The sequence below is a fragment of the Heteronotia binoei genome, chromosome 21 (assembly GCF_032191835.1).
Source record: "Heteronotia binoei isolate CCM8104 ecotype False Entrance Well chromosome 21, APGP_CSIRO_Hbin_v1, whole genome shotgun sequence".
Classification (NCBI taxonomy): Eukaryota; Metazoa; Chordata; class Lepidosauria; order Squamata; family Gekkonidae; genus Heteronotia; species Heteronotia binoei.
Window position 1 is genome coordinate 146,422,919 of NC_083243.1, and position 264,199 is coordinate 146,687,117.

Consider the following 264,199-nt stretch of genomic DNA (forward strand, 5'->3'; position numbering starts at 1 on the left):
AGCCCTTGCAGGTCCTTGCAGGATCCCTACTAGATCAGTAATAAGAACTACCATGGCATTGGCTGCCTTCCAGTCCTCTGATAAGGAAGCAGATTTTATTCAAAACACATATTTTAGCCAATAGCTCAGAATTTAACATTTGATTTCCTTGCCACTCCATAACTTGCTAATTCTAAGACTTCATCTTCTGTCACTCCCATCCGACGCCATTCTAGGTACTAAATGACAATATATAGTCATTATCATATTTATACAGTACTGATGAAAAATCGCAAGCTGCCAAATGATACATTTTGCTTTAGCATCCAAATGCTCGGAAGCGCACATGTGTGTCTATATGTACTTGTGCTCATTCCATTTTCTAACACTGAGAGTCGTCTGCTGCTGTTTGGCAACTATACAACTTTGCTAGCAATGAATACAATGGTTTTGGCATGGGCTATCAATGGCTATTCATACATTCTTCAGGCACTGGCTAAATGTCAGGATGAAGATTAAGCCAAAAGTGAAGGAAATGAATGAACTGGAAAAGGAAGCTTATGAGAATCACTTTTGCAGCTGTGATGCATAGCACTGAAAAGCAACCACCAAAATTTGGATTTGGTATTGTGATTTTTTTAAGATTTAGAATTTAAAAATTCAGAATTCCTAGATATTCAGAATTTCATTAAAATCAGTAGAAAAGAACCACTTCCCTCTAAAAACAAGGACATGAGCTATTAAAAAGGACTCCTCTTTCTCCTGATACTTTCCCTGTGCATGTACCAATCCCAAACAGCTGAACAGATGTGGCAATGACATAGCAGTAGCAGTCTTAAACTATCTGACAAACTTTATGCTATATGCCCCCAAAACAATATATAAAATGTCTCCATTATTCTATAATCTATGACTCTGCTGATCCTAAATATCATTCCTAAATATTACTTACAGATATTCACAAAGGGGGAGACTGGAAATCAAGTGCAGGATGAGGTGCTTGGAACAGAACCTTGGGAGGATTGATTTGGCATGCAGAACATTAATCAAAAGCATATGGCCACAGGACAGCAGGGAGATTCTGAAACTGCTGAACACACCTTTTACTTGGAACAGACCCATGTGGCTGTTCTGCTGTTTTAACCTGCCTCGGGATTCAGGGTTTCTTTCTCATCCAGTCTTGCCTTCCTTGTCAAAACCATGGCAACACGTTGGGCTGCCAGCTCTGGGGTGGAAAACACTTGGGGCGTTTTCGCACTTACCTTTTACTGGCGCGACCACCCTCCTCACGCCGGCGGATCTGCAGGGATTTCGCACCAGAAGCGCCGGCGCAGCCAAAAGAGCCGGCAACTTCCGTCGCGGAGCCAGCTCAAACGGAAACCGCCAAGAAGCAGGAAAACGTTTGAGCTGGCTCCGCAACGGAAGTTGCCGGCTCTTTTGGCTGCGCTGGCGCTTCTGGTGCGAAATCCCTGCAGATCCGCCGGCGTGAGGAGGGTGGTCGCGCCAGTAAAAGGTAAGTGCGAAAACGCCCTTGGAGATTTTGGAGTTGGAGCCTGAGAAGGATAGAATTTGGGAAGGGGAAGGACTCCAATGGGGCTTAATTCCGTAGAGTCCACCTTCCAAAGCAGCCATTTTCTCCAGGTGAACTAATCTCTGTTGCCTGGAGATCAGTTGTAATCTCAGGAGATCTCCAGCCACCACCTGGAGGTTGGCTACCCTAATAACAACAACTGTGTGACACTCCATTTTCTGCCCTCACCAACCTTACATCTCTGAGGAACACATATCTCTTTCATTTCCCAGGGAGTCCTGTCTTTTCCTCCAGGAGCCTGTGGAATTCTGAACACCTACAACTGTTTCAGATATCTAAAAACATAACATTCAGATTTGGAAATATTCAGAATATTCCAGAATATAACTATTCCCAACCCAAACCACACGTTTCTATTGAGAAGTCTGTGATCTGGTACAAAATCTTTCGTTCTTACCAATGAGCTTCAAAGTATCAATTTTTCTATATAACGCCATTGAGCTGAGTAGCGCTGCACCAAATATTTTACAGGTACAGTTTTAGGATCAAAATTAGGGACATGTTTTGCTCCTACTCTCTGCCACAGTTTACCTATCCCAGTTCTACACTCATTTCACCTCTATGGCTGTCACCTTTATCAGTTAGTAACATACATCAAATCAGGAATCACACACAGCGAACCAGATGATGTAATAAAGTCACATACCTAGAGAACTTTTGCTACATAATGATATCACAGGGCAAATTAGTACCATTTGGAATGAAGGCAATGTTTCAGGGATTAGTCACTTCAGGGATCAACCCAATCAGGGAAAATGTAGCTAATGGGATGACACTGCTGAGCTACATAGCCAATAATTTTGGCCAGCATGTGATGTCACTGAGAGCAAATGATGTAAAATGAGGAAGAGGATAAGGCATGGAATGTAAATGAACATTTTACGAGGAATGCTTAAAATTGTAAAAAGGAGAAACATTTTTCAACCAAACTAAATTGATAATGGAAAGACTCCTGAGTAAGTTTGGCTCAGTCCTAGGCTTATTCACACTTTCTGATTATTCTTCTTCAGGATATATACCGTGGTTATCCTACATGAAGAAGCACAGTTGAACTGTTGTGAGGTGCTTACTACTCCCAATCATCATAAGAATGTCTTCTTTCATTCTCTCTTTCTTTGATCAAGGATTATAGGAACATTAGGGAGAAAACACAGTGCAAAAATGTCAAAAATCAATTTCTATGAATGCACCACTAAGTAACATGCATAGACTGAAAACAACATAGCTTGATAATAGATACCTCCTGCACAAGGCTTTTATCAGTGATCATATGAAACTGGTGGTAGAAAGTGTCATCAAGTCATAGCTGAATTATGATGACTCCATAGGGCAGGGGTGGCAGACATGTGGCCCGGCAGCCAAATCAGGCCCCCGAGCAACTAGCTGTCATCTGCTTCCTTCTCCCTCTCTCTTGCTTCCTTCTGCATAACAGCTTGCTTTGCCAGGCTTGCTTAATGGCACAGGAGCTACAGAACAAAACCTCTTATTTTCTTCATTGACTGAGGCTCCTCCCTTGGGAAGCGGGGAGGCAGAGCTTGCTTTGCCAGGCTCTCTCAGTCGCATAACAGAGCTACTGAGCCAAGCCTCTCTTCCTTCTATTGCCTGAGGTTCCTCCCCCTCCTGGTCCCTTTCCTAATATACTTAGAGGGGAAGGAAGGAAAGAGCCATGGCTTCTTTGCCTTATTCCCTTCTTTGCCTAATTCCCTCCAAATGCCTAGATTTTTAACTATAAATTATGAAATGTTAATTTTAATGCTTAATTTTATATTTTTATGTTAGTTTTACATGTTGTAAGCCGCCCTGAGCCACCTGGTGGGAAGGGCGGGATATAAATCTCAGATAAATTAAAAAAAAAAATCTCATGAAAGAAATACAATGAAAGCACCTTTAAGACCAACAAGTGCTAATGTTTTAAGCATGTTTTATTTAAAAAATCTTTGTGTTTGTCTGTGTCCTTTATAAAATTTATATCTCTGCTACCTAACCTTCAATAGGTACACACATGGTCCAGACCAACAAGGTCTCATTTATATCAGATCCAGCCCTCATACAGGGGTGGCCTGATGCCCCATGGTGCCCTAGGCAGACTCGCTGCCTGGCGCCCCCCGTGCCTCCCCCCATGGCTCTGTACCCCCCATGCCTCCTCTCCTCTCCTCCCCACCGCACCTCCTTCTCCTCCCCCTCCCTTCCCCACCCCATGTTGATTTTAATGCCAGAAATGGCTCTAGAGTCATGTTTCGACTATCTAAAGTGCCCCCCTCCACCAATCACTCACTCAGCAGGTAAAACTGCACTGCAGGGCCTCACTCACAGTCTGTCAGGATCAGTTCTGAAAGGGCAGCCCCGCTGCTGCTGACTCCTCCCCTCCCCACTTCCTGGATGGGAGAGGAGTCAGTGGCAGCAGGCCGCCCTTTCAGGATGCTGGTCCTGACAGACTGCAAGCGAGGCCCTAAGGCATGGTTTTACTCACCGAGCGAGTGATCGGCAAGCGGGGGGGGGGGCTTTAGATAGCCGGAATGCGGCGCTAGGGCCGGTTCCGGCATTGAAATTGACATGGGGTGGGGAAGGGAGGGAGGGGGAGGAGGAGAGGGTGTGGCAAGGAGGGGGAGATGCGGGAGTGCAGGGCCACAGGAGGACAAAGGGAAGGGAATGGAGAGGCAGGCAGAGGGGCAGGCAGCCGGTGGGCAGAGAATGCAGGCAAACTAGGTGCTTGCCTGGGGGAAAGGGGTGGGGAGCCCAATTTGGCATCCCCACCCCTCCCTGTGCCCTAGGCAACTGCCTAGTTTGCCTAGTGGGTGAGCTGGCCCTGTCTTCATAACAAATGAGTTTGACACCCCTGCCATAGGGTTTTCAAGGTAAGATGTGGTTTGGTTTGGCTTTGAAAGCCTCTGCATAGCAACCCTGGCCTTCCTTGGTGGTCTCCCATCCAAGTACTAAATTTTAGGTTGATTCTGCTTAGCTTTGCCAGGCTCTCTCAGTTGCATAACAGCCCTTGACAACTAACAAGATCAGGCTAACCTCAGCCATCCAGGTCAGGGTAATCAGAAATTAGGCATTGAATTGCTTTATTTTTGTTACTAGAGGCTTTGGCTATCTTATTCTTTTCCTTATAAATATAAATTTCTATGAGATCCCAATATTGACTTTTAGAAGGAGCATTCATAAAGCGTTTCAGATACATGAAGATCTGTATGCATGGAATTAGTGTGTGTGTGTGACTTGTTCATCAGTTCATGAATCTAAACATGTGCAGTTACATCTTTGATACAAAGAATATGTAATAAGCAGGGTGAAATAATTTATCCCCTAGAAGCAGGAATAAGGTTTATGATTCATGAAAGCTGTAGCAAGTATGCATATGCAAGCCTTATGTGTATAGACTAAAGAAAAGTTCTACTCTTTCTGCTTGATAAATTATATATACCTCTCCTTTACTTAAATATAAATTTCCCACATGCTTCTTTTTGACAAATATTTCAGTTTGTAACTGAGAATATGCTATCCAAATAAAGTTAACAAACAGGAAACTTTCACTGTATGGAACAGCAAGGGTCACATTGCTTGTGTAGCATTAAAACAAAAGTCACAATGATATTTCATTATTTAGGGACATGAATGGAAGAGAAATCCTGACTCATGTTTCATAAGACTACTATAACCCTGATTATTAGAGAAAATGAAAAAGGAAACAATTTTTTTACTATTGGTTTTGATTAGATCTAGGAATAGACCTTTGATCCATGCTGTGAACACCTTCCCATTCCATTGTCCTGAGTGTTGTAATAGCATGTAATTCAGCAATCTCCCATTCCAGTCTGATTCTGAAATTCCTTTGCAATAAAACAGCTACTTTCGATCCCTCATTGAGTGTCCTGGAAGATTGAAATGTTCTCCTACAGGTTCTCTGTTTTGTGATTCTTGATGATAGATTTGTGTCCATTTATTCTTTAGTGTAGGATTTGACCTGTTTGTCCTGTGTAAAGAAAACTGAAGGGCATTGTTGCCATTTAATGGCATAAACAATGTTAGAAGATAAGCAAATGAATAAACCTGAGATGGTAGTTGATGTTGTAAGGTTCAGTGATTATGTTGTCTGGGTGTATAGCTAGACAGCAACAATCCAAAAGAACTGTGTACCAACACTGTACATAAAATATGAATTATTATATTATTACAAACAAATTAATGTACACTACAATTCTGTATATTCAAAAAGACTATACCATGCAGATAAATATACAGATTGTCTTCTTCAAAGGACAAAAAGAAGTATAGTAGTTCCAAGTCACACTATTAGGAACAACTCCTTAAGTGTTTAATTTAGTCCACAAAAATCCCCCTTTTAATGTACAGTGTTGGTGCACAGTTCTTTTGAATTATTGGTCTGGGTATATATGGAAGCAAAGTTGACATCTGGGTATATTGCAAGCTCTGGTACCAGTGTCCATGTTCAAATTAGATGTTATATTATTATTGGTGAGGAGTTATTTGAGATTGGGGAGCTGTCTGTGCTAGAAAAGGTTTAACCCGCAGTACTTGTGAAAGGGAGCTCTCATTATCCAGTAGAGGTTGTAAGTCACTGAAGATGCATTGAACTCAGGACTGGTGTGTCCATTAGGTGACGTTAGGTGGTCACCTAGGATGCAGTCTTCAGGGGGTGACGAATTAGGTGCCCCCCACCCCATGTGACTTGCAGCTGTTGCCGCCACACCAGGTCAAAGGCTGGAAGCTCCCCTCCCCCTTCCTCACTGACTCCCCTCCACTGCCCCTGCCACCACAATGACCTCTGCAGGAGGGAGCAAGCGAGTGAGTGAGTGAGCAGCTGAGCAGGGGTGGTGCGGCAGCAGGTGCATTCTGACTCTGAGCACCTCAGGGTGCCCATGCCACCCCACCATCCCAGCTCAGCCTTCTTGGGTCTGTGCTTCCAGGAAGGCTGAATGGAGGTGGCACAGCAAGTCTCCTGCCATGGCTCCAAGCATCTCTGACCCAGCGCAGTAGCTTTGCCAAGCTGCCACACCACCACTGCTCAGCCGGAAGCACAGACCCAGGAAGGCTGAGCAGGGGCAGCGGGGCTTTAGCATGGACCCAGGAAGGCTGAGCAGGGGTGACACAGCAAGGTTCCTGTCCTGGCTCCGAGGTGCTCGAAGCCAGGGCAGGAGCCTTGCCACACTGCTGCCATGCTTGTCTTCTCTGCCCTCCTCTGCCTCATCTGCGGGTGGGTGTGTGTGGAAGGGTGTGGGCAGGTGGGACTTGCCTAGGTTGCTAAAAGCCCTGGCACCAGCTTTGGTTGAACTGTTTCAAGTTGAGAGCTGTATGTGACCACTAGTGGTGTTCTGCTATTGTCTCTTGGGCACCATTCTTGTTGGTCCTGTCTTAGAAAAAGACTCTTGCACTTCTTTAATTCTGCAAACTATGTAAAACAGTTGCTAGGGAGGGCATTTTTATAAAGCTTATAGAGAATGTGACTGTAGTCTATGCCATATATTATCGATGCAGTGTATGCCATATATTATCTATTTGTTGTACGTTCTCTTACAGCATTGTTTTCATTTTTTGTAATTCTGCCGTGGGCTGGCCAGCCCTGGTGCTGGTCCCTGGAATAAAGAAGGTTGGGGGCCTCTGCACTAGTTGATCTGTTCTCCACCAACAGCAAACACTGGAGTGACATGACATGGGTTGCCATACTCTAACCTATTGCTCACCCCATGATTGGCTAGCTTCACTTCCATGCAACATGCTCCATCCTAAAGCCAACTGTCTCCTGGTCTTGCTTGGCTTGGACTAAGTGGGTTTGTGCTAACTATAGTCCTGGCTTATCCCTGGACTGATCTTAAACTGAGTTAGAAAATATTGTCATTTTTCTAGGGAGTTATGGCTGATTTTTTTTTTTTAATGACCACCTGGAGCTTAGTTCTGCAGACGAAGGGCAGAAAGAGGTAAGGAGCAAGCAAAGCAAGAGGGGTTCTTCTAGGAAATGTTTGAAAATTTGTTAGCAGTGTGTGTGGGGGGGGCAAGTAGTAAGTCTTGCCTAGGGCACAAAAAAGCCTAGAACCAACCATGTTTATACCATAGATCCTTGATGAAATCCCTCCCCAGTTCTCCCTCCTAGAGAGATGGGCTTTCCTGGAAGTTACATCATGCCGTCACTGACAGCTGCCCCCAGTGTTCCTCGCTAATACCAGTCTCTCACAAGTTGCCAAGCCTAGCAATTCTAGCTGAAAACAAGCTATATGATTTGGTTTCATATCATGTTTGGGTTGAGTTTAAGTACGGCACAGGGGATTTTGCTGGGGGATACTCTCAGCACCCCGGTGTGTTAGCTGTACCTATTTTATAAACTAGGCATTGGTCTGATTCAGGATGGTATTGGGAACAGAATAAGAAAGCCCTTGGCTCTGAAGGTTTATAAATTTATGTCAGTATTCAGTTGTATTAAACCATTAGGAATAAAATATGGCTTTTACTCAAAACCAAAATAAAACTGACCTTCAGAAGGTTTTTTTCCCCAGCCAGCACTGGGATTGAGTGTGGGAAAATGGGAATATTCAGATCCTTATTCACTATGCCATGGAATTCATTGGATGATAGTTGACAAATTACAGCCTCTTAGATTAACAGGAGGCTGAAGTTGGTTCCTTATTCACAGATCCTTATTTATTCCTTATTCATGAATTCAACCAAAAACACTGAAGAGAGTTTGAAAACTCTGAACCCCAAAATAAGGTCTGGAACCCCATATATCCTACACCCCTTCTTCAGGGGACTCTGCCCTTCGAGAAGACATGTGCTGCCTCATGGTCCAATGAGCGGTTCTCATGCCAGCTGCTCCAAAACAAGGTGCCCCTAAGACACACAAACAGACAGACACTGGGGACAGGCTGTGAATATTTGGACCACCCCAAGTGACACATCCCCACACTCGGGGCACTGTCCTCTTCAAGAAGACATGCAGAGGTGCCCGGTCCATACACTGGTTCCAAAACCACAAGCTTCCAACTGGGGTGTCACCTAGAAGCCTGTATTTTAGAGGAGATTTGAATATGCAACTATTTTGATTGCTTGTCCTCTGCACCCCAAAATGCACTTTGGACCACCACATGCCATACACTCCCATGATCAGGGAACTCTGCCCTTTGAGAGTACATGTGCTGCCTGATGATCCAAAGAGTGGTTCTCATGACAGTTGCTCCAGAGCAAGGTACTCCCAGGACACTCAAAGAGGCAGACACTGGGCCCAGGCTGTACCCCAAAACAATGTTTGGACCACCCTAAGTGACACATCCCCACACTCGGGGCACTGTCCTCTTGAAGAAGACATGCAGAGGTGCCCAGTTTAAACAATGGTTCTGGCACCCCAAACTTCCAATTGGGGTGCCACCTAGAAGCCTGTATTTTAGGGGAGATTTGAATAAGGAAGTATTTTGATTGCTTGCCCTCTGCACCCCAAAATGAACTTTGGACCACCAAATGCCATACACCCCCACATCCAGGGCACTCTGCCCTTCGAGAAGACATGTGCTGTCTCATGGTCCACTGAGCGGTTCTCGTGCCAGCTGCTCCAGAGCAAGTTGTCCCCAGGACATTCAAAGAGGCAGACACTGGGGCCAGGCTGTACCCCCAAAACAATGTTAGGACCACCCCAAGTGACACATCCCCACACTCAGGGCACTGTTGTCTTCAAGAAGACATGCAGAACCCATCTCTCACTATATTTCAATGTATTTTTCTTCTAATGGCAAACTATATGTATGTTACATGTTAAAAGGTAAATTAGTTGGATGGGAAAACTGAGATAGAAATGCCTTCCTTTTGGCACAAGAACAGACATTCTCACACTTTGACATATTACTGTTCTATTGCTTTCGCATGCTCATGCTACTCAGATTAAAGGACAGAGTTCCCTGAACGCAGGGGTGTATGGCATGTGGTGGTCCATGTTGTATTTTGGGGTGAAGAGGGCAAGTAATCAAAATAGTTCCTTATTCAAATCTCTGTTAAAATACAGGCTTCTAGGTGGCACTCTAGTTGGACGCTTGTGGTTCCGGAACCAGTGTTTGGACCAGGCACCTTTGCATCTCTTCTTGAAGAGGACAGTGCCCCAAGTGTGGGGTTGTGTCACTTGGGGTGGTCCAAATATTGTTTTGGGGTACAGCCTGTCCCCAGTGTCTGTCTGTTTGTGTGTCTTGGGGGCACCTTGTTTTGGAGCAGCTGCCACAAGCACCACTCATTGGACCATAAGGCAGCACATGTCTTCTCGAAGGGCAAAGTCCCCTGAAGAAGGTGGTGTATGATATATGGGGGTCCAGACCTTATTTTGGAGTTCAGAGTTTTCAAACTCTCTTCAGTGTTTTTGGTTGAATTCACAAATAAGGAATGAATAAGGATCTGCGAATAAGGAACCAACTTCAGCCTCCTTAGTTTAACATGGGATATAAAGTATTTTGGACGCTGAAAATCTGTCAGACCTGCTAATAATGAAGTTCTGGGAATGGTGTGCTTTCTAAAAGGATGAAAAAGTGGCTTAATACATACTTATTTATTATGACAGTGTAACACAGTGTAAATTTAAAATGCATTAAAATAATACACACATATAGATTCCCTCTCCTCTTCAAGTTGTTGTGTGTACATTCTGGCTATTAAGCAAACATTGCTAATGCTTATGTTCTTCTTGTGAATCATGTGGCCAAGGCTTCCCTAATGTGATGCCACTTGCATTACTTTGGACATAATTGAACTACTTGTCTCATTATCTCAACTTAACTCGTTCTTGGAGGAAGGTCCTAGAGAATTTCCTCTCTGTTTTCTTCCTTTACCAAAGTTTCTGCGTCTCCTAAAGCAATCTTAACGGAGACTTACTGAAAGCTTTCTGAAATCATTTTTCAAATATGTTGCATAATCTCCTGAGATTAACTCTGTGACAAAATTTAAATGCAAGTTTAATTTGGCACCTTCCACTTAACTGATTCCAAACACATAAAAATGCTTCAGTTAAGTACTTAAGATGACATTTAATTGGTCTCGAATATGATACCACTCTGTATAAAATCTTTGTACTTCTTAAAAACTTTAATCATAGTTCTTCAAGCAAAGCTAGATTTACCCTCCGCTATAGCATCTGTAGGCACATAAAAGCTTTAAAGTGATACCAACCAAGAAGTAAATGTGTAACCGCTCTTACAACTTCTAAGTAACTTTCTTGAGGAGCAGCATTTTAATTTGGGAAGGGTTTCATAAAAAGAACCTGTAGGAAATGGTGGTTATGAGGTTGTTACTACATGGATCTAAGAAAAAAGTTGTTAGAAGACATGAGGTACTTTCACATGGCAATTCTTCACAAGTGGATTTTGCTATTCTTACACCATAAAAATCCAGTTGCAAAGCACATTTTTAGCGTGTGTGAACACACCCATGGGGCAGCAACTCTGTTTCTCTGATGGGGACAGAAAATATCATACTAGTTTGCTTAAGCCATAATCCTGCAGTGAGTTCGACATGCTGTACAGAGTTTGAGATGCAGTGCAGACATTGTTCTTTGTCCTGTTTTTGTTTTATTGTGGACTAGTAATAAGGCCCATTGTGAATACAACAGATGTTAGAAATTTGCTGTGGGTGAGTGTCATGGCCTTGGCAGGGAGGGGGACTGGGGAGGGAAGGGAAAGATAGAGGGAGGCAAGGTATGTTGAGAAGGCAGCTGTTGGGAAGAGAAATGAAGAAAATGGGTAAATGTGGGATAGATTATCAGAGAAGAGAAAGAAAGAATGGAGGCAAAAGAGATGGGGTAGATTGCTTTCCATCTCCTCCCCCCTCTCTGCAGGTTCTACCTAGGAAAAGTACAGTCTTTCTTTGCAGTAGGGACCAAAGCAGTTGGCACCATTCTCCTTACCCCCTTTTGATCTGGACAAAACCCCTGTGAGGCAGGTTAGGCTGAACACTTGTGACTGGTCTGAAATCACCCAGTCAGCTTCCATAGAAGAAGCATGGGTCTGGCAGACCCTGCTGTGAAACACTGACTGCTACATCACAGTGGCTGTCATAGGGGGGCTGCTGCTGAACAGGAGCAAGCAGCCAGGCCTAGTTAAGTCATGCCAGTCAGGTAGCATCAAGTCCCTCAGAGGACCTAGGGTAGGAAGCCTCCAGGTGGAGGCTGAAGATCTCCTGGTATAACAACTGAACTCCAGACAACAGTTCTCTTTCCCCTGGAGAAAATAACTGCCTTGGAAGGTGGCATTATAAGTGGGGGCCTCTCCCCTCCCCAAAGTCATAGAATCATAGAACCATAGAGTTGGAAGGGGCATCCAGGGTCATCTAGTCCATCCTCTGCACAATGCAGGGAACTCACAAACACCTCCCCCTAAATTCACAGGGCCTTCATTGCTGTCAGATGGCCATCTAGCCTCTGTTTAAAAACCCTCAAGGAAGGAGAGCCAACCACCTCCCGAGGAAGATGTTCCACTGAGGAATCGCTCTAACAGTCAGTTAATTCTTCCTAATGTTGAGCCGGAAACTCTTTTGATTTAATTTCAACCCATTGGTTCTGGTCCTACCTTCTGGGGCCACAGAAAACAATTCCACACCATCCTCTACATGACAGCCCTTCAAGTACTTGAAGATGGTGATCATATCACCTCTCAGCCGCTGTCAAGCATTGTGAATTTTCTATTTGTTATAATTGTCAGATCATAGAATTGTTACCAACCATGATTATATTCAGGCACATCAAAGCAGCAAACCCCCTCTATTGCTTCTTTCGCTTTTACAAACAAATGCAGGAATGTCCTCTTTGAAGATAAGACCTCCTGGGACTCATTCCCAGGCCCGGCAAGGCCTGGACCCAGGATGCGCCAACCGCAATAGAGATAAGGAAGTTAGAGTGTGAATTTCACACGTGAATGTAGAATTGTTTATAGAACCTTTGATGTGCCATTTTAAAGCTTGTATTCTGTTGTTACTAAGTATCAGTTCCAATACCTAGCTCGGCTGAGCCACATGGATTATCAATAAACCACACTTTGTTTCAAAACCCAAGGACTGGTTATTTTGAAATCTCATGCTTGACAGCCGCCTCCTCTCCAGGCTAAACATGCCCAGCTCCTTCAAGCTTTCCTCATAGGTCTTGGTCTTCAGACCCCTCACCATCTTCATCACCCTGCTTCAGACCTGTTCCAACTTGTCTATATCCTTCTTAAAATATGGCGCCCAAAACTGAACACAATACTCCAGGTGAGGTCTTAACAGAGCTGAGTAAAGTGATACCATCACATCACGTGATCTGGACACTATACTTCTGTTGATAAAGCCCAAAATTGCATTTTTCTTTTTAGCCACCGCATCACACTGTTGACTCATGTTCAGCATATGATCCACTAAGACCCCTAGATCCTTTTCGCACATACTACTGCTAAGACAAGTCTCCCCCATCCTATAACCATGCATTGAATTTTTCCTACCTAAATGCAGAACTTTACATTTATCCCTATTAAAATTTATTTCATTGGTTTTTGCCCAGTTTTCCAGCCTGTCAAGGTCATTCTGTTTTGCCTTCTACTGTATTTGCAACCCCTCCCAATTTAGTATCATCAGCAAATTTAGCAAGCATTCCCTCTATTCCTTCATCCAAATCGTTTATACAGATGTTGAACAAAACAGGTCCCAGGACAGATCCTTGAGGCACTCCACTTGTCACTCCTCTCCAACAGGATGAGGAACCATTCACAAGCACTCTTTGGGTACAATCTGTCAACCAGTTACAGATCCACCTAAAGGTAACAGGATCCAAACCACATTTTACCAACTTGTCAACAAGGATAGTGTGTGGAACCTTATCAAAAACCTCACTGAAATCAAGATAAACAACGTCTACAGCATTCTCCTGATCCAGCAAGGTAGTCACTTTCTCAAAAAAAGAGATCAAGTTAGTCTGACATGGCTTGTTCTTGAGAAACCCATGCTGGCTCTTAGTAATCACATCCATTTTTTCTAAATGTTCCAGGACTGACTGTTTGATGATTTGTTCTAAAACTTTTCCAGGTATAGATGTCAAGCTGATGGATCGATAGTTTCCTGGATCCTCCTTTCTTCCCTTCTTGAAGATGGGGACAACATTCGCCCACCTCCAATCTTCCGGCATCTCTCCTGTTCTCCAAGAATTCTCAAAAACAATAGCCAGAGGCTCAGAAATTACATCCGCAAGTTCTTTTAGAACCCTTGGATGCAATTCATCTGGCCCTGAGGACTTAGTTTCATTTAAAGGAACTGGATGTTTATGTACTCCCCTATGCTGATCCTAGGTTGGAACTTCATACCCTCCTTATATGTTCTGTTTTTGCCATGTTGAGCACCGTTTCTCTCAGAAGAGAAGACTGAGGAAAAGTAGGAATTGAGCAGTTCCGCCCTCTCTTCATTACCTGTTACAATCTCACTTTCTTGCCTTCGCAATGGGCCTACCATGTCCTTGCTCTTTTTCTTACTCTGAACATAAGAAGAGAACCCTTCTTTGTTGTTTTAGCATCTTTGGTCAGCCTAAGCTCATACTGAGCTTTAGCTTTCCTAACTTTTTCTCTACAAGCACTGGTGATTTGTTTATATTCATCCTTGGTTATAAGACCCTCCTTCCAATTCCTAAAGGAGTCTTTTTTATTTCTCAAGTCTTTAGAGAGCTGTTTATGGAGCCAACTCGGCTTTTTTAGGCTTTTTCCATTTTTTCTTCTCATAGGAATCGTTTGTGATTGTGCTTTCAGTATTTCGCTTTTAAGAAACTCCCATCCCTCCTCAACCCCCTTCTTCCTAAATATTTCTGATCATGGGATTTTACCCAGCATAGTTCTAAGTTTATCAAAGTTTGCCTATAAGTCTGACTGCGTATATTTTTCCCTTCCCTAAGACTGTAAATTCCAAAATCATATGGTCACTACTGCCCAGGGTGCCCACTATTTCCACTTCTTCAATCAATTCTTCCTTGTTGGTGAGAATCAAATCCAAGATAGCAGATCCCCTTGTTTCCTTCTTCACTTTCTGGAAAAGGAAGTTGTCAGCAAGACAAGTCAGGAATCTATTTGACCTTTCATTTTTGGCAGAGTTGGACTTCCAACAGATGTCCAGGTATTTGAAATCTCCCATGATCACTGTATCCTTTCTCTTGGAGAACTTTTCAATCTGGCTTCTTTAGACTCCAGCATAAAATCTCCTGGAGCTAGCAACCCTAGTCAGAACTGACCCTAAGAAGTTCTCCCTCAGAAGCCAAAATAGGCCTGGAAAGGGCCTCCCCCCCACCTTTCACTGACAGAACCAAGCTTACTTGTGGGGTTGCCAGGTCCAACTCAGAAGATACCTGGGGACTTTAGGGGTGGAGCTGGGAGACTTTGGGGGGGAGGTGTGAAGCCAGAAGACTCTCCCATTTGACCCCCCCCCCTCCAAGAAATAAAAATATAACAATGGAGTTCCTCTGAATACAGTCTTCATTTTCTTGTCCCCCAGCAGCCGGCTGCATTTCCACTAAATGAAAGTGAACACACAAACACACACATACACTCACAAAGCAGCCAACATAAACACAGTTTCAAGCACACACTTTTGTGGGGCAATTTACTCACTGGAGCTCATGAATGTAACCATCTGCAGTATTTCAATCAACTTATTCAGACTAACAGGAAAACAAAAACAGAGCAACCTAGGTGGGTGGATTTTCCTCCAAACAAACAGTGGGACTCTGCTCATTTGACTTCCTTTTACACACTCATCAGGAAGACCCAGGTGACTCTCCTTGTCCATTCAGCTACTCACCCTGTCCATTCAGCTTTCCTCCTGGTGTTCCATTCAAATATTAACCACAGGATTTAAAGGCACATACACTGTCCAAAACAGAGGCAGTCTGAAGGCTTCTGCTAAGCTGTCTGACATATAAAGACACATGGTGGCTGTTAGGAAAGGCAGGTAGGAGCTTGCAAAACCAAGGGATGACCCACTGGGACCTGGGGACTGGCAAGCCAACTTGGTTGGCTAACAACAGGCACTGAGGGGAAAGTGAAGGCAGATTCCCCAGTTGCCCAATTCTAAACACAGGACTCCATATTCTCGCTCTCTTTCCTTCTCTCTCTCTCTGTACCTAGAATAAAATGTCATTGTTCTGCTGCCAAAGGATGCCATTTTTCTGGTCTTTGTTTCTCTGGCTGTTTGGTTCCCCAGAGGAGGAGGGGAAAAAGCCAATCGAGAGAAGGCTTTCTGTGGCTGTTTCCTTCCTCCCTCTGCCCATCAAGAGAAGGCTTTTTTTCTCTCTACGAAGCTGTGTCTCAGCCAATGGAATGCAAGAGACTTTGAGTGGTGGTTGGTGGGCCTACGGTTGATGGAGTACACACCACAGCCAATGGGACAGTTACATTTTGCGAATACCACTATGCTTTTATTATAGAAAGGATTCTATTTTTGAATATTTGCTATTGTTCTTTTGTTTTACCCTGTATTTTATTGTTAACTGCCTCAAGTGCTTTGGATGGGATGTAGGATGTACATTTTGAAAATGAATGAATGGTTGAATAAATCTGCTAATTTCACTGTGCTTAAATTACACCTATTTGTGATGGATTGGGATCTTTGAAAGCTGAAAAATGTACAGCAGAAAGAGTGGCAGATGCCATGTTTTGGCTTTGTAATCTAATGCAGTTATATTTTATCTTTTAAAAGGCAATTGTGCAGATTTTCAGCATGATAGAGCTTGAATAGGAAGATTTGCCCATGGAGGGTGACTGTTGCTGCATTCTGTTAGCCAAATTGCTGTAAAACAAAGTATAGGGAAATTAATATAGGTGCCAAAGCAGGTTCAATAACCTGTGTATACAGGAGTCAGCCCCCCCCAGGAGCCTTCTAAATAATTACGAAATCTGTGAACTAAAAATGGATTTTTATTAAGAAAATTATTCACGCATTCAAGAAAAATAAATCATACAACAATCACTCAGTCCTAGGAAAATTTTGAAGGGAAAATGAATAGAGAAACATATAAGGGAAACATACAGGGTTATACTATACCTCTCAACAAAGCAGAATGAATGGTCCAATAGCAAAGATGATAAGGGAAGGAGGAGCAAGAAACAACCAGCGTATCTCACAATAATGGACCCAATACTGATCAGGTAATTGGGGATGGCATGGGCAGCAAGAGTAAGGGTACCATCAGAGACGCAACAAACTGGCCAAAAACTGGCCTTCTTATAGCCAAATTCATATCCTGAGGTAGTGTCATGTGGTACCTCACATCTCCCAGGAGATGGATCCCGGGAGTTTGACAAAAGGATTAATGGACAATGATTGTTTTATCTAGTGCAAACCATCATTAAAACAAAGAAATATGAGTGATCAACCTAGTGCCAAATTGTTACCTATTGTAACACCCTAAGCTGAAACAATGAAGGAGGTCTACGTGACAGGATGGAGTAGTTGACAAGCGATCATCTTCCATGATGTTCTATTGTGTAAGACGCTTGCCTTGATGGTCAGCAGGAAGAATCTTTTGTTAGGTATGAAGATGTTGCAGCAAGTCTATTGTTGACCATTGGCTTCTTCATTTACATCTCCAAAGCATGCCTGGTCTCTGGAATGTAGTACATGATTCACACATCTCCTCTGCATGGCAGTTTGCAGGAACTGAAGTTGTTTTGGGACATCTTCAGAAACATGGTTTCTGTTAGGGCTGCTTCTGGCACTGTTTTCAGGATGACAGGAGTGCAGTTGCTGTCTGCAGGGCTGAGCAGCTCATCTGGAAAGTGCAGCCAGGAGTCCTCTTTTCAGAGCAGGCACAAACAGTCACACAATAGCAGGCACAGGAAGGAAACTGGATGGAGCCTGTCTGGAAACATTGCTACATAGTTCATACAGGGTAAATGTCCATATTGTGGCTGGCACAGAGGCCAAATACTTATAATCCATCAAGATTGAATGTCCATAGTGCAGTAAGCATATGAATTTAAGTGATTGTAGTCCATTATAACTGTAAATCCATGTGGCCCTGGCATCAGAACCAGAGACCTACAGTCCAGGAGTTCAAGGATAACATTCCCAACCCCAGCATGAACCCATCTGCCACGTCAATTGGTAGAGCAGTTTCACAAATATTTCTTTTAAGAATATTTGGATTTTTTTAAAAAAAGTAATGAAATGTATATACAAATACAGGCACATGTGGTGCTTTAGCATCTTTTAAAGGTTTTGCAAAACATCTGAAGCATGGCAGAAGAGGCAAGGCAAACTGGCTGGAAGACTAATGTTCCACTCACAATAATGTCTGTCTGCTAGGCAAACTGTGATTGTGGGGAGGAAATGGGTAATTCCTCCCTTTTTCTGTCAGCTTGCTTGCAAAATCACTTGTACATATAGGGGATTCTTGGGATCACAGCAATGGTTTGTTCTTCTTCAAAAATTAGTTGCAATTAGTATACCATAGAGTTTGCCCTCTGAAACTGTCATTTGCTCCATTGGAACTGATCCTTGTTGTCTAGAGATCAGTCATAATTCCAGAAAACTAGGCTTCACCTGGAGGTTGGCAACTCCACTTACAATACTCTTAGCATATATCACATTTTGAAATTATAAACATTTGAGTTTTTGTGAAGTGATAATCTGTGAGATAATAACTCTACAAAGTTCTACAGCTGCATGGGAAAATGAATATTTATACTATTGTAGATTATCGGTACAATTCTAAATAGAGTTAAAGGGAAAGGAAAGGTCCCCTGTGCAAGCACCAGTTGTTTCCGACTCTGGGGTGACACTGCTTTCACAACGTTTTCACAGCAGACTTTTTACGGGGTGTTTTGCCATTGCCTTCCCCAGTCTTTTACACTCCCCCCCCCCCCGGCAAGCTGGGTACTCATTTTACCGACCTCGGAAGGATGGAAGGCTGAGTCAACCTTGGGCCGGCTACCTGAATCCAGCTTCCGCTGGAATCAAACTCAGGTCATGAGCAGAGAGTTCAGACCACAGTACTGCAGTACTGCTGCTTTACCACTCTGCACCACTGGGCCGATAAATAGAGTTAAAACACCCTTCTAAATTCATTGAAGTCAATCAGCTTAGTGTAAGATGTTTCAATCATCCAGGAAGATGCCGATGGTCATATTAATAAACATATGGCAACTTCATTCAGGAGAAAACAAATACAGGAACCCAACACCCACAAGAGACCTTCATACCAGTTCCTGAAGCTGATCCAGAGACATGAGTAAAACATGGACTAGAGCAACTCCAGATTCTAGTGAACTAATATAAAATGTGAAATTGAACAAAAATAAAATGTGAAATGGGCAAATTACACTTAGAAAGGTGTAATTTTGTTTTTGGATTAAACTCTATGGCACTAGAGCTCATGGAAGTAGCTATTCTGTTTGGTTGGATCTCTCCCCACCATGCTATGAACTCATTGTATGTGTTGTGTAAAATGAATGCACTACTTTTGGCCTATCCAGTGTTGGAAGGCATGCAGAAATATTTTACAATGTCAGAACAACTGTTTTAAAGTGTGCACATATGTCTATTGTATGTATTTCAATATTAGGTGCTTTATGTCCTAGATCACAAAGCAGAATTTCAGCTTCCCCCTCCTCACTATTACTGACTACATGGCAGTAACACTTCTACAAGCATTCAATGCTTACAACTTACGGTAAGCCATATTTTACCTGTCTAATGTGTAATTTAATAAGACAATGTGCAAATAAGAGCTTTTGGTTATAATGCACTTTAGAAGTCATATTTAAAAGCACATTAATATCTACTGATCTATAAATATTTGAGGTATATTTATGTAAATTGGAGACATTTGCAAGGCACTATAGCTAGCTTGCAATGACATTTATAGTGAAAACGCACAGCAAATGTATCAAACAGCTATGTGAAAGAGAATTGTTAAGGTTTATTTTTTCTTCTTCTTTGAAATAATCCTTTGCTTCAAACTCTTAGCTTCTTGTATATACTAATTTGATTTTGGCAACTACTGGACTGCTCTGCTGTAAAAGATACTGTGATTAGGAAATTGCGGTAATGGTCCTTCCGAGCGTTTCATTTAGTTCTGATAAACTTTCTGGCAGGGACATCCTATTGTCCCTGTTAAACTGAGTCCAAGCTGAGGAACTGAAAGGGCTCAACTGGCCAGATGACAGAATAACGTCCTTCATGCACACCATGCTTGTGTTAGGAACCATCTTCAATTTCTTATGTTTCACCATTAAATCTATTTTCTGATTTTTTTCATATGTGCATATTGATACTGTAATTCTTGTTTCTTCTGACCATTTTCTCTTTTCTTACAGAAGTCTCTGCCATAAAATGTTTGTTCCAATGTTATTTGCATATCAGTAAATATCATTATACATATTTTATGTACAGCTGAAGTGCTGTCAAGTCACAGCTGACTTATGGTGACCCCATAGTGTTTTCAAGGTAATAGCCACCCCCAGATCTAACATGTGCCTTCACAATCTGCCCCCTCCCCATGTCCCGCCTGTCCTTACCTCATCGCAGAATGGGCTACGACTGGAACAAATAGCTACCAGGTGCTTCCCAGTAGCAAACAGCTGAAACACATGCATAGTCTGTGTCTTGGCCATCTGAATGGCTAGGATGCACCATGCATGCGTCCCACACATGCAGAAGCAGTGTGAATACTCCTTTAAGTGCATGTGTGCCCTGTGCCTATTATAGTGCAATGTGATTGCCCCAGCATGTCTCTTCCTGGAGTGGCTTTTTCAAAGTCAAGAGACTACTGGGGCAAATTCAAAGTGTGATTGCATCTTAAGATAGTTTGCTATTGCCTGCCCCTGCATAGCAACCCTGGACCTCCTTGGTGGTTTTATATCCAAGTATTAAGGGCCAACCCTGCTTAGCTTCCAAGATTTGATTAGGCTAGCCTGGGCCATTTGGATCAGGGTATATTTGTGTGTGTGCATGTGTGAATTCAGTATAAAAACCTTGCAGTGCACATGAATTTGCAACAGTAACAGCAAAAAATGATACACCAAAATATAAATTGAATGGGAAAATATTAAACATTACAAATTTACTCAATATTCCAATTTTTCCATTCACATTTTGAATTAGAAATTTCAAATTAAAAACCGGACATTAAATCTGAATATGAAATAAGCTATCAAATGTCAGATTTTATTTGCCACTGCGTGTTATCTATTGAATGCATTCAGTTTAAGAAATGCCATTGAAGGTCAAGGATCAAATAATAAGTACAATTTTGTTCCAAACTATATAAGTACTGTTAAATATAACAGCAGTGATTTTCAGACTATCGTTTAGGGAACTCTAAGCCCTTTCAACACTTATTAGGAGTTCCCCAAATAAGAAATCATTTAGGATGTACAAGTTTGCTCACTACTATTTCACCTGCAATATCCAGCCACAAGGGGAACTTTGTCATTAGCCTTTACAAACTCTCATTTGTACAGGCTAATGACAAGGATGAATAGTGCCCATATGAACTCAGTGTGTCACCCCAGAAAATGTCCATAGCCCTCTGTAATGTGTAGAGAGATCTTGGTAGAGAGCAACTATAAACTTCTCTCTGAAAGTAATAATCTGAAAACAGCTGATGTGTCTAACTGTTACTATTCTAAATATTAAATGTCATTGTGCACAAACTATCAAATGGACCCATTTCATTCTGGATTAAAGCATGGATCTGGGGCAGAAACAGAATTGGTCACCCTGAACAAGTGCTTAGAGCATTGGACTAGGATGTGGTTGGTCCAGGTTCAAATCCCCACTCCCCCATGGAAGTTTACTGGGGACTTTGGACCAGTCCCACATTCTCAGTCTAACCTACCTCACAGAGTTGTTGAGAGGATTAAATGAAGAAGGGAGAATGTTGTAAGCAATTCTAGGTTCCCATTGGAGAGAAAGGTAGAATATAAATGAAGTAAGAATAAATATAATTATTCTCCTGGAATTCATTATGATCTTTGATACCATTAACCAAGGTATAATTCTAGACAATCTGGCTGTTTTGGAAGTGTGGCAGTGTGTTTTGGAGGCTCCATCCTTACTTGGTGGACTGATTTCAGAAGAAGGTGGTGGGGAACTGCTGCTTGACCCCATGGCATCTATAGGTCACATAGGGATCCATCTTGTCTGCCCAAGTATTTTCATGTACATGATACCACTGGGAAAGACTTTTTATGGCTTTGGTGTGAAGCGCTACCAATGTGTGAATGATGCCCACCCCTGTTTCTGCTTGAAAGCTGTGGGAGTGAGTCCGTGGAAGTCCTGAATTGGTGTCCAGTGGGATGGAAGAGGTCCAGGAAACCAAAGCATAGTCTATATAGGATTGAAGCACTATTGATTAATGACAAAGCCACTTGATGACTGCCTGTCCTGGGGAAGGGATTGCATTCTCCCTGAAGGAGCAGGGAATCAGCCAGGATTTTTGTTGAGAGGGGGTGGGGGTACCAATTAAATTAAATTTAACATGGCTCTCCATCCCTTTCCCTTCCTGTGCCTGTGTTGGCTGTGATACTCCCGCCCAGGCAGGTGTTGGCCATCCCCATCCCCGCCAGCACTTCCCAGTCTCTGAGAGTGTTAATGCTTCCCCCAGAACACTATTCCAGCTGCTAAATCCATGGCTGAACTGGCTACCAGGATGCAGTAGGAAGAGTTTGCCTGCTCTTCTGGTGGGCAGTCACTGCAGCCTCACTGGATCTTCCTGTTCCTCTCCTTCCCCTCTCCATGGTTGCTGCCTCCTCCTGTGGGCTGGTGAGCAAGGAAGAGATGGGAAGCCACCATGAAGGAGAAGCCATGGCTTAAACACAGTATTTAAAAATAAAAGAGAAAGGGGTGGGGCACCCTACTTTGATAGGGGGCAACATCCTCTGTGCCCCACCACTGGCTACAGCCTTGTTGGGAATGCTGCTGGCTCCTGCCCTATGGTCGAAAGCTCGTTTACCTCTGTAGCATATAGTCCCTTATGCTAGTTACAGCTATTTCTCAAAAAGCATGTTCTAGTCATGCTAACCATACTGATCTCATCCATATTAAATTGTTGTAATGCACTTTACAAAGGTCTGCCTTTGAAAACTTTCTGGAAACTTCAGCTTGTCCAAATTATGGCAGTGAAACTACTGTTCGAAGCTGGATGCAAGAATCATATCACCCCTGTGTTGAAAGACCTCAACTGACTATCTCAGGGGTGTCAAACTCATTTGTTATGAGGGTCGGATCTGACCTAAATGAGACATTGTCAGGCTGGGCCATGTTGGGCCAGGCCATGTGTGTACCTATTTAAGATTAGGTAGCAGAAATATAAACTTCTAAAGGACATAGACAAACACAACTAATTTTTTTTTAAACTTAAAACATTAGCACTTGTTGGTCTTAAAGGTGCGTTCTTTGTATTTTTCCCATGGGATCCAGGGAACAGAGCAAAGGAAACTCTGGCTCTTTCCCTCCCTCCCCAGGGGGCCAGGAGGGGGAGGAGCCTCAACCAATGGAGAAAATTGAGGTTTTGCTTCGTAACTCCAGGGTGATTGAGCAAACCTTGCAAAGCAAGCTGAAATTCAGAAGGAAGCAAGAGAGGGAGAAGGAAGCAGACAAAAGCCAGTTACTTGGGGGCCTGATAGAAGCCCTCTGGGGGCTTGATTCGGCTCCTGGGCCACATGTTTGACACCCCTGGATTGTTTTGAAGCACAATTCAGTGTTCTGTTTCTTACTTTTAAGTCTGCAAACTGCTTACAGCCAGAGTAAGGTGGCCAGGTCTGACTCAATATCTGGGGACTTTGGGGGTGGAGCCAGGAGAAAAGGTGTGACAAGCACGATTGATCTTTGAAGGAAGTTATGCCAATCACATTTAAAAAGACTGCACACCTTTTAAATGTCTTCCATCCATTTGGAAATAATGAAGGATAGGGGCACCTTCTTTCGAGGCTTATAACATTTGGACGCTCTGGTCCAATCTTATTGAAACTTGGGGGGGCGGGGTGAGGAGAGAAACCAGATGCTCTGCTGAAAATTTGATGCTACCTCAAAAAACCACTCCCCCGGAAACCTTCACATGGCATATTACCGCGAATACGCCATGTAAAGGTTTCTGGTTGTGCTTGTATGAGCTTCTGTATATTTTCATGTTGAGAGATTTTGAAGAACTGCAGACACCCCCTCTTCAACAAAGAGATTTTGAAACAGCACAGCAAAACAGCATGATCTTGATGAAATCTTCTGTGATAAAAAGAAGAAAAGAGGAGAAGATTAAAAATATGAACTTTCAACATTGATCAATGAAATTGTATTAATATACCCTTTTTTGCACTTTGCACTTTATTGAAATTAATTTTCAATCAAGGTTTCATGTGGGCTTAGTTGTATTGGTCTCGTGTTATGAATATGACTTACCCGATGTGAGTTTGGTTACATGAATTGTGTGTTGGATAAATTGATATTTGATATAAAATTATATAAATTGTTAGGAGTGTTTTTGTTGCCATATCATGGTATTTTCCTGTTTTCAACCTCCCCATGATTCTCCTCAACGGGGGATTGGCAACCCTAGGTCAGAGTACTTGAAAGACTGCCTCCTTCATTAATTTTTAGCCCACCAGTTAAAACTCCTCCTCTTAAGTTCTTCACTTTGTGACCTTGTTTGCCCAAGTGAAATAGGTGGCAACTGGCAACCAAACACAAGGCTTTTTCAGTGGAGGTAGCATTTATTTATTTATTTAAATATTTGGATCCTGCTTCTCTCCCCAAAAGGACTGCAAATGGCTTATAATAGAATAAAAAGTTATATAAACTAATAAACAAAGAAAACAATCAACTGTATTTCGGTCTTAAGCTGGCCGTTGAAACAGTGCCTGGCTCATTTGAAGGCACAGACCATGAGGCACAAGACCAATACCTCATGCCTCTGGCTACACTTAGTCCTTACAGCTGCAGAAAGGAAGGAAATTTAAAAGATAGCTGAGATGGTCTGCAGCTGGAAAGGTGCTTCCAAGCGATAACTCCTCTCCCTGCCTCTTCTCTTTGGAATGCCCCCCCCCCCCAAGGCCTGCTTGGTGTCTTCCTTACTTTTTTAGGGACCAAGGCAAAGCATTCTTTTAATCCAGTGTTTTAATTGAGGAGCACCATCTTGTTTAGCTATTTTTATAGAATACTTCTAGACTGAGGTCTATTTTATGAATATAATTTTAAGCTGCTGGATGTTTGTTTTATGCTGTTATTACATCTATGGCTTTTTAAATGCAGTTGGGTTTGTTTTTTTTAGTTTATTAACCATCTTATGCAGGTCTCTGGAAAAGTGGCATAAATTTTCTAAACAACTAAATATTGTAAAATATCAAATATCACATATCAAATATTGCAGACTAAATTGGCTATCAAATTCAAATACTCAACAAATATTCAGTTGTTCAGAAAATATCTAGAGAATAGTTGACATCAAAAATTGTAAAGAAGAATGTATTTCTGTTGTATTTTGGCTGTTAAAATTGAGAAAAACAGCACATCATGTTCAATTGTTGGAGAAAAGATTTCACTGTGACCTAATGAGGCAAAATTTTTAATGATGAGATATACCAAAGAAGGCTTATTAAGCATTTGCTTTCACAGTCAGAATTAAATTAAGGTGTTTGTGTGTGTGTGAAACTCAGTCAGGACTGTGGCTTTATATTGTAATTGTAATGTCTTTATAAAGATGCCCTCCTGAACATTTCTGTTTTGTGCATTCTGCACAATGAAAGTGTGTGAGCCTTCCTGACTCCCCTGCATAGAACATTCCACAAGGTTGGAATGGACATTTGCTGATTTTACCCACTTGCAGGGTGACACCCTTAGAAGCCTTTGCTGTAATGAACAAAGCTGTCTTGGAAGAGCATAGTGGGAGGAGCAATTCTGCAGGTTGGTGGGCCCAAGGCCATGAAGGGTTTTAGTTGATGACCAGTACCTTGAATTGAACCTGTTAACTGATTGGCAACCAGTGGCGTGACTGCAGAATAGGTGTGATATGCTTGCTCCACCTGGCACTGGATAGTAACTGAGCAGCGGCATTCCATATCATCTGGAGTTTCCAATTTGACTTTAGAGAGGAAACAAGGTTGCTCTGGATTTGTCCCCAACATTTCCTGCCAGGTGAATCTTGTTTTCTTCTTTGATTGAGTGATGAGCTTTCTGGATTGTGAGAATGCCATAAATGTTGTTTACCTGGATTTCAGTAGAGCTTTTGACAGGGTTCCCCACAAACTGGTAAACTGGAGTACTGCAGACTGGACTCTAGAATAGTTAGGTGGATAGGAAACTGGTTGGAGAACCACACCCAAAGAGCATTCATCTGATTAGAAGGGGGTGTCCAAAGGGGTGCCACAGGGTTCAGTTCTGGGTCCAGTACGTTTATATTCCTATAAGTGATCTGGATAAGGGGGAGGAGAAACTACACATAAAATTTTCAGGTGGTCCCAGCAACAGCAGTGGCTATGCAGCCCTGGACTCTGCACTTCATCTGGTGGTGCCAATGACTATGCAGCCCAGGCTGCACACTGGGCCCAGTGGTGGCAGCAGCAGCTGCGTGGCCCAGGCCTCTGCACTAGGTCCAGTGGCAGCAGTGGCTATGCAGCCTGGGGCTCTGCATGGGACCCAGTGGTAGCAGCAGCTGTGCAGCCCAGCACTCTGCTCTGGCTCCGGTGGCAATGGTGGCTACAGAGCTGGAAGCTCCATCCTGGGCCCAGCAGTGGCCACACAGCTGCAGAGCCACTCTGGGCATGCCACTGCCAATGCAGCCTAGGAGATGCACTGGAAAATGCACTGGGCAAGCTGCATCTGGTGGTGCAGCCCAGGAGTTGCACTGGGATCACAGGTTGTGGAGGCACAAGCCTGGGAGTTGCTCTGGGAACAAGTCTGGTGAGAAAGGAGGGTAGGGAATCCCCCCACTGTGAGTATCATGGGATTCTATTCTGCGATTCTATAAGGGCAGACTCAAGTAGAGTGCATTACAATAGTTTAATCTCAAGGTTACAGTGTCATAGATCCAATTAGCGAGATCAAGTCAGGGTGTCAGTTTCTGAGCTAGATGAAGATAGAAGAAAGTACTTTCCCAGCTGCATTAAATGCCATCTCCAGTATAACTCCAAGGCTCTTACCTGAGTCAGCAAGAGTGACCTGGTCCCCATCAGGATATCAGCCTTCTCAGTTAGTATCACTTCCATCTTGTCAGGATTCAGTTTCATCTTATTTGCCCTTAGCCTTTTAACCACAATTGGCTCATGATCTCTACAGCATCAATAGCAGATTTGGATAATGAAATAGTGACCTGGAAGTCATCAACTTCTTGATAACAAAGCAATTAATGATTTCTTCTAAAGGCTTTACATAGAGATTAAACCAGGGGTGTCAAACATGTGGCCCAGGGGCTGAATCAGGCCCCCGGAGGGCTCCTATCAGCCCCCCCAAGCAACTGTCTCTTGTCTGCCTCCTCCCTCTCTCTTGCTTCTTTCTGCATCTCAACTTGCTTTGCAAGGCTTGCTCAATCACACAGGAGCTACAGAGCAAAATCTTTATTTTCTCCATTGGTTGAGGCTCCTCCTCCCTGGTCCCCTGGGGAAGAAGGGAAAGTGCCAGTGTTTCCTTTGCCTAGCTCCTTTGAACTCATGGGAGAAATACAAAGAAAGCACCTTTAGGACCAACAAGTGCTAATGTTTTAAGTATGTTTTATTTAAAGTTTTTTTTTAAAAAAAAATCTTAATTGTGTTTGTGTCCTTTAAAAAGTTTATATCTCTGCTACCTAATCTTAAATAGGTACACACATGGCCTGGCTTGACATGGCCCGGGCCGACAAGGTCTCATTTATATCAGATCTGGCCCTCACAACAAATGAGTTCGACATCCCTGGATTAAACAGTATGGGAGAATCACACTGAGCACTGTGGAGCCCCACAGGACTTCTCCCACATTGATGACAACTGGTCTCCAACAACAACCTTCTGAATCCAGACCATAAAACTGAACCAATCCAAAGGACTTCTCTTAATCCTTGCTTCTACTTCCAAATGCTTCAACAAGATGGCTTGATCCAATATATCAAAGGCTTCTGATAAATTCAGTAAGAGCAACAAAGAGGCATAGACCTCAAACAGTGACTGTCAGCTGAAGCCACCAGCTCCTTCTCCATCTCATAACCTGATAAGAAACCAGGAAGACCTGGAATTGTTCTGCAACTGTCTCAATCATTTTGCTCAGAAAGGGCAGATTAGAGATGGGGTGATAACTGGCTACATTATTTTTCTCTAGTAATATTTTCTTGTAATAGACAAATGGCTGCTTGATTTAGTGGCCCATGAAAGATGCCCGAAGTTGTGATAGACACTGGGGACATTAATGTGATTCTTGTATGATTTTCTGGATGGAGAAGGATCCAGATTACAAGTAGTGGCTTTCGCAGAACCTAAAAATCCTGTTAACGTCCATTGCAGTGACTGGATCAAAATTAGACTACTACAATGCTTTCTACATGAAAATGCCCTTGATAAGTGTTCTCAAATGTCTGTTGGTATAGAATGTTATAGTTAGGATACTGTCTGAAGTGAGTTATAGGGACCATATCATATTCTCCAGTCTTGGCTCATCTACACTGGCTTGCTTCTGAGCCAAATTCAAAGTATTGGTGCTGATATTTAAAGACATATATAGTACCAATATACTTGAAGAATAACCTTCTCCCATATGAACCTTCCTAACCTATAATGGCATCTTCTAAGGTCTTTCTTTGGGTGCCCCCACCTTCTGAGATTAGGTGGGTGACACCCTGACAGAGGTCCTTATTGGTCCTGTCAACCAAAACTATGGAATCTTAGATTCATCTGTTCCCTGTCTTCTACCAACAGGTGATGATGTATTTTGTCTGGTGTTCCCTCAATGTTCTTACATATGTCGTATGTTTTAATCACTGTTTTATGTGCTTTTACATATGCACTTTAGTTTGGGTTTTATTTTTACAATGCTTTGTTTTAACTTTTCACTTGATGGATCTGATTGGGTAGAAAGGTGAAATACAAATATAGATGATGATGATGATGATGATGATGATGATGCCGCCCATAAATGAACCACAGGATCTATTAGAGATTTTCAGTGTCTCAACAAGACCCAAATCAGAATGTATTTGAAATATTTTCTTAGCTTTTTAAAAAAAAAACAACAACCCACACCCTTGGCAAAAAGATCACAACTAACGATTATTTCTTGTGATTGTAAAGGTTCAGATTCTAGAGTCAACAAGTGCCAAAATAACTTATATAACAAGATGAGGTATGAACTAGCTGGTGCAATAGAGTAGGATTTCTTTGTCATTGTCATCACTGCCTCATAGGTCTTCCATTGAGCTCTAAAGCACACTTTATCAGATTCCATTTGAGCCTTCTTCCAGTGCTGATCTAGACATTTTCCAGCCCTCTTCAAATCACCCAGCTCCATAGTAAACCAAGGCACTAGATTCTGTCTTGAAGTGGAAAGAGTTGACAGGTCAGCCGCACTGGTAGCTCATTCCAGGCTCCCATCATGGCCTCAATAGAGCTGTTATTTGGAATCGTAAAATCCCTCAAGGCATTGAGGAAACCAGCTGGGTCAGTCTCTGCATGCAGACCATTTTAATTCTCCCCCCCCCACCTCAAGTGTCAGTGCTGTATTCCCCCATGCCTTGATGAAGCACTTGTCAGACTATGGCAATGAAGGTATATTTAGCTGACCAGTTTATGCTTAGGTATTGATTAAAATATTATTAATTAGGGATGGGCAAGATCCGGGAAAATAGTGGTTTGTTTGATTTCAAGAGGTAGTTTTTTTGGTTCAAGAGGTGGTAGAACAGCCCCCTCATGAGTTAGAGATACCAAACTCATAGGAAATCTTCAGCAGGCTTTCATCCACCAATTTGGCAAAGATTCTATTTGTGATGTCTAAGTTATATCCCCCCAAAGCAGGTACCTCCAGGAAAGCTGTTCCATCTCTTTATCTGTCCAGATTTCTGTCTTTATTGTGTTTCACTTCCCTTTAATTCTGGTTTAATTTGGAGCCTTCTAAATTAATTTTGGAAATGAAGCAGCTGGCCATAGCTTTCAGTTCCTCAGTCCATTTGTAACTTTCTCTCCATCATGCTTATATAGAAATGGACCATTAGAGATATTCATTTTTAACTATTTAACACTAGGAATGCTGCTGTTTTGGTGAACCAGATGCCAGGCATGAAATTAAGGCTTTTCAGGAAGGTCTGTCCACAGTCACAGTCAGGTACGTTTTGGGAAGAAGAGCTGTGGTGGTGGTGAATAACGGCACTAGGGTGATTTTTTTCCAATGAGTCCAGTTCAGCTTTTTGTTGTTTGGACTGGGCTTCTAAAAATAGCTAAGAAGAAGACCCTTGCTAGCTTCAAGCCATTTTGGATTTTAGCACCATCACATATTTGGCTCAGAAGATTATATACCACCTACGTTAAAACACAAATCTTCGCTACAATCTGACAATTGTAATGCTAACTTTCCCCAATGACCATTGTTGCAAGGATTTCAGGACTGTTGCAAGGATTTCAGATTTGGTGGGGAGACTACAACCTCTTCATCACACCTGACCATTGGGAAATTATTTGGTCATCAGAGGCTTACCAAACTAAATCTTTGAATATTCTCCAGCAAAATTTGAAAGTATTGATGGTATTACACCTCGTTGAAACTCTGCTATATCAACTCTAATTATCCTTCATTGTGCTGGAGAGGATGTGGTAGTGTTAAATCATACTTTCACTGTTGGTGGAATTGTTCAATTGTAAAAGCCTTCTGTAAAAAAAGTTTTGTATCATATATTTGTTTTAACAGAAATTAAGCTTCCTGAAGATCCTTTATTGATTTTACTTAACACTTGGCATTTGATTAAGGTTCCAACTAGTAAATGTTCTTTGTTAACAGTACTTCTCACAGCAGCTAAAACAGTAATTTCTTACAGCTGGAAATAGTCAAAACTCCCTAACATCGACCAATGGTTCGCCAGGATTTGGGACCATTTGGTCATGGATAATATCACATCTTGCTTGGATCAATCTGACCCCTATGAATCTTACCTACAATTTGTTTCCAAGTGGTTTCCAGTCCTGAAGAAGATTGATAATGAACCTTTGTATATCAATCGGAATAAGATCTAAGATCTGCAAAGAAATATTATCATTGTAATCTTTTTATAGTGCTACTATGCTTCGTTATTTTTTTTTTAAATAATACTATTCTTATTAGCATGTTGGTTGTTTATATTATCTTATTTCTGTATTGCCAAATAAGACAAATAAGATTTGTTTGGTTTTAAAAAAAATTTTTTGGTGAGGCCACAGGAAGAGTTTTTTGTTTAGAGGGGTCAGGGGGCCAGACTCTTAGTGCCAGCTCTCAAAATATCCTGTGAATGCCCCTAATAAAACAAATGCCACGTCATCCATTTTATTATCACAAAATTATGTATGAGCTTTCATCATTCCCTGCATTTTTTATCAGGCTGGATGGTAAGGGGCGGGGAGGAGAAAGACCTCTTGTTTGCATTTAGTTCAGGGTGGAGTGAGACTGGATTAGATGTGGTGGTACTGAGTGGAACTGGCATGTGAATATTGATTGATGCAGTGTTTCAACCCAAGTATGAGTCATTTCTATGTCCTCAGTCTCTTCTGTGAAAGAGGCATCTTTCTCTTTGTTACTGGTTTCTTAATGGAAGCAAATGGAAAGCCAAGGACACTATATATGTCCAGGAATTGAGGACTTGCCTCAGACCATACATGGGAGGTGGACGAAGTCAAGCATACATTCCCCACCATGGAACAAGCCTTTGCATCTGCCCTCCCCCTCCAAATCTCAGTGGCCCCAATGTTCCAATTGTCCCACTCCCACAGCCTCTTTTCTTAATGGGGTGCCCACTGAGCCAGCCTTCCCTGGATTGAAGGGGGCTCACCTTCCTTGCAAACTCCTGTGAGGCAGGGACTCTCTTGCAGCCCTTCCCACCTACCTGGCTGGCCCAATCTGGCTTGTACTGCCTCCCTCTGCAAATGAACACCTGTAGCAGCCTGCAAGATGCAAAATACACACCAGGATTTCCCTGTCCCTGTCCCAGGTGATGCTGTTCTTGTGAGAATGGCCCCAGTGGCCATCTCTGGAGAGGGTAGCTGGGAGGAGGGAGGTGCTGCAGTGGGCCAAGCCACTCCTTGGAAAGGGCAGCAGTGGGTGCTGCTTGATTGGAGTGACAGCAGCAGAAGTGGGGACTGATTGGTGGGGACTGAATGGGGATTGATTGGTGGGGCCAGAAAGGTTGCACTAGGTTTGATTGATTGGCCTGGGCCTCCGGTGGCCCACCATAGCTACAGCCCTGCCGATGACTCCAATCCGCCAGTGAATGTCATGGCTAAATTTGAATAATAATTTTCAGCAGTGCAAATCATTGCTCTCCTCATTACATCATGCTGTTTTCAGTCCACATGTAAAGATATTAGAATAATTTCAAATGCCACATGTTGTATGACATAGTTTTCAATCTAGGCTCTCAACTAAAAAGAGAAAAGCAATCTGAAACATAGAACAAAGGCTTTCCAACAAAAGACACTACGCTCATGATATTTAAAAAAAATTAAATAGCTTCTCCCACACCCCTCAATCAACATTATTCCCATCTCAGTGCACCTATTGTCTGGTACAAACCACTGTCAAGATTAGCACTGTGCAGCTTTCTGTAAGCCTTCCATACTATGTTGACAAACTGCAGAGCTTCCAGCTGTCAATATATATATATTTTTAAATTTTATATTCTATGATTTTCTAAATCCAGGTGACGGAAGAAATCTGATACTTTGCATGATAAGTTGTGACCTTTCCCCCTCAGATGCATTCAGTTAGAGGAGGTGTATTATTTTCCTGCCTTGTGGCAAACAAAATTTTACCATTCACCCAAGACTCTGAAGAAACAATTGCCAGTCAAAAGTAGGCAATTCTGACCTAGAATGGGGCAATGGTCTAATTTGATATAAGGCAACTTCACATATGTCTCATAGTTTGAGAGAACGGCCTGGATAATAGGCAATAAAATTCCACTATATCATGTGCCTGCAGCCACAAGAACTTCTCCACATAACAGATTTCACCTCATATGAACCATGCCCTTGTGATTTGACCAAGGTCTCTTGGTGAGTTTAATGCCTCACATGAAGCTGATTTATATTGAATGTTCCTCTGGTTCATGTGCTAGGACTGGCAGCAGGTTTCTAGCTCTACTACCTGAGGTCTTTTAATGGGAGAATTTAACCTAGACCTTGTGCTTTGTTGCTCAGCTGTGGCACTCTTGACAGGAGAATACTGGAGTTAACTTTCTATAATCATGCCATTTCAAATCCCAGTGCAGAATGCAGTGTTTTCTGGGAGGACAAGGCCAGCTGCTTAGAGGTTTGCACTATAATTCCAATAGAGGAAGTCTGGTGCTCTCATATCAGATAGTTACATATTGGAATTCTCCTACACCATCCTTATAATGAAAGTGACATTAGGCTCAACATATCAACAATTTTTAATACTCACAGTGATCTGACCTCTTTCTTCCCTCCAAAGAAGCCCTTAATCACTGAACAGGTGCTAGCACTGAAAATACACTTCTTCAAGAAAAGTGAAATCAGTATAAAATATTAATGTTTGCATTGTGAAACAGTCAGCAGAACCCTTGGCTTTCCACCACTAGTGTTCATGTGACTATGCTTATGTGTATGCATCTTCTGTGACTATCACATGAGAGCTTAAATTAGTTCATTATTATAATGTAGACCCACTCAGAGATCTGTACTGAAGCTGTATCGTCATGTAGCTCATTTAATACCTGAGAATTCCCTTCAAAGGTCACCATAGGTTGCACAGCCTAATAGCCAAAGTGTCAACTTTATGTTATAGAGGTATTGCACACACAATCTCTAGGGGTCTAGTTTTATGAATTATCCTTCAGCCTTTATTTTTCAGATTATTGGAGAAAGTGCTGGAGTATTTTGTAGCCAAAATACTCTGCACTTTAACAAATATTTAACTATTTATTTCAGACAAGAAAGCCCATATCAAACAATATATCCAGTTTTTTACTTATTTAAGCACAGTGGAATGAATCTGAGGCAAGCTAAGAAAAATAAGTCAGCTCATGTAAGATCTGTTAGACAGGACAGCACTATAGGGTTTGAGTAAATCCTACTGAAAAATACACTTGTGTGTTTTCTTGGATGATCAACAGAACTCATTGTATATTATACATTTTCCTTACAAATTCACCAAATGCAGACGATCAGCACAGAGAATGCCAGTGGGGCATTAGGTCATAGAAAAATTGCTTACCTGCTCAGTCTTATTTAAGAAACATTGCACAAAAATATATATATTTGTTTGGTTTAGAAAGATGGTAATATGGGATACAGAGCTCCCCTTATCTGAATTTACCTTGCCCTTTTATTTTAACCCACCAGTAATTTTATTCTGGAGACGTCTCCGTCGATAGTGTGATGGATTTAGCAAAAGAATATTGGTGAGCAATTGTTGGTAATAGCCAGTAATACCTTCAGAAGCAGTTCTGCAGGCCACAATCAAGGAGTGGCTTGTTCAAGTAAGTATCCAGAGATGCTCTAAGGCAGGGCTCTTTTTGAGCAGGAATGCACAGGAATGCAGTTCCGGCTTGCTTGGTGTTGGAGTGTGTGGCATAGAAAGATAAAATACATATGTATGCACTTTACAACACAACCATGTTTTTTTAAAAAATAATAAAAGCTGGAAATAACAGTCCCCATAAGACGAGCATAGGGAAAGGTTGGGGAATTATTTTTGGCACTAATGGGAGAAGAAAACACATATGTACCATATAAATCACTGACCACTATTTGCATAATTATGCATCTTTCTTTGCCTTGGCACCAAGGTTAGTAAATACAACTCCTACAAGAGCTATGAAACTAAGGGGGAACACTGCACAGCCCTCTTTAATTCTGTCCCAGTGGCTCTCTCGGCTCTTGCACTCTCTTTTCCCACTCTAGGTCTCCAGGCAAGCTCTGTGGTGGTGGACTAGAGAACAGCTTGCAAACCTGCTTATTTCCTTCCTCCTTCCCCACTTCACACATAGCTGAAATAGTCCCCTACTTATGGGTCAGCACTCAGAGGCTGACTGAAGTCCTGATGCTACACATGTTTACTTACTTAAGCCTGCATTAAGTTCCTCCTTGACTTCCAGGAGCTGCATAATACTCTAGCCTAAAGACCAGCCTAAAGCTGCATTATACTCTAGCCTAAAGAATCTTCTTTCAACTTCTTCCAATGGAAAAGCCACTTAGGTTGGAGGAAGGCTCCTTAAGCTGAAGGAACCCTCTCCTAGGATAAATGATGATGATAATGACCAGGCCTTGGATTCAGTGGGAGCTCACAGGAGCACAGCTCCTGAATCTTTCTGACAGTTCCACCTCCTCCTTCCCACCTTGTCCATTGAATAGTAGGTGCAGCTGCATAACAATCCATGAATGAGCTCCACCATCTTTTTTCTACAAAATAACCCCTGACAATGACAGTGTACTGTCAAGCCACAATTGACTCATGGAAACCATAAGGCTATAGGATTTCCAGGACAAGAGATAAGAGATAAGCAGAGGTGGTCTATGCCATGAGCCCTGAAGAGGGGGAGCTGAAAGGCTTAACAAACAGGGAAGAGTTGCCAAGCAGCTCCTCAGCCGAACAACCAGCAGCAAGCCCATCAATCACTCTCCCCACATTCCAGGCACCAGTGCCGGCTGTTGGCAATCAGTCTCCTCCAAGCTCACCCCTTCCCATCTCAAGAGTTTGAAGCAGGCTCCAGAAAGAACTTTCAGAGCGAAGACATGAGGCATGCCGATGCTTCAGATCACTCAGCCCTGAGTTCTAGCAGAGTCACTGCAACCCAGGTATCAGGCTGATTGAGGCTCCCATATAACTCCCACCCAGGAGCTGGTAACTTTGTGGAAGCAACAAGGGATTCCATGGCTTGCATCCATGCTCCTTCCTGATTCCAGATCCTGACCTGCTTGAATTCCTGACCCTTTGGCTTTTGGACACTGACTTCTGATTCCAGTTTGCGATTTTGCTTTGGTGACTTGGCCCCTGCTTGACTTCCTGGACTTTGACCTTGGACTGACTTTGGACTCCTGCCTGCCTGCGCCCTGAGAATGTGACAGATTGCTTCCACCCACATACTCACTCCACAAGATGAATGAGGAGAAGACAAGCAGAGGCTCTGGGCAGCTAGCAGCCTTGCTCACCCAGATACAGCATCTGCAAATGGTGGCTCATTTGCAACAGCAAGTCGCTGCTGCCGCCCCACCCAAGTGCCTGGTGCTTCCCCCAGAGAAGTTTGCTGGGAAGGTGGGGGAGTTTCCAGCATTCCTGGCACAGTGCAAACTGTACATCGAGCTACGTGCCAGAGACTTCCCCAATGACAAGACAAAGGTATGCTTCATTGTCAGCCTCTTAAAGGGGCAAGCAGCTAAATCGGCTACCCCCCTGCTCCTAGCCCCATCACCCCTGTTGACTAATTACTTGTCGGTAGCTTTTGCTAACCCCCAGCAAGCCACTACAGCCAATCAGAAGATCCGGACCTTGAAACAGGGTAGAGACTCAGTTTTTCAGTACTCCACCGAGTTCAAGGTCCTAGCCCAAGACCTGCCCTGGGACGAGGCTGCCCTCATGGACCAGTATACAGAGGGGCTGGCTGATGAAGTCCTGGATGAGCTGGCATGAGTAGACTGACCAGCCATGCTGCAAGGCTTAATTATCTCCACATCGATGGCCACCTGGAAAGCCGCCGCCAAGCATGAAACAGCGCCCGTTCCTTACAGCTGCCCTATCGCCCAGTGAAGGTGCCACTCCCAGTGCCCACCAGCCCAGGGACTGATGACCCTGAGCCCATGCAACTAGGGGCTGCATGGTCACACCTCACCCCCAAGGAAAAAGCATGGTGTCGCTCACAGAATCTCTGCCTGTACTATGGAGGGACGGGCCAAACACACCCAGCCCAGTATCATGCCACCACCGCTAGCAAAAGACCAGCCCCAAGCCTGAGTGGACCCCCGCTACTTGGGATACCTAGCTGGGTCCCCCAAACCCTATGCTACCAGCCAGGGCCCATTCCTTGTATCAGTCATACTCGGCTTGCTGGACGAGCGATGGCTGTTTGTCTACACCATGGTCAACTCTGGGGCCGCCCGCTGTTTTATCGAGGTGGCCTTTGTGAAACAATACCAGATCCCGGTGCAGGACAAAGAAACGCCGACCCTGGTTGAAGCCATTGACGGGTGCCTCCTCCGCTCCAGTCCAGTGATTCAGGAGACCTACCTGGTCACGATCCAGGTTCAACACCATCACGAGTAAGTGCAATTTGATGTTGCTCGCATGCCCTGCCTTTCCCTCATTCTGGGACTTTCCTGCTTATGAGACACAACACCCCTCGTGGACTGGGCACAGGGAGAGCTGCACTTCAAGGACCCTTGTTCTCACCAGGCCCAGTCGGCTATCCTGGCCACCGCTGTCCTGACTTCTGGTTCCCTATTTCCCCCAGCCTACACAGACTTTGCTGATATATTTGAGGGAAAGGGGGCCAACCAGCTTCCTCTGCACTGGCCTTACGACTGCACCATCAATTTGGTGTCGGGGGAACCCCTGTCCATGGGGCAGCTCCACCCCATGTCCGAACCAGAACTAGCAGCCCTGCAGGACTTCCTCGCCAAAAATCTGAAGTGGGGTTTCATCTGGCCATCAACGTCCCTGCTGTCTGCCCCTGTTCTCTTTGCCAAAAAAAGGGCGGTGAGCTCTGTCCCTGCAATGACTACCGAGCCCTGAACAAAATCACCATCCAGGACTGCTACCCATTTCCACTGATCCCGGAACTACTGGATCGCCTCAAGCTGGACCTCCTGGGCATGTATAACCTGGTGTGGATCCATGCAGGAGATGAGTGGAAGATGGTTTTTGGGACCCCCTATGCTAGTATGATGCCCTTCGTAATGCCCTTCAGCCTGACCAACACCACCGCCATCTTCCAAAGACTGATGAATGACATCTTCCAAGACCTGCTCGACCACTTTGTGATTATTTAGATGACATTTTAATCTACTCCCAAAGCTCCGCTCAGCATGCAGGGCTCATTCGCCAGGTCCTGCAACTCCTGCGAGACCATGGTCTCTATGCAAAGCTGGAGAAGGGTGCCTTTGACCTGAAGGCAGTCGAGTTCCTTGGTCACATCATCTCAGGATTTGGGGGCATAGCCTCAGAAGGGATGTGGAGGAGAGGGAGCTCAAGAAAGATGTGATGCCATATAGAGTCTACCCTCAGAAGCTGCCATTTTCTCCAGGGGAACTGATCTCTGTAGTCTAGAGATTAGTTTTAATTCCCAGAGAACTCCAGGTGGCACCTGGGGGTTGGCAATCCTATGCCACAGGGACTGGAGGACAAGTAAGAGCTTCAGGCCTCATGGAAGGCCCATCCTCTCCAACAAGCCTCCATCCCAACCTTTGCTGCACTCTTTGCACTCTCTTCTTAGCATCCAGGCAGCTGTCAGGAGAAGAGTACAACCATCCCTATCACAACAGTAGCCACCCAGGCAAAAAGCAACTGGGCCACTGTGATGGTTTTACACCCCTTTCTCTATGACCAGCTTGCTCTCCTCTGGGAGCCTTGGCAATCTCACTGTCTTGCCAGAACTGCTGTTCCTCATGCTAAAGAGAGTGCGAGAAGCCTAAACAGAAAGCCTTTCCTCTCATTCCAAATGAGCAAGGGTTGGCTGTTGTTCAACTACAGTGGGGAGAGAGAAATGTACATGCTCAGAAGTAATCTAGTAATTTAAAAAGTTATAGTTACATTTTTTAATATTGAGCTACACTTTATAGTACTGTATGCATTGGAATTGCACATAGGACACACACTGTAATCATGTGGCTCTTTTGGCAAGTGGTAATTGTGAATGTGGCTAACAGCCACAAAGTGAGTACTACTAGCTCTAAGACCTGGTTGAATGAAAAACCAAAGTCAGAAATGGCTGTCATCAGCACATTTATGGGGTCTCACTTCCGATTTCTACTTGACTGCCCATCAGGTTCAGAAATTCATTCAGTACGATAGCTGACAGGAAACAATCCCAAGATCCAGGGAAAATATATGAATATACTACTTATTCTTTCAGGTTTGCCAGCACTGAAACAGCAGAATAACACTGTAGATCTCATGGAAAAACAGCAGCTTATGATCAATGGTATAAAACATGTTCAAAGACCAAATAGGATCAATGAGGTATAACTGCTGGCAAAAATAATCAATCACGATTTCCACACAGGTTGAAATTCAGAGTTGTAAACTGAAACCCAGATCCTAAATTATATAGTCCTGCATCTACTATCCCCCCCCCCTCAAAAATGTGGAGATGAAACAGCAACAGGATAGAGAGCTGATAATAACTTTATTAAGCTAGGGGGGAAAACCTATATAATGGTCTCTATTTCTTATTCCAGATTTCTCAGTCTAGAACAACCTCTTTATTACTCTCTTCTTACCACTGTTTTAATACAATAAACAAATAATTGTATGAAAAATTTGGTTTTCTAGAGATCTAACCCTGCAGATATTTGGATGCTTAACATTGTAAAAATGCATATAATTGCTGCAAAGTATACCTAAAATGATTTATCTGCATAATGGAAAGAAATATCTTAAGGCAGGGTTGTTTAGATTAATTTATGCAATGCATTGGAATCCAGTGAAGACAGAATACTTTTTAAAATGACAATGGTTATTTGGGTTTCCATTTCAAAATGTAATATATTCCTGAAAATTGTATAATAAATAACATCTGCTGGTTAGAATATGTTAATTGTATCTTTTAACTCTTCTTTTTTCCTTCAGTGATATCGGTCTGAATTCAGCTATGAACACCCACTTCTGAACTGAAGAAATTAAATCTTAGCCCAGATCTAGTTGCATCAGGTCTATTTGGGAAGCTTATTCAGTCTTAGTAGAGTTTTATCTGTGAGACTGTGAGTATGACTTCTCAGAGACACCCCGTCTAGATGGAGCAGTGGAGAAGCATATAGTTTAGTTTATTTGATTTATATCCCGCCCTCCCCACTGGAGCAGGCTCAGGCTGGCTGTATCTGTAGTTAATTTCAGGGAGGAGAGATGAGGAAGATCTCTTCTGAGACTCTGAAAGGCAGAGCAGACACTGGACTAGATGGACCAATGGTCTAATTCAGTATAAGGAAATCATATGCCCATCTGCACCTGACAATACTAGCTCCTGCAGAAATTTTTTTTCACATCACTTGGGTCATGAGTGAAATCCGAGATTTGCTGATCTTGCCATCACCACTGCTCACAGCAAAACCCCAATCAGAAGTACACTGCATTTTTAGAAACTGTTCCATCTACCATGACTGGCGTTGCAGTCCAAATAAAAACTCCCTGGATAGGATCAAATCCAACAAGTTTTATCCTATTATAAAAGAGCTTGCTGCAAAATGGTTTCTCTGTGGTTTGGTCTTTTTCCAGCTCTGTTGTGCTCTTTGAAAATGTGATTCATTGAGTTAAGCAGGTCAGGTTCCTGTGGGTACAGTATATGCCATCCATTGGAAATTAAAGACCAGAAAATTAACAGGGTTTGTTGTGTTACAAAGCTGAAGACATTTTATCCTTATGCGCATAAAAACACTTCCTGAGCTAATGGAACACAGTGCTATATTCCAAGTCATATTTATACTTGCAAAAGCAATGAGTGTACTTCAGTTAAGCTTGCTTGGCAACAATCTTGCCAGTTTTCCTCCTTGGCTTTAAGTGATATGGACAAGGTGTGCTTTAAAGATAATGAGCACAGTTGCCAAAAGAGTCATTCTAACTGTGGAAGTCCTGACATGGGTGAATATGACAGTGTGAGGCCAAAAAAGGAAAAAAGAAAGCCCTAGACACAAAGCATATAGTTAGTGATTTGTTTCCCAATAGGTCCAAAATTTGAATGGGCCCCAACACAAGGAACCATCCTGAACTGACAATAAGGGCACTGAGCCTGATGTAGGTAGGGGTGGGAGATTAACTGAGCCCCAGAATGATCAGTGTTAATATGTTTCTTGATATAGAAAGCCAAATGGATTAATGATTCAGCTCTTGCACAGCCTGAGGAAACAGAGAGAGAGAGCCCTGTGCACAGGCCAGCAACAATAAGACTGTTTAGAACACCCAAACTCCTCATTTGTTGCAAGTGGATGGGGAAAAGGAGAATCAACTTCTTAAAAACAAACAAATGACTTCTTACAAACAGAATTTCACAAAAAAATATTGCAGGCGACTTCAAGTAGCAAGTTCTGTCTTTTTAAAAGGTGGAGGGGGAAGGAAGAGCGGCAGAGACTGTGTATGCACATGCCTGCATATAATTGTTGATTTCAGTTTGTATTAGTTCTGCCTACTCTCCTTTCAGCACTCTAGTTTCTGATAATGGAAAATCAAGCCCATTATATGGTAAACCTAGGAGCAAGTATATTAAATAGTGGGCACTGACATTAATGCAGACTGTAAACAATTCACCACCCTTACCATTACATGCTAAATTATGTGTCATTTGTTGCTTTCATAGGGGCTGTTTCAAAGCTTTTTTAGGGAGGTGGATAACAGAAAGCATAGAATTTTTTCACAGTTGTCTGCTTTGATAAACGCAACTATTTTGAAATCCTCTTTTTACACCTTAAAGGTGTGCGTGGGGGGGGGGGGGCGGACGACTTGCGAACACTTCCCAGGCCTCCTAAATTCACTGCACTGCAACTCTCGCCCTCCAGTTTTGGAAAGTTAAAGCGGGGGCGGGGGGGGGGGGGGAGGAGGAGGCGATAATCGAACGCAATTGGTAGGAAGAAAACAGAGCTTATTTATACAGTAGCACGTGTGTCAGCAATACTTCTTTTCCCGGCTACACGCTCCCCCTTCCCCGCCTTCTCTCTAACTCGTATACGTACCCCCCACCCACCCACCCCCGCTTAAACTGCGCTTTTGTGTTTTGTCAGAATTAATGAGAAAAGTTCCCTTGCCCTAGGGGTAATTAGTGTCCTTGGAGTTAAATAAGCTAATACTTAGACACCTCTGGCACAAGCAATTATGTTTGTGTATTGAATAATTGATTCAAAGAGGGGGGGAAGGGGGCTGCTAATCAGATCTGAGCATAATGAATTGATTTAATTAACAGGGGAATCTGAAGGTCCCTGGGAAATGTGTGCATTTATTCAGCAGCAGGAGAGTGCAAGCACATAAATTGAGAAAGGGAGAGAGCGAGAAGGAGAGAGAGAGAAAGGGCAGCAAGCAACCACATTTGCTTTCAGTGATAGGTTAGCATCTTTCCATCCTTCCATGCCCCCCCTCCCCCATGCCTTTTTAATATAATTTTAGATTTAGAGTGAAACCAAGAGAAAAGCACTTTGGAAGCTTGACCAGCAATGCAGTAGCAACAGCAAAAGAGATTTTTATGCAGGATCCCACACGCTTGCAGTAAGTGAGGGGTATTTCACCCCTCCGGTGGCATGTAGGCTAGGGGAAGGGAAAGAGCAGGAGAAACCGAGTCCTTGATTCATCTCCCTTACCCTCTTGTCTTTTTGTGGTGCGTGCCATTTCCAAACTGGCACTCGAATTGCGGCCCCAGAAGAAGGGTGGGTGTCTGAGCTTGCTGCTGCTACCGCTGCTTTAGCAAAAACAAAGGGGGGGGGGGGGATGCTCTCCGGGGTTTGACGCCTGTAATTCTAGCTGAGTGCGATCGAGGGTTAAAAGTCGTGCAACTGTAGCCGGTTTGGCCGGGCTGTGCAGTGCCGGGGCGGGGGGGGGGGGCGGGAGGGGGGGTCTCAAGGAAGAGAAAGAGGCAAAAAAAGGGAGGACGAGCCGGGTGCATTTTCCGCGCGGCGGCCCGCTCTGCAAACCCTCTCCCCGGGTGCTCTTTGCCTAATTTTCCAACGGAGCGAAGAAACAGCAACCGGCGGCTTGGAGGGCGAGTCAGCCACGGAGCCGGAGCGGCGGAGGCAGCCGATCCCCGCCACGATGGTGCTGGACAAGGAGGACGGTAGGTGCGGGGGCGTGCGGTGCGGTGCGGGGGGTGGGCTGCGAGAGGGAGGCTCCCCTGCCCCCGGTGCCTGCAGTTGCTCTGCGCAGCCCGATAGGAAGAGCAAAGGAGCTTCGGGAAGAGGAGAGGCGAGTGGGCTCCCGGCGACGGGCGTGCACAAGAGGGGCATTTCTGCAAAGTGCACCGAGCGTCCCCTGCCCTGCTGCACAAATAAGGGCACTCCGGGTGTGTGCGTGTGCGCATCGGGAGGAGGTCGCCGATCGCCCACGCTGATCCACATGATCTGCTTGAGGACCCCCCCCCCCCCCCCCGCTGCTGTGCACGCATATTTTCATATTAAGCAGAGCAGGCTGTCCCTGGCGCTTCCGTCATTTTCTTTTTCGCTTTACCAACCTTCTGCCAGCGGATTAGCGCGCCTGTTTTTTAACTACCCATTAATTTCATTGTTTTAAAATTCTCTCCGCTGTCTCGATCGCCACTGTCCACTGCCTCGCTCTCCCTATTGTGGTGTTTAACCTCTTGCTTATTCCCCAAACCGCCCCCCCCGCCCCCGTTGACGCACTCTCTCGCAAAAAAAGGTCTATCAGGGACTAGAGCAGCTGGCAGGTTTACTGAACTGCTTCACAAAAGGCTCCTTGGTTTATTATGGGAAAGGATTTACTTTTTAAAAAGAGGGTCTTAGGCCGGGGTTGGAGGGGTAGAGGGGGGAAGGTGCGAGCCTGTGTGAAAGTGAGAGCCAGAAATGACCGCGAGGAAGTTCCGAGGGACCATGTGGTTATTGTCAAGACTTGCTAAAAATGCAGGCAGGGCTCACTTGGGGGGTAGCGATGAGAGGCAGGAGTTGAGGCGAAGGTTAAAGAGTATCTAAGCTAATTAAAAGGGCAATTACTTATGAGGAGGCAGGGAAATCGGGGCAGGGGGAGGGAGCTCTTCCGAAGCTGCCTGCTGAAGGCATTGAGGAATGAATGGGCTCCTGGACCTTTCTGTGAATTGAGAGCTAAAGGAGGATAATTCAGAATAGTGGCGTCCACTTAAACTGTCAAACCTGGATGTAGCACTTTTGGGTAATGGTTTGTGGCAGTCTTTGTCCACAAAGCAGCACTTTTAAAACAACAAACACAATAAAGCCTATCTGTAGTAGTTACTGTTCCACTTATCCTCCCCCCCCCCCTTTAAAAATGTTTCAGTTGTACTATTGGTCAGAACAACCCCAGTAAGTTTCCTTTGTGCAGAGCTTATTTTTGAAAACTTGCTTAAAAGTTTACACTGTTCATTTTGAGCTTTCAAATCATATTTGTCCTTCACTTTTACTTTTGTGTCTGAAAAAGCAATTATTTTAAAACAGCCACTTATCAGAACACTCTGGATGTCCCTGGACATCTCATGCCATCTCCATACATGATGCTTTTTAAGGTGCACACCTGAGCATTAAAAAAAATGAATGCCTAAAAATGCTAAATGTGAATGTAAACAAACAGATCAGAGGGCTGTCATTGGAGCTGCTTGCTGTTGCTTGTTTGGCTTTTAATGCCAAACCCAGATTTGTTGCAATTAATGCGGAATCTTGTGAGGATGTGTGGAGCTATATTTCTAATGTCTTGAGTAGAACATGAGCAGCAGTTTCCTGTTCTTTGCCAAGTTCCCCTAATCATTATTGAAAACAAGTGCCTTCACATCTCAACTAATGAGCGTTTCCTCTGACCAGTCATTCAATTTTACATGATTATTATGATGACTCTCTCTTTGAGGATGGTGATTCTATTACTAATACTGATGTTTTAATGTGGACCTTATTTTGTCCTCACTCCATCTTACATTCAAAGGGTTGGGACTGGGAAGGGTGAAAAAAAGCAATTGTACCAGCACAGTGCAAGGACAGACATCTTCAGCCAAATAACTGCTCCTTCATACCAATGTAACTTTTCAGGCCAACTCAGTGCAAGAGTATATGGAAATAACTCCGTTTTCCAGTGGGGTTTACTTCCAAGTAGAACAGTACACAGGATTCAGGATTAGTGTGATTGTGATGTGTTGGACAAGGACTGGAGACCTTATCAGAAGAGGTGTGCTCTAAGCAAGATGGGCTCAGAGTCATGCTTTTTTGGTGGCGATAAACGCATATTCTTGTGGGGAGGAGTACAGTTGGAGTCATGGACCTGTGTTCTTCAGAGTAAACTTTATTGACAACTTTCCATCCTTATGATAGTCACTTGACCAAGGAATCTCTTCCAGTATAATGTTTCTGTTGCATCCCGCAAGTACATAATAATAATTGCTATTAAAAGCTTCCCTTACTCCATTGTTTTTATGTACTTTTAAGTTTTGAAGATCTATGTTTGAGCAAAGTAGAAGAAAATGAAAACACTTCTTGTTATGAAAACTATGCCACAGTGGCATATCCCATGAAAGCTGAGAATCAATTTGATATAAGCACCAGTGTGGTGAACTGGATCACAGGGAGAAATCCTGTGCCTGCTCTGCCTTCACACCATAGACCAGAACTTTGAACATAGATGAACATGCATGTGATGTGTGTCAGGCATGTGAGGAAGCTATGTAAGATGGTTGCTGGTCTAAAATGATTTCTGTTTCCATGCTGTTTATAGAGTTTTATCTCAGGCACATGGTTGCCCGCACACTTTACAAATTGTTTTTGTTGCATAGTAAAAATATTTTCTCATCTATTCTGAACTGGTTCCTTGGAATCTGAAATATGTTTCTAGGGTTTTCTATCCACAGGGTTGCTATCGCTAGCTGTATAGATACTGAAACTGGCACCGCTGTTGTTGACGACGCCTTTTTATTTGCCTGTTTCTAAAAATTCATTGTCAGCTCCTAATAATGGATTGTTTGTATCAAGGAACAAAACATTTAGGTGTCTTCAAAACATAGGCCTCAGTCATCATACAGAATGGCAGTATCTTTGGAACAAGATCATTTAGAATTGGGTCTAGAATCCCCATGGTAACTACCATATGAATAAAAAGGTCTCCCCCTTGTATATTTCCTCCAAAGACAAAGATGTAAGAGGTTAAGTAATGTCAGTATAATTAAGCGACGTTAATTCATTGCTGTTTTGTTCCTGAGGGATTTTACTTGTGCTTCCATCTGCTCTGGTTTTGCGGTGTGAACTGCACCAGATTATCTTGGCCATGGCAAAGTGTTACTAATTTTGCTTGACTAGAGAATAATCAGGGTGGGTTTTTTCCCCCCTTTCCCTTTTTATAAATAAGTGGGTGATGCTCTGTCCTGCCTTAACTTTTTTCTCCTTTTTTGCCAATGGGTGCCTGCTAGCCTATATCTGTTTAAATCTGATTGATGGGTCAAACAGCAGGATGCTGCCTCCACAGAGGTTAGTAAGGGAAGCAGGTGAGCTACAAGGGAAGGCTGAGATCTAAAGAGAGTTTCCTAATGGGGGTATTTGGGTTCTTTCAAGTATTGCAGACATACTCATTAAACATAAGGAGCTCAGGGGCTGGAATGATGATGGTGTAAGGAAGTGAAACTAGAAACATTGATTATCCAGACAGTTCTCAACAGCCTTCATTCCAGGAGCTCTTACGAATGGCTGTATAAAAGGAAATAATGGGGATGGTAGTAAAGGTAGAGGAAATTAGAATGGGATGCACTTAAAAAGAAGACATGTTAAGGAACAAACCCCTGATGAGAAGGATGTGGAGATCAGAGTAACAAACTGAAGTGGCGCCTGGGAAATATTCCAGAATTGTTTGTAAGGAAGTTATTCCAGCAGTGAAATTATGCCTGTTAAAATGTGTCAAAGAAATTAGGGACAGAAAGGCTTTTTCCGTCGAAGTGTGGGTTATTTTACATCACTTTAGTTGTCCACCTCTCAACTTTTCTCACTTGTTGCTAATCTGTGAACATTAAAGTATCATTGCATGTTAAAATGGGATGCGTGGAAAGTTTTGTTGGTGATTAAAATTCCTGGAGAACCATGCTGAAAAGGTCATACGTGAAAATATCTGTATTTTTATTGGCAAAGGGTCAACTTGTTACTTATCTCTAAAATCTTATCATTTCAGATAATGAGGAGCTGGTAGTTTTTTAAAAATTAGAAAATTCTGAAATAAAAGTTGCTCTCACCTAAGTAAGTGATGAGGTCATCATGAATCTTATGAGTACCATCTGATGAATTACTCCTTGGAAGCCCATCATTCTAGGAAATTCAAAACTTATTCTCCAGTTAGGTAAATACTGTAATTTATTAGTTGTGGGGAAGAAGCTTGCTAATTGTGTTGTAACAAGATGTGGACTGAGTGCTGAAAGAGATTGATCCTTCCATTCAAAGAGTAATTAGAATACCAGCCTTGTGGCATAATATGTGATATAATTGCCACCATTAACAAGTGGGGTGTTTTGCCTTGTTTTCTTGGCAGATGTTCTTTCTAGCAAAGGTAAGAGTTTGGGATAGGAAAGAATAACATTCAAAATAAGGGGGAAAGGACAAGAAGACAAAACTGTCACATTACTGATTTGATGTGGCCTGGCATAGCGTCAAGTTGTGTCAGTGAGGCAACAGCGCTTCCTGTATGTCAAAATGATAGGATGCAAAGAGACTGATATAATAGAATGGGATATTGAGGATCACTTTTTTCCCATTCAGGATAATTAAAATCATGATTGAAGAAGAAAATTCAATACAGAGACTCAAGTTACATGTAGCTCCTGTGGGTCACAACTAGTTTTTTCTTTGTTTAACTTAATTTTCTGCAAGGCAAATAGGTACAGAAAGACCAATATAGTGTGAGGTGTAGGGCCAAGGTTAAGGTCACATATTCATTTATATTAGTAGACTTGCTACTTGCATTTCACAGAAGAGAATTCATGTTCAGTGAATCTGTTGATACAGAATGAGATTAGTGACCCATTATAATCCTTAATTTAACTAAAGATGCTTTGGCTAAATAATTTAGAGCATAATCCAGCCAAAGTGAAGCACTTTTGTCCAGTTGATTTCAGATGCTTGACTCTTACATTGAAAACGATGGCATTTAAAAGTGCTTTACTTTGATTGGATTGTGCCTCTATTAGGGTTCTAGGAAACATTTCTTAAATTAAAAAAATACTAATTCAAATGACAATGAATGAAATATTTAAATAATCTTAAACATTCAACTTAATAGATTGATTATTTGGGAGTGCTGTTCTTTATGGCAGTTTAAACTGATCTCTAAAACAAATGAGTGAGTTTAGAAAACTGTTGCTGTAAAATATTATAAGTTTAAATATATATCTGAACTGATACTGCTAAAAGAAGTCTGTGGTGGTTCAAAGAGTGTGATGTTGCTTCAGGAATCTGTGATGTAACTATGTAAGTTTAACAGTGTGCTAGAGAAGTATTACATTTACTTTTGTGATTAGTTTAAAAAAAACCCCTAAATACCTCAAATCCACCTAAATGGTTGTAATTTGCAGTAAATCTACTTTAGTTAGTACATTTTTAAAGCTTCAAATAGCATTGTCAGAAAACTTAATGGATTTAAATTCAAACTACTGGTGAATAGATTTGTTGGTATCAATGAGGGCCTGGCTTCCAAAATAAATGCCTTTTAGAATCATACTATAGAAATCCAACTTAAAATTGCAGCATTTTTTGCTGGAGCATACTATATTTTCAGTAGCTGAATGAGAATTGAAGTTTTCAGTACTGAAGAAATGATTCTCCATGCAAAATGGTATATTTAACATCAAATACATTCAAGGACTGTTAGGATTAAGCATTCAAAATGAAGAGGAAAGGCAAAGCCATTTGAGTTGAGGATAAGGAATCTAATTAAAAATAGGTATTAAGGGTATCTGGCTGGAGCTTCCTATCATGCTTTTAAAAGGTTACTCTTGTATCAGTTGTAAAGGAGAGGACGAAGTATCGTAGAAACTGCAATAAAATGTTTTCTTGGATTAAAAAAGTGGTCAGAAACCTGTTCTTGGTGCTGAGTACTTAAGAGCCTCATCATTTAAGTCTAACCCTTCAATCTTCTGATAGAAATACAAATACTCATCTTTTCAGAATATGACTTTATTTGGGTAGCTTAAAAATCTTGCCATTCTGATTTGGGTGTCATCTGCAATGTCAGCTGTCACAAATGACATAGTTTGGAACAGGGGAATGACTGGAGAGATCCTGCTAAAGGCCTCCTTGGTTTCTTTATATCAAAGGATATTACAGAATAAATCCTGGATTAAAAATCTCCTAATTCTCTACCTGCCCCTAACCGTACACCCAAGAGTTCAAGCTCTCGATTAAAGTGAATGTTTGTGAATTCTACATTTCTTGTGCAATTACATGTATTGGAGGAATATCCAAAATGATTTTGGTAAGGAAGATACTAAATTGTCATTAAGAGGTAAAGGAGAATAGGACTATGGTATTAGGACAGCCAGCTGCCTATTTCTGCAGTGGTGAAGTATGCACATGACATAATGATTTATGATGGCATTTTTTGCGAGAAAAATAGCCACCTTTCCACTCATGGAAAGATGTAGATCCCCCTCCTCCCAGTAATTCTCACAAAAAATGAGATGAAGAAGCTGTCCTGTGTGGACATTATAATTTCAACAAAACATTGGGGAAATTTAGTCTTAAAATTCTATAATTACTGCATAGAAAACTTTCATTTCGAAATGATGAAATTTAACTTGCTAAATGTGGCTAATATTTTCAAAGTGAGCAAGCTGGGAAGTAGGGCTTGCTTCAGGAAAATGTGTGTATAAATAAAATGAAGAATACAGGTGAAAATTTTACTGTTCAGATACTGAGAGCCCTCCCCCCACTTCCTACTGAGCATTATATTAAAGGTGAGCTCGATCAAATCACCGGTAAATCCAATGTAATGAAAATGGAGAGCACCAAAAAAGACAAAGTTGATAGAAATACTTCATAGTAGGTCATAGCCAAGTCTATGCTGCAGGTGGTGCTGCTGAGCTAAAAAGCTTTAAATTCTCCATTAAAGCCTGACAGAAGAATAAGCCGGGGTCCCTGGGAAATGAGTGCATTTATTCGGCAGCAAGGGTGCAAAGCTCACACAAATGAAGAGGCAGAGGCAGCAGTAGCTAGGCTTAGATACTTTCCTCCCCCCGCCCCTTGGAGTGTAATTTTAGATTGAGATTCAGTTTAAATCCAAGGGGAAAACACTTTATAAGACTGAAAGCTGTATAGTTGCAACAGCCAAGGTTATGGGCTATCAAATGCAATTACATTAAAACAGATTATACTGTGCAAATTGAGCCATTTAGAAGGTGAGAACCAAAGAAACAGCTCTGATCCCCCCTTTTTTCTAAATTGCAGTTTTAGTTCCTTGCAATTCTGAGGTACGAAAGTAGGTGAGACGGCTTTTGTATCTGCAAAGTGCTTCATTTCTGAAGGTAATTCTAACTGAGTGCAATCTAGGTTAAAAGCTGGACAACTGGATAATTAGAGCTCTCTCGCTGCTAAAGGACAATCAGCTGAGCTGTAGCAGCTCATCTTGGGCTCCCACGTAAGCTAGTTCTTTTCTCTTGTGAGCGGAGGCGATTGGAGACGGAGCATCTGCACCCGGACTTCCTGTAAACCCTGAGATGATGGTGCTGGACAAGGAGGACGGTAGGTGAGCGGAGATACTCCTTGAACAGGGCTCAGCATATTCACAGACATTGCTTACATACAGTAAATGAACCTGAGAGGTGCATAACTCTCTTGCCTCCAGTGCATTTTATGTCCCTGTCGGATACAGCTGCACGCTTTCTCTACTGCTCTGGGGAGAGGGGGGAAAAGTAAAGCAGCCCAGCAGGGTTTATTCAAGTAGAGCGATACAAGTTTAAAACTGCTTAATTTAAAAAGCGCTTCTGGGTTTTGTTTTCCTTGTAAGTTGTTCCCCTTCTCCACTTTAGTTTGTGGCATTTATTTTAAGTCTTTGCCTTTCTCTTCCAGTTGTTAGTTGGGGGAATCTTCAGAGATCTTCTCCCTCTCATATGTTTCAGTTGCTTTGCGGCTAAAAATGTAATGGCAGCAAATGATAGACTCATTAAATGGGTTTTAGGAAATTACCATTGGGCTGCTGGAAGAATCATTATGTAGGAGTGGGCCATTGTGTGTTTATGTGCTTGGCTGAATGAATTATATCCAAGGAGTCTGGGAGCATCTCCTGTTTTTTAAACATCTTTGAAACTGACTTAATGCCTATAAAGATTGCACAATTCATGTCAAAGTACAGGAAAGGAGCAGGGCTGTGGCATGGTTGATGAGTTATGTATGACTGTTATGTTGCTGTGCAGCTCACACTGGTGGTTTTCTGGGGAAAATGTAGTGAGGAAAATGACATTCTCTATAAACATTCTGCTTTAGCTAGTACTGAAGCACCTGTGTTAAACAGAAGTGTTCAACAAGTTTATAGGTCAAATGGGACATTTTGTGCATGGAATACAAAGAGGAAAGTAAGGAAAGCGGACTTTGAAAGTGCCCGTTCCCCCTTTTTGCTGTTTGTCCTTGTTGGTGCTGTACGTGTGTTTAAATGTCAGTTCTGTGTGTATTGATGTTGTTTGACTGTGCTGCTTCTTGTACTTTGGAAGTGGCAGCTCTTACATGTGGCTGCACTGTTCTACTATCTGTTGCTGGACAGCATTTTAGTGGAGGGGTGACGAGAAGCATGGGATTTCAGGAAGTCAACATCCACAGTTCTTTTCAATTCTCCCTGATATGCTGTTAATGTTGCTGTTGGATAAAGTGCACAGTAGAACTTTAAATGTGGTTAGCACATTATTTTAAAACAGCTCAGATTGTCACACTGGACCACCTGATTGTCTTTGCTGATTGTGCAGCATCACTAGTTTATAGTATCAACCCAAACCCTTAATGTCCCCTTTATAAAGTGAAGATAACAGAGGGGTGGGGCTGGACCATGGCTAAAATAGCACCCTGACATTTACGGAAGTGGGTAACTAAAATAACAGATCTCTCATCGGTATAGTTAGAAATGCTAGAAGCTTTAGGAATTCTGTGTGTGTCCATAGCTCATTTGAAGTCTTTCATCTCTTAATGCATGACATGAGCAGTCATCACTGAGTGTAATTTTCTGTATGTTGCCACTACGACCTAACTTGTTTGCAAAACGCTGATTTTTCCCCTGAATATTACTTCTAGCCTGTAATAAGTGCATTGTGGTTTGAGGTATGTAAGGTCACTTTGACATAAAAACCCCCAAAAAACTTCTGATGTTGTCTTCAGTGTATTACAGTGTCTCTAAACATCTTGCATTGAACTGATAATACACTGGCAAGTGAAGGCTACAGCCTAGAATTTTGAATCACATAAGGACTGAAATGTCTAGCTTCAGTTCTGCTTGGCTTTCTGACCAGTGCACTGTAACTCAGAAAATAAACTTCTCCAGAAGCACATGATTGGACTGTCTGTATGGAGAGGACCATTTAGATAAATCTGAACCAAAAAGTCCTTGAAATCTAAAACAGCCATTAAAATAGTGGAAAGTATATGGAGTATTCATTCATTTATTTTATACCACATTTGTCTTCAACCAAACATCTTTTGCATGTTTTTAAATGTTGTGAAGACCTGCAAAACCTGTTTATTAGAGACAACAGTGGATGGATGCATTCACAGATAATGGTGCCTCTCTCAAAGTACTACTGTTTTATCTTCAAAATATTTCTGTGTTTTTAAGGGGTTCTTTGGAAGTAAGGTTCTGAATCTTGCAACTTGATAAAAGGCTTTTTGGAAAAGTTGACTAATACAAACCTTAAATAAGTAACAAAGTTAACCTAATACATTCGAGAGTCATAAAATAGAAGTATGTGATCCTAAGCATATAAGTCCCACTGAACTTAGTAGAACTTGCTTGCTCATAAAGATGCTTAGAATCGGACTGTAATCGTGTGAATAAGAAATAGTTGGCACTGACTTTATTTTTTACTGTCCATGCTAACTCTACTGATCTCTTTTTTTTCCCTTCCCTTCAGAGTTTGAAGTGTTCAAAGAAAAGCAACAGCTCTTCTGTTTGTGGTTACTTATCCTTTTTAGTTCACACACTTAATTGAAAGTGTTGCATGTTTGACACAGAGCTTGGTGTCAAAGTTTCGTGAAAAGATAAAAGATGGAATTGTGCACACTGTCATATGTGTGCTGGGCTCGGTGAAATCAACAGGACTTGCAAAACTACACATGAGATAGGTGCGAAAATTATCAAGAGAGAATCTGACCAATGCACAGAACAAAATTCAACTTTATGGAGAAATTTGGAAAAGTTGATTTTATTTTTCTTATAAAAGTTCCCAAACATGAAAGAGAACTTTTCACTATATGGTAGGGAATGTATTTCAGGGATCTGACACCCTCCCCCATCAATTTAGTACCATTATAACAAGTTAGTTAAACTAAGTACTTCATTTCAATCTGTTTTAATCCTATTGATTTAAATAAGAGAATATTGACTCAAATTCAAATTGGTTTGTTATCTTATGGATTGGCTGGCAATGCCTTAAATTCCATGACTTTAGAAAGCTTTTATCTTTCGGGGGAGTATATCAGAGACAAGATGCTTGGATAATTAATGTGAGGAATGGACATTTTACAGAAGTTTGAAAAATCATTTGTCTCTTATATACATATGGTTACAAAAATTTTGTTCTGCTAAATAGGGCAACCCTCTACCATACTTCTAAACAACAGGAGAAAGAAATAGAACAGTCAGGGGCAGTCTTACACATGGTAATGGTGGAAAAATCGCAGAGGTGTTTGAAAATGCACTATACTATTCATAGTAGAGAGTTGAAATGGTAGAGGTAGGGTAAAATTTAGAAGCATTTTCTTAATTTTGATTTAATCTTCACATTTATAGAGCATTTTATTTGGAGGGGTATGCCTTTTGGGCAGAGAAATTTCTTTTGTAGGTTCAGACACTGAAATATATTATCTGAAACCACACCTGTGTCAAGCAGAAACCTATATAAAACACCAAATCACATTTAGCATCCAAATTCTACATAAGGTTCAAGGTTCCTGTGTTAGAATCCACAATTCACAATATGAACTGGAGATCTTACATATGTTAGATGTCCTGGCTCACTTGTTCTATTTTTGCAGGTGAGGCAAAAACCACACATAGCTTTTAAACATACTATTTGTGGGGGTATATTCCTTTAATCGGGATGTGGAATGCTATAGTTTAGCCTGATTTCATCAGATCTTGGAAGCTAAGCAGGATCAGTACGTGGATGTGAGACCACCAAGGAAGACTTTGCAGAGGAAAGCAATGGCAAATCACCTCTGCTTCATCACTTGCCTTGAAAATCCTATGGGGTGGCCATAGGTTGACTGTGACTTTACAGCACTTTACACAAACAATTCTTGAATCAGATTAAATAACAGGTAAGATTTTGCAGGGAAAGGAATTGGATCAAACCTCCTTGAGTTTCTTTCACAATTATATTAAAAGAGGAGGGTCACTTGCCTATTTAATGTATCTTTTGCAAAATACATATCTAGATAAGAACGCACACAGAAAGAAAAATGTGCTAGATATAGATGAAGGGGATTTCAGGAACTGCAGGTGTTGGAAGCACCAGCAGGTTGTAGAATAAGAGACTGATCAGCATCTTGCAATACTTGATGTTGGGGTGGATTTTTCTTATAATAAAGCAAGTCAAAGCCTTTAAATAAATTGATCAAGCAAGGACAATCCACTTGATGCAAGACACCATTAGTAACACTTATGGGGATTTAAGGAAGCTCTTCTAGAATAAAGACAGACCTAACATAGGAAAAAATGATGTTGATACTGAAAAGCAGAAATTGGAAATATCTGCATATTGATACTGAGGGAAAAGATAAGGATTGCTTGTCAGACAGACTAGGAAATTCCTTTTAAATGTTGTCTTAAGCACTTCCTCAGCCTCTGCTTTTGATAAAAATAATATTTATATCAGCCTTAATGTAATGTACAGGTCCATCTGTATATGGTATTTGACATTTGTCTTCCTGTAATGAAGAGAAACTTTTGCTTTGGACAGATTACAAGGAGATGGCCTGGTAAAAGTAATAATTATATGTGCCAGATCACAAAGAGACTAGGATGTACTGCTGCGGAGACTACGTAATGTAGCCAGTTCAGAAAATTATGCACTCCAGGATCCAGAAGAAGAAAGGTATTTTGTTTAAAATTAGTAGTATTGGTATCCAGTTATCCATTTTAAAAAAACCCCTTATTGTCAGTGGTGAAATATGGTAGAAACAGGCAGATAAGGAATCTGGGCAAAGTGGAAAAATGTGAGTACCAGGAACATACTTTGTCTATATGTACCGCTACAATTTAGGTAGTGGTAATAACATTATAAGAACATGTAATAGCTTCCTTCATTTGAGTACTGGGGACTATAATGTATCAACCTGTGATCACATTTTCTGTCAAAGATAAAACTCTGTGATACTGAGTAACAAGGGTGACAGTAGTGTGATGTTTGAAAGTATGGAAGAAGGTCTTGATTTGCGGTTAAAAATAGGACTTTCTGATTGACTCAAATAGAATGCATTCCTTTTAGAATGCAGTCTTCAGTTTCTTTTTACTTTTGTGGATAGGAAGTTCCAAGAAGAAACTGTATCTAGAAAGAAATTGATTCCTAAGTATTTTGAATTATTGGCACCTTTAATCAATATGTTTTTAGCACCCAAAAAGAAAAGACTGGGTATCCTAAGAACCGTGAGTACTGACAACAAAGAGCCAGTGACTTCCAGTGGATCAGATAGTTGGTTTACAAAACATGGGTTTGAAACTCAACTTTACTGCACTGCAGACTCCTCAGTTAAACTTGAGCCTATTTATATTTTTCAGCCCGTCTCTCAACATTAGAATCCTCAAGGGGTGTTTGTCAGGATAAGTGAACTAAAGCTTGTAAAACATTCAGTGTACCAAAAGTGAAAAAGAAAAGGTGATTTGATGATACCTTCCTTATCTTGAGTTCAAAGCAACATTCAGGATGCTTTTTTGCGACTGATGATTATGCCGAAGACCATTGAAAGCATGTGCACAACTGTTGCAGAACCGCAGCAATAGTTTCACATGCATAACTGTTGCAGAACTGCAATAATTGGTTAGCTGTCTGAGCTTGCAGACCTGTTTACTAGGGCTTTTTTGGGCAGCAAACATGAAAATTGAGCCTGGCTTCTGCTTTAAATTGGGCACTTAGTTCTCTAGTTCTGTTGTTAGGAAATAGTTTACTATGTGAACATGTTGGGATACTCTCTTTTTAGCTTGGCAGGGAGGGGAGAAAAGGTGCAACTCTACAGAATAGATTATGTATGAGGGCACACTTGAGGTTTACTTAACTGCAGTACGGAAGAATCCCCAATACGTGGGGATACAGACTTTTCTCTTCCCAAAGCCTGGCATTCAATTTTCATGCTGCACTCACGAGAGATGATAAAATATAAATCTCTTTGCTGCAGCAGCTCTTAGGAAATACTGGAACTACCGAATCTTCAAAAAATGTTCCTTTTAAGAGCAGTACATTATTAATAAAGTAGTCCATTAGGTCTGGTGATAAAGGGTCAGAGTCTGAAATATCTGTCTCTCCAATGGTTAAGGAATTTATCACGGTTGGAGGATTAATTGATTTCATTTGGGAAGCATTTTAGTTCTTCACATTTCCAGTTCAGAGGTAGTGGGGCTGTTTGTAAATGTGATTTTCCTAGTGGAAGTTGTTTTATTTAATAAGTATCAGATAGCAAATTTTATTTTTTTCCCAGTGAAAGCAAATATTGGACTTGAACGGAACATTGTTCAATAATTTGATTTCTCCCTGCAATGAAGTTGGATGTTTTGCTCTCCCAACTCTTAAGAGGTTGGTTAGGCTGAGATGGTGTCTGGTTTAAGATTACTGAGTGAACTTGGTAGCTGAGATGGGTTTTGAACCCGAGTCTCCCACATCCAAATTTAGCACTGTTATTCCTGTTTGGTAAATATTTGGTCTTATAAGCTACCTTGAGTAGATTTCTAATCAACAACATGTATATAGTGAAGGAAATAAGAAAACAAATAATAAAAACGTTAACATAATAAAACAGCGTACAAAGTGTTATTTGTGATAGTCAGGTTCAAAAGTGGAAGCTAATTAGCTCTACTTGCACTTCAGTCTTGTAGTAATAAACCATATTTTGTGTTATTCAGCCTTTCAAACTGTTCCAGATGTAGAAGATTAACCATGATTTATGCACAGACAAACTATGGTTTATGTTCCTTGCTCTTTACCTACCCCTCATCAGAATCTTTGGATAATAAAGAAGGGTAGAACACTGTCTTGCATTTATTAACAATAAACTCTTTTGACTGGAGCTCTTGAGCTATAAAAGAAAATAACAGTTCATATATCAATAACAATTACAGAATAAAATAACATTAAAAATAAATGAGAGATGTATGCAGGATTGTCATGTTATAATACATAGCAGGAGACTATCTCAAAACTAATAGACAAGAATTTGGATTCAGAAGACATAACTGCAGAACTAACAGCCAACAGAAAGGAAACTATCTGAGATTTGATGGCAAGTTGGTACTTGCTCAAAATGGAGGAAATCCAAAGTTCTCATAATGAGGACCATTGATCATAAAATAACAAGATATGATCAATGGTCTCAATCATGCCAGAGGCACAACAGAGGCAGCCAGAGAATGGAGTGTTAGCAGATCACCACTTCAGTTAACCTGTAGGCAAAGCATTCAGTCTACCTAGCATAAATGCATGGCAGTTTCTAGAAACAGTAAGATATTTAAAATATGGAAAAAAACTTACAGATGAGAGGTTCCAAGGACTAGGATGGAGCAGCTCAAAACTGGGTGCTGACGTGTTTAATCATCCTGTCTCAATAATTCAGAGGTAATGGCACACCAAAGTTTGCCTAAACTACAGTTTGCAAAGCAGCTTCCAAACAGTGGTTTTTAGTAAGATAAGCAGTGAGGGCTAGTGTATCTCGCAGACCCCATCTTTAAATGGTTAACTTGTGTTGGTGTTCTTGCCATTATGACTCCCAGGTCTACAAGTATCTGCCAGGATTTTCTTGTTTTATTTTATTAACAATCTTTTCCTTGTGGAAATGTTTTGGGAATATTCTTTATGCTTTTGACTCAAGAAATTGTATTCCCCACCCCCACCCCAAAAAAGATACAGGGCTACATTCAAATATCTGGGTTATGTTTACTCATCTACAGTTATAGAAATGGGTGCCTGAGACTCAGTGAAAGGGAGGTGTATCCAGGGGAACCAGACTGGATTTTGTACTTTGACTAGGATTTTTAAAAAATGGTACATCGACTTAAATGGAGAGAATAGTATCACAAACATATGAACAAGTGCTGTTTCTTCTTCCATGGAATGATCAAGACTTGCAGTCTTGCAAGCTGGGTTCAGTTTGGATGGAAGAAATAGAAACATATTGCAGCAGACTTGATTTCTAATAAATAAAAGCCAGTATAATGAGTGTGTAACTGGGAAGGAAGATAAAGGCAGCCATGCTTTAAATTGTTAATGATGGTGCCAATGGCTGCAGCTTTACCACAGCTGTTTAAATTGATCAATTTTGTTTAGGCAGGAGCCCGGCATGCAGCCCTTTCAAGGAAGCGCCTAGATGTTTCTAAAGACAAATCTGGATCTTATTAATAGAGCCTTTTTAAGATCAGAAGTGCCAGTATTACGGATTATTTTTTAAGGGTGGATTTGCTTTCCATTGTCACCATTCTGACAGTAACACGTTCTGGGTACCATCTTTAAACCCACGCTTTTAATACAACCGCAGTCTTGAAACCACTTAACAATGAAAACTGCTGGAATTGTTTGTGAGTGGATTCCGGACTGCAGCCTAAGTGTTCCACTTGGTAATTTTTAACTATGGCGTTCAATCAAAATGGTTGGGTGGAATACGAGCAAGAAACATGCGGCAGCTTTGCCAAGTGTCTAGTGACAGTCTGTCATCTTGCAAGGGTGGGGAATGTACATTTCTTGTTGCTGGTTTCCAGACATGCCTTTAGGTAATGATAATACTTAACCATTTAACTAACACTATAGAGTATTCAAAGTGTTCCAGGTACATTATCTTATAATCCTTACAACATCCTTGTAAGGCATGGTGGTAGTATTATCCCCAAATGTAGGGGGACATTTTTATTTTATTTACTTTCGATTTATATTCCGCCCATTCCAAAACGGACTCAGGGTGGCTGAGAGAATGGCATGTCTAGGGCAACCTAACGAGTTCATGGCATAGATGATATTTGAACTGGGGACTTCCTTATGAGTGCTGAATTTAGAGCCAGAGTCCTTTTTGAAGTCTGTAGTATCAGTGGATAAGTATAACCCAGGGGTGACAAATGGTAGCTCTCCAGATGTTTTTGCCTACAACTCCCATCAGCTGCAGCCATTGGCCATGCTGTTTGGGACTGATGGGAGTTTTGGCAAAAAAACATCTGGAGAGCTACCGTTGGCCACCCCTGGTATAAGCGATCCAGAGAGCTTCCCAATTGCATTATAAAGTTTGGAAAAGATTTGATGGTCCATAGGAAAATGAATTTTGCCTATTCTCTAATTATTCCTTGGCTCCAAAAGACTGCATCATGTGTTTATGATTCAGAATCTGATTTCATGTTTTGTACTGTTTTTTAATAAATGCTGCACAGTGGATATGACAGCTGCATTAGGCATCAGTCTTATACCTTTTGACCTCTCGGTGGAGAAGGGAACTCTTTTTTGAAAAGGACTCCTTTATGTCTGTTTTTGCTCTGTGCCCTTCCATTCATTTGCCTATACAAAGCAATAACGGGTAAAACTAAAGTAACATAAATTGGTCTGTCTTCCTGAATCCATGTCTCGCTAATGTACCCAGATTAACTCAACTGTAAATTGTCTCCTTTGGATGTCGTGTCTTGCTGAAAGTTTCCTATATGATTCATGATTTGAATTGCTTTTAACAGCTATTGGCTAAGCAATATGGTAAATGTACAAGGTGATGCAATTGGCATTAGTGAGAGAGAGGATGCACAGGAGCATGTAATGCAGTCAATACTACATTAACTACTGATGCCCAATTACAGAAACTGGAAGAGTGGCTTTTAGGAGCATTAGGACTTGCAGAAGAGCTGAGATCACCTGCCGCTCCTTGCCTAAAAGCTTCACCCTTTATGCGCTGGGATCAAAGCAAACATTTAGTTGCTATTTTGTCATGTATAGCAACAAAGGGTGTGTGTATGGGGCAGGTGGCTTTCTCTTTTCCTTTCTTAAAAAGAAGTGTCATGTTGATGACTTTAATGCATGTAAATCCACATCTCTGTATTTCAAGATTTTACTCTCCATCTTTCAGGGAAAAGGCCTTATTTGAATAAAGACTTTAACCACCTCTGTACTTCTCTTTCCCTGCTCTTATGTCACTTATTTGTTTTTAGTTGTCCTCTTGAATTAGATGGAGCAGGACACTTTCCTTGTTGCCCAGCCCATTTCCCCCACCCTTTCTGTAATCTGAACCTGATTGTTGAGATCCCAACTGCCTCAGTCTCTAGAAAATGTTCTAAATAGAGTTGTTTTGTTGTTGTTCAGTTGCATAGTCAAGTCTGACTCTTTGCGACCCCCTGGACAAAGTAATAGAGCTGTAGACTATTGCTATAGGCTGTGTTCTTGCTGAGGTGGTAAATCTGTGTCTGGGATGCATCACTTAAGAGTGAAGGTGGAAGACAGAACTCTTCTCCCTGACATGCTAGATTTATCTGCGAGAACTTTTTGTAAGGTGAAAAAGTTCAGGAGGAACTGTATATTTTTAACACCTCAATGACAAGGAGGTCTACATGAAACAGAGTAGTTGAGAATATGGCCTGTCAGAAGTGTGTGTCAGAGGAAACCCCCCATTCGCTCCTCACTTGTAAAGGTTGCATACAATACTGCCAAAATTGCTGAGTATAAATGATTTAGAGTTGAGAGTGAGCAGTGAAGTGGCCAAGTTTGCGGATGACACAAAATTGTTTAGGGTGGTGAGAACCAGAGAGGATTGTGAGGAACTCCAAAGGGATCTGTTGAGGCTGGGTGAGTGGGCGTCAACGTGGCAGATGCGGTTCAATGTGGCCAAGTGCAAAGTAATGCACATTGGGGCCAAGAATCCCAGCTACAAATACAAGTTGATGGGGTGTGAACTGGCAGAGACTGACCATGAGAAAAATCTTGGGGTCGTGGTAGATAATTCACTGAAAATGTCAAGACAGTGTGCGTTTGCAATAAAAAAGGCCAATGCCATGCTGGGAATTATTAGGAAGGGAATTGAAAACAAATCAGCCAGTATCATAATGCCCCTGTATAAATCGATGGTGCGGTCTCATTTGGAGTACTGTGTGCAGTTCTGGTCGCCGCACCTCAAAAAGGATATTATAGCATTGGAGAAAGTCCAGAAAAGGGCAACTAGAATGATTAAAGGACTGGAACACTTTCCCTATGAAGAAAGGTTGAAATGCTTAGGGCTCTTTAGCTTGGAGAAACGTTGATTGCGGGGTGACATGATAGAGGTTTACAAGTTTGCTGAGCAGAAAGGTTAAAACGGATAAAAGGAAGTACTTCTTCACCCAAAGGGTGATTAACATGTGGAATTCACTGCCACAGGAGGTGGTGGCGGCCACAAGCATAGCCACCTTCAAGAGGAGGTTAGATAAAAATATGAAGCAGAGGTCCATCAGTGGCTATTAGCCACAGTGCGTGTGTGTGTGTATATATATATATATATATATTTGGCCGCTGTGTGACACAGAATGTTGGACTGGATGGGCCATTGGCCTGATCTAACATGGCTTCTCTTATGTTCTTATGCCAATACATAGGACTGTTTTACAATTGAAATTGGAGTACAGTTCTTTACTATGTTATTTATTTGTTTGTTTTATTCAATATCTATCCTGCCCTCCCCTGCAAGCTGGTTAAGGGTGGGTTACTATATATTATAAAACAGTTTAAAAATTAAAATGTGACTCTATAAAATGTATCTCCATACAAATGATAGCATAGAGTACAAGATGGCATCAGTGTGGTTACAGTACTTCCAGAATCTGTATATGTGGCAGTCCTTACGTTGATTGATTGAGCCTAGGATGGCAGCATGCTATGGAAATCCTTTGAATCAGACACATCATCTCATGATCCACCATATGGATCATAGCCCCCATAAGCCATGCAGCGTAGCTTGCCAGGTTTTTGACAGTTCCCCACTCCTTCTAAGTGTCTCAATCAATCAGCAAAAATGGTGGTTTATTAGTACTTGGGGGCGAGCATATATCATGGTTAAGCTGAGTTCAGCATGTTACATCATGCATTGTGCAGTTCTGCTTCACATGTTTGCTGAGCAGTGTGATATAGGATTATTCACCTGAATAGACCGGATATTGTTAATCAAGGAAACTGAGAAACAGTTGTTCCCTATGAAGAAAGGTTAAAGCGCTTGGGGCTCTTAAGCTTGGAGAAATGTTGACTGAGGGGTGACGTGATAGAGGTCTACAAGATTATACATGGGATAGAGAAAGTAGAGAAAGAAGTACTTTTCTCTCTTTCTCACAATACAAGAACTCGTAGACACTCAATAAAATTGCTGAGCAGTTGGGTTAGAACAGATAAAAGAAAGTACGTATTCACCCAAAGAGTGATTAACACATGAAATTCACTTCCACAGAAGGTGGTGGCAGCTACAAGCATAGATGGCTTCAGGAGGGGATTGGATAAACATATGGAGCAGAGGTCCATCAGTGGCTATTAGCCACAGTGTATAGATGGAATTCTCTGTCTGGGGCAGTGATGCTTTGTATTCTTGGTGCTTGGGGGAAGGGCAACAGTGGGAGGGCTTCTAGTGTCCTGGCCCCACTAGTGGACCTCCTGATGGCAGCTGGTTTTTTGGCCACTGTGTGACAGAGTGTTGGACTGGATAGGACATCGGTCTGATCCAAGATGGCTTCTCTTATGTTCTATGTGTACTATAGCCATGGAACATGATGAGATTGCTTGGATGGATGCAAAATATAGCAGGCTGTATCTAGCATTGCTTGGGAAATGCCCAAAGATTTGGGGAAGGAGGGAGGGAGTTTAGCAGGGATGGGATGTGCCATAGCGTCTACTGTTTAAGGTTGCCAGCTCTGGGTTGAGAAATTCTTGGAGATTTAGAGCTTGGAAAAGGCAGGGTTTGGGGAGGGACGTCAGTGGGATATAATGCCCTTCCTCCACTGCCATGTTCCTTTTCGTTTATAAACCAATATTTTTGTTACACGCTAATATTCAGAGAATCCATGAAGCATACAGATTTCCCTCCTTTGCCTGGTGTGTACCCCCTCCACTCCCCTACTTAGAGTCCAAAGCAGCCATTTCACCCCCAAAGGAACAGATCTCTGTGGAGATCAGTTGTAATGCTACAATTCCAGGCTCTACCTGGAGGTCTGGCGACCAATGGGAAAAACACGGAAAGGTTGAGTCCTGGAGGATTAAGCAATTATACAAGCCACTGCTTATGCAAGATTAATTTTTATATATCCAATATATACTAACAATAATTTCCGCACCCAAACATTTGAACAATAAGCAATCATATCATAAGTCACTAAATTGCGGCTCAGGGAGTCAAAATTTAAAACCACACGCCTTATATACATGATAAGTCCTCCATGAAGATGCTGCAAAGTCTCATACACAAGAATTCAACTGGACTGTTATGCTGTAAAAATTTCTTCAGCAATAAGGGTTTAATCCAAAAATGCTGTATTGTTGATATTATGGTCTTCAGCAACAAGTGCCTTGCTTCAACATGGATACAGTGTAGACACGCTTCCAGTTACATGTGTGTTTTGATAGACTTTGTCTTAACACACTTTTCCAGTATCTTCAGAGAACCGCTAATGTTGCTTGTGAAATTGACCAGACTAACGCCGCCCTGAGCCACTTGTGGGAAGGGCGGGGTATAAATCTTAAATAAATAAATAAAAATAAAATAATTTTCTTGAGCATTCGTTCCAGATCTTGGAAAAGTGTTAAGACAAAGGCTATTGAAATACGCATGTAAAAGGAAGATTGTCCACACTGTATCCATGTTGAAGCAAGGCACTTGTTGCTGAAGCCCATAATTCAACAATATGGGATCTTTGGATCAAGCCCTTATTGCTGAAGAAATTTTTACAGCATAACAGTCCAGTTGAATTACTGTGTATGAGACTTTGCAGCATCTTTGTGGAGGACTTATCACATATATAAGGCGTGTGCCTTTAAATTTGGACTATCTGCATCGCAACTTAGTAACTTATGATATGATTGCTTATTGTTCAAGTATTTGGGTGAAGAAATTATTGTTAGTATATATTGGATATATAAAAATTAATCTTGCATTAGCGGTGGCGTGTATAATTGCTTAATACACAGTTTCCTCCAGGAGTTTACCTGAAGGTCAACAAATCCAGGCCTACCTCCTTCATTCACCTATCATTCAAGTCACTGTATAGTAAGGTCCTATTGCTCAACTTAACATTTTGGAATCCTGCAGACCATTGAAGAGATCTCATGCATTCTGTATCCCATTTTCTCCTTCAGTTGTAGCCAGGCCAGACACCACTGTGAACAGCTCTGAACAATTCCATCCATGTGCAGGAGGCTGCAGTGCAGAGATTGTTTCTCAAGAGGCTTTCCTGAAGTTCTGAACTAGAACTGACTTTCCCTGCTTTGTACAGGAAGAAGAAACTATTTTGGAAGACCCAGCCAGGAAAGGGAAACTACTGTGTTCTTGGGTTAAGCCCAGCCTTTCAACTTGATCCTCCTAGGTGTAGAGAGAGAGAGAGAGCCTAGCCCCCAATCCAAAATCCAGGTCCAGTTTACCAGAAGCAGGCCTTACTTTTTTAAAAAAAAAATTAAAGTAAACTAGAGTATTGCCTCTGGGGTGTTGTGTTCATTACATACAAACAGTATCATAGAGAGAGTATAGAGTTTGGCAATGGTGTGTGCTGAACAAATGGTGTGATTGCAGCTGTGCATATGTATCATGTTAGGTGTTCACATTCTTTAGCTAATTTGTCATGGCACATTGGCCTTTTTTGCATATTATCAGAAACTTCAACAGAAAAAGCATCACTATTCTGAGGAGTATGTAAGGGGTGGGGAGAATGTAAGTCATTGGAAGATGTGTTGTCTTTGCAATGGGAACACACATCTGTCTCATAGATGTGGTAATTTCCCCTTTGAACTGCATTCGGAAATCACAGTAAAAAGAATAATTTAGACTTCCTATTATGGCACTATAGTGCCCTATCTGATTATATTCTGAATTAGTCACATGGGCTTTCTCGGTCTACATTAAAATGCCAATTTGATTGTGAGAATTACCCCATAATCATACCAGACCTTGGAGACAGACTTTTTTGACTAGCTTGGTTGCTATGTTGGGCATATAGAGACCAGTGGAAAAAATGTTATTGGAATAACCATGGTTCAACCAGTAGGTTTTCTTCCTAGGACAAGTTGTACATGCTCCAAGCTATTTATCACATACTTCAAAAGGGAAAACATAATTTTGAATAGCTCATTTTAGGCCACAGAGTATCACTCTGCAGTTTTTAGCTCATCCCTATGAAATAGTGCGTCATTCTAGTTTAACAGGTGCTATAACCAGAGACTGATAATTGTACAGAAGTTTCTTCATGGATTTCTGGCTGAACTCAAGTATGAACTTTACATTGGTAGGTCATTTATAGTGTCTACTGGACCATATTACATACAAAATAATAGAAGAATGAGCCACTGGTCAGTGTGTAATACCAGATTCTTAACTTCCTTCTCTCATGTTTGATATTTCCTGTCAAAAGAATCTGACAAATGTGAGTAATTCTTCAATAGCCTAGTGTAATAATAGGCACAAGTCAAGCTTAAGGAAATCTTAAAGCAACTGAGAGGTTGAGAGATTTCAGCTTAAAGTGATAGAACCAATGTAGCAGTGGAGAATGAAAGTTCAATACCATAGTGTGCCTTTTGACACTATCAAAAGATAATAAGTGGATTCTGAGTGTTGATCTACATGTTAAAATCGTAAATGGAAGCCATTGGAATGGAGATAGCCTCCGCTGTTGCTAGTTAGCTGAATTAATTCCTTTTCCTTCACCACACTTAACCTCGTGGTTTGGGAAATCACCGTACTTGTTAAGGTCACTTAATGGAGCAATCTTCCTTCAGAGACTTATTTCACATTGTCTTCATGAACTACCTAAAAAGGTAGTAAAGGCTAAGTTAGTCCCCTGTGCAAGCATTGAGTCATTACTGGCCCATGGGGTGATGTCACATCATGACGTTTTCTTGGCAGACTTTTTACAGGGTGGTTTGCCATTACCTTCCCCAGTCATCTATACTTCACACCCAACGAGCTGGGTACTCATTTTACCAACCTTGGAAGGATGGAAGGCTGAACTACCCACTACATGCCATATCTTTAAAAAGCAACTCAGACAAGAAAAACATAAATCTTATCTTGGTCACTGTTTATTTGTTGTGGGCAGTGTCGGATTTAGATGAAGAGAGGCCCTAGGCTACTCCACTTGTGAGGCCCCTCCCAATCCCCCACCCTCATGACTAAAAGAAAATGGAAGAGTGTTATAAACAAAATTGAGTGAATCCAAAGATGATGACAGGTATTTAAAATTTTGCAATTCACAATTTCTCCTCTAAAGAACATAAGACATTGTTAAATACCACAGTGATTGAAAAAAATGCATATATGTTAAAATTAACACTGAAAAACTTCTGCAGTAACTGAACTTTGTAAACCTTTTGTGGAATAAACATTAATTTTTAGGAAAATGAAGTTGTAGTTATTCTTAGAAGGTTTACAAATTGAGTTTACAGATTATATTGCCTGGGAAGTGTAAATAATATGATCATGATTACCTGACAGTGTGGTGCTTTTAGAAACTATGTTATGTTGTCATTAAGCAGTCAGTTTTAAAATATGTATTAAGTAGTAAACTACAACCATCAAATACAGTAAGACTAAATATTCTTTTTTCTAGCCTTTCTCATAGCAAAATCATCCAAAACTTCATCAAAATTTGTTTGTCTGTCACTTTCAATGTACAGAATGTTCAGTGTGGACAACCTCTCTTGAGACATTGAGCCCTTAATTCATTTTTAATTTTTTGAGTCTTGAAAAACTCCTCTCTCCCAAGCAGTTAGTGACCATAAACCTAAGAAATAGCTGCAAGATTGCTTCCACATTAGGAAAGGTCATCTGAATTTTTTCCTTGTATATAATTTGATAAAGGTCTGTATAAGACAGAGAGTGCTCTTCTGTGAGCCTGTGGCTTTGTCTCATGTACAGGTGAAAGTGCAAAAGTTCATCACTAAGTTTCAGGTCAATATCTTCTGGATATGCTTCCATCAACAGTTCAACACCTTGCTCAATTTCTTGCTTAGATGCTGTCAGATTAGCAAGAATGGAAAACAGTTGTGCAACATCACTGTACACAGTACTTCTTTTTAAATTGGCTTCAAGTGCATCTAATATAGGAATAAAGGATTTTATCCTAAACTTATCTCTTGAAGAAAGTGCATCTAAGGCATTGTGAGCCCTGCTTCGCCTTCCCACCTCCTTGGTGGGCTTGTCACTCTTCAGTAGCTGCCACCACTCACTGACTTCCCTATGCCTTTCGTGAGGGGAAGTGAGACCCCTCTGGCTGACTCCCAGGGTTTGGAGATGAAAACCCATAACTTTGGGTCTCTCCTGGAGGGTTGGCACCTGCACATTGTTGGGCTTTTTCCCTCCCAGGACCTTTCTTAAAGCACTGGTAGTAGGCAGAGTGGGGGAGACTCCATGGTCAGAACACCAGACTGGGGTTTTGAGCAAAGAACAAAGCTTTTAATGACTATTTACAAGTAACAGGATTTTAAACACAAAAAGGCACTTTAAATCAAACACAGAAAGGAAAACACCATCGGGCACAAATAAAATAAGAGAAAACACAGTTCCTCTTTCCCTGAACTGATCCCTATACTTATTTTCCCTCGAGATGAGGTTCAGTTGCCAGCCTGCAGCCTGGCCTTCTGCTTTCTACAGGTAGTTCTGGATCCCTCCAAGGATCCCTTCCCACTGCTGCCTTCCTTGATCCCCAAGGCCTCTCTCTGCCTGTGGGCAATCTGCTGCAAGAGCTTTCTGACCTCTCTGAGGGTTGCAGGATGACTCCCCCCTCCCAGATAGGCTGGAGCATTTATATCTTCTGACTCCACCCCCTGGCTTTCCCACACTTTTTTGCCATAGAGGCATCTGGGATTTGTAGGCCTACCCTGGAGTTTTGCCCTAATTCCCAGGGTGGGTGGCCATTTTAACTAAACTAAACAACCTAAACTAAAGCAAACACAAGATGGAGTCTATTCTGTAACATTCAACAAGCCAACCCTATAGCACAACATCATTTCCTAATCTAAACATTTTCAAAAGTTTATAAACTCCCAAAATTGCCAAAAGGATTCAAAATAATTTTCTCCAAGACACATGCAATTAGGAGGCAGAAAAATGATGCAAAAACATAGGCTAATAGTTAACTATAATTTCTCATCTAATAATTCCAGCAGCAGCAAACACCAAACTCCCATCCAACAATCAATACTAGCCATTTAAAAGTGCCAACTGCCAAAAATGTTATATAAAATAAATATCTAAAACTTTGATTAGATTCTGCAATGGCTTTAGAACAATTAATCTACTATTAATGTATGAAGCAGTATTGTTTGGATTTATTGGCATGACAATTGACACCATCAATATTTCTTTTCATATCCAAGCAGTTCTGAGAAAGGGTTTGCAAGTGAGTGCTGCAGGCACCAACAGGGCTCTGTGAAGTCCCTGCCTGGGAGGGGTGAGGCCAGTGCCAGTCACATGTGCTTGCTCTATTCAAGTCAAGGAGGAGGGAAGGAAGGGACTTGGGAGAGCTTGCTTGCCTGCTCTATCTGCCCCAGCCGGCCCCCCACTCGCACTGTTCCACTGATTAAAGTGCAGCACGTACCACTACTGACCTGGCCCTTGAGCTGGGGAAGGCTGTGTAGCTGGTTGTTGACTCTGGGCTGCTGGCTCTGGAGTCCTGGCGTCTGAATAGTGGCACCAAGGACCTAGAAGGGGCAGGGCTTGCCAGTCCAACCCCTGCACAGTATCATCAGGGCTGACCTTAAGGCAGTTGGAGCAATTTGGCTAAATTGGGCTCCACGGGCCACTCCTAAGGGGGCCCCTGCACCATGGATTTCATTTATATCTGCAGACTTTGGCTGTGAACTGGCTAAGATTCTGCAGACTTTGTGAGCTGGGTCCCCACAAAAATTTTTCCAGTTGGACCCCAGAGTTTCAAATTGGGCCCCACTGGCTGACCTTGAGTCTCATAGTTGCTGGGTCCGAGTTGCCCTGCCCTTGAAGTCTTGGGTTTGCAATTTTGGGAGAGGGGAGACTGCCTGGTTGGGGGAGGCAGGGCTGTGCAGGCCCCCTAGATTTAGAGGCCCTAGGCTTCAGCCTATACATAAATCCGATACTGGTTGTGGGAATAGCTCATCCAAGGTCTTCACAGTCATGTGGCAGAAGTAGCATATGAGCTATTTCATCCATGCCACTCTCGATTCGCTGTCCCTCAGTCTGTTTTTTGTGGGGAGAAATACAAAGGAGCTCAGAAGTGACCAGTCTGCCGTACTCTTTACTTATCATGTGGCTGTGGCAATGGGATCATTTTGCATACAAGAATCTGATTGCAACTTATAAGGAAAATTCATATATTTGGATCCTACTACTGCTATTCTAGAAGCTAAGGGCAGGAAGATAGCAAGAGCTCCCCTCTCCCTGGAAGCCACTTGCTTTCTCTTGCACAGACTGCATAAAGGGAAGAAGCCTCCAAGTCATTCTAATGCACTCTGAAGATGCCATTCCCTAACAAAACCAACACATAACTTCAGTGATTGAACAGAAATAGCGCCTTTCTCTTAGTTACTGCTTTGGCATGTCTGCGACATTTGAGTTCAGTGAACTATTAAGCAGAATTACTAATTTAAGAGGATTGTTACCTTCTCTTCCTGATTACCAGTTTTTATCTGAACACCAAACATGTACTAGACAAGAAAAACAGAAGGTCAACTTCTGTCCTGTCTTTAGTGCAAAGAATGTGTGTGCTGTAGGCACATGGCAGCTTGGTTGTCATGTGGTTTTCAAAAAGCCTGTGAGACTTGGAAGTCAACAGTTCTAAAACATTTCCAGCATGTGCCAACTTAAGTTTAAACAACTAAAAGTTTCCAGTAGATCAAATAGAGACTTATGATAAATATTTGATTTAACCAGCTTTGTATACAATATTTTACCTGTAATATTACAAGCACATAATCCTTACAGTGCAAGAAATCAGGGTCTTGTTTAGATTTTAATCACATACTTGTGCACTGTGAGATTTGCCATGCTGAAGTTCTGGGCCAGACAGAACCTTTTTCTCTCACTTCATTTCTCTCTCACACACACTCACTATATATATGTATGTATATATAATTCGTTAGCCCTTTTCAGGCTTTTTTTAGTGCACTCTTTAAGTGGGCTGCTCAGCGAAATATGTACATTCATAAAATGGCTGATTGAAAAGCAATATTTCAGATAAATACAAGCCAGCGATCTATCAGCAGCTGTAATAAAAGCTGGGCTTCAGGCTGTGATTTTATTTTGAAATAATAAGAATTGCTTTATTCTTTTTACTTGAGTTACCATGGTAATTCTGTCTTGTAGCAGTGTTATATTGATTTAGAAAGTGGACAGTAATATTTCTTTTGTGTTACTCTGTTTCTAGGGGTTGATTTCTAATTTCCACTTGGAGATTACTTTTATAAATTTCTTAAGTCCTTCCCCTTTTTTTCTCCAGCAGTGTAATTTTCCTCTCACACAGTGCTATTTTCTGAGCTTATTGGTTTGCTCTTATTTTAAATTAAACTTGCTGGTTTCAAATATTGAAATGACATCTTTGTCTGTGTCTGTACTTTGGTTTAGCAAAATATTACAGTCTGGTGTTTTATGCTTAATAATTTAAGGGAAGCTTTATGGCTGCCGGTGGTTCATGGGTAACGTATGACTAAACCAACAGCTAGTGTAGCCCTCTAACATTTTAATACTATGTAATGCTGCATCCATTTCACTTTAAACAGATATGTACTTGCTATGCAAGAGTAAGTTTAAGACCTACAGTTAGTTATATGAATATATAATAACAGAAGTAGCTGCTGCTTTCATATGCAAGTGGGTTGTGAATATTTACAGATGTTTCTTCTTTTAGAAGCTACTTCATTGCTTGTATGTTTAGTAGCTAGATCAAGGATGGAAAGCATTAAAAGGAAATCTGAAGGATTATTGTATGTCAACATCTACTTGTGAGTCATAGTAGAAAGAGTATTTGTTGCCTCATTGTTTACAAATTGGCAAAAGCATCTTAATCTGAACTGGAAGTGCTTTCCTCTTTTCCTTGCAGATAGACACAGAGTAAAAGTAGATGATAGCATTAATGAGGAGAATCAAGGGTCAACTTTAGTTTCTTTACAGCAGCATAAGGGATCTGTGGTGGCCATATGGGCAACACTCACTCCATACCTCTTCACAATGCTAGCTACTGATGAGATGCTGAGTTGTCAAGCCTCCTGTATGGGGGTGTTCCTGTATTCCTGGCTTTGAGCTCTGAGTTGTCAAGTTGTATACCACCCAGATTCTCCTTTCCAAGCATCCAGGGTCGTCAACCTGGAGATCTCACAGAATTATAATTTATCTCCAGATTACAGAGATCAATTCCCCTGGAAAAAAGTGGTTGCTCTAGAGTACATGACATTATACCCTATGGATGTCTCTCCCATCCACAAACCCCTGCCCTCACCATGCTTTGCCTTCAAAGCTCCGGGAGTTATATCATGGGAAGTATACCATGTTCTTTCTCCCTGACATATTCTCTTTGCTTCTTCAATTTCTCATAAGGGGGGCAGGGACCTGGGCTCCCATCAAGTGACAGAGTTACATCTAGGATTGCCAGGCTCCCCGGCAGAGGTGGGAATCCCCTGCCACCTGACCCTGTCCCAGCTGCTCAGCTGGCTGGGGGGGGGGACTTACCTGGAAAAAGAGCAAGGCCCAAGCCTCATCACTGGCATTTCACAGGAGTGACAATACACCAGTGCCGTCCAGGTGACATTCTGGTATTTAGGCAAAAATTCTTGTGGTAGAAGCCAGTTTTACCATAGAGGTTTTGCCCAGAATGTTGCAGTGTGATGATGTAACTTCCTCTACAATATTGGCAACAAGGCCTAGGACTTCCAAGGAAAACCTGGACATGGTGCCAGACACCCCTAGGAACTGCTAGAAACCTTGGGTTTTCCCTGAAAGTAAAGTAATGCTGAGAAATAACATATTCAAGACTCTTTGCCATTTGAAGCAAGTCATTGCATGTATGTTTCCTTCATACATACAGATCAGCTCCCTCCACTGATATCAACAGGAATGCTCTTCAGCCAAGAGATCTTTCTGAATGTCTCTGCTAGGGTTGCCAGATATGACCTGACAATAGGCTTCCCAATCCCCAGGTCCCAGCGGGGGATCCCCCATTTTTACAGGCTTCTCCCCGCCCCCAGCCTTGGCCCCCACAATCACCATGTAGTTTTAGAGCTCCTGCAGGTCCATTTTTAAAATATGTGCCTTTAAGGCTGAGCAGGAAGCAGGAAACAGGAAGGGCTTCGGAGAACGGCCCCTCCCTTTGTTTTGCTTTCGTTTTCAGATCAAGTAAAGTTCTGCAGGAACAAGACCCAGTAAGTATTTGTGTGTGAGAGAAAGGGAGGGGGCAGGGGATTCCCTGGTTTGGAGGCCCTCCCCCACTTTAGAAAGTGTGTGGGGGGAGGAAAATGTCTACTGAGCACTCTATTATTCCCTATGGAGAATGATTCCCATAGGGAATAATGGGGAATTGATCCGCGGGTATTGGGGGCTCTGGGGGGGCTATGTTTTGAGGTAGAGGCACCAAATTTTTAGTATAGCATCTTGTGCCTCTCCCCAAAATACCCCCCAAGTTTCAAAACGATTGGACTAGGGGGTCCAATTCTATGAGCCCCAAAAGATGGTGCCCCTATCCTTCATTATTTCTTATGGAAGAAAGGCATTTAAAAAGGTGTGCTGTCCCTTTAAATGTGATGGCCAGAACTCCCTTGGAGTTCAATTATGCTTGTCACACCCTTGTTCCTGGCTCCACCCCCCAAAGTCTCCTGGCTCCACCCCCAAAGTCTCCTGGCTCCGCCCCCAAAGTCCCCAGATATTTCTTGAATTGGACTTGGCAACCTTACCTGACAACCAGCAGGAGAGGGGGGGGCAGGGACATAGTGGTCGCTAGGAATCACTGGAAACTCCATGATTTGATTGTGTTTTTATAAAGGCTGATTATGCACCCTGATCTAGAGACCAGGGTTGTCAGCTCCCCAGGGGTAAAAGGTTGACAGGTTGACAGCGTGATGTCACTTTTGGGTCATGCTTCTATAAAAACCAGCCTTTATAAAACACAATAATCATATTATACTAAAGTGCTCTATTGTAAAATGAAATATAAAATAGATCACCTAACATGGCTTTAATTTATAGTGCCTGAGAAAAGGATCCCTTTGATAACTAAATTGGTTTAGAGGACCAGGCCCTAATTTACTTTAAGGAAAGGTTAGGAAAGCTGTTTTTTGCCTTTTTAAAAAAAAATATATATATTTTATATGGTCCAACTGTTCATATCCATAAAATGTCAACATTTGAGAGAAGAAACACTTCTAGCATGTTCTACAAACCAGACAAGTTGGTTTATTTGCATATAACCTAGCTTAGGTCCTAACTTCCCTTTTGATGCCAGCTGGCGATGCAAATATGATGGATTAAGTGGTCTGTATATTACAACCTTGGGCTGCAATCTCAAACCAGTTATCCTGGGCAAGTCATGTTGTTTGGATATAACCAACATTTTAATCAAAATTCACTTTGTGTGGAAAACTCTACACATACAATTTTACCTACAGGCTATTTTTATTTTATTATCCTGGTACATTGTTGCTGCATTTGAGTACCTCAATTGACAGAAATAGCAAGTGAGATAGATCTTTGTTCCTAGAAGTCTTGTTCAGTATAGCCTATTGATTTTTCAAAGCTTAAACCAAATAGCCTTTCATAGAAGACTATACGCCCAATGTCTGGCACACAAAATCTAGAAGAGAGCTAAGGGTTACTTATTGTGGTTTTGCACATGCTGAATAATGCACTTTCAGTCCACTTTCAATGCACTTTGGTAATCATTTGCAAGTGTTATGGTTCTCCATGAAAGTGCTAGCCCTTCCACCTTCCTGTATAAGGCTAGCAGTGATTCATGGGAGATGGGGCTTCTAGAACTCTGGGCAAAGTTTTTTTTAAAAATAATCAGTTAAAGCACACAATGCAATTAACACTTGCAGTGCTCAGTGCTTGTGACAACTACACTTGCAGACATTATGTCAGCAGCTGGAAATTCATAAGTGTATCAGGTAGTCCAATTCAAGAAATATCTGGGGATTCTGGGGGTGGAGCCAGAGGACATTGAGGTGAAGTCAGGAGCAAGGTTGTGACAAGCATAATTGAACTCCAAAGGGAGTTCTGGCCACACATTTAAAGGGACCACCCACCTTCCCTCCATTGGAAATAATGAAGGATAGGGGCACTTTCTTTGGGGGGGGGGTCATAGAGTTGGACCCCCAGTCCAATCTTTTTGGAACTTGGAGGGTGTTTTGAGGAGAGCCACCAAATGCGATGCTGCAAATTTGGTGCCTCTACCCCAAAAAACAGCCCCTCCAGAGCCCCAGATAACTGTGGATCAATTCTCCATTATACTCTGTGGAAATTGGTCTCCATAGGGAATACTGGCGTGCCCAGGAGACATTTCCCTTCCCCCTCCCACTTTCTGATGACCCTGAAGCGGGGGGAGGGCTTCCAAACCAGAGGATTCCCTGCCCCCACTTGGGGATTGGCAACCCTAGTATCAGGCCTAAGGCTTTCTTCAGAGATTTCAATCATGACTGCATGAAAGAAGTATGAGTGAAACCTCTGGTATTCACAAAATCAAACTGGAATGCTGAAAGTGTGAGCAACACAAAGAGCCCAGCTTTAACGTTCAGATTTGATCCATATTTCCTCTTGGTTAAAGTGGTGATACTGAGTATTAAGTTATGAGTGTAGGCATGGTAAAGCAATCACAAGGCTTTGCTACATGTATGAATTAGCTCAGCCTCATTTCTAGTATGTCAGTTTGGTAGTTGATATTGGTCTTTTGGGGAGGGTAATTTTTTTTTTTTCAAAATTTGTCTTGGTATGTGGAGCTGTGTCATAAGTGAATGCCTGTATTAACCATCCTGGAGCAAATCCTAATATTAAGTAGTTCTCTCTGTCACATTTTTTTTTCAGTCTACCCTTCTTCCAAGAAGGTCATGGTAACACATGTGGTTCTCAACTTTCCATTTTATCTTCACATCATCCCTGTGTATACATCAGGCTGCCACTTATGTATGAATTCTGCTTGGTCCAAGACACAGAGAAAGAGAACTGAGAGGAACTAAAAAAGACTTCCAACACCTGAACTTCCCCAGCCACTTCTTCTATCCTGGAGAGTCCTGTGTTATGGCATAAACAAATACAGTATGTCACAGAAGTGAGTACACCTCCTCACATTTTGTAAATATTTAAGTATATCTCTTCATGTGACAACACTGAAGAAATGATACTTGGCTATAATGTAAAGTAGTGAGTTTACAGCTTGTATAACAGTGTAAATGTGCTGTCCCCTCAAAATTATGCAACACACAACCATTAATGTCTAAACTGCTGACAACAAAAGTGAGTTCACCCCTAAGTGATAATGTCCAAATGGAGCCCAAAGTGTCAATATTTTGTGTGGCCACCATTATTTTCCAGCACTGACTTAACCCTCTTGGGCATAGAGTTCACCAGAGCTTCACAGGTTGCCACTGGAGTCCTCTTCCACTCCTCCATGATGATGTCACATAGCTGGTGGATGTTAGAGACCTTGTGCACCTCCACCTTCCGTTTCAGGATGCTCCACAGATGCTCAATAGGTTTAGGTCTGGAGACATGTTTGGCCAGTCCATCATCTTTACCCTCAGCTTCTTTAGCAATGCAGTGGTCTTTTTGGAGGTGTATTTGGGGTCGTTATCATGTTGGAATACTGCCCTGTGGCCCAGTCTCGGAAGGAAGGTGATCATGCTCTGCTTCAGAATGGCCCTTTTCACACTTACCAGTGGAAACTGGAAGGGAGCCGGTATTGTGCCGGCTTGAAGTAATCCAGGAAAGGGATGGGAGTTTTCAGACATGTGTTTTTTTTCCCGGTAGGGTTCTGTGATTGAAGTGAGCCATTTCACACTATTCCGCTTTTATCTTGCTACTACGAGCGTTAGCTGTTTTCGCACCCTTTTTTGCCCACTGGTGCACGATCTCCGGCTTTTTTTGGGGGGGGGGGGGAATGTTGGGCTAAGATTGCTATAGCGTCATAGCACTATAGCGATGTTTCAAAACAGCACCACCATAGGATGGGATACACAGTTCAAATGGGAAGAGAGTTTACAATGCCTGGCAATCTGAACATGGTCTGTGGCTCCCCCGCTAATATTTATACCTGCTGCAGCTTGGCACAAGTCACTTTCCAGCCAATAGCCTGTGAGCATGGATGGGTGCACATCAGGCTGGGTTAGCAACATCTGTCTCACCAATCACTGTTGGTCTGTTTCCCGCTGAAACCTGCTGCCCTATGGGCAACCCCTCTCCAGGTGGCAACCCCCCCCCCCCCATAAATGTGCCTCAGAGTCACCTACAAACCAATCACATTCCTGTGACTCCTGTGTGGGCATGGAAGTGATAGCAATAGGTGACAGACCAATGCCTGGTGCCCTGATCTCCCGCTTGAACTGTGTATCCAATGGGGCATTTGTTACAAAGTGTCAGCCGCAGCAATCTCAGGCATCTCAATGGAGCCCAGGCATCCCTATGGTAGTGCTGCTTTGAAACATCGCTATAGCGATCTTAGCCCGACATTCAAAACAAAAAAAAGCTGGAGATCACGTGCTGGCAGGCAAAAAATGGCACAAAAATGGCAGTCCCGGAATCACTATGGGACATTTCACACAGCATCCAATAGCGATTTCAACCCAGAAGGAGGAGTTGAAAACTGAAAGAAGCTGCTCTTTGTTAATAACGACTCAGGCATGCCTCACTACCGGGACAGCTGTGGGACTGTGTGAAAAGGTAACAGTATTCCAGTAGCAGCCAGTTACTGAATCGGGTCTGTCTATAATGCCTGCAAAAACCCATTACTGTTCAGTAACTGACCAGCTGCCATACCGGAATACTTAGGCTGTGTGAAAAAGCTGTGTGTCACAGTACATGTTGGCATTCATGGCTTCCTCAATGAACTGTAGCTCCCCAATGCTGGCAGCACTCATGCAGCCTCAGACCATGGCATTCCCATCACCATGCTTGACTGTAAGCAAGACACACTTGTCTTTGTACTCCTCACCTGGTTGCCGCCACACACGCTTGACGCCATCTGAACCAAATAAGTTTATCTTGGTCTCATCGGACCACAGGACATAGTTCTAAAAATCCATGTCCTTGGTCTGCTTGTCTGCAGCAAACCGTTTGCGGGCTTTCTTGTGCATTGTCTTTAAAAGAGGCTTCCTTCTGAGATGACAGCCCTGCAGACCAATTTGATGCAGCGTGCGGCATATGGTCTGAGCACTGACAGGCTGACCCCCCCACCCCTTCAACCTCTGTAGCAATGCTGGCAGCACTCATATGTCTATTTCCCAAAGCCAACCTCTGGATATGATGCTGAGCATGGGCACTCAACTTCTTTGGTCAACCATGGCGAGGCCTGTTCTGAGTGGAACCTGTCCTGTTAAACCGCTGTATGGTCTTGGCCACCTTGCTGCAGCTCAGTTTCAGGATCTTAGCAATCTTCTTATAGCCTAGGCCATTTGTTTTTTCAGATCCTCAGAGAGTTTATTGCCATGAGGTGCCATGTGGAACTTCAAGTGACCAGTATGAGGAAGTGAGAGCGGTAACCTGCTCCCCCTTCACACCTGATACCTTGTACCACTAACAAGTCACATGACACCAGGGAGGGAAACCAGCTACTTGGGCCCCATTTGCACATTATCACTTAGGGGTGTACTCACTTTTGTTGCCAGCAGTTTAGACATTTAATGGCTGTGTGTTGCATAATTTTGAAAGGGACAGCACATTTACACTGATACAAGCTGTAGACTCACTACTTTACATTGTAGCCAAGTGTCATTTCTTCAGTGTTGTCATATGAAAAGATATACTTAAATATTTACAAAATGTGAGGGGGTGTACTCACTTCTGTGACATACTGTACATCTCCATGAGTACACATTTTGTGAGGCTTTGTTGCCTCCTTTTTTAATGTAATTTAAATTTATCTGTCTCCCTACAATTCTTCCCATTATGGTTATAAAACACATCTTCTGGGATAGTATAATTGGCTAGCGTAGAGTAATCTTGGTTTCCACAGGAGAGAGGTTTAGAAACTGATGTATGCAGTATCTCTTTTGAACTCACTAAGAATCTGATTAGAGGCACAGAGATCTTCTACGAGGACTATAAACTCCCAGTTGACTTGCATGGGTCAATAGATTGATACTGGTTTAACTACTTGTGGATTGAGTTAAGTTTGATTCAAATGCTGTTCTTTTTGCTGCACTGAATTGGACTATTTTCAGATAGCTCCTGTTAATTTATAGCGTAATACATTTGGGCCTTCCATTTGTGCTTATGGCTGAACAGTTGTCAGTACTTAAACTGTGTACATACAAGGTAATGTGTATAATGCTTATTTTATCTGCTCCTTAGTGATAGAACACTTTTTTCCTGATACATGTATCCCCTTTCACCCTATTATTAAATAATACCTAGTCTTACTTTCCGTTTTCACATCCTTCTAGATTGTAGCTTGTCTATATTTGAATGCAAGATTTGCCTATTTTTAATTTTCAGTACAGAGTGTAGTTCTGACAGAAATAATATTAAGACTTTTTTTTAATTAAAAAAGAAGCTTCTGATACCTGCAATTTGTCCTTTCAGAGTTTGTATAAATGCAGTGCTAAATATTGGTTTAGGGATCAGGTTGCAGGATCTGTAATCTGTTTACCTATCCATGTATCTTAAGCAGTGGACATTCCAACAAATGATCTTGTAGTCAGTACTGAGCTTCTAAAATAGCAAACATTATACCTGCACTGGTCCAAAGTTATTATAAAACTATCAGTACATAGGTTATCTACAGGCGGTTAATATTGGGGTTCCTAATCCGCAGGTCTACTGTATTGTAAAGATAATAAATTTTGTATTTGCCACACAAAACAAAGAATACAACACTTGACATTTCAGTTCATCCTTGTCCATTCATGTTGTGATATTTTCTGGGTTCTAGGGTTGACAGGTACTAACATACTGCTGGTGGGAGTGGGAGGGAGCCTTCTGGGAGGGGGTAAGGCTCCTCCCCAAACAGTGATGTTGTCATGCAGAGAAGGGATTTCATCACATCAGCAACATTGCATGGGGCACTCTGGTTTGTGGGCAACACACTATGGTAAATCTGCCCTCAAATCATAGTGTTTGCCCTCAAACCAGAGCATCCCCATGTGATGTTGCTGACATTGGTGACAATGCTATTTCTGGGTGGGTTTTCTCCCACCAGCCAGGTGGCCAGCAGTGAGAAGGAACTTGCAAAACTGGGAGATTTCCACTCCCACCTGGGGACTGGCAGCCCTACTAGATGTTGACATGAAGTGGTAAAGATTGTCTTTGTCTCGTTACTGTGCATAAAAATCACTTGATCCTTACAGTTTTTGCTAAATTAAATATTCTATTGGTTTGCAGGATTGGATTTGCATACCTACTGAGACATTATGTTGTTGGATCCAGATCAGCAACCACTGGAGCATATGAAATGGACACTTTCCACCTTCCCTTTTTTTTTGTAACACCCTGCAAGGCTGCTCTCAAAGGCTGGTGGAGGGGCATTGTGAACCATGTGAGATGTGGGGGGGACTGTAAAAGCCTTGGGTGGTGATGGAAATTGTCACTCCATGCTCTAATGGAGCAGGAACTGGGGGAGTAGCATTTTTGCCCATCTCCCCCATGCTGTATCCCTTTACAGATCCTGAAGTCTTTAGGGGAAACTTTTCAGGGAACACAGGCTGCAGAAGAATCTCTTCTGCAAGCTCCTCTTTGCACATGGTTGTCTGAATCCAATTCAGAGATCAAAGCTGAATGGGATTTGGTTTCAGCAGAAAACATATTTCCAGCAGAAACTACTTTTTGCTTTCCACTAGTTGGGAAGAAATTTTCAGGGGCAGGAACCACAACAAAGTATCTTTCTTGCTAAATTTCTGACAGATAAGAAAAAGTACTTCACCACCACTACTTCAAGAAACAGTTAATATTGTCACTAGTACAGTAGAGGCAGGAATGTGTGATATGGCAATGCTGGTGAGTTCATTCTCCTTTCTCAAGTTTCTTCAGGTACATGGGTGGGTATCATGGGAGAGGGAGGCAGAACAAAGCATATAGATATAGGTAACAAGTCTACGCCTCTCCTGTGTTACTTCATTGTACTCTGCTGATTTAAGCATTTTTCTTCTAGCACAATAATTTTTTGTCTCAGAGCCAGGATAGGAGAGCAGTGCTGAAATCAATGAAACTACTATACCTTAGTAAGAAGAGTAGAGCTTTACTTCGCTTCACTCACTCAGTCAGTCAGTCTGTTTTGTTTTGTTTTTTTAAATCCTACTCCTTCTTTACACACAAGCAGGTAGACTCTTGCAGAAACAAGAACAGCATTTGTGTTTGGCTTTGAACGTTTAAAAAGCAAACATTTATGTTTGGCTCTGAACGTTTTAAAAAGTCATTTTCCTCACACGCACAAATGCTTGAACCCTTTTAATGAAGTTAGTCATCAAGAGATTTCAGAAATTTGATCTTTTCAGATCTCTCATGTGAACTGACTTCAGACTTGTCCTCACTACGCATCTCTTGCATCCCATTGAGTGTGCCTTTTGTTGGGAGGAGGAAGCATTTGCATCTGTCCCCTAGAACACTACCAAATTTGCAGCTGCCTGAGAGCCAGTGCAGTGTAGTGGTTAAGAGTAGTGAACTCTAATCTGGGAGAACTGGGTTTGAATCCCATTCCTCCACATGCAGCCAGCATGGTTTGTCCCTTATATGGAATTATGTGGAGGTTGTGTGACTTGAACTCTACATAGTTGGGTCAGTCACAGCTCTCTGAGAAGTCTCTCAGCCCCGCCTACCTCACAGGGTGTCTGTTGTGGGGAGAGGAAGGGAAGGCGATTGTATGCTACTCTGAGACTTCTTCGGGTAATGAAAAGTGGGGTATAAAAACCAACTCTTCTTCTTCCTTCCAGAGCAGGTGTGCTGCTCTTTCCCATTCAGGTGCACTGATTTTTGTTGTGTGGGCAGGGAGATGGGGCCTAGCTTCTGCTACCCTCTCCTCAAGCTTCAGCAACATGCCTATCTGCATTCCAGAGAGTACAATCAAAATGTTTGCCTCTCTTACCTGCAGGTGTACTGCCAAATGCAGGGGGAGAATAACCTCTTCCTCTCTTCCCTCTGCTGTGTGCAGCACCTTTATTCAGAGAATACAAGAAAATGATTATCTCTGGATGGCAGGTAGGCACACCATATTTAGTTCTTTTATATTTGCATGTATATAACAAATAAATAATAAAAATATATTCCTGCATTCTTTAAACCGATTCATCGCCATCTTCTTTTAGTATCAACATGCTGGATCCAGCAATCTGTGAGCACACATTTCACAGTTCTTTTTCACATTCCTTTTCCCCCAGCCTTAGGAAAGTTGATTCCTGGGACTGCAAAACCCACCTGGACAAGTAGCCATGTGGAGTTGGTGGGGGTTAATATGCTGATGAGGGGGAATGAGGCAAAATCCCTTCCTCTTCTAAAGGTGCAGTGCCACCTTCGGATGTTACAATACCAATAGGTGTTGCAATACAACCTATTGGCAGCCATCTGCATACCTGTAGTTACCTTGATTCCTATGGGTATTAGTCACATCGATCCTGCGACCTTGGAAATCAACTTTCCCAGGATCAGAAAGATCTGGTAGGTAGAGGGAAATGATGGAACATCCCAAGACCATGAGAATCTGTGGATCAGATTCTAATGATCTGAGATAAAAAAATTCAATTAAAATGCATGTTATATTTAAACATCTCTCAAATTTTCCCAGTTATTCATACATTTTACACTTTAAGGCAAACTTATAGGTAACAGGTAGTTTATGTTTCTTTTAGAAACTATAACAGAAAAGACTAAAGTTAGGAGCAAAAGTTTTAATCTTTCCATTTCTTCCACTTGTTCACTTAAACTCTTCACCCTTAAGCAGGTTGCCTGCCTGTCTTCCTCTGGGAGTAGAGGGAGATACAAGTTTCCTTGTCTTCTGCTATGTAGATGGGAAAGCAACATACAATCAACAGGAAGGGAAAGAATTTAACAGTCCATCCTCCACCCAACTGTTGTCTGCTCCCAGTTTCAGTCTCTTCCAGCTCTTATATTTCCGTTAGCTATTTGTTGGAAAGATTTCTTTCTTCAGAAATAATAGCAATCCAAAATGTTATTGCTGATAGTCAGGGCTTTTTTTGAGCTGGAATGCACAGGAATTCTGTTTTGGCTGGCTTGGTGTCAAGTGGTGTGGCCTAATATGCAAATGAATTCCTGCTGGTCTTTTTCTACAAAAAAGCCTTGCATGAAACAATAGTGACATTGGGGGTGTGGCCTAATATGCAAATGAGTTCCTGCTGGGCTTTTTCTTCAAAAAGCCCTGCTGATAGAAGAGAACCTCAACTGACCCATAGCGTCAAAAATGTTTTAGTTAATTGTTTTAATTCTGGTTTTTAAGGTTAATTTAATGTTTAATTTAATGTTTTTAATGTAACTGTTTTATTGTTGGTGTACCATTGGTCACCGTATTGTTAGCCGCCCTGAGCCTGCTTCGGCAGGGGAGGGCGGGGTATAAATAAAATTTATTATTATTATTATTATTATTATTAGGTGCAGTCACTCAGGCAGGTTGCCACAGCAGTATCTCAGCTTTAAATAAGCTGCTTGAGTTTGGGGCAGTTTCTGTTGGTCAGGCAAGTGCCCCCTAAGTGTCATGGGCTGGGTGTGGGTGAGAGCAGAGTCCAAGTCCAGTTCGAATTCAAGCCAGAAAGTTCAAACCAAAGCCGAATCAGAATGCCAAGTCAGGGGGTGGAAAGCAAGGTCATCTGGAGCTGGGAGTCAGAAAGCCAAAGAGCACAAGCACGGGTGCAAGAGCGGGGTGGATGCGAGTAATGCCAAAAGCGACTTGTTGCTTGCATGGAGAGCCCAGCCCTGAACAGGGGATTAAATGGGCCCCAATTAGCAATGGGGGAAGCTTCTGTTAAAACTCAGGACTCAGCAGCTGCCTTTCTCGTAGGCATGTTTCCCTGTGCCAGGCCATTAAATCTCAGTGGAGTTGCTCTCTCAACCGCACTACCCATAGGGGTGCTCCCTGCTTGCAGCTGTGCTTCCTCCTCCAGGTCAGGTACAGGGAATGCTGGCGGCAAGCTGTCAACCTCAGCAGTGCCAGAGGGGCCAGCTACAGGCTCAGTTGCCGGCTTGGACGAGGGTCCTGCCTGGTCATCATTGTTGCCCATAAGCTGGCATCATAGTTCTGTAGGCCCGTGGTTGATTGTTCACATTGCTAATGTGCCACAACCGTGGACTCGCAGCTGGGTTGGTGTTTTTCCTCCTAAGTCCTGCTGTGCATGAACAGAAGCAGCTAAGCACACACATGCTCCTGGTTGCGTTCTATGGGAGTGCTGAAGTGCACATCACAGTGGTTTTAAAAAAAAGAAAAGAAAAAAGAATGCACCAAAAACAGAATAGAACTATCACACAACTCTTGTGCTTCCACGGCATGCCCGGGCAATCAGATGCCTGGAAACTTGCCATGGAAGCACTTTGCTGTGATATTTAACTCATGCGGGAGTCATTTTAGTGCAAGGTGGGGATGTGAGGCATGATGTGCACATTTGATCACACCTACAGTGTTTGATCCGTAGGGGAGGAGTGGCTATGGTGGCCCAAACTGCTTGTGTGATTGCACTCATAATATCACTGAGACAGCCAATCCTCCAGAATGTTCCCCCTTGTTTAAAAAGGAAATAAACACAACAGAAGTTTTAGGCTTGGTTCTTCAGCTGGGGAAGAGTACTTGACCCAGGATCTTGTTTTCCCTGGTTCATTGTCAGATGCTGCAATACTCAGGGCTGAATTTGAATGGTTCTCAAATCTTTGTCATATAAAACAAGAAAATTAGAAGCACTCATTAAAAATAACTTTGGAAACTACTATATAGGAACTGAAGCAGTTCCAGGTATTTAATAAACAAAGAAATGCTCATTCACATAGAGAAAAGGAATATGACTTTAAAAGTGACAGTTACACAAGTGAAGTCTGCCAGGTCAGGCACCTGAGCCTCCCTACTGTGGTTTACCTCTTGGTAGCTTCTGTCCCCAAACACCTCTCCAAAAGCAAGTTCTTACTGAAGAAGTGACCTCAGTTGGCAGCAAAAAGCATTTCAGGGGAAAGGATAGAGGGAGGAAATGAGAGGGAGGGGGAAGTTTAGGGCTGCCAACTCCAAGTTGTGAAATTCCTGGAGATTAGGAGGAGGGAACTGGGTGGAGTTTGAGCAGGGTGAAATTTAGGGTGGGGAAGGAACTCAGCAGGGATGTGATGTGAGTCTGCGCTCCAAAACTTTTGATTTCTGTTGCCTGGAGATCAATTGTAATTTTGGGAGAACTCCAACCCCTACCTGGAAGTTGGCAGCTCTAGAAAGGTTGTTGGTTCTTCACCTAGGGTTGCCAGGTCTCCTGCTTTGGTGGGAATCATCCTGGCAATCTCCATTGTTGCCCATCATCACCTGAATAGCTGGCAGAATAAAAATGAGAGCAAATGTGTGCATGGGGGGAAAGCTGGCATTTTTCTGGAATGTGATGTCACTTCCAGTGAAAGCCAGAAGTGACATCATGTTCTAGGATATGCCCCAAACTTTATGGTTTAACCAGAGTTTTCACAAATCAGACTGTATCCTCCATGCCGTGACATCATTTCCTGTTTTCACTGGAATGGACACACCTCAGCATGATGCCTGCATGCCTTGTCCCTGTCTCACACAATGCTCCCGAGGGTTCCAGTCTGCATCCTGTCTTCACTCTTCTTGCATTTAAAAACACAGTATACCCACCCTATCCCTGTACTACGAGGGCAGTCATGGGTTTAAACATAGAACCCCTATGTTTAAAAATCATATCCAGTCTGGCCTTAATTGAAGCAGGAAACTGAGGGACTACTCAGGATTTCTACCTAGATATCCACCAGTAGGTGGAGTAGGTGATAACTTCAATGGGAAACATGAAGAATAGTTCATCTTTTCGTTCTAGTTCAAAACAGTAGGCTATTCTTTCCACTGTGCTTTATCAAAGTTGCTGTATGAAAGTCCATAGAGACATTTTTAAACTGAAGTGGGAACAAAGTTTTAATTGTTGGATTTTGGGAGGGTGGAGGGAGTAGAGAAAAGAGAAACTCGTCTGAAAGAAGTTGGTTGCATACAGAACATTTCTACCTCCCTCCAATGTTAAGTAATCTGTTTTAGAAATCCTTTATGTGGTGTCCTTTACAGTTCTCAATAGGCTTTTTCAAGCAAACAATATGGATGCTAGCAGGTGGTATTTTTGGCAAATGACCTTTTCTCAATACATGTATGTTCAGAAGCTGGCCTTTTTCTTTTCTTTTAATCCTATGCTTTTAAAAAATACACTTTTCTTTCTTTAAGAAAAGGGAAATTGAAAAGACATGGGAAAGAAAAATTATCCTGGGGGGAGGAAATTAGTCAGAAAAAAATTGGAAAAATTTAGAGAGCAGCTGGTAATGCTTTCAGTGCCTGCAGACTGTTCTTGATCTGCACAAATGTGATCTCTTCCATGCCTGCCATTGCCACTAGGAGAGGACTGGGCACGAGAGATATCTGGATGCACCATCTAGCCTCTGTGAGCAATTGTTATATCTTTACAGCCAGCCAGATAGGAAGAGGACCTACCAGTGCAGTTTGTATCGACAGTTCAGTCTGTTGTAGAAGTTACTTGTACCAATGGCCAATCAAATTATTCCACTTGTCTGTATTCTAATCAGTTTCTTTCTCTGATTACTTACCTGTTTACAAATATGTGGGATACTTAAAACTGGCTCTTGCTCCAGAACACCTTTCCTGGAGTATGCCAAGTGTTTGTAGAAAGTGGGCAGGGTCAGGAGGGTGTTTGCCTAGCAGGGCTTCTGATTAGCCATTGGAGATCTGATTGATTGGGCAGGTTTTTTAAAAGTTGCTTCAGCAGCAGCTGCTGCCACCATAGCACAAGGATCTTCACTGTATGACAGAAAATAAACTGTGTGTATGCAATAAAATATTATAAAACAGTATGTTCATTTTAAAAGGCGTCCTGTTAAACAAAAGCTTCTGTCAGAAATGTTGAGTTACGATTAGAGTTGTGCATGATTCACTCCCTGAGGTTTTGTGTTTGGCTCCACTTCATAAAGCAACCATTTTTAAGTTGGGTCCACCTCTTTTGAAAGTCATTTTGTGGTTTCTCCTGCTATCCATTGTCAGAGTTCCAAAGGTGCCTGCAGGCTCAAAAAAGGTGGGAATCCCTAATTTAGAATGTAGTGCTTGATGTCGTTCTAGAGATGGATCCATATTTTCTTGGACTGTATATCAAATGCAAGAGTTTATTTGAGGAAACTGCTACTGAGAAACATGAATACGAATTCAGATCTTCAGAAGCATGAAACTGAAAAGTGATTCTAGAGCAGTGCTGTCAAGCGTGTGCCCTGAGGGCTGGATCAGGCCCCTGGAAGGCTCTTATCAGGCCTGTGAGCAACTCATCAGCTTCCTTCTCTCTCACTTGCTTCCTTCTACATCACAGCTTGCTTTGCCAGGCTTACTCAGTTGCTCAGGTGGTACAAAGCAAAGTCTCTGTTTACTCCATTGGCTGAACAGCAGATGAGGCAACTTATGTACAGAGACTTGTAATGCTTGTTGTTGTTGTTGTTGTTGTTATTATTATTATTATTATTATTAGTAGTAGTAGTAGTAGTAGTCGTTTATTTATATTCCACCCATTCCCCCATTGGGGGCTCAGAGCGGAGTACAGCAAATAAAAATAAAATCACAATAAAATCATAATAAAACCAATTACAATATTCATCATGCTTACTCCCAACTCCAGATCATTAATGACAAGTTAAAGAGCATGGGACCCAGTACTGAGCCCTGCGGCACCCCACTGCTTACTGTCTTCCACTGCGAAGACTGCCCATTTATACTCACTCTCTGCTTCCTATTAATTAGCCAGTTTTTGATCCACAAGAGGAGATGAGATAAAAGAAAAAAAACAATACCCCTGTTCAGTCCTTGGGAGGTGTTTGTCCCAAGTTTCATAATAATTTGTAATTGAGCAGTTTCTATCTCCATTCTGTTCTTGAAGTTCCTTTGCAGTAAAACAGCTACTTTGAGGTCACCCATTGAATGCTCAGGAACGTTAAGTGTTTTCCAACTGGTTTCTCCGTTCTGTAATTCCTGATATCAGATTTGTGTCCATTTATCCGTTGGCGTAGGGTTTGTTAATGTATTCTTTTTTTCTAATGACAATCTATAATGATGTTATAACCTCTTGAGATACTAGTGCCCTCCATTTAAACCCACAATTAACGAAGCCAGAATGACACCCAGATGTATGGCACTTCACACCTATGACATGACTGCTTTTCATCACCCTCCACTGTTGTTACAGCCGAGTTAACAAACAAACACAGACACCAATTTGTGATTCTTTTAATCTGCTAAAAACATTCCCATAACTCTACATACCAACTCACTGCCCACTTTCTCTGTATTTAAAGATGGCTTGCCATTCCAGTTTTGTCTGATGAAGTCTGCTTAAAGCATACGTTCTGAATAAAGCTTAGTTGGTCTTAAAGGTACAACTTGTCTACTGCTTCGTTCTATTGCTTCAGAGCAACAGCTGCCATATTGCAAGAGTGCTAATGTTCTAAGTGTGTTTTATTTTTAAGTTTTTTAAAAAAAATCTTTGTGTTTGTGTCCTTTATAAAGTTTACATATCTACTACCTGACAATAGATTTTATGACACACATGGCCTGGCCTGACAAGCTCTCACTTATGTCAGATCCATCCCTCATAACAAATGAGTTTGACATCCCTGTTCTAGAGGACAGAGGGGGTGTGTTCACACTGCTCTAATGTGTTTTGCAACTGGATTTTTACTGTGTAGGAATTGCAAAAATCCAGTTGCAAAATGTATTATTTAGTGTAGTGTGAATGCACACAGTGCTTCAGCTCTTCTGATTGTTATTGAGTGAGTGCTGAGAGTATTTTGTGTGTAGCTTTGTATGTCTGACTTCCAAAAGCTGTGGTAAATTTATATCCATATACTTCAAATCATAGGAACAATAGGGGGACCTCTGGAGTAGTTAAGGCTATGAATGATTTTAGCAGTAGTAGAAAATTATCTGGGCACAAAGTGCTTTATTTTTATACTGTTCATACATGTCACAAATGGGAGTCCACCTCTTTGCTTTTTCCTCACAAACTGGGATAAAGTTTAGAGAGAGTATCTCAGAGATCTTTGCTGGATGTTTCTCCATAATTCCCAACAAGCCCTCATTAACCATTCAATATCTATACACTGTAGCCAACTGCCAAGGAGAGAGGATGAGTACTTCATTGCTTTTTGAGAAGCGGCAGAAAAAGCTCTGCTGTGGTAAAATTATTAGGGTTTGTAGAGTCTTTCGGGATCAAGTGCCGTGTTCTACTGGAGAAAGTTTTCCTTCCAGATGTTTCGTTCTCAGCTGCGGAGAACATCCTCAGTGGCGTTGCAGCCGGAGCAGGCGCTCAGACCTTCTTGGCTGCTGTGCATTGAGTGGGGCCAGGGCTGCTGGAGAGCTGCTATTTCTAGGCTGGAGGGGGTGTGATGAAAGGGCAATTGGTTTGTGGATGTGCCCATTGTTTGGTGGGGCTTCCTGGAAGGGTAGTGATAAGGAAACTGGCTGTTGAATGTGACCATTGTTCTGTGTTAATTGCTGGGAGGGTTGGAAGGGGTTTGAAGATAAGGAAGATGGTTGTTGACTGTGCTGATTGTTCTGTGGAATTTGCTGGTTGTTCTTTCTGCAATTTATAGTCTGTAGGGTGTTTTGCAGAGCTGGGTACCAAGATTGGTGGATGAAAATGCCTTCTTCCTTTCTGTTAAAATTGTGCTGGTGTTTGTAAATCTCAATAGCTTCTCTGTTCAGACGGGCATGATAATGTGAGACCGTAGAAAGGACTTCACGGCACTTGATCCCGAAAGACTCTACAAACCCTAATGATGTTACCAGCCGTGAAAACCTGAAATCTTTGTGGTAAAATTGTTATGAAAAAATCAATCTGGGTTCTAGTTCTTTCAGTAGTGTGTGTTCTAGCCTCCCCCCTCCCCCCATTTTGCTTTTCAAATAAAACAGGAATTTAAAATATGGTAAGGTGTTGCTCATTTAAGTAAAAGTATGCTTTGTAAAAGAGTGACTTGTTTGTTCAGTCGCACCAGACTTGGTAATTTTCAGATCAGCCACTGTGAGCTGACTCTATGGAGGTCATTTCCTGTTTGATCAGACTTTCAGTTGTAAGGGTTGGGAAGGGAAACATCAAGAAATTAGGAAATTTGATAGCAAAAAAAGTTAAGTAGCAGAAGGTTGTGAAGGATATTATGGAAGACATAGGGCATTAGTCTTCCTGTTTTATGTCTTATTCTTGTAATGTTGCTAAACATTAGGGTTGCTAGGTCCTATTCAAGAAATAACTGGGGACTTTGGGGGTGGAGTCAAAAGACTGTCCCATTCCCTAAAAATAAATGAATAAAAATAAAGCAGTGCAGTTCCCCTCAATACAGTCTTCGTTTTCTCCCTTTTTTGCATTTGAATAGTTCCACAGCAGCTGTACTTCCACTAAAATGAAAGTGAACTCACACACACACACACACTCACAAAACAGTCAAAATAAACAGTTTGCATGCCCACACTTTTGTAATCTCCCTGGAGCAATGGTATAGATAGCTTTACTCACCAGAGTTGCTGAATGTAACAATCTGCTGTGTTTCAACCAATTTACAGAGGGAGAGGTCTAGGGAGTGGAATTTTCCTTTATCCCATACTCAGGTTCTAGTTAACTCTTTACTACTACTTTTACTATGCAAACAACTTCTGAAGGAATGCAAAATGAACAAGGGGACTGGGCCCTTCCCTCCCACTTCCTTTCTCTCTCACACATGTGGCTCTTCCTGCTCACCCCCTTCAGATTCATTGAGATTTAAAGGTGCACACACACCTTCCAAAACAAGCAGTTGCAAGCTTCTGTACCTAACTGAGATCTAATGGCACATTGTGGCTGTTGGGGCAGGGTTTCCCTCTGCTGGCCAATTGCCTGGTGGCAGGGAGGAACCTGCAAAACCAAGGGATCCCCCGCCTGGACCTGGGGACTGGCAAGCCTACTAAACATGCATTGCTCTTTTAATTTAAAATCTGGGTAACTTAGATATTGAAACAACTGTCAATAAAGGGTCTATGAATTACTTGACCTGATGAAGCTATACCATTGCAGACCTTTTATTGTGGGTTAACAGCTGTAATCTCACACTTTCCTTCCTATGCCCTCCTCCCTCTCTGCCACATTAATTCCCACCTTTTCTCTCCTGTCATGATTAACTGAGTATGGCATTAAATTTGTTTTAGTTCTCTCCCACACTTAACTGTTACCCAGAGTTGGAAGCTCAGAGAAAAGTGTATTTGTTAAACTTTTTCTATTATGTCTGTATCAGGCCATAACTACATTCTCCTGTATTATTTTCACTATCACATTCTCCTTTGTGTGTAAAATCTGAAACAACAATTCACATTTCCCCCTACAAGTGTTGCTCATTCCTGTTTCCACTGGGAAATGATGATGGCTGTTCAAATTTTCCCCAAAAGGGTGATATGAAGATGTGTGAGTTACTCATTCAGGTGCTTCCTGTAACATCCTGCTAGGAAAACTTCAGTACACTTATCCAGAATATAAAGTTTTAATACAGGCTATAAAGTAGCCTTTTATAACTGTAGTTCTTAACATTTAAGAGAAAAGTCCCAGTCTCAAGACTCATGTCATTCTTTTAGGTTCTTCTCTATCCTCTGCAACTCCAGTCCAAGAAGGAACACTTTAATGCTTTCAAACTTGGAAATGTTATTAAACATCATTTAGCTGACCAGCTTCCCCTGGCAACATTGAAAATGCTTGCCAGAAATCATGTGGTATTTAAACCTTTTGTGAAGTCTCTTGTCAAATACAGAAATGATTGCCTCTTTTCCCACCCTTCCCTCCCCTCTCCAGCCACTTTTGGTTCTACATCTGGTTTAATATAATGGGTGTTTGCATGAATGGCTTAGTTAGCCAGAGTGGTAATAAAACACTTTAAATTTATTGTGACATTTGGATTTAATTAAAAAGTACACACTTAGAAAAGTAAAACATAATGTGAAGAGAGAGTTAGGAAGAGTGTTTTCCCCCTTTCTTCCAAAAAACTAATTAGAGTTGTATTTTAAATTGTTTATGTGCTGCTAATCATTGTAATAAATCATTTATACTGAAAAAGACACACTCTAATGTGCTTGTGTAACTGTTTATGTTCTCAAGTTTCTATCATGAACAAATTGATCTGGAAGTGAATTTATTAACCACTAGGGAAGAAATCATTAGTGCTTTCTCTAAATATTCCCCAGGTGCATTTTTATTACAGTAGTTGACTGCTTTAACTAAACGTAACACTATCCAGTCTTGGTTATAATTATGATGCAAATTGACTTTCCATCATTTAAAAATGAGGAAGCTGTCTTTTGGGTTGCTGATATTTGTCTTTCTGATAAAAGAAAATGGCATGTCTATTAACATTTTACATAGGCCTATTGAAATTTAGCCAATCTTTTCATTTACAGGGAAAGTTAAGAAAAATGGAAATAGTTTTCTGATTTTTTTATTAAACTGGTATGTTTTTGCTACACAGGTGACATTTACATAGGCTGTCCTTTATCAGGACAGTTGTGCTTTTCCTTGGAACCCCATTCACACTGTAACAAAATGGTTCCTAATGTTTTGAGGCACATCTTTATCCTGCATTTGTATGATGGGTCTTCTCACTGTTATGTCCAAAAGAAGTTAATTTTAGAGTGTGCAAGCATGAGAACCAAGTACATCCAGATCATCCAACTTCCATTTCTCTGCACAGGTTAACTGCACGTATCTTCTGAAGCTGCCCAGACCTGCATCTTGACAATAGAAGTGGTCAGATAATCCAGTCATGAGCAGTACAGAAATATGGAAGAATTATCTGTCCCATCGTAGCTACAGTTGAGTAGACAGCTGGAGCACCATCATGGAGCACCCAGTACTGTACCATATTGGTCATATGTACCTTTCTGCCTTTAGAAAGGCACGATTTCTGATATAGAATCATAGAATCAGAGTTGGAAGGGACCTCCAGGGTCATCTAGTCCAACCCCCTGCACAATGCAGGAAACTCACAAATACCTCCCCCTAAATTCACAGGATCTTCATTGCTGTCAGATGGCCATCTAGCCTCTGTTTATATAATTGCCTCATGTTGTGGTAGTTGTCAATAACTTGTAGATAATCAAGTTAATCAGAATTCAAGAGTATGTTTCATTAGTGTGTGTAGAGCTGCATTAAATTAAGATGGCCAAATAATTCCTGACCTATTTTTTTTAGTAATAACCTGAAAATCTTGTCCCAAAATTTTCCATAGTAACATCATTTGGGGGGGGAGGGGGGAGTAAGAGTAAGAAATAATTATCTGAAAACTTCCTCTGAGAACTTCACCCAGATGGACTGTCAGAGCTAGAATGCCAATCATGGAATTTTCTGAGGGAGAAGAGATATTACAGGGCTTTTTTGGTAGAAAAAGCCCAGCAGGAACTCATTTGCATATTAGGGCCAAACCTCCTGATATTACCATTGTTTCACACAGGGCTTTTTGGGTAGAATTCATTTGCATATTAGTCCACACTCCTTGACACCAAGCCAGCTGGAACTGTGTTCCTGCTCAGAAAAGGTCCTGGTATAAAATGAAGGATCAGGGCATGTCCAAATCTGTCTTCCCAACTGAACTGAAAAAGAACAACTAAGTCAATTATCTTTCCCCATTCTGTCCATTTTCTCAATCCTACTGTACACCAGCTGGGGAAAGTTATCAGAATGCCTTGTAGTTAGGAAACTGGGATAGGAAACTTCCAAACTCAGGCATGTGGAAGCAGCAGGGTATTTTGTAAATTTTGCTAAGCTGGAACAGGAGGCAAAAGAAGAGAAAGCAGAGAGGCAGGGAGTGAGTAGAGAGCGGCAAAACTGGTGAGGGTCAGCTAGGTGGGTGGCAAGCAGGTGGGTGTTTGGATCCCCCTGACTGTGGACATTCCAGCACTGAAATTAGTCAGCTAGTTATAAGGTCCCTGATACGTTCCATCTGTCAGTTCATACATGGCTCAAGAGAGCTTGTGCTGAACTCTCTTTTTATATTATGTCTGTCGCTAAGTTGCCCACCATTTTATCCAGTAGTATAGAAAAATAATTTCCTGCAGGTGTGGTTGTAGCCATGCTTTTGACCATGTCCACTCTCCTATTTTTTAACATAGATGTTGTCTAAAGGGACAATTTAACTCTTGCTGGCTGTGATCAGGCCCACAGAAACCATCTAAAATCACCTGCTGTCCAGGTTCTTCAGTTATGGTTGCTTTGTAATGGAACCACCATAGTGTGAAAGCTCTCTAAACTCTAGTCTCATATATTTGCTATGTATGCTAAAGATTATACTAGAATTTCTTTTCTTTAAAGTAGCTACTTTGCTGTGTTCTACTACATTAGGTTTTCTTAATAATCCATAGGAGGATATGATCAAGATATATTACTGCCTCCTGATACTGTAGATTGTGATCATCAGTGAAATTCTGCAGTGGTTGAGATACTTTAATCTGCATTTTGATACATCATTTAAAAATAATAAAGAGACCATAGTGTCATCTTTTGAAGATGGCTCATTTTAAGAATGTGTCTGAAACAAAATTAGTCCATTCTGAAGCATGGAATCAAATTTACTCTTTGGATCACTGTGTGAACTTTTTGTAGTCAAAGAAAGAGGCCTTTACGCATTTCATATCCATCTAAATCTCCTTCTCAGAAATAACTTAAATTTTACCATCGAGGTGCCATTAATTAAGAATAGTAAATGCTACTTTACTTGCTTGCTTTTAGAGACAGGAGGTCCCTGCTGCTATTTCTGAATGCATTTATTCCTTAAAGGCATAAAACATTCAGCATATAAAACAGCATTTGCTACCCATTGCAACTCATGCAATTTCAGTCATATACAACTGTGGCTATCCATAAGGAATATATTTTGCAAAGTGTAGTTTCCAGCTCTGTGTATTAAAACAAGTGTGGTGACCGTGAACAACCCTAGTCTCCTATACCTTTAGATTGCAATGAATATGGGCATGATTTAAATGCAAACCAGCATATAATGATATTATTAGTGTTTGTTTTTCAAATGAGCATCCAAACCAGCAAACCTCCACTAAATTGTGAAGCTCAGCAGTACTGAAACAGAAAGTAAAATGGCACTTTCTGTTTTCACAATTTTCCTTCTGATGTTTGGTTGTTCTCACATTCTTTTCTGGGAGATGGGTGTGCTCCAAATGCAGGTGAAACACTTGCAGTTCTCCATTGGGAAGTTCCCATACTTAAAATGATTAAAAAATACCACATAAACTTATAATTGCAGTGCTGGAATGTCCACAGTCAGGGGGATCCAAACACCCACCTGCTTGCCATATACAGCCCAGACCACATTGGAAACCACCAACCCCCAGGTCTTTTGACCTTGACCCCCAAGCTGGCCAGAAGAGATGGGGGCAAAGCTGCAGAAAACAGCATGAGTTGTCTAGCCTTTTGCACCCACTCCATCTTCCATCCAACCTAGCAGCTGGTCCAACATGTTCAACTTGAGAAGCCAGAGACTGAACCTAGCACCTTCTGCATTGCAAGCAGATGCTCTACCATGGAACCAGCCCCTCCTTGAGAACTGGGTTTCTACACTGGACAGGAGGAAAACCTTTTAAAAGCTTAAAAGCTTCTTCCTGGAATCCTGTCCTAATACTGCTGCATCCACTCTGGTGCTTGCCTAGACACATGTATGCAACCATTGTCAATGCTGGTGATCCTTGTCCCCATTTGTTTTGCATAATCCTATGAAAATGTTCCATTTGAACAAATGTGGTATCTTCTAGTGTAAAACTGTTGAAGAAAATTACTCTGACAGAATAATAAGAGAACTGCTTTGACAAAAATTGTACTGCAGCTTTGCAGATGTGGAAGGAGGGGGAAGAAAGAAATTGTCCTTTTAAAGTGGGCATGCCAAATCTGAGTATAACTTTAATATGCATGCATGATGGCAGAGTAGAACTGTGTTTAATATTTAGATTCAGCTCTTTTCCAGTGACAGTCTTATATGGCATTACACCTTATACATTATTAAATGAGCACTGTGTTTGGTCTCACTGATCTCATCAGTACAGTGAAAGTGAAAACTGTGCTAAAATACCTTGGGGGCAGCTTCTCTGGGTCAAAAATTCATTATTTTTGTCATGTGTGAAGATCCATGTTTTCAGGTTTAATGTTCAGTAAATTAGCTCAGACCTTTTGGATAAAACAAACGTGTCCTGTAGTAAAAATTAACCAGTCTTTTTCTCAAACAACCATAAGGTGTAAACCATTAATATTTGTTTGTTTGTTCATTTAATATATACCTCATCTTTCTCCTCAATGAGCCAAAGCAGCTTACATCATTCTCCTCTCCTCCATTTTATCGGACAAACAGACAAACATGAATGGACATCCTTTCATGACATGATATTTTTGAGATTGAAAAGGGTTTGTCCGATACTCTTTTGCTGAGTATACCATGAAATAGAGTACTGCAGACTTTAATTTATAGTGCAATTGACTAAAATTTTCTCTAATAGACAATGAAATAGAAAGTATTTCAAAAAGATTACCTTTTCACTAACAGTGAGTTGTTTTTAAAGTTTTAATTAATCTTGTGTGAGTGTGAAGTGCCATCAGGTTACAGATAACTTATTGTGACCCCAGCGAGGGGCTTTCAAAGCAAATGAGAAGCAGAGATGGTTTACCATTGCTTTCCTTTGCAGAGCCTTCTAGGTGGTCTCTCTTCCAAGTATCGACCCTGCTTAGCTTCTGATATCTAATGAGATGGGGCTGTACCATGCTGCCTTCCCTCCCTTTAATTAATCTTACGCTTTCTTAATACCTCATCTGCAGCTAGTGATGCAGGAATTGTTTTTTGATGACTTTATTCAGTACCCACTGAAATAGCATTCAAAAGAACAGCACTGTGTGTGCAGGACCAGTCATATGGTCCTTTTGCGCCTCACTGGCTGGGATAAGAAGGGCATAATGGGATAGTAAGGACCTATGTAATTTGCTTCGTCCATGTGATTCAAGCCTTTCCACTGGAATGGGATAAAATGAAAGACATGTTGATGTTTTGGTCATATACAAGTATCTTTACTTAAAGAATAAATTTATTGCATTAATTTACAAGTGCAGTCTCTACAAGTGCAGAGAGCCAGTTTGGTGTAGTGGTTAAGTGCATGGACTCTTATCGGGGAGAACCAGGTTTGATTCCCCACTCCTCCACTTGCAGCTGCTGGAATGACCTTGGGTTAGCCATAGCTCTGGCAGAGGTTGTCCTTGAAAGGGCAGCTGCTGTGAGAGCCCTCTCAGCCCCACCCACCTCACAGGGTGTCTGTTGTGGGGGGAGAAGATATAGGAGATTGTAAACCACTCTGAGTCTCTGATTCAGAGAGAAGGGCAGGGTATAAATCTGCAATTCTTCTTCTTCTTCATTATGCTGGTTGGATGAGGAAAGGATTGCTACTAAATCTCCTATGCCAGTATAATTATAACTTGTGATAGTGTAGTGAAGTTTTGTCTACATAGTAATGTTGTGATGGCCAGGCCTATAGCTATAGGGGGGAATATGGGAGAAATGCCTGCTTAGAAATATCCTAGGCCTAGGCTGTCCTCTCTGAAAGTTTCTAGCACTTTTCATTATGAAGATACAAAGAAAATGTGCAACTTGTTTTTCACCAAGGTGCCTCAGAAAGAATGAGAGAACAGTCACTCTAGAGGGCCAAACACAAATGTGAGCAATATCTGCAGCTTTACCACATTTTGCTACAGAATAAGGTATTGGGAGGATCAGAATAACTGATTTGAATGTTTCCGAATCTGAATGCCAAAACTCCAAAAGATAAGGTACTGAGAATAGTACATAGTACTACATAATAACTAGATACAGCTGCCTATTAGGAACTGTAGTTCTAGTTGAGAGAAGTGATTTACATGTAGTTTTAACTATTCAGTCTCCTATTTTAGTGACTAAATTATGAGGTAATAGCCCTCTTCCCCAACTTCTACTTCAGTAAACATGGTTTTGAATCCTATCCCCTAATCTTGTCCTTACAACATACCTTTGAGAGGAGAATGCAGAAATAAAATACACATACGTAACCTTCAAACTGCTGCATAATAACCTCTTTTTAATTAGCCGTGTTTTACAGCCTTATTGGAGGGGCTCTAGAGTAGGTGCAGTAGGGCAGCAACAGAAAAGGCCTAGGCCCAAGCTGTATCAGATCATGTATTCTAGAGAGGGGGTACTGTTAGGACTCCTGGTTGTGAGGAGTGCAGTTATCACATGGTTTCATATCAGAGTACACAGTATACCCCTATGTCCTTCACAATATAGTTTCTGGCTATAGGCATGGTTAAACCATTGTTACTTTAAATCGGTGTGACAGCATAAGGTAGGTGCATAATGAGGGAGCAGCACAGGGAACACCTGCCTCGCTAGGATCCTGTCATCCTCTAGGGCGAAGTCTTCCCTGTTAACTTGTTATGTAGGTGAACTAATGTGTATGTTCCTCGCTAGTGTTTCCTCATGGCTCATTGGAGTTTGGAGGACTGAGCTTGGGGACTCTAGAACAATGGGCAGTAGGATCCAAATCCCTGCTGCCCTGGCCCAACCAGGAGCCCCTTGCTGGTTCAAATGATCCAATGATATTCTAGTGCGGGAACCCAGGACTGTATATAGTTGGCCCCATTGGCCCAGTTCACCAGTCTTCTAATCCAGTGGTTACTATGCTGTAATCAATAAAGAGAGCTATGATCACTGCAATCGCGTCTCCTTCATGCATTGAACTCACTATATTATACAGCTAAAGTTAAAATAACAAAATAGCCATTTTAAGTACAAATATAACCCACTGGCAGCCCCAGCAAGAGAGCACCTCACATGTATAAAGACATTCATCATGAGATAACATTATAATGCCACCATATCAAGCTAACTAGGAGCATACAAGTAGGGCCTTTTGCAATGATGCTATAGTGGCTTGCAGGCCTCGATTATCAGGTGCCAGAAGTCATGCAAGGCAGGGTTGTTCAGTCCAAGGTTAGGGGTCCGGAAGTCAGGCAAGGCAGAGTTGTTTAGTCCAAGATCGGGGTCCAAAAGTCAAGAAGAGTTGGTGGCTTAGCATCCACTGTACTCACTGTGTCCATGCCTAACAGCCTTGCTCAACTGGTTTTCATAGGTCCATGTTTAAGGGTCAGGCTTGCAGCCAGCTGCTCAGAAGTAATCCTGCAACTACTCATCTTTGTTATCAGAAAGCAGCTGTCATCAGGCCAGGAGGTGTGCACTTTGCCATCTTTTCTGTAGCTCTGGTCTCAGCCTCCATCTGCAGCTATTTAAGGATGTGGGTGATACTGGTGGACTGGGAACAGCCAACTGAGGCTCACTTGCTGAATCAGGGCTGGATGATTTCAGTGGCTTTGTACAAGCTGTTGGTTCTGACAGGACTCCAGATGTCAGCTCCCATTAAAAATTGCAACTTCACTGGAGCATCTGGATGTCGGAAGGGATTGTATTCAGGCAAGCAGGAGAGTGAAGGATCACCAGAGAAGGAAACCATGCCTCAGACCAAAACTGTACATATTTCATTTCTTCTCTGTGACCTCCAGGAGAACACTCAAGCATCTGTAGATACAGAATGTCTGTTCATTGCTTCTTCAGTTGAAAGAAGCTGTGTAGTTGCTTAACAGCCTTACAATGCTCAGCAAGTCACAGTAGTGTCCCCTTAAAGGTGATAAACAGTAAGTATGCACTGTGCAGAAAGGGAGACTTGGGTAATCTTCCACCATGCCCTGGTGGAAGGCAGCATGAAAACAGTCACTTTTGTTCATAAATCTAAGTTAATTCTGCATCTGTTGACACTGCTGGCCATACACTCATGTGTTGGTTTTCCTTATGGGATAAGAGCCAGAGCACATGGACCAAAACAAAGAAAAAGCAGTATTTCATTGCAACTCTTTATACTGGATGTATAAGTTTTCTCATAATGACTGAAGATTCTACATAAACAGTTTCCAAACACAGGTAGCAAGGGGCTTAAAAGATTAGTAAAATGGTCACACCATTTCTCAAATACTCTCTTCAACCTCTGAGGAACATAGTCATGGGAAGTCTCAGTTGTAGCTGCTACCCATTACATATTTCCATCGTCATGAATCTTCATGGGTAACCAGAGAGCTTCTGACAACGTACTTTGCAAATTATAAAGTATACTGCAGTGTTTCCCAACCTTTGAATTGGGACCCAAAAGTGGATTGTGCTTTGCAAGTGGGCTGCAGGCTAGTCCCTCCTAATCAATGCCTCCTCTAAGTTGTGGAGTCTTGCGAGCAAAAATTCTACTTTGTGAGCTACTGGAATTAAAATTGTGAGCTACTGCATAAATTAGTTTGCTCTGGTGGCATTTTTTCCTGAGCTAAGACAAAAATGTGTGAGCCAGAGGCTAAAAAACTGTGAGCTAGCTCACACTAACTCAGCTTAAACACCCTCCTAATGGCTGATGCTGCCCTTTCTGTTGCTCCTGTCTTGTATCTTACAAAGCAAGATCAGATCCTTGAAACAGTATATTCTAGTTTTTTCCATAGTGTGTGTGTGTGTGTGTGTGTGTGTGTGTGTGTATATATATATATATATATATATATGTGTGTGTGTGTGTGTGATCAAGTAAAATGTGTCCTGATGGTCTCTAGAATGACTGAAAATCTTGGGGGAGATTAGAGAGAGTAATGGAGAAGGAATGGGTGGTCAAAGGCTGGAACGCAATCTCTATATCAAAGGCTGTGTATGTCAGAATGCCATTTACTTGGGATTCATAGTGGGAGCAGCTGTGCCTTTTGTGTGATGTTTGTTGGGTTCTCAAAAACATCTGGTTAGCCATTGTAGAAAATGGAATGTTGAACTAGTTGGGTGCTAAAGTCAAAGGGTGCATAAAAAACACCAAAACCCTGGATTGGATCACCATGCCAAGTAAATTTGGACTTGTGGGTTACCATACTGAAAAGACTGGGAACCACTAACATACAGTAATTGTGACTAGGGATAGGCATGGACCGGAAAAATGTGCTTCAGTTTGTGGCATGCCTGCTTTGTGAGCCACAAATCATCATAAACTTTTATATGGCAAATGAGGAGGTTTGGTTTGTGAGATTCATGACACAGTAGAACACACACACCCAGAAAACTAGAGACACCAGACTTGCATGGGATCTGCAGCTGACTCTCCTCTACCTGCTTTGCACGTTTGGTGAGAATTAGATGTACGGGGTCTGAGTTATGGCCTGCCAAAGAAGGTGCCCACAGGAAAGTGCTTTCTGAGGAAATGACAGCTGTAGGTTGAGGAGTGTGTAAAATGGACCCTGTGCAATTTAGAGACATCAAACTCACTGGGACTCTCCCCCTGGTGCTCCTGTATATGCCCTCCTAATGTGCGGATTGGATTTACAGAATTTGGGTTTTGGCCCCCCAAAGAAGATGCCTCCAGGAAAATGCTTTTAGGGGAAGAATAAAATGCAAGTTCAAAAGTGCAAGCTGCACACATAAAATGCACAGGGAACCTCACCCTCCTGCCCCCACTCCTCTATAATCTCTCCCCTGTTGCTTTGAACATTTTGATTGAGCAGAGACTGTCTGGAAGGAAATGTATCCATTCATGAACCGCTGGAAAGTTCATGCCAGTTGACCTGCCACAAACCGGCCAAAATTCATCAAGAACTTTAGTTATTGACTGTCTCTGTTTGTTGTAGTGTCTTTCCAGAGAGTTTAATACTGGTAATATCATAGGTGTGATAGTACCTGGCATTGAGATGGAAGTGGCAGAGGAAAGTCTTACCTGTTATTGCTCTCTGTTATGGAGCTTCCTTGGGTATGGGTAGCTTGCAAGGGGAAATATTAGTTTATTCCTCCTTGATACTGTTAGAAGTCACTCTGCTGCTAATGCGATTCTCAGTGAGAAAGGCGGACTATAAATAACGTAAATAATTAAATGTAAATAACGCCATTCAATAAAAGCTGTTTCTGTTTTATCTGTATCTCTGCACTCATGTTAGTTAAAAGATGGCTTCTGGTTTCTCAAGTGTCACACCTCATGGGGGGCTAAGATTCTGTGCCTTGCCCACACACTTGCCACTGGAACACTAGCAGGTGTGAAGGGTTTGCTAATTTTCTGATTCCCGCAATGGTTCTACATTGCATGATGTACCCAGCATTGTCACACTGAGTGAGGAGGAAGATTTATAACAAAATAAGTCTATACCAGTGATAATACCTGGGTACTCCTGAGTATTATGCCTATACTTTTTCTCTGGGCTGCATCTCTGCACAAGGCCCTTTTAACATTTTGTTTATTTAATATTTATCTCACCCTCTCCATGGGTGGGCTCAGGGTGGGTCACAGCATAGGAATTTATAACAGAAAACAAACTTATTTGTGAACAATGATGCAGAAACAGGGAGGAAGAAAGAGAGCTGCTGCCATTCTCAGTAGGAGTAACTTTGCTAGAAGAGGTCATGAGAGTTCTTCCATGGAGCACAGATATGTTGTGGTTGTATGCGGGGTCATGGATGCAGTCTTGTTACAGTGTTCAACCGCTGTAGTCTGGTACCTTAAATGGATGGGTATTGTCAGAAGCAACATTGTGATTGGTGATGGTGTTAACAGGGATTGCTGCTTTTTACCCTCCTACTGCTATTACTGTATCTTTAGTCCTGCTTCTAGTGGGCATAACTTGGCCTACGGAGTTGCTTATCATAGAATCACAGAGTTGGAAGGGGCCATACAGGACCATCTAGTCCAACCACCTGGCTCAGCCTAGAACCAGTTATAAATTCTCAACTGAATTAGTTATTCAGGGAAATGACAGGTGTAGGTGAATTAGATGGAAAGCCCTAATGAAATATTAGAAACTTAGGTTTGTGGTTGGGTTGTTGGCTGGTTTTGTACAGTCTCATAATGCTAAATAAGGAACATAGCTAATTGTGGGGAAATAGTAGTAGGGGGAGAAGCAAATGCCAAACCTAAATGTTCTTGCAAATGACAGAAATAGTAGCAACTAGGAGTCTAGTGTCTTTGTCTGCACATTTGTGCAGCAGTTTGTGTTTGTGTCTCCTCAGTATGAACTTGAGCTGTTCTTTAGAATCAAAGCTCAAGAGGCTGGGTTTTGTGAACTCTGATGGAATCGGGTGCTGCTTAGCTTGTTCTAAGTCCATTAAAAACCTGCTCTCCTAGCACTAAGTTCACTTTAATAAAGTAAAGAGAGGAGAGGGAGGAGTAAAAACCTAACATGATTCAAAAGTAATAAAATGGACTGGGCAACATTGTCTTCCCTTGAGACCGTTTGGTTCTTTCAAATCTGTCTTCTAGATATTTATAATCCATGAACTTTTCTCAAAATCTCTCAAAATATCTGTAGCTGATCTTTTTTTGTGTGGGCTAACATATTGCCTGATTAGTTCATGATGCCATCTGACATTTTGTGGATAATTCCCTTTTTTCTTCAGTAAAGAGCAAGGTCATTTCTTCCAGCTTCATTAGTTCTTAGCAAATGTTTGTGCAACAAGGAAAACACTGACATTAATCTGGCTAGTCAATGAGGGGGCTTGGTTTTGTATCCAGTTCCAAACAGTCAGGGGCTCTAGTACACAGTATAGTTGCTAACAGGAATCTGTATAGTATTAGCCACCCATGGCTGCAATCTGAAGATATCTGAATCCATATATTGAGGCCACAAGGAGGCTAAAGAGATTTTTCTGCAAACTTGGGGGACACCTAGGTGTGCAGAAAAAGATTGAAAAAAATTCACAGGGGGGTTTAAATTACTCCCAAATAAAAAAAAGCAAAAGTGTAGAGTATGCACTTAAAGACAGTGGCATGGCATCTTGGGGGACATGCTGGGCCCAGCATTAGTGGCACAGCAGCCTGGGAGCCTTTCTTCACCCTACAATGGCATGGCAGGGCAGGAGTTGCACTGGATCAGTGATGCGGCAGCCTGGAAACCATGCTGAGCCCAGTGGTGGAGGCACAGCAGCCTGGGAGCCATGCTGAACCCAGTACCAGTGTGGCAGGCCAGACCACTAGTGCAACCTGGAAGCCATACCGGGCATGCTGCCACCTGCAGGCAGTCTAGGAGTCAGCCTGGCCCATCTCCAGTGGAGCTGCAGGCCTGGGAATCATGCTGGACAAAGGCCAAGAGAAACTGTGTAGATGGACACCCCCCTATGAGTATCATAGGCCTGCACATGGCTTTCCTCAGTGTCGTTGGCCAACTGCAGCTTCCTCCAGTGCAGCCAGACAAGGAGAGTAATTGGGGGGGGAGGAGAGAGCTACAGGGGTGGTGGAGGGACTGTGACAGCAGGAGAGATGGAAAGAGAAGAAATAAGAATGAGATATAAGTAAGAGGAGTGTGAGAAAGTGAGAGACTGAGAGAAAAAGAGGGGTGAAAGAGGGGAACAAGCAACGGTAGGGAAATGAGATTGTTTGTTCCATATAGTTGTCTAGGATGCATAACTTAAGTTCAGAATCTCATTCTTATGCAGGGCTTTTTTTGGTAGAAAAAGCCCACCAGGAACTCATTTGCATATTAGGCCACACCCCTGACCTCACTATTGTTTCACACAGGGTTTTTTGTGGAAAAGACCCAGCAGGAGTTCATTTGCATATTAGGCCACACCCCCTGATGCCAAGCCTGCTGGAACTGTGTTCCTGCTCAGAAAAAGCTCTGTTCATATGGATGAAAATGTTTTAGTACTGTTTTTAGTCCAGGTGAAAGCAAAATTCAATTAGTATTAAATGTACAACCATAGTTTTTGAAATTTCTCCATTTTCACAGCAACTGTCTACAGGCAACCTACTGTGGGAAATCTTTGAGAGGAAAGCTAACCCGGCCTGCTCCTAGGGTTGCAAGCTCTGGGTTTGGAAATATTCAGGGGTGGGTGTTCAGGGTTGGAAAGAGTGGAGGGACCTCAGCATGGCACAATGCCACAGAGTTCACCCTTCAAAGCAGCCTTTTTCTCCAGAGGAATGGGTCTCTGTAGTCTAGAGATCAGCTGTAAAAGCAGGAGGTCTCCAGACTCCCCCTGAATATTGGCAACCCTATATACTCTAAATCCTAATTGGCTCCATTTCATAGGGCTTACTCCCATGAAAGTGTTCCTAGGACTGAACTGTTTGTGTTGCAGCAGGTACTAGAGTGTGTGTTAAGCATGTGCCCTGGAATACATGGAAAACTTCCTTGTGACTGTGTATTTTAAGAACAATCAGTAACAGTGAGCTGTTTTGGGGGGAAATGTTCATTGCCATCTCTGATTTTTTTCATTGAGGAACCTCAGTAAGTTTGGGTAATACACCATAAATGGGGTCTTTCATAAGTTTGTTTTTCTAATGTCCACTTTGAGAGAGTGAAGTATGCCCAGTGTGTACCCCTTGGTGAACCCTCCCAAATGGCCCACTACAAAGGCTCATTATGACAAATGTTGCCTATCTATGCCTGTTATGAGGGTTTGGGTTGACATGTTGTAATAACATACTCATAGCCTGTGAGTCAGGGTGGGTAATAAATATTTTCTCCCAAAATCAAATTCTGATGGAAAAGCCACCATTTTTGTATTCTTTCTGTGCCCCTCATTGAAATGATTTTGTTATAACCCTCAATCTTCTGAATGGTGTGTTCCTCCTAATTGCCACATTTGTCCTTTTTAATTCAAGTGCCCATAGAACTTTAAACTATTTTAATCTCTGCCTATCTGCTGACTTTTTCCATTTTAACAGAGGCATTTAGTCTGCTTTAAAAGCTTTCGTGAGTCTTTCTAAATAACTTAATTTGATCTTGACAGGTTTTAATTACAATCTCTTGAGATGCTGAGTGCTAGTGAAAAGTTCTGAATACAAAGCAAACCTGTGTCCCTGTGTCATGTTGCTGAGTATTAGCTCTCTTAATTGCTTTGGGAATGAACTTTGACCTCAGTTCTCTCATCTATATGTCTTGAAAATTTCCTTGCCTCATTTCAAATAAATTGGATAGACTTTTTTTGTATAATCACATGATTACATTTAATATTATTGAAGTTCTGTTACAATATTTTTGTGTATGTATACTTTTCTTTTACAAATATACTAAAAATTTCTTTTACAAATATACTAAAACAATTTTTGCATTTTCTTTGACTCACAATCACTGCTTTTAGCTTAAATTCCCCTGCCATGCAGGCCATACTTTGAGCCATGGCTCACTGAATCTGAGCCCTTAAACCTTCCTTGAAGGCCTGTGCTCATGGGAAATAAATTTTGAAAGTAACAAAAAAAATGCCTTAGAGGATGTCACTTTTATTCAAGTTAAAGAACCAAAATCAGCCTCCATACATCTCATTTTATGGGACGGAACTTCCATGTCAGGGTATCTCATTTCCACACAGATATTCTGGGTCCTCTCAGCATGGAAATTTAGTGTCATCTTTGTGTCAGTTGAACAAAGATGGGGGCAGAATAGATGAAGTAGTATGGATGGTGTTTTGTATGCCTAACAGAAAGGTTGCCAGGACCTCCCTGGCCACTGGCAGGGTGGGGAGAGGGGGTAGGGTTGCCAGCTCCAGGTTGAGAAACAGAGTTTTGAGGGTGGAGCCTGGGGAAGATAGGTACAATGCCATAGAGTCCATTCTCCAAAGCATCCATTTTCTCCTGTCGAAATGGAGATGAGTTGTAATTCTAGGGCAATGGTCCCCAACCTTTTTGGCACCAGAGACCAGTTTCGTGGAAGGCAATTTTTCCATGGACGGGGAGGGGGGGAATGGTTTCGGGATAATACCATTGTGCAGTTTATTTCTATTAGTTTGGTGTGGTGATTAAGAGTGCCATAGTTCTTGCAGAATTGTCCTTGAAGGGGCAGCTTCTGGGGAGAGCTCGCTCAGCCCCACCCACCTCAAAGGGTGTCTGTTGTGGGGGAGGAAGGTAAAGGTGATTGTGAGCTGTTCTGAGATCCTGAAATTTGGAGTGGAGGGCAGGATATAAATCCAATGTCTTATTATTATTATTACTATTATTATTATTATTCCTGCTACTACTACTGCTACTACTACTACATTGTAATATATCATTAAATAATTATATAACTCACAGCCGGGTTGCTAACAGGTCGTGGACCGGCTCAAGTTCAAGGGCTGGGGGTTGGGGACTCTTGTTCTAGGGGGTACCCAGGTCTTATCTGGAGGCTGGCATCCCTACTTCACAGGCCTGAGGCAACTGATAATACTAATTCATGCCTAACAGCCGCAAAAGGTGATGCATATTGCATATAATGATGTTAATAAACTACTTCAGAACCTTTTGGTTGAAGAGTGGGATTCAAATGTTAACGCTAATGAAGCATGAAAACATGCTTTCTTCCAGTCTCAGCCGGTGCACAACAGAAGTGGTCATACATTGCAACTCATTCCAGTTTCCACATACAGCTTGTGCCTAATCTACAGCCAGATCCTGTACTGCTAATACTTGCTGTACTTATACTCAGGTCTCAGATTCAGTGGGAGCTCACAGGAGCACAGCTCTGAACCTTTCTGAGAGTTCCATCTCCTCCTTCTGAGAGTTCTACCTCCTTGTCCATTGAATAGTAGGTGCCACTGCATAACAATCCCTGGATGAGCTCCACCACCTATTTTTCTACAAAATGACCCCTGCTTATACTTGTCCTGCAGCTACTGCAAAGCATAGGATGACCCTTCAGGTCCCAGTGGTGGAAATGTTAGCCTGCTTCCAATAGCAGAGCCATAATTATTTAGTGAGTAAGTCAAGGTACAGAAGATGCTGAAGCCCAGCTCTAAATACTTAGTGATGTGAAAGGTCAAATAAGAGACATGAACTACATCACTTACACTCAAACTGTATCAATAGACATTAAGTTATTAGAATCTGATTTTTCTTGCATGAACTTCTGAGTACAAAAGGTTCACGTTGCTTATTTTGTTTAGAAAACTTGACTATAAGCTGTAGCTAATTAGCCTTGAGAATACCCACTGACTGCAAGTTCATTTTCTGTATTCTGGAGACCACATTTAAAAGTTTGAATCCAAAACTGATTTTGAAGTATCCTAATCTAAAATAACCCTGATGTTTGCAATGTGTCTCTAACTCCTGCAAGCCTCTTGCTTTCGTGTTCGCTGCACTGGCACAGTTACCTGAGGCAGTGAAATTGAGACTTGCTGAGAGAATCAGACTCTTCTTTAAAAAAAAAAGATTGCAAGGCACTTAGAATGCCTCGTTTTGTTAGTTTTGCAAGTCCTGTTCCTTTTAATAATCAAGAATCCTAAAACTGGGGGAGGGGGGGGGGTTGTAGCGGGAACTCCTTTGCATATTAGGCAACATACCCCTGATGGGGCCAATCCTCCAAGAGCTTACAGGGCTCTTAGTACAGGGCCTGCTGTAACCTCCAGGAGGATTGGCTGCATCAGGGGTGTGTGGACTAATATGCAAAGGAGTTCCTGCTAAAAAAAAAAAAAAGCCCTGCCTAAAGCAGTCATGGGATGAGGTGATGGGTCCTCTTAAGGATCACCAGTTACCTAAATAGCAAAAGGCAAGACGAAAATGGATATAGAGTTCTCTTAATCAGACCAACAGCTCTTCAAGTCTAGCATTCTTATGTCTCTAGCGGTGGCCAATCAGCTGTTATTTGGAGCTGACAATCATGTGTGGGAGTTTGGCCCCCATACCCAGCAGTACTTTGCTTTTAATAATGGAGGATCCATTTTGTTGATATCTATTTAGATACATGTTCTGTATTAATGTGTGTAACTGTTATTTAACAACAAAAATCACCTTCATTGGTACCAATCTTATAGTGATATATTCTATATGAAAATTGCCTATTGGGTAATAAGAGCTTTTTTTTTTTTGCCTGCCCCAGAATATGACCCCAATCAGCTTCTGTTTTTAATGGAAGAAAGCAGACCATGAAAGGACCAGTTTACAGATGCACAGGATGGAAAAATCCTGTGGACTTTAATAATAATTAAAAGGAGCACTTCAAATGATGTGACTGGACAACAAATATGTTTGTTAGGATAAAAAAAAATAGCGTCATGTATATGGTAATGAGTTTAGATTAATTGACCCACTCAGGGAAAAAGGTTTCAGAAAGCTCATAGAAAGTTCCATGAAAACATCAGCCCATTGTACTGCATAATTTAAAAAGGCAACTCAGAATCCTTAGGAAAGGGAAAGAAAATAAAACATTATTAAGTAACTTTGTGCCATCATACAAATCTTTAGTGAGTACCTTAGTGGGAATACAGTGTTCAAATTGCAACGGTATCATACAGTTGGAAGAAGATCATGTCTGACATGGTCCCGACTCCCAGAAACTGCTTTGGGAAATTTGACATCCTTTCCATTCTCAGTGCAGCTTCCCATGTTCCAACATACAGTATGTCACAGAAGTGAGTACACCCCCTCACATTTTGTAAATATTTAAGTATATCTTTTCATGTGACAACACTGAAGAAATGACACTTGGCTACAATGTAAAGTAGTGAGTCTACAGCTTGTATAACAGTGTAAATGTGCTGTCCCCTCAAAATTATGCAACACACAGCCATTAATGTCTAAACTGCTGGCAACAAAAGTGAGTACATCCCTAAATGATAATGTCCAAATGGGGCCCAAAATATTTTGTGTGGCCACTATTATTTTCCAACACAGCCTTTACCCTCTTGGGCATAGAGTTCACCAGAGCTTCACAGGTTGCCACTGGAGTCCTCTTCCACTCCTCCGTGATGATGTCACGTAGCTGGTGGATGTTAGAGACCTTGCGCACCTCCACCTTCCGTTTCAGGATACCCCACAGATGCTCAATAGGGTTTAGGTCTTGTGACATGTTCAGCCAGTCCATCATCTTTACCCTCAGCTTCTTTAGCAAGGCAGTGGTCATTTTGGAGGTGTGCTTGGGGTCGTTATCTTGTTGAAATACTGCCCTTTGGCCCAGTCTCCAAAGGGAGAGGATCATGCTCTGCTTCAGTATGTCACAGTACATGTTGGCATTCATGGTTCTATCAATGAATTGTAGCTCCCCAGTGCTGGCAGCACTCATGCAGCCCCAGACCATTGCTAGAAACAACTAGAAAAAAGAAAATCCAACAAGAGCCATACAAAAACCTTGAGTTATAATCGATTCTACATTTAGAAAGCCAAACAGTTCATGGAGGGAAGGGAAAGAGAGGACAAGCAGGCCACAGAGAAGGCTCCAGCACAAAGTAGACTATCACCAAGGATGCATCATAGCTCCAAAACCCATGCAGGCACAACAAAGACCCATCCTCCCAAATCACAAAGCTCTCCCCATAGCACTGGACCCACACAGAATATGGACACAGTCCTCCGCTCCCTGAGGCCATGACCATACTGGTGGTTTGACTAACCTTCACACCAGTCTTCTGATGTACTTTGTAACTCTTATTCTTCTTTTCCTTATTCTTCGTCTTCTTCTGTAAATCTGCTAAATAAATGAATTCATTTTCACATGAAATGTAAAGTTTATATGTATTTTTTTTAAAAAAATCAGGCTTCTAAAACATTTCAGCGCTCCCATGTTAACCCTTACCAATCTACCAGAGACAATTTGTGCGTGAAAGTAAAGAACATGGTGCTGTTGCCCCACTTCAGGTCCAATGTTTTCATTAAAAAAACCTAAAAATTGAATACTGAGCAATATTGCCAATAGTTGTATCTAGTGAGCAGGTGAGCTATTTATCAAGAGTGAAAACTCAGGAAATTCCTTTTCTGGGAGTGCTGTCTCTATTAAAGACAAAGGCTACATTTCTACAGCTTTACTTTTGAAGCCAGAGCTATCTAATAGCTTGTTCTCACTATTAAGTATGGTAAAACATCCCTGCAGTGTTGGATTCTATCTTTCTGTACTTAAGATTGCTCTCATAAACATTCTTTTATGTCCTGGTTTAAGGTGCATGTTAAAGTAACTAGAAGTTTGAAAATTAATAGGTTTTTCAGAACCAAATGTGTCAAAAACTGCTTTAATTATGATCTGTGTTTTTGTCTCTGACTGCAGGGCAGACCGTGTAAAGATGCTGAAAACATTCTGACTGATTCCTCACTGGCAGTTGCTCTGCCCCCTGGGCTTCTGCTTGAACTGGCTCAACTGCCCCCAGTCGCTGTGCAGGCGCCTTTTGATCTGCATCTACCTCCGATTCCCCTTGCAGCAACCAGATCTTCCAAAAAAAAGAAACAGTGATCTGGTTGCTGTGAGGGGAATGGGAGGTAGCCACAGATCAAAAGGTGAATCTATCCCTTGAGCTAGCTCAAACAGAAGCTCGGTGGGTGGAGCAACTGCCAGTGAGGAATCAGTCCATGGCTAAGGACTGCATTAAAGGGAAGCAGACCTGAGGGCTGCCACTTAAACATCCACTTTCATAGATGCTTCTTTCCTTTTCTTGTAGTGGAGGATAATGGGAATCTGTTTCTTCTAGGATTTAAATAGATAAAAGACTTTGAAGCAAGGCCAAATTTGGAGAATTTACTGTGGGATTTAGAGGGTCTGGATGAAACAGGCATACCTTTTTTGTGGCAGTCTGTTTCACAAATAGCTCTATTCAGGGATTTTAATAAGCAGTGGGAAATGGTCAGTAAAATCAGTAAAAGTCAATTTTTTCATATTGGTCATTAATTTGTTAGGATACTTTGAAAAATGGTCAGTAAAGTCAGTATTTGTTTTTGTGAATGCAGTTTGTGTTTTTGTATTGTTACTGTATTTTTGGGGAAAGAAGAGGACAAAAAATGCTTGCGCAGTGCAGAAAACTGTTGAGAAATGAAAGAGTTCTTTAATAAATTTGTTCAGCAAAAATACCAAAGGAAATAAAAGCAAATACAAATCTTACCTTACAGTAATTGTTTTGTTCTTATAATGATTATTTTATGTATGCTTTTAATATGTTTGATTATTTCTTTATTATTGAATTTCATTTTTATACTGCCCATTTCCTGTAAATAGGGCTCAGGATGCTTTACAATAAATAAACAACATATTATATACATTAAAACATTACAATTACAATAAAATATCGGTCAAATTTGCTCTGATGGTGATCTAAATTTCCAGTTATTCTCCCATCTTGCAGGGAGGGAGAGTGCCAGCCAGATGAATGCTTTGCTGTCCTCAACCAATTGCCTGGTGGATAGGGTTGCCAAGTCCAATTCAAGAAATCGCTGGGGACTTTGGGGGTGGAGCCAGGAGACACTGGGGTGGAGCTAGGAGCAAGAGTGTGACAAGCATCACTGAACCTCAACGGGAGTTTTGGCCATCGCATTTCAAGGGACGGCACACCTTTTTAAATGTCTTCCTTCCTTCCCTCCACCCTCCCCTTCTCTGATTTCACCTCAGAGGCGGAGCGGAGCAGGCGACGCCGCTGCGCTGCTGCCGCCTCTTCTCCGCTTCACCGTAACTGCTCCTCCAAGATGGGCTCAGGCTGAAATTGTTTTGCTGTTTTATTATCTGCAGTATGCAATTCTTTTAAAAAGGGATTTTTTTTGCCTTAAATTGTGCACAATTCAATAAAAAGGTGTGTGATGGCTGGCTATTTGGATGGTGGAGGCCAGTAATAATGAATTTATTTATTTATTTATTTATTTTGATCAAATTATATCCTGCCCTTCTCGCAGGCGAGCTCAGAGCAGGTAACAATAGAAATTACCAAATAACACATTTTAATGAAGTCAGTTTTACTGTAGAATCCCTGGCAAAACTGCCCTGGAAAAAAAAATGCTGTTTGACTCCAAAGTAGCAAACAGCATTTCCCTATGTGTGTAAGAAAGGGTCACAAGAACTAAGCACTGATGCAACTCTTCCTGCCCTCCATCTCATGATCTGCCTAAGTTCACAGAATCAGCATTGCTGTCAGATGGCCATCTAGCCTCTTTTTAAAAACCTTAAAGAAGAACCACCACCTCCCAAGGAAGCTTGTTCCACTGAGAAACTGCTGTCAGGAAGTTCTTCCTAATGTTTAGTTGAAAACTCTTTTGATTTAATTTCAACTCCTTGGTTTTGGTCTGACCTTCTGAGGCCAGAGAAAACAACTCCACATCATCCTCTATATGACAGCCCTTCACATACTTGAAGATGCTGATCATATCACCTCTCAGTTGTCTCCTCTTCAAATGTACTCAGCTCCTTCAGCCATTCCTCATAGGACCTGACCCCTCACCATCTTCATTGCCCTTCTCTGGACATGTTCCAGCTTGTCTACATCATTCTTAAATTGTGGTGCCCCAAACTGAACACAATACTCTAGGTGAGGTCTAACAAGAGCAGAGTACACCGATGCCATCACTTTGTGTGATCTAGACACTGTGTTTCTGTTGATAAGCCCAAAACCACCTTTGCCTTTTTAGCTACCACATCATACTGCTGATTCATGTTCAGTGTAGGAGTCCAAGATCCTTTTCACACATACTACTGCTGAGCTAAGTCTCTCCCATCTTATAATTATGCATTGGATTTTTCCTACCTAAATGCAAAACTTTACATTCATCCCTGATAAATTCATTTTAGCCCAGTTTCCCAGCCTGTCAAAATTATCCCGTATCCTGACTCTGTCTTCTACTGTATTTGCTACCCCTCCCAATTTAGTATCTAAAAATTTAATAAGCATTCCCCCTATTCCTTCATCCAAATCATTTATAAAGACGTTGAACAAAACACGCCCCAGGACAGATCCCTGAGGCACTCCATTGTTATTCCTCTCTGAGAAAATGAGGAACCATTCACAAGCATTCTTTGGATGCGATCTGTCAACCAGTTACAGATCCACCTAACAGTAATAGGATCCAAACCACATTTTAACAACTTGTCAACAAGAATATTATGTGGAACCCTATCAGAAGCCTTACTAAAATCAAGATCAATGATGTCTACAGCATTCCCCTGATCTAGCAAGGTAGTCACTTTCTCAAAAAAAGAGATAAGGTTAGTCTGACATGACTTGTTCTTGAGAAACCCATGCAGGCTCTTAGTAATCACAGCCATCCTTAATAAATGTTCAAGGACTGATTGTTTGATCATTTGTTCTAAAACTTTTCCAGGAATAGACATCAACCTGACAGGTCAGTATTTACCAGGGTCATCCCTTTCCCCCTTCTTGAAGACGAGGAGAACATTTGCCCACCTCCAATCTTCTGGCACCTCACCTGTTCTCCAAGAATGCTCAAAAATAATGAACAGAGAGAGGCTCAGAAATTACATCTGCAAGTTCTTTTGAATGCAGTTCATCTGGCCCTGAGGACTTGTTTCATTTTTAAGAACTAGGTCTCTTTATACTACCCCTATGCCGATCCTAGGCTGGAACTCTCTTCCCTCATCATGTGTTCTGTTTTTGCCATATTGAGCACCTTTTCCCATCACAAGAGAAGATTAAGGAAAAGTAGGAATTGAACAGCTATGCCTGTTCTTCATCACCTGCTACAATTTCACTTTTCTGTCCCCCAGTGGGTCTACCATATCCTCATTCTTTTTTCTTACCTTGAACATAAGCCTTGAACCCTTTTATTTTGTTGTTGTTTTTAGCATCTCTTGCTAGCCTAAGCTCATACTGAGCTTTAGCTTTCCTAACTTTCTCTCTACAAGCACTGGTTATTTGTTTATATTCATCCTTGGTTATAAGACTCTCCTTCCATTTCCTAAATGAGTCTTTTTTATTTTTCAAGTCCTTAGAAAGGTGTTTATGGAACCACCTTGGCTTCTTTAGGCTCCTCCCATTTTTCCTTCTCATAGAAATTGTTTGTGGTTGTGCTTTTAATATTCCACTTTTAAGAAACTCTCACCCCTCTTGAATTCCTTTCTCCTTATATATTTCTGGCCATGGGATTCTACCTCAAGATTTGCTTTCCTGAAGTCCAACCTATATGTCTAACTATTTACAGCTTTTCCCTTCTCCAAGACTGTGAATTCCAAAATTACATGGTCACCAATGCTCCCTCTAAGCTGTGGAGTTTTGTGAGCAAAAATTCTACTTTGTGAGCTATGGGCATTAAAACAGTGAGCTACTGCATAAATTTGTTTGCTCTGGAGTCATTTTTCCTGAGCTAAGACAAAAATGTTTGAGCCTGAGGCTAAAACACTGTGAGCTAGCTCACACTAGCTCAGCTTAAAGGGAACACTGATGGTTGCTACTACCCAAGGTGCCTGCAGCTTTCACCTTGTCAACCAGTTCTTCCCTTTTGGTGAGAATCAAGTCCAAAATAGTAGATCCCCTTGTTTCCCTCTCCACTTTCTGGAAAATGAAGTTATCAGTAAGAAAGGACTTTTTTGGTCTTTCAGTTTTAGCAGACTTGGACTTCCAACAGATATCCAGAAAATCTCCCATGACCACTGTGTCCTTTCTCTTTGAGAATTTTGTAATTTGTTCTAGGAGTGTCTCATCTAAGTCCTCTGCCTCGCTTGGTGGTCTATAGCAGACCCCCATCATAATATCAGTATTATTTTATTTTTATGAAGAGACTCAAGTGAACTTCCATGCTCAGATTCACATATTTTCTCACAAGTATAGAGATTTTCATTTCTGTACTTACCTGCAAGTTAACATTACCCAGCACTAGCACATGTGCCACTCCCCCGCAAAACTGCGGCATTCTTATCTCCAGTTACTGGCACCATACTAGGCTTTGAATTTTTGTCTCACTCCCCCATATAAAACCCTCCTTATTAGGTTAGCAAGGCTCTCACCAAACACATTTGCTTACCCTCGTGAGGTGCAAACCATCTCCCAACAGAAGAGCTTCATCTTGAAAGCATAATCCATGGTCCAAAAATCCAAACATTTCCTGATGTCACCATCTACATAGCCAATCATTTATTTGCATTATTATTCTTTTCCTTCCTAAGCCACAGCCTTCAACAGGAAGAACTAATGAAAACACAAACACAACCCGCACTCCCAGGTGCGTCACCTTCTTATACAGGGCCACATAAATCTCTTTTAATACATTCTGGGCTGTGCCAGGCGTTATCATTTGTTCCCACATGGATCAGGAGGAAAGGATAATATACATGAGCTTGATGAGTCTTTCTTCCCTTTGAGTCACGTCGTGGATGCGTGCATCCAGTACACAGAATACCTCTTGAGACAAGACTGGCCAGCACACTTTAGCCTCTATCCCTTCAGTAGGGAATCCCCACTTACCAGCAGTAGTAAGTAAGCATGATTTTAGTAGTAAGATCATACAGAACCATCTTTGTACAATTAACTTAAAATATATAAAAATTGGTCAAACGTTTAATTATCCAGGATATTCATGATGTCTTGCAGTTAGAAATTGGGTTTCTTTCTGATTCCAAACAAAAGCCTGTAAATGCCTGTTTGCCTGCTGGATATCACAAACACAGCTTGCATAAATACAAAAATGAATGGCACTAATTAGGTGACTTCTTTTAAGTCCATGGCTCTCACAACTGTAGTGATGTTCTGATATAGTGGTATAAAAGTGATCTGTAGTCCAGCTCTTTATATCCAAACACAAAGGTTTGACTCAAGGCTGAATTCTAAAATGTTAAGTTTCAATTCTGGGTGACTGCAACAACTGACTTGCCTCCTGTTTGTCTGATTTGGCTGTATAAACTTAAGAAGTAAAAAAGAATTGGCTAAACAGTGTTTTGCCCAGTTTCACTTTATAAAAAAATATATTCATAAGCTGCTAAACTTGAGAACTGTTATTGTCTGTAATGTATTCAAAGTTCTACAGCAGGGGTGTTGAATTCTTGAGGGCCAGATCTAACATAAATTAGACCTTGTTGGGCTGGCCCATAGAATCATAGAGTTGGAAGGAACCTCCAGGGCCATCTAGTCCAACCCCCTACACAATGCAGGAAACTCACAAATGGTGTGTGAATGCAGACTGTCCTGGAGACTCGATTGGATGGGTGCCTTTCGCTGAGACTCACGTCTGGTGTTTGGGCCCTCTGGTGCGAGCCTCCCTGCTGGGCCTGCCTAACGGGAGCTGTGGCTCACAGCTCCGGCTGGGGGGCCAGGTCTCTCGCCCGCTGGAAAAGGCAGGGGAGCGGTCTGATGAGACCCCTGGCCCTGACCTGGCCGCAGTTCGGTTGCCCTTGCCATTGCTGTGTTATTTAATAAAGTGGCCCATAGTTTCACCAATCAAATTTGTGTCCGTCTCTTTATTCCGACTTGGGGGGGCAAATACTTCCCCCTAAATTCACAGGATCTTCATTGCTGTCAGAAGGCCATCCAGCCTCTGTTTAAAAACCTCCAAGGAAGGAGAGCCCACCACCTCCCGAGGAAGCCTATTCCACTGAGGAATCGCTCTAACAGTCAGGAAGTTCTTCCTAATGTTGAGCCAGAAACTCTTTTGATTTAATTTCAACCCATTGGTTCTGATCCTACCTTCTGGGGCTACAGAAAACAATTACACACCATCCTCTATATGACAGCCATTCAAGTACTTGAAGATGGTGATCATATCACCTCTCAGCTGCCTCCTCTCAATGCTAAACATGCCAACCTTTCCTCAACCTTTCCTCACCATCTTTGTCGCCCGCCTCTGGACCTGTTCCAGCTTGTCTATATCCTTCTTAAAATGTGATGCCCAAAACTGAACACAATACTCCAGGTGAGGTTTTACCAGAGCAGAGTAAAGCGATACCATCACATCACGTGATCTGGACACTATACTTCTCTTGATACAGTCCAAAATTGCATTTGCCTTTTTAGTCACCGCATCACGCTGTTGACTCATGTTCAGCGTATGATCCACTAAGACCCCTAGACCCTTTTCACACAAACTACTGCTAAGACAAGTCTCCCCAATCCTATAACCATGCATTGGATTTTTCTTACCTAAATGCAGAACTTTACATTTATCCCTGTTAAAATTCATTTTATTGGTTTTAGCTCAGTTTTCCAGCCTGTCAAGGTCATCCTGTATCCTGTTTCTGTCTTCTACTGTATTTGCAGCCCTCCCAATTTAGTATCATCTGCAAATTTAATAAGCATTCTCTCTATTCCTTCATCCAAATCGCCATGTATGTCATAAAATGTAATGCTAGGTAGCAGAGATGTAAACTTATAAAGAGCACCAACAAATACTAAGATTTTTTAAAAAACTTAAAATAAAGCATACTTAAAACATTAGCACTCTTGCAATATTTTGCTTACTTAACAGTCTCTTGATAAATGACACCACTTGCTCTGAATGTTGCATCAAAATCTTGAGACAATATCTGTGCTATAGCAATCTCGAGTATGCTGTTCAGATGTTTTTCAGGTGTGTATTTGTAAGTTGCAAACCTATCATTGCCATTCATTACAGAAATCTTATGGTCAATACTCTATGCCCTAGGACCCAGGGGAAAACATGAAACTGCTGGGCATTGTGAGCTTTTGTATATAAAGTTGCTTCGTGTGCTGGACAAAAACATCTGAAGGCACAGTGACACAGACTGAGGGTTATGGGTTTATCTACAAAGATATAGTCTTCCCTATTAATGCAGTGAAAAGGAGGAGGGAACCCAGTTGCACCCAGGAAAGCCCTGAAAAAGCCAGCATAACAGGGAGGGAGAGAGAGGTAAGGCAGAAGCTCTTACTTACCTTGAATAAAACTGTGTTGATTTTAAAGCTGCTTTTTGTATTCTCCAGTGGGATCAAGGCAGCAGAGCAAAGCAGCCTCTCCTCACTCATTTCCTCTTCCCCAAGGGAAGGGGAGGGAGGAGGAGTCTCAGCCAGTGGAGGAGTTTGACTCTGTAGCTCTGCTCTGTGATTGAGATAGCTTCTCACAGCTCAATCACACAGCAGAGCTACAGAACCAAGCTTCTTCATTGGCTGAAACCCCTTCTCCCTCCCCCTCTCTTAGGGAAGAAGGAGGGGAAGAGTGGGAGAGGCTGCTTCGCTTGACTGCCTCAATCCCACGGAGAAAAACAAAAATGGCGATGACAGAAGCACAAGAGAGGGAGAAGGAAGCAGGCCACATTGAAGTCCTCTGGGCCTGGATTGGTCCCATGGGCAGGACAATTGACACCACTGTTCTATTTATTTATTTATTTATTTATTTAATGGACTTATATCCCGCCCTTCTCACCGAAGTGTCTCAGGGCGGCTTACAACATAATGATTCATATAATTCAATTTAAAACATTTACAAGTACAATTAAAACCATAATTAATAAAACAAGATAAAATAAAACCAGCGGTCTATAAGAGCATTTTTGTTCCATCCAGAGATGTTCTCATTATCAGTTAGGTGTTATAGGCCTGCCGGAAGAGGGCTGTCTTACAGGCCCTGCGGAACTGCCCTAGGTCCCGCAGGGCCCGCACCTCCTCCGGCAGCTGGTTCCACCAATAAGGTGCCGCTGTTGAGAAGGCCCGATCCCTGGTGGATTTTAGATGGGCCTCCTTTGGCCCGGGGACTACCAGCAGATTTTGTGAACCGGAGCGTAGTACTCTCTGGGGAACGTGTGGGGAGAGACGGTCCCTAAGGTAGACAGGTCCTAGGCATATAGGGCTTTAAAGGTAATGACCAACACCTTGTACTGGACTCGGAATATTACTGGCAGCCAGTGCAGATCCCGGAGCCCCGGCCGAATGTGCTCCCATCTTGGGAGCCCAAGTAGCAGCCGGGCAGCAGCGTTCTGCACTAACTGCAGTTTCCGGGTCCGGCACAAGGGTAGCCCCATGTAGAGGGCATTACAGTAGTCCAACCTCGAGGTGACCGTAGCATGAATCACTGTTGCTAGGTCGTCGCGCTCCAGGAAGGGGGCCAACTGCCTCGCCCGCCTAAGGTGAAAAAAAGCGGACTTGGCAGTGGCTACATTCTACAGGAATGACAGTTCCCTGCAGGGCTTTTTTTTTGTAGCAGGAACTCCTTTGCATATTAGGCGACACACCCCTGATGTAGGCAATCCTCCAAAAGCTAACAGGGCTCTTAGTACAGGGCCTACTGTAAGCTCCAGGAGAATTGGCTACATCGGTTTGTGTGTGCCCAAATATGCAAAGGAGTTCCTGCTACAAAAAAAGCCCTGTTTCCCTGTAATGCTAAATGGGAAGGATAAAGAAATGATCATGTCAGACATAGATCTTTATTTGATAGATTGCAACATTATTTAACGCAGTGTCCCCAATATGGCACCTACCAACACCTCTTCTGGCAAGTGTTTTTAGAAAGCGGATGAGGTGCTAGGCTTGGCAGGCTCCAGGTAGGACTGGGGATTACCTGGAATTATGGCTTATTTCCATAGTACAGAGATCAGTTTTCCCTGGAGAAAATGGATTCTTTGGATTGCAGACTCTATGGCATTGTACCCTACTGAGGACACTGACCTCCCCAAACTCTATTTCCAATCTCCAGGAGTTTCCCAACCTGAATTTGGCAACCCTCCCCCCTATTCCCCACCAGTGGCCAGGGGGGGACCTGGCAAATCTAATGTGGTCAGGTGGGGTTCTTGCCTAGCAGGGCTTCTAATTGGCTATTGGAAAGACAATTAGCTGTATGGATTTTATTTAAAAGGCATTGTTTTGTCAGCAGCTGCCACAAGGATCTTCGTTGCCTGAGTGAAGGTATGCAAGAGAATATTTTAAAGGAATACATTCATTTTTCAAAGACACAGCTCCTGCCTAAAATATTGCTGTTATTCTTAGAGTTATGAAGAACATCACATCACTCCTTGACATTTTATGGTTGGCTCCACCTTCTGCAGTAGCCACCTCCCACCACCCAGTGTCAGAATTCCAAAGGTGCCATCAGACTTGAAAGGGTGAGGAGCCCAGACGTAAGGAGTCTGTACCATCATCAGTGTGGCCATCATATGGAACGCTTGAAGTAGAAAGATGGGGGGCGGGGTGTGACAAAGAAGGCAGGAAGAGACAAAGAAAAAAGGATGTGCAGGGTAAGGGAGAGAAGGAAAGATAGAAAAATAAAGTACAGATAAAGAGGGGGAAAGGAGACTGTGAGAAAGAAGAAGAAGGCCATACAGGGAGAGATAAAAAGTAAAAATAAAAACAGAGGTACAATATATTAGATAAAAATATATGTTAGGTCCATATTGTAAGTTGATTTTAAAGGAATGTCCTCAGTCTTGAAATACTGGACACAGAATATCTTAGACAAGAATTAATATTACATTCTGGATTCAGCAGTACCATGGTGAAATGAAGGTAAGGCTTTTCCAATGACACTCCCATCTTTAGAGATGGCATTCATCAGTTCTGACTGTATAGTCTATGCTGGCTCCATAGCAACCATGCTGGGTTCATTGCAGCTGCTATAAGTACATAACCTGCATGAAACGTGTACTTCTAGATTGTATTAGGTACTCATTCCTCTTCCAAACTGCCCACTTAATGTCCTCATATGTTGACATTTTGAAAATGTTGCTTTTGGGTGAAATTATGATTGATCTTGCATTGTGCACTGGTGAACTGTACGGGCCAATGCAGGTCTTAGAGTTCTTGCTTCCCTAATCAATAGTGGCCCTAGAACTACACCATAAAATTATTGGAGAAGAAGAAATATTGTAACTGATTTTTTATTTTGACCATCACCACTTAGAATGCTGTATTATGCTGTGGCTAATGCTTCAAAAGCCATGTTTGAAGATATTTCTGATGATAAAGGAGAATCGGTAACATTATTGTCAGTGCCACTTGATTTTAAAACAAAATTATGATCTCTGCAATTGCTATGGGGTCTCTTCTCACAAAGGCTTGGAATTTCTGATAGGGAGGCACAATTTACTTAAACAATGGAGAAATATGCCACTTTAGAAACTTATACTTCTGGGCACAAAATGGTTTTATCCCTCTAACCTTTGACATTTCCTTCAGTGCTTTCCCTCGACAAAATTCAAGCCTGCCTTATTTTTAAGACTGCAAACTGATTATATATTGTAAAAGATCAGTGTTTTCATGGGTGAATAGTAATTACAAAGTAATGGCTTAAAACATTTCCTGAAGGAACATAAAGCTGTTTTTTAAAAGTCAAGAGTACATTAAAAGGATTACCGTGTAGATTTGATTTTTAGATAACACTAAAATGGATCCCAAATGGACTTATGAAAAAGGATGTTATCTCTTTAATGGAAAGTGCATGGTCTGACAGCTCAGCATGCAAATGGTCTGTAGTTATTCCTGCAAAGAACTGGGGCGTTTGTTCACTCTTTCAACAGAGGAGGAGGAAAAGGGTTTAAAGAAAAAATCTCTTCCAAGTTTTAATAGAATATGGTTTAGCCTTATATTTATTTGGAAAACGAATAAAGGAGCTAAGAAGGTAGGAGCACCTTTTTGAATCCTTAGAAGGCTACATTTCACAACCTCAAGAAAGTCAACAGCAGTTGGTGGCTGCATGAATTGAATAAACTGGGAAGTTAATAGGACCGTCTTAAAAATGAGTTGTCACTGACAAAGCGAAAGTGTGAATAACTCTACATTAGGGATGCTTCCGAGTCTCAAAACCCCACTGTTTCAGCTCACAAATCCTCATTTCATTTTTACTTTTCCTTACAGAAATCAAACCAATGAATCTTTATTTTCATGCCATTTTGTATTTCCTTGGGCAGAATTTTATCCATGTAAATTCATGTTGTGTGAAAGGAAAGAGATTAAAAGGATGGGAAAGGTCCTAGTAGTCTATACAAGACACAGGTAATAATGGCATTGCCATTTAGTTTGTGGCATCTAGCTTCTTTTTCAGGATGGTGGCATGGGTCAGTAGGAAAGCATCTGCTTCACATGGAGAAGATTTAATCTTCAGCATCTCCAGAAAGATACAATAACAGGTGATGTGATACTTCTACTTGAGACCCTGGAGAAGGGTAGAAGTCAGAATACTTATTTTGATGAACCAGTGAGGTATCTCTGTAGAAGGCAGTTTCATGTGTTCAAATTCATGTATATTTTGATGTTATTTCTGCATTTATAGTATATAAATGGAGCATGATGTATGAAATGGCATAAACAAGCCACAAAAGAAATTTTAAAAATTGGACTGTCAGCAATGAAAATGAGGGAATTGAAAGCACTAACAATGGCAACATATAAAACCAAAATGAAACAAAGACGACTATTTGTACTCTATCGTCTTTACATGTTCTCAAGAAAAATGTTGAAGAAATTACTGTAACATTTCAGATCCATCTAAGTCTCTAACAGTATAATGCTATAAGTCTCTTTTTTCCATCTGGACACAGCAGGTGAAGCAATTCAGTGATATTGAACAAAACCATGCAATTGTGCTAATCTCCTGAAAACACTGATGCTTTTTATTGTGCTTCTGCCTTCCATAGCTTCTTCTAAACCCATCTGGTCACCTTCAACAACAAGAGCTAAAGGCCTGGTTTTTGATTTGGGTTTCATGAAAAATACCAAATACTGCAGAGTTTAAGGTGCCGCCTCTTGAATTGACAGTGATGTGGTGATGATTTGAAGATGCTGTGCAATCTCCTGTTTCATAGAACTGTTGGAAGAGACCTTTGTTCATCTCATCCATGCCCTCTAATTATTTTGGGCTCCAAAAGTCTTGAGAAATTTCTGTAGGCCTGTAAAAGCTTTAGGCTGGAGAGTTGTCATTTGACTGCATTAGCGCTTCTGTGACAGACTGTTTTAATCTTTGTACACAGAAGAGAACATCAGATGGCCATTTGGCAGCAGATGCTGAAATTCTATTAAGGTTGTTGGAAGACAGAGCTGATATTGTGTGTATTTCTGCAGAACTGAGGAAGGAAAAATACGACTGCCTTGCAGTGATAGACATTTTTTTCAATTCTGAACACTTTTATATGTATTAAAGACTGGGGGAAGGCTCAAACAATGCAAAAAGAGGGGAGGCAAAAACGTAGTACCTTCAAGCATCTCCTCTGGAATAACCAAAGACAGTATCAAAGATCTAACATTAAAAATATAACCATCATAAGGAAAGAAGACAATGGACAGTATTCTTGTATCTAATTGTTAGCGTGGTCATAAAAAGTAATTGAACTAGGCTCAGAACTCTTGAAATATAGGCCCAAAGATGGCTGGAATGATTTAAGATACAAATTTTGTATCCAAAAGAAGTGAATCTGGCCTTCCAAGTTTACCACTTACTTTATTTGTGAAGCTGAATATTAATTATGGTTGGCATCAGCTGAGCTCTGTGGATTGAATGTTCAGTTAAGGAGGAACAACAGTGAACAACGATGTTGTATATTAGTTTATAGATGTTTAGATATTAAAACTTTGGGGCTTTGGGGAGGAATGTTCAACTGGTGAGCCACTACATATAACCTTATTGCAAATTAGTGAAGTATGTGTAAATGTAGCCCACCATACACCTCGGGATTGTCATGATAAATTTGGTTTTATGTCCCTTTTCCTCAAACACATTGGTGGGCAAAGCAAAACTTACTATGATCTTTTGATAAGAGTTAATTTTGTTTAGAAATTTTTTTGCCCCTATAGTTGAAATAACTAGATTCACAACAGTGGTTAGGTTAAATCTGGGGCAACTTTATTAAATATAACAGAACCTGCAATCAATTAGACAAGAAGGGCAAAACAATAAACAGCAGGGAGGCAAGGGGATTTTGTAAGCCAAAATGCCCTCAATAGAGGTTAGGGAATTGACAGGTGGGCAACTTTGGCTCAAAAGGACCTAGAATCTATGTATACAGGATTCCACTTCCAGAAATTATTGCTAAATTTACCAAGGACACTAATTAAGTAAAGCAATTATGAATTTATTACAGAAAAATAGAGAACACACATACAAGACAATAGATACATATAACATACATACAGACCTAATAAAAATAGAGAGAAATATATAGAGGTAACATAGGGAGTGTCGTGCCTGCCCCAGACCCAGCCCTTGCTAACTCAGAGCAGGAGCCACCTGAAACTGATCAGGCCACACCGGGTCCTAGCTCAGCCCCCGCCCTTGCTAACTCAGAGCAGGAGCCACCTGAAACTGATCAGGCCACACCAGGCCCTATTGCATCCCCTCCTGAATCACCACCTCCTGTAAGCTGGCTACGTGAGAGGAGGCGACAGGAGTTCAGAAACAGACGGAGAGATGCACGCATGCGTAGCAGGAGAGATCTCAGCCCGGAGTACTAACAAGTTAACAAGCCAGCACAGTATATCTGTAACCCTGACCTCAAGGCAAACTGTGCTGGCAACGAATGACCCTCCTGGGACGTGACTACGCTCTGCACCCTCTTGCTTGCTGCGAGAACCCGTGTAACTCCTGACCCGGCCTGAACCTTGGACTTGAACTTCTGGACTCTGACTTTGCTTTGTGGACTGACCTAGGTAATTGGCGTTGTTTTCTCTGGCTTCCGACCCCCTGCATTCCTGTGACCAAGCTTTCTGTCTCCTCCTTCGGCCGGACTGATTTACGGTGTTGAAATAATTGGACTGTTTTAACGACCACCCCTGCGCTCCTCCCCAGCCGGCTGACAGAGTTCTGGCCAGCTGCCGGACGTTGGCAGCCGTCGTTCCTTATCTGCAACCCGGGCTTTGACAGCTTGCCAGCACCCATATAACTCACCCGGCTCCCCCATGACTGACCAAGCGGCAGGAGGCGTGGACCCCCTGTCGGGGCTTCTCGACCAAGTGCAACAGCTGACGCAGGCTGTAATTACACTCCAGCAGCAGACTGCTTCCAATGCTACCGCTCTGGCTGCTGCAGCCGCGCCTCGCGCCCGCTGCCCGGTGAGTGTCCCTGACAAGTTTGAAGGAAGCCTGGAAGCGTTCCCTGCCTTCCTTGCTCAATGTGAACTGTACATGGAGATAAGGCAGGGTGACTTCCCTACAGACAAGACCAAGGTCTGTTTTGTTTTGAGCCTGCTTAAAGGGCAAGCGGCCAAATGGGCCACTCCCCTACTGCTGGAATCTTCACCGCTGTTAGCAGATTACCCCCGCTTCAAGGCACATTTCACGGCTGCCTATGCCAACCCCGTGCGAGCCGAGACGGCCAACCGCAAGATACGGACTTTGCAACAAGGCCAAAACTCTGTCTCCCACTACACCACCGAATTCCAGTTGTTGGCTCAGGACCTGGCCTGGAATGAAGCTGCCCTGGTGGACCAGTATATGGAGGGGCTCTCTGATGCCATCCTGGACGAACTGGCCCGCAGCGACCGACCAGCCGCCCTACAAGACCTGATCCGGTTGTGCATGCGCATTGATGGGCGGCTACAGAGCCGCCGCCAGAAGCAGAAAGGAGGCCATGCCCCAGCAAGGGTCCCCACAGCTGCTCCACCGCCAGGTTCTCCGGCTCTCCCCCCCGCTGCGGAACCCATGCAGCTGGGCGTCGCCCGCCCTCGCCTGACTCCCGAGGAGAAGACCCGTCGGCGCGCCCACAACCTGTGCCTGTATTGTGGCGGAGCTGGACACTTTGCAAGTACCTGTCCAGCCAAAGCACAGCGCCCTGCAAGCTCCGCTGGCCCGGTAAAAGTCCAGCCCCAGGTCTAGTTGGAGCCCCTGACCTGGGGCATTTCTTGAGGGCCTCCAGCTCCGTCGACCCCCCACCTACCCCGTTCCTGGTCCCGATTCGTCTGCAGCTCCCTGACGGCCGGTGGATCTTCGTGCACGCCATGTTGGACTCAGGGGCCACCTGCTGCTACATGGACCACCTCTTCGCCAAGAAACATGGCATCCCCATCCGGGAAAAGAAGACCCCTACCCTGGTCGAGGTTGTGGACGGTCGCCTGCTGCGCTCTGGGCCCATCCGCCACGAGACCCAACCACTCGCCCTATGGGTCCAGCAACACCAAGGGGAACAAACCTTTGACCTTTCCCGCATGCCACGCTTCCCCGTCATCCTAGGCCTGTCCTGGCTCCAGGCCCACAACCCTCACGTGGACTGGGTGCAACGAGAACTGCAATTTACCGGTGCCCCTGCGCCATGCTCCACGCTACAACCAGACCCGGCTCTGGTGTCTCCTGATGCTCGACCCAGCTCCCTGCTCCCCACCAGCCTCCTGGGGGCCGCCACCACACTCCCAGCTCCCTACCAGGAGTTTGCAGACGTCTTCGATGAGAAGGAAGCAGACCAGCTTCCCCCACATCGGCCCTATGATTGTGCCATTGACCTAATGCCCGGCGCCCCGCTACCCGCTGGCCGCCTCTACCCCATGGCGGACCCGGAGCTGGCTGCCCTACGGGAGTATTTGGAGAAGAACTTGGCCCGAGGGTTCATCCGACCCTCCACCTCGCCCTTGTCCTCGCCCGTCCTGTTCGTAAAGAAGAAAACCGGGGACTTGAGGCTCTGCAATGATTACCGGGCACTCAACAAAATTACCATCCGGAACCGTTACCCGCTTCCACTGATTCCGGAGCTCCTCGACCGTGTGAAGGGGGCCACCATCTACACCAAGCTCGAACTTCGAGGGGCCTACAACTTGGTTCGCATCAAAGCCGGAGACGAGTGGAAGACCGCTTTTGGCACCAGGTATGGTCAGTACGAACACCTGGTCATGCCATTTGGACTCACCAATGCCCCCGCCGTGTTCCAACGGTTCATGAACGACGTGTTCCGCGACCTGCTGGACCGGTTCCTGATCATTTACCTGGATGACATTCTGGTCTACTCCACCTCTGAGCAGGAGCACGTCCAACATGTCCGACAGGTGCTACAGCGGCTCAGAGCTCACCGCCTGTACGCAAAACTAGAGAAATGCGCCTTCCACCTCCCGTCGGTCGAGTTCTTGGGGCACATCATCTCCCCCCAAGGAACTCAGATGGATCCAACGAAGGTTGACGCCATCCTCCAGTGGCAGGCCCCTCGCAATCGGAAGGACGTCCAGCGCCTCCTGGGCTTCGCCAATTACTACCGGCAGTTCATCGCTGGCTACGCCGATCTAACCAAGCCCTTGACTCGGCTCCTCCGCCCCAAGGAACCCTTCCAGTGGACCCCGGAAGCTGACCAGGCTTTTCACGACCTCAAGCGCAGCTTCTCCTCCAGTCCCCTCTTGCGGTACCCTGATCCCCGCTTGCCTTTCATGGTGGAAGCAGACGCCTCCAACGTGGCCATCGGAGCCGTGCTCTCCCAGCGGGACGACCCCAGTCAGCCCTGGCAGCCCTGCGCTTACTATTCCCGGCAGCTCTCCGCCGCCGAACGCAACTACACCATATGGGAGAGAGAACTCTTGGCAATCAAGGTGGCGTTCGAGGTGTGGCGGCACCACCTTGAAGGAGCAAGGCACCCGGTCCAAGTATTCACAGACCACCGAAACTTGGAACACTTACAGACCACTCGCCGGCTGAACCAGCGACAGATCCGGTGGTCCCTGTTCTTTTCACGTTTTAACTTCACCATCTCCTACATCCCGCACACCCAAAACCAGAAAGCCGACGCTCTGTCCCGCCGGCCAGACCATGACACCCCTGGTGCTACCGAAGCCCCCAAGGCTAGCATCCTGCCACCAACGGTCTTCGCCGCCGCCCTGACTGCACCCGCCTTGGTGGCCGAAATACAGGCCAGTCAGGCCACCGACCCCTGGGCCCAGAAGCACCTGCAAGACCCGCAGCAAGACCCTGCCGGGGAACTGACCACCCGGGATGGGCTGCTCTACCATCGGGAGCAGTTGTACGTCCCTCCAGGACCTCTCCGATCCCGCATCCTCCGCCTCACCCACGATGCACCACCGGCCGGCCACTTCGGGCAACACAAAACCGCCCATCTGCTGACCCGCGACTTTTGGTGGCCTCGCGTCCGAGCGGACGTCAGTCGGTACGTGGCGTCATGTGAGGTCTGCCGCCGCGCCAAAAACGTACCCGCCAAGCCCTCCGGTCTCCTGCAGCCACTCCCCACTCCCGCCGGGCCCTGGGACGTGGTGTCCATGGACTTCATTGTCGACCTACCTCGGTCCCAGGGCCACACCTGTATTTTCGTGGTGGTGGACCTGTTCACCAAGATGGCCCACTTTGTCCCCTGCGCCAAGGTGCCGTCCGGGCCGGAAACCGCCCAGCTCTACCTGAACCACGTCTTCCGCCTGCACGGGTTACCCAAGCGGATTGTCTCGGATCGGGGCCCGCAATTCACCTCGCGCTTTTGGCAGGCGTTCCAGCAAGGCTTGGGGACGGAGCTTCACTTATCGTCCGCCTACCATCCCCAGACCGACGGCCAGACCGAGCGCACCAACGCTACCCTGGAGCAGTACTTGCGCTGCTATACCAGTTATCAGCAGGATAACTGGGCCTCCCTGTTACCCCTGGCCGATTTCGCGTACAACAATGCGGCCCACAGCTCCACGCAGACCACACCGTTTGCGGCCAACTACTGACTGCACCCCCGGTTCTTCCCTCCGCTCGTCCCGTCCGCCGATGTTCCCGCAGCGGACAACCGGATCAAAGAGCTCCACACGCTCTACGACCTCCTGCGCGCCCAGCTCCAGCGCGCCAAGGACGCCTATAAACTGGCCGCAGATCGGCATCGCCAGGAGGGAGCCCCCCTCAAGGTCGGGGATTCCGTCTGGCTCTCTACCCGATATCTCCGGACCCCTGGCCGGTCTTCCAAGTTGACCGCTCGCTTCGTCGGCCCATTCCCCATCGAGGCGCAAATCAACCCGGTGGCGTTCCGCCTGCGCCTCCCCGCCCACCTCCGAATCCACCCGGTTTTCCATCGCTCCCTCCTCCAACCCGCAGCCGCGCCAGACCCGAACAGGGACGTCCCACCGCCGCCTCCGCCACCAGTTTTAGTGGATGATGAGGAGGAGTATGAGGTCCATCAGATCCTGGACTCCCGGCTGCACCGAGGTCAGCTCCAGTACCTAGTGGACTGGGAGGGCTACCCCCCAAAGATCGTTCCTGGGAACCAGCTACCCACCTGCACGCCCCTGACCTGCTCCGGCAATTCCATGCGGCCTACCTGGATAAGCCAGGCGGCTTGGATGAGGGGGGGCCTGAGGGGGGGGATAGTGTCGTGCCTGCCCCAGACCCAGCCCTTGCTAACTCAGAGCAGGAGCCACCTGAAACTGATCAGGCCACACCGGGTCCTAGCTCAGCCCCCGCCCTTGCTAACTCAGAGCAGGAGCCACCTGAAACTGATCAGGCCACACCAGGCCCTAGTGCATCCCCTCCTGAATCACCACCTCCTGTAAGCCGGCTACGTGAGAGGAGGCGACAGGAGTTCAGAAACAGACGGAGAGATGCACGCATGCGTGGGAGGAGAGATCTCAGCCCGGAGTACTAACAAGTTAACAAGCCAGCACAGTATATCTGTAACCCTGACCTCAAGGCAAACTGTGCTGGCAACGAATGACCCTCCTGGGACGTGACTACGCTCTGCACCCTCTTGCTTGCTGCGAGAACCCGTGTAACTCCTGACCCGGCCTGAACCTTGGACTTGAACTTCTAGACTCTGACTTTGCTTTGTGGACTGACCTAGGTAATTGGCGTTGTTTTCTCTGGCTTCCGACCCCCTGCATTCCTGTGACCAAGCTTTCTGTCTCCTCCTTCGGCCGGACTGATTTACGGTGTTGAAATAATTGGACTGTTTTAACGACCACCCCTGCGCTCCTCCCCAGCCGGCTGACAGAGTTCTGGCCAGCTGCCGGACGTTGGCAGCCGTCGTTCCTTATCTGCAACCCGGGCTTTGACAGGGATGGACAAACAGGGTGATAATTACCAATCATAGTCTTCGAGGAAGGCTCCAATGGTGACAAGCTAGGGAGATGGGGGAAGGGACCCTCAACTGATCAGGAATCGGGGATGTACCGGTATCTAAATAGCAGGAATGGGGTACTGCTAGATGCACACCTGGGGGGAGCTGGGTCAGAGGTTATAAGGACTACCTTGAGACCTTAGGGGATGGGAGGTGCAGGGGCAGATGACAGGTGGTGACCTCAGAAAAAGGGGAGGTTCCACAATGACCATAAGGGCTGGAGTTTTGCGGTGTCCAATGGCCAGTTTATTGGGGGCACTTGATTGGGTACCCATACCTGGCCAATGAGCATACCTGACCCTGGTTACCTGATTGGGCCTACAGGTAACAATGGGAAAAGGGGGAGGCTCCAGGGTGACCATTAGGGAAAAGAATGAGTAAAATTATTGGGGTGGAAGGGATTGACAAGCTATCAAAGCTTATCTAAAAGGTGACAATAGATGGCCAAATTGCTACCTAAGGTAACACCCGATCTATACAAAGAAGCTAGGCTCTAGATTAAGATGTTCTTCCTCTTCTTCATTCCTCTACTGGCACCATCCTTTGTCTTGGGTTCCGTTGGACAAAAGCTTAGGCAGTCTGACAGGATCCATGCCTAAGATAAGCTTGATTGCCTTATGCGTAAGTGACAGCTGTTGAGTACGTGAGCCTCCCGCTTCACTGTTATGGAGTCTGGCACTGCAGGAAGATAGTTGCTGGTGATGTTAGCCTACCAACATGGAATCCGTTGTCAAGGTTGGAAACTGTCTGCCCGGACAGTTCCAGGCAGCGCAACTTCTTCTGCTGCAACGGCCAAGATGGTGCGCACATGGAGCGGCTGGAAACCCATCTGTCCTCCTGGTTAGCACTCTTCCAGAGATACCAAGTGCTGCTGCAACGTTGTGGCTGTTAGTACTCACATAAGTCCCTTACATTCTGGTAGACAGAAGCCATGTTTTCCTGGCAGATGTGTGTGAGTTGAATCTCCAGGCACCCTGGAAACCAAACAGGTGACTATGATGTTCTGAAATTAGGGGTCTTTTTTGCACAATTTCACCAGGTCCTCTTCCTGTCCCAACAGGCAAGCATCCACCTCCTGAAGCATGCCAAAACTGCTTGGCTGCTGCCAGGCAGCTAAGCATGCAAGTTGCCCCCAGAAATGCCACAGAGCCTGAGGGAGGACCCAGGCAAGAGGCCTAACAGGCCACTAGCATAACAGCACTGGAGACTTACCTGCCAGACAGTTGCTACAAGATGGCCCACCCCACAAGCAAGGGGCGGTCTGCTACACCATACTCCCTGAATACAATTCTTGCCTCCTTCCTGCCAAGGATTGCCTAACAAAACAACACCATCCTAAGCCAGTTGCCCAGAACTGCTGTGAAAAGAATGAGGTAGGCAAAAACACTCTCATCTCTAGGTCAACTTGAGTTGAAGGTGAAAAAATCCTACCTGGTCCTAAAAGTGATGACCAATAGAAAACATATTTTATTGAAGGGTGGGCGATTAGCGAATACTGAATATAACAGTAGCGGAGGCAGGACAACAGCCTTTAATTCCATCCCTGCAATAACCCCGTATGCAATTTACCCAACCATATTGATCCTTCCATGGAGGCAAAGGAGGCCCTACATACCTTATGTTGGGCCATTGTCTGGTAGGGCGATATTGCCTCCATAGTCAAAATAACAACAGTAGCTGGGTTAAATCTGAGGAAGCTTTGTTAAATATAACAGAACCTGGAACCAAAATAAACAAAAAGGGCAAAACAATAAACAGGGAGGGCAAGAGAATCTCACCAGGTCCACTTCATGCCCCAGCAGGCAAACATCCAGCCTCTGGCACATGCCAAAACTGCTTGGCTGCTTATAGGCAGTGAAGCATGTGAGTTGCCCCTAAACAAATCCCCCCTTCAAGCTGCAGATTCTGGGAGAGGACCCAGCCAAGAGGCCTCATAGGCCACTAGCATAATGCCACTGGGGACTCACCTGCCAGACAATTGCTGTAAGACAGCCCCTCCCCCAAGTAAGGGAAAGTCTGCTACACCATGCTTCCTGAATACAATTCCTGCCTCCTTTCTGCCACTGCCAAGGGGCAAGCCTCTGCTTAGTCCCTTGTGCCCCACCAGCACACAAGGAGGTTCCTGAGCCCTTGCCATAACTCATCAAGAAAGATGTGGTTGCCCCATTCTGACAGGTGCACACCATCATCCCTGTACAGGTGACCCAACTTGGCAATAATGCCTGGGTTCAGCAAAAACACCCCCAATCCACCTTCATATCTCTGTTGGCATTCTCACAGGCCTGCTCAAAACCCTGGGGGTCCCCAACTCTCCTCCAAAAATGCTGGGGAAGGATGGCTGAAAAAAGGATGCAGATCCCTGGCCATTTTGCATTAATAGTGTTCATGTCAGCCATGACCTGCAGGATCAGGGCCTTGCCCTTTGTCAAACCAAGATAACTTCCCTCCAGATGGATAGCCAGGATTTATGGGGGCAGACCAGGTCACTCCAGGAACAATAAAGGGAGTAACCCCTCCCAACATAGGCCCTGTCAGCCTTGCCACTCGACTGTGGCTTGCAATCTGAGCCTGAGCTGGGACCGAATCTCCATCCAACTCATACTCTGTCCAACGACCAGAATCTGGGCTCTTCTGTGCCCTCTGGCAGCACTTAAGCAATAACAATCAAAACAACAGAACAACCATGTTAAGCTTACATCTGATACATTGGTCTGGCATAACCTCTATAAGCGGATGAGCGCCAGCCACTCACACCCTCTATGGCAGGGCTAGAACAACCCATTGCAACTGCTGTGGATGCCATCCCAATCCAAAAGGAATGAATACTGAAGCGTACCCCATCCAATCCTAAAGAAGATAGGTCACTTGAAGTGACCAGTGACCATCCAAAGCTGAAACATTGTTAAAGGGATGTGGTCAGCATGCAACACAAGGCCACCAGCTTCCCCCTGTAACTCCAGATATTGTTGTAAATACCTGCACTGAACAGAGATCCTTATCCTGACAGCACCCCAATGTAATGTCCACTTCATCCTTGTGTTGGACAGTCCTAGAACTCCTCAGCCTAATGACCACCCTTTCAAAATCCAATCTGCAAAGCTTTCCCAGACCTGTCACTTTGTGACTGAGCAACAAACTCACTCACTCTCCATGCCCCAAAGAAGGCAGTTAGCTCAGCTACATGAAACTGCTGGCCCATATGGATTCTGACAAATATCAATCCAGAATCTATGCAACCCATGCAAGACAGCTGGTGAAATAGGCTGCCTGTCATCCTTGGTCACACTGGTTTTCCTTGACCAACCCTCAATCATTTCCATAACCTAAAATCACCTGTGAAATCCATCACTCCCTTACACTTACTTAAAAAATCAATTGCCATCAACTGCCCCCTCACAGACTTAATAGACAGTCCCTTACCTTTTAAGATGACACAATAGTGCATTAGGTAGTTCACAGGTGCAGGTCAGAACTCATGAAGCCCTATCTCTCTTCTAAAATCCTCAAACTGATGAACAGCATGGCCATAAGCCTTCTGAGTACTGGGAGCAATAGCCAAACCTAATGCTCTGACTGCTTTGGCTCTCCAAGATGCCAGAGATCCTGGGGCATCTGTGTTGGCTGCAAGTTGGCCATCAGGGCTAGCTGGTGAAACCTCTCCATCTGTTCACAGGATAGAATATCCACCACCCTGTTATTGACGCAGTACATGTTTAGCCAGAAACAGTACATTTAAAGCAAACAACATAGGGTGAAAGCCTACACTAAAGCCATCACCCTAGCTGACTTGGGCATCAGGGAAAAAGTCGTACCAACAGCTAAATTGTCACACCAAAAATGCACAGTACTATTAGACACCTGGTCACATAACCAAAGAGACACCACAATTGGGGGGGGGGGGGGGGTACGATTCCAAAAAGGTCAAATCTCTACAGATCCCATCCTCTACCAGCCAACATTCAGCGCACCAGTGTCTACTAAAGTAATCCCCAAAACCAATAGCATCAACTGTATCAGATTGCACTTGTAACTCTGTCTCCAACCTCAAGTCCTCCCTCCAGAATGAGATCCTATTGAACCCTGACAAGAAGCTCTCTTAGACTCACAAATCATCCCTGATGCCAACTGTGACCCTCGGTTTGTAATGGGGCTCCCATTTGTATCACAAAGGCAATTCAAAAAGGCCCTACCCAGTGCTGCCACTCTACAGGCAAATGGCCCACCAACTGCTGAACTTCCATCAAAGTCACCTTCCTCTTGTTACTGGAAATGCTGGGGTCTCCTCTTTTTATGCGGAAATTAGCAGAGGCAGACCATAGGTAGAGCTAATTTGGAGCGGTATCTAACCAAATATATACCATGGTCCAGTTTCAGAAAGAAGACTCCAGATTTAAAGTTATTTAAAATATTTACTTAGAAAAACATGTAGAAATATTATCACACTTGAAGCATTCAAAAATATACATGATCAAGAGTCTAGGAAAATTAGTGGTGAGAAATAGAGATTTTGAGGGATAATTACCAAGGCAAAATTGTCTGTCCAGATGTGCAAACATCTGTGTAGAGAAAATGGAGATGGGGACATGCACAATCAGTGTGACATGTCAAAGAGGCCCGATTACACAGAGTAAGAGGGGGTACAACCTATCTTGGCATCCACAGATTGTACAATGGGGCCAAGTTTGCTCTGTTTTATACTGCTTGGAGAGGTGGTATTCCCTCCTGGAAAATGATCAAATTAATGATCATTGATGGGCTTTCTGGGATGTTTTGAGTGGATATCCAGTTTGAAATAAAAAGAGGGAATGGGTTCCTGATGGGTCTTAGGAAGGGCCATAATGTTTGGGATTAATTGTATTTTGGTACCTGGTAGAACCAATTGTTCTTGACATTCCATCACAAGGTGGGGAAAAAGGAGACTGGAACTAGCCTTGAGGGTGCCCGTTTTGCAACTTTAGACAGAAAGCCTTTTGGAGAGCCTTGGCAGGCTTTTAGCCAGTGTTTTTACTTTACCTATTTTTACAGGATCTCTGGTTCAGGTAAGAACATGAGGATCCCATTGGGTATTGAGCTGCTTCCATGAATCAGGCAGCACCTCTTGACTTCATTCTTATCCCTAACACTGGTGACCCTAGCATGAAGGCCTACTTTGCTTCTGGCAGTCTAGAAAATTGTTTAATAGTGCCCAATTTGATTTCTAAAAATGTGAATACCAGTCTTCTCATCGGCAAAAGGAACACCAAGCTCTGATGAAAATTCTAAAAAATTGCCCAGCAATCTGGCACAGTGGCTAGATCCTGCAGACCATACAAGGAGAAAATAGCCTAAATCAGGGGTGGCCAAACTGCAGCTCAGGAGCCACATGTGGCTCTCTCACACATATTGTGTGGCTCTTGAAGCTCCCACCACCCTGTCGGACAACTTGGAGAAGGCATTGGTCTCTTTAAATCACTTCTGTAATCCAAGCCAGCTGGCAGCTTGGACAATGCATTTAAAGTTAAAGTTGCTTTCTTTCCACCTCTCTCCCGCCATCTATTTGCCTTCCTTCCTTGCAGATCTCAAACATCTGATGTTTATTCTATGTGGCTCTTACCTTTAGTAAGTTTGGCCACCCCTGGCCTAAATAGTGTACTATACCCTTTAGAACAGCTTTCCTACACTCAGCCCATTCCAAAAAATGTACTAAACTTCTCAAAAGCTGAGCATGATATAGAACAACCCATTGGCAAAGCCCAGTCCATATAAAAATGTCCCTTAAAGGAAAACCCTAACAGCGCAAAATCATCAGAGTGAACAGGCAACAACAATGGGGAAAAAACTAAATATCACATTTGGCCATTTCAGCAGCTATATCACACCTCCTAACAACACAGTTTGGTCAAAAGAAGTAAATCCCGCCAATTATAGGCCCATAAGTCTTTTAAATATTATAAGTAAGATTTATACAAGACATCTTTTAGAAAAATTAGAAATATGGATGGAACAAGAAGAAATTATCCCCTTGGAACAGGCTGGATTTAGGAAAGAAAGGTCGACAACTGAGCATTGCCTCCTATTGCAACAGCTAATTGAGAAGTACTCTGGCAAAGGTACAACCGCTCTATATGTGGCTTTTATTGATTTAAAGGCAGCATTTGATTCCATCTCAAGGCAATGATTGTGGCAAAAACTAGCGGCTTCCAATATCGATAAAAGGCTCCTATTTCTTATTTGTGGCCTCCATGAAGAATCATTTCTTAGGGTGAGATGCAATATGCAAGGATTACTCACAGAACCAATAAAAATTAAGAAGGGTGTAAGACAGGGTTGTCTTTTGGCCCCCATCTTATTTAATTATTACATCAGTGATATAGTGGAACATATGACTGATATTAAATTACACCCCCCAAAGCTGGCTCTTCGCCACCTTTCAGTACTGCTATATGCAGATGACGTGGTACTGTTATCTAGAACACCTATTGGGTTGCGGAGGGCATTAGACAGCTTTGTTAAGTATTGTGAAAACGAACGTTTGGTAATAAATTTTGAAAAAACAAAAGTGATGGCATTTGGTAAAAAAGCCAAGAAGAGGTATTGGACTATGAAAGGGGAGAAAATAGAACAAGTAACAAAATTTACTTATTTGGGAATGGTAATTCAGGATACAGGTGCCTATACTGAACATTGTAATATGAGGGTGGAGAAAGCTGAGAAAACAATGTATGCTATCCTGAGATTTTTTCGTTCCAAGGGGGGCTTTTATGTTCCTGCAGCACTGAAACTGTTCCAATATAAAGTTTTAACACAACTGCTCTATGGTATTAACCTGGGCATCTCGGCTAAAAAATTACAGGCTCTTGAGAAAGTGCAATCTAAATTTCTCCGTAACATCTTGCAGCTCCCGCCAGGTGTGCCAAATGCCCTTTTGCGACTAGAAACTGGGCAAATGAGAATTGAGGCCAGAATTATGTTGTCTTCGGCATACCAATGGCTAAGAATCTATACAAACAAAAAAGGCCTCTTTCCTCTAATAATTCAAGACCTCTATAGGCCAAGGTGGCTGCAGTTGGTTGAAAGCAATTTGGAAAGTATAGGATTCTCACTTGAAAACCTCTTGACGCAGAGTAATGCCAAAGCAAAAAGTATTATCAAACAAAGAATCTGTGATATAGAGAGACAAAGGGATCTAGAACAGGCCCCTTCTTTCTTGGCATCTACCGAGACCAAATATGTTATGAGGATGGCCAAGTACTTTTCTTATTTGGAGGTACCAGCTCACAGAAGAGCCTTTACATTGGCTCGATGAGCAGTCATGCCCTCAAAAGTGTTAGAAGGGAAATATAGAAAAGTTCCATATGAAGATCGACGCTGTTCTTGTGCTATGGGAGAGGTGGAGTCGATGATTCATATGTTTTTTCGATGCCCATTCCACCAAGCATATAGGGACAGGTTTGTTTCCCCGTTTGTAGTTAAACCAATAGTTGATGCGGACAGGGCGTGTTTGGAGAAACTTTTGGTGGATGCAAGTCCATCTATCTCTAGACAGATAGCTAAGTTCTGCCATTACCTGGTGAAGTTCCATACTAAGAAACAAGAAATGGTAGGTTTTGTATGATCTGTTTGAATTTTAGGTTATAAACGATTTTATATATTCGGATTTAAAGGATTTTATATTAATTTGAACTGATTCTGGATTTTAAAATTGGTTGAATTATATTTTAGTTATCCCCGACCTGTATAGGTGCGGAAAAGTTTTAAGTATTTTATTGTATTTTATGTATTTTAGGAGGGGTTTTACATGATGTGTTATAATTTTTATATTGGTCTATGACCGTAATAAAATGTTCGTTCATTCATTCATTCATTCATTCAAAAGAAGTATACTGAACAGAACACAGGTGCTCAGGAATGGGATCATTCACCAAGGAACCTCTTGGGTAGGACACATGATGGATCAATTTAAACTACCCTTCTTAGGTACCACCCCCCAATGGGGACACCCTCAAATTATGACCTGGTGGAGTAGAAAAGGGGCCCAAGACCCTGCCTTTCTAGCATTCCTTGGCAATCTTCCCCATACCACCTACTCATGACCCAGAACTGAGTGCAAATTTGCTGCCATAAAACTAACCTGCACTCCCTGATAAGGAATCCTAAAGTTTTTGGTGAAACCATCCCAAAATATAAACTATCTACATGGTTAGGATCAGGCCCGGCGCTAGGCTTTCCTGCGCCTGAGGCCTGATCAAACTCTACCATCCCCGCCCCCAGTTTCATATTTGTACGCGCTTTGTGTGCGCGCACCCAGATAACGTGGATGATGTCATTGACATGCCCCCCCCTTCTCCCAGACTTCCCGAGTCTCAGGGAGCCTGGGTGAAGTCCAGAAGGCCACAGGCACACTCAGAGATGGGCTCTGAGTGCGCTTGCAGCCCCGCTCAGAGCTGGGCTCTAAGCACACTCGCGGCCCTGCCCCCACTTTGCCCAGGCTTTCTGAGCTGCGGGGAGCCTGAGCAAAGTCCTAAAGGCCACGGGCACGCTTAGAGCTGGGCTCTGAGCATGCTTGCAGCTCTGCCCCTCACTTTGCCCAGGCTTCCTGAGCCTTGGGGAGCCTGGGTAAAGTCTGGACAGGACAGCAGTGGATGCTCACAGCCCCACCCTCCACTTCGTCCAGGCTTCCTGAGCCTCAGGGAGCCTGGGCAAAATCTGGATGGGACGGGAGTGGGCGCTCGCGGTCCCACCCCCACCCTCCACTTTGCCCAGGCTTCTCAAGCCTGGGCGAAGTCCGGAAGGCCACAGGCGCACTCAGAACTGGGCTCTGAGCATGCTCATGCCCCCCCTTCGCCCAGGCTTTCTGAAACTCGGGGAGCCTGGGCGCAGTCAGGACCAGTGTGGGTATGTGGAGAGGGGGTGCCTCATGGTGCCCCTAGGCCAGGTGGCACCCGAGGCCGCTGCCTAGTTGGCCTACTCCCACGCGCCGGCCCTGGTTAGGATAAACTGCCAGCCACTTCCTAAGTACCCTCAACTTTACTGGGCTGGGGCCCTTTTCCAGTCAAAGTTGTGGCCACCATCCCACTCCCAGGATGCTTTCTGGCTGCCTTAGGCTTTGCTCTGGAGCATGCTGAAGAGGCATGAGTCCCCCCCCACACACACACACCATAGAGGGGCACCCATGCTGAAATTTGCAAGACTTCTTGGAACATACGCCTTGGGATGTGTATTGCTAACACATCGTCTGTGGCTGCTGAGGTAGTACCCCCAACAGATGAATAAATTTGGAAGGAGATCCTCTGTGAACAATGTGGCCACTGTCAGCTGTATTACCCACAGAAGGTTTTGCTGGAGGCATGAGCTGAAGCCATAACTGCTGATGAACCTGATCCCATTGGTATGTTGGATTCATTGCCACCCTCATTCTAAACTCCTTGTCATATGAAGCCAAACGCCCCCAATAAAATCAAATTATGCCCTGTAGATAATATCCAAGTATTGAAATAAGAGAGCTGTCCAAAGCAGCTGCACCTAAGCAATAACTACAGCATAGATCAAAAAGTCAGGAAGCCAATTAGCCCAAGTCTGACCAACCTGCTGCTGCTTCAGTCTCTTTGTCCTACTCTTCCAAATCCTCCTTATTGTTTTTTTTCTTTAATTCCTGAAACAAAAGATTGAAGATGTTCACAAACTCCCCTTCCAAAATCATTTCCCTGGTTGTTGCAATCGGATGATCCCCCGGGGGCATCACCACATTGCCTTTTGGCATGGCCCCAATAAGGACCACTTTAAGAATCCCCAGTAGTGGAGAGGAGGCCACCCCCCAAGGTGTACCCTGCCATGGAAAGGCCCCCTGATAAGGAGGGTGACTCCAACCAACAGCCAAACCCCATGCCAGGGGTGGTGAAGCCACCACAGTATTGGCTGTAGCCCCCACCTAGGAAATGGGAAGCTGCTGAACTCCATGGTTCCCAAAGCCAAACAGTAGGTGCTTCTGAATATGACAATTTACCTTCCTTGAGCTACAACCACCAGCACCATCTCCACATCTGCCTTAGCACTCTGGGTCACCTAGTCACATGACTGATAGTGTCATGGGGCATTGCCTCTCCACTAGAAGCCCCTCCACTAGAAGCCCCCCCCCCCAAAAGCCCTCTAAGGTAGAAGGATGGGCCATTACTTTGGTGTTAAAATGTGCCATCTGGGAATAATGAGTCACTCTGGGTGGATCAGCTCTCCCCCCTTGAAGACTCTAAAATAATACAGCTCTCCTACCCCTCGTCCTCATCCTCCAATGAAAATAAGGCCCTGAAGGGTGCTTTTGTGGGGGCTTGACTGGCTGTTTGTCCTTAGGTTTTCCTTTTCCCTTGCCCAATGCTATCACAATAGCAAGACTGCAGGCCTCCATGAATATATGGTAGTTAAGATTCAATATGGCCATTCCCACCCAAATCCAAAAAGAGGAGGCCAGAGCCCTGACTGCCCCTCCCCCCCCCGGGTTCCTGCAAAGGAGCACAGGAGTCCTATGCAAACCCCACAGCCCAACAATGAGTACTACAAGATAATAGCACAGGTTAAAGAAAGGGAAGGGGGAGAGGCCTAAAGTGAAATGATCGGTCCAGTTCCATGCGGCTTCACCGGATGACGCTAGGACACCAAAGCCTTTGAAGTCATAAGGATAGCCAAGCACGGGCCTCAAACTGCAGTACGAGAACCATGTTTCTCCCTTCCAAGAGATCAGCAAAGACTGAATGTAACAGTTGTGGGGACAGGACAACAACTTTTAACTCCATGTGGGGGAAAAATAAGTCAAAGTCTTCCCTAAATCAGCCAAGCCGCGAACACTTCTGCTGCTGTCATGACAACTAACTTTTTTCTCTTTGTGCCACAAAGTGAAAGCAGCCAAGACAGGGTGTGGTATTATACTGGCATATAATCTGCTCCCACAGAGCAGCATGGGAACTCTGTGGTTGGCTCCCAAAGCTACCAATCAAACTATGGACAACCGCTTTGGGTGTTTTGAGGGCTCTTCACAAGTCCACCCCCAGCGTTGCCTAGGAATTGATTGAATCAGGGCCAGGCTGTCTGGAGAACAAACCACAAAAATGAAACACCCAGACCTCCATGGAAAAAAATTCATTTTGAGATTCAGGAAACAAACCATGAATTGGCCCAGTTCATGCCCAAACTGCAATTTATTTTTGGGTTCGTGCCATTCCCTAATCTGAATGCAATTTCCTAAAATAACTATTGGTTTTGGGGATATGTCAAATTAGAATCTGAAACCATCATTTGAAGACGGTTTATTAACCATTTTTATTCTTAACCCTGATTTTTCAAGTAATAAGAATGCAGAAACCCTAATTGAATCCTGTGACACTACTATTCATAGTGCAGGTTTGGAAACCAGCTGGTTTCTACAGGGGAACTGGGGAAAAGAACAATGGTGATGAACTCAGTATTTCTTTTTAAAATATTACTAATTTTTCAACTAATAACAGTGATACAAAGATGAATCTCTGTGGCTATACAGGTAAGTACATTGCATTTTAGAACTGTTCCTTCCCAACATGCTTGTTAAATATCAGGCATTGTAACTGTTGAGTATGGATTAAACAAAATAAATAACAAAAACAGTAGCATTGTTGGGTGACATAATAATACAGTTTTGGATTCTTCAGTTTATCATTTTTGGTTGGAAAAGACAAGACTGGGAACCATTGCTCTGCAAAATTAGAGATATAGTTGGATGATTCTGATATCCAAATTTGGTCTGATAATTTCTCCAAAACAAAGAAGTCCCATAGTTTATCTAACCATTGAGAAACAATGGGAGACTGTCTTTTTCAATTTTGATGCTGTCACCAATTTAGTTGATGATAACAGGACTGGGATAAAATCCCTGCAATCTTTAGGGATTGGGTACTCATGTCAGTAATTGAGGAGGATAGTTTCCAGAAGTATAGGAACATTATAAATTGTGATTGGTTTGATCTGCAAAATGATTTTTTCCCCAAAAAAGATTTAATGAATTTACATTCCCATCAGCAGTGGATGCAGGTTCCATTCTGGTTGCATCACTTCCACCAATTTGCTTGTAAATTTGGATTCACATGGTGTAACTTTATTGGTGTTGTATACCAGCAATGAACCCAGTATTTCTTAAAGCAAATGAGAATTTGAATTACCATCTGTGAACTGTATCCTAGTTTTACAAATTAACCATACAACAAACCCTGGTTTTATACTCAATGAAACAATCCAGTGAGTCACCAGTTGCTATATGGAGCTGCATTATGAGAGAAGTCTGAACTAGTATATTGTGTCTCATGGTGGTTTTCCAAGGCATTCAGGGACTTTCCTAGCCCTACTACCTGTAGGGTTGCCAATCCCCAGGTGGGGGCAGGGGATGCCCCGGTTTGGAGACCCTCCCCCCCGCTTCAGGGTCGTCAGAAAGCGGGGGGGGGGGAGGGGAGGGAAATGTCTGCTGGGAACTCTATTATTCCCTATGGAGATTTATTTCCATAGCAAATCATGGAGAATTCATCTGCGGGTATCTGGGGCTCTGTGGGGGCTGTTTTTTGGGGTAGAGGCACCAAATTTTCAGTATAGCATCTAGTGCCTCTCCCCCAAAATACCCCCCATGTTTCAAAAAGATTGGACTAGGAGGTCCAATTCTATGAGCCCCAAAAGAAAGTGCCCCTATCCTTCATTATTTCCTGTTGAAGGAAGGAATTGAAAAGGTGTGCCGTCCCTTTAAATGTGATGGCCAGAACTCCCTTTAGAGTTCAATTATGCTTGTCACAGCCTTGATCTTGGCTCCACCCCAATGTCTCCTGGCTCCACCCGCAAAGTCCCCAGATATTTCTTGAATTGGACTTGGCAACCCTAGCTACCTGAGATTTTAAACTGGCAGTACCAGAGATTAAACGTGGGACCTTCAGCTCACACAGAATATGTTCTACCAATCACCCATTAGTATTTTTTTCATGTACAGTTGAACAAGCCAGCTTTTAAAAATGTGTTTATTTGAAATTTAAAGTAAATGTGACACATGCTTTCACACAAATTATTGCAGGAAACCAGAGTTCAGCCTGAGTGGGATTTGAGTGGATATGTGATTCACATCGCAAACATGTCTTGTCAGATGGGTAAAGACAACAGAATAACCCTCTACTGCAGACCCTATGGGATGTACTCACAATCTCTGACAATTTACAGTTTGATTTCTTCTGAATTTATAGATATATATGCTGAAGTTTTCCCCAAACATGTAAAGAATTAGAACATTTTTCCTTGTAGACTGGACTAAACTAGCATTCTGTATTATTGCCAGGAGATGAGCACTTACTTTTGTTTGTACACAGAAGACAGACTGACATTTTACAACCATTGGAGACATCTTTGAAAGGCTGTTTGTTTATTGGATTGTCCAAAATTAATAAGATTACATTGTCATTCATTTAATTTTGCCAGTCTTCTAGATGTCACTCCTTTACTGGAATGAGGCAGTGCAATATAAATGCAGGAATTAAACCTTTTTATTTTAAAGCTTGTGCTTTCTAGTGCCATGCAATGTCATCCCAGTATCTAACCTCAAACTATATAAATAGCTTTATGGATGCAAAGTTTTTGTCTATTAGTCACCTATTTAGCCTTTTTGCTTTTGATTCACATAGTGCAATGCACATCCATAAAACCTGTAAAGAACATTAATTGGTTTACATTTGAAATAATGAAAAAACAGGTTGAGATGAATGATGTTGGATCCTGTGTATCCTTTTGACTAATAGTAGTGCTATTGCCTGATTAGAAATGTTGGGATATGTTCCTTGCACTGGGGAAAGTGATGTTAACCAAACAGATCCTCTGGATTCTATCCTTTTTTCTCAGGAAACCCATGCTGTTTCTCACTGATTACCTCCCCAAGTATTCTACAAAGAATATTTGTTCAGACAAAATTATCCATCAGACTGTATGCCCACTTGTGGAGGATGAAAACCCAAATGCTTATGTGAAAGGGATTGTTTGCATGTACTGAAGAAGGCTGTTTATAAAGTAATTCTCTTATTTTAAAAATGAACATACAATTTTTGGGAGGACTTTTAAGTCCAATAATTAGTGCAATTTAATGCACTCAAAATAGAACAGCTAGAGCAGGGGTGTAGAACTCATTTGTTAGGAGGGCCAAATCTGACACAAATGGGACTTTGTGGGGCCAGGCCATGTGTAGCATAAAATGTAATGTGAGGTAGCAGATATATGAACTTTTTAAAGGATATAGCCAAACACAAAGAGAAGAAAAAGAAGAAAAGATTGGATTTATACCCCTCCCTTCACTACCCAAAGGAGTCTCAGAGCAATTTACAATCTCCCCCCCACTCCCACAACAGACACCCTGTGAGGTAGGCGGGGCTGAGAGAGCTCTCCCAGAACTGCTCTTGAGCAGGACAGCTTTGAGAGAACTTGTGGCTAACCCAAGGTCACATCAACAGGTGCATGTGGAGGAGTGGGAATCAAACCAGGTTCTCCCAGGTAAGAGTCTGTGCACTTAACTACTGCAACAAACTGGTTGATATTATGTTTTAACATAAGATACAAATATGGTTAAAACTCTTGCAATATTTTGTTTAAAATGGAAAGGTGTGGGAATAGTGGGATTTGGCAATGCAATTTTTAAAATAAAACATCAAAAAAAAGCACAAGGATCACAGCAGAAACTAAAAATATAAAATGTTCTGAGCCTGGGAAAACAGTGAAATGGCATTGCAACCTTCTCCCTCCCACCACCACCACTCCGGGTCTACTCAGGTTGGCTGTGGTTCTCCAGTGTAATATCCTTCTTTGGCTGTGGTCAGGTCCATTCAGCAGAGACAAGCTGGCTCAAAGCATGAACCTTTTATTTGCAAGGACACAATTCCAGGAAGCATGAGCTTTAGCTGTCTATATAGGAACATTGAAAATGAAATTATCTCTACTCTATTGAAACACAATGCAGCACAGACAAAATTGCAAGGAAAACATGGAATGGATTTTCCACTAAAGTCTCTGGGCCCTATCTGTCTGGGCTGCTGTGGCCTGCAGAGACAAGGCAGAAAAGTAGGGTTGCCAAGTCCAATGGAAGAAATAGCTGGGGACTTTGGGGGTAGAGCCAGGAGACTTTGGGGGTGGAGCCAGGAGATGTTAGGGGTGGAGCCAATATCTAGGCTGTGACAAGCGCCGGAGGTTCCCGCGCCGCAGCCGCACTTTCCCTCCCTCCTCCTCCCGCTCGTTCTCCCTGCCCCTCGGCGGCCGCCTGAGGCTGAAGGCCTGGGTGAAGCAGGTGGCGCGGGCATGGAGAGTGGGGCCGGGGGCTCGGGGCCTCCTCCTCGGCCACCAGCGCTACCGCGCGTGGAGAAGCGGGGCTGTGCTGCAGAGCTCCCTCACCGCCCTGGGCCGCGCCTGGCTCTGCCGCCTCCGCCGCGCCCGTCCTCCTCACCGCGCTCCTTCTGCCCCTCTGCTGCGCCTCTGTGCGTGGAGAGCGGGGCTGTGCTGCGGAGCTCCCTCAGTGCCCTAGGCCGTGCCCATCCTCCTCGCCGCACTCCTGCTGCGCCAACGCCGCCGGCCAGACCCTCGGCCGACAGCTCCTCTGCCTCCTCCTGCTGCTGGGCGCTGGCGGGCCCGCCGCCTACGGCCTCACTGGGCGGGGAGGGGGCAGCAGCGGCGGCTCGCCATTTCCCCCCTCTCCCCCCGCTTCCATTTTTTGGGGGAGCGGGGGAAGAGGGGGGAAATCCTGGGGTCCCCCGCCAGGGCGGGAGGGTTGGGACCCCTACAGAAAAGGCAGGGAACTGAAAGAGCAAGAAACTTCAGCAGCCTTGGAGCTTCAAACAGTGAGAACAGGAGGGAGGAGAAAAGAGCCCCAGGGGGCTGATTAAAGCCCTGGACTGGCATTTGACACCCCCAAGCTAGAAAGTTCTGTATTGTGGGGGGGATGTCTATATTGATCAACATCAGGCAAAACAAGAAAACAGTGGGCAAGTGGCAGCACTCATGGTGCTTGCACAGGGATACTTCCAGAACTCTTCTACCAAGTAGATTAATCAGACGGTACTAATTACATAGAACCGAGGATGTCCATGAGAGAAGTGTTGAGACTAGCCAGTGCAACTGCTTAAGAAACAGAAAACAAACTGGCAGAATTTGCTGTGAAGACCAGAGCAACACACCCAACTGTCAATGGAAATCTGAAATCATTTGGGTGAAACCAGGACAAAATTCTCTGTGCTCCAGAGTTCTTGCATATGTGGAAATGCAAAAAAAAGACAATTGTAGTTTGTGCTAAATTAAACTTGTATGCTCATTTCTTTTCACTTTCACAAGATTTTATGCAACCAGTTTCTAGTCACTATATCATACAAGGAGGAAAGTGTTAGGTATCACACAAGATCTTGCCAAGCACAACTATGTTACTTACATATGTTAATTTTTCCATTTGTGCATCACTGAAGCCAAGCCTTAAAGTTCGCATGGTTTAACTATTTACTTGTGGTTTAGAACTGGGATTATGGTCACTTATTCCCAATACTCTGCACTCATTGGATAACATTTTGACTTTATAGTAGTTAAACCCTTTGGTCTTCCGATGATTGACAGTGAAGAAAATGGGGGTTATTTTGGCTGAAATAATGGGAAAGAAGGAAGTGTTCAGGTTTGACTTTGTATTAATTATTGTTCAGTTGTATAGTTGGTAATTTTTTTACAAACTTTGAAAAAGTATATTTTATTATACTCTATCCCTTCTTTAAGAGTTTTCCCTATAAATTTCCCCAAAAAACTTGTAATCCAAAACTCATGCCTAAATCTAAGCTCAAAGTAGTTATTTTATTTTGCCCCAAAAAAGACTGTTTGGTTATCTCATTTGCAATTTATAGAGTATGGGCTTCAAGTTTCATGATGAAAATGTGAGTTTTGGAGTCCTAAAATCCATATTAGATCCTTTCTGTATGATTCACTTGTGACAGAATTCATCTATTTCAAATGCATAAAAATACCAACAAATTTGTATTTTTTTTTTTGGTCCTTTCTGCTTGCTCTGCAGTTTTTAAGGACCATTTGGGGGCGGGGAGGTATCTCTTTCTTGTAGATGATTTTCTGAAGTATTACCTAGAAACCCCTGTTTTTGTATGATGAATTCTGTAATGAGATTGTAAAACACACTAAAAATTCTCCAGAAACTGTAAGTAATAACTGTTCTGTTGGGTAAAGCATTTGTTCCTTGATTTTAAGAGGCCATCTTGAGATAAATCTGAGTAAAATAGGCTATTATGGTTCATGACTACTGGGTGGAAATCTTTAAAACGAAGTTGCTAGCAGAAAGAGTTAAAGCCATCTGCCCGAAAGCATTGTATAAAACATACACAATGTTGGGGAAATAAGCCAATTATATGAGCTTCACAGGAGGTGGGGGACTGACCTTTGTGTATAATTAGTTCTTTTATTTAAAGCAAAGATTTTGAATAGAATAACTAATTAGCTGTCATAACTGGCAAATTGAAGATTTTGGCCGGATCCCTTATGGGATGTGGGAGGGCTTTGCCTTCCCCACACAGTGCATTCAAACACTTTCCTAATTAGACTTGCTTTTAGTTTTGTGCTGTGGTAATGAGGAATGTAGTCACGGCACTTAACTAAGCCCCATCTAACAAGGCATAAAATACAGGCGGAGCTAAACTGCCTTCAGTTACTATTGCTTTAATGTGAAGCATTCCTTTTAAAAATCTAGGTAGATTGAGGGTTATTGAGAGCAAAGGAGATCATGATGATTTGCACTGTGTGTTCAGCTCTGGACTCATTTCTATAAAACACAAGAAGGCAGGGAAGCCTTGAGGCGTATTTCATTAGCTAGCAATCCCACATTACTCTTTCAGACCAATTAACCTTTAGAGTTGCATTAAAGAAATTAGATGGTGAATTTCCATGCTTTCAGATAGGATCAGTAACCCTCTTGCAGAACAGATGACAGTGGAGGGGAGTGCATTGAGGCCTAGGGATTCATGTGGCCAGGCAGAGCAGTAAACAACATTTTTGTATCTCTGGCCATTGACCCTCTTGTAAAAGTTTTCAGCCTTTTGAAAGAAACCTTTACACAAATGTGCTGTCTTTTGAGATCAGCACATGGATAGCTGTAAAGTTATTCAGAATAAATTTGGGAAGGTGTCACAGCCTCAAGTTGCTACTTTTGGTCTTGCTCAGCCAAAAGAATCCTGCCGTGAAAAGTCTGATCTGATTAAAGCCAGTTTGTAATCCTTTGAATGGTGGTAAAGTCTAGTTTACCCAGTACAATAACAGCCTGTTTAGACACCCTCGTAAATTTCAGATTGACCAGAGGTGGTGTCTATAATTTTTTAATGTACACTAGAGCCATAAGCAGCACTCAGAACAGGTTTTGTTTTGTATTTACCAGCCACAAACCTATTAAACTGAAAGGGCAAGGAAGGGAGTTACTGGTAGCCCAAAATAGAAAACCTTCATCAACTGTATCCAAGAAGAGATGCAGCAAACTACTAGAAGCAGGAGGACAGAGAGAATGGAATGAGCATTGTTCCCTAATAAGTACTCAATCAGCATTTCTGTATAATAAGTCTTGATCACATATTTAAACAAGTAAGTATTGGTTTATTACTGCAAATGTGTTTTTTTTTTCATTTCTGGTGTTACCTTATTCAGCCTGTGTGGAATTGTAGCTCTGGCAGGCCGTTTATTTATTTTTGATAAAACACCACATAACACAACAGCACCCAATAAAACCTTTTTTCCCTGGGCTTACATCTCTGGATGACTCCTGAGGAAGAGAAATCAAAACCTTCCATTTTAAAGGGGAAATGAGGCTTTCCAAATACAGATGTTACAATTGCTAAGGATGTATCTGCAGGACAGGCCTACATTGGTTTAGCCAGCATCCTCTTGCCACAGAGAACTTTGTCAGTACTTAATTTTTAGAAAAAATATGCCAAAACTCAAGTCTGTTGAAAATTCCACTGTGTGATGTGAAAACCCTCCCATCTAATCCCTGAGGAGTTACTTACTGATGATGAAGGAAATTTATTTATTTATTTCATTCGATTTATATCCCGCCCTACCCCACCAAAGCGGGCTCGGGGCGGCTGCACTCTGCACTTGCTCAAGCCCCCCCTCCCACAATCTCTTCTTACGTCACATTTTCTACTGTTGAGCTTTGACACAAAGAATTAATGCCAGAGCTAAGACTGGGGCGAAAACAACACAAATTCACCCTGGGAACTGTAGCTTTGTAAAAGTGTAGGTAGTGATCTCTAAAACAACCCTTAATGTTGCAGATGACTGAAGCGTAATATACTTTGTGTATTTCCTTGCTGGATATATTTCCAAGGACTGCAACAAGCATGAACAACAGTCTTACCCTTAAAAGCACATGTTGAATTAAGCCCTCATCCCATGTATTGCCTTGCCTGCAGATTTCATGCATACATCTGTACTTTGTTGTATACAAACATGCTGGGGTGCTGCAGCTTCTTAGCATATGTCTAAGTAGTCAAAGAGTGATGTGGGAAATTAATGAACATGATGGTATACATACAGCTTGCATGCTAATTCTTGCACAAAAGGGTTTTTGCCACCAAAATTTTGCAGCATTTGAAATGTCAGTAAAAAAGAGCAAGCACTGGTGGTTTTACATGTTGTCTTGAGTCATCTCTCTACAGCTCTGGGACTGTAAAGTTACAATGCCACGGAGACACTGTTCTCTCATTGTTTGCAGTACAAATCCTTGGTGATCAATTCTGGCAGTTTTGAAATTTGTTTCACACCTCCCTTCCCATACCAACGCCAGCTAATTACAGTCCCAACTTTTCCGCGGTTGTATTTGTTCCATATCCAGATTGGTTAGGGTGTTGGGGAGGAAAGCCTTCCAGACCGAAATGTAATTTCAAAAAACTGAACCCGACTGGCACAGGTTGACCTTGCTCGTTATTATCTGAGTGGGAATAGCAGCTTTGAACATCATATGATCTCTGAAACGGTAGCTTTTTTTCATTAGAAAACCCCCTGCTGAAAACTGACCAAATGTGTGTGTGTGTGTGTTTTTATCTTGCAAAGATAACTGCAAAAAGATCTTTTCTACCAATAACTAGAAGGAAAAATCAGAAAGTGTCCCTCTTTTACCTGACTCATAAGCCTCTCTGAAGGCCATTGTGTCTCTAAAATAGAGAGTAAAGAATCCAAATTGTTTTTGTCTGCCAAGTATGTATGAGACAAGAAGCCTGGCTATGATAGCCAGTTTTAAAATTCTGAAAAGCATTACTTACATTGTTCAAATTCTGTTTTTTTTTTCAAAGAAGACTGCTTTCCTGATTAATGTCTTTATTACTTTTAAATGGAAAATGGAGAAAAAGGGTATATCTTAATCTTGTGTCAGTCTCATTTTATATAAAAGTCATGGTTAGGATCTTCCATGAAGAATAATGCTGCTTTCTTACATTTACTTACATGAGTTAAGAGTTGCTCATGGTTTAGCATTAAGGCATACAGGGGTGGGATCTTAACAAAAATAATAACTGTAGCCTCAATTTAGTTTTCTCTCTGAAATGTTGATGTGTGTCATGTGTTCATCCATGGCCACTAAGATTTTTCAGATGGAATCTTGCTCTGTGTTTTGTTGTGTACAGAAGCGAGATTACACTGGTGCATAGCAAGGCTTTCTTGATGACTCCTCCTACACTGTACAGTACCCTTTTATGGAGAAGTTTACCAAGTAGGGATGCCAGTCTCCAAGTGGCCTGGGGATCCCCCCAGATTACACCTCATCTCCAGACTACAGAGACCAGGTATCCTGGAGAAAAGAAATGCTTTGAAGGATGGACTCTATTGGCATCCCTGTCCTCCCCAGGCTCTACCCACAAATTTCCAATAGTTTCCCAACCCAGGATCTGGCAACCCTACTGCCCCCCACACACACACCCATCCCCTGCCAGTGGCCATAAGGGACCTGGCAACCCTATCACCAAGTTAAAACCATTTTCATTTCAAAAAGGTGTTTTTGATCTCTGTTTCTGGTAATGAGTTTAGGAAAATAGTTTGTAGGTTTTTGGATAACACCAAAAAGTTTGTGTAGATTTGTGATTGTTCTTTAATTGAAAGTAGTTTTGATTAATTTTATAATTAGGACACACACGTATCTGCATATCAAATAATTTTTAAAAATATGATCAGACATTCATGTTTTTCCATCACCACTATAGCACAAAAGGAAGAACACAACTATACGTAGGACAAGAACTAGAACATGACTGTATTCATTCAGGAATTATGTAGAGCCTGATGCAGATGAAGTTCAGCCCCACTGCCCTGCATACACTTTCAAAGAAGCAAATCTGTAGCTTAGTTGTACTAGATCTATGTCTACAGATGGTCTCCTTTTCACCACAAAGCACCTTTAAATATTTTTGTTCAGTTCTCCAACCATTCTTCAAAATGCAAGTCAGTCATTTGTGATCATATCCAGGTTAGATTATTGTAATGTGTTTTTCATGGGGCTCCCTTGAAAGGGAGTTACAAAGCACGTTTCTCAGCAACTCTTTGAACTTCCACCTTCCAAGGTAAAACAGGTGGCCATAGAAGGGCTTTTTCTGTAATGATGTTGACTTCAGAATTCCCTCCTAACAGTGCTAAGCATTAGATGCCGAGTAACATTGTAGGTCAGGAGTTTGGGGTCTTGTGTGTATGTTTCATCTGATTGATTCTGTTGTATATGAGTCTGTATGAAGAAATGATGCATCAGATAAAGTTAGGGCTGTCAATCCCCAGTTGGGGGCAGGGAATCCCCCAGTTTGGAGGCCCTTCCACCACTTCAGGGTTATCAGAAAGAGGGGTGGGGGGAGGGAAATGTCTGTTGAGCACTGCATTATATCCTATGGAGACAGATTCCCATAGGGTATAATGGAGAATTAATCTGTGGGGCTCTAGAGGGACTATTTCCTGAGGTAGAGGAACCAAATTTCAGCATAGCATTCAATGCCTCTTCTCAGAACACCCTCCAAGTTTCAAAACGATTTCCATTTCTATGAACCTTAAAAGAAGATGCCCCTATCCTTCATTACTTCCAAATGGAGGGAAGGCATTTAAAAGGCATGCAGTCCCTTTAAAAGTGATTGCCAGAACTGCCTTCAGAATTCAGTTGTGCTTGTCACACCCTTGCTTCTGGATCCACCCCCAAAGTCTTCTGGCTCCATTCCCCAGGTATTTCTTGATTCAGACCTGGCAACCTTAGATAAACTACACAGGCTGCTCAAGGCAACCACACTGGCAACTTTCATTAGCATGGCTCTCAGCATAAGTACTGTCTTGGTAACTATTTTTTTCTCTTCCTAGCTAATGAAACCAAAATGTTTCCTCTGGAGTCATCATTTTTAAACCATTTTTCCCCTCTCCATATTGGAGCAAATTGTCAAAATGTTGAATCAGTTGGTAAGAATGAAGAAATCAAAGTATCAGATAGGAAGTGTCAACATGGAAAGTGGCTTATATAAGGATACTGTTATGTGGGTCAGAATTAGATATCTTGTAACAAAAATGCTTAGTTCAATTTTTTCCTACAAAAGAAGTCAATATTTCCTTCAAAAAGTTTCTGATTTTGACAAAGCCACACAAAAGGAGAAATTCAGCCACCTTGGAAAGCCAAATTTAGGATATGGGTTAAGTCAGCAATTGCCCATACACATGCTTTCTCCATTGTGGCCTCCAATTTATGAAATGGCCTGTCCAAGGCTGTCAAGAAAGCTCCCACTTGCCTGGCTTTCCACAAACTATGCAAAACTGAATTATTCAAGAGGGTTTTCCTGCACAAGTTATAGGGTTGCACTGTATAAAATGGTTTACAAACTTACTTGGATAAATGATTAGGGACTGAGATCTATACTGCTTTATATAGCTTCTCTCAATCTTACTCAATTCCCATCCTGAGTACAGTTCTTGTCACATATGGCTTTTGTCCATGCAGGTCCCTTGAACCACAACTTCACATTTGGTGATCAAAGGGACCCCCCCTCACACACCTTCACCATTGGCAGGATCCAACCCTTTTGCATTCTTAAATTATATATCAGCATTTTTCATTTCACTGCTAATCTCTCCTTAGAGCTTCTTATAGTTGGAAGACACCCAGCAGGCCATCTAATTGATGATCATGCTCTATGGGAAAATAGGCTATTGGGTTTATTAGCCAAACTAGAATTATTGAATATCACCAAAGTAAATGCAGTAATGCAAAAACAAATGTACTCCTGAGTCCCTTCCAAGTAGATATAATTGAAAATAACTCCTGTTGATTGCAGTAAAACTTTTAAACTACTTTCCTTGGGATCATGCCTAAATATACATGACCAGGGTCATCCATAAGCAGACCACTGTACCTCAGTATGGTAAAGTTACTGGGGTTGGACTTTGACCAGGAAAACGTGTCAACTTCTTGTATACCATGGAACTGGTTGGACAGTCTTGGGCATGTCAGAAATCTTTTAACCTGTCCTGTCTTACTGACTTAGTGTGAGGATAAGATAAGATACTATTCACTACTTTGAGCTCTTTGAAAAGAAAGCAGAAAATAAACGACACAGAATGATCTATTGGGAGATATTTTGTAGTATGTATTAAGTGCATCTTTGTATTCCAGCTCATTGATATAATTTGAATGGCATGATTGATTGTGTGCCTTATTTTGAGAGAGGGCTATATTTTTTCCTTGCTCATGTGAGTTTGGAAAGGTTTCTCTTTTTTAAAAAAAACAAGGTACAAAGTAGCTGGAATTAACACTGAAAGTAGGTTTTGTGACTGTAGCAGGTTTGGTGAGGAGGGCTCTTTAAGCCTCTCAAGGGTTTTTGAATGTTACTTGACCTGTCTCCATAGTACTAAGACCATTTTGATAACAAATGGATCAATACCTCCCTGTTTGTCTAGAAGTGTCTTAAGTGCTGTTGTTGTCCACTTGCAGTTCTGACAAAGCAATTATTACTGTAAGAATGGTGGGTTTTATGTGTTGAGCATTTGCTACCCTCAGGTCACCCTTGCTTTTAAGGAAAACAGAAAATGTCACTTACTATAGCAGCACTAACTAGAACCACTATGGTTAAGGGTCTGTTAATAATTCCATTATATTTTTTCCTGCTTTCATTTTAAAAAACCTCTCTTGTGCTTCAGCTTGTCAAGTAATTTCTTCATCTCAGGCTAAATATGTGTGTGCTGGAGTTGAACTTCTTTTTAATGTAGAAGAGCATCAGACCTTTTTAAACACCCATTTAAAAAGTGAATTTGGGACATTTCACTAAAACATCTTGCATTTACAGCCCATGGAGCACCACTGATATATAGTTATTTGAATCATTCATCCCCATGTTTCAGAACAAACCTCTAAAATTCTTAAAAAATGGTAGACGTGCACCCTATCATACGTGGCCCTAAGGTGGGGAAAATTTGTAGAACCAAAATATTCAAAATAGGAACGTAGCTTGCTTCTATTGGAGGCAGTAGAAACAAGCTACTAGAAAAAGGGAAACCAACACATTCTGTACTGTATTGTGTTTTAGGCCACTGGCACATTTGTTACTATGCAGATAATTGATGCCCAGATAATTAATTTACAGTTATCTACAAACTCAGTTCAGGCCCGTAGCCAGGATTTTAAAAGTTGGGGGGCATGTTAAAAAATCAGGGGGCACTTATGAGCTCTCCTCCACTGGCCACTGCCACCATGGCTCAGGGTGCCTGGCTCAGAGTGCCTGACCTTCCAGCCCCCAGACACTGCCACCTCTGCTTGAGGGGCCTAGGGATGAAAGCTGAGAGGCCATGGGCACCCCCTTCATCTCTTGGTGGACCCTTTAAATGGCATGGGAGGGCAGCAGCTGCTCCTAGGTACCCCTCCTGTGCAATTAAATCATGGGAGGGAGGTGGCAGGGGAGAGGGAAGGTTGGGGCACCTGACAGGAAGTCAGGGGGCAGGGCCCCCACAGGCCCCCTGAAGCTACAAGCCTGACTCATTTGTAGGGGCTCATTCAGAATATGTGCACTATCCATTTAGTTCATTCAGTAGATTAGGAGACAAAACTTTTATCAAGCTGTGTGATGGCTGCCAATTGACTCTGATGGCAAGAAGATAACCAAAGCAGTTCAGCATTGTGTAGTAATGGCAGCCTTTTGTCTTCTGGGTTTAACCATTGGATTTAGTGGCCTTGAGAAAGAAAATCCAGAGAATACCAGGATGTTCATTCTTTTCACTTGACTGAATGGCAAGGCATTTATTTATATGTTTAAAATATTTTTTTTCATCTCTCTGCCAATCATGATGAGTTATAGAAACCAAAACTATTGATAAATTCAAAAACAATTAAAATGTGACTAAAATCAATAGATCCACAGAAAAAACATAAAAATCCAATAAGGCATCAGTCTCAGCTAGCTTTTCCTCCCTTAACTGCCAAATACCTGTACAACGTAATAAGCCTCTTTCAGGAGGACTAACGGAAGAACATTAATAGATCTGTTCCAGAAGGTGTTCCGTAGTCATGGGTCCATGAATGCCAAAGCCCTGATACTACCAACAGTAATAATTTCTATAAAAGATAGCAAACGGAAACAAAGCTCTCTCTGAAGAAGTTTAAAAAGGGGGCTTATCCTATGAGAAAGATATTCTCTTTTGTTGTTGTTTTGACCCTCCGAAGTTGAACTTCCTAGTGGAAAAAAGATCTGTTTTGTGTGTACAAAGCCAGCTATTGAAATACAGTCTGAATTTTCTTTTCCTTTATATGGTTTTTTATAAGTAAGTCTAGCTGGAATTGTTACCAACTCCAGAAAATAAGGTAGCAACAGTTATTAAGCCTAAAAAAAGTAATACAGGGATCAGTTTATTTTTCAGAAGGGATATTTACGTAAGCAAAATCTGTAGGAATAAACACATTTTATTACTGGAAAAATAATCCATGCAACTAATCACATTGCTTGGACCACAATCAAACTCTCAGGTTCTCTTCCACTTTCCAAAAATTATTTTAGTTCACAAAACCAAGAATCCATAAGCATTCAGTAAAGGTAGTCCCCTGTGCAAGCACCAGTTGTTTCCGACTCTGGGATGACGTCGCATCACTTAGTTTTCACGGCAGACTTTTGTTACGGGGTAGTTTGCCGTTGCCTTCCCCAGCATTCAAGCATTCAATACCTGGGCTTTTTGTAGTGAGCCTTGAGGGTACCATCACAGAGGATCACTGGTAATCTCATTAGTGTGCTTTTTTGTTTCTAGGTGTGCCAATGCTATCTGTACAACCAAAGGGGAAGCAAAAGGGCTGTGCTGGCTGCAACCGCAAGATCAAAGACCGATACCTTCTGAAGGCTTTGGATAAGTACTGGCATGAGGATTGTTTAAAGTGTGCCTGCTGTGACTGTCGCCTTGGAGAGGTTGGATCAACACTTTACACGAAGGCAAATCTCATTCTTTGTCGCAGGGATTACCTGAGGTAAATGCAGATCTTTTCTGTGGGTTCTGCTTAAACAACATCACGTTAACTACCACCTATCTTTTTTCTAACTACTGTTAAAATATGCCTATATGTATAGAGAACACCTACACTCCAATGTCGGCTTGAAGATATTTATCTGTAGTGTCAATTCTTGGCATACTTAGTGTTGGATTTAGTTTCTTGGATATTTTGATGCATCCTACAAGATAATTATGCTTACAACAGAAGATACATACATACACATTTCCAAGGGGACTCTTGGGCATTTGTCCTTTTTAATAGGAATATTTCCTGGGAATAACTAAGACAGCAATCCTAAACAGGTATACTCAGAATCTTACACTGGTATATTCACTAGGGTTTACTCCAAGGAAAGTGTTCTTAGGATTGGGCTGTAAGTTTTGGTTCTATCCTTGTCTTCTTGCACAAGAATAAGAAATTAATCAAGGGCCATTCCATAATTATCTGAATGCAGAATCTCTCCTGATGGTGTGAAGCAAAAATCTAAGCCTCAGAGAGATTTTTATGTTCCAGGATAAGGTGAATTCCCATAGCTGTAGAACTTCCTTTTGGGCTTTTTACTTTTCCCAGCTGTAAATGGAAAAGGGGGTAAGCAGGTGAAGGATTACATAAATATTAATCTTAGGACAATCCAAATGGGCCTTAAAAAGTTGCTTCGGACAGTCATCTGGTGGTAAAACTTGATGTAATGATACAGCACTTACTTATTCAAAACTGAATTCAGATTTCTTATTTGGAACACAAGCAGGTAAGATGAAAGCTCCATATGTTATTCAAGGATGCAAGACTTGGTTAATCAATATGCATCCAGCAACTAGGGGGAACATAATGAATTTGTACTCGTCCATTATGTTATGCTGATTTACAGCAGTTTGTTTCTGTCCTTTGAGAACATCAGATTTAATATTGGGAGTCTGGTGAGGCAGGGATAAGTAGGCTGGGTGGTAGTATTCCTGACTACAGGAAGGAAATGGTCTGAGAGATTGAAATTGTCTATCATGAGAATGCATTAGAAAAATATAATGGCATTTTGAAGATGGCGGAAGTAAAAAAAAACTCCTTAGAGCTCTACCATTAAAGGATGTAATTGGTCTATGAAACCATAGAGATCAAAGTTGGTAGGTTTGCATTTTCCTGTGAATCAGCAGGACATTTTTGTGTGAATCAGCAGGATGTTTTATAGGAATCAGTTACTCAACAGTATGCCATTGATTTGTCACTGAACAATTTTTAAATTGTATGTGACATACTAATTTTAAAATCCCCAAACAAAAAAGAATTATGCCTACTATTAAATGGTAATTTTTTCACCTCCCATATCCTGCTGCAATCATCTATGCCCCCCAAAATTATTCCCTTCTAGGTCTGTGAGCTCCTAGAACCAATAGAGTGTTCCAAGTGTGAGTGGAGAGAACCAACAAAATTGCAGAAGTGCCTACCAGGAGTGGAAAGGCTGTTCAGGATCCAAATTGTTGTATCTGTAAAGAATGGGTCCAAGATTAACTGTATAGCTAATAATGTGGCTGTTTTCAACATGAACAACTACAAAATCATTTGGCCATCCCAAAATGAGAGTTTCCTATCTCAGCAATGATCATGGGAATCAGGCCTCTAAAATGGCTGGGTCATCATGTTTTAGACTCTGTGATTCATGCTCACTGCAATAGTTTGTATTAGATGGACTTGAGATCTTTGAACTTTGTTGTAGGAAGATGATTGATTCAGTAAAATACTTCTCCCCTGCTTTATTTCTTAAATACAAAACAAGTGTAGGAAAACAGGCAGGGTTTTTTGTTTGTTTGTTTGTCTGTTTGTTTTACAGAGCCCCGTGGCACAGAGTGGTAAAGTTGCAGTACTGCAGTCGAAGCCCTCTGCTCATGACCTGAGTTCGATTCCAGTGGAAGCTGGTTCAGGTAGCCGGTTCGCAGTTAACCAGGGAAGGCGAAAACGTTGTGAAAGCAGCGTCATCCCAGAGTCGGAAACGACTCGTGTTTGCACAGGGGACCTTTCCTTTCCTTGTTTGTTTTAAATAGGGTAGTTTTGCAGGACTTTCAGATATCTTCTGAGAACTGATTCCAGGCAATGTAAAGCTGAACCAGAGATTTAAATTGCTCTTGCTAAGGATGCATCCTATGTAGTACAAGTGAAATTGGATTCTTTAGCTCAGGGCCTGTTGTTATTCCAGATGCACTGGCTGATAACAGACGGCAGTTTGAACTGACTCAGAGACTCCTCAGAAACCAACATGAAAAATCCTTCCAAACACTAACATTTGCCACTCATACCCATCCCATACTCACCCAATCCTCCAGTGTCCTCAGAGCGGCTCAAAAAGCTGCCACTTTTGAAGCCTCACGCCAGTCGCCTCTTCAGCATCTGGATGTGGAAGCGCGCAAGCAAGGTGCCTTGGTGGTGTGGACCTTCCAAGCCGCTTCCAGCTTTTTAAAAACAAACTGCCCAGAGCACAAGTGTGCATGAGTGCATGTGTGCATTTTATTATCATGAGTTACACGTGTATATAATAATATAAAATATGTAACCAAGCTGATACAATGGGTATGCAGATGGATTGGTCGATCTCTCTAAATACTAATATTTAGATTTTCAATCCACTCAATTGCTGCTGGGGAGAGTTCAAAGAGCTCTGTCACATCTCCCAGTAAAGCATGATGCTCATATTCCTGTGACAGATGGAAAATAGTTTGGGAGGCTGTACCATATCCACATTTAGGTCCTGGTATTTTGACCCATTTAAACAATGGGTCTGCACAACTGCCAAGCCTGTTTGTATTTTATTAGCCATCATCCATACTTTACATTGCAAGTCAAATCCTGAGGGCCTCCTTGGTATTTATCAGATTATGAATATAAGGTGGAACTGATTGCCTCCATTACCCTTACTATTACCAAGTGTCAACAAACCCATATACAAGAGTTGGGAATTTGCTGCTCTTCTGATGACACACAGGCAGCACGTGGCCCAAGGGTGTATGGTGCTCCAGGCAAGCATCCCCCCACCCTGTGCCATCCCCCCACCCTACATCCCCTCCTGCAGCGCTGCAACGCAGCACCGTGCTCCATCGCACCCCCCCACCCCCAAGCCACACGGCGAGGCAGCAGCACTCCCTTCCCTTCGCTCCTCCCCTGCACATTCACAGCCTGACCCAGGTGAATCTTAACCTTAGAATGATGGGGTTGAAATGAAGGCTTCTCCCCCCTCCTTTCCAGAACCGGAAGGGAGGGGGAGCCAAGCCTTCATTTCAGATCACCTGCATCGGACTGTGAACGCATGGGGGGGGGAAGGGAATGGGGTGCCGCCACCTTGCCATGGGCTGTGATCACTGCAGCAGTGGCAGGGAAGGGAAAGGAGGAGCGGGCAGCAGGGGGGAGGCAAAGGGAAGGGAATGGAGGGGTGGGCGGCAGCAGAAGTGGTGGTGGTCAGAGGTAGCAGCCAGCGGGTGGAGGAGGCAGCAAACTAGGTGCTCGCCTGGGGCACCGGGAGGGTGTGGGGAGCCCAATTTGGTGCCCCCACCCTCCTGACACCCTAGTTTGCCTAGTGTGCAAACTGGTTTGTTCCTGGTTTGCTGCAATTCCACACTAGACCTTTAGTCCTGGTCCAACCCTGTCCCCAAACTGATTTTCTATACTAGAATAATAGAACCATAAACTCATAGTCTCTATGATTCCATGATTCAATTATAGGATGTCAGTTTGGGAACAGGGCTGAATCAGGATTAAAGGTCTAGTGTGGAATTGGTTCTCACCTTAAGGCAGCTTTGCACATTACACAAAGCTGGAGGAGAGAGGCAGCAAGGAAAAGCTTGTGCAACCCTCTTTTTGGGCTATCCATCCATATAAGGAAAGATTTGCATGTCTCCTGCCTAGTGCAATGACTGAGAATGATTTTGCACTAGGCTTGTTCTGGGTGGAGAGCCATTTTGCTTCTGGCACTTCTCTTTGTTTTTGCACAAGCTGCTGTGGAGCTGCAAGTTGGCACGCTGCTTTCCCACAGCAAGCAAGATCCTCTTACAAGCGGTTTCTACTTGCTATGGGAAAGTGGCCACCAACTCGCAGCTTTGTGGCAGTGTGTGCAAAAATGGAGAGAAGTGCCTGGGGCAAAATAGCTCCCCACCTGGAACAAGCCCTAGTGTGAAATTGGTCAGACTTTCACATGCATCTGAAACTTGCATTCTTTTTTCTCTCCCAATTTTATTAATTTGTACTTTACCTTTCTCCCTATTAGGGATTCAAGGTAGCTTACATTGTTCTCCTGTCCCTTCCCTCCTTCTTCATGGTTGAGTAGTTTGTAAAATTCTTCTTAAATAACAAATAACAAATATTTTAGTATATTTCTATTCCACCCATTCCCCGTAGGGCTCAGGACGGAGTACAACATATGATAAAACAATAAAATGCAATAAAAACATTTTATAAACAGACAACTCAACAACACTCAGAAAACTTTACCATATCATCACATATTGCCCAGCCTGGTCATCTCACAACATGATACCTCATAGGGATGGCAGATATTAGTCCATTTTATAGCACAGGTGACAGTACCAATAGGGGAGGCCAGCCAGATCAAGAATAGACGCCCGCAGCCTCAACTAAAAGCCTGGCAGAACAGCTCCATTTTACTGGCCCTACGGAAGACTAATAAGTCAGGTAGGGCCCAGATCTCTGTAGGGAGCTGATTCCACCAGGTTGGGGCCAGGACTGAAAAAGCCCTGGCTCTAGTTGAGGCAAGGCAGACATTTCTTGGGCTGGGGACGGCCAATAGATGTTGGGAGGCCGAACGTAATGACCTCCTGGGCATATATGGAAGGAGATGGGCCCTCAGGTATGTTGGTCCAATGCTGTGTAAGGCTTTAAATGTTAAAATTAAAACCTTGAAGCAGATCCGGTACTGTCAAGCACAGGTAGTTCAAGAATAGACTCCTTTATTTTTAATCAAAGTTAGGTCTTTATTGAAACTCCATGTTGCAGATAAGACGTTGTCTTTGAGAAGACTAAAAACGATACAGTTACATTCAGCTATATAGATACAAACATACATGTTTGGAATTCAGAGTTCAAAGGGCAAAGAAGTAATTTTCCTCTACCTAGCCATAGCCTTCTAACGCCAGCCTGTGACCAAGATAAGACCCAGCATGGCCTGGGATTTTTAGGGGAAGTGTTGGTACTAAAACAAAGCAAGACACTTCCTTTAAGTAAATATCCCTTGCCAAAAGGCTACCAGAACATGAGAAAAGGGGGGTTGTAACTAAATGATACCCAGGGTCATCACTTGACCAGCCTTTAACCTTTATTAAATCAGCATGCTTGACATACTGCCCCCCCTTAGGCCCTCCCCTGGTTTTTTTTTAGAAAACTTAGCGTAAAATTGCTTGGTCAAGGTTTGGGCCTGTACGTTGAAGTGAGAAACCCATTCATCATGGGATTTCGGGAAATGTTTCCAGCGGATTAGAAAATGCAACACCCCCTGTTTCATTTTAGCATTGAGAATCTCCTCCACCTCGTGATGGCTCTGGTTCCCTACGGGGATCAGGTTCGGGGCTGGTTGTCGAGGGTGCCAATGCGTCAACCCAAAGTCTTTCTTGAGTAAACTGCAATGGAAAATAGGGTGAACCTTACTAAACATTTTAGGTAACTCCAACTCTACAGTCACTTTGTTTATAATCCATTTGTTCTGGAAGGGACCAATGAATTTATATGCCAGTTTCTTTGAAGTTTGAGTGATTGGTAAGTTTTTTGTTGACAAAAACACGGTGTCCCCCACTTTGAAGTCCCAGGCAGGGGAGTGGGAGTTGTCATAATGTTTTTTTGTAAGTCTCTTTAGCGGCATCCAGGTTTTCCTGTATGCTTCCCCAAGCTCTCCCCAAGTCACCCCACCATTGTTCAAATGAAGAGGGGCTGCTCAGTACTTTCCCTCCCAGCAGGGTAAGGAAGGGCTTCTCCTCATAGCCATTTACCACCAAAAGGGGTTGGTTTTGGTGGAGCTGTGTACACTGTTATTGTATCCATACTTCGTGAAGGGGAGTAATTCCATCCAATTGGATTGCTGGTAGTTAATGAAACATCTCAAGTACTGTTCTAGCACCGCGTTGGTATGTTCCATCTGTCCACCAGTCTGGGGGTGATCGGTGGAACTCAATCCCTGTTAATGCCTGCTAGTCTCCCACCAGAAGTTGGCAATGAACTGAACCCCCCTGTCGCTAATTACCTTCTCTGGGAACGAGTGTAATCGGACCACGTGTTGGAAAAATAAGTGAGCTAGCTTTCTAGCGGTGGGGAGTTTGGGACAAGGGATGAAATGCGCTTGTTTTGAGAAAGTGTCCACTACTACAAAAATTACGGTTTTCCGCTGCGAGGGGGGTAATTCCACTATAAAGTACAGTGACACCATCGACCAAGGCCTTGCGGGAGATTCTACCGGTTGGAGCAGTCCTGGTGGTTCCCCCCCCCTTTTGGCCATTAAGCAGACTGGGCACGAAGCCATGTACTCTGAAATGTCCCGTTTCATGAAGGGCCAGCAGAACTGTCTATTAATTAAATGCAAAGTCTTTACATAGCCAAAATGCCCTGCTGTTTTGCTATCGTGGCAAGCTTGTAATACTTCTTGGCGCATGCTCTTTGGCACATACAGTTTGCCGTCTTTATACCATAGACCTTCTTCCCCTTGTTCGACTCCCTGGGGCTTATTTTCCCCATCTACTTTCAATTTAAGTTTGGTTCCCCATTGACTCTCAGTCTCTTGCCGGAGCTTTTGTGATCGGGTGGTAACTGCCCCCCCCCCCAAGTGGGAGGAGGTGATTAGAGAGTCCATGACTGCTTCCTTCTGACTGTTATGCTGAGGTAGGCGGGATAGCACATCCACCAGAAAGTTTTTCGTTCCCAGAATGTGTTTTAATGTGAAGTAAAATTTGGAAAAGGAGCCCGCCCATGGGATCTGTTTTTTGGTTAATTTTCTTCGACCTGTTAGGACTTCTAGATTTTTATGATCTGTCCAAATCTCAAAGGGAACCCTGGCCCCCTCTAGACATGACCTCCGCGTCTCTAAGGCAAACTTCACTGCAAAGGCTTATTTGTCCCATACTGACCAGTTCCGTTGGTCCGGGGAGAATTTCCTAAATATATAGGTGCAGGGTCTCAGAGCCCCCTCATGGTCTAATTGCATGAGAATTCCCCCCACAGCGACATCACTGGTGTCACATTGTACCACAAAACCCTTTTGCTCATCAGGGTGAATTAATATCGGTTCAGTAGTGAATAGTCTTTTCAAGTGGTTGAATGCATCTTGGCATTTACTCGTCCATGAGAGCTTCGCCCCAGGACGTTTTGCCTCTGGGCCCCTCCCCTTCATTTTCAGGAGGTCGGTTAGTGGCAGCATGATATTGGCAAACCCCTGGATTAATCCGATGAAGGAGTTGTCTACGCGTTTTGGGGGGCTCCCAATCCAGTACTGCCTGTATTTTCGTGGGGTCCATCACTAAACCTTTCCCCGAGACTCTGTAAATAAAGTAATCGAGTTCCGTTTTGTGGAGATCGCACTTAGATAATTTGGCAAACAGTTTGTGCTCGTACAACGTTTCTAAAACCTCCCTCACTAGTTTGATGTGAGAGGAGAGATCCTCAGAATAAATTATGATGTCATCCAGGTACACCAGCACCCCTTGGTACAGGAATTTCCTCAGCACTTCATTGATGGTTCATAAACACCCTTGGGGCCCCTGGTAATCCAAAAGGCATCACCAAGTATTTAAACTGACCCATGGGAGTATTGAATACCATTTTCCATTTGTCCCCTTCCTTTACGCGGACCCTAAAATAAGCGTCTCTCATATCCAGTTTAGTGAATATTTTCCCCCTAGCCACTGTGTTCAAGAGGTCCTTTATAAGGGGAATGGGGTAGGCGTTCAAGGCAGAGATGGCGCTAATTCCACGAAAATCCGTGCAAAGTCAGAGCCCTCCATCCTTTTTCTTATGAAATAACGCAGGAGTGGCATGGGGGGCTGTGATCGGGCGGATAAGTTCTTATCTAAGTTCTTGTCCAAAAATTTCCTAAGCTTGGCTTTCTCTGCCCAGCTCATCGAATAAATTTTTGCCTTGGGCAGTTCCTGGCCCAGGATAAATTCTATTGCACAATCCGTGTCTCTGTGGGGAGGAAGTTCATTTGCCTCCTCCTCGGTGAACACTGCTTTTAAGTCTCGGTACTCCTTGGGAATTGACCTCACCTCCTCTATGGTGAGACATAGTTTCCGATTAATTGGTGGGGGATTGGGCTCCCAAGCCTTTCACCACGTGTGGTCATCACACACGGGATCTTTAAAGTCAATGATTTGATCCCCCCACCAGATGTCGGGTTCATGCTTGGCCAGCCAACCCACTCCTAATACTATGTCAAAGGAGGAGGCGATTACAAAAATCTCAGTATCCCAGTGATCTACTATCCCCACTGGTACCCCTTGGGTTTGGTGGGTGCATGGCTGCCCTTTCATGATGGTCCCATCCATCTGCTCAAATTGGATGGGGTGCTGCAACGGGCTGCTTTGAAGGCCTAAAGCCTCCACAAGTTTTGGGGTGATGATGTCTCTCGTGCACCCGGAATCAAGTAACACTCGGGCGTGTATGAATCTCTTCAACCCAGGGTTCATTAAAGTCAGTGGTATAAAAAATAAAGTCCCTGTTATTCTCACCCATAGTGGCACCATTAGCTCAGTGCCGCTGAGTGCAGGTTGCTCTTCCTCCCAGCTTTCCTCTCCCGACTTGGTGATGATGATTATCCCCTATTCACTCGGGCTTGGGAGGGTAATGTTCCCTTTGGCAGGCTCCCACAAGCGTCCCTTCAGCTCCTTCATTTTGGGAGCATTGGGCTTCGGAGTAAGGGGGGGCCTCAAGGTCTTTCCGGGCAATTTATGGCCAGATGATTGGGATCCCCGCAACAAAAGCATTTCCTGGGTTCGGGAGTTTGGGGTCCCCCCCAGTCTGTTTTAGCCCTAGACCAAGACTCACACTCCCTCTTCCCCCCCTTCTGCTGCTACTGCTGGAGAGCCACTCTCTTCATTATGGTTTCTACTTCACCAGCCAGTTGTATTCACCCTACTAGGGTGGTCAGTTGGGCCTGTTGAAGGGCTCGAACCAGTACGCTTCCATTTAGGCCCCTCTGGAATAGCTCGATCTTCATCTGCTTGTGCCACCCTCTTACTTTCGTGGTGTTGGTGCGAAAATCGGCGGTGTACTCTCTCACTGACCGGGACCCTTGTTCCAGGTCTCGTAGGGCAGTCAACGCTCAGGTCTCTTGGAGCGGGTCTTCATACTGTATCAGGAACGCCACCACTGTATCGAGCTTGGGGCTGCGGGTCTCGTAGAGGCTCACATACCATTGACTCTTTATACCACTGACTCTTGGCCACCCCTTCCAGTTTCAATCCCAGGTAATCCACTCTGCTAAACTCGTCTGGGAAAGTGTGACCCCAGTAGTGCATGAAGCTGTTAGCTTGTATAGTGAAGTATTCCACTTCTTCTGGGTCCCCATTGAAGGTGGCCGCCAACTCCCTGCCACTCCCAAAATCCACCAGTCTTGTTGTGGTGGCAGCAGTTGCAGCATCTGAGGTGGGGGCGGCTGTTGAGGCAGCTGAGGTGGCAACTGTGGCTGCTGCGGCACTGGTTGGCCCTCAGGAGGGGGTGGGCGGTGTAGTCCCTGGTCAATTCTGGTCCTCATCTCCCAGATCATGAAGTCATTGTTCGTCCACATCTCATCTCTCAGATCCTGGATTATTTCCACCATCTGGAACCTTATGAGTTTCAAAAAAGTCCCTCAGGTAGGGATCTTCATCTTACCCCTCCTCCTCAGGGATTGGGTCCATGCCTCGATCCTCTCGGCCATCACCTCCGCTCGCCTCCAAGTTTCCTGGGATCCCCTCCTCAGACTGTGCTCTTAGGGGGGGAAGTTCCAGGATCGCTTACCGGCGCTCTGCCTCTCATCCATCAGTGTGGTAGATCAGCGCAGACCCCAATCCTTTGGAGTGATGAATAGCCACTGCACGTGTAGCGGGGAGCCTCTCCCAACTTGCCTCTGGGCATCTAGGATGTGCCACAGGGGAGGGCTGGGTCTTGCTCCTGGGTCTGGATCTCTGCCTGCCAGAGTGCAAGGGTCTGTGGGCTCTTACCCATTGTCTGGACCTTCATCAGCCATAGCGCATAGAGTTTCCAAATTCGGACGTAATCCCACAAAAAGGGAGTCTTCTCAAAATGTCAAGCACAAGTACTTCAAGAATAGACTCCTTTGTTTTTAATCAAAATTAGGTCTTTATTGAAACTCCATGTTGCAGATAAGACGTTGTCTTTGAGAAGACTAAAAACAATACGGTTATATTCAGCTATATAGATACAACAGACACGTTTGTAACTCAGAGTTCAAAGGGCAAAGAAGTAATTTTCCTCTACCTAGCCATAGCCTTCTAATGCCAGCCTGTGACTAAGATAAGACCCAGCGTGGCCTGGGATTTTTAGGGGGAGTGTTGGTACTAAAACAAAGTGAGACACTTCCTTTAAGTAAACATCCCTTACCAGATGGCTACCAGAACATGAGAAGAGGGGGGTTGTAACTAAATGATACCCAGGGCCATCACTTGACCAGCCTTTAACCATTTATTAAATCAGCATGCTTGACAGGCAGCCAGTGCAGTCTGTGGAGCGCTGGCTGAATGCCCACCCATAAAAGTTGTAACTAACTGTGAGTGCAGTCCTATGACCATCACCACTATGTCTAATTGGGATCTATGTCTAGTTGGATTTTAAGTTACTCACAGGCAAGACTTATTTCATTGATTTCAAAAATATTTTTTTTCCAGAATACCTGTTGTTGGATTCTGCCCAGTGACTTTTTGAATGTTGATAATTATTTGCTATTTTTCTTGGTGGTGGAAAGTGCAGCAGAATTATGGCAACCCTGTAGAGTTTTCAAGGCAAGAGATGAGAAGAGTTGGTTTTGCTGTTACCTGCCTCTGCATAGCATCCGTGGGTGTCCTTGGTGGTCTCCCATCCAAGTACTAACCTGTGTGTACCCTACCTTGCTTCCTAGATCTGATGAGAGCAGGCTAGCCTGGGCCACTATTTCTCTTAGGTTCCATTAAAAGGAAAGGAAAGGTCCCCTGTGCAAACACCAGTCGTTTCCGACTCTGGGGTGATGTCGCTTCACAACAATTTCACGGCAGACTTTTTACGGGGTGGTTTGCCATTGCCTTCCCCAGTCATCTACACTTCCCCCCCAGCAAGCTGGGTACTCATTTTACCAAGCTTGAAAGAATGGAAGGCTGAGTCAACCTTGAGCTGGCTACCTGAATCCAGCTTCCACCGGAATCGAACTCAGGTCGTGACTTGTGAGCAGAGTTCAGACCACAGCACTGCAGCTTTACCACTCTGCACCACGGGGCTATTAAAAAACAAACCTCTAAAATCTTCCATCTTGAAAGCAGATGCATACAAATGTCAGTTTTCTTTTCCCAGATTCATATTTATGAAATCTTCTCTTATATTGAAGTATGTCAATAATCACTGCAAACCATATTTGTTAACATTGTTGTTAAGGGACTTTGCTGTGATTCAGCAAACATAATGTTCCTTTCTGCCAGCCTTGAGATACTTCAGTCCTATTCAACTTAACTGATATTTTCTTGTGACTTAGAGTAAAGTGAGAGAATGTAACATTGCAGGGAAAAGCAGAGCTCTGTATTCTGACAGTACTTCTGATACCTGACAGGGTACCGGTACATCATATGCCAAGTAAGGTTTGAACTACCACTATAGGTAGAGAAAAAACATATTCTTAAGGTTGACATTGAAATTTACATTTGCAGATAATTATGACCATAGAAATTTACAGATAATTATGACCATAGAAATTTACAGATAATTATGACCATATAATTTTCAATTCCCCCTTACCGGTTCCCTTTAACGCTCTAGAAAACCAAACTTTCAAATTGGTAGAAATTTAATGTTGACTTATCTGCACAAAGTTAACAGTGATATTAAAGAAAAAGAAGCAGGTAAACATTTAAAATGCACCAGGCAGCTTGCCTCACAATTTCTTGAATAGCCTGTTATCCATAAACCTTTAATGGAGGCATTAATAGTCCTGGTGCTAATATTCAATGGGACAGGAGAGTATCCAGTGTGACAGTTATTGATCTTGATGAACTTGCAACATTCTGAATTTATGGTGAGGCTCAAGATGCAGTGAAGAAGGTAAGGAGCAAATATAGTGGGGGTGTAATAGGGGAAGCAGTTGTGTCAGGGAATAAGCGAAATCTGGGCCAACAAGAAGGACTCAAGTTTTCCATGGCAATTTCTAGAGTTTCTGCTTAAGGGAACCCAGCTGGCAGTCCTTGTTAGTGGGAGTCTCAGCCCTCTCATCAGAGGATCTTCATCTTCTACAAGCTGGACCAGATGAGTTTAGCTGTTTGATTGTAAGAGTTTCCCAGCCTTTCTTATGGAATGTAGAAAAAGGCCTATTTCTCTTCTTCTATTATTGTTTTTATGAGGCTTTTTTTTTTGTCCCTTCACCCTATTGGTGTTCTTGCCTTGTTTCTTTTATGGTATTTTTATACCAGATATATATTATGTGACATTTGTATGCCATTTATGTTTTATTTAAGCAAAAATTAAATTAGCTGCTGTGTAAATTTAATAGGGGAAATTGGCATGAGCCAACAGAAACTGGCACAAAAATGGAGACTTCCAGGTTTGATTTTCACAAGACAAAAGTGAAAACCAAATAGAGATTTTTGGATGCCAAACAGTTGGCCTGTAAAAGTTTAGTAGAATTCCTACCCCTTGTAATGTGAATTTTAGCAGGCCTTTGAATCTTATTCCCTTACAGAGGTGGTGATTTACCACACTGCCTAGTGTACTTCTTTCTTTTAAGGTGGCAAATGTGAAAAGTGATCAAGAAGCAGTTTCTGACATCTTGGTGAGGCTGTCCGTGACCTGTATTTTCCCTCTAGTTCATCACAGTGATAGTCGATAATAGTTGGCCATATATCCTTAGGAAAACATGTTTTATTCAAAAGAAATATGGCTCTACCCTTGTTCCAGCTGAACAACAACATCTTGTCTTCCACAGTTCCACGGAGCTTCAGCTTTTTCCTTCGTCTGGCCTTAGCAGCAGTTTTGTGCACATTCTGCTTCAATTTGTAAAGTGTTCCATGATCCCTGTGGATGAAAGATGTTTACAGTAGCTGCAGTGTCTCCTTTGATTACTGTCTGTGCAAAGTAAGTCCTTGATTCTTGAAGTGTACCATTTCTATCTGGAAAGGTACACTCTGTAATACCTGGCTTTCATTGGGCTATCATTTGTGAGAAAGCACAGAAGAGCAAAATTAAATAGACCATAGTAGTTCTTCACAATGACTCTGTAAAGTCAAATGTATGTGCCAAAACTAGTAAAACCAGAGTTAATCTTTCAGTGTTCAGGAGAAAACTTGGTAAAACTTTCCAGGGTAGGTAATTCCACACACCCCGCCCCCCCCCCCCAACAAATACAGTGTTTATGACCATTGACAGCAGACATCACTGAGCCAGAATAATGAGAGTTTTACCATCAATCTATTTATATGAAGAGAACACATTCATTTTGAAGTAAAGCTAGGGATGTGCACTAGCACCAAAATCTACATTTGGAATTTAAAACTTTGTTTAAAAAGAATAGCCATTTTCCATGTTTAAAAAACCCACAAAACAGGCAACCCACTTTTTCTAAGGCTTTTCTCAGCCCTCTGACCCATTACCAGTGCCTGTGCCAGCCTCAAAGAGGTGAGAAGATGTGGCAAATGCATCTACTAACAACCACTATTGCCAGGCGGCAGCACCAGACCTTAGAAGCTTACTGAAGTCTCGATATAAGCCCTGAACAGTGTGAATGCCACTAGGGCAGCTTTAGGCATGGCACAGAACAGCAGAGGACAGTTGGTGCTGAGGAGATGGCAAATGCTCTGGGTAGCACTGGCAGGCAGACTGGAGCAACAGGCATAAATACAATGGTGGGGGGTGGGTGGAAACTACCTCAACTACATTGGGCATATTGAGGAACCAGTCCGCATTTTTTCATCTTAGACGGGCGAGGCAGTTGGCCCCCTTCCTCGAGCGCCAGGACCTAGCAACAGTGATCCATGCAACGGTCACCTCAAGACTGGATTACTGTAATGCCCTCTACATGGGGCTGCCTTTGTGCCGAACCCGGAAGCCGCAGCTGGTGCAGAACGCAGCGGATAGGCTATTGTTAGGGCTCCCAAAGTGGGAGCACATACAGCCGGGGCTGTGCGGGCTGCACTGGCTGCTGGTTGCATACCGGGTTCAGTACAAAGTGCTGGTTATTACCTTTAAAGCCCTATATGGTCGAGGGCCTGCCTACCTGAGGGACCGTCTCTCCCCATACGAACCCCAGAGAGCACTGAGGTCAGTGGGAAAGAACCAGCTGAACATCCCTGGGCCGAGTGAGGCCAAATTGAAGAACACAAGGGAACAGGCCTTCTCTATCGCAGCTCCAGGCCTGTGGAATGAACTTCCGGATGAAGTGCGGGCCCTTCGGAGTCTTGAGCAATTCCTCAGGGCCTGCAAGACTACTCTTTTTAAGATGGCCTTCGCTGAATGCTGAGTTAATGATAGATTCGCTGCTGTTGTATTCTGCCATCAATTTATTAAAAACCTGAAATTTAGCACCATAAATGTTAATTTTAATTGGAATATTGATTTAAACGATGGTTTTATAATGTAGTATTTATTGAATTATATGATTTTATTGTATTATATTGAATTAATATGTTGTGAGCCGCCCTGAGCCTGCTTCAGTGGGGAGGGCGGGATATAAATACAAAGTATTATTATTATTATTATTGAACAGTTAGCACTGACAATACTGCCTCCATCTGCTTGCTTGGAAAATATTGGATGAAGAAAAGTCATGAAGCAACAAACAATACCAAGATCTAGTACTGTGTATGGGATAATTTATTCCTGTGTATGAACAGGTGACCAGTTGAGTCCAATCATAGACCAGCATTCAGGGTTGTTTGGTGTCATGGTTTGCCTCAGTTCCATTGGGGCGGACTCTTTAGATTACATAGTGTCCCTCACAGGCCCTGATATTTCCAAGTTGCAGGTCTGTCTGAGCACTTCACAGTGGGCCCCATGATCCTGTTACAGCAACCAGCTGTGGACTCTGGCCCTGTGAGACAACAGACCAGGAACCACCTGGAGAGCCCTGCACTTTATTGGCACATTATGATGACCTGGAGCTGCTGCTGAGCCCTGCCAAGGTCCCATACCAAAGGTCCCGCAAAACCTAGGGATCAGAGATGAAGGAGTACTGTGGCAGAGACAGGACCCTGCAAAGAAGTACACAATAAACAGCATTGGGTTTGCCTCTCCCAAGAAGGAGACAAGGTGTAGTAGCTCTTGCAAGGAGCTAGAACTTGAGGCATGTCATCAGAAAGGGCACAGATCCCAGTTTCTTATATCAGCCTGCAGAAGCTTCGAAGCTTTGTTGGTTCAACAGTTACCCTAAGGCTTGCTGTTGTTGCCTGTTCTGCTTGCCTCCCAAGCCTGCCATATTCCTTCTAGCTTTGTACCTGTCCAGACTTTTGCCTGCTTACGTTTACTCTGACCACCTGCTTACCTGCCCTGACTTGTGTCTGCCTGCTGGCCTCAGAAATACCTCTGCATGTGTGCTGCAAAACAGGAAATCTTGATCAGCAAATTGGAATTCCTGAAGGCAGAGGATGTAATTTTCCCATTTATCCATCAGGCCCCTCCTGTTGCTTTGTCACTTTCTCTGCAAGACTCGGTCCCTCAAGACCTAAAGATAAGTTATGCTTCGCTGGAATGATTAGAACATATGAAATATATTTTGGTCACCATCTTTGTATATTAGATTGTGGTTTTAAATGCTGATAGTTTTACATTTTTTATATGTATATTTTATTGTTATGACTGTGTTGTACCCAGCCATGAGTCTGTGCACTGGAAGGGCGGGCTAAAAATTGAATAAATGAAATCATTATGAACGGCTCCCCAGTCAAGCTGTTGCAATGCTAGCACTGTTCATATTCTGGGATTCCTTCCTTTAAAATATTCTGGAGATAAATCAGACAGGAGAAAGAGGATCAGTCTCTAGTATATCCTGCCCACCAACTGAGTAATGGTTGGAATGGTATTATGAGCAAGTGACCGACTGTGTTATCCCTAAGCAACACTATGAGAGCTATTCATGTTTGGTGTTCTATGTGGGTATGCCATGTCACAATGATAATGATGTCACAGGATTAGAGCTGCAGCCCTGCTAGCATAGGGGGACTGGCAGACCTTTAAATAAGAACATCCCTATTTCTCCCCTTTTCCCTCCACACTATCCATAAGAGCTGAGCAGACATTTAAAAACCATTCTGCTGTACCAAATCTTTCACTGGAAGACACTGTTGTGTAATGTGCCGGAGATGAGTTAAATTACATTGTCTGCAACTTTGAAAAGCAAAGACCCTCCTAAAATACGGTATCTGAACTGAGACTGTCTAGTAAGAGAATTTTTGCACTCAAAAGACAGAAAGTGATTGCACTTGGTTTGTTAGTTGACTTTTTATTATTTCCTAAAGCCTTGTGATTAAGTGAAAAGCTTGCGTGGACTAAATCTTGCAGTCGTTTGATGTTCTAACCTGCCTCTGGCACATTCAGACTTGCTGTTTTCCTACTGATAATTTTTAAAATCTCCAAAGAGACCTCTGCTCTGTGTATGTGTGTTTGCATAGCATCTGTGAAACTCAAGTTTTGTGTTAATGCCAGTTGAAGTAGTTACACCCCAGGTGTTTAGAGTTTTGCACTAAATATTAATACTGTGACCTGAAACCTCATTTAAACACTCCAAATTATATATCTTAACTCTATTCCAATGGGGTACATCTTTTTAAAATGAAAACTGTCAAAAGAAATGGGATGGAATTCAGGCATAATTGGGACCATATTTATTTTATTATTTTATTTTATTAAATTTATATTCCACCCTCCCTTAACAGGCTCAGGGCGGCTAACAACAGTTAAAAACCACATAGAATATTAAAAACAATATACAAAAAATTCAGTCCCACACATTTTAACTATAATTGGTGCTAACCAAATGACCTACACTTATTGTGTCCTTCAACAATAGGAGCATTTGCATGTCAAGCACACCAGCACATATTCATCCTGGGACCTTCTGCCAGGTGTGTATCAGAGTCCTGGATTTGGGCAACACTGTACATAAGAGTGAGGAGAAATAAACAGGTATAAGTTTAAAGTTGAAAATTTATTAAGAAAACTAATAGCATAGGGAATTAGCAGGAGGAATATAAAAAGTACAAGGAGCGCACATTCATACAAATAAACAATAAACAACCAATCTATAAATCCTAACTATGGCTGGGTCCAGAGTGGCAGCTTCGGCCACATGGGAGGCGTCTCAAATTGGGCTGGTTCAAAATGGAGTGGCCAAATCCTGATCAGACGCTCCCGTGTGAGTCGCCCATTTCCTGCACATGAGGTGCTTTGGCGCAGTTAGATGGCTGTTGTGCACCATCCCTTTGGCGCAGTTTGGGTTTCTTTTTTTAAATACATTTTTAGTGGTCATGCACAGGTTCAAACCACCAATCCACCTTGCTTGTGCACTCCCGCGTTCAGATGCCCAGAAAGACAGATGGTGTGCAGCCGAAGGATTTGCTACCACTTCATAAGTGATAGCTTTTTGAGCCACCTCAGAGGCATCAGAGAATGGGGTGAGTATGGAAGCAGGATGGGAGGCAGATGTGCATATTTGCACTTGATTCTTTAATCCATCTGCAAGCCATACCTGTGTTGGCTTAAAATGCCAGTCTGGACCCAACCTATGTAAGCCAAAATGCCCTCAAAACGAGGATGGGGAATTGTCAGGTGGGCACCTGGCTTAATCAGGATCTTTTACCTGTGTATACAGGATTCCACATCCAGAAATTAATGCTTAGAAATATTAGGGACTCTAATTAAGTAAAACAATTAAAATTTATTCCAGAAAAATATAGGCTTGCATACAAGATAAAATACTCATAAAATCATTCATACATTCCTAGGAAATATAGAGATATAGAGACAACACATGGGTAGAGAAACAGGGTGATAATTACCAATCGTAGTCTTCAAGAAGGCTCCAATGGCGACGAAAGAGGATGGGGGAAATGGACCCAATACTGTGGCCAGAACCAGGGATGGATCTAGACAGCGGAACTGGGTTACTGCTAGATGCACACCTATGGGTAGCTAGTCCACAGGTTATAAGGAGTAGCTTGAGCCCTTAGGGGATGGGAGGTACGAGGGAGGAGGAAGGTGGTCAGCTGATGCATGACCTCCCAAAAAGGGGAGGCTTCGCAGTGACCATAAGGGCTGGACTACTGCGATAGCCAATAGAAAGTTCATTGGTGGCACCTAATTGGGTGCCCATTCCTGACCAATGGGGTCCTGGATACCTGAGTGAACTTTCAGGTTGAAATGGACCAGGGTGGGGGTGCTCCAAAGGGACAGTATAGAGAAAGATGAGGAAAATCACTGGGTGGAGGTGTGCTTGAGTTTACTAAACTTATCTAAAAAGGTGACAATAGATGGCCAAATTGCTACCTAAGGTAACACCTGGTTTACACAAAGGAACTTGGCTCTGGCTGAAGATCGTCTTCCTCTTGTTCAGTCTTCTTGGCACCAGTCTTTGTCTTGAGTTCCGTTAGACAAAGGCTTAGGCGGTCTGGCAGGATCCACACCTAAGAAAAGCTTGATTGCCATATGCAGAAGTTGAAGCAGCTGTTGGATACGTGAGTTTCTTGCTTTGTTGTAATGGAGTCAGGAAAACAAGATGGATTCTGGTGGTATTAGCCTTTGGTTCATGGAAACAGGCTGGAAACTGTTTCCCTGTACAGTTCATGGTGGCGTGGCTTCTTCCACTGCAGCGGCCAAGACTGGGCACGCAAGGAGCAGCTGGAAGCTCATCTGTAGTTCTGGCTAACACCCATCCAGAGATGTAGAATGCTGCTGCAAAGCTGAGGCTTATAATATCCACATAAGCCTTAGAAACCGTGGGCAAAGTCCACTTCTTAGAGCAGATGTGTGTGAGTCAAAACTCCAGGAACCCTGGCAACCATACTGGTGATCACAATGTCCATGTGTATGAAAAGTAGGGGGCTTTTTCTTACACCTATAGCTAGATTGTAGTACATAGAAATTTAGCAAAGGGGGATGAGAAAGGTAAAACATCTGAGTCTGTCCAGAAGAAGTTTGGGAAGGTTTGCTGGAAGAGATGAATAATATGATAGCGATGGGAAGAGGACCAGCTCATGATCTCCTATACTGATTCTCGGGGGTAATAATTGATGTAAAAGCCATTGGCTGTTCACCTGATGTGCTGGAACTACAAGTCAAAACCCAGTGTCAGGTCCATGAGGCTATCTTTATGCTCTAAAGGTGTAGATAGAAGGGGAAAAGACATTTCTCAAAACAGGACTGGACTAGAGCCAAAGGGTTTAAATCTTATTGGTTGATTAAGTGAGTACCAACTATGCAGAAAAATATTGTCTCAAGGATGGAGATTTCTGTTGCCAAAGTCTCTTTGATGGGGTATACATTTGTGAAAGAATAATAAACTTAGTTATATTGTAGCCATTTCGTAAAATAGGATTCTTGAAGGAAAACAAGGTTAATGAATAAAGTATCAGCCTGAGAGATGGATGTGTTTACACATCACCCTCAAATATCCAGCGGATTCTATTGTGTATTTGGACTATAAAGAGATCAGTTAACTGAGACACTGCTATCAATTTTTTGGGGGGAGGGGGATGTAGGAAAATGCAGGCATTCCTAGGCAAATTGTTGTTTGATATGCTTCCACTGTTTTGAAATGCAGAAGGCTCCTCAGAGCGCTGACACTCCCCCTGCTACCCAAGACTAAATTGCTGTTCTCTTTTATACCAAATCTGAGGAGAGACCAAATTTAGAAATAATAAAATGCAGAGCCTCTCTGGGTGTTCTACAGAGGTATTTTGGCTATTTTCTAGGGTTCCGAATGGAAGCCTGAGGAGAATGATTTAAAAAATGAAGTTATTCTATCCTTAGTGATTACAAACTGTACTGAGATCTCCAATTATTTCAGGTTGTAGCATCTTCAGATGCTAAGGGTGGTCTCTGAAACTAGGCATGTTCTTTCATTTTGTCTTTTTCTACTCCACTCCAACCCTGCAGAATGGGTTTATTCTATCTGGCCCAGCCACCTCATGAAGGAAAGAGGAAAAAGACAGCCCTGAAAAGGACTTTTCAGATTTTCAATGTACTACTGAATGATGTGTCATTGAGTAAAATATTATTTACCCTATGCTTAAATGGAGGCCACCTTTGTACCAAGCTGCACAATAGTGCTGTTGGGATGAACCATATGGATTGTTCATCTGAAAGCACAATAATAATCCCAAACTGATTCCATGATTTTACAGGTGCCCATGAAATTGCCTTGTTTCACCTAATATAGTTTAGCTGTGTCAAACTGAGAAGCCACTGCATGTAGCAGAACACCATCAAATGGCATTCTGAATGATACCTCTTTTTGATATTACTTAACTAAAAAGTAACATTTTTTAGGAGATAGGTAAGTTCTCTTTTCTAAAGATATTTAGCACAATTATGTCAAGGGCAAAAATATATGTGGAAAGGTAGCACCTGTTATGATGCCATCTATGAATTTGCATCTCTTCATCCGAGTGGAAAAGTGTAAAAAGTCTTTAGAAATAGGTCACCCTGTACAATAGAATACAAGCAACTTCTAACAAAGTACTACACATTCTTGATGCTATATGATGTGCTGTTCTGTAAGATAAATATGCAAATATTTATTCAAACAGCCTAAGGAATATCTAGATCTTTTGGATAAGTAAACCTTCCTAAAAACTGTTGTTCTGTTTCCATCAACAGATATAAGCCAATGTGTAGGACACAAAACAAAATTTGTTTAATTGAAGCTTGGAATACCAAGGCTCACATACTGGGGATTCTGTTAAATACTAAAGTTAGTACCTGACCAGCATTAATATCACACATCCATTCCATTTGTTAATTAATCTATTTTAACAATGTTTATGAGTTCTGCATTAATTCCTACATTAGTTGTTCCAATAAATAGTTTCCTCATAATGTATGTTCTTTTCTACAGAGTTCCATTGATGTGTTGAAAAAACATCTGAAATGTTTAATGATGAAGTATCTAATCATTAATCTAAAATTATTTCTTAGTAACATATCATGCTATTATATAGAAATGATCTGTTTTAAAACAGCTCTATTATAGGTAATACTTGGTGAATCTCTGAACTACCAGACTGCTAAAAATGCAGTTGGGATATTTATGGAAGCTTAGAGGGAACTAGTTAAATTCAGAACATAAGGACAGGAGGTTAGATTAGTCATATGGGTTTCTCATAGGGGTGGTACATCGTCTCAAGCACATGCATTTTTATGACAATGGGTGGGTGTTCCACAACTGATATGTTATCTATAAATCCTAATATCAGCTCATTCCCTATCTCAGTTTAATGTACACAGTGATTAAAGGAAATGTTCTGTGACTCACATGGACTTTAGCGACAAGATGAGATACAATTTTATCCAAATTATTACAAATGTTGAAGGAATTTTGTTCATGTGCTTGTATTAAGATCCTTGTTTTGGGTTTTTTCCCTCCATCAGTTCATTACTAGACATTGTGACTCAATTAGAAACTGAAAGTTTGTTGTTCTTATTTATTATGTGTCACTGTAATTAGACGTATTGCTTTTTATAGTTCTGGAACTCTGTGATTATTTTGGCATATTTCAGTGGTTATTCTACGCTCAAAATACAGATGACTTGTAGAAGGGTACAAGCTGTTCAGATTTAAAAACTCCTTTAGCCTTTATTAGGATCAGGTTTACCACAGCTAGTTCTCAGCATTTTAGTGCCAAGAGTATTAAGCAATATACAGATCAGAGAACTAGTAAAGTCCTCTATTTACATCTGCTGCACATGATAACGATGGGGCAAAAACAGTCAGATATCGAGTAAAAGTTGTCTCCCCTAAGAAGGTAGGTAATGCAGCACTGTAGCCAGGATTTTTTTTCTTTGGGGGGGGGGGGGGCTGGCAGGGGGGAAGGTTAGCAATGGAACTTACTCTGAGGAAATTTGCTAAGCAGAGATCAGATTGTGTGAAGGAATGGAGAAGCTGTTTCCAGGTCAGGGCTAACCCTTTAGAAATGCTAATGACTTCTCTGACCAGAAACAATGACATGGTTAGTTTTCACCTTCAGCCAGGCCTCAGATTCAGTGGGAGCTCACAGGAGCACAGCTCCTGAACCTTTCTGAGAGTTCCACCTCCTCCTGAGAGTTCCACCTCATTGTCCATTGAATGGTATGTGCAGCTGCATAACAATCCTTGGATGAGCTCCACCACCTATTTTTCTACAAAATAACCCCTGTCTTCAGCTATAAGCTGTTAGCTAGTAGGAAATAGGCTTGCCAATCCCCAGGTCCCAATGGGGTTTTTTCCACTTTCCCAGGCTCCTTCCCACCCCCAGTCAGCTGGCCGGCAGGGGAAAGCCTGCCCCAAAAGCCTCCATGTGACTTTCCACCTCCGGAGGCTTCAGTCTCGGATTGAAAAGTTTCCTCTTGGGATGGTGTGTCTGTGTTACTTTGAAGAAGTTGTCAGCAACTCATGAGTAGAGACGCCAATCACTTGCTTCAGAGTCGCCAAAAATGGGGAGGGAGGGAAATATCTGCTGAGCACTTCATTATTCCCTATACAGAGGTAACAAAAATGAGAAACACACCTACTGGATGGAGGATACACTTCTGGGTAGAGATGTGTGTGAACAAGATCTTGGGGTACAGGTGGACCATAAGATAAATATGAGCAGCCAGTGTGATACAGTGACAAAAAAAGGCAAGTGCCATCTTGAGGCACATAACATCCAGATAGCAAGATGTCATAGTTCCACTGTAAACTGCATTAGTCAGGCCAAACCTGGAGTATTGTGTGCAGTTCTGGAGGCCTCACATCAAGAAGGATGAGGACAGAATGGAGTGGGTGCAGAGGAGAGTGACAAGGATGATCAGGAGCCTGGAGACCAAGCCCTGTGAGGAAAGGCTGAGGGACTTGGGAATGTTCAGTCTGGAGAAGAGGAGAAAGGGGGGGGGGGGATATGATTACGCTCTATAAGTATTTGAAGGGCTGTCACTTTGAGGAGAGCAGGGAGCTGTTCCTGTTAGCAGCAGAGGAAAGGAATTGCGATAATTGGTTTAAATTAAGGGTGGGAAGGTACTGCCTGAATGTTAGGAAAAACTTTTTTACGGAATCCCCGTATACTCCTGAATACCGCATTCGGAATAGCCGCATATACAGTAGATGCACGGCTATTACCGAATATACGGCCCTATTATACCCTATGGGCCATTGAAATCAATGGCAAATAGGGTATATTTGAAGCCGCATGAAGGGGAGGGGGTTTGAGATAGAGCCCCCAAATTTGCAGGGGACCTGCAGGGGACTCTCCCCTCCAAGACCCCCAAGTCCCAAAAAGATTGGGCCAGGGGATCCCATTCCAGGGGCACCCAAAGAGGGTGCCCCTATTCCATCATTATACACTATGGGCCATTGAAATCAATGGCAACATAGGGCATAATTAGAGGCTACTGGGGGGCAGGGGGTTTGAGGGAGAGCCCCCAAATTTGCAGGGGACTCTCCCCTCCAACCCCCCCAAGTCCCAAAAAGATTGGGCCAGGGGGTCCCTGTCTTTGGGCTCCCCAAAAGGCCCATTGCTAACAATGATGGGGAAAGCCCAATTAGCCACTTCCTCACTGTAATTGTCGTGGGAAAAGTGGCTCTGGGGAGCAGGGGGTTTTGAGGAGAGCCCCCCAAACTGCTGTGCAGCTTCAGGGCACTGTCCCACACAAAACCCACAAGGCCAAAAAAAATTGGACCAGGGGGTCCAATTCCTGGGGCACCCAAAGCCAAACCTAACCACATCAGAGAATCTCTATAGGACCCAAATGCACTACATCTCTCTATCTACTCTAACCCTGCAGGGCAGGCCTGGAAGCAATATAAAACCCAGTTGCCAATGTCACTGCCACACAAAACACAATCTGCTCAAGGTCTGCTCTGCAGACCTGGCTGCAGCAAACCCAGATGCCAGCTCTCCAGCCCTGCCCCAAACAACACGGGGAGAGCTGGCCAGCCACAACAAACCTGCTGGTTCTGGGTCTCTCACCCAGGTGCCAGCTTCCCTGCCACAGAACACACAATCTACAGATGCCAGCTCTCCAGCCCTGCCCCAAACAACATGGGGAGAGCTGGCCAACCACAACAAACCTGCTGGTTCTGGGTCTCTCACCCAGGTGCCAGCTTTCCTGCCACAGAACACACAATCTACAGATGCCAGCTCTCCAGCCCTGCCCCAAACAACATGGGGAGAGCTGGCCAACCACAACAAACCTGCTGGTTCTGGGTCTCTCACCCAGGTGCCAGCTTCCCTGCCACAGAACACACAATCTACTCTATAAAAACAAGAAAGTGACCCAGCCCACACACACCCTCACCAACCCCTACACCAACCAGAGGCAATTTAAAAAAACCAAAACAAAACCAGCAGAATCACAAAAGACCAAGTGTTTAAAAAGTGGCCTTTTCACCAACAAGAAAGCTCAGGCCAAATAAGTCAACAACACCCCCCCCCTAAAACCAGAACCAGGAAAAGGGGACAAAAGTGGCCTTTTAAACAATGGAAATTAGGCCAAACAGCACCCCCCCCCAAGAACCCAAAGAAAAGAGTAACAGCAGCAGCACAACACAGCAGCAACAAATCAAACACTGAATACTTTTAAAACAGTAAAAAATTAACTTTTAACAATACAGGAACTTTGCCACCCCCTCCCCCCCAAAAAAAACCCTTCACCCTAACCCCAAGAAATCCAAGCCACCCAAATCAGGAGAAGTAAAAGGACACTGCACTTTTAAAAGTCCTCTCACTAAATTAAGATATAGGCAAATTGGCAAAACCTCCCACCCCAGGCCCCCTCCCCAAGCAGAAACCCCCAAATAAGCTACCCCACCACCACCACCACCCAAATCTGGTTAAGTAAAGGGACTCTAAGTCTTAAAAAAAAGTCCTTTTACCAACAATAAATAAAAACAAGAACCCCAAGAGTGTCTTACCTTGTCTTCTCTAGTCCAGGGAAGTCTGAGTGAGAGAGCTGCAGGCAGCAGCTTAAGCTAAGGGCCAGCCACTGCCAGCCCTTTGCACAGTCTCTCACACACAGCAGCAATGGAGGAGTCAGTCCAGCCAGGAAGGGAAGACTCCTTAAAAAGCCCTTCAAAGCATGCATTTGCAATGCATTTTGCAAATGCATGCTTTGGATTGGCTGCTGGGGCTCCTCTTCCCCCTCCCCCCCTCCCTGATCCCAGGGAGGTTAAGGGAGAGGCGGGAAGAGGCCACTAAAGGCGCCAAAGTAGGCAAGCAGCTCCTTTGAAGCTGCAGAAGCTACTTTGCCGCCTTTTGAATTGACAGCCGTGTACTTACGAATAGCTATTCGTAAGTATACGGCAAGCCGTATTCGGCTGCCGTATAATGGGCGCCTATGGAAATCGGCTGCAGCCTATTCCGCATACAGCCGAATCAGCACTGATTCGGCTGTAAATATGGTTCGGCCGAACCGAATGCACATCCCTATCATCCACCAGAGCAACCAAGACCATTTCAGTCCCATAACCAGGCCTGAAACCAGATTAGAATGGATCTAAACAATCCTTTTCATTCAGGAATCTCTGAAGTTGACCAGCCAACTTGTTCAATTGCCTTGCTTAAGAAAGGTGCATTTGAGACTGGATGGAAATTATTCATCTCTCCCATGGCCTCCTATGATGAATCATCCCTGTCCTGCCTTTCAAAATACTCTTCGCACAGGTCAGTTGTAATCTGCTTACACATTTCTAACAGTTACTAGAAGGAGCATGAAGATTCACAACCTTATAGTAACTAGTTTGCATTGTACCTGGAGCAGAAATATTTGTCATAGAGAAACTATGTGGCATTATTCCATGTGCAAAGCTATAATATGTATTTCAGTTCTAATGAAGAAAGGGAATGATCATCAGCGTGACAAAAGGTGGAAGTGAGAAAAGAAGGCCAAAAGATACAACTTTGGAAACTAGTTTGTCCTCATGGAAACTGAAGGTGAATTGAAACAAAGAAATTGTGATCTAATATGCTTTACTAAAGAATAAGTGGGCATTGCTTTGAGGAGCCTCTGAGCTTGTCATGCAGCCTGCTTGCCACCATGTGCCGCAACCTTGTACAGATATATGCCTGGGATGTGTTTGGGATGTGGCTCCAGCTCTGCAAACTGTTGTTAAAGAAGTCTTTAAATAAAAAGCTGCCTTCAACAGTCACACTCCACTAAGTGTGCTTCCTTTTATTCCATTTTCTCCCATCAATTCATTCGTATTCACGGCTGGTCTTCTGTGCCAATTAGCTTTAATTTTTACTATACAAAATGACATCGACAGCCAATGAGATTCTAAGCTTACAGGATTTTAGTGTGCCTATAAACTACAGAAAATTGTCCTTGGCTAAACTCCTGCTTTCAGATTGGCTGACGACAATAGACATGGTTAAGTTCAGGGTAAGAGCCATTAAGCATAATTACTACCACAGGGTAAAAGTTTAATTGGGTTAAATTTTAAATCTGCATAGCCTAAGCTTATTTACAAGCTGGCTCGGCCCTTCTGTTACATAAGGGGAAATAAATCTGTACTTAAAAATTTGCTACTTGCCAACTTTTATTTTTAAAAAAGTTTTTAAAAAGCTAATAAAAGCCTCCCTTGTCTCTGACTCATTCCTTCCTGTTGGGATCATGCTAAGTATTGAGGATCTTATGATAGACTGATCCAAGTGGGCAGCCGTGTTGGTCTGAAGCAGTAGAACAAAGCAGGAGTCTAGTAGCACCTTTAAGACCAACCAAGTTTTATTCAGAATGTAAGCTTTCATGTGCTCTCTAAACACACTTCATCAGACGAGGGGATCAGGTATAGTGGGCTGATAGACAGCCTAATATGTCTGAACCTTCTGTTGAAATAGAGTGCTAAGACTGCATTTCCTATGAATGATGAGCCATATAGATGGAGGTTCCCCTTTTTTTGGTTTGATTTTTTTTATTTGTAAATTTTAAAAATAAAGATTTTATGGCTAAAAGAAATCCTAATCCCCTTATCCTTCCCAGCCACATCCAATATCCCATCATAGAACCTCTAGGGAAGGAACACAGCTAGTCTTACTATCAAAAAGCAAATGCATCTGTAGTGGAAAATACATGTTGTCTTTGGCAGTATAGAAAGCCAAGAGAGATGTGGTCCTAAGTCACTTCGGAACACATGTGAATGGCTTGTCTAACATTACAAAGTTATGGCTATTTTCTGCATGCTGACATCAAACCTCACATGAGAGTAGGATTGCATTCCATTAACAGATCTATGTTCATGTACTGCAGGCACTCTGTTTCCAACTTCAAGCTCATGGTGGCCAGTGGCCACCCTTTGCTGTTGACCTAGTGTCTTATGCTTGGAGAGGTGCAATGTTAGCCACCTTGAGTCTATGGAAATATGAGATATAAATATTTTAAATATATAAATGCTGAAGTTAATTGGGGTTGTCTTTGAAGAACCAAAATAAGCAAACAAATAATAGCTACAGTCCAAAAAATACTTTCTTGAAGTCAGCCTCTTGAATAAAATGAAACTTTACTTTGATGTAAACATGTTTAGGGTGGTTCATGATTTGCTGAAGAATAACTTCTTGCTTTCTGCTCTGACACCCTTCAAAGTTAGGAGCAATTGTCCAGACACAATACCTCCGCCCAGGGCTTTTTTGGTAGAAAAAGCCCAGCAGGGACTCATTTGCATATTAGGCCACACCTCCTGATGTCACCATTGTTTGGCACAATACTTTTTTGTAGAAAAAGCCCATCAGAAATTGATTTGCATATTAGGCCACACCCTCTGATACCAAGTCAGCCGGAACTGCGTTCCTGTGCGTTTCTGCTCAAAAAAAGCCCTGCCTCTACCTAACAGAAAGCACTTTCTACAGTAGATAGGAATCTTGGCTGTCCAGGAGTTGCAGTTTGTCTTCCTTACTGGTATAATTGTTGATAATCCTGACATTATTAAACACATCACTTCACCTAGTTGCTCTTTGAAATACCTTACAGTGAATTTTGAAATGCACGTAACTGCACAGGTTTACATCTTTACTTTAAAAGTCAATTCATTCTAGAGAGTACTAGAGTGAGTGAAAAATGTCCATATGCTGAAGAGTGGAAAGGAATGTTCAAGGCAGAGAACAAGATTAGTTCACAGAGTAGCTGGGAGCTGTATTTGTTACAGACATTAAAAAGCAACATGATTTCAGCTGGACAGAACATAAGCCTTAAATCTTATGCAAACATTCAAAGCTTTTTAACACTGTCATACCCCCAAAAGCCCCTGGAAGGAGGCAGGTGAATCCAGTACCAAATACATTTTTCATGTTCCTTAAGCTGACTGTTTAAATAGTTAAGTGAACATCTGTCTAAACTTCCCATCATTTCCATTTAGAGAAGCTGCTAATTCAAAGGGTGACGAAAAGTGCTTGTTTAACAATGCAGGTGGTGCTGTCTGGGGCCCCTTTATTTTGTTTAATCTAGACTGAGCTCCACACAACTGTGATGCTAATGAATAATGGATTTTTTTATGCTCACACATGGAGTGGCATTGCATTCCGAACAAATCTAGGATTAGCTTCCTTCCAATTTCCCCATTTGAATATAGGATAGCATTAAAAAATAGTAACTGATGAGGATATTTTAAAGATCAGAGGGGTAGCATTAAGATTTTTAAAGATGAAAGCCACATTTAGAGTTCATTATTTTTAAAAAGGCACCAATATAATTATAGTATATTGACAGCCCCCCTTTTATGCAGTATCAGAAAGCTTGTCTCAATCAGTGATACATTTTGTATTTTTCAGATAAAATGAATAGTTCATGAAAAGCAGGGGTTTTTTTCTGGGGGGGGGTGCACAATGGAACAGAGTTCTGGAACTTCTCTGTAGAAACAAAATTCTCAAAAAATGTTTAAAAGTTCATGAGGGGCACCTGTGTTATTTTCCTTCATCTCCCTCTTGAGAGTTCCAGCACCTCTTTTTCCAGAAAAAAAGCCCTGATGGAAAGAAAATTTGCAACTGTTGGGTAAGCTTCTTATTTTAAAAGTAGTGTATCCTGTTCCAAAAGGTATAAATTAGAAAAATATTTCCCCATTTCAAAGATAGAGAACGTTCACCTTATCTAGAGAGACAATGTGAGATGTTCTAGGGCAGACTGTATGCTATCTATTTTCTGACAACCCACTAACATGATCAGTCTGTACAAATTGAGAGGTGACATTTTGCTAGATCAAATCATACTTTGTGGATACTGAAAAAATTACTACTTTGGTCCAGTTGAAATTAGGGTTGTGCTGAATTTGCTGTCAGAAAGTTTCAGTGTTAGGATCATTTGGGGGATTTGAAGTTTTCTCCAAAACAGAAGCATTTTCCTGGGCAGGAGGGAAGGCTTTTTGCTGCAAAATCACAATTCTACCCTCTCTTTTGTCAAAGAGAGTGGGTGGAATTGCTTTGATGATTGCTACTTCAAAGTTGCTGTTTTTAAAGAAATGAATCCTAGTACTACCTGAAGCTCAAACCTGCAGTCTCTGGGCAAGCATGTGGCCATGGGGTGTGTGGAGGTACTGTCATGCTGTGGATTGCCAAAGTGGTTGCCGTTTATAAAAGAGGCAATTTGCACCACAATACATACCACAATCCTCTTTCTGTCTTTGCAGAATTATTGCCAAGGCTTCTGAAACAGAGTGGGACAATTTTCCCAGGGGACATTGCCCATTGTTGTTCAGCTTTTCTTACAATGCAGTTATGGATTAGGTGACCAAATGGCAGCAAACTAAGATTGTAATGTGGATCTTTGAAGTTTTACATAGATAATATGATTTTGCTGAACTAGAAGTGGGGGTGGGTAGAATGCTTAAAATAGACCCAGTGTTCCAAGAACAGAAAATTCTGGTTTCATCCAGAGGATGGATTTATGCAGTGTGTTCCTTCCAACCTTGTAGCAGCTCTTTTCAGTCACTTCACAATGAGAGAATGTAGAACTGAATCATCAGAAGGTTCCAGTACAAATTTCAACCATGGTACATGAGGGACTGATGAAACATAATTCTGAGGCTTTTGTGGACTGTAAGCTATTGACTGAGTTGAGATACAAAGGGAACAAGGATTTATCAAAGTACATGAAAAGCTGAACTTTGATCTGGATCTCCAAATATCATCCTTGCCAAGGTTTCTTGTGCAGCTTCCAGCAAGTCTCAACTTCAGCTCCTCCATTGGTAAATGAGGCAGAAGATTCAACAGCCAATACCTTGCTCTTGATAAACTACCAACTGAGAACTCATCACTGATTAATGAACATTGCTTATAACTTATTACTATTATTAGTAGTATTCTCTCTCTCTCGGCTTGACTTCGCGAACCAAGATTTAAGAAAGGTGCAATAGTCCACGTCTGCTGCAGGCTCGCTGGTGGCTGACAAGACCAATGCGGGACAGACAGGTCCGGCCACAGTGGCTGCAGGGAAAAGTCTGATTTGGGGTTGGTGCTGTAGCAGTACGATTCTTCCTCAATCTCCTTTTGTCCTCAAGACCAGCTATGCGTGCGTTCTCAAAGGAAGAGACAGCCTGGTGGATGGTGTGCCTCCATGCTTTGCGATCTGAGGCTATAGTAGTATTACTACTATACTTAGTATACTTAGTAGTATTACTACTAATACAAAAAAATTTAGATCATTAATTAGTGATTTGTGTTGTTTTTAGCTCACAGTGATAGAAATGCTTTTAGTAGAAGCACTCCTATCAGTGCTTTACCTACATCTTCTTTCAAAATTTGAAAAAGAGGTGTTGATTCCCATCCCAGAATTATAAAGGACTGCCATGTGTTGCACACAGCTGCATGATATTGTGTTCCACACATCTCTTGAGAATCATGCCATACATTGTCTTGTCTTTTACATAAAGTAATTAATTGCATGCATTAATTGTTGATATATGTATATCATATTGTTGTTGACAATGTATAAAACTGCTTTATAGTGAATCTGAACAGCAGTCCATCTAATCCAATATTGCCAGCTCAGACCACAGTAGTTTTCCTAGGTCTCAAGCAGAGGTCTTTCACAACCCTACTACCTGAGATGCTTTAAGTGGAAATACTGGGACTGAACCAAGACTCTGAAAGAATGGACTCTGCACTGAGATGGAGTCCTCTCCCCATCTTGCATGCTCACTGATCATTCCTGCATCTTTGATTGGAAGACATGTAATGTTTTATCCATGAAGCAGCAATGGTACACTGATGTTCAGGAGCTAGTATGCAGGGCTGGAAGAGGAAATCATACTTTGTGTCATGCTGTGAGAGCAGCCAGTATCTGGGGAAACTTAGATGAAATTGGCAAAATATTGGGGGAGGGGCAACAACTACTTCATGGACCACAAGGATACTGTGAAATTATATGATGTGAGGGTAGACAGGCTTGTGTTATTGACTTGGAAAGTAGAGGAAGACCTATTTACTTCACATTTCTTTTTACGAAAATACATTTCCATGTTGAAACTTAACACAGTAATTTGATCCATTTGCTTGTGAAGTCAGCATATGTCACTTCTTTCAGTGAATGTTGATTGTGAATATATCAATATACATTGTGTTTGTGCCATAGCAAGATTACAGCTGAGCATCAAGAAGATAAAAGTAATGACTATTGAGGAATTATGCAACTTTAAGGTTGACAATGAAGATATTGAAATTGTTAAAGATTTTCTATTCCTTGGCTTCATTGCCAATTGAAAAGGAGAGTGCAACCAAGAGATAAGGAGAAAAGATTCTTAAATGTAAGGATATGTTGCTAATGACCAAGATTAAGATAATTCATGCCATAGTATTCCCCGTTGCTAAGTATAAGTGTGAAAGTCGGACAGCTGAGAAGGAAGAATCATAGACTCATAGAGTTGGAAGGGACCTCCAGGGTCATCTAGTCCCTACACAATGCAGGACACTCACAAATACCTCCCCCCAAATTCACAGGATCTTCATTGCTGTCAGATGGCCATCTAGCATCTGTTTAAAAACCTCCAAGGAAGGAGAGCCCACCAACTCCCAAGGAAGCGTGTTCCACTGAGGAACTGCTCTAACAGTTAGGAAGTTCTTCCTAATGTTGAGCTGGAAACTCTTTTGATTCAATTTCAACACATTGGTTTTCGTCCTACATTCTGGGGCCACAGAAAACAATTCCACACCATTCTCTGTATGACAGCCCTTCAAGTACTTGAGATGGTGATCATATCACCTCTCAGCTGCCTCCTCTCCAAGCTAAACATGCCCAGTTTCTTCAACCTTTCTTCATAGGACTTGGTCTTCAGACCCCTCACCATCTTTGTCTCCCTCTTCTGGACCCGTTCCAGCTTGTCTATATCCTTCTTAAAATGTGGTGCTGAAAACTGAACACAATATTCCAGGTGAGGTCTTACCAGAGCAGAGTAAAGTGATACCATCACTTCACATGATTTGGACACTATACTTCTGTTGATACAGCCCAAAACTGCATTTGCTGGAAGAAAATTCATTCATTTGAAATCTGGTGTTGGAAGAGAGTTTTACAGATAACATGGACAACCAAAAAGACAAATGGTTTCTAGATCAAATCAATCTGGCACTCTCCTTAGAAGCTAAAATAACTAAACAGAGTTTGGTCATGTTATTAGAAGGCAAGACTCAGTGGGAAAGACAATAATGCTAGGAAGTGTTGTAAGCCACAGAAAAAGAGGAAGACCCAACCTGACATGGATTGGCTCAAAAGAAGCCACAGCCTTCAGTTTTTCTGAAGCGAGTAGGGCTGTAGTACGGTGGAATAGTACTGTGGGTACTGCTATAAGGATATCGCAGTGTTTATTGTATGTACTATCTTGTCATGTCTTCTACATACATAATCCATTATATACATTGTACATAGTATGTCATGTATTAGACTATTTTTTGTTGTCTGCATTGTCTTCTAATTTTTAATATCCTGCTTTTGTTCCTGATCAGGATGCAAAGTGACTTTTCACATCATTTTCCCCTCCTCCACTTAATTCTTACAACATCAACCTTGTAAGGATAGTTTAGGCTGAGAGACTTTGAGGAGCCCAAGGTCACCTGGCAGAGTGTCCATTGTTTTCAGAGAGGAGGCCATGTCTACCTCCATTGACAACAGTGGGACTTTAAGGGCCACAGCAGCAGCATTGTACGACCCAGCTGGGGCACACACTCCCTCTCCCTCAGCAATCCCACTACCTCTGCTGCCTGCCAGAAAGAGCAGGGCTCCAACGCAGGGCTCCAGCTGGCTCCCCCTTTCTTGCCAGCTGGTAAATCTGAACAACTCAAAGCACTCCTGAAATTTTGAGAAAGGAATTTTCATTTAACCCCAAATTTCAGGAGTGTTTTAGGTCATTTGGGGGGGTATTCACATCCCAAAATGAAACCAGGAATTTAGGGCATATTTCAATTCAGAAATGTCTGAATACGCATCCCTTGTATTCTAGCCATTTTCTCTAGATAATTAACCAACCTGCAGGCATTGACAAAGGAGCAGAAAATTAGAAAGTAGAAGGGGTGCTTTAAAAGCCTGTGATGGTGTTCTGCTAAAGCCTTCTTCAGTTGCATTGAAACAATCAACAAGTTGATATTTGTGACTGAATTTTTGTAAGCCCAGAAATGTCACTCTGTATATGTTCCTTTACTAGACAACACAGAAACTGAAGGCTCAGAAGCCTAGCAAAAACCCTAGCTTTTTCTTTTTGCACTTTCAGCCCACATTCCCACACACTGGCTGGTCAGCAAAACAGGGACTGCAACTTCTTTATTGGTGCAATACAGTATTTGATACTGCTAATTGCACTTAATTAGTCCTTCCGCCATTTAATTAAAACGGTTTCTAATGATTGTGCTTCCTTGGCAGGCTCTTTGGGACCACTGGGAATTGTGCTGCCTGCAGTAAGCTGATCCCTGCCTTTGAGATGGTGATGAGGGCTAGAGATAATGTTTACCATTTGGACTGCTTTGCCTGCCAACTTTGCAACCAGAGGTGAGTATATGGCTTTTGCATGAATTTTTAAAAAATCAAGCTATTTTTTTTCCACCATGAAAGGGGAAAGTCTGGTTCACTGTTTGATCTCTTCCTCCAAGATCTTCAAATTGCCACTGCTGAGCAAGTTGTTTTATGTGCTAATTAAACAGTTGAGCCCTGTCCCTGGAGGCCTCTGACTTTACTTGCAGCAAAACAGGCAGTAGGTTAGACTGTGGAAGGGACAACAAAAGTGGGTGCTGCTGCACAGACCAGCAGGTGCTGTTAAGTAGTGTCAAGGCAACTGAATGAACAGCTTCAAAATCAGGCTTCTAGACGGTCTGGTGAACATCCATTGATATGAGGATCACTTGGCATAAATACTTTTATGTCAAGGTTGCTTAAACCAGGCATCTGACGAGCTCAGAAGTTGAAATGAGTCAAAGGAAATGCGCAAATCTAGGTAATCCCTTGCATGGTCTTAGAATTGTATCTGTTAACTTGCTGCAGCAGTAGAAAAGAGTCCAGTAGCACCTTAAAGACTAACAAAATTTAGGGTAGGGTATGAGCAGTGACTCACAAAAACCTATACCCTACCATTAATTTTGTTAGTCTTTAGAGGGCTACTGGACTCTTTTTCTTTTCTACTGCTGCAGACAGACTGACACAGCTACCCATCTTGATCTCACTGCACCGCCACTATGGTGTTCTTGCAGCATAATTTTACAGAGAACTTGCATAATATGTGCCTAAAAGGCAAAGCAAAGAAATGCGGGCAAGGCTCATCAACAAAGGGCATTAGAATCATTCCAATATGTCTCACATCACCGTAATACTGAAGCTGCAACAGCTCTTAATGGATGGTACTTGGCTTGCCTGTTCTGCTGAGCAATCAAAATGAATGCCCATTTTAGACTCAGTTTTAAAAATATTACCTAGAACAAAAGTTTCAGGTCTCAGTTTTCAAATAGAAAACTGAGGCCTGAAACTTTTGTTCCAGGTAATATTTTTACATTTATTCCCCTCATTCTGAAGTTTCAAGGCAAATAAAATCCATATTTTGCAGCTGTATCCAAAATAAAATTTAGACATATTTATTTATATGATTTATGTAAAACTATGTAAAACTCTGATGTGTGAAAATACCAAACAAACTCCTCTTTCCAAAAAGTCAGCCCAGTCTGAAAAATGTTTCCAAAAGAGAGCCCTGAAAATATCTTCATACATACCTTTGGGGTAGGGTTGCCAGGTCCAACTCAGGAGCAAGGTTGTGACAACTGAATTCTGAAGGGAGTTCTGGCCATCACATTTAAAGGGACTGTGTTCCTTTTAATTGCCCTCCCTTCACTGGAAATATTTATTTATTTATTCGATTTATATCCTGCCCTCCCCATTGAGGCGGGCTCAAGGTGGCTTACAACATAAAATTCAAAACAATAAGGTTAAAAAATTAAAATACATTGAATAATTTACAACAGTTAAAACAAGAACACGATCTAACAGTGCAGTGCTATTCTACAACCTTCCTTCGCAGTTTTTAAGTACCAGTCAGTTATATGCCAACCGGAACTGCCCAAGGTTCCGCAAGGCCCTCACCTCTTCCGGTAGCTGATTCCACCAGCAGGAGGCTGTAATTGAAAAGGCGCTATCCCTGGTTGATTTCAGATGGGCCTCCTTTGGCCCGGGGATTACTAGCAGATTTTGGGAACCAGATCTAAGCACTCTCTGGGGAACATGTGGGGAGAGACGGTCTCTAAAGTAGGTAGGTCCTAGGCCATATAGGGCTTTAAAGGTGATAACCAGCACCTTGTAGCAAACCCGGTATATTATTGGCAGCCAGTGCAGTCACCAGAGCCCTGGCTGAACGTGCTCCCACCTGGGGAGCCCTAATAACAGCCAGGCGATGGCATTCTGCACTAGCTGCAACTCCTGGGTTCGGCACAGGGGCAGCCCCATGTAGAGGGCATTACAGTAGTCCAACCTCAAGGTGACTGTTGCATGGATCACTGTTGCCAGATCGCCATGCTCCAGGAAAGGAGCCAACTGCCTTGCCTGCCTAAGATGAAAGAATGTGGATTTAGCAGTGGCTGCTATCTGGGCCTCCACTGTCAGGGCAGGCTCCAGTAGTACCCCCAAGCTTTTGACCCTGTGTGCCATTGTCAGTGGCACACCGTCAAAGGCTGGTAGGGGAATTTCCCTTCCCGGACCACTCCAACCCAAGCAGAGGACCTCTGTCTTCGCTGGATTTAGTTTCAATCTACTCAGCCAAAGCCATCTAGCCACAGCTTGTAGCGCCAGGTCCAGATTTTCTGGAACACAGTCAGGCCGGCCGTTCATTAGTTGATAGAGCTGGGTGTCATCAGCATACTGGTGACAACCCAACCCATACCTCCGGGCAATCTGGGCAAGGGGGCGCATGTAGATGTTGAACAACATTGGAGAAAGCACCGCCCCCTGAGGCACCCCGCAATCAAGCGTGTGTCTCCGAGACAGTTTACCCCCAATCGCCACCCTTTGTCCCCGACCATCAAGGAAAGAGGAAAGCCATTGTAAGGCCAAGCCCTGAATCCCCGCGTCGGCAAGACGACAAGTCAGCAACCAATGGTCAACCGTATTGAACACTGCTGATAGGTCTAACAACATCAGTACCGCCGAACTGCCTTGGTCTAGATGCCGCTGAAGGTCATCCACCAGAGCAACCAGCACTGTCTCCGTCCCATGGCCCGGGCGAAATAATGGAGGATAGGGGCACCTTCTTTGGGGAGTCATAGAATTGGACCCCTTTTTTGAAAATTGGGTGTTTTTTTAAGGATAGAGACTATATGCTATGCTGAAAAATTGATGCCTCTCTGCAAGAAACACCTCCCGAGACCTAGACACCCACAGATTGATTCTTCATTATACCCTATGGGATCTGGTCTCCATAGGGTATAATGGAGTGCCCAGGGGACATTTTCTCCCACCCCCACCCCGCTTTCTGGAAACCCTGAAGCAGGGGGAGGGCCTCCAAACCAGGGGATCTTCTGCCACTAACTGGGAATAGCAACCCTACTTTGGGGAGTGTCCCACAGGTGACATACCTCAACACGTTTATCTTCTTACCCTGACTGATGAATTCACCTGCCATAACAATGCTATGCACTTGCAAAATTTGTGAAATAGTAATTTGATTTTAAATAGCTTCTTAATCCCTGAAAAGGAAGAAAAATAGTTCCCATTGAGCATTATGAAGAATCAATGTGACAGTATCTACACTTAAGCAATAGTAGTCAATACTTAGAGTCAAGAGTCAAGAGAACATAACAATATTTTAAATAATGAGGAAAATCTTGCTACTGCCAACATCAGCGGGGTTTATGAGCACATTGGTATCCTGGAAACTGGATTTTAAATGAATTTAAACAGATTTTTGTTGGAACAGAGCATATAGAATGGTCAGAGCTTTCTTTCTTGCAAGCCAGGTATAAAGTATGATGGAAAAACAGTCACCTTCCATCCCAACAAGGTATCAGCAGCATAGGTACAGAAGGGCATACATTCTACTGTCAATTTGATGCCCCAACAGCCGCTTGGTTTGCTTTGTATTAATCTAGCACTGACTATCCCACAACTTTCGGACTACATTTCTCACCAGAGGCACACAGAACCTGAACTTCAGAGATTTCAAAGACATATGAAGAACAGGCCATACACCTGCAATGCCTGTTCCTATACACTCTGTAATCTCTATGATAATTGGCCTATCAATGTAAAGAGTGCTTTCACCCAAAAGATAGATGCATGGCTGTCTGCTGCATATCAGCTTCAATGCAGAAATTATGTGCAGCAAATAGGTTACCTGAATAGTTCACTGCAAATATGACCTGCAATTTGGCATGCTACAGTTTAACCCACACTTAAAGCAGCAAGCTAAATCTGTGTTCGTGACAAATCATTCAGACAACCGGTTCATCAACTGCAATAAAAGTGGCAGCCATTCACAGCATGATCATGTGAACATAGCATTATGATGCTGGCCACATACTATTAACTTTTTTCAGTCATCTCCTATATACAACCTAAGTAGTTGTTTATTCAGGTTTGCCTAAGTTGACTGTTACTTGATGGCACTTTAAACATACGCAAAAACACACCAGAAGTAGAAGCTGTCTAGGAACATTCTGCTGTTTGGCTCAGTTTTTACTGAAAGGCTTGTGTGCAAAGCTACCATTATTTGTTTGGAGTAGACTGGCATCATGGTTAAAAGAGGTAGATTCAATCGATCAGGCTGTCCTATTTGATCTGTTATTCCACTGAGGTTATAGTGACATCTAGTGGGTTCGCATGGATATCCCAGTTTCTGTGACTATTTTTGTTGGAACCTACTAGAATGTTGTAGTGTCTAACTGGTTCCTCTGACTCAAAATGTGTTTCTGGGAGTCTTTACAAATTCAGGAAAAAATGCACCTGAATTTTTGGGATGATGGAGGTGAGGGGAAAGGTCTCCTTTCTGCCCTGGTGCTGAATCTTGGGGATCTATGGAAGCTACTGCAAGTCTTCCACAGGCCTAAGTAACAATAAGGGGTAAAGATGATTTGTTCTGTGTTTTTGTTTTGTGTTGTTGTGTCTTGCACTTTCTCCAAGGATCTCAATGCAGTATAGATGGGGCTTATCTGGTTTTTATACTCGAAGCAGCCCTGACAGAGATCAACAGAGAAAAATGTCTCACCTAGGCCCATGCAGGGGGCTCCATGGTTCAGTAGTGAGCTGAAAACATCTTTCTCTAATCCAAACCTAACGCTCCATCTGATACACTTTGGGCCCTCTGTACTTCAAGATCTGCAAAGGTCTGCAAAGACTTAACAGTACAATCCTGAGATGAGCCCCATTGAATAGACCGAAGTATGGTTCTGAGTAGATCTGCTTCTTTTAAACAGGGTGCTACCACTTTTAGATACATCTCATCTGTTCCTATATGTAGCTACAGTAGATATGTATGCACACATGTAGAAGGAAATCAATTGAACATAGTTGGATAAAAGGCCCTGAAATGTATTGTTCGCATTTTCCCTCTGTATGTGTGTATGTGTGTTTGAGTGTTTATCCTGGCTGAGGATATGCTTCATGTATCTGATGAAATGAGCTCTTCACACACACACACACACACACACACACACACACACACACACACACTATAACTTAAAGGCTCCAGAACTAATTTCTCTTTTTCTGCAACACAGTATCCCACTGGAATGCAAGACACTGAAATTCCTTGTCTTTCAGGTCTTATAAAATATTTGGTGGAACTAAATTGTTGTTGGAATAAATTTAACAAAATCTTGTTTGGGTTGAACAACATTGCCAGTAATATCCTTTAGAATTTTAAATCCTGCACATACAACACACCTGCGCGCGCGCACACACACACAGAACACCTTTTAAAAGCTAAAGTATATAATCAAAAATTTACTGTTTGTTTGGAGAGAAGGTGGTGTGGTATACCGTGATCTCATCAGATCTTGGAAGCTAGGCAGGGATGGTATTTAGAGAAACCAAAGAGACTGCAGAGGCAGGCAATGGCAACCCACCTCTGCTTCTCACTTGCCTTGAAAACCCTTAGCTGTGACTTGACAGCGCTTTATGTGTTTGTTTCCTAAAATACGTCGCATAGATATATGATCAAAAGTTAAATTCATTTGAAATTACTTGCCTTGTGCTGCAAGCAAACTTTATAAAAACAACCACAGACTAAAGACATGGAAAGACTAGGTGGTAGGGCATGAGCTTTTGTGAGTCAGTGCTCGTTTCCTCAGATGCAGCTAGAATGTGAGTCCATCTGTCCTATATATTGGAAAGTGAAGTGAAAAAAAAGCTGTCTGTGGGCACAGTGCCCAGTGACCCAGGACTGCATTATGCCCTAACCATTTTATTGTGGTGATAGTTTTCATAAGCAAGAACCTGCTTCATCGCATACAGGACAAATACATTTTTAGCTATATATCTGATGATATAATTACATGAGAAGTGTACTTATGTAATTCTTTTGAGAAACTTTTAAAAATTATATAGTGTGGTTGGTCAACTGTGATTTAGGAGGAGGGTCAACTATAGGAGAGAGAGGCTTCTTTCCACACACATTTCCCCATGGAATATTGTTACCTCCAAAATACTTTTACTCCCACTAAGGCATAGCATTGATCTTATTGTATAAGATCAAAGGCTATAACAATTAGGACACACAAAAGGTCATAGGCAACTATGGTAAAAATAAAAACACAATAATGTTAGATTAAGATAGTTAGCTGTGTTAGTCTATCTGTAGCAGCAGAAAAGAGTAAGAGTCCAGTAGCACCTTAAGGACTAATAAAATTTGTGGTAGAGCATGAGCTTTTTTGATCACTTTTTCAGTATCCTCAGTATCTTAATCTTTAGTATCTAAAGAAGTGAGCAGTGACTCACAAAAGCCCTTACCTTACCACAAATTTTGTTAGTCTTTAAGGTGCTACTGCACTCTTACTCTTTTGTACTGCTACAATAATGTTAAAAACTCTTAAAAACACATTAAACACACAAACACCTATTTTCTCAGCTGCCAAGGCAAATTGTACTCCCACCAAGAAGGCTTTTAGTCATGCCCAATGGGTTCTTAAAATCTTTTTTTTCTGTTAATATAAGAACATCATGCCATATCATTCACTACTTTTTTAAACTCCCTTTTTGTTTAAAAAAGAGTTTGTTGGAAGGGGCAGGGAAATATACTGTGTGAGGAACCAAACCAGATCCACTGTTAGTCAAGTAGAATTAGCTGTACAATGCTGCTTTCAACATAAGACTAACATTTTAAATATGACACTGGCAAACACCTGTTTGTATTATACTGGTAGGTAACCTCATCATGGAGTGAGATTGACTAAAGCTTCTCACCATGTGTAGAATTACTGGCAAACTCCAGTTTGTTGGCATGTAGGGTATGAAAAGGCCCTCAAGGGCCTAATTTGACCCCATTTTGAAATTTCAGCCTGTGAGCTTCCAAGACTGTCATTTCTAAAACATAAAATATTTTTGAATGCTTTGCAAGGTCTTCCAGTCCTGCCACTCTAAACCTCCGCTGATTTGGCAAGAGGCAGCTGTCAAACACACGCATTTGTGCCAGTGGCAAGACTTTAATCTTCATTTTGCATTACTACTCCTTCAGTTTTTGCCTTCCCGGTTTAAGGCTAAAATAAGTAGCGAGTCAGCAGCTGTCTGTTTTCAGTCAGCAAGGAAAACCTTTCCAGTTCAGCAAAACATTTGAAGAAACTGTGACTTTTAGGGCAAATTTCAAGGAGCAGATTTTACTAGGGTTTTGTTGTTTTGTGTAGGGGTTGTTTTTCAGTAATTCAAAATTTTAAAACTTGGGGGCAGTTAAAAGAGATGTAAAGTATTTTCCAAGAGAATGGAAATAGGCTAACATGTTGAATGTTATCCATCCTATTATAATCCAATTTATACATTAAAATGTCTTAAAGTTTAAACATTTAGACATGGATTAGGAGAAAATGAGCAGCATCCCATTTCTACCAAATAGACTGATTCTGATGTCAGGTGTCACACTATATAAAATCTACTGTTTTGCAGCATAGTTTTGGTTAAAATGTAAAGATTATGAAGAATGTTTTATTGTATAAATGTAGACACCTGCAGCAACATGGAAGCTGTTTCCCCTTGAAGTGGCCCCACAGTTCTGAGCTGCTGTTTCCCCTGTAGTGACAGGTACAGTACTGGGTGCCTGGGTTTTTTCTGCTTGAGTTAGTAGCATCTCAGAATGGGAGGGTGCTTCTACCAGCAAAATAGCATGAGGAAAGGGTTAACTTCCCACCCTGTTCTGCAAATCCAGTCCAAAATGAGAACCTCTTTGGGTGACTTGTATGGTTTTAAAAATACATCAGGAAATATGCCCATGGATTTACCTCATATCATGAAATTTGACCCACATTTGGGTTACTTTATCAGAAATTTTTAGTGGTTTCACCTTTTCATTTAAAAAAATTCTTGGACCTAAATACATAATATGGAGGTAGCTATTTGCCTAGCCAACCAGTCTCTTCAAATAGTGATATTTAGAACATTTTGACTTAAATGATATTCTGATAAAATAGTTAAAGAGCACAACCCTCTTTGTCAGTTCAGTCAAAGGCTAACAGAGTCCAGAGAAAATTTCTATTTATTGTTCACTATTGCACATAAGGTAGCAAAGAATGGACTTCATAGCCTATAAAAGGAAGTAAATACTATGAATCACCTCAGGACTGTGGAAATATGGTTGTCATGAAGTTGGAAATAATCTGTGGAATTTCATCTCTCAGCTAACCCAGTCTGAATAAAAATTTGTGGCTTTGCTGCAGGGAGAAAGTATATTTCTTAATTTTTGTCAGAATATTTATTATTCAAGTAATAGCTAGTCAGGTAGGCAGAAAGCAGGCTAGCGCTGGCATGGTAACTTGCCCTGATGCTGGTAGCTCAGCTGCTACACTTTGTTATGCACACTTACCAGTGGAAACCAAAAGGGAGCCGGTATTGTGCCAGCCTAGAGTAATCCGGGACAGGGATGGGAGTTTTCAGAAACATGTTTTTTTTCCTGATAGGGTTCTATGATTGAAGCGAGCCATTTCACATTATTCCACTTTTATCTCGCTTCCACGAGCGTTGGCTGCTTTCGTGCCCTTTTTTGCCCGCCGGCGCACGATCTCCAGCTTTTTTTTTTTTTTTTTGCTAAGATTGCTATAGCGATGTTTCAAAACACCATAGGATTGGATACAGAGTTCAAGTGAGAAGAGAATTTACAATGCCTGGAAATCTGAACATGGTCTCCCCCCCCCCCCCTAATATTTATACCTGCTGCAGCTTGGCACAAGTCACTTTCCAGCCAATAGCCTGTGACCATGGATGGGTGCACATCAGGCTGGGTTAGCAACATCTGTCTCACCAGTGACTGTTGGTCTGTTTTCCCGCCGAAACCTGCTGCCCTATGGGCAACCCCTCTCCAGGTGGCAACAGCCCCCCCATAAATGTGCCTCAGAGTCACCTACAAACCAATCACATTCCCGTGACTCCTGTGTGGGCATGGAAGTGATAGCAACAGGTGACAGACCAATGCCTGGTGCCCTGATCTCCCGCTTGAACTGTGTATCCAATGGGGCACTTGCTACAAAGTGTCAGCTGTAGTGATCTCAGGCATCTCAATGGAGCCCAGGCATCCCTATGGTGGTGCTGTTTTGAAACATCGCTATAGCACTATAGCACTATAATAATCTTAGCCCGATGTTAAAAAAAAAAAAGCTGGAGGCAAAAAAGGGTGTGAAAACGGCACTCCTGGAATCAGTACGGGACATTTCACACAGCGTCCCATAGCGATTTCAACACGGAAGGAGGAGTTGAAAATTGAAAGAAGCTGCTCTTTGTTAATAATGACTCAGGCATGCCTCACTACCGGGACATCCGTGGGACTGTGTGAAAAGGTAACAGTATTCCGGTAGCAGCCAGTTACTGAATCGGGTCTGTCTGAAATGCCAGCAGAAACCCGTTACTGTTCAGTAACTGACCAGCTGCCATACCGGAATACTTAGGCTGTGTGAAAAAGCTGTTGTAGTTCTCACTCATCTTTCATCAAAATGGACTTGTGAATGTCAGCTGAACTAACTAAAGATGGCATGTAAAATAGGGAGCCCTGTTATGCTTGTTCAGCATTCAATATATAATATGAAAGACAGGTTGCTTACCTATAACTGTAGATCTTCGAGTGGTCATCTGTGCATTCACACTCATGGGATATAGCGCCTGCGCCAATCCCCCAAATCGGTACGTAAAAAACCCGGGATTTTTTCGCACTCGGCACGAATCCCAGTACGCATGCTCACCGGAGCCAGCGTGAGGGTCCCGCCAGTTCCTTCTTGACCGCTGGATGCCCCTAACATGGGGAGACCGTCAGCAGTGGGGAAGGAGGGCAGGTAGTGTGAATGCACAGATGACCACTCGAAGATCTACAGTTACAGGTTAGCACCCTGTCTATCTTCTTCGTGGTCTCTGTGCTTCACACTCATGGGAGATTAGCAAGCAAGACATACCTGGAGGCGGGAAGACGGTCAACCAGAAGAGACAGCTTGCAGCATCGCAGCTCCCAGACAAGTCCTCTGCTGAGCATGCACATCCAGAGCGTAGTGCTTCATGAAAGCATGCGGAGAGGACCAGGTGGCAGCCTTACGTCCATCAGGGAAATGCCTTTCAGGAACGCCACCAATGTCGCCATTGCTCTAGTAAAGTGTCCATTAATGGGCCCAGGCAACGGCTTCTTTGCCAGCAGATAGCACAGGTTGATGATCTCAGTGAGCCACTTCGAAAGCCACTGAGATGAAATTCTGGAGCCCAACTTAGGAGCAGCATAAGAAACAAAAAGATGCTGGTCCTGACGGAAACTCTTAGAACAACTCAAATAAAATAATAACGCACGCTTAACATCCAAATCGTGCCACTGATATTCCTCATCCGAGGAAGGTGTGGGATAAAACGTGGGTAGCTAAAAGTCCAACTTAAGGTGAAACTGGGAAACCACCTTGGGAAGAAAAGAAACATCAGGAGCCAATGACACTCCGGACTCCTGAAAAACTAAATATGGGTAGTCACAATGCATAGCCATGAGCTCCCCTACATGGCGTGCAGATGTGATTGCTACCAAAAAAGCAGTCTTCCAAGACAGAAGCTGTAGCGAACATGTTGCCATTGGCTCGAAGGGACGCCAAGTCAACCTGTCCAACACTAAAGTCAAATTCCACAACTGTGGGGGTGACCTTGATGGGGGATGCAATCTGAGCAGACCCTTTAGAAACCTCTTTGAATGAGGGTGCACAAAAACTGAATGCCCCTCCACAGACTCATGGTATGCTGATATTGTTGATAAATAAACTTTAACAGAAGAAAAGGAAAGTCCAGCATCCACCAGTTATAACAGAAAATTAAAAATCACCAATAGCCCCACCCGTTGGGGTGAGACTGCAGGGTTAGCCAAAACTGAAGAAACTTCCCCCACTTCCTATCATAGGAAGTACGGGTAGACAACTTCCTACTATTTAGGAAGACGTGTTGGACTCTGCTGGAGAACTCACAAGGTCGATGAACCACACCGTCAGCTTCAGATGAGGCACGTTGTGATGGAACCCGTGACTGTCCTGGGCTGACAGAAGGTCCGGTTCCACCGGAAACTGATAAAAAAAATCCCTCGCTAGTTGAAGCAAGATCGGGAACCAGTTCTGCTGAGGCCACCATGGTGTCACTAGGATGCAGCGTGGCCTTTCTCTTGCAATTTTGTTGACCACTCTTGTCAACAGAGGCGGACACAGGTATAGGAACCAATCGTTCCACAGGAATATCAGGCCGTCTCCCAATGATTCTGGATCCATGCCCCACCCCCACCCCCGGAACAGAACAGAGGACACTTCCAATTGCTGGATGTGGCAAACACATCCACCTGAGGATACCCCCCAGAGCCGAAACACAGGTTGAAGGAAGCGCCACTGTAACTCCCACTTATTTGTGGAGATGCTGCTCCTCTGCTCAATGAGTCCGCCTGCAGATTGAGCACCCCTGGAAGGTGTGCAGCCTTTATTTAGATGTCATTCTCCAGGCACTCCATCCACAGTTCTAGTGCTAGAACATAGAGCCGTCGCCCTGCCTGTTGACATAACAAAGGGCTGTAGTATTGTCCATCAACAGGGCCACCGCTTTCCCCGCCACCATGGGATAGAAAGACCAAAGGGCAAAATGAATTGCCAACAATTCCAGATAGTTTATGTGGCAATGAGTCAATTGCAGTGAGTCCATGTGAGCACCCTAGCCCACAAAGGTGCATCTGTGGTAATCATCACTGTTGTTACAGGTAGGTGGAAAGGAGCTCCTTGACAGATGTTGTGTCTGAATTTCCACCATTGCAGGGACCGGAGGATCAAGGGTGGAATTGTGAACCTCTTCCGAGGTGAGTCCCGTAAAGGCCGAAACTGTCTGAGAAACCACAGCTGAAGACCTCTCATTCTCAATTTTGCAAACAGCAGCACGCTTGTAGTCACTGCCATCAGCCCCAGTATCCGCTGTAGCTGCTGTGCCATGCCCCATTTCTGACTCCGGAAAAGATGTACAAGTTTGATAATGTCCATCACTCTCTGCTGAGGCAGAAAAGTGCAGTGAAGGCTTGTGCCCAGCAAGGCCCCTATAAACTGAACTGTCCATGATGGTGTAAGATGAGACTTTGTCATGTTGACCTGCAGACCTAAGGTGGGAAGAAGATGAAGAGTAGTTGCGATATGGCCGGATAGACATTCTTCTGACTCCGCCACAAGGAGCCAGTCGTCAATATATGGAAAGACGACTATACCTTGAAGCCGGAGATGTGTGGCTACAACACTCATCATCTTGGTGAATACCCTTGGTGCAGTGCACAAGCTGAATGGAAGGGCTTTGTACTGGAAGTGGTTGGAACCTATTGCAAAATGAAGGAAATGCCTGTATGCCGGGTGGATGCTGACGTGGAAGTAGGCATCCTTGACATCCAACGTTGCCATCCAATCCCCATGGTTGATGAGAGGAAGGATTGTTTGCAGAGTGGACATTCTGAATTTCTGGTACACGATAAACTTGTTCAGATTCCAAAGGTCCATAATTGGTCTCAATCCCCCATCTTGTTTGGGAACCAGGAAATAACGAGAGTAGAACCCCCCCGTTCTGGCCTCTACTAAGACCGGTTCTATGGCTTGTTTCTGCAAGAGGTTGCTCACCTCCGCTAGCAGAGGTGGGGAAGGGGGTGTGGTGACAATCACTGACTGAGTCGGAACCTGAATGAAGTCTATACTGTATCCTTCTGCTATGATGGAAAGAACCCACCTGTCTGTGGAAATGGACTCCCAAGCCGGCAGGTATTGACGAAGGCAGATGAGTGATGAAGGAGGGGCAGCAATGCGTGCTATGGAAAAGTCAAAGGCCCTGCTTTTGTGGTCGAGCACCCTTAGATTTGCCAGTAATCTAGGATGCTGAAGCAAACCTGTTTTTATTGTTTTCCCTATAGGGAGACCTGCTCTCTGGTTGGGAAGAGCGAGGTCTCCACGGCTGATTGGGGGAGAATTTTTGGTAGGGCCTCTTGGGCCAAGTTTTATGCCACTGCTTAGGCTTGCCTGCCCTAGAGGAGGCCGGGACACCCAGGTTTCTTGAGGTCTTTATACTTTTGTCCATCTCTTGGATGGACAAAACCACTGTTGGTGGTTGAACTGAAAAGACCTTCACCTTCGAATGGAAGGTCTTCAACAAAGGCCCTGGTGTCAGGCTGAAGAGCTGTGGATCTTAGCCAAGAGTGACGGCGTAGGGAGACAGCAGAAGTGATGATTTTTGCCGATACGTCCACCATGTGCTTTGCTGCAGCCAGTTGTTGCTTGGCCACAGCAAAGCCCTCCTTTTGCAGCTTCCTAAATGAAGATCTCTTCTCCTCGCTCAGGGAGGACAAAAGGGGTGTGAGCTGCTGCCAAATGGAGTATTGGTAGCGGGCCATGCACACGGCATAATTGGAGACCTTCACTCCCAATGCTCCTGCTGAATAAAATTTCCTTCCTGCATTATCCAACTTCTTGGCCTCTTTGTCAGGTGGGGAAGAATGAGTCTTGCGCACCTTGGATGATGAGGAGACCACCACCGAGTTGGGCTTGGAGTGGGAGAACAAAAACAGCACCAGCCTCCTGGACCCGATACATATGGTTCTGTCTCTGGGAAGAAATAGGTGTAGATACCGGTTTCGCCCAAGGCTCCTTCACCGCCTGCAGGATAACTTTTGTCACAGGCAGGGCCGTCGATGTGTCCCTCTGCCTAATATCGAAGACCGTGTCATCGACAACTGGCTGTGGTTGAAGCACTGTGAGGGAGAGGGAGTGTGTCATCTGCTTCACCAGGTCCCCATAAGACTTCAGATCTTCTGATGGAGATATGGGAAGATCCTCAGCAATATGAGACTCTGGCGAAGGTTCCACCGCTCTATCAGGGTCACTGGTACTGACCTCGGAGTCCAATGATGAAGAGTCTCTTCTCACAGAGTGCTCGGAGAATATCGGAGTTGAAGCTCGCTTGGGTGACCGCAGAGATACCGACGACCGCTGATCCCATTTGGGGAAGTCACGTGGAGGATACCACTGGTATGGCGGGTACGGGTAACCGTAAGAACAAGGCCACTGACGTTGATCCCACGGCGGAAGTGGCAGGAAGTGTCGAATCATAGCAGCTGGTTCTAGCTCTCTCCGTCCCATAGTCGGTGCGAGAGGTGCCAGGGGTTCGTTCGGTACCGAAGCCTCAATCTCTGATATCAAACCACTGTCGCTCCGACGACGTGATCCCGATCTTGATGAGTGGGTGCACTGGGTCAGGTCTATCTCCTGCTCCGATCCTGACAGGTGGATCGGTTGCGAAGCTCTGCTTCTCGACACCAAAGGACTCCTTGGAAGTGGAGACGCCAGGATCTTTTGGGGTGGAGCAGTTTGCGTCAATACCAAAGCATCCCGAGAAGGAGTGCGGGAAAGTCTGTTCTTTCGCTTCTCCTTCGACTTCTTCAGGAGGGACGATTGGGTCCCCGAATCGTCCTGACGTTTCTTGGCCGGAGTCACCACTAACTCTTCAGAGGGGCGTTTCGTTGAGTCGGCCTCGCTCGGTTGGCATATTGGTCTGTATCAGTGACGATGGGCTGACCGATGTAACCATCAGAGCCGGGGTGGCTTCCCCCATTGATACCGATGGGCCCGTTGCCATTTTCTGCGGACGAAGAACCGATTCCACAAGTGCTGCCAATAGCCTCGCCGCCCGGTTTTTGCAGGTTTGCTTTGAGAAGCTCAAGCAATGCAGGCACGAATCGACACGATGTCCCTCACCCAGGCACAGTAAGCAGAGGGAGTGACCGTCAGGAGGTGCAATTTTGCTACCACACTTGCGGCAACGTTTAAAAAAACCCCAACGCCTTTCCATAGGCACTGGAACCCACACAGAACGATTTCTGAGGGAATGGGGGGGGGAATAAAGCCCCGAGGGGCAAAGTCCAACAACAACAGTCTCTCTTTTTTTTCTCCAAACAACAATAACTATCTATAACTATCTATAACTATTTAACTATTAACTAAGAAAACACAAACGGGCTATATCAACTAGAAAAATCGAAAGGATTACAGTACCGACCGGAGCAAATGAAAGAAGATCCTCTCAGCGCGGCGGTCGAAAAGGAACTGGTGGGATCCTCGCGCTGGCTCCTGTGAGCATGCGTACTGGGACGCCTGCGCATGCTCACTGGTGCCGAGCACGAAAAAATCCCGGGCTTTTTAGGAACCGATTCGGGGGATCAGCACAGGTGCTATATCCGATGAGTGTGAAGCACAGAGACCACGAAGGAGATATAGTCTTCACTTGCTACAGTTTGTACAGATTGAGATTAAAGATTATGAGGGGGAAAGTCACAGGAAGGAATAAACAAGAACTCATTCAGTACCTAAAACAAGCAAAGCCATAGGACTTTTCAAGTGATTCTAAACAGTTATACATAAGACCATTGCAATCAACGAGTTTAAAAGTCTGTAACTCTGCTTAAAATACTGTTCTACCATTTAGATTAGATGTGTCAAATGTCTGACCCACCTGGGGCTTTAATGGGGCCCACAGCTCTTTTCTTCTCCTCCTCTCCTTACCCTTTGAAGTTCCAAGACTGCTGAAATTCCCAGCTCTTCTGCCTTGTCTTTGCTGGCTGCAGCAGGAAACTCTTCTGGGCTTGCAAAACTGCAAAGAAAATGCAGAATGGATTTTCCATTAGGGTCTCTGAGCCCAGATATATGGTCTATGCAGTGCCAGATTAAACCCTGTGGAGGCCTCTAGGCAGTCGAAATCTTGGGGGGCACCTCACAAATTATATTAGATTCTGAGCGCCCACCCCACTGCCCATGGCCCCCACTGCAGCCTGCGAGCATCTTCTTAAAAGCCCCTTTTACTAAGCTGCAGAGGAGAGGCAGAAAGAGGCAAATTTAGCAACAATGGGCAGCAGCCTCACCAGGCAAGTTGGGCAAAGAGCAGCTCAGTTGCTGGCTGTGCATGCAGGCTGGAAGGGCTGCAAGTAGGGGGGAAACTAAGGGGGAAAGCTGGCCTGGGCCCCCTAAAGGCATGGGGGCCCATAGGCCAGTGCCTACTTGGCCTAATTGTTAATCCGGCTCTGTTTATCTGGGACCAGAGACTTTAATTGAAAATACATTCCACATTTTCCTTGCAACTTTGTCTGTGCTGCAATATGTTTCAATGGAGTAGAACCCAGTTTCACTTTCCAGCATTCCTACAGCCAGCTGAAGCTGTCGCTTCATGGAGTTATGTCCTTGCAAGGCTATGATGCTTTGAAAGGGCTGATGCTTTGAAACAGCTTGTCTCTGCTGAATGAACCTGAGAACTGGTGCCTAGTGAGTACTCTAACCTGGGAACTCACAGCCAAACATGGATATTGCACTGGAGAGCTATTGCCAATCTTAACAGACCTGGAGGAGGGAGAAGCTTGCAATGCCCAGCCATTTCATGTTTTCCTAGGCTCAGAACATTTTATATTTTTAGTTTCTGCTGTGATCCTTATGCTTTTTCTTGATGTTTTCTTTTAAAAATTGCATTGCAAATCCCACTATTCCCCCACCTTTCCATTTTAAACAAAATATTGGAAGAGTTTTAAGCATGTTTGTATTTTAAGTAAAAAAATCTTTAAATGTGTCTTTAATGAAGATTGTATCTCTGCTACCTGGCATTACATTTTATGACATGTCTCACAAAGTCCCATTTATGTCAGATCCAGCCCTTGTAACAAACGAGTTTGACATCCCTGATATAGATCATATGTCACTTGAATCTAATTTGTATACTTGTGGAGATTCTTGTTTTTAAACTTTAGAAAACTGTCTTTCAGTAAAATTAGAGTCTGGTAAATATGAGATGGATCCACAGTTTTTAATCCCTTAAAGGGTCAATTGATCAGAAGGAGCTAATACATGATGAGAATCCGAGATGTTGCAATCTCAGGCCCAAACAAAGCAAAAAGCCTGACCACATTTCCAGAGTAAAATGGACTTTAAAAAAAAATAAAAATAAAAGTATTCCTTCTGTCATGGCAGTAAATTGTACTCATTAATGAAAAACCTTTATAAATATATGAACTACATGTAGCAATAAAAATTTTTTTTTTGCTTTTTCAAATTTGTCTCTTGGAGTTTTTGCAGGTGGAAATGAACCAAGCAAGCTATCTTATGCAGCGTAATGGTAGAGACACTCCTCGTTTTAGTACTATATAGACTTCATAAGATCAAAGAAAATTACTGGCTTGTAGCAGGTGAAAAGCAGTTATTTGGATCAATCTGGGCAAAAAAGTGGGGGGAAGCACCTTGATTCTTTTTCAAAGCCACAGTCATACCTGCATGCAATAGTGAGCTCCATACACTCAAAATGAGTAAAATGGAGTTTGAGCAAGGTTTGGAGTATGCAAATTGATTTTGATCCATCCCTTTTTTTTTTTAATTTCAGATTTTGTGTGGGAGACAAATTTTTCCTGAAGAACAACATGATCTTGTGCCAGATGGACTATGAGGAGGGGCAACTGAATGGAAGCTTTGAGCCCCAAGTTCAATAACTAATCCTGTTTTGCTGAAACACTGTGGGATGGACGTTCAGCCGCACTAGCAGTGAAGGGCGTCTGTCAGCTTGCCTGCAATATTTTTTTAATTCTTGGTCCACAAAGGACTATATACATTGTAGTATTTCCCCCTGCCCCAACACAAAGCAGTTACAATTTTAGATGTACAGTTGTGCCTGCTTAGCTGAGCACTGCATTGCCTGTATGTTTGTGAGGTTTTTTTGGGGAGGAGATTTGGGGGAGGGATCTGTACAGTCTGTTTTTCTGTATATAAACTTGAACATTTATTTTATGAAAAATGTAATGCAATTTTATTACAGGTGTGAATTAAAAATTATGAATGTTTCCTGGTCATTTTAGGCTGTTATTTATTCCGTTTACACTTTTGTAGCAAGAAACCACATCACATATAACTGCCCCACTTTGATGTTACCATAGACAAGTAACTCAAGGAGATGACTAGAACAAGGGAAACTGAACTAGCCACCCCCAAATATCTGTTTGGCAATATTCCAACAGAGTTCTCGATGTGCAGCCCCATAATCTGAACTGGGATGGAACACTGCCAGGAATACTCATTACCTATGTAATCCCTTATTCAACTGGCATTATGTGTGTATTACCTTTAGCTGGACTATATATCTGGAACCACTGCAAGCAACATAATGTGTCAGTTCATATTGGATGTTTTGTTCCAAGGTTCCCCAGAACAGCAGTTACTTTTAATACCAGCCTGAAGGCAGACAAATTTGTCCAGCACTTTTCATTGTATATCCTGTGAATGTGGAGCAAACTGGGCTGTCTTAACACTGTTTTAAAGGAATGTGTTGCAAATCTTGCCAGGAAACAAAAATGTTGTTTTGCAAATTTAGAAAAATGTTGGTCTCTGACATGGTGAGGTCAAAGACTGCCATGCTATATGGCTCGTGAAATATTTTCTTTTGATTAAGCATAGTAAGATTTGTTTTGATTAAGCATAGTAAGACTTTGTTTTGATTAAGCATAGCAGAAAGCCTCCAGTAATGCTGTTGTGACAAAGAGTGATTGAGAGAGAAGGTAGGGGAACAAGCATATGTGGGCAAGAATAACAGCTTTTGTTCTAGGAATTCCTATTGCTTTTGAAAAAGGTATAATTCAGTGGAAGATGGTAAAGTACTTCACTGCTACTTGGCTCAATGACATTTATGGTCTACAGGGCTCCATTTTATCTTCATCCTATTTTATATCTGCAGGTTTAAATCTATCTATACTATTATTGGTATATAGCCTATGACATTTAAACCAAATAAATGACTGTAATATCTGTAGGAATTTATATACAAATTTAGGGTCAAGCATCAGTATGCAAATGTCATCCAATTCTTGTTCTTAGATGGGTGAAACAAAAGTTTCCCTAAACAGGTAACTGGAACCAAAAGAGCTAAAATTGAAACTCAATCAAGACAAGATGAAGTTTCTGCTGGTAAGTAATCATTTACTTCCATAAGGTGGAGTGTCTCTATAATATAGTGGGTTCTAGGCATCAAGGACTCGAGGCAGTAGTGATAACAAGCTCTTTATTGAATATAGCATGCCAATGGCTTAACTATATAAAATACTGTGTTCCCACACTAGTGTTTGATAGGGCCATTCAAACCAACCAGGGGCCTGTGATTGGAGCAGGGCAGTTAGGATTTGAATCCTCTTGCCCATTGTTCCTCAGACCCCAAGCTCATCACATACATGTATTCACATACATAACAGTCTATTCTGGAAAGGGTCACACCCTCAAGTATATTATTTGCAGTCTGGTAAGTCTTGCCCATTGTTCCTCAGACCTCAAGCTCATCACATACATGTATTCACATACATAACAGTCTCTATTTTGGTAAGGGTCACACCCTCAAGTATATTATATGCAGTCTGGCAAACCACCCTGTAAAAAGTCTGCTGTGAAAACATCGTGATATGACATCACCCCAGAGTCAGAAACGACTGGTGCTTGCACCTTTATCTTTTTTAATCATTCTGGACAGGAGCCCCGTGGTGCAGAGTGGCAAACTGCAGTACTCCAGTCCAAGCTCTTCTCATGACTTGAGTTCAATCCTGGCAGAAGCTGGGTTCAGGTAGTCGGCTCAAGGTTGACTCAGCCTTCCATCCTTCCGAGGTCGGTAAAATGAGTACCCAGCTTGCTGGGGGTAAAGTGTAGATGACTGGGGAAGGCAATGGCAAACCACCCCATTAAAAAAAGTCTGCCAAGAAAATATCACGTGACATCACCCCATGGGTCAGTAACGACTCAGTGCTTGCACAGGGGACTACCTGTACCTTTAATCATTCTGGATGTAATTTTGCAACCTAATGTTCAAGTAACATTAGTTATATTAAGTGTTTATTATCAACTTTGGCTGATTCATCAAGTGTGTTGCCTTGCAGGCAGAAATTATTTTCCCAGTATTATCCATACTCCAGTTACATGCAAGCTTGTCTACTATAATGCATTCTTCATGAACACAGTTCAGAAATGTTTGTTGCACCATAATACAGCAGCCAAGTGGACTGGGACTGTTATCCAGGACTTATTTTCCCAGTCTTGAAAGAACTTCATTGGCTTCCATTTTGTTTTCAAGAGCAACTCAAAGAGCTAGCCTTGACCCTAAACATCCTAAATGATCCAGGATAGCTAAGGATTGATTGCTTCTTAATAAACTTGCCCATGAAATAACATCATCAGAGGGCCTGCTCCATGTTGCTCCTTTATCCAAGATGAGGTTGATAATTCCTAGAGAAAGATCTATGCCAATAAAGGTTTTTATTGATTGATTGACTGATTTATTGATACTAGAGAAAGGATCTTTTCTGTGGTGATACTTCATTATGGTGCTTCAACTATACCTCCTCTCCCACATTTACTTGCTACCTTCACTATCACTGTGTGTAGACCAGGTAATATCTGTCCTGTTCACCTGATCTTTTAATGCTTCTAATATTTCTATCTGGGTTTTTTTCTGGTTTGACATATTATTGGCTGCTTTTTAATCTTAGTTTTTATTGATTTTCTTTCCTTATGGCTTTGTTAAATGGAATAGCAAGGTAAGTATTCCTAAAATAAATAAACAGCAAGAGAGATTCACCTACTCCTTCACCATATTTGTACTGATCCTACTCTTTGATGACTATAACCTCTTTGATACACAAGCAACACTACTATCAGATTTGTGCCAGGATTAGCCAAAGTCTATGTGCTCTCAATTTGAGTCTCAGGACAATGGCTACATTTTCTCCTACTGGTCCAGCAGTTTGTTAACTTAGTGGTAAATGGGAGAGATCTAAAATTAAAAAGCTGAGCTTTGAAGCTATGGCTCTGCTCCCTTATAATCCACACCTCTTATTTGTTTAACTTTCATATTACAAGAACTCCCAACTAAATCCACTTAATATTGGTTTTCATTCCTTTAAATTCAAGTATTAACTATTCAGTGTTAGCATTCCTGTGCAAATCACTTCAAATAATTTTTATGCTTAAGTTTGTGATTTAAAAGAAAAAAATACTTTATAGAGGAAAGCAACTGTAGGAAATTGACTCAGAAATAAGATTCATTAAGGTTCAAACACTGGGGGCAGGGATTAACTTGTTATGAATGCAGACTCTGATTCAAAAGTATAAATGCCATACTATATGCCAGTGGTCACTAAACTGATTAAGCAGTAGTTATCTTGAGCAGTAAAAAGGCTATCTGCAAATACTAAATGCCATTTACCCTGCTCTGATTCTGTGAATTAATATTTATGGCAAGTGATGAGTACAGCACTATCAAAAGACTTTTTTTGCTTTCTGTTCTTCAGAGCAGTAGTGATTATTCAATGGCAGATCTGGGCTTTGGTACTTGTTTCTATTAAGCAAATTTGCAGTGTTCACGCAAAATTCATGATTGCATTTTTATTCTGGATTTTTAAAAAAGGAATTCATTCTTTGGCACCTAAGAATGTGGGTCACTGCAGGAGGGCCTTATTGAATGTGTGTGTGTGTGTGTGTGTGTGTGTGTGTGTATATATATATATATATATATATATATATATATATATATATATATATATATACACACACATACATACATACTCAATAAGACCCTCCTGCAGTTCATATGAACATGGTTATATGGATGCTGCACAAGTACTTCCCTACTAAAAACAAAATTCTGGATATTTGTTGCAGCCTGTATAAAAGATTACATGAACCAAAAGCAGATCTTAATTACTTAAGAGTCAATTTATGGATGCTACTGGATGCATTTTATAAAAAGTGCATTACTTAAAAGACCTGCTCATCACATGACTGATGATCTAGGAATAAAAGCTTCCTTCCCTCTTCAGAGATTTAGGCTGGAATCCTAATATTTTTTATTGGGACTATACCCCATTGAATAAAATTGGACTTACTCCTGAGTAGGCCTGCTTAGAATTGCCACCTTAAATTCTAGAGGGCTGGAGGAGGGCACTGAAACCTGAAAAATGTCAACCGTATCAGCTCACTAATAAAATATTTTAATATTACCCTACTCATAAAAGACATCCCTCATGACCTGAAAAGTGAAAATTAGGACACTGATGTATCAGAGAGAGTACCAGAAATTTGGGGTTGTCTCTGGTAAACAGGATCACTGATATGCCTGGGCTGGGTACAATTATTCTCTTCTGCCAAGACTTTTTCCAGTGGAGGAAGTTTTCCTCTGATATAGAAAGTTTCCTCAAAGGTAGGGAGTCCTTCTCTATCAGAGGAAGTTGTTCTCCATCACAGACATACTTAGCAGAAGAAAATCATTGGTGCAAAATTCACAGGAGTCACTGTATCCAACCCTCTGCATATCTTTGAAAGGCATGGTACTAATATTTTAATATAAATAAATAAATACAATATCAACACTCATAACTGGCATTGGTCTAACTTATTTATTTATTTACAAAATTTATATCCTGCCTTTCTGCCCAATCAGAACCACAAAGGTGATTAACAATTAAAAGTGGGATAGATCTGCCCGTCCCTAAGTAGTCTTCCTCCAGCCTATGGAAACTTCCTCCAATTTAAGTGGCTTTTCTTTCAAACTTGAGCCAAAAGGAAAGGTGGGGTGCAAATATTTTAATACATTAATAAATAAATGAACTTTGTCAGTGGAGTGGTAGGATAAGATCCAGCATACTATTATAAAACAGATGATAAAATCAGTTAAAACCAAACTAATACACATATGTAAAAACACAAAAAGAATAAAACATGCAGCAGGAAGTCACACTAGATGAAACAAAAGAAGTTCTTACTCACCATTGGCACACAATGATAGAAGCAGCAGGCTAATATCCTTGGGAAGGGAGTTTTATAATTTTGGTGCAGTGAACAAGAAAACCTTCTCTTGGTTGCCACCTGTCTAACTCCAGAAGGCGGAACACCTTAATATGAAGATGACCATAGTGATTGGGAAGGTTCATATAGGGGTAGGTGGTCCTTAAGGTATGCTGGTTCCAAATCATATAGGGCTTTGAAGGTCAATACTGGCACATTGAATTTGACCTGGAAACAAAAGGGGAGCCAAGGCTAGGGTGATATGGTCCCTATGACCCAAAATGTGTAAGTCCGCAGCCCATCTCCCAATCCTTGATTTTTTGTAACTATTATTTTCCTTTTTGATGATTATGGGAATCAAAATTAACCAGGATGCACAGATGCATTTACATAAAAACTTCATCACTTTTTATAATGAAGTTATTTTGATGGACACGTTCAGAGACAACACCATGTGTCTAGGATTCTGGGTTCTTACATTACCAGTTGTCCTAGCCAGCCATCAATTATTTTCTACCAGCATATTTATTTAGATGAAAGTGATATTTAGCTTCTAAAGTCTTAACTACAAACAGAGTATTCTCTTAGTGTAGTGCAGTTGACTGAATTTTTACCAAATAAGCCAGAGTCAAATTTCATCTTTGGCACATAGTATCTTGCAAATATCACCATCACTGTGCCTCAAGTTAGAAAGTTTATGATTTCTAAAGTGGAAATCATAAAGATTGTGAATACAATGTACAAAAGGCAGGAGGTGGTAAGACCATGGATCAAAGGTAGACAGTGGTCCAAAGGCACTGCTAGACAATTTTCAGTGAACATCTAAAACTTGTTAGTTGCTGGGATTCTTCAAAGAATGCTGGACTCGGTGGGCCTTGGTCTGATCCTACAGAATACTCCTTAACTTCTTCAGCAAGGGTGTACACATTGGGTTATACTTAATCCAGATATGTCTTAACTGTCAAGAAACCCTTCTGCTTTTGGGGACATCATCATATAATGCCTGCAAAATTGGCAAAAAATGTACCTGGGGATCTCTAACCAATGCTGGAAATGTGAGCAACAGGTCGGTACTTACTACCACATGTGGTGGACCTGTAAGATTACCAAAAGGTACTGGACAAAGGTTCATGAATTGATTCAAAAGATATTGGTTCAACCAGTACCCTTTAAACCTGAATTATTTTTGTTAAACATGTTTGCAGCCAAGATGGATAAAACAGCAAAGCATATGGCAATTCACATAATAACAGCTGCGAGAATTATATTTGCTCAATTTTGGAAGAAAAAAGAGAATCTGACTATAGATGACTTGATAGTAAAAATAATGGAGGTAATGGAAGTAGATGAATTGACATATATGCTTAACTCTCAAACTGACAAGTACAGGACCCAAAACTGGTCTAAGTTCTCTGAATGGTTATGTAAATGTAAGTGAAAAATAGTAATGTATTGAAATATCTAAGAAAATGGTAGAAGGCTGAAAAGGCTAGAATTAAGGGCGAGAAAATGTATTTTAAAAAAAGAATAAAAATAATATTGATATTTTATCAGCAAATAAACAATGAGATAGGAGTATAAAGTCGTACTGGAATGTATTTAAGGTTGCATAAATTTAGAGGGTGTAAGGAGGAACTGCTCACCTCATTTTTGTTTTCTTATACTATATTGTTTAAGTTTGTTTTTTTGTGATTTTATGTTATGCTATGTAGAAACTTGGAATAAAATAACTGACACAGTAAAAAAGAAAAAAAGACAAAGAAACCATTTTGCTTTTTAAAGTTATAACACATTGTTCAGAGTACAACGATTCCTCCCCCCCCCCCAAAAAAAAAAAATCATGCAAGACTGAAGTTAGTACATCCCTGCAATATGGACTGTAAATTAACAACAGCAGTAGTAGGGGTCAAAGGTGTTTAGCTGAAAGGTTGTTGAAAAATCAAACCTGTTTCCTTTCACTGAATTCTTAATGTTGCTGTAATTGAGCTTCCAGTTCTGACTTCATTTCCCTTCTCTCCTTACTGGTACATCTGTATTTCAGATAGCTGCTTTCCTCAGTTGCATTCTTTTTATTGGCCAGCCCAGCTCTAGGCAATCTTAACTCTTGTGAATTCATATCTTCCCAAAGAAGTTAATCGAATATTAACAGCAATTTGTTACCCTGCCATTAGCTTAATTTGAATTACAAAAAGCTGCTGCATTTGCAGCTCAACTCTGAGCTGTTCATTTGTAAGCTTTATCCAACCTCTATGCTGTTAACGATCATTCACTTTGCTGAGAGCGATAAGCAGAGTCTCTGCCACGGCTGGAGCAAGTTACATATTGCAGACAGGAGGGACCATAATGAGAAGTATTCACTAATTGGCTGGGTGGTGAAGGATAGTCTGAAGAAGTCTTTCAGTGATAAGGGCTACAGAATGAAGATCTGTGCATGTACTGGAAATGGAAGACACTGCCGAATACAAATACAATACTGCTCTTCCAGTAATACTGCTGAATAGTAGACGGCAGTTTTCCCTTGTGGCAAATGTATACAGTAAATGTCTTTAGTATGGAAATAAGTAGACATATGGGCACAACAACAGACATTTCTAATACCAACAGATTCCTGATGCATTTATACACTACTTCCATGCTCATCGTCAACATGTGCATTAAGGTTTTACAAGATTTATCTACTGCCAAAGTAAGTATCTGTCTTTTTGCTGGCAAATTCTTGTAAGAGTAGGGAGGGGCAAGTAAGAAGAATGCTGATGAACCAAATGTAGAAAGCTTTTTTTCTATCCAGTCTCTCCCTGATGAGCTCAGATCTCAAACTGAGAAGAAGAAGAATGTCTGGGAAGTACTCACATTGAAGACCTCTAATAGAAAGTTCATCAACAGATAAAATGTAGGTGATGATTCTGTCAAATGAGCCAAACCATGCTTTGCCACTCTGTAAAAGATTTTTCTAGGTTACAATCAGACAGTTTGGACTCATGAGTGGTAAGAATTGGCATTGTGTTGACCAGATGGAATCCTAAATTAAATGGGCTGGTTTTTTTTTAAAGGCCATTGTATGTTGCTACATAGAGCCCCTTGGCGCAGAGTGGTAAAGCTGCAGTACTGCAGTCCAAGCTCTCTGCTCACAACCTGAGTTCAATCCCAGCAGAAGCTGGGTTCAGATAGCTAGCTCAAGGTTGATTCAGCCTTCCATCCTTCTGAGGTCGGTAAAATGAGTACCCAGCTTGCTGGGGGGGGGGGGGGAGAATGTAGATGACTTTTATGGCAAACCACCCCATAAAAAGTCTGCCATGAAAATGCCGTGATGTGATGTCACCCCAGCATCAGAAACGACTACCCTTATGTTGCTACAGCTTGCCAGTCAATATCATCCATGCTTCCAAGGCCTTAAAAGTGGTCCACAAGTTAAGCATATCAGGTGGTCTTGCAAAGGTGGCAGAAACCAAACCTTGCAGAGGCTTAATGAGTTCATGTTATTGCAGTGTTCTCATCATTTATTCATAGCTGTGTAAACCAGTGAGATGAGAGTTGTGTGGGAGTGGGCAGTTAGAAAAGGGCAGATGGGGTGGTACATGAGAGAGACATGGAATTAACAGACTCAGATATTAAGGATTTGAGACTACCAAAGAATTGCTAGGCGAATGGGACAAACGGAGATTCAATAATTTATGTCATGACAGAGTCAAACTTGACTTTATGTTGGGTCAGGGTTCCCCAACCCATTTTACATATATTGAAGGTAGGCTGAAGCTCCTCCCCCATGCCATGTTGCTGTGTTGAATTGAACCCTAGGTAGTTTAATAATGTTAGTTTGCTGATGTCATGTCTGTCTGCAAAATTGGTTGAAGAATCTTGATCCAACTTGTGGCAGATACAATGGCTATTCGGGCTCTTAGCATTTTATGAATTAAGCCTGCCTGGATGAAGGCCATGACAAGTGTTAATAATCCATTCCTAGCAGCCAGCAGCATTGCTGCTAGGCTGCGGGAACGTATTTTGCCTCCCTGGAAGGGAAGGGAGGACTTTTGCGGTCTGTTTGGGCATGCTTTGGAGGGGGCGGGGCTTGGCCATAGTAACGGCTGCACCATCTGCCCCCTAGTTTCAGTCCCCTGCTGAAGCTCGGATCGGAGGGAGCGTTTTCTTATCGCTCCAGGCCGTTCTCGCTTACCTGAGCTTTGGGAGGGCCAAGGGGAGCGTTTTTTCTTCACTCCTGCTTGGATACCGTCAGTCTGGCTTATTAGTGATCGGATCGCTGATAAGCCAAGAAGCAGCTGCAGCATTGACAGGGAGAGTGGGGCCGACAGCATTGGCACAAAGATTGGGGCTCGCTTCTGCTTCAAGTTACCGCAAAACGCTTCGGTCTGGGGGAATAGGAGCTCCATTATGCGGCCGGTTTTGCACCCCCCCTTCCAGTTTCAATTCAGTTCCCACCCCCACCCCCCATTGCTTAGGAGTGGATTTTTCCTTCCCCTTATTTTAGAAGGAGAAGGTTTGTTTTTCGACTACCCTTGTGCTGGGTGGGAGTGGGTTTGTTTTTCCTTTCCCTTCTTTTAACGGGAGGGGGTTTGTTTTTTGGCTACCCTTGTGCTGGGTGGGGCTGCCCTGGGCAGAGTCGGCCATATTTGATCCCCCTTTTTATACTGTTAGGTGGCAGCCATATTGCTTCCCCTTCTTCTGTGGGACAGCAGCCATTTTAAAGGGCTGTTGGCCATTTTGTGGGTTTGATCCAGTATAGGACAGCTTCACATAAGCAGGCAATATCAGCTGCCTGGGGCTGTTCTTCAATAGCGAGCAGCCGTTTTTAGGTGCAGGTTACAAGGGGCTGTTTTGGTGCAGTTTTGTGTAGTCATATTTGCCCTTGGCATTGCAAAAATGTCTGGTAGGAAAGGGACGGGAAGATCCAAGATGAGGAGGGTGAGGACAAAGTTAATGCAGCTATTATGCAAAGGCTGCTGGTGCTGGAGCAAGCGTCTGGTATTCCTCCCTTGCACGGTTCAGGATCTGGGAAAGCTTCTAAGATGGCACTTCAAGCAGATATTTTAACTTGGTTGTCTATTCTGGAGGGCAGGTCTGCCGGAAACATCACAGGAGGATCCATGGGTCTTGGTGGTACCCAAGTTCCATCTCTGGGGGCTGCTGGATCAGGATCAGTGCTGGTGCCTATTGGAACCATGGGTAAAGCTGGTGACACCCCACAGTCATATACCGGGCTTGCTTGGCCTTGGGGTACATGGGGTCCTGCCACCCCTACTGCACCTGGCATTGCTGCTGGGAGTTCTGGTATATCACCCTCCCCAGGTATGGGTTCTCAGCCAAATTGGGATTGGCCACAGGGACAGTTTGGCCCCTATGGCAATTGGCCAGCTGTTGGGTAGCAGGATTTTGCAGGTTCCTTTTGGGGGGGTTGGGGCTTTCCTTGTCCCTATGGGGCGGTCCCTTTTACTGCCTTACCTTTTGGTGACACAGCATTACCTTTAGGTGATCATTTGTTGCTTGCGACAAAGGATAAGATCCTAAAGGGGGAGTATGTTGATATCTTCTCCCTCCTGTTCCGTGAGTTGGAGAAGAAAGATAAAGAGGATCTGGATGACAAAGAAAAGGAGAAATTGAAGAAGCGCAAAGTGGACCGGACTTGGGCCAATTGACTGCCTGGGTTTTTTATATATGCTGCATGATTGCACGCGCCCAGCCTTGGTGGGCGGCTGCGCTTATCCAGTATATGGATATCATTTATAAGGGGTACACGATGTTTAGTGGGCCTGCCTGGATTCAATATGATGAAGAATTCAGGATGAGGGCAGCTTTGTACTTTTCCCTTCAGTGGGATCGCATTCACCAGCAGCTGTGGCTCCAAGTCATGTCTCCTGCACGACCAAATTTGGATGACTGCTCGGATAACGGTCATTTAGTGGCCAGGTCAACAGCAACTTCAGCTTCATCATCCTCTTCCTGCAGTTCTGCAGGGCAGGCGGTTCAACCCCGCTTGCTTTGCTGGGAGTTTGGCTCCCAAGGAGTGTGCAGTAGAAAAACTTGTCAGTTCAGGCATGAATGCCCCATGTGTGGCGGCTGTCACTCCTTTAGAAACTGCCACAAAGCCCAGCCAAGTAGGAACCAAAAGAAACAAGGCGGGGGTGGAAGTAATTACCAGGCTGGAAAAGGGGCTCAGTCCAATAAAGGTGGGACCTCTTGAGCACTGGCTGTCCAGGTATCCGCAAAGGGTTGATAGTGTTTACTTGTTAAAAGGTTTCAAGTTCAGTTTTCGAATTCTTTTTCAGGGTCCCCAGGTCACATTTCGGTCTGGGAATCTTAGTTCTGTTAAAGGTTTAGAGCATGTAGTCAAGGATAAGATTGACAAGGAGTTGGCAGAGGGCAGGATTTTGGGCCCATTTTCTAATCCCCCTGTACCTAACCTTTGGGTTTCCCCTTTGGGGGGGGGGGGTGCCGAAAAAGGCATCTGGTGAATTTCGTTTGATTCACCATCTCTCCTTCCCCAAAGGGAAGTCAGTCAATGATGGGATTCCCGAGCATTTATGCTCCGTTAGGTATATCAGCTTTGATCAGGCCGTGGGCATGGTACGACGCTGTAGTAAGGGTGCAGAATTGGCCAAATGCAATATTAAATCTGTGTTTCGTCTTCTACCTGTCCATCTGGCTGATTTTGAGCTTTTAGGATTTTCCTTTGCAAGGCAATTTTACATGGACAGAGCGTTGCCAATGGGCTGCTCTGTCTCATGTGCAACTTTTGAGTGTTACAGCACGTTCCTGGAATGGGCTGTTCGCGAAAAAGTTGGTCTGCAGGATGTTGTTCATTATTTGAATGACTATGTCTTTGTGGATCCTGCAGGGATGGGGCGTTGTACACAGTTGTTGTCTGGCTTCATCGAGCTGGCTGCAGAAGTGGGGGTTCCATTGGCTCAGGAAAAAACAGAAGGCCCGGCCCAAAAACTTTTTGGGGGGATTGAGCTGGATACCCTGGCACAATTGTCCAGAATACCTATCAAAAAAGCGGCAGATTTGAGAAGCAGGATTAATTCCTTCCTTCTTAAGCAAAAGGTCACATTGCTTGAGCTCTAGCAGCTGGTCGGGCATCTTAACTTTGCTTGCAAAGTGGTTGCTCCTAGACGAGCTTTTCTTCGTAGGCTATGTGATGCTATGGCAGGCCTGCGCCTGCCTCAGCATAGAACAAGGGTTACCAGCAGCATGAGGGAGGATTTGAGGGTATGGCAAGAATTTTTGGAGTCCTTTAATGGGATTTCTTTTTGGAGAGACAACGTGAGGCTTGAGGCGGAGCTTCAGGTCATGTCTGATGCTGCTGGGTCTTTAGGTTTTGGGGTTTATTTCCATGGACATTGGTGTCCAGATTCATGGGTTCAACCAGGTGTGAACCGAGATCTTACTTTTCTCGAGTTTTTGGTGCGATAATATGGCAATGGTCCATGTCATTAATTCCCTTCATCCAAATCTCAACGGGTTATGAGATTGGTGAGGGCCTTTACTCTGAGCTGTCTGCAGCTTAACATACTGGTTTTTGGCCAAGCATGTTCCTGGGGTAAATAATGGGGTGGCTGATGCTCTCTATCATAAATGGAGAGGTTTCATCGGTTGGCCCCAGATTCCAATCGTGAGCCGGAGACAATGCCCCAGGAGCTATGACTGATTGGAGAGCTGAGGCCTGCAGAGTGATAGGCTTTGCCATTGCGCCTAGCACCAGGAAGTCTTACGAACGTGCTGTGCAGCAGTTTGAGGACTTTAGGGCTGAAGAAGGGTATTGCATTGTTTGGCCCCTCCCGGTGGAGCAGTTGCTCCACTACTGTGTTTCTCTTAAAGGTAAGGGATTGGCTGTGCGATCCATTAGGGGATGCCTGTCTGCTTTGGCTTTTGCTAGCAAGGCGTTGGGATGTAAGGAGGAAACAACAGACTTTCGTCTTCGAAAGATGCTGGAGGGGTGGGCCAGAGAGACCAGGCCTAGTCCTGGCCATAAGCATTGGCTGATGTGATTATTGAGATGAATCTTGGAGCCTGTTCACTTGTACACATTCATCAGTTGATGATTTTGGCTCAAATGGTGACTTGCTTATATTACTGAGCCATCTTGAACTTATAACCAGAGAAGGTGGTAGGAAGTGCCATCAAGTCACAGCTGATATATGGCAACCGCATAGGAGTTTGAAGGCAAGAGACTTCAGAGGTGGTTTTTCATTGCCTGCCTCCACATCACAACCCTGGTATTCCTGGAGGTCTCCAATCCAAATACTAGGTAAGGTTAAGCCTTCTTAGCTTCCAAGATCTTGGCAAGATCAGGCTAGCCTAGGCTATCCAGGTCAGGGCATAATCATAGATAGAACATTCTTATTACTACATCAGAATAAGATAGTTCAAACATTGAAGTATGAGATGTCATGCTAAATAACCACACAATGAGAAATTAAAAAATATATGTACATAAATGAACCAGCCCATAGAATCAGAGTTTGGATTCAAGCATCACCTGATCCAATCCCCTCCCTCAAAGCAAGACCATCTAGTCACCAATTCTGTGTAGATCAAGCATGCAAGCTTTAAAAAACAAAAAAGGAAAAGAGAACCTGTCCTATGTGAGGAAGAGTGAAGAGTAGTGATTATCCAGTGATTTGATTCAAGTCTTATAGAAGCAAGTAAAAAGGATATTTTGGGGCTCAATGCCATTTCACTGTTTGACTATGCCTGTTCCTAAATCCTATGGCTATTACAGCATTTCCTTTATGATCTAGAACTGTTTCTAAAAGGTGTTGAGGTGTTGAACTGATTGTTTATAGATATTATATTCATAGAAATTATGACCAAAGCACAAGAAAGCCCTTCTTCTTTATCAGATTCTGTCTAATGAACTCTGGTTTCATTTGGTATACTTTCCTGATATGCACATTGATGCTATGACTCCATTGATGCTACACTAACTGTGGTATTTCACTTAAACCCAACTTCACTTTCTGCTGCAATGCTGTCTACTCACATTTCTCACATTAAATTCAGTAAAACTGCTTAGATCAAATGGTGGCTTTACAGCAGCTGCCTGACATTTGTCATTTCTCTGTATTTCAGAACTGTCAAGATTTCTTTTTATTGCCACCAACTCGTCATTCTTCCCAACTATAGCTTTTATTTTGTTCCTACTTTACTTTATTCAAGGTTTTTAATTTTTTAAACATTTCTTACTTCAACCTTACCTATTTTTCTAGATTGTCATAATTTTAGGTTAATTGTTGTCATAGAATATACAAACATCTTTATTTTGTCTAATCAGCAACCTGGGAGGTCTTTAAGATCACTGTCAGATTTCTGTCATTTCCCTTTATCCTGAAACAAGCTTCCTCTAAAAAAACCCCCAAAACACCCATCCTCATTTCCCTCTAATACTGGACATGGCTACAAAGCCTATAGAGAAACAGAGTTATAAAGATGCACTCTTATAATACATCCAATCCCTGAAAGTCACATGTTACTCATTTGTAATCTATGGGTGCATTCACACTTCATCAAATAATGCATTTTGCAACTGAATTTTTGCAATCTTACATAGTAAAAGTTCAGCGGCAAAATGCATTATTTAGTGTAGTGTGAATGCGCCCTATGTTAATTCTTGATCCATTGCACTGCAGATCTGGAAAGTCATGGTTTGCACTCAGATAACAAAGTTTTCATAGGATTGATGCTAGTATTTGGAAAAGGCAAGTCTACTCGTATGTATCACACAATCATTTGAGACACTCAGAAACTTTATTGACTTCTGTATTTGCAGCAATATATCTTAAACATGCATCCTGCACTCAGGCAACAATTCCATTCAGCACTGGTTTAGCACCTCATTTGCTAGCACAGTTGTCCCGTGAGGACTGGTTGAACATAAGAGAAGCCATGTTGGAGCAGGTCAGTGGCCTATCCAGTCCAACACTCTGTGTCACACAGTGGCAAAAAAAAAAAAAAAACAGGTGCCATCGGGAGGTTTGCCAGTAGGGCCAGAACACTATAAGTCCTCCCACTGTTGCCCCTCCCAAGCACCAAGAATACAGAACATCACTGCCCCAGACAGAGAGTTCCAACAATACGCTGTGGCTAATAGCCACTGATGGATCTCTGCTCCATATGTTTATCCAATCCCCTCTTGAAGCTGGCTATGCTTATAGCCACCACCACCTCCTGTGGCAGTGAATTCCATGTGTTAATCATCTTATGGGTGAAGATATACTTCCTTTTATCCTTTCTAACCCGACTGCTCAGCAATGTCATTGAGTGTCCATGAGTTCTTTTACTGTGAGAAAGGGAGAAAAATCTTCTCTATCGCATGTATAATCTAGTAAACTTCTATCATGTCACCCCTCAGTCAACATTTCTCCAAGCTAAAGAGCCCCAAGCATTTTAACCTTTCTTCATAGGGAAAGTGTTTCAAACCTTTAATCATTCTAGTTGCCCTTTTCTGCACTTTTTCCAATGCTATAATATCTTTTTTTGAGGTGCGGTCATCAGAATTGTACACAATACTCCAAATGAGGCTGCACCATCAATTTATACAAAGGCATTATGATTCTGGCTGATTTGTTTTCAATTCCCTTCCTAATAATTCCCATCATAGCGTTGGCCTTTTTTATTGCAGTCGCACACTGTCTTGACATTTTCAGTGAGTTATCTACCATGACTCTAAGATCTCTCTCTTGGTCAGTCTCCTACAGTTCACACCCCATCAACTTGTATTTATAGTTAGGATTTTTGGCCCCAATGTGCATTACTTTGCACTTGGCTATGTTGAACCTCATTTGCCATATTGACGTCCACTCACCCAGCCCCAACAGATCCCTTTGGAGTCCTTCACAATCCTCTCTAGTTCTCACCACCCTGAACAATTTAGTGTCATCCACAAACTTAGCCACTTCACTGCTTACTCCCAACTCCAAATCATTAATGAACAAGTTAAAAAGCATCAGACCCAGTACTGAGCCCTGTGGCAACTCACTGCTTACCACCCTCCACTAAGATAATTGCCCATTTATACTCACTTTTTGTTTCCTATTAATAAGCTAGTTTTTGATCCACAAGAGGACTTGTCCTTTTACCCCATGACTCTCGAGCTTACTTAGGATCCTTTGATGAGGAACTTTATCAAAAGCTTTCTGGAAGTCAAGGTAAACAACATCTATTGGGTCCCCTTTGTCCACATGTTTGTTCACCCCCTCAAAGAACTCGTGAGACATGGACATTTTGCACTCACGTTATGCCACTGTCACATTCCTCTTCTTAGTGCAGTGTCCTTCAGATTTCCCACTATCTGCTCCGGGGCTGCAGCAAAAATTGCGGTTTTCGCGCAGCAAACGGAAACTGGTTTTTAGTGATGTAATGTTTGCTGCAGCCTCAGAGCAGATGTGAAATCCAAAGGACGCTGCGCTGAGAAGAGGAACATGACAGCAGTGTAAGGTGAGTGCAAAATCAGTCAAGATCTTCCCTTACAGAACCCATGCTGAGTTTTCCTCAATAATCTTTGTTCATCAATGTGCCTTTTAATTCTCTCTTTAATAATGGTTTCCACCAACTTTCCTGGTATTGAAGTCAGACTGACTGGCCTGTAATTTCCTGGATCTCCTCTGGAGCCCTTTTTAAAGATGGGGGTGACATTAGCTGCTTTCAGTCCTCAGTTCAAACCTCCATACATATTTTTGTAAGGAGATCCACAATTTTACCTTTGAGTTCTTTCAGAACTCTTGGATATATGCATCCAAGCCTGGTGACTTATCAGTTTTTAAATTGCCTATCAGTCATAGGACCTCCTCTCTCGTCACCGCAATCCGAATCAGGTCTTTCAACACCCCTCCCGAAATCAGAGGTTCTGGAGTGATCACTATGTTTATGTGAGTGGTTATGTATTAATGTCAGTGATATGTGTGCGATGTATCAGAGAGAGTTCAGAGAATGATGCAGTGGTTAGAGTGTTCAAACCTCCATGCAGTCATGGAGGTCATTAAGTGATCTTGGGGCCACCATTTTCTCTCAGCTGAATCTGCCCTCAGAGGCTAGTTAAGAGAAAAAGTGGAGAACTTTCCATGAAAGTCAGCATTGTATAGTAGTCAAGAGTGATGGACTCTAATCTGGGGAACCCTGCTGTTCCAACTCTGAGGTGACGTTGCTTTCACAACGTTTTCACAGCAGACTTTTTATGGGATGGTTTGCCATTGCCTTTCCCAGTCTGCTGAGTGACGTTGGACCAGTTGCAGTTCTCTCAGAACTCTCTCAGCCCCACCCACATCACAAGATGTCTGTTGTGGGCAGAAGAAGGGAATGTGATTGTAAGCCACCTTGAGACTCCTTAGGGTAGAGAAAAGTGGAGTATAAAAAGCAACTCTTCTTCTTCATGTACCTGGTATGAAAAAAAAATCAGTTTGTATGTACATTAAACGGATAAGTTTACTAAGTGAAGTTTCTGAGACAAGGTACCTTGCTATATATGTGACATGTTGCACTCCTGTCAAAATGAATAAGGAGAAACTGTAACTGCTAAACTTTTCATCATACTACAGCCAGGTATGGCAGGCTATGAGATAGCAATGCACATTCTCACTGGAAGGCTCAAAGAATGAATTTTCAAAGGTGATGGTGGAAGTTCAACATAACTTGTACTGGAATTCAGAAGAATTCTTGAAGATAAGTAGAAACCAGATTAAGTAAATATTTTAAAGACAAATATTATCAACACATTTTTCAAGCAATTAACTGATTTTACCTTCATTTAAAGAAAAAGGTTAATGAGGAGATGACCTACTTCAACAGGCAGCAGGAGCATAGCTGATTAAACTGCACAAGTTGGCCCAAACCAAATAGAATTTGCACACATGGTGAAAGCATTAAATATTTAAACACCATTCTGGTTTATGGAGACTACAGTCCCTTCAGCTGCTTTCTTCTTCAACAGCTATCACTAGTGCTATGCTGACCCGATTAATTTACAAAAGTTTCTTGTACAAATAGTTTGCTTATTTAAAGTCTAGAGTGTAATAACTGCTGGATGCAGTGATGGAAGTCAGACAGTGGCTTCCCTTCTCAGCATTTAGTGACATTATGGCTGACAAAGGAGTGTATGTAGTGGCTTCACACTGTGGAGTTATGCTGGCAGTGAATAAATGGCTTTGTTGTGTCCCTTCAGCATGAATCCAGTTGCTTGACCTTTCGGATCCAAACTTACAAAGTAGTTTACAAGAAAATTTTGGAGATACATAAATATAACAGTTCTACCAACAGCAGTTCATGTTGAAAAGAGTTTCTGGGAGTTCAGTGTTAATATTTTCCTGCAAGTAAGCCCCATTGAATAGGCATGCTTGAGATGGATTCTGAGTAGACCTATTTAGGATTGCTCTGCAATAGTGTCATCCCAAGCAGAGCTGCAATCCTTCTAAGTCAATGGAAGTCATCAGGCTTAGAAGGGTGTAACTCCATTTAGGTTGGCACTGTAAAAAAAAGAACTAGGAATGGTGACAGTCATAGCTCAAGTGTAAAGCAGCTGCTTCTAGTGAAACGGCATAGGAACCGGGGGCTTGGGGTAGCAAATGATTCCAACTTTTCCCTATTTCCAGATAACAGCAAGGAGGGAGGGGTTGGGGGGGGGGGGTAGAGGCAATGATGACAATTCTTCCCTTATGGAATAAGCTGCTCACTCTGTGCAGGAGATATGGGTTAATGAAAGTACCTGGGTTAAACACTGACAGGACCTCTGTTACTATTCATGTATAGAGGAATACAGTGCCCTTTGCCTGTGTCTTGAACATAAGAACATAAGAGAAGCCATGTTGGATCAGGCCAACGGCCCATCAAGTCCAACACTCTGTGTCACACAGTGGCAAAACATTTTATATACACACATACACTGTGGCTAATAGCCACTGATGGACCTGTGCTCCATATATTTATCTAAACCCTTCTTGAAGGTGGCTATACTTGTGGCCGCCACCACCTCCTGTGGCAGTGAATTCCACATGTTAATCACCCTTTGGGTGAAGAAGTACTTCCTTTTATCCGTTTTAACCTTTCTGCCCACGAGTTCTTGTATTGTGAGAAAGGGAGAAAAGGACTTCTTTCTCTACTTTCTCCATCCCATGCATTATCTTGTAAACCTCTATCATGTCACCCCTCAGTCGACGTTTCTCCAAGCTAAAGAGTCCCAAGCGTTTCAACCTTTCTTCATAGGGAAAGTGCTCCAGCCCTTTAATCATTCTAGTTGCCCGTCTCTGGACTTTCTCCAATGCTATAATATCCTTTTTGAGGTGCGGCGACCAGAACTGCACACAGTACTCCAAATGAGACCGCACCATCGATTTATACAGGGGCATTATGATACTGGCTGATTTGTTTTCAATTCTCTTCCTAATAATTCCCAGCATGGCATTGGCCTTTTTTATTGCAGACGCACACTGTCTTGACATTTTCAGTGAGTTATCTACCACGACCCCAAGATCTCTCTCTTGGTCAGTCTCTGCCAGTTCACACCCCATCAACTTGTATTTGTAGCTGGGATTCTTGGCCCCAATGTGCATTACTTTGCACTTGGCCACATTGAACGGCATCTGCCACGTTGACGCCCACTCACCCAGCCTCAACAGATCTCTTTGGAGTTCCTCACAATCCTCTCTGGTTCTCACCACCCTGAACAATTTAGTGTCATCCGCAAACTTGGCCACTTCACTGCTCACTCCCAACTCTAAATCATTTATGAACAAGTTAAAGAGCATGGGACCCAGTACCGAGCCCTGCGGCACCCCACTGCTTACCGTCCTCCACTGCGAAGACTGCCCATTTATACTGACTCTCTGCTTCCTATTACTAAGCCAGTTTTTGATCCACAAGAGGACCTGTCCTTTTACTCCATGACTCTCAAGCTTTCTAAGGAGCCTTTGATGAGGAACTTTATCAAAAGCTTTCTGGAAGTCAAGGTAAACAACATCTATCGGGTCGCCTTTGTCCACATGTTTGTTCACCCCCTCAAAGAAATGTAACAGGTTAGTGAGGCAAGATCTTCCCTTGCAGAACCCATGCTGTGTCTTCCTCAATAACCCGTGTTCATCAATGTGCCTACTCATTCTGTCCTTGATAATGGTTTCTACCAACTTTCCCGGTATTGAAGTCAGACTGACTGGCCTGTAATTTCCCGGATCTCCTCTGGAACCCTTTTTAAAGATGGGGGTGACATTTGCTACCTTCCAGTCCTCAGGAACGGAGGCAGATTTCAATGAAAGATTACAGATTTTTGTTAGAAGATCCACAAGTTCAACTTTGAGTTCTTTCAGAACTCTCGGATGTATGTCATCCGGACCCCGTGACTTATTAGTTTTTAATTTGTCTATCAGTTGTAGGACCTCCTCTTTTGTCAACTCAATCTGACTCAGGTCTTTCAACACCCCTTCCAAAATTAGTGGTTCTGGGGAGGGCAAAAAGTTTTCATCTTCCACAGTGAAGACGGAGGCAAAAAATTCATTTAGCTTCTCAGCCATTTCCCTATCCTCCTTCAGTAATCCTTTTACCCCATGGTCATCCAAGGGCCCCACTGCCTCCCTGGCTGGTTTCCTACTTCTAATATATTTGAAGAAAGTTTTGGCTTGTATAGAAGAAAAAGGTACACAATGGGTGGGAGAGCTTTGAAGTCAAGAATGATAACTAGAAGGGAAGTCACTGGGGCAAACCCGAGCTCCTGTGCTGCTGAGTGCTTATCCCTAGGATAGGCTGTTTCAGCTGTACTTGTTCCAGGGTATAAAAGATACAGAACATGGCAATGTGATACCTTTCCTCAGGTCAATTTGTACTGGTCAAAGAATATGTGAGCTTTCAACCTCTGTACCTCAAAAGTCTACATATCCTTTATACTGTGGTAGCTAAAGCCCATCTGAACTGCTGGATGTTAGTGCAAGATGGCAACACATTTAAAAGGTGATAAGCCTGGCAGATATCGCATTTATAATCACACAAAAGGTGTTTTTTCCCCTTAAGATAGTTGAACATTCAGCACAAACTCAACTATCATTGCATGTGATTACACAAACAGCAGCCTATAAAAACATTACTAGAAGTTGTATTTGCAAAGATCATGCATATTTTTGCCTTTGAAACTATCCATGCCTCATAAATTCTTCTCCCATCCAGTAAAATATGCTCAGCTGCAAAAACTACAGTAAACTGATTAATATTTGTATTCTTCTAATTCACTAAACCAGTTCATGCTCTTTGCATAAATGCTTTTCTCTTCAGCAACCTATAAAAAATAATATAAAAGTTAAGACTGGCTTGCTGGATAGCTAGGATGATATATACTTTCCTACTGACTTCTTCAAGCCACCCTCCTGTCTTCATGTAGGTAGACATACCTCTATCCAGATGCAGCCAGGTAAGAACATAAGAGAAGCCATGTTGGATCAGGCCAATGGCCTATCCAGTCCAACACTCTGTGTCACACAGTGGCCCAAAAAAAAGGAGGTTCACAAGTGGGGCTAGAACCCCTTCCACTTTGCCGCCCCCCAAGCACCAAGAATACAAAACATCACTGCTCCAGGCAGTTCCAATAATATGCTGTGGCTAATAGCCACTGATGGACCTCTGCTCCATATTTTTATCCAAACCCCTCTTGAAGCTGGTTATGCCTGTAGCCGCCACCACCTCTTGTAAACCTCTATCATGTCACCCCGCAATCGATGTTTCTCCAAGCTAAAGAGCCACAAGCGTTTTAACCTTTCTTCATAGGGAAAGTATTCCAAACCTTTAATCATTCTAGTTGCCCTTTTCTGCTCTTTTTCCAATGCTATAATATCCTTTTTGAGGTGCAGTGACCAGAATTGTACACAGTATTCCAAAATGAGACCGCACCATCGATTTATACAGGGGCATTTGTTTTCAATTCCCTTCCTAATAATTCTCAGCATGGTGTTGGCCTTTTTTATTGCAATCACACACTGTCTTAACATTTTCAGTGAGTTATCTACAATGACCCCAAGACCTTGGTCAGTCTCTGCCAGTTCACATTCCATCAACTTCTATTTGTAGCTGGGATTTTTGGCTTCAATGTGCATTACTTTGCACTTGGCCACATTGAACCTCATCTGCCACATTGATGCCCACTCATCCAGCCTCGACAGATCCCTTTTGAATGCCTCACAATCCTCTCTGGTTCTTACCACCCTCAACAATTTAGTGTCATCTGCAAACTTAGCTACTTCACTGCTTACTCTCAACTCCAAATCACTTATGAACAAGTTAAAGAGCATGGGACCCAGTACCGAGCCCTGCGGCACCCCACTGCTTACCGTCCTCCACTGCAAAGACTGCCCATTTATACTCACTCTCTGCTTCCTATTACTCAGCCAGTTTTTGATCCACAAGAGGACCTGTCCTTTTACTCAATGACTCTCAAGCTTTCTAAGGAGCCTTTGATGAGGAACTTTATCAAAAGCTTTCTGGAAGTCAAGGTAAACAACATCTATCAGGTCTCCTTTGTCCACATGTTTGTTCACCCCCTCAAAGAAATGTAACAGGTTAGTGAGGCAAGATCTTCCCCTACAGAACCCATGCTGAGTTTTCCTCAATAACCCGTGTTCATCAATGTGCCTACTCATTCTGTCCTTGATAATGGTTTCTACCAACTTTCCCGGTATTGAAGTCAGACTGACTGGCCTGTAATTTCCCGGATCTCCTCTGGAACCCTTTTTAAAGATGGGGGTGACATTTGCTACCTTCCAGGCCTCAGGAACAGAGGCAGATTTCAATGAAAGATTACAGATTTTTGTTAGAAGATCCACAAGTTCAACTTTGAGTTCTTTCAGAACTCTTGGATGTATGCCATCCGGACCCGGTGACTTATTAGTTTTTAATTTGTCTATTAGTTGTAGGACCTCCTCTTTTGTCACCTCAATCTGACTCAGGTCTTTCAACACCCCTTCCAATATTAGTGGTTCTGGGGCGGGCAAACACTTCTCATCTTCCACGGTGAAGACAGAGGCAAAAAAAATGCATTCAGCTTCTCAGCCATTTCCCCATCCTCCTTCAGTAATCCTTTTACCCCATGGTCATCCAAGGGCCCCACTGCTTCCCTGGCTGGTTTCCTACTTCTAGTATATTTGAAGATATTTTTATTGTTGGTCTTTATGTTTTTTGCAATATGCTCCTCATAGTCCCTTTTTGCCTGCCTGATCACAGTCTTGCATTTGATTTGCCACTGCCTGTGTTCCCTTTTACTAATCTCACTTGGACTGGTTTTCCACCGCTTAATGGAGTCCTTCTTACCTTTTACAGCTAAAGTTAAAGAGAATGGGACCCAGTATTGAGTCCTGTGGCACCCCACGGCTTACTGTCTTCCACTGCGAAGATTGCCCATTTATAGTCACTCTCTGTTTCCTATTAATTAGCCAGTTTTTGATCCACAAGAGGACCTGTCCTTTTACTCCATGACTCTCAAGCTTTCTAAGGAGCCTTTGATGAGGAACTTTATCAAAAGCTTTCTGGAAGTCAAGGTAAACAACATCTATTGGGTCCCCTTTGTCCAGATGTTTGTTCACCCCCTCAAAGAACTGTAACAGGTTAGCCAGGCAAGATCTTCCCTTACAAAACCCGTGCTGAGTATTCCTCAATAACTTGTGTTCATCAATGTGCCTACTCATTCTGTCCTTGATAATGGTTTCTACCAACTTTCCCGGTATTGAAGTCAGACTGACTGGCCTGTAATTTCCCAGATCTTCTCTGGAACACTTTTTAAAAATGGGGGTGACATTTGCTACCTTCCAGTCCTCAGGAACGGAGGCAGATTTCAATGAAAGATTACATACTTTTGTCAGGAGATCCACAAGTTCACCTTTGAGTTCTTTCAGAACTCTTGGATGTATGTCATCCGGACCTGGTGACTTATTAGTTTTTAATTCATCAATCAGTTGTAGGACCTCCTCTCTTGTCACCTCAATCTGACTCAGGTCTTTCAACACCCCTTCCAAAATTAGCAGTTCTGGAGTGGGCAAACACTTCTCATCTTCCACAGTGAAGACGGAGGCAAAAAATGCATTCAGCTTCTCAGCCATTTCCCTATTATCTTTCAGTAATCCTTTTACCCCTTGGTCATCCAAGGGTCCCACTGCCTCCCTGGCTGGTTTCCTGCTTCTAATATATTTGAAGAAATATTTATTGTTGGCCTTTATGTTTTTTGTAATATGCTCCTCATGGTCCCTTTTTGCCTACCTGATCACAGTCTTGCATTTGATTTGCCACAGCCTGTGTTCCCTTTTATTAATCTCACTTGAACTAGCTTTCCACCACTTTAAGGAGTCCTTATTACCTTTTACAGCTTCTGCAACTTTGTTTGTTAACCATGCAGGCCTTTTCTTATACCCGTTTGTGCATTTCCTAACTTGTGGTATATATTTTATCTGAGTTTCTAGGATTGTAGTTTTAAATAGCCTCCAAGCTTCCCCAAGGGTTTTGACTGCATTTACCTTTCCTTTCAGTTTCCTCTTCACATACCTCCTCATCTCAGAGAATGTACCCCTTTTAAAGTTAAAAGTGGTTGTGCTGGTCTTTTGGGGCAACTCCCTATTTATACAAATGGTGAAATCAATAATGTTATGGTCACTGCTCCCAAGCGGTGCAATCACTTTTTGCATCTCTCACCAGGGGTGTTTTCGCACTTACGTTTTACTGGCGCCACGACCCTCCTCACGCCGGCGGATCTGCAGTGATTTCGCACTAGAAGCGCCGGCGCAGCCCATTGCGCCGGCTACTTCCGTCGCTAAGCCAGCGCAAACGGAAACCGCCAAGAAGCAGGAAAACGTTTGCGCTGGCTTAGCGACGGAAGTAGCCGGCTCTTTGGGCTGCGCCGGCGCTTCTAGTGCGAAATCACTGCAGATCCGCCAGCGTGAGGAGGGTCGTGGCGCCAGTAAAACGTAAGTGCGAAAACACCCCAGGTCTTGGGCATTACTTAGGACCAAATCCAGGATCGCCCCACCCCTGGTAGGTTCTGTGACCATCTGCTCCATAGCACAGTCATTGAGAGTGTCTAGAAACTCAATCTTTTTCTCTTGACCAGAACACATATTGACCCAATCAATGGTGGTTACCAAATCAATGGTGGTTACCAAATAACAATGATTCAAGGTACAATGATGCAAGTCTACAGACATTGGTTGGAGATGCACATTGTACAACAATAAAGGTGAAAATCTGTAGCAGCATCCACAACATGTAGAGGGGGCTGCATCACATGCATCACATGCATTGTCTTTAAATGGAGAGCACTAGCTGAATACACATGCATCCAACGTGCAGGCTCCTTTCACCCAACCTTGCTTAAGTCATTTCAGTATTTTAACGGGTTCTTTAAAGACTGAAATCACTTAGAAGGTCCCAACGATGTTAAGCTTATTTGAGGTTTTGGTAACCACCATAATTAGTTCAAAAGGATTTTACTAAATAGTTGCTCAGTTGCTCTACTGGAACTAACCATGATATATAAGAATATTTGTTTGAAAAACAACTGGCCTCACATGAGTATTTTTCTTATTTTTTAAAAAAGCAACACCAATGCTTCTTTTCTCAGTGAGTGCATTAAAGCATCTTTCCCTTTTCTTAGGACCTTTGCTCAGATAAAAACCAGCATCAGACTTTTCTGTTGAAAAGGTTTTTTCCTCCCTTAATTTGCATTAGTGAAATATAAAATAAATATAGGAGTCTCAACAAAACATTCTTCGTAAAAGCAATTCTCTACCCACTCATGTAGGTTTAACCTAGATACTCTATTTTTTAAAAAAATCTTTGCTTCTAAAAGCAAGAATTGTTTTAAAATAATGTTTCTATTAAATATCAGAGGAAATTGCCCTAGAAGTTAAAAAAAATCAGAATAAGATTAGCTGTAATGCATATGAGGGAGTCCAGTCCAAACCAAACAAAGCAGCGGAAATTTGGCTGTGAAAAGCTCATACACAGTGAATGAACCATCTGCATTCTGCACATTTATAGTGAGGACACTAAGGAAGAAGTTTGTGAAGCAATATTACCATTCCGTGTGCTTTTCAGCAAACCATTCACATGGATTTATTGCTGCAGCTGACCCTAGGAGTATTTCATTCGTTGGGAGTTATTATATTCCATATTATATTCCATCGGCATGTTTTGATTGTCAGGGAATAGTTCTTTCCATCTTGTTTCAAGAGAGGAAGAAAGAGCAAAGACACATCATACAATCAGTGCAGCTGCAGATTTCTAAGTGAATTGGGATGGTGTATGGCAGGGATGTCAAACATGTGGCCCGAGGGCTGAATCAGGCCACCAAAGGGCACCTATCAGGTCTCCGAGCAACTGGCTGTCATCTGCTTCCTTCTCTCTCTTGCTTCCTTTTGCATCACAGCTTGCTCTGCAAGGTTTGCTCAAGAGCTACAGAGCAAAACCTCTATTTTCTCAATTGGCTGAGGTTCCTCCCTTGGGGAGGAAGGTGGAAGGGCAGAGCTTGTTTTCCCAGGCTTTCTCAATTGCACAGCAAAGCTACTGAGCCAAGTCTCTCTTCCTTCCATTGGCTGAGGCTCCTCCTCCTCAGTTCTCTGGGGAAGGAAGGAAAGAGCTAGAGCTTCCTTTGCCCCATTCCCTGAATCCTATGGGAGAAATACAAAGAAAGATCAATGAGGGCTGACATTTTAAGCATGTTTTAAGATTGTTGTTTTGCTTTGTTTTTTTAAAAAATTGTGTTGGTTTGTGTCTTTTATAAAGTTTATATCTCTGCTACCTAATCTTAAATAGGTATACACATGGCCTGGCCCGACATGGCCTGGCCCAACCTGACATGGCCAGGACAAACAAGGTCTAATTTGTGCCAGATCCAGCCCTCATAACAAATGAGTTCGACACCCCTGGTGTAGGGAAAATGTTATTTAAGGAAACAGGACTAATAACTCGAACAGCAAGGATTCAAGTGCCAGCAAAACAGCTGTCTTACGTTCTCAGTAGGCCAAAGAAAGACTGGCATTTAGGCCCAACATAGCCACTAGTCCCAAATGGTCAGACAGGCACAGCTATTAGTTGTTCCCCTCTTGCACTTACCCCACTCTCCAACGTCTCCGATGGAGTAAATAGCCACCAGGTGAAATCTGGTGGCAACAGCTCCCAGATGCATTTCCAGATATCTGACCATGGGGGAGCATAAAAAAAGCAGATTGGTGCTGTGAATCTGCCAATCCATTCCAAGTGGTTTTTTCTTCTTCTTTCTTTAAAGTCCGGTGGTGCACTTATGTGCATGGGCAAGTGCTCTTTTTCTTCATTTTTCTTTTTACAAAAACCCCTTTCTAAATTGATAGCATGCTATGATGGTATGAACACTCCAACGTGCCCCCATGCAATATACAAGTTCATTGGGGTGCCAGGTCTGACCATGCTTCTCTGCTCAGGATTGAATTGGAGAATTTAGTTCCACCTCTGAAGTGCCCAGAACTGCCTGTCTGTCTGCAGCCACTGAGGTGTATAGCTCAAGGTGGAAGACTACTATGGACATGCCTTCAAAACTCAATAAAGGCTACCATCATGAACAGAAGTCTGCTATTCAGGGAATACTGGTGAAAAACCTTTACATTAATGGTAATTAAATGTAAGCTGCTATGCTAAAAATGGTTAGTCAATGTGAAATAGTCAGTTAATGATAAGGATCAAACTATATTTACTTTCTGTTGCACACTGTTCATGAAGCAAAGACTGGAAGTTCAGACTGTTTTGTTATCCCAAAACATTTTGAACCACTGCATCTCTGAAAAGCTTCAGAATTTTCCATTAAGGCTTTTGATGAAACATTGGTGAGTTTCAAAGTCTTTCTTAAGACCATAAGAAGAACCCTGTCAGATTAGACCAGTGGTCTATCTAGTCCATCTAGTATAGTATCCAGTGGTCAACCAGTTCCTCTGCAAGTCCAACAACAAGGCTGATGCCTTCCCCTGATGTTACCCCCTAGTACTGGTATCTAGAGGTTTATTGCCACTGAATGTGGAGGTTCCTATTAGTCACCATAGCTGGTAATCACTGATAGACCTATCCTCTAGCTGATGAAATATTAGTTATTACTAGGGTTGCCAAGTCCAATTCAAGAAATATCTGGGGACTTTGGGGGTGGAGCCAGGAGACTTTGAGGGTGGAGTCATAAGCAAAGCTGTGACAAGCACAGTTGAACTCCAAGGGAATTCTGGCCATCACATTTAAAGGAACCGCACACCTTTGAAATGCCTTCCGTACATTAGAAATAATGAAGTATAAGGGCACCTTCTTTTGGGGCTCATAGAATTGGACCCCCTGGTACAATCTTTTTGAAACTTGGAGAGCATTTTAAGGAGAGTCATCAGATGCTATGCTGCAAATTTGGTGCCTCTACCTCAAAATACAGCCCCTCCAGAGCCCCAGATACCCCCAGATCAATTCTCCATTATACCCTATAGGAATCGATCTCCATAGTGAATAATGAAGTGCCCAGCAGACATTTTCCTCCTTCTGATGACTCTGAAGTGGGGGAGGGTCTGCTCCCACCTGGGGATTGGCATCTCTACTCATGAGTTGCTGAACTTCTCACTTCTTCAAAGTAACACAGAGTAACCAAAGGTTCAAGTTTACCTTTCCTATGCGAACAACCTCTGAAAAGATTGTGTAACCAACGGAGGATCTGGGCTGCTTTCACAGCCACTGGGAGCAGCCATGTTGTTCTGCCTGCTCCCCCTGCCCCCATTCAACCTTAAAGACACAGACACACCATCCCAAGAGAAAGCCTTTCCAAGTGGAGTCTGAAGCCTCTGGAGGTGGAAAGGCGCATGGTGGCTGTGTGGGCGGGGCTTCCCCCCACCAGCCAGCTGACTGGGAGTGGGAAGGAGCCTGGGAAAGTGGGAGAACCCTCTCTGGGACCTGGGGATTGGCAAGCCTAGTTATTACCAAGCTAACTGCTAGATTCTGTGCACAGGTTATCAAATTGCACAAAAAATTTTCAGTCCTACCCTTTTGAGCCTTGACTTAGATTTCATCACAAGGTCTACTATATAGTTCTTTATTTTTAGATTCTGGGTTCAAATTTTAAATATGGTTATCTAAGATGATACTTTATACATTTTATATTTTATTCTCTTTCTACTATGTAATTTTATATACGGTAGATTGTTTTGTTAATTTTTCTATTTTTATTTTAACTGGAAAGGGGGAAGTGGATACGGTGAGCACCAGAGAGCACCTCCCCTGTTTAGGGGTGAGGAGGTCCATCACACTCCACCTGTGGGGTTTGCAGCCTAGGGAGGGGAGTGTGGACCGTCTGCAGAGCTGCCCTGGCAGGGCTTCTCCCTTTTAAGTTGTGCAGCTTGGGGAAGGGTTGGGACTCTATAAGGCAGCTCCCAGTTGGCCAGGCCAGTCGGGGGTAAACCAAGTTATATGGCTAACATCTGGGGCAAAGTGGCTCACTTAGCATAAGGCAAGGAAGCAGTCGGAGGGCCAACACCTGCCTTGGCCACTTTCCGCACTTGGGGCTTGCCCTTGCAACAGAAGTTGTAAATAATTAATATAGTGGCCGTTAGTTAATTCCAGTCTTGTATCTTCCTCTTTATTCCAAGAGGGGGAGAATGCCAAAGAAGGATTACAGCTGAACGTCAAGAAGGCAAAAGTAGTTAGTACTGGGGAATTACACAACTTGAAGGCTGATGATGAAGGAATTGAAATGGTTAAAGTTTTTCTATTCCTTGGTTCAATCATCAACCAAAAGGGAAACTGCATCCAAGAAATCAGATGGAGATTGAGATTGGGAAGCACAGCCATGAAGGAGCTAAAAAATATCCTTAAGTGTAGGGTCGTGTCACTGGTGACCAAGATCAAGTTAATTCATGCCATAGTATCCCCCATTACTATGTTTGGGTGTGAAAACTGGACATTGAAGAAAACTGACCAATAAATGGATTTTAGATCAAATCAAGCATGAACCCTCCCTAGAAACTAAAAGGACTAAACTGAGGCTATCATACTTTGGTCACATTATGAAATAGACAAGAGTCAATGGAAAAGAAAATAATGCTAGGAAAAGTTGAAGGCAACAGGAAAAGAGGAAGACCAAACAGAAGATGGATTGACTCAGTCAAAGAAGCCATGACCTTCAGTTGGCAGGACCTCAGAATGGCTGTTAACGATAGGACATGTATAGGGTTGCTGTAAGTCATAAGTTACTTGATGGCACTTAACACACACACACACATCATGTCCTCCCCTTCATCATCTCTTTTCTAAATTGAAAAGTACCAGAGTCTTCTGCCTTTCCTCCTAGAGAAGGCTCTCCAACCCTACCCCCACCATCTTGTTTGCCTTTCTCTGTACTTTTTCTAGCTCTGCAATGTCCTTTTTTGAGATACAGGGACTGGAACTGTATGCAGTATTGCAAATGAGGTGGCACCATAGATTTATACAGGGGTATTACAATAATGGTCATTTTATTCTCAAATCCCTCTAACATCAGTTTTGCTTTTTTCACTACAGTAATATACTAGGTTGATGCTTTCATTGAGTTACCTACTACAACCTCAAGATATTTTCCCCTCTTAGCCCCAATGTGCATTACCTTATACTTACCAACACTGAACTTCATTTACCACATTGTTGCCCATTCAGTCAATTGCAGGACATGCACTTAATTTGGAATTCTCTAACGACATAGTAATGGATGGAGGAATTTCCTGTACCTAAAATCAGGCTTGGATTTAGAACAGAAACAGCTTTGGTTGCCCTGACTAATGATTTTTGCTGAGACAGTGGGGGACATTAAAATGATGCATGGACCAAAGAAAATGGACTGATAGAATATTTCCCCATAATATGACTTAAGGGCATCAAGTAAAGTTGATGGGTAGCAGATTCAGGAGACATTTATTAATTCAACTACTTATTAACCTGTGGGACTCAACACTACTATCTTACATGGCTTCGAAAGGGAATTAGACAAATGCATGGAGGTTAGAATTCACCATTGGTTGTCAGCTATGACAACTAAATGAAACTTCCATGTCCAGTGACACTAACCTTCTACATACAAGTTCTGGCACTAACAACAGGGAGAGACCTTGACTTCTATGCCTGGTTTGCAGGCGTTCCAAGGACATCTGGTTGTTCACTGGGTGATAGTGGATGCTGAACTAGGCAGACTAAGTCTGACCTAGGAAGGGAGCTGTTACATTCTAATGATCTTCATGTTCATGAATAAAGTTGATTGCAGCATGCCATGACAATTCTGAAACTAAAGTAAAGGTATTGCATAACTTGTTCAAGAGACATAACTGGAAATGTGTTTTCAGGTTTCAAAATTAGTGTGGCAAGAAATTGGAAAAATAACAAGAAATTGTCTGGAAGGACACTGTCTACCATAGAATGACTAAAAAAAAGATTTGGTGTGTTATGTTGCTGCACAAATTGACTATAATTTTGGAATCATGGGAAGGAACAGTGATTGAGACTTTTCTCAAGAATAGGCACTTATTTGTTAGTGACTAGAAACAAAAATATCAACGAAAAATGCATTTATAAAGATTGGGAATGTTTTATTATAAACACATGTAAATGGATGCCATGGGAGTGTTTAATTTGTTTTCATTTATTGTGACATTTCATTTTCAAGCATGCATTTTATAACTACAACTTTCACAATAAAGCATTTAAAACAACTCCATTTATAAGAAAATCTTGTATTTTAGGAGTGATGCGTCCTCCAAATGTTATAGAGGAAAATAAGGACACTGCAGTGTATTTGTAACCAGGAATCATGCACACTCCAGTATTACATATCGCTGAAGGTTCTTTTCTATTTGCAAAAATGCTGTTTTCCTTTATTTTGCAACTGTTCTGCACTGATTTAATAGCAAGAAAGGTGACTGTTCTGATGCTTAAAGAGGTACTAGAAAAACATAATTATCACGTTATATATCATTAGCAGTTCAAAATGAATGTCACTGCAGTAGCATATGAAACAGCAACAAGCATACTACACTGTGTCACTATTCCTGTGCACTAGAGGTAAGTCATATCTTCCCCCATTCAGAGATTTTACTTCTGGAGACACGGCAGTAGGAATTGAACACTGATGAACTAAACCTCTACCATTCATTCTAACCTTAAAGTCTCCCTAAAAAGGTGAAGAGCACTTAAAGTTTCCCTAAAAAGGAAAGAGCACTTATTAGGGCACTTGTGAGAAAATAAGGATTGTTCCTTACAAACAGGGGTCACTTGATCAAGTGGAATATCTAGTGAAAAGTAGCTGAGAAGAGAAAAGCTCTGCATGGCCTTGAACTACTTTTCCCTAGCAAGGAATTAATACAGAAATGGAGCCTTGCCCTTATACCACCCCCAAATTGCACTGAACTAGCCATGCATGTTATGTATCAGTGACATAACAGCTCTCTGACAAAGGGACTGCCCGGCAGATGTCTGAGAGGGCTCCAGCACGTGTGCGTTGGTGGGAGGGGGTGTGTGGAATCAGTTTCTAAATTCCAAACCACAGAACCTAAATATACAGTTCCCCACCTGAGCTGCTGACCATTCAACATGTTCTCACACAAACTGTATGTCATTTACTGTGCCTAATGGCTCTGTAACAAACAGAAGCATCCTGTTTAGTGCTGACAATGCTGAGTATGGCAGTTTATGAAAGATAATCTGGAAAAGATCCTGATTTACACATCTGCGCCTTCTGTACAAAATTGGACTGGGTCAGTCAGCGCAATTGTATCTAGTCTTTGTAATGTGGGTTGCAAACAATCAAATTCTCTAAAACAATTAATCTTCTGTCTCTTCCGCTCTCCCACAAAATACAAAAAAACCCAAACCCAATACACACACAGCTGTTGGCAGCTTACCTGGCCAATGCAATAAGCATATGACAGATACCACGTGCATAATGCCAAGATACTTGGTGCTGGGATTGGATTTTCTCTGCAGTTTATCATTCAAAACATAATAGTATGCGCAGGCAAAGCAGGTTATGATGCACAATCAGTGCATTTAAAGCTGTGGAACAGCACAAAGAACTGCAGGGCAGAAGAGACTGGAGGTTCTTTTAGGCCAAAGATTTCACTGAAACCAGTCCCTCTGTTTAGGCAGACACATGAAGAGAGTCCTCTAAATGTGTAGAACTGGGGACATGAGTTCAGGGGTAAGGAATGTTTTAAGTCTGTTCTTCACACAGTTCCCAGTTAGCTGCAATAATTTTCCAAAGGAAAAAGAAAAGAAGAGAGACATATACTTAACCAGAAATTAACTTTATTACAGTATCCACCATATGTAATAGAAAGAAAGAAAGCAAAATGGTGGTAGTCAAAACAGTGTGACCAAATTATTCATGTGGCAATAGTACAGAGCATATTGGCATAATCCTTGTGTCTGCTAGTACTGCTTTGAACTGATACCCAGTTATAGTTACTTATAACCTAAATTATGTTCCTTCCCTGTGGCTAGTTCACAGAAACTAACCCAGAGTGATGAGGCATGGGGTTGCTCAAGAAGTCACCAAAAGGTACAGTGTAATAAACAGGGAAGGGATTTTTTTAAGGGAATGAGGAAGTCCTTCACTATAGAAGTGAGGATACAATGGGGGAAGGCAAGAGGGATATAAGGCTAATATATCTAGATTGGGGAAGGGAAAAGTTAAGAGATGGTAGAATAACTAGAAAGACATGAAGGATCACATGCAGGAAGCAGAAAAGAAGTAAAGAAACATAATGCTCTGCCTGTCTTGATGAGATCCATTGATTTCAGTGTCAGTAATAATGGAAGGAGGTTCAGGAACAGAATCGACTATGAGAATGGTGGCCTTTGCATGCTATTCATATGTACCTGGATTTGCCTTGATGTAAGTAGGAGAATCATTACTATTGGCTGAAATTGGTGTGGAACTAGGATCTGTGATGGCATTGAGCCAAAATTTTGGGGTCCAGATGACCAAGGTGAAATTTAGGTTGTACTGTGATGGTGCAGCTTTAGGATCAAGGCTCCATTGTTGCAGGGAAGCAGAATCCAAACTGTCAGAAGACAGTTTGTAGTAGGGTGGCATTAGAGAAGGGAACCCAGGTGTTACAATGGAGGGGGTAGATGCGCCCAGTTGTAAATAGTTGAATTAAGTTGGATGGCAGGAACCTGGAGAGCTTTTGGAATCAGCATCACTTTTAAAAAATGGCTGCAATGACCAAAGGTACTTTTCACTAGTTGCATGTATCACATGCACTCCACCTGTGTAGGACAGAGGGAAATCTTGTCACACAGATCTCTGCTTCTACAGCTTCCAAGTTTGCCTTTGTCACAGAGCTGTCCTTAAAAACAGCTTGGATGTGTTCCTTATGTGTTAGGTACCATCAAGTCACTTCCAACTTACAGCAGCCCTATGAATTAATGACCTCCAAAATGTCCTACCATTAATAACCTTGTTCAAGCAAACTGAAGGCCACAGCTTCCTTTATTGACTCAATCCATCTAATGTTGGGTTTCATATTCAATCATCCTCTTTTCCTAGTGCCTACGTCAGCTGCTGGACTCCTTACGGATATTGTGAAGCCTCAACATATTCCACCCCATTCTGTCATGTATGCTGCCAGGCACAGTTCAGGCCACTGGTGCTTCACCAGTAAGGGAGAAAACACATGGCTTTTAGAGCAATATCCTTACAAAAGTGTCCAAATGGGTGAAGAATTATGTTTCCCTTAAGAAACGGGTTTGCAGCTCTTCTGTCTGCTTTAGGAAGGGTAAACATGTTTGTATTTCATCTGGCTTTTTGACTATGAACTGAACTAGAGAAATAGGGCAGGGAACGGGGATCTCTAACTTAGTAACAGTGGCCTTTCGAAGGACCAGTAATGGTGGGAATTTCTGCACCAACAACTGGAATGATTCCCTTTTGACATTTACTCATTTCCTTAGCTCAAGAACATACAAAACAAACAAGGACAGAGCAGGGCTGCATGAGGTTTAACAGTCCAAATAAAAAAGGTTTGGAAACCTGGCTAACTCTTAGCACCAGCAATCAATACATCTGGAAACTCACATAGGCACTTGCACTGCACTGGTTGAATAATAATACTTAACATGTAACAGAATTTCATCACTGAGAGCACTTAACATGTGCAGTCATGCAGTAATCCTTATAGCAGCCTTGTGCAGTAGCCTGGTATTAGTACCCACATATTGCAAATGGTGGCCTGTAGCTTACCTAAATTCACCATGTGAGCTAAGTCTAAGATGGGTTATGTACCAGTGAACCCCTCAGTCACAATTTGTTCTCTTAAGCCACTATGCTACCCCCTGGGATAACCTAGCATTCTCAGAAAACTGGCAGAAGTCAAACTGACAGAGGTCAGCATAACTGGCCTGTCCCAAACTCACACAGTGATTTAAGGTGCCTGGCAGGAAAATAAGGCGCCAAAGCCAAGCAGTATCAGGATGCTGCATGATGGTTAGATGAGGTTTCTTTCTAGCATTAATAGTATGAAAACAAAGCTGTTGACAGTTCTATTAGTGGTGAGGTGATTGGGGCATCATCTCCAGTTACCTGAGATGTGAGGTTAAAGCTTGATTAGTTTCTACAGTACACAAATACATACTGTGTCAGCAGAATAATGTGTCCTATTATAAACAGATTTCATACATTTTTTCTCAACAAGTCTATTATTTAACAAAAAGAATCCTTTCAAATTAGCATTCAGAGTCTGACATAAATCCTAAAGACAATGAAATTTAATTGATGCTGGAGAAGAGTTTGGTGTTTAATATCTTTCATTTTTCTCATTATTTTTGACAATACTACAACTTCATTTGTCATAAAATTGGTTTGGTTTTACACTACTACAGGTATTGAATGGCTTCTCTCTGTAGCACACATTGTAATGTAACTGTAACACACTACAGTGCCTTTGGTAATTTGCCTCATAATATATTTTAACAGATACCTATAATAAAATTGCAGAGGGAATTCATAATTGTAAGATACTGCAAGTGAGTTCTTTTCTCATTTTAACTTTCACAATGAGATTTTCTTTGGTAATGTTCCATTTAATGCATATTTTCCTGCCTCTGGAATAAATAGATTTTACAAGGAATTTTTGGACCGGACATTCAAAAAAGTTCAAGACCCTGGATTTCAGATTTGAGCAGTTATGTGTGAAGATATTTAAAAACAGAGGCTGCTGGAGGATGGTTACTTATGAGAATTAGACAATGTATGATACATACCTAAATTGAGCAGAAGTAGAAATGATTTAATCAGCAAAAATGTGTTCAGCTACAGAAACAGATATTCCAATGCACCTCTTACTACCCAAGACAAAAAAGTTATATATTGCTATTGAATATTGATCTTGGAAGATTTGGACTCAAATGCCTTCTCAGCTGTGAAGCTTAAAAAAAAAAAAAAGTAAAGGTAGTCTCCTGTGCAAGCACCAGTCATTTCCAATTCTGGGGTGACGTTGCTTTCACGTTTTCATGGCAGACCTTTATGGAGTGGTTTGCCATTGCTTTCCCCAGTCATCTACACTTTCCCCCCACCAAGCTGGGTACTCATTTTACCAACCTTGGAAGGATGGAAGGCTAAGTCAACCTGAGGCGGCTACCTGAAACCAGCTTCTGCCGGGATCGAACTCAGGTCATGAGCAGAGAGTTCAGACTGCAGTACTGCAGCTTTACCACTCTGCGCCACGGGGCTCTTTGCTGTGAAGCTTGCCAGATGCCAAAAACTTTAAATTACTGAGCAACTTAAAACAAATATCATGCTAAAAGCTTGCTATAAAAATGGTGTTAAATGATCCTCTTAAATAAAGCTTGGGTAAACAGAAGCACGTGGCACCTTTAAAAAGTACAGCATGTGCCAGGGGAGCCTCAAGACAAAAGGCATTCCACAGGTGAGATGCCACTGCTGAAAAAGTTCTGTCTCTGGTTGCCACATCTGAAGGCAGGGCTTATGAGGCAGAACTTAACTAGTGGGCTTAATGATATGGGAGGAAGTGGCCCTTCAGAAATCCTAGCCTCAAGCTATTTAGGGTCTAAAAAGTCAGAATCAACACTATGATTTGTGCCTGGAAATAAATAGGCAGCCAGTACAGATCTTTCTGCCCCCAAGCGATACAATCCCCATACCCCATCTCTATTGGCACCCTGTCAGCTGCATTTTGAATAAGCTGGATGGTTTTCAAAGGCAGCTTCATGTAGAGCATGTCACAGTAACCTAAACTGGATGTAATCAGAGCATGGGTTATTATGGTCTATCATGCCTTTTGAGTAATGCCCATAAAAAAGCACAACATACTAGGAAACCTGAACCTACAGTCACAGATCAGCATCCAACAGCAACCTGCTCCTTCAGGTGGACTGTAACCCCCTCCAAGCAAGCTGACACCTCAATCCTTGAGCAACTTTGTCACTTATAAACAGCAGTTGTGTCTTGTCCAGTTTCTTCAGTTTCATACCTTTATTGGCATAAAAGCAGTGGTAATTTACAATCAGAAATAGCTACAGAGGCCTGATAAACGATAAAAACAGGGGGATAAAACAATCAAATGCAGTCTTGTCTTGATCGCCAGTATGCAATCCAGAGCCTTCATTTGCCACTAGAGGCAAGGTAATAGTGGGTCCTCCCACTTGCTATAGGGAGCAGGATGTTGAGTATGCCACACATCAGGGAGGAAAGGGGCAACTGAAAGGGCTAAGGACAGAAAACAGGCAGAGGCAGCCTGTCTTGTGTCTGGTCAGTGCTGAGGATAGGCCAGTTTGGAGTTCAGGTTATTAAAATCCTCTGGTTTAAAAAACCTTAATATTCCCTTAACATGCCCATAAGAAAATGCCCATAAGAAAAATATTCCTCACAGTCACCAGACACCATTTCACCATGGAGAGTTCAAGAAATGGGCTTAGGGCAAACACATTCTACAGTTTCTTATAAGCCTTTGTAGCTTTTCTTCTCAGTTTTGCATTCTGTTCAATTTTTGCAGAAGCCTTGCTGAATTCAGCAGCCTGTACACTTCTCCTCTTTACAACAGTACGCTATAATTTGGCACTGTTATTTCACTTGCTTCAGGAATGGCCCAGCAATATGATTAGTGTGGAAGCTGTAGACCAGAATTTAGTCCCACTGGCAGAACTCTGTGGGAAAGCCTTCCTGCCACCTGCTTGTACTGTGCCTGGCTTAGTCTCATCTACATAAACATCCACTACATTAAACAAAAAAGAAAGAAATTAATGGCACAAAAGTAATAAAGCTTATGAAGGACATTTTTTTTACTGTCACTGTAGTCAAAGAAGCAAAATTTGGAAGCTTTTGAAGGAAAACTGCGTCTGAACTTTTGACTAAATGAAAAAGTATTGAAAAGCCCTGAATTTGTGAGCTCCTCTGAGGTAACTTCTCTGCTTTGAGAGAATATTTCACAGGACATTTTATTCTGTAGAAGATGCCAAAATACAAAACTTGGCACTCTAACAAAACAGAAAAATGAAAATACATAATCTTCTTAACTAGGAAGTCTTTGAGCCCAGCATCATATTGTTGCCATAGAATAAAAAGGATTGCATTGCAGTAATTTGGGCAGTTAAGAATTCTGTGCATGCTCAAAATCATGACATTTCAAGGACAATAAAGTTTGCTGGCTGTTAGCCATTGGCTATACAAGGGCGGGGGGGCTGTTTTGTCAGCTGGTGATTCATGCTGCATTATAAAACAAGTTTCCAAACAGACAGCCGCTCTTTTATTTCTGGTATGTTACTCCCAAAAATATGCACATATTATGCTCTGCCTAAACATGCACATAATATGCTCTGCCTAAACATTCTCTACACTAAATCATCTAAACAAACAATATATTCTACCCAGCTTTGAAGACTGAGGCTAGGTAAACCCCTTCTCTATTTTCCCTTTTAAAATTCTTATCCCTTCCTTAAATCCCTCTTCCTCCCAAATTTTCCTCATTCTCTGGTACAAAATTCTCTCTCAGCCAAAGGCTTGACTTTTGCTTTCTTTCTTATCATGCAGCTTTTCAGATGCACAGTGGTGTCCCTGCCAATAGGCAAATTAGGCATTTGCCTACGGTGCTGGGCTGGGGGTGTGTGCCAAATTGGGCCCTCCCCTCTCCCGGCATCATAGGCAAATGCCTGTGCTGACTGCTGCTGCAGCACCCGCATTGCACCACCACCCACACCCTTCTGCCCCCCCCATGGGCTGTGGAGGGCAGAGAGGGTACCTGGTCTCTGCAGCACTAGTGTTCAAGTGCTGCAGAGAGGCTGCATGTGCTCCAGCCAGCTAGCATCACTCCATCTCCCTTCTGGAACCAGAAGGGAGGTGAAGTGATTGGCTGGCATGTGTGTTGCCACTCTGCAGAACTCAGAGAGCTCTGCAAAGGCCAGGTGCCAGTTGGGCACCCTCCCCAAGCTTTGTCCATGGCCCTTCTGAATACAACAGTTTCGCTATTCTCATACTTGAGGACCTCTTCAATTCCTGTGCCCTTATATTTCCTTAAATAAACTTTAAACCTTCCTTTGAAAAAGATCTGATTGTTTTGTGGTTACTGGTAACCTATTAGAGGCACTATGAGCTCACTAGCACATTATCCAGGTCAAATGCCTAATTCACATGTTCTCACTGCCCTGCCCATTAGCAAGTGTGTCAGTTTTCCAAGCTAGCCAGGTTGTGAAATCAGGAAGAGGCTTCCCCCTGACACTGAGCTTAATTCCCCCTCCACACACAGTCGGTTGGGGTTCTGGGTGAGTGTCCACACATGTTCAAGTTTGGATACATGTGAAATGAAGGACATATGGTACATAACCCTGATTTGCAGGAGGATGCACAGTGGATTCTGAATACATAGGCACCATCTGCATAGTTCACACTCTGCAAAACTGGTCTGCACAGATAATGCTTAAGGAACCTAATTATGTATTGTTAATATTCCTGACAGCTGATCTGGGATTGTAATAGTAACAAACCAAACTTAAAAAGAAATGCTTATGGAGCCTATGTCAGTGGCCCCCAACCTTTTTGGCACCAGGGACCGGTTTTGTGGAAAACAATTTTTCCACGGACCAGTGGGGGTGGGGGTGCTAGGGTTTTTGCTGCCCCAGGCTGACCCCACACCCCATCCATGCCTCCATGGGGGTCTTTAAATGAGGAGTGGGTGAAGGTATCTGCCTCACTCTGTGGCCCCAAGGCTGGCAGGGTGGGGGTACCGAATTCAGCCTTCCTCCCACCCCATCCCCTAGGCAAATCCCTGTTTGCCTTCCCAGTCTCCTCTATCCTTCACAATTTTAAGGCCCAGGAAGGGGCGGTGAAGTGCCGTATCCCGAGCTGTTTAAAGGCTGACGCCCCCCTGCCCCCCCCACAACTGATCAGCTAAGCGGTGGGAAAAACCATGCTGAAGGCTGGGCTCCTATGCCCCACTGGCACACTCATGATCAATGCTGGGGGCAGCAGCAGTGAATGACCTGCTGAAAAAGTGGTGCCACCCTTGCCTCCTCCTCACTTCCTTCCCACATCCAGAAGAAAGTGGGAAGGAGGCAAGAGTGGCAGTGCTTTTTCAGCAGGAAAACCACACCGAAGGCTGGGCTCCTATGCCCCTCTGGCGTGCTCACAATCACAGACCGAATACCAAACTCCCTTTATTCAGTTTGTGCCCAACCCTAATGGGCACACTTTGCTGGCTTGTCTGAGGGGGCTGGGTTGCCTCCCAAGCTTTTGTGGGATTACACTGGGGAGCCCCTCTGGAATATCCACCTTTCTCTCCTTCCAAGTCTGTCTTTAGAAAATTGTGGGTGGTCTAGCCAGCCCGACAGATATTTCCCGGGCAGAGAAGAATGCAACTCTAGCTTACTGTAGTCTGGTGGGGCTAGCATGCCTGCCAAGCTGTTGTAGGGTAACCTTGGGGAGCCCCTGTAGGAAGTCTCTTGTAATGTCTGCCTTTCTGTCCTTCAGAACCTGCCTTTGGAGTTTTGAGTGTGGAGTTTACTGTAGTCTGGTGGGGCTGTGAGCATAGGAGGGATGCTTCCCTTGCTTCAAGTGTCTGGCTGGGAAAGGGGTCTGCCCCAATAAAGTATCCCTGTGAGTTTGGTGTCACTGACTTGTTTGTGAGGTGGCGGCTACAAGCATAGGCAGCTTCAAGAGGGGGTTAGAGAAAAATATGGAGCAGAGGTCCATCAGTGGCTATTAGCCACAGTGTGTATATATATGTGTGTGTGTGTGTATGTATATATATATATATATATATATATATATATATATATATATATATATATATATATATATATATATATATATATATATATATATATATACATACATACACACACATACATTTTTTGGGCCACTGTGTGACACAGAGTGTTGGACTGGATGGGCCATTGGCCTGATCCAATATGGCTTCTCTTATGTGAGCTGTTCCACAGACTCTTGTAACATCAGCTGTCTTTGCTAGAGAGAGCACTGGGATGACCTTTTTGGGAGGTCTATAACTGGGTACCCAGAAATGTTATCTGTCCCCAACTTGGAAAGACTGTAGAGGTTCCCTGTGTGTTTGCTGTGTGTAGCTTGCAGAGGGTCCATTCTATATACTTTTAAATCTGTGCCTGGCATGTTCCCCAAAGCACTTTTCTGGTTTGACTTTAGTCCTGTTGTGTTTGCAGTGCCACAATGGCACTGGTTCTGCTGGACTTGCAAAAATGCCCCCCACCTTCAGTTTCTACTGCAGAGATTCTTGGGGACTTTGATTCTGTTGTGCTGAGCTTCTATTGCCCTTGGGTTTTCTTCTTTTCTTGCTGTTTATTTTCCTCCATTGAAAACAATGGAGGATGGGGGCACCTTTTTGGGGGGGACCAGAACTGAGACACAATGGATCCAATACTCACCAAACTTTGAGCACAGGTAGAGAAGAGTCAGCCAGAGACCTGCTGGAAATTTGGTATCTCTAGCTTCCAAAGGATCTGTTCTATATATCCCTGAATCTCCTGAACGTGAACCTGTCATTTCCCCAGAAAGCATTTTCCAGGGGAAACCTTTTTTTTTTTTTTGGGGGGGGGGGGGGGTTAATTAATTAGACTCCATAAATCTAGTCCTTGACAAACTTGGAGGGCAGGTAGAGGAGAGTCAGCCAGAGATCTTCTGTGAGTTTGGTGTTTCTAGCATACTGGGGGATATTTTACCACATCACAAATCTCATGAACTGAACCAGTTTGTCTAGCATTTAAAAATTCATGACTGTCCATGGTTCACAATCCATGCATGATATGAACCACAAACTGAACCACATTTTCCCAGTTCATGCCCATCCCCATTCCTTACTGATTAGCACAGGACACTAGGGCACTCTCTTGTGCATGTGACAATGAAGGTGCATTACATTTTTCTACTTATCAACCTTTTTTTGCATAGCTCTGTGGACTTTAATGACTATGCTTTAGCAAATTAAGAAATATGCTGAAAATATCTTCTGGAAAAGACTGAAAGACATGGGCCCCTATTTTTCATATAGTTGGGCATGTTTATGATATTCCTGGTCATTTTGATATAATTTCTTAGGAATGGCAGATTATCTGAAGGATAATGCATATCCCATAGGTTTGGATTAACAAAACATAATGGAAGACAGGTGCAATGGCACCAGGAAGGTGGAGCGTAGAAAGAAACAAGAGATAGCAGTCAGGGAAAGCAGGTATAGTGGTCTCCAGCTGGGCCAGTTCAAGCCACAGCAAAGCTACAAACTTTCTAACTCCCCCCATTGGAAACAATGGAGAATGGGGCACCTCCTTTAGGGGGCTGTAACTTAGACACCATAAATCCAATACTCATTCCAACCCTAACAAACACAAATTCTCAGTGTGTTCCTGAGCTATTTCGCTCGTTCTTGTCTTCATCTTTCCATCCTAACCTTTCAGAGGAGAGAGTGACCATGGGGTGAATGCTGTTCCTCTTTTTTCCTTTGGCTAAGTACAACCTGGCCTAGAATTCAATGATGCTGGAAGTTAATGGGGTTTTATTCATTTCAACCCCTATGGGGGCCCAATCTGGAACCAGGGCACCTGGTTTTGTTCTTAATTAAATTTCAGAGTGGCGGACTGAATGGCTGAGCCTGGATTAAATAATAGATAGTAAGTATGCTGTTTCACATACAGCATTCTTTTAAGTCAACAAGGTCTCACTGACACAATGGCTAATTGCACTCTCCCTTTTTTACATGCAGACAGTGTTGCCAGTTTTCATGTTTTGTCAGACAATAAGTGAGGTGGCAAAGCAAATAAATACAGGTGAGCAAATTTTGTCCAGAAGAGTTTGGCCTTTCTCAAGCTTGAAGGTTAATAGATTACAAAATGTTTGCAGTAAAAATTGAAGCTTGCCTATTGGGAGGCTTGTTTTGTCTTTCACTACAAGCAGTCAACTGACAGTCATTCCTTCAGTACTCATTTCAAGGAGGCAACCGACTTCATTGACTTGATTTTCCACATAACCCGTCGATCCCTTATGGTTCTTGTTGACTAGGTTTTATAAAAATGAAAGTTATCAGCAGTAAACTTGACCCTGCTGATCCTTGAAATTTATTTATTTATTTGTGGAAGGAGCAGACAGTCAAGGGAAATTAAACTGAAGCAGCTGATGTTGTGTCTAATAATACAGCACCAATAATAATAATAAAAAAAAATCTGAAGGGCAGACTAACAGCATACTTTCAAACCTTGGGAAGATTTCCTGCTTTAATAGGAAAGACTTCATGTTTTCAAAGCAAAGGTAATTTTCCCCACTGTTTAGAGGTCGATGTGATTAAAAGGTAGTTTTAAACATGTTTCCTTGTCTAATGCACAGATATTAAATGATTATTTTTACTATAGAGAAAAAATTGTAAATTAGTGTGTTGATCTATGCAGTGCCAGATTAATCACCATGATAATAAAGCTATAGAGCCATCATATTTTCAAGTCCTCACTTTCCCAGCTGAGCCACAATTTAGCTCAATGAGGGACAAGGACTGCTACTCCTGGTTGGGAAATAACTGGATATTTGGGGGATGGAGCCTGTGGAGGATGGGGTTTGAAGAGGGGAGGGACCTCAGCAGGATATAATGTCATACATTCTGCCCTCCAAAGCAGTCATTTTGCCCAAGAGAACTGATCTCTGTCATCAATTCTGGGAGACTTCCAGGCCTTATCTGGAGAAGAGTAACCCATTTTTTGCCCATTTACTCTATATCAGTCTAATCTACCTCACAAGGTGGTAATGGTGGAAATGCCATCATTACACTTGACTTATGGCAATTCTGCAGGGTTTTCAAGGCAAGAGATGTTCAGAGGTGGTTTACTGTTGCTTACATCTACACCATGACCCTAGACTTCCTTGGTGGCCTCCTGTCCAAATACTAACCAGGGCCAACAATCCTTCACTTCCAAGGTCTGATGAGATCATACAAGCCTGGGCCATCCAGATCAAGGCAAGGTGTTGCTTGCAAAGGGGAAAGAGTAATCCATGTAGGCTGTCCAAAGCCCGTTGGAAGAATATAATAAACAAAGCACTGTATTTTTTAAAGAAAAAAATGGGAGACAGACTCATTTACTTGGACCCTTCCTTCTAGTTACCTTCGGAGCTCCACATATCCTTGATTTGAGACTGATGTGTGAGGAAACCAATCCAAAAATGTGTAATGTAATACCTTTTTCTTAGGACCAGCCATATTGCAAAGCTGTGAATGCAAACTTTAAGGTTCCACAAGATTCTTCATCAGGCTGGATGTTGACTACAAAAGGTGGGAGTGAGGGGGGAAAAGATGTTTCAGGTCATGTTGGCAGGGTCAAAGAGTCTGAAGATTGTAATTTGCTTTCTGGCTGCCACATGTTTAGGGAAAGATAGATTGCACCATGCTCTTCCTGGATCATTTGGCAAGCAGGAAAAGGGAGCTTACTTCTTCCTTTCTTGTAGTGGCCCAGTCAGGATTAGGAAGAAAAAGGGGGCTTTTAAAACCAGCCAGTCACGGCTAATTAGCATGAGGAGGCTATGTAAACTCAAATGTCCTTGAAGCCTATCATATTCATCTTAAACCACACCCCAGCTCCCACCCAGGGCTTACTGCCTTGAGAGAATGGGAAAATTGCAGCATATTCAAATGATACTCAGCACTCATTTAATATGTGTGGACTAGGACTGGCTATTAGAAATATGTGCTTGGGTTTAGAGCTGCTGGAAAAGGAGATCATCCAAATAGTGACAAGTATAGCCTCTGCTGACTAGGCATCCTCAGTGGGGAAGAGGTTGGCCCCATAATTAGGACAGTCTTTGTAGATCAGCAGTTTAGTAAAGTTGTAGCCTTATGTAAAGCCAAGTTTTACATCTCATAGATTTTCATTCCTGGGCGAAAACACCAGACACATCATTTTTTATGTGGTACAATTGAGGCCATGCAGTGGTGCACCCCTGGACCTTTATGAGAGAGCCAATCATATAGACACATCCTCAGAATTTTGGAATGCAACCACATAATCCTTTTCTCCTGCTAACCATGACATAATTCAGCAATGCCCTCTCAAACAATGAATGCACTGAGTCAGAGGTCATGTGGAAGCACATAATTCTACTGCTTTGGTGGAAAAAAAATCACAAATGATATATCATAGCTGTCCCCATGACATAAATGCAAATTATTCAGTATCAATATAGGCACTTACATATTTTATAGTATTTCACAGGAAAACTAGTCAACGAGACAATTCTTATTTATCCCCCATTTATTACTATCCTTATTTATTCCTATCCTTGTCCCATAATTCCCATCATAACCTTTTTGACTCCTTCATTCAGCATAAGAAAAGCTGGTTGGATCCAGCCCATGGAGTTTACCACCAAAAAAGTTAACCTCCCTAATACTTACTGTGTGACCTTGTGTGAAGAATTATGTTTCATTTGTTAATTGCCTATTTATTCTGAATAGCTATAAACTTTCTGGAAATTAATTATATCAGAAGATTCCATTGCGACAAGGGAGACTTCCACAGAAGAATGATTCAATAATGAATTGTACGTCTTTGATCCTATTGCAGATGTGCAAATAGAAGTTGAACCTTTCTCTTCTTGAAAATATTACTTACAAGTCGGGAACTTATGGTGAGGTATCTCATTCCCCCTTTATCCCCTCCTCATGTTATTTTCTCTTTCCTTCCTCCAGGCAGCCCCCATATCATCACTTTTCCCTCTGTCTTCTCTTTCATACCTACTCATCTTTTCTGACCCTCTAATCTTTATTTATTTATTTGATTCATTTATACACTGCCTTTCTCTTAGTGGGGACCAAAGGAACTTATGCCATTCTCCTCTTCTCCCTTTTATCATCAGAAGAACCTTGTGAGGTACGGTAAGTTACCCTGAGAGTGAATGCCACCAATTATGGCAGAGGAATGCCACCAATGCCACCAATTATGGCAGAGGAAGGATTTGATCTTGAGTCTCTCAGATCCTAGTCTGACAGTCTTACCATGTACTGCACTGGCTTTCATGATGCGGTTGCTGCCAGAAAGAAGTTACCAGGTAGTTGCAACTGAGTCTGGGTGAATTGTACAAGTAGTAGTGAGTCAAAAGGCAAATGAAATTTTGAGTTGTATCAACAGAAGTATAGTGTCCAGATCACTTGAAGTGATGGTATCGCTTTACTCTGCTCTGGTAAGACCTCACCTGGAGTATTGTGTTCAGCTTTGGACACTACATTTTAAGAAGGATATAGACAAGCTGGAACGGGTCCAGAGGAGGGTGATGAAGATGGTGAGGGGTCTGGAGACCAAGTCCTATGAGGAAAGGAGCTAGGGATGTTTAGCCTAGAGAGGAGGCGGCTGAGAGGTGATATGATCACCATCTTCAGGTACTTGAAGGGCTGTCATATAGAGGATGGCGTGGAATTGTTTTCTGTGGTCCCAGAAGGTAGGACCACAACCAGTGGGTTGAAATTAAATCAAAAGAGTTTTCAGCTCAACATTAGGAAGAACTTCCTGACTGTTAGAGTGGTTCCTCAGTGGAACAGGCTTCCTCAGGAGGTGGTGGGCTCTCCTTCCTTGGAGGTTTTTAAACAGAGGCTAGATGGCCATCTGACAGCAATAAAGATCCCGTGAATTTAGGGGAAGGTATTTGTGAGTTTCCTGCATTGTGCAGAGGGTTGGATGAGATGACCCTGGAGGTCCCTTCCAACTCTATGATTCTATGATTGGGTGGTTGCTTCCAGGCCTGAGTTGTCCGTTCAGGGCACGAGCAAGCATTACTTCTTCTGATTATTACTATCTGATGTCATTTCTTTATCCTTTGGAGTCTGAGATCTCATTTTCATTTTCTCTCTTTCTTTTTTTGTGCCTCTCCCCTATCCATTTTTTTGCTTTCTTCTTCATCATCATATTCACGCTCACCTTCTTCCTCAGAGTCAATTGACTATCTATTTTCCTCTGCATAGCGGTCTAGGAAATATTGTGCTTTGTATGTTGAATTCAGGTTAAACCTTTTATCTTGGAATGTAAAAAGAACACTTTCCGGTATTTGCCACCTGAATTGGATATCATTTTTGATTAGCCAGGCTGTTAGTTTTTTATATCCACTTCTTCTCTGCCGCATGTTTCAGGGGACTTCTTTTAAGATTTTTATTTTGTTTTCTTTCCAAACTAATTCCACTCCCCTTGTAGCTCTTAAAACAGCTTTGCAGGAGGATTTTGTAAATCTTACGTGAATTTCCCTCGGCAGATTAAACTTTCTGGTATAAGATGAAGCCACTCTTCTAGCCCAGTCAATCTCTTGGTTGATGTCTTTTAACATGGTCTCTACACTCGTTGCTAAGAGCTCATTAATTTTCCTAGGTATATCTTCCCCCTTTTCTTCTGGGATATTTTGGAATCTCAGGATGTAAACTGCTTTATCCATTTCCAATTTAAGTGATCTGTCATCGATCTCTTTACATTTATCTTTCCATTCTTGTAGTGTGGTAGATATGGCTATAATTTTCTCATCAAGTTCTTCCAGTTTGGCTGATAGTTTGCCAGTTTGTTGACTATTAATTAGCAGTTGCTTTTGAAACTCATCTACTTTCTCATTAGTCTTCCTTATTTCTTTTTTCAGCTCCATTTTAATCCCCTCTAATGTACCTTGATTTTGTTTAAAGCTTGGCATCATCATATTCTGTAGTTTTTCAATGGCATCTTGGCTTATTGTTGCAGAAACGGACTTATTTATCCCTGGTGAAGCTCCCTGTATGAGTTTTTAACCTTTGGGTTTAAATTCCCCCCCCCCCAATTCTCTCTCTCCACCTTAACAGTCAAAAACTTACTTGATAATATTTCTGGTTTATATGTTAACAATTCTTTATAGTATGCTTGATATTTTCTTTTTCAGTTCCCTCTTTTCAGTTCCCTCTTATTAATTTCTATAGAGCTTTTATTTAGCTTTGTTTCCTAGTCTGTTCAATACATTGGATAGGGAAGGATTAAAAATAATATCGGTTAACGTTAACAACCTAAATACACCCCAGAAAAGAAAAGAAGTTTTTCTACAACTGAAGAAACTGCAAGTTGATGTAATATGTCTACAAGAAACACATATCATTCAAAAAGATGAAAAACATTTGAACATATGAACATATGAAGCTGCTTATACTGAATCAGACCTTTGGTCCATCAAAGTCAGTATTGTCTTCTCAGACTGGCAGCAGGTCTCAAGCTGAGGTTTTTCACACCTATTTGCTTGGACTATTTTTTGGAGATGCCAGGGATTGAACCTATTTGCCTGGACTATTTTTTGGAGATGCCAGGGATTGAACCTGGGACCTTCTGCTTCCCAAGCAGATGCTCTACCACTGAGCCACCGTCCCTCCCTTATTTACAAAATAAGAAATTGGGAAAGCTATACATGGCATCAGATCAAGTGAAAAAGAGAGGGGTCACAATTTATATAAAGGACCAGATTGAATCTAAATTATTGTATGCAGCAGAGGATGGCAGAGTTCTTTTGATTGAAATTATACATAACGGGGAAAATTATATCTATGCTCCAAAAGAAAAGCAAGAAAAATTTTATAAAGCCATACATGATAAAATCATTGAATTGGACTATCAAGAACATTGCATCATAGGCAATTTTAATGCAGTGTTTGATACTGAACTGGATGAGAAATCTGAAAAAAAGACCAAGAAGAAATGTTGGAATCGACTTCCCAAAACCTTTCTCAAGATGGCTGAAGAATTAAAATTAATGGATGCCTGGAGAATGTGAAACTTCAAATCCCAAGACTTTACTTTCTATTCTGAAGTACATGATTCGTGGTCAAGGATTGACATGTGCTGGATTTCATCTACCCTGTTCCATATCCTTGAAGATGCGATGATATTACCCCAGACTTTGCAGACCATAGTCCAGTACAGATTATTTTGACAAGTTACAGAAATAGACCCCAGTGGACTCTAAACCTACAACTCTTGAAGGAAGAAACATTCCTGAAAGAAGCCAAAGATGAAATCAATATATTTTTTTAAAAGAACATGGAAAAAGGTACTCAGATCCAAATAATCTGTGATGCATTTAAAGCTTTCTTCAGGGGAATCGTAATTCGCTATTCCTCAAGGAGGAAAAGAGACAGAATGGAAGCTTATAAACAGCTAGTAGAAGATTTAGGAATTCAAGACGGAAAATTAAAAGAAAAAAGTAGCAAGGAAACTAAGATCAAGATTCAGAGCCTACAGCACCAGATTAATTTATTGTTAAATGAAGAGCTGAAAAAAATTAAGATGGGCCAAACAAAACTTTGAAAACGCCAACAAAATTAGCAGGTGGCTGGCCTTTAGATTAAAAAAAGAAAGGGAAAAAAGAATGATAAAGACTTTAAGGAATGAGAACCTTGAAGAAGTGCAAAAAGGGATCAAATTGAAGAAATTGTTAAAAGCTTTTACCAAAAATTATATAAGGAACAAGAAATGTCGGAGAAACAGCAAGATGAATATATAGAGATGGCTAAAGTGGAGAAAATTCCCAGAGAGTTAAAAAAAGACTTTAGATGCAATGATAACAATTCAAGAAATTGTGGACACGATAAGAATGCAAAAAAATAATAAAGCTCCTGGACTCAATGGCTTACCGGTGAATTCTTTAAAATTTTTGCATAGGAACTTTTACTTCCATACAAAAAAGTGATAGAAGGCATAGAACATACAGCAAAAGCACCAGACCCATGGAACAATGCCATGATATCTTTGATCCATAAAGAGGGGTCCAACGCAGCGGACATAAAGAATTATAGACCTATATCGCTTCTAAACACTGATTATAAAATCTTTGCTGCCATTTTGGTACAAAGACTCAAGAAGGTTCTTGTAAATGTAATTAAGAAAGATCAAACAAGGTTCCTGCCAAAAAGACAGATGAGGCAAAATGTAAGAAACATTTTAAACATTCTTGAATATTATCGGGAACATCCTGACAAACAAGTTGCTTGTTTCTTTTTAGATGCAGAAAAAGCATCTGACAATGTAAATTGGAACTTTATGCTGAAGTGTCTGGAGGATATCTAATGTGGAAAATATTTTAAACATATGATTCAAGCCATCTATATGAAACAAGTAGCAAAAATAAATATCAACGGAGTGTTGACTTATCCAATACAAATCCAACAAGGTATCAAGAAAGGCTGCCCATTGTCACCATTGTTATTCATTCTATCATTGGAGTACTTGATTGAACCTATATGAGAAGATCGAGAGATAAAAGGAATAAAAATAAAAGGGGAAAATTAAAAGGTACAGCCTTTAGCAGATGACCTCATGTTCATACTAGAAGATCCAAATACTTCAATTGATAAATTTAGGGGGGAATTGATACAATATGGCAAAATAGCTGATTTGAAAATTATTTTAAAAACCCAAGTTTTTGGCTAAGAACATGACAAAAGAACAAATTAAGGAGTTGGAAAGTAAATCGAGCTTCATATATGAAAAAAGTGAACTATTTAGGAATCTATATAACGGCCGGGATAAGGGAGTTGAAAACTGATAACTACAACAAGTTATTAAAAGGATTTAAGTGGATTAGAGAAATGGCAAGATATCCAAATCTCACTATTAAGAAGAATCACAATGATAAAGATGAACGTCCTGCCAAGATTGTTTATGTTTCAAATGATTCCTATAATACTTCCACAAGTATTTTTTCAACAGCTAAATACCATGGTGTCTGAATACATTTGGCAAAACAAGAAACCTAGAATTAAATTGAAGGTACTACAGGATGCTAAACAGAGAGGAGGGTTTGGACTCCCAGATTGGCAGATGTATTACAAAGCCTGCACATTGGTGTGGGCAAAGGACTGGGTTCTGCTGAAGAATAAAAAGATACTGGCTATAGAGGGTGCTGATCTCTCAAGAGGATGGCACTCTTATATCTGGTGCCAGGCTCCCACAAAAAATAGTGTGTTTCTTAGACACAAAATCAGGAAGGCTGTTTACAGAACGTGGCAGTGGATTAAACCACAAATTTACAAGAAGGTGCTGAAGTGGTTATCACCAGTAGAAGCATCGATTCACCCATATCTATTTAAATGGGAAGAAACGCATACCTATCAAACATTATTAGACAATCAAGGGAACCTGAAGCTTGAGGAAAACCTTCAGCTAGATTGGTGGACAAAGATGCAAATTAAATCTAGATATATAAAAGATAAAGATCTAGGTTTTGCAAATAAAAAAAATGAATGAGCTAGATGAAATATTGACTGGTACTGATGAGAAATTGATAAAAAAAATACAACTTACTATTAGGGATGAGAATACAAGATGAAATTATTAAAGAAAGCGTGGTCAAATGGATGCCATATATCGGCCATACTATAGATTGGGAAAAATTATGGAAAATGAATATAAAAATGACTAGATCATTCATCTTTAAAAAGAATATATATAAGATGATGTAGGTGGTATGTTACCCCAGAGAAATTGTCAAAGATTTATTTGAATACCTCAAATAGATGTTAGAAATGTCAGAAGGCAGTTGGGTCATTCTACCATATGTTGTGGCAATGTGAGAAGGCAAAGAGATATTGGATCCAAATTCATAGCTGGCTACAAAAGATACTAAAAATAAGCATAAAACATCTTCCTGAACATCTTACTGAACATATGTCAAACCTCCATTCCTAAATTAAAAGCTAGATTTTTAGTGCCTTCAGCTAAAGCTGCGAGGATTGTATATGCAAGACACTGGAAGACACCACAGATACCCAAGAAAGAAGGTTTTGTTCAAAAGCTGCTTGAAACAGCAGAAATGGACCTCCTTTCAGTAAGATTGAATGAGGGAAATATACGGGTCTGTTGTTGTTTGTATTTTGTGTTGATTTGGTATGTCTTTTTATGTTTCTTTATGTATTCATTGGAAATAAAAAATATTTAAACAGGGCACGGGAAAGCAGACATAGCCTGTGAAGACAAAGCAACTTTGAAATGGGCCCTACCCTTCCTCTTGCCTTTTGTTGACAGAAAGCATAAGGGTTGTGGCTGCCTAGCAACCCCCAAATTGCCACTTAGAGGACTTCCATTTTTAAAAGCCACAGGCACTGTTTCTATCATTTGGAGGCATTTTATATTAGACTGCAGATTTTTCTGCAAACCTGGGAAAGATCTGGCTTGCCTGCTCATGGACCCACTCTTTGAATTTAAGTATCCACAGATGGGGCGATGTTGAGAATTAGCTATATTGACAAGCCATGGTGTTTGGCCATGCTGCCCAGTGCTAGATGCCAAGCTGGACCTAGTTGTGTGATGGGAAAGCCCTAAGGACTTGCATAGGTAGGCTTCCCAAACCTCCCGCTCTGGCGGGAGACTTCTGGGTTCGCAGCCTCATCTCCCGCTCTTCAAAACTCTGGAAGCGGGGGTGGAGGGGGGGAGAACATACCTTCAGGCTTCATGTTGTAGAGCTCCTGAGCCGTTTGCAAAATGTCTGCCCCTTTAAGGCTGGGCAGGAAGCAGAAAGGGCTTCTGAGAATGGCCCCTCCCTTTCTTTTGCTTTCGTTTTCACAGGAAGTAGAGTTGTCCGGAGGAAGATCTGGTAAGTGTGTGTGTGAGAGAGGGAGGGGGCAGGGGATTCCCTAGTTTGGAGGCCCTCCCCCCCTTTAGAAAGTGTGTGGGGGGGAGGGAAATGTCTACTGGGCACTCTATTATTCCCTATGGAGAACGATTCCCATAGGGAATAATAGGGAATTCATCTGTGGGTATTGGGGGCTCTGGGGGGGGCTATTTTTTGAGGTAGAAACACCACATTTTTAGTATAGCATCTAGTGCCTCTCCCCAAAATACCCCCCAAGTTTCAAAACGATTGGACCAGAGGGTCCAATTCTATGAGCCCCAAAATATGGTGCCCCTATCCTTAATTATTTCCTATGGAAGAAAGGCATTTTAAAAGGTGTGCTGTCTCTTTAAATGTGATGGCAAGAACTCCCTTGGAGTTCAATTATGCTTGTCACATCCTTGTTCTTGGCTCCACCCCCAATGTCTCCTGGCTCCACCCCCAAAGTCTCCTGGCTTCACCCCCAAAGTCCCCAGATTTTTCTTTAATTGGACTTGGCAACCCTATGCATAGGGCACCTCATTTTCCACCATACCCTCACCTCACACCATCTTCTTTCCCTTCCCCTTGAAACCTCCATATCATCACATTTCCTTGCTTCTTTTTTCCCTTCCCACTCATCAACCTGCTCCAAATCTTTAGCTATTTTTATTATTTATTTACTTCATTAATACCCCCCTTTCTCCACAGTGAGGAACCAAAACAGCTTACATCATTTGTTTCCTCTCCATTTTATCCTCACAACAGCCCTGTAAAGTGGATTAGGCAGTGTGACTGGCCCAAGGTCATCCAGTGAGCCTCCATAACAGACTAGGGATTTGAACCTGGGCCTCTTGGATGCTACTCTGAAATTCTAACCACTATACCACACTGGTTTTTGTGTGGTGGCTCAAAGTGAATAGCAGTAAGCAGCGAGATCAGAGGGAGTAGGCTTGCCCATCCCCAGGTCCCAGCAGGGGTTCCTCATCTTTTCCAGGCTCCTTCCTGCCCCCAGTCAGCTGGCTGGTGGGGTAAGCCCCGCTCTCACAGCCACCATGTGCCTTCAACCTTTGGAAGGTTTAGAAGACTTGGGAAGGGCTCGGGTGTTGTTGTTGTTTTTTAAAGGTGTGTGTGGTTTTAAAACTTTGGAACTAGGCTAAATGGGGGTGGAGTGGAGTGAGCCTACAGAACAACACGGCTGTTCAGAGGAAGTTCCCTCCATTTGTTTTACAGCCCCTCCAGAACTTGTTTGCACAGTAAAAGAGAATCTCTGGTTTCCCTGTGTTAGTCTGACCAACAGGGTTGAGTGTACAGCATTCAACAACTCCCATGGTTAGTCTTCTTCTTCTTCTTAAAGTGTGTGTTTTCAAACTGTGTTTATTTTGACTGGTGTGTGAATGTGTGTATGTGTGTGTGAAAGAGAGAGAGGAAGAGAGAGAGAGGAAGCCAGCTGCTGGGAATGAGGGAATGAAGACTGTATTTACAGGAACTGCACTGCTGTATTTTTATTTATTTATTTTAGGGAAAGTCTTCTGACTCCACCCCCAAAGTCCCCAGGTTTTTTCTGAATTAGACTTGGCAACCCTATGTGGGAATTATGGAAGTCAGGTGGTAGAATTACACTTTGTGGTTGCTGCTGGCACTGGCACTGATGAGTTCTTCAAAGGCCAAAACAGCCCTGGAAAGGCCCCTGCCTACTCCTCCTGTCTTTTACTGACAGAAACCTAGACTTCAACTGGCAATATGGTTGTAGTAGCTTAGCAACAGCCACAGAAGGCATTTGTTTCTTAAAGCTACAGGGGCTCCTAGTATTTGGGAGCATTAACCCAACATTTTTTTTAAAAAAATCAGATTTTTATGCTAACCTGTGGCTTTTCCAGACTTGTAGAAAGCTATGTCTTATCTATTCATGGCTCCAGTCTCCAGATTTAAGTACATATTTGGCCCAGGCCTGCAGCTACAGTGGGGCATGGGGTGGGCAGGCCACTCCATTCAAACTCCTCTTCCATCTATATGGCCCCTCTATTGGAGGGCCTCCAATCTGCCCCCTTTGCTCACCACCACTCACTGGGGACTTTGGGGGTGGAGCCAAGAGACTTTCCCATTCCTTAAAATAAATAAAAATACAGTAGTGAAGTTCCCCTGAATACAGTCTTCATTTCCTCGTCTCTCCAGCAGCTGCACTTCCACTAAATGAAAGTGAACACACACATACACACAAACTCACAAAGCAGCCAAAATGAAGTTTGCAAGCACACACTTCTGTGATC

General features: G+C 42.6%; 1 protein-coding gene and 1 non-coding gene across 4 annotated transcripts; both read left to right on the forward strand.

The window, feature by feature from the left end:
- Positions 1-42,431: 42,431 nt before the first annotated feature.
- On the forward strand, positions 42,432-208,900 carry LMO1 (LIM domain only 1). Of its 3 annotated transcripts, none has more exons than XM_060262533.1 (4): positions 42,432-42,662; positions 156,347-156,560; positions 190,779-190,904; positions 208,446-208,900. In XM_060262533.1, the coding sequence occupies exons 1-4, from the start codon at positions 42,641-42,643 to the stop codon at positions 208,549-208,551; spliced, it is 468 nt and encodes a 155-aa protein (XP_060118516.1). In that variant the 5' UTR covers positions 42,432-42,640; the 3' UTR covers positions 208,552-208,900. The 3 variants fall into 3 exon arrangements, with proteins under 3 accessions (XP_060118516.1, XP_060118517.1, XP_060118515.1); XM_060262534.1 differs by lacking the exon at positions 42,432-42,662 and adding an exon at positions 49,688-50,266; XM_060262532.1 differs by lacking the exon at positions 42,432-42,662 and adding an exon at positions 49,688-50,262.
- On the forward strand, positions 122,012-122,122 carry LOC132590355 (U6atac minor spliceosomal RNA). Its single transcript, XR_009556695.1, has one exon. It is a non-coding gene; the product is annotated as a U6atac minor spliceosomal RNA (small nuclear RNA).
- Positions 208,901-264,199: the final 55,299 nt, after the last annotated feature.

What these genes read in the sequence shown, in the direction of transcription:
- LMO1 (XM_060262532.1), top strand. Translation starts at nt 50,238, where the DNA reads ATGATGGTGCTGGACAAGGAGGACG. An exon ending in GGTGCTGGACAAGGAGGACG is followed by an intron (nt 50,263 to 156,346) that starts GTAGGTGAGCGG and finishes TTTTGTTTCTAG; the next exon opens with GTGTGCCAATGCTATCTGTA. An exon ending in TGTCGCAGGGATTACCTGAG is followed by an intron (nt 156,561 to 190,778) that starts GTAAATGCAGAT and finishes CTTCCTTGGCAG; the next exon opens with GCTCTTTGGGACCACTGGGA.